Genomic DNA, 288,358 nt, shown 5'->3' on the forward strand with positions numbered 1-288,358 from the left:
CTGGATCCAGATCTGGACAGTTGTGGCTAAGGATAGTATGAGGCTCAAGAAAATCAGAAAATCATTAAGAGTATACGGAAAACAGAAATTCCATATAATTAAGAAATCACACATAACTTAAGATGACATAACTGCAATTTGAACCAGATAAAGTATGGGAGTTTAAAGGCTGTAGATGAGGTAATAGACAAGACAAAGCTGCAGCCAAGAAAATCTTGGTTGACATAAAGAGATACTGCATCTTATACAGACCAGAAAAAAACCTAAGCAGAATATTCTGAAATCTTACATGAGAATTACTAAATCTTATTTAATATATGTACACATAAGCAACTGAAAAGCGGGCACCTGGTATTGCAGAGGATACCCTAAATATGGCATTCTTCAAAGTAAAGTAATAACAAGATTTACAAAGGAAAAGAAAAAAAAATAATGGAATCTACCAACTGACAGTAAAGAAATGTGCATGCTGGAAAAAATCCACACAAGATATGTATAATGATTAGGAAATCATTAAAGCTCAGGAAACTTTCCACTTTCAAAAAAGATGGATTTGAACAAGTTCTGCACAATATGATGGCTGCAATAGTAATGGATATCAATGACATAGGATAAGAATTTCTGAAAATAAGGAGATTGAGAAGTGATTAATCCCTTGTTCAAAACAACAGTAGTAATTATAAAACAATAGCTCTATTATTTGAATATAATAGAGGGAAACATTCCACACGGGAAAAATATATCTAAAAACAAAGATTCTGTAACTTACCAAACGAAAGCGTTGGTACATTGATAGAAACAATAATAAACACAAACACACACAAACAAATTTCAAGCTTTCGCAACCTACGGTTGCTTCATCAGGACCTTCCCTCTTGCAAAAGCTTGAAATTTGTTTGTGTGTGTTTGTGTTTGTTATTGTTTCTATCAACGTACCAACGCTTTCGTTTGGTAAGTTACTAACTCTATTATTTTATACACCAAAGGCATTGCTATGTAATAAATGTAATAATGAACCAAAAAAAGGTAAATTTTGCTTAAAGAACGATGGATTTGATTTGGCATGAGAACTGTGACAGCCATTATAATCATTGTGGATAATACTAGAGAGTGGACAGGCAACGAAAAGAAAGACTTTTGCAGTTTTTTATTGATTTGCAAAAGAACTTTAATGTGCTATACTGGAACTGACATTCAACCCTAGGTGGAGAATGAGAATTGATGAGAATGATAGAAGGTTCACCAGGGAACTACACAGGAAGCAGAAGACATAACTATTTAAGGAAGAACTACATTCAGGAAAGAAATAAGATAAAATTGCCCCCTTTCACCATACTTGATCAACATGTTTACTGAAGAGAGTATTAACGTCTTAAAAGTGAAAACAAAGGGAATTAAAATAAATGAAGAAACTTTCTATTGCATGTGACTCGATGAAAATATTGCTTTAGTGGCACATTCAGAAAAATATAGGAACAGAATGCTGAAAACATTCACACCTGCAGTGAGTTAACAAATCACTACAAATGTGGTACTTAGATAATCAGCAAGTGGACAAGTTAAAAAAGTTTTACTGTTTAGGGAGCACAAATTCTGATGATAAAAAATGTGTTGTGGAAATTGTGGGTAACTACTGCCAGATGTGCATCCCAAGTGAAGGAATGTCTCTTAATGAGAGTATACATCAACATCAAGGCAAAGAAAGTGTTTGGAATTTTCTTACTTGAGATGTGAGAGCTAGTCAATGAGTAGATTAGATAAACAGAGGCTAGAAGCAATGGAAGTATGAATATGAATGAAGCTCATCATGATGAGCTGAATTCATGTTAAAGCCTATTAGGAAACTTTGAAGTGACATATGAGATTAAGTGATATTGCTGCAATGATACAGCTAAGCCTTTAGAAAATAATTATCATGAGAATTATGTAATATATATTCTGTACTCAGGAGATGGAAACTTTCATCACATTGCAAAATGAAATACATTGAAAAACAAAGTAGTGTATAGGTAGCAGCTCTTCTCTGATGTGCATCTGTCTAGTTTATTCATATGAGCTGCAACAAACAAGTAGGACATCACTTCATCAGGCTACTTCACAGAAAACAGTGTAATACATACTTATTTTTCTACTTATTTATCCATAACAATAATACACAATAAACTCTGGCTTCACAAAATAAAAAACTATATAAGTTTAAAATTCATATAAATCAGGAGTATCAAAATCTCCATACAATTTAACTGGGACTAAAATGATACCATACTTGACAACATACACTTTCAGTGAAAATTTATTTGTTTAATTGCCAAACCTGAGCAAAGGTAGACATGCTTTTTGCCTGAGTTTTTTCTTTCTTTACTTAAGCTTAACTTTCTCACATAAACAGTCATTCTGCCACACACACACACACACACACACACACACACACACACACACAATATATATGTGACTGTTTCTCAGTATCTCCTTAAACTTTATAAGGAAGTTACTGACAACATAGAGAAGAATATGAAGTCACAGAGAAAACTATGTAATTGCTTATATACAAATGGTACCTGAGTGCTGGGAAACATTGTAATATACAGTTTTTATTGCTTGAATTTTATTGCCTATAAAGTTGTATTAATGACATGACTTTTTGCCAAAAAGAGTGAATATTCTACAGTGAGATAGTATATGGAATTTAATATTTACATCATTAGATTATTCACAGATTTCGAGACTGACTATGTGCCAAAATAATGTCATACAAAGCAATATAGCAACAAGATTAATTTGTCTGGTGTTATAAACAGTGTGAGACATACCAATAAAAACAATAAAAAATAATACTTTAGGCATATATGCCATACTGGGAATATTTTACCTTCTTTGTTATGGAATGAATTGAAATAAAATATCAATATCTTTCATTTACAAACCAGTTATCATTTCAGCTTTATTTTTAGAAAATCAGTCTTTCATCACTTTATATTCGCAGTTATTTCCTGATTATCACCAACACTATCTGACTGGAAAGATACAATTTTACATTCTGTTGTCATAAAGTTATAAGGCAGTTTATTTATGAGTTACACCAAAATGTAACAGGACATGACATGACACTGCTACATTATTCATTTTTTTAGTATTAGAATAACAAACAACACAATAGGAGTTAAAACATATTTTACCAAGGAAAACAAAGTCCAGAGCTTATATTTTTTTCTCAAAATGTATTACTGAATGTAGATACATGTATGAGTATATACTCACTACAAATTTATTGGAATTTGGCTTTCCACACGCCAATCAATATTTTTATGGATAATAGTTCATAGAAGTTGGCATTACCCACTTACATTACTATATATTGTAGATTAATTTTATGCATAGTAATTACATAATTGTTGGATTTAATGAAGTAAAGGAATGTATTGCAGATTTTGCAACAGCAATGTAGACACCACTGTAACAAATGTGATTTTTTAATGTGATGTTTAGTATCCCACAGACCAAATGAATATAAGTGTCATGTACAAATCCAAATACTAATAACAGTCATAGGAAATGAAGGTGGTGATTCCTCCATGGCTACTCCCATGGAGAAATAGATTGTGGAATGTTATTTCCTTTCCATTCTCTCAGCTGTCGTTCTCAAATACCTTACTATAACTACATTTTCAGTAAAGCTCTAGACTACATTTATCCAAAACCTTTCTTCGCTTCTGAACACAGGTGCATGTAAGTGACCCCCCCCTCCCCCCCCCAGAAAAAAAAAAAAAAAAAAAAAAAAAAAAAAAAAAAAAATCCCCCATCGCCACACACACCCACTGTGCTGGCACTTTCAAAAACTTGTTGCATCTTTCTTACTGATGGCAAATATAACATAACTGGATGCACTCTATGTGACAATATTGCTATTAGTTGAGCAAGTATCTGCATTTCTTTTATGGATTGATTATTTCTAAGAACGCCTTTGGTACTTTTCCTTTCTGACTGCCTCGCTCTCCCATGAAATAATCTGTTTCATCAACAGAAATTTCACAAATAGTGATCACCTGAAAACAGAAAAACAAACATTTTTGACAGTGTAATTGATGGTCATGGTTGGGGCAGTACAAAACAGTAGTAGTTTTTATCACCAAGCATCATTGCCAATAGGTTGACACACTAAGTTTTGTACTTGAACTGTTAATTTGTACAACAACTTAAGTCTACATTTCCAAGGTTTTGGGTTATGGGCACAGCAATGTTCCAATACCCAATTCACATTGCTTAATACCAAAATGACTTTAGTCCGTAACTTCTCTACATTATTTACAGTAACAGAACATTCGTGTTTACCAGCAAAACAGCCTTAGTCCAGGACATAAGTTGGTAAAAGGTCTATATTACTTTTGTTTGTGTGGTAGACCTGTGATACATATTCTGAAAACAAAAAAGCCATCTAATAGCAGTGCTTTATGTATTGGTTTAATTAGAAATGAAGAAAATAATGACCAAACAAGGAGGAAAGGACTCGAAAGGGGTGCAGAATACAAGACAGCTACAATAAAATGTGCTAAGATTAAAGGGTTGGAGCATGTAACTCATATGGGGAAGTTAGTTTCACCTACACAAACATGACCTGCTTGCAGATAATCTCTTTGGATTTAATTTTGTTTCACAATGTTGTTGTACACAGTATTCCTGTACACATCACTGTAGTTTACCGCGACTGGTAATCATATTAATAATTGTTTATAAACATTTGTAAAGCAGGAAATAATGTTTCAATTTGATTTCTTAAAATTTATTGTTAGAAGCAGTTAATTACATGAAATATTTTGAAATTAAAAATGAACAAGATATGTTCTTACAGGGACAAATTGTAAAAATTGCCATAAAAAGATGAAGAGGAAAGGAAGATGAGCCTGGTACTAGGGCAGCTATATTCAAGTATTATGTTAAAGATTCAGACAAGGGCATAGAAGTATGTAAGAAAGCCTTCCCCAGTGTTTATTGTGTTACCAAATCCAGGATAAAGAGATTGTGTAAGTTGCCACTTAGTGGAAAGTCTCCTAAAGACCAACGTGGAAAACATAAACCAGGAAACACAAAAGAGGCTGATATACTTCATTCTCGTATTGTGCCATTTCTAACTAAACAAACCCAGTAAGGAAACACAGATGTTTTCTACATAAACAGTGAACTAACTGTAAAAATAACACATGAAATGTTTCTTGTCAAATATCTTGATAGCAATGTGTTTTAACACTATTATTACAGATATTTCAATGACCATTTCCTTTTGAGATTTGTTAGGCCCAGCGCAGACACATGCATTAAGTGTGAAGAACTGAATGTTAAAGTGAACAGCAATGCACTTTATGATCAATCTAAATGTGTTGCTGCAGCAGAACTCATAGTTCACAAATGTCGCAGCAAAAAGTTCTACAAAACACTGGAAGATGCACCCAAGTTATGCACTGAGAGAGAGGATTTCCCTTGCTTTAACATTTGACTGCATGCAAAATGTTTGCTTGCCTAAAATACCACTTCAGAACATGTATTATTATTGTCAACTAACAGTTCCACTTTTCTCTGGGCGTAACATGAAAACTAACTCATCTACCAAGAGGCAAGCTAACAAAAGTCCAAATAAGGTATGCAGTTTTCTCCTCCACTGTTTCAATACCTGTGTCTCATCTAGTATTCAAGAACTATTGTTGTATTGTGATGGCTGTCCAGGCCAGTATAAGACCACCACACTCATCAGGTTTTTAGTGGTTTTAAGTGCTCACAGGCATTTTTTGAACATCATACTTCTCTTCCCTATCGGAGGACACTCCTTTCTGTCAAATGATTGGGACTTCGCAGTAGCGAAAAGATAAATTGAGGTGTGTGGACAGACTACACAGCGAAGGACATGTGTGAATACACAGTCAGCTCTAGTGCTAAAAGAAAATAATTCTACATACTTTCATCCTTGGGCCAGGATGTCCACATATCCCAGAATTATCACACAGACATGCTTATCCAAACGGTGTGCGTCCAATCAACAAAAATAAAACTAAAGATATATGCAAAATGCTCAAGTACATTCCAGACTGTAATGAATCCAAAGCATTTTATGAGAAAATTGCAGCTTGGGAAAGAAAGACAAATGAGTAAATTTGCAATTTTGCTTTGGAAGTTTGTCCTGTATGTTTATTTCCCTGGGTGATTTACTGTTCTACGCAGTCTGAATGTTTTTCAATACAGAAAACACAATTGTATGTTTTTTATATGTCAGAATTTTATTACATAACAAACACAACCAAAGTTAATTTGAAAAACGACTTCAGTTCTTCTTTTTTAAAACAAAATTTGAACATGAAGGGAGTACAAGTCATGCTTTTGTAGTGACAGTCTTATGTAATTTCGATGTGTGTAGCATATCATGCAATAATCTAGTGCAATATTCACTCCAGTAAGATAGTAAATGGTTTTTTGTTTCTTCTGAAAATGTACTTCTAGGAATGTAGTCATTTTGCAAATTCACAATTCACTTGCATATCATCAAAAGCATTCAGACAGCCCTATGTAATGCAGAATTGATTACTAGATGTCACAAGAGGTGGATCCGCCACTATAAAAGGAGGCAGGGAGTATTGCATTGTCAGTAGAAAAGCAGAAAGACCAGAACGGTCGGTCAGGAGAAATCAGTGACTTTGAACGTGGACTAGTCATTGGTGTCACCATTGTAACAAATCCATCAATGACATTTCAACCCATCTGAGTTGACTGTTGCTCATGTGACTGTGAGGCAATGGTTTGAGCACAAAAACATCCTTGAAATGGACTGGCTTGTCCAGAGTTCTGATCTCAACAAAATGTAATGCATTTTGAATGAGTTAATGTTTAAAACACTGACTTTACTCCAGAACCCTGCATTCAACCTTCTTTGGTTTCAGCTCTTTAGGAAGAACAAACTGTAATTCCTCTAAAAACATTTGTACACCTCACTGAAAGCACCCCCAGCAGAGGAAGTATCCCCAGCAGAAAAACCGTTATAAAAGCGAAGAGTGGACACATACTATAGTACGGACCACTAATGGGTATACAGATATTTTTGATCAGATTTTGTGTGTGTGAGCGCGCGCGCACACACACACACACACACACACACACACACACACACACACACACACACACACACACACAAAAAGCTCTTTCTTCTCCTGCCCCTCTATAACCATTTTCTTCTCCCTCCTCTCTCCGATCACGTTTTCCTTTCCCCTCTCCGTCCATCTTCTCCTCCCCCCTCTCTATCTTCTCCTCCTTCCTCTTCCTTTTCTACCTGTCCATTACCCATCAGCATCTTCCACTTGCCTCATGAACCTCCCCTTCCTAGCCCATCTCTCTGTCAATGCCCCCCCCCCCCTCTCTCTCTCTCTCTCTCTCTCTCTCTCTCTCTCTCTCTCTCTCTCTGCCCATCTCCTCCTTCCCCTGCTCTCTGTTCATCCACTCCATCTCCCCCCCCCCCCCCTATCCATTCCTTCTGCAACCCCCTCTGTCCCACCTTCTCCTCTTACGCCATCTCTGTCCATCACTTCCTCCTCTTCTTGCTGCTCTTCACCTTCTCCTCCCTTTCTACATCCATATCACGCTTCCAATGTCCATCTGCATCTACACGCTGTGGAACATATTTTCATACAATCTGCACACCACGGTAATTAGTCAAGACAGCCTAAATGTCAGATGTTACCAAAACTTTTTCACCCCCACATCCACCACTGTTGGAGCTACGTAGTACTCTCCCATCTCAGACTTTTAGACAAAAAGTAGTATGTGCAAAAAATTAGGATGTAATCAGTCCAGTGGTTTATGAGGAGGTTGGGACATACACACATGCACATATAATTTTTTCCCCATTACAGAATATACTTTTACTTTAAATTCATTAATCTAAAGGAAGTTTTTCTGCAAAAATCTACAGTTACGTTTCCTTCAATGGACAGTTTTGAAACACATAATTAGCTTGATTATTTGTAGAACATAATGTACTGTGTTGTGTTAAAATGTGGAGTGCATTAGCGAGCCACTAGCATTTTTTACATGGAATTTACTTCATTTGCATACTGTATTAGTTATAGATACAGCTTTTGTGTGTGTGTGTGTGTGTGTGTGTGTGTGTGTGTGTGTGTTTTATTACAGCTGCAGCTCAGTTTTCATAATGAAAAGGAAAGAATTAGACATTACTTTAGGAAGGAAGCATCTTGCCATTTATATTAAGCAGTGTAGTAAAACTGTCAGTACTTAGCACTTGGGTCGTCAGTCCAGTGTTGACAGGTGTTTCTGCATCTTTTTTTAAATTAGAAAGCTGCCTCCATCTGAATATTTCCTCTATGAACAGGTTATGACAAATCTTCATTTTTATGAAAAGGACAGATTACAAAATTGTTAAGGTTTTTGTGGCCACTTGTTGACAAAAGTTTGTTGTAAGGATAGACTGCTATTCACCATAGAGAGGAGACGCTGAGTCGTAGACAGGCATAATGAAAAGACTGCTATACATTAAATCTTTTGGCCAAAGGGCCTCCTCCTGAAGTAGAACACACACACACACACACACACACACACACACACACACACACACACACACAGTCTCTGGCCACCAGCAGAGTGTAAGTTTTCTACTTCAGAAGAGGGCCTTTTGGCTGAAAACTTAAGTCTTTCCTTTGTGTGGGTCTGCAACTCAATGTCTCCTCTATATTATTCCATCTTGGACTTTCTTTTATTAAATGTTCATTTTCAACAGTTTGGCAGTCACACAGAGTGGAGTTCTGATTCTGCACTGATTTTGTTGCAGCTCTGCCATGAACCCTATCTATCAGACTGTATTTGGAAGACTTTTACATATTTATGTTGAGTGGCATCAATCTAGCCGTTGTTACTGAAGTGTGTGTATAACTCCGTCCGATCAGGCCTCTGAAGGCCCAATGGTACCGACTGACCACCTTGTCATCCTCAGCCCACAGGCATCACTAGAAGCAAATATGGAGGGGCATGTGGTCAGCACACTGCTCTCCTGGCCATATGTCAGTTTACGAGACTGGAGCCACTACATCTCAATCAAATAGCTCCTCAGTTTGTCTCATAAAGACTGACTGCACCCCGCTTGCCAACAGCGCTCGGCAGACTGGATAGTCATCCATTCAAGTGCTAGCCCAGCCTGGCAGCACTTAACTTAGGTGATCAGACGGAAACCGGTGTTACAACTGCAACAAGACCATTGGCGAAGTATGTGTATGCACACAATAATTCAATTTTCTTGCAACAGTGGTGATAAGATTTTGTTTTACTCTATAATTCTGTAAAGACGTGGGTAGACTCCTGAATGTATCAGTGAAACACCCCCCCCCCCTCCCCCACCACCAAAGCAGAAAAATACACTCACAGAAAAACAAGGTTGAAGACAATATTGACTGTGTATGTTGCACCAACGGCTTCTTTGACAAGGGATTTAAGACTCCAACTAGAACACTAAATTCACTCACACCTCTTTTTTTTTGCTGCCCCAATTGGCAGCATGAAATTGCCATTTATTTTGTGAAAAACAACTTGTTATTGCACCATTTACCTTATTCGCCGGGTCTGTCAACTCTCAACTATTTCTTCCTCCAAAACTAAAAATGCATCCCAGTGGTTCAAAATCTGATGCAAATTATGTGATTCAGATGGTTGTACTGACAAAGACTTGACAGTTAATATATTTTTTTAAATTTTTTTATGTTTTTTTCCTGAAGCTATGGATTTATAAAAACTCATCTGCACCAAGTATTGAATCACAAGTATCTTATTTTGATTAAATAGTCCACCTCATAACCTTTTAATTTAGAATATGTCTAACACAGAAAGGAATGAGGTATTTGGTCATAAAAAGTTTCCACTCTCTATCCAGTGATGTAACGAATTCAACACATATTTAAAAAAAAAAAAAAAAAAAAAAAACAAATCATATCTGTTTGAGCACACTCCTACACCAAAGAAGAATTTTTGAATGTGTAAAAAAAATCATTTATATGGTCAACATGTCATTACCATATTTTATGGACTATAAGATGCACATTAATTCTTAAGCAGTTTTAAAAAATAGCATTTTTACCAGTTTTATTATTAGACTGCAAAGCCATACCTATAAAAAAGAATGTTTTTAGTTCATAAAACCTAACTGATCTTTCAAATCTCTAAAAATCATCATCTGAACTTTCTTCTTGTTCTTCTTACTCTTCATCATCACTGATGTTGTCTCCATATATAAAATGGTCTTCACTGCCACCAAGAGTATTACTTACGCTGCATTTCTTGAAAGATTTAACAATAATGTCTTCTTCCACTATAGACCACGACTGTTTTATCCACTGACACACTTGTTTGATTGCAAGCTGCTTTAAAGCTCCCTTCGGCATGAATTCTGATTTCATCTATCATCCGTTTGTTCCATTACTCTCTCATATACACTTTAAATGGTTTATTTATCGAGACATCAAGAGATTGCAATTGTGAATAGCTAGTATAACAGCAAGCTGTGTATTTCCATGTCTCAGTTTCTCTTTCACACAATTTCTCAAATTACTTCTAAACTGATCTAGCACAAGAAGAGAACTCTTGTTCAGTAAAGCACCTTTCCTTCTCTCTCACATTCTATCAATCCACAGTTTCATAACAGCCCCATCCATCCAAACCTTGTCATGTATAAGAACACCACCACCTTGTGGTATTTCAGAAGGTTTTGGCATTGAAGCTTCCTGGTAGATCAAAACTGTGTGCCGGACAAAGACTTGAACTCAGGACCTTTGCCTTTCGCGGGCAAATGCTCCACCATTTGTGCTACCCAAGCATGATGCATAATAACCCATCCTCACAGCTTCAATTCTGCCAGTACCTTGTCTCGTACCTTCCAAGCTTCACAGAAGCGCTTCTGTGAACTTTGCAGAACTAGCACTCCTGGAAGAAAGGATATAGTGGAGACGTGGCTTATCCACAGCCTGGGGGATGTTTCCTGAATGAGATTTTCACTCTGCAGCAGAGTGTGCTCTGATATGAAACTTCCTGGCAAAGGTCCCGAGTTTGAGTCTTGGTCTGGCACACAGTTTTTATCTGTTGGGTACTTTCATATCAGTGCACACTCCGTTGCAGAGTTAAAATCTCATTCTGGTTTTGGCATTGTTTTGCACTTGAAAATGATCACTGCATTAAGTTTAGTATCAACACCACAACATGAAAGGACAACAGTGTAGTGCATTTTTTCATGTTCACTTGTTTTCATAGTTACAGTTTTAGCAGCTTTCACAGCAACAGTTCTGTTATTTGGCACATCAAATGTCAGAGAAGTTTCATCTATATATGCTATTTAACTTTATCCCACATTGTGCTTCATAAACCTGTAGAACCAACTACCATCACCCTTAAAGTCTGTCAAGTTCCACTGGAGTGCTAGCTTACGAGCGGGTATTTGAATCATTTTTGTATTAATTCCAATGCTATTTTGACAATGGCCTTGAATCCATTTCAATATGTCATCGTCTAGTTTTAGCCATTTTCCATTCCACCCGGTATTTGCACATTTAGTCTTCCTCAATTTTTCAGTTCTTCTCTACTAGCCTGCCAATTAATTTTTTTTTCCCCATTACAAAACTAGCTACTAACAAATGATCTGTACTGTTACTGATAACACAAATCACTTTCAAGTTCATTGGCACCATAGACTGCAATGATGTATTATAGGCTACACAGTGTTCTGAGTTTGTGATGGTGGAGCATGAGGGAGACAGTGTTAGCAAGCTTATGAATCCCCACAACTCATGTTCGTTGCATGGGTGCACTGCTGCTGTCAGTTGAATCAAATGCTGCCACATAGAGAGAGGTTTCCAACACCACTGAATATATGAGCATTCTTAAGACTGGCAGGAATTTATATCAAACACTGAACATTTTTATATTAATTTCAAGTATAAGATGCACCTGAATTTTGGAGACAATTTTTCAGAGAAAAAAGTGCATCTTCTAGTCCATAAAATATGGTATATTTTTCACCAACAAAGTATAGTATACTTCTAAAATGGACAAACAGACACTTCACAGTTTGGAAAATGACATTGAAATTCTGTAAGAGACAGCAAAGGTCTAGAAAGAGCAGTTGAATGTAACTGATAGTGTTTTCAAAAGAAGTAATAAGATGAACATCAACAACAACACGAGGGAAATGAAATGTTGAATTAAATCTAGTGGCACAGGGAGAACTTATTATGTAATGAGACGTTAAAAGTAGTAGGTGAGTTTTGTTATTTGGGCAACAAAATAAGTGATGATGGTCATATTAGAGAGGATATAAAATGCAGACTAGCAAAAACATGAAAAGCATTTACGAAAAAGAGAAATTTGTAAACACGACATGCAAATGTCTGAAAATTTTTCTGAGGGTATTTGTCTAGCTTGTAGCTTTATATGGAACCGAAATGTGAACAATAAATAGTTCAGACATGAAGATAATACAAGAGTTTGAAATTAGGTATTGCAGAAGAATACTGAAGAACAGATGTGTAGATCGAATAAGTATCTGAAGGTATAGAATCGAAGTGAAGAGAAAAGAAATTGACGGCAGAAATGCATCCAGAGATATATAGGAATCAATCAGGTTGGGAATGGAGAGAAGTGTGGTCAGGTAAGACTAAAGAGGAAGACCAAGGTTTGACTACAATAAGCGGCTTCAAATGGATGTAAGCTGCAATGGGTATGCAGAGATGAAGAGCCTTGCACGTGATAGATTAGCACAGAGAAGATCATCTAAACAGTTTTCAGAATAAAGATGACAACAACGACAGTAAATTGTGGCCATACTGGCACCGTTTGGGAACCGTGAGTGTGTGAAATAATTATTTATTTTTATTATCTATTGGTGTCATACAATAGGTGTAAATAATAACAACAATGTGGGTTATTTGTAATATTTGACACCTGCAAATTCTAATTAAGTTAATTTATTTACAATAAATTATCACTGTAAAAGATATTCTTTTGATGAAAATTGGAATTATTTTCTGTGGAATAATTATTTTGAAAAAAGCAACACTGAAAAGGATACACACAATTTTAAGAAGCGTAATGCTACAAATAAGAAACAGGATAATCTACAAGTTATTACCGGACTTTTTGAGGATTCAGAATTGTTTTGACTACATGTGCTACATCTGTCTGCCTCTAAAGACATAGCATGGAATAAAAGACGATCTGGGTATATACTTTGACAATTTAAGGTAAACCCATTTGTATGCAGGTCTACGAAGCATCAGCAGTAGTTCCTTGAGAATCACAATGAACGATTCAGCAGCCAACACCATTATAGACAAACTGAGTGACAATGAAACATGCATACTATGGATTCTGTGGTACCTGCCATTCTTTGAAGAGTGTTTGCCCATTCCCCATCTCATGGGCACAGTATTGCGCTAACTGAAATTACATCCCTGAGGGTAGCTGTTCAGATTTTCCTCAGTGCACAGCAGTTAAGAGAGCACATTGTATTTGATGGGACCAAAATTATCGAACCTTGCATTTACCTGCTATGTCAATCAACACTGGAAGCTGCCATGTGGTAATCATATGATAGCATCATCATAATTTTGCTGTAGGACAGGCTGAAATAAAACTCATCTGAAAACACTGTATTCTGCTGCTCAACATGTCAGGAAGGCCACTACCACTGATGTGTCAACTACGGTATACAGTTTTTGTGCTTTGGTTGGTTGGTTTGTGGGATTAAAAGGACCAGACTGCGACGGTCATCGGTCCCTTTTTCCAAAACGTCAAACACCCACACAGAAGGAAAACGGATAAAGGACGTGGCAACAGACGACATAGGACAAGAAAAACTTAGACAGAGATCAGAGAAAAAGGATTAAAATCACACAGAATGTGACAGTGGTTGGCCGACCATAGAGACAAAAAAGGAAAAGCCAACCACCAAGAAACACCTTAAAAACTCAGTCTAAAACAGTAGGCCAAAGGCCAGACTCAACACAAAAAAGACAAACACTTAGATTACGTGATAAAAGCCCCCTGCCCGAATAAAACACAAAACGAAGCCTGCCATGACAGTGTCATCTGCTAAAAGGGCAGGGAGCGTATCAGGCAGTGCCAATGTCTGCGTGAGCACAGCTAAAAGTGGACAGGCCAACAAAATGTGGACCACTGTCAAAGCTGCCCCACAGCATCATAGAGGCGGGTCCTCACGGCTCAGTAAATATCTGTGTGTCAGCCAGGTGTGGCCAATGCAGAGCCAACAAAGGACAATAGAGTTCCTGCGAGTGGCTCGCATGGATGACCGCCACACAGCCGTCGTCTCCTTGATAGCTCGGAGTTTATTGGGTGTGGTCAGATCGCACCATTCAGCGTCCCAAAGTGCAAAAAATTTGAGGCATAGGACTGTTCACAAATCAGTCTCTAGGAGGCCAATGTCCAGAGTTGTTTCACTGGTGGCCTGTTTGGCCAGCCACAACATTGCCCGGGATGCTGACATGATCAGGGGCCCACACAAAGACCACAGAACGGCCGCAACGGGCAAGAGTATGGAGGGACTCCTGGACAGCCATCACCAGACGAGAGCGAGGGAAGCACTGGTCGATAGCTCGTAAACTGCTCAGGGAGTCGCTACAGATAACAAAGGACTCACCTGAGCAGGAGCGGATATACTCTAGGGCACGAAAGTGGAGACCAGCTCAGCAGTCAGCAGTGAAAAAGCTGCAGCCAGCCGGCTATGAATATTGTTCATAGTGGTCCCCTAGAGCGAGAGCATAACCGACACGACCAGCAACTATCGAACCGTCAGTGTAAACAACGCCAGAACCCTGATACGTGGCAAGGATGGAAAGAAAGCAGCAGCGGGAGGCCTCCGGAGGGACTGAGTCCTTCGAGTCCTGTGCCAATTCGAGCCGAAGGCATGAGTGGGGCACACACCACGAGGGTGTACGCAGAGGGGCCCGGAAAGGAGGTGGAAGAGGGAAGACCCCAAGCCCGGAGAGAAGCTCTCTGACGCAGACCACGATCGTACAACCCAACTGGGGCAGACGTTCTGGGAGATGGACGACCAACTCAGGGAACAGGAGACGATAACTAGGATGCCCGGGCAAGCTACAAACATGTGTACCATAAGCGGCCAGTAAATGTTGGCGCCGTAACCGCAGTGGAGGGACACCTGCCTCCACAAGTATGCTGTTCACAGGGCTGGTCCAGAAAGCACCAGTGGCAAGTCAGATCCCACTGTGAAGGATTGGGTCCAGTACCCTCAATGCAGATGGGGATGCTGAACCATAAGCCAGGCTCCCATAATCCAGACGGGACTGGATTAATGCCTGGTAGAGCCGTAAGAGGGTAGATCAGTCGGCGCCCCATCTGGTGTGGCTCAAGCATCGCAGAGCATTAAGATGCCACCAACACATCTGTTTAAGCTGCCGAATATGTGGGAGCCAAGTCAACTGGGCATCGAAAACTGGGCATCGAAAACCGGGCATTGAAAACCACACCCAAAAACCGATGTGTCTCCACCACAGCAAGAAGTTCGCCAGCAAGATAAAGCCGTGGCTCAGGGTGAACTGTTCGTCACCGGCAGAAATGCATAACACAGGTCTTGGCAGCCGAAAACTGGAAGCCATGCGCTACAGCCCAAGACTGCGCCTTGTGGATAGCGCCCGGTAGCTGACGTTCAGCAGCTGCAATGCCAAAGGAGCTATAGTAGAGACAGAAGTTGTCAGCATACAAGGAAGCTGAGACAGACATTGCCACCGCCACAGCGAGCCCGTTAATTGCAATTAGAAACAGGCAGACACTTAGGACTGATCCCTGTGGTACCCCGTTCTCCTGAACTCGGGAGGAACTATGGGAGGCCGCGACTTGCAAGCAGAAGGTACGATGCAACAGAAAATTTCGGAGGAAAATCGGCAGTGGACCCCGAAGACCCCAACCATGAAGCATAGAGAGGATGTGATGGCGCCATGTCGTATCGTACGCCTTCCGCATGTCGAAAAAGAAAGCGACGAGGTGCTGACGGCGGGCAAAGGCCGTACAGATGACTGACTCCAAAGGCCCCGAGACTCGAGTACCCAACTCAACCGCCGGATAATGGGGCGGTAGCTGTCCACCTCCAATGGGTTCTTGCCAGGTCTCAAAAGGGGGATAACAATGCTTTCTCGCCATTGCGACGGAAACTCACCTTGGACACAGATACGGTTGTAAAGGTCGAGGAGGCATCGCTGGCAGTCCACTGAGAGGTGTTGCAGCATCTGACAGTGGATGCGATCTGGCCCGGGAGCTGTATCAGGGCAAGTGGCTAGGGCACTCAGGATGGCGGGTGTGAAATGAAAGGCTCCAACATTCCAACCGCGTGGGGGGGGGGGAAATGAAAGATGAAGCCACCTGATAGAATTTTGCATATAATGAAATTTAATTTGTTTAAGAATCATGATAGATGATGCTGAAACGACAGACATGTCAAAAAAAAATCTTAAACTGCAAAACATTCCCAAGGGCAGATGTGGCTTCTGATCATAATTTACTGGCTGTCAACTGCACATTAGGAAATCAACAGCATGTCAATAGGCCAAGTTTGAGCGCCTTAACAAGAAGGTACAACAGGATGGGGGGACACGGACAGTGGTCCACCTGAGCAACAAGCAGCTCGATGAGGCCACCTCAAAAGCACTCAGCAAGGGCCTCAATTTTGCAGTGACTCCCAAAAGCGTAGCTATTGCAGCCTTCATCAGTTCGGTTGAGCAAGTCGTCAACAAGCTACCTTCCAACGTGTCTGAAGAGATCTGCAGGGAGACCTGCAGGGCACTCACCAGGACGAAGCCCCCCAAATCCAACATCTCGAGTGAGGAGGGTGGAACTCAGGCAGCTACGGGAGGATGACAGCATTGTAGTTCTGCCAGGTGATAAGGGTAACTCCACGGTCATCTTAAACAAGTTGGAGTACGATAGGAAGGTTCAACAACTTCTGGAAGACACTGCTTACAAACCACTAGATGGTGACCCCACAGACAAGGTGGACAAGAAGACCCGGAAGTTGCTGAAGGAGACAGGTCTACCTGAACAAGTCATCAAGAAGCTTCATCCCAAAGCACCTGTATCACCCAAACTCTATGGACTCCCCAAGGTACACAAGGAGGGGGTCCCTCTTTGACCTATCGTCAGTAACATCGGCGCAGCGACATACATCACTGCACAATACCTGAAGAAGATATTGGCACCATATGTGGGCAAATGTGCACACCACATTCGGAACTCTGAGGACTTCATACAATGGCTAAGGCAGCTACACACCGTGGACTCTGACATCATGGTCAGTTTCGATGTGGTGTCACTCTTCACACGAGTGCCACTCACTGATTCACTCAATATCATTGGAAAGAAGTTCGATGGTGCCCTGCTCGACCTGTTCAAGCATGTACTGACCTCAACATATTTTCTTTACGGTGGTCAATTTTATGAACAAACGGGAGGAGTGGCAATGGGCAGCCCTTTTATCACCAGTGGTAGCCAACCTTTTCATGGAAAGGTACGAAGAGGAGGCACTTGCATCAGCCACTTACCAACCCAAGCACTTTCTTAGGTATGTCGATGACACTTTTATCATTCGGTCCCATGACAGGGAGAAGCTAGATGCCTTTTTGGAACATCTAAATTCATGCCACCCAAGTATAAAATTTACTATGGATCTAGAGAAGGATGGACAGCTCCCATTCTTGGATGTCCTGGTCAAGAGGAAGGCAGATGGCACTCTGGGGCACAGTGTGTATCGTAAGCGCACCCACACTGACTTATACCTTCAAGCCAGTAGCTGCCACCACCCGGCACAGAAGAATGGAGTCTTGAAAACATTAGTTCACAGGGCTCCGGCTCTGTCGGATACGGAGGGTCTGGCCACAGAGATAGAATATCTACAGCTGGTGTTCAGCAGAAATGGATACTCCTCCACAGACATCCAAAGGTCACTTCGTGCTACCAGCCAACCACAGGGTACAGAAGAGGAGCCAGAGGAGGCGAAGAAGGTGGCATACCTGCCATATGCTGGACCTATTTCTCCAAAGGTCAGCAGAATTCTTTCAAAATATGATATAAAGAGTATCTTCTGTCCACCTTCCAAAATTGGGACAAAGCTAGGGAGTGTGAAGGACGACCTGGGGCTACGTAAACCAGGCATTTACAACATCCCGTGCCAGTGTGGAAAGTCATACACTGGCCAGACAACCAGGACGGTGGACATCAGGTGCAAAGAACACCAGAGGCACACCAGACTTGGACAGGCAACCAAATCTGCCATACCGAAGCACTGTCTGGAGCTCGGTCACTCAATGGACTACAACAACACCAAAATTGTAACACAGATGCCAAGATTTTGGGACGGTGTCATAAAGGAGGCCATTGTGATCAAGGTCACAGACAACCAATAAACCAAGACAGCGGTTACCAGCTCAGCTCAGTGTGGAGTCCGGCTCTGGAGCTTATCAGGGCCCAACGAAAGGAACCTAGAAACTCCTCAAAGAAGGAGCAGCGCCAGGCGGGTGCGGACTGTGAACGCAACTCCTGACACGGGACGGGACTCTGACAGCTGCCACGACTACAGATGATGGACGAGCCAGGCGCGGATGACCGTCAGAGCACCGGGTAAGTGCCAACACCTCAGGAGCAGCGCTAGGCGGGCGCGGACCGCGAACGGAGCGCCCGACAAAGGACAGGGCTCAGAGATCTGCCACAGATGGAGACCAAGTCGGGCGGGGACGTCCGAGGGAGCACTGGGGAAGAGAGAACACCTTACAAGCAGCACCAGGTGAGCGCGGGCTGCGAACAGAGTGCCCGATGCGAGACGGGCCTCAGACAGCTGCCACAACTGCAGATGGTGGACGAGGCGGGCACGGACGTCTGTTGGAGCACCAGGGAAGTGCCAACACCTCAGGAGCAGAGCCAAGCAGGTGCAGACCAAAAACGGAATGCCAAACGCGGGTCCAGCCCCAGACAGCTGCCATGATGAGCCAGGTGCGGACGTCCGTGGGAACACCAGGGAAGGGCCAAAATCTCAGGAGCAGCACCAGGCGGGCGCGGACCATGAATGGAATGCCCGACACAGGGCGGGCCTCAGAGAGCTGCCACAGATGGCGAACAAGTTGGGCGTGGACGTCCGAGGGAGCACCGGGGAAGAGACAACACCTTACAAGCAGCGCCAGGCGTGCGCGGATGGCAAAGATAGCACCCAGCGCCCTCTGGGCATAAATACTGGACAAGATCCTCCAATACGGCAGTCTCAGGTAGCACCTGAAGAAGGCAATGAGTTACGTGGGCGAAATATTGTGCCAGAGCGACACAAACATATGCCAGTAGACCCGATTATTCCACATGTCAGGTTGTATACTCTCTAAACATAAAAGTCGAGGTTATTTTTCTACTAGCACCATTAAGATAGATGTGGTTGTTGGCTCAGTGAAGGATGCTTGGTTCTATGGGAGGCAGGCATGTATAAGATTCCTGTCACTTTGGTTTTTACATTACTGAACATACTTTCTCCACAGTTCAAAAATGTTGGGCAGAGCATTGATATTACACCCAGCTGTTACAGTCTGCTAATTCTGCTATGGCCAAGTAGTGCATGCACGAAAGCCGCAATACGGACTGTGAGAACATCCTTTTAATATCGTGTTTTCAGGGAAGCTATTAATGTATGTTTGTCAAATTATTTAATAAATCTTGATGACAGTTTTAACTTTGACAATAGTTAACTCTCACTGATAATGGTACTGCTCCACTGTCAACCAGAATTTATGAAACAACATCCTTGATGTAGGAGTCATGGAAGCATATAATCTCTGCTGCTCATGTGGTTTTACTTCCAAAATAATTTGCTGTGTTCACATGTGCATACCAGTTCTAAGATGGATGGGAGCACTTTACTGTCAGTCTTTCAGGCTAGCTCCAAGAATGGCTGAACATTTGACAGCCAACATATTAGCAGCAGACACAGTTTGGTTACGCCTGAATTCTCATAACTTTATGGATGGATCCCTAATGGGATTATAGAATTCATCAGTTATTAAAAAGTAGCAATTTATTCTGCTGGCTATGATAATGGGTCTAGCAGAAAATCAGAATCTTACGCTGACTTGATAGGATTACTCTTAAGCTATATTTGTAACCGAGCATTGAATCAGAGCATATTTTTTGACAGATTTAAATATACTGTAGTAACACCCATCTACAAAACTGGAGATAAGCAAACCATACTTAATTACAGACCATCATCATCTTTCTTTCCAGACTCTGAAAAATAGAGAAATTGCCCTATGAATTGCTCATAAATGATGTGACTTGCTTAACTGAGGAGAACTTGTTAAGTGCCTCTTTGATTTTTGTAAGGGATTCTCCATACATCAAACAATGCAAGAACTTACAAATTAAGTACCAGCAGAGCTAAACAAGAAAAATATCCTGTTGGTATATCCTGTAAACTTGCTGAAGCCTTTGACTATGTGGGTTCCAAAAATATACTAAAGAGTTATAACATTAATGATATCTGCTTTGCTTGGACGGTTCCTTAACTACATAACAGAAATAAGATGGTTTCATTACATAATATGTCTCAGGCATAGAGAACATATCATCATTTCTAATCAACATAAACAATCTAGCAATGACTTTAAAGGCCAGTTAAAAGAACTGTAATGTTTGCTGATAATACAAGCATACTGAGAGTTCAAATATAATATTAGGAGAGAGAGCTCAAATGATAGCTGAGTATGCCCATGAGTGGTTCAATGCTAATATTTTGAGTCTTAATTTTACAAAGACTCATATGATGCAGATTCAAACCAGCAATAAAGACACCCTGTTAGCACTAGCTGACATTAATTGTCATACACTGAATGAAGTACAGTGTGTAAACTTCCTTGAGGCACAGGTGGAAAAATAACAGAAGCAATTATGAAAGACAGATTAATGAATTACCTGAATAAATACAATCTTTTAAGAGAATCACAGTTTGGTTTCTGAAGTGGCAAAAATACGGAGTCAGCCATAGTAGAATTCACAAAAGTTGTACTTGATGCTCTTGATAAAGATGAGTGTGTCACAGGCATATTTTTGGATCTTTCTAAGGCTTTTGATACAGTCGACTGCAAGATTCTATTAAATAAATTGGAAGCATAGGAATAAGAGGGGTAACTAATGACTGGTTTCAATCATACCTAGCAGATAGGGCACAAAGAGTAGAGATAACACATACTTCAAATAGATCCAAACATTTAGTAAAACACTCATCAGAACCAAAATACATTAATATGGGTGTTCCGCAAGGTAGCATATTAGGACCAATACTATTCCTGATGTACATCAATGACTTTCCAAGTAGTGTTATTCATGGTGAAAAAATGCTCTTCACTTGATGACAGCAATATTATAGTCACTGAGAAAACAAGAGAACTCCTTGCAGAGACAGCAAATGAAACTCTCAAGGAAGCTGATGATAGGTCAATAGGCAATAAAGTGACATTGAACATAAAGAAAACAAATGCCATGAATTTCAGTTTGAAGAGGAAAAATGACTATGTTCAATTAAATGTAGCTGTAACCTCTACAGACTGTGTAACAAATGCAAAATTTCTAGGAATGAATATTGATTCTCAGTTAAAGTGGTGTGAACACACAAAGGTACTTGCAAACAGAATGTCATCAGCATGTTATACCCTTAGAATCCTATCATCAGTGTGTAACATGCAGTGTCTTTTAGTTACATATTATTCATATGTACACTCAATTCTTAGCTACGGAATTCTTTTTTTGGGGAACAAACGCACAAAATATGAACACAATTTTCAAACTCCAGAAAAGAACCATAAGAATAACAACCAAAAATACTAGTTGGGTTCATTGTAAAGATCTGTTCAAAACACAGGGGATTTTAACTGCTCCATGTGAATACATTTACCAGTCAGTTGTGTACATCAATAACAACATTGATAATTACTGCACAAACACCTCTGTCCACGACCATGCAACAAGAGCTAGACTCAACCTACATTTACCAAGAAAAAATAAACGTAAAACTCAAAACAGCATTTTCTACCAAGGAATGAAACTGTACAATAAATTACCAAAAAGAGATTAAAGAAATTGCAAAAACACAATTAATAATAATAATTATTATTATAAAACATCCAACATTCCACATAACTCCTTCACTTTGTTATTTTTCCTTCTTTTTCCTTTCTAGAAATACTTACCCCCAAGCTATGCATAGCACAATACTAACACGTCTTCCTCTTTCTGAGCTCAACATCTCATCTCACTCATTACGAAGGGATGCTGTCTCAGTTTTTCAGGATAGCAAATGGGAAGTTGCAGTACAGTGACATATGAGTGAACAGTATGACTTACTTAATAAGTTATTTGTAAAAAAAGTATTGTATATCAGGAGTAAATCTAATGATTGACTCTAACTAGAAGTCTTTAAATGTATGTGTATACGAATTAGCTTATTTTAAACTGGCCTACACTTGTAAATACTTTGACATATCCAATATCCTTGTAAAAATAGATCGACAGATGAATAAAGCTGCTGCTGCTACTGCTACTGCTACTGCTACTACTACTACTACTACTACTACTACTACTACTACCAACTGTACAACTTGCAGAAGTCTTTTCTTGGATTTCCTCGTTAATGATTTTGTTGCTGTTGATAAGAACACGTTTTGGCCAAACCACAACACACACAGTCACAGTACAAGACTCAAAAACAATTTTTGTTTAGATTTTGCTCCTCATTCAGAATTTAGAATGGAGTTATGTCTCTGCTGAGAAGATGTATGGGGACTTGTTGACTGACATGAAGCAAAAAACTGAGAATCCACACAAATTCAAAAGAAAATTAAGAACATACTTCATTGGCAACTCTTTCTGTAAATTATATGAAATTCTAGAGTCAGGAATTGAAACGTTCTCTTAGCTATATGGCAGGTAGCAATGTATGTTTTGAAGTAGTATCACATAGTGATGTACTCTAAATATGATTCAGTATTTAAAGACGTAAAAAATATTTTCTTTGAAAAATACCATTGTAATTAAGTAAATATTATGTTATTAATGGCAGATAAATATCAATTATATAGCAAAACAGAAGAGACAGCAGCTTTTTTTTCAAAGGAACAAGTTTATAATAAGTGGCAATCAAAAAGTTTCTGTTTGAATGCTGTACAGTTCAGAACTGGTATGCCAATCACGAAAAATCACCGTGAACATTGAGGCAATTGTCCTACCGATGCACCAGGTTCAAAATACTCATTTGGTAAAACATGTTTTCCTGCTTGTGGAGAAGTCTGTAGCCGCCTGTTGCACATTCTCATCCAACAGGAATTGTCGACCCTCCAGTGCCTTTTTTAAGGCACCAAAGGCATGATAATCACATGGGGAGAGTTCAGGATCATAGAGCGGGTGCTCCAGTGTCCTTCATTTGAGTTGGCTTAATTTCTTTGTTATGACATTTGCAATATGGGGACGTGTGTTATCATGAAGCAACATCAACCTTTGTTGCACCATTTCACAACGGCTGCTTCGGACAGATATGCTGCCACAGACAAATTCTTCATTCTCAAATGGATGTCTACCAGTGTTTGACATTCAACAGCCAAGAAAAGAGTAACAGCATGTTGGTCTGTTCTGATGCATTTGGTAATAACGTGGTCGTAGTTTACGTTTCCACATTTACTTCAAGCATGCCGGAAAGACACGAATGCCACACTAATCCCTTGCCTACATGTCAGCACTTATTTACCTGCATCAGAGTCTTGCTACGTTGCATGTGTGCTGCAGCAATGCTCTCAAACAGAAGCTTTTTCACTGCTCCTTATAATAATTTAATTTATTAAATATAGATGGCATAAGCTTGAATAGCATTAAGAAGTTGTGAGGATCTTATATCCTCCCAGGTTAATATATTTGTCAATCTTTGCCACATTTTTCGTAACTTTATAGATTAGCTTCATCAAACATCATATATTGTGTTACTGCCAGCTATCACTAGCTTGGATGTGTCCTGTTGCCCACTGACAATGCTTTTCTGACACGTGACTGTTGCTTTGTGCATGTACTTGGTGTGGTAACACAGTCGTGAGTGGACAGTTGAGGTAGTGAGTCAGCATTGGGTGGCCGTGCTCTTTAATATGTTTTCAGGCTCACTACCCACGCTGTGTTCAGATGGTCTTGAGGTTTGACTGTGAAGTGATTAATGTTGTATTGTGGGATGTGGGACCTTGCTAAAACTGAGTGTATTTAAACTGGTTTTGAAATGAATAGTCACTCTGATAATAAACTGTATTGTGTGCAATATACCATTAACTGTTATCAATTCAGCCCTTTCACTGTCTGGCTCTTAAGAGTTACCAGCAAAAGAAAATACATAATTAAATTATTGAGATAAAGAGCAAAAAAGGCAGTATTCATTAATATGACACACCAACTGGTCATTTTATACATGGAGACCAGTGAAAAGGACATTGCATCCAGCAACAATCTGATAGGTGCTAGAACGTGGGGAATCTGTGTATCTGATCAACGTAATACATTTGCAGACTTTGGAAACGCTTTCCCCCCATATGCACTGGTTGTGACACGAACATCGAAGCATCAAAGAGAAATTATTTTTGACGCACGGTCACTGTTGCGACAAAGTGCAAATGTGTTACTTCCTTTAAAAACACTTGGAACAAAATAGTTATTTAAATGACCCCATCAGTGACAATGATATGATTATCATTTTTATCACACATGTGCCATGAAGAGTAAGAAGATAGTTAGCTCCGATGAGTTGTTATGAATTGCTGATCATTTAGATGAGACTGGCAATGAGAAACACCAGGTGAATGTGAATATGGCACATCATGTAGAAATCAACATTTCCAGTAAAGCAAAGCATCATGGGAAGATAACGTTGGGCACCCACCATAGAATAACAAAACGATAATTGACTGGGATACAATGATGCACAAAAAGATGCCTGCTCATGAAATTATGAGCGCAATGATGATTGCTTCGTAAATAATAAGAGGAGGAAAAACAATTGGTAAAGACAGAACTGGCAGGTAGTAAAAGACAGAAGATCTTGGATTTGTTTGGCTCCTTGAGATGTGGGTGACAGACATCAACAAAATGAGCAACCACTGGTAAACTAAAGATAATTTTGGACGAGACCTGCCTCAAAACATGTGAATGGCTCAGTGGGTCTGCTCCATGAATTCAAATGATCAGATGCACTACTGAAGACATTAAACCCAAACTATTAAGAAATAAGTACAAACTGTAAACACTGCTTTATTTCCAGTGATTGAACTTAGTGCAAATGGCCATAAAATTATAGTAGTCCTAGATTCTGGATGCTACAGTTATATCAAGGAATTTATTTGAAGAGCTTTGTGAAACAGAAGAAATACAAGGGTGGTTTGAAAAGTTCTCTAAATGGAATAGAAAAAAAGTACTTACATCACTGAAACTTTTTTTATTTTTCAATGTAGTCTCCTTGTAGATTAATGCATTTGGTCCAACGATGTTCCAGTGCCTTGATCCCTTCTCGAAAATGAGTCTCGTCGAGGCCTGCAAAATAGTTGTCAACTCCCGCTATCAATTCTTTGTTTGATGTGAATCTTCATCCACCAAGAAAAATTTTCAGTTTTGGGAAGAGATAGAAGTGTGACTGAGCCATATCAGGTGAATAATGTGGGTGTGGCAACAATTCATGTCTTAGTTCGTGTAATTTTGCCGTTTCCATTCTCATGCCTTTTGGTCCAGTGTCAAGAGCCGTCACACCCATCTTACAGATAATTTTTTCATTTCTAATTCTTCAGTTAAAATCCTAAAGAAAGCAGGTGTTGACAGATGTGAAAATTACTGAACTATCAGTTTAATAAGCCACGGCTGTAAAATACTAACAGAAATTCTTTACAGACAAATGGAAAAACTGGTAGAAGCCGACCTCAGGGAAGATCTGTTTGGATTCCGTAGAAATATTGGAACACGTGAGGCAATACTGACCCTACGACTTATCTTAGAAAATAGATTAAGGAAAGACAAACCTACGTTTCTAGCATTTGTAGACTTAGAGAAAGCTTTTGACAATGTTGACTGGAATACTCACTTTCAAATTCTGAAGGTGGCAGGGGTAAAATACAGGGAGCGAAAGGCTATTTACAATTTGTACAGAAACCAGATGGCAGTTATAAGAGTCGAGGGGCATGAAAGGGAAGCAGTGGTTGGGAAGGGAGTAAGACAGGGTTGTAGCCTCTCCCCGATGTTGTTCAATCTGTATATTGAGCAAGCAGCAAAGGAAACAAAAGAAAAGTTCGGAGTAGGTATTAAAATCCATGGAGAAGAAATAAAAGCTTTGAGGTTCGCCGACAACATTGTAATTCTGTCAGAGACAGCAAAGGACCTGGAAGAGCAGTTGAACGGAATGGACAGTGTCTTGAAAGGAGGATATAAGATGAACATCAACAAAAGCAAAACGAGGATAATGGAATGTAGTTGAATTAAATTGGTTGACGCTGCCGGAATTAGATTAGGAAATGAGACACTTAAAGTAGTAAAGGAGTTTTGCTATTTGGGGAGCAAAATAACTGATAACGGTCAAAGTAGAGGGGATATAAAATGTAGACTGGAAATGGCAAGGAAAGCATTTCTGAAGAAGAGAAATTTGTTAACATAAAGTATAGATTTAAGTGTCAGGAAGTCGTTTCTGAAAGTATTTGTATGGAGTGTAGCCATGTATGGAAGTGAAACGTGGACGATAAATAGTTTAGACAGGACGAGAATAGAAGCTTTCGAAATGTGGTGCTACAGAAGAATGCCGAAGATTAGATGGGTAGATCACATAACTAATGATGAGGTATTGAATAGAATTGGAGAGAAGAGAAATTTGTGGCACAACTTGACTAGAAGAAGGGATCGGCTGGTAGGGCATGTTCTGAGGCATCAAGGGATCACCAATTTAGTGTTGGAGAGCAGCGTGGAGGGTAAAAATCATAGAGGGAGACCAAGAGATGAATACACTAAACAGATTCAGAAGGATGTAGGTTGCAGTTGGTACTGGGAAATGAAGAATCTTGCACAGGATAGAGTAGCATGGAGAACTGCATCAAACCAGTCTCAGGACTGAAGACCACAACAACAACAACAGTTAAAATGTGATATAACCTTTCAGATAACATCTGGCAAGTATGAGCAATTCCCCGCACTTTCAATCGGTGATCCTCCATGACCATTTTGTGCACTTTTGCAATGATTTCTGGAGTAGTGACCTATCTTTGTCGACCACTGTGTGGATCATCATCTAAGCTCTCCTGACCAAATTCAAATTCATTTTTCCACTTGGCAACAGTTGGATATGAAGGAACAGTGTCCCCCAGTGTATTCTGGAAATCGGCATAAATGTCCTTTGCTTTCATACCTTTCTTTACGAAGTACTTAATCACTGTTCGAATCTCGATTTTTTCCATCTTCACAAATCACTATGTGGGAACTACAACATAGCCGCATCACCACCATGGCTCTCTTCCATGAGCACTGACGTGGCACGTGTTTACAGGCAACAGTCCAATGAATATCACGTGAACAACTCATTGCACTAGCACTGATCTCTAATGGTGATTCCAAGAACTTTTCAAACCACCCTCGTACCTGTAGTTCCTGTAAGTTGTGTGGATGTAGTCAAAGCAACTAGTCATAAAAGTCAACCTGTAAATGTGCAAATTTTCATTACGTGCAAGATTTCAGAAAGATACTTTCACACGACTGTGCTGATTATTGATTCTCTGGCTGTGGACTGGATTTTTGACAATGATTTGTTGACTGAAGATGTAGAATTAATTTTGGGAGAGGCTGTTTAAGAATTAGTGATAAAAATAAAGAATTGGAGGTTAATTTCGCAATTATCATAATCGTCGGAGGAGCAGCTTCTGCAGGGTTAGGAGTTACGATTATCGAGCAGGTTAAATAAATAAATAAATAAATAAATATAGATGATGAGACTGAAGTACCACTGTACATGAAGAATAATGCGTTCATAGTATGAGAAGAAGAAATTTGGGGTCACATCAAAAATTCAAGAAAAGAGAGATGATTTGATTTGATTCTCTCTCTCTCTCTCTCTCTCTCTCTCTCTCTCTCTCTCTCACACACACACACACACACACACACACACACACCACACACACACACACACACACACACACACACCCTATAGGGAAGATTACGAGAAGTTTTACACAAGCAATCAGGTGGATTGATGAAAGGACAGCAATGTAAAATTAAGGTGCAACCACACGAACGATTCAAAACGAAAACATATTTGGTAGCAATAGCCAGAGGAGAAGTTGAAGGGAAAAAGATCAAATAAATGATAGAAAATGATATAATTGAGAGATTAGATGATAAATATTGTAATCCAATACAGACAGTAATTGAAAAAGATGGGTCAGTCAGGCTTGTTTTGGATGTCCAAGCTGCCAATCGCATCATTATGACCCAGTGAGACCAGGCTAAAAACACAGAAGAGATTTTCCAGAAATACAATGGCACTTGTTATGTTTGCAATTTGGCTATAACAAGTAGTTGGAGCTAGAACTGAAAATTCACTGTATTCCTGCTAAACAAGTAAGTTTTCAGCCAAAGGCCTCCTGCTGAATCAGGCAATATACCATACACACACACACACACACACACACACACACACACATGACCATGGCCTTCGTACCCAGATACTTTGACCATATGTGTGCAAGTTGTGTTTGCCAGGCCTTGGCAGCCAAAGACAGTGGTCTTGAGTGTGCGAGTTGAGATTGCATGAATGTGTCTATGCCTGTTGTATAATACAGAAAAAGACCTTTTGGTCAAAAGCTTACTTGTTTAGCAGTATTTTTATTGTGCCTGTCTGTGACTCAATATCTCCACTATATGGCAAGTAGCAATCTATCCTTTTCATAATACTAACTTTAATCATTTCCTAGTTTTTGTGGAGACTACCAGCATTTTCTGAAATGACCCCGCTTGTCACTGCCTGCTTTATTGCAATTAAATTAAGATGAATTCAGTGTGGATATGGGGGCCAGATCAATGAGAAGTGTTTGACAAGATCAAGAAGCAACTCTTAAAAGTTCCACTGTTGCCCCCCCCCCCCCCCAGGTCCTTGATCTTAATAAATCATTTTATCTTGGGATAGAAAATGGAAAATTTAGACTGGGAACTCATTTATACCATACAGTCAGTGAAAACGGTCAGAAACAATATTGCACAATCACGATCACAAGTCAATTTTTATCAGTGTGGGACAGGAAATAATGCATGACAGAGCAAGAAGCACTTGTGATTGTTTGGGACTTTGAGCAATTCTGTTCAGTTGGTGGTAAACCAGTGTGCGGACAAATTGTAGGGCATTTTATAGGAGTTGAGGATGGAGTAAAAAATTCATAGGTTTGTACACATCATCAAAGCAGAGCAGGAACCAAATGAGATATTAAAAATGATAAAAGCAATGTACCAAGATGAAATGCAGACTAAAATTCAGCAATATTACGTAATAAATGATTACCTTTGTACCACAGAATAGACCAACTCAAAATCATCGAGATTTTGCAAACCAGAATGTAATACTGATGATCTGATTAAATATATTCATACCAGTTTCATACATTTTCGCTCAAAGAAATATATACGCTACTTCAGAAACAGGAGATCTTTAATAACATGTCACTGGAATATGAATTATAAAAGAACATGACTTCTATCAGCATATCAATGTACCTCAATGCAACAGAAAAGACTTAATGCACAATATTATCCCACAAACAATAGGTGAAATCATGGCTTTCGACCTCTATAGAACTTCTCTGAAGTCTTTCTCACAGATCTTAGTAATGGTGGAATTATTCTAAAAAATTATTTGCTTCTTTCCATTGGAACACGTTTTCCCATGAACCATACGCGACTGGAACAGGAAAGGGAGGTAATGACAGTGGCACGTAAAGTGCCCTCCGCCACACACTGTTGGGTGGCTTGTGGAGTATAAATGTAGATGGCAAAATCACAATTAAAAAAATTAGAGGAAGATTATTTTCTGGATAAGATTTGGCTCCAATGTACCCTGTCGGACAATGGACCACAATTTTGTTCTAATGAAGAGGAGAGGGCCTGTCACATTGCTACATTGACATATCATCCAGTGTCTAATCCAGTTATGCATATAACGCGAGAGCTAGGAAGAATGTTCCAAGCACACCACTGAAAGAAACATAAGAACTGGGTTAATAAGTTATCCGATTTTAAAGAAGTTAGCTCATAATAGTATTGGTCTACCACCCTGTGCATTTCATACGGCAAGAAGTCCAAGAAGAGTTTCCTTGAGATTACTTATCTTCCATCGTGAAGTGAGTTCATAGTGGTAGAGACACAGCGATTGGCATTACAGCAGATGGAGAAGCGACGACTCAGTGAAATCCACTGTGTACAAAGTCAGAGATTATGTGCAGATATGATCACATTTCAAGTCTTCAAAGGCAAAGGATGAAATCACGAAATTTCTGCATTATTACTTGGGACCATTTAGAATTCGAAAGATAGTGCATCAAAATTCTGTTGAGTTGGAAAGACTTTTTGTTTTTTGAGTCATCTGGCTTCTGACTGGCTTGAAGCAACCCACCACTAGTTCCTCTCCTGTGCCAACCTCTGCATTTCAGAGTAGCACTTGCAACCTATGTCCTCAATTATTTGCTGGATGTATTCTAACCTCTGTCTTCCCCTACTGTTTTTGCCCTCTACAGCTCCATCTAGAACTGTGGAAGTCACTCCCTGATGTCTTAACAGATGTCCTATCTTCCTGTCCCTCCTCCTGCTGTGCTCCAAACATACATTCTCAGAAATTTCTTCCTCGGATTAAGGCCTATGTTTGGCACTAGTAGATTTATCTTGGCCAGGAACCCCCTTTTTGCCAGTGCGAGTCTGCTTTTGATGTCGTCCTTGCTCCGTCTGTCATTGGTTATTTTACTGCCTAGGTAGCAGAATTCCTTTACTTTATTTACTTTGTGACCATCAGTCTTGATGTTAAGGAAGTTTCATATTGTGTTACTGTTAGAATATGACACACTGCAGAAGTAGTGTAAGGAACTAGCAGCACTTGTGAACTAGTATGTAAATATCTTTTGTGCACTGCCAGTTGACATCGCAGGGGCCGAGAAGCACATTTTGGCTGGCAATATGGAATTGTTCTCAACGAAGCCAGGTGGAGCTGCATGACGAATTAAGTGCCGGTCATGTTCTTTATAAAGCAGAGTGATTAAGATAAAGTACGGCAATGTAAAGTATGTTTACATTTGGATATTCTAAATTCTGAGGTATTTGTGTATAAACATGTATTTAGGCATGTAAACTGTGTGCCACAAACCTAGCTTTGTCCCCTTTTTATTTTCCCTCCTCAGTTCTACACCTACTAAAAGTTAGCATTTGTTTATTTACCCTGGAAATATTATATATCTTGTATAAACAATTTATTAATGAATCTCATTATGTGACCAATATAAGTTTGTGTACTATTACCATTCCAATTAAAGAATTCATTCCTTACAATACCCATTCTTTTGAACATAATGAAGATTGCTTAAAGAAAGTATAACAAATAGTCTCGACTGTGCTAAATTAATTTCTTCTGTGAAGGACATCAATTATTATTAGTAAATAGTTGATTAGTTCAATATACATATATAATTATTTTGTTACAAGCATTTAAAAAAAATTAAATCATGCATTTGGTTTTGTGAAGAAACAGTCACAGATTTTACATTAACGTGCTTGTTACTTAATAATGAAATTCACATTAATTGACACAGTTCTACATAATGGACACATTCTATAGACAGTTGTATTTCTGGTCTTTTTCTATTTACATTGTTCTTGAACACCACATTTTGAAGATTATTGATGCCATCAGGTGTCATTATGTTTTAAGTATGTTTTCATGCAGTGACATTTGCTACGTATACATAGCCATGTGCTAGTTAGTTTAGCATCATGTAATAATTTAATAATTAACTGTTATTTCTTGCCTACCGACTGTGGCCCTTCTTTGCAAGTTAATTCCACAATTGAACTTTATGTCTCTCTGCCCCCCCCCCCCCCCCCCCCTGCTCTCTCTCAACCTTGAAACCCCATTTCATTTAATGTTACAAATTATGATTCTACAGAAAAATCTACATCTACATACATTATGTCTGGAGCATTTTCTTTGTTTCGCCATAGGCCACCTCTGCCAATCAACTGACCATTGTAAACACGATCTAATACCTCCAGTGCTTCAATTGCATAATGTGCTGGTTTACCATCATGCTGAAACCACATGTGTTGTCGAACATCCAGGGCAATGTCCTGCAGTAGTACCAGTAGTTCCTATTCCAAAAATGTTCTATATTTGCAGCCATTCAATGTGCTGTTGATAAAATATGGACCAATGAGTTTGTTCTCCATGATGCCATACCATATGTTAACTGACCAAGAATGTTGGTGGTCAACTTACCATAACCAGTGGGAATTGTCTACACTCCAGTAATGCATGTTATGTCGGTTAACACCACCATTGTTTGTGGATGTAGACTCATCGGAAAATAGTACCTTGGCAAAAAACATGTGGGTCATTTGAATTTGTTGAAGTCGCCCATTCACAGAACACTACCCGATTATGAAAATCGGTGCTGTGAAGTTCTTTATGCAGTGACACGTGCTATGAATGCTACTTATGACGATGTAGTACTGTGACAATACTACCTATGGTCGTATGTGAATTGCCGTGAAATTTTCGGGCACTTATCCATAGGTTGTCGTGCACTGCTGCCAGTACAGTTATTTCATTAGCTTCTCCTATAACACATTTGCTTGTTTTCTTTTGCCGGTCAATACGCTGCCCTCAGACAGCAAGGTGTTCATAACCCTGTAAAAGAAGGAATGAGAGCAAGCTTCCTCCGAAAAATGCTTGGCATACAAGGCAACAGCGGCTTCAAAATTTCTCCTACATTCTTCGTAAATCAGGATCATTTCAATTTTTTCTTCTGTGGTTGCAACATTCATTGTTCACTTGCACATCGGTTCTTCAAATGATATGCAGGTGTGCAGCCAATATACAGTGCACATAATGTTTAGAGCCGCCATCTCTTCTACATCTGCATGATACATAAGCTCCAGTTGCAGTGCACTGCCTGTTATGGTATATCGTAGTTTGCTGCACAGCCATAGTGGCATGTTGAGTAGTACCCTGTTCAATGTGTCGGAATACAACGTTGCAAATGGTGTTTCGAATTAGAAGTTATGAAATACTGGTCTGTCCTAATCTTGCAGCACGGAGGTGGGGTCCCAAGCGGCATTGCATATATCAAGGCTCACTGAGTAGCATGTCGTAAATTATGGTTGTGTACCCATTTCTATCCCTCCAATTACTCTGCCATCTGCGGCGAAACAAAAAAAAAAAAAAAAAAAAAATGCTCCAGACAAAACATATGTAGATTTTGCCATAGAATCATAATCTGCAATAAAAAAATGAGGGTTCCCCTAAAAAATTTCTCAAGTTTCTTCCCCCCCCCCCCTCCCCCAAATACGGGGTGGGGTGGCAAGTAGAGCATGGTATTGTTGTATGTCCCTGCCAAGACAAACAAATTGGAATCATAACTTTTTGTGATCTGATGTGCACTTTTTGAGATACTTCAATGTCTTTGGTTAAAATAAACAGATTTTTTTCCTGGGCATGTCAGTATATTTGTCATTCTTTCTGACATTTGCCATAAGTTTACAGATTAGCTTTTGCACAGATTATGTATTGTGTTACTGCAGCTAATGCTGGGTTAGCTATGTCCAACAATTTAGATCAATCATTGCCTTCTGACAACACTTTTCTGATATAGTGATTGTTGCTTTGTGCACGTGCTTAGTGTGGCAATACAGCAGATAGTGGACAGTTGGAGTACTGAGTCAGCTTTGGTCGGCTGTGTTCCTTGCCTCATCAGGAAAGAGGGAAGGAGAGGGGAAGACGAAAGGAAGTGGGTTTTAAGGGAGAGGGTGAGGAGTCATTCCAATCCCGGGAGCGGAAAGACTTACCTTAGGGGGACATATTTAAAATGTCTGCTTGTGTCTGTATGTGTGGATGGATATGTGCGTGTGTGCGAGTGTATACCTGTCCTTTTTTCCCCCTAAGGTAAGTCTTTCCGCTCCCGGGATTGGAATGACTCCTCACCCTCTCCCTTAAAACCCACTTCCTTTCGTCTTCCCCTCTCCTTCCCTCTTTCCTGATGAGGCAACAGTTTGTTGCGAAAGCTTGAATTTTGTGTGTACGTTTGTGTTTGTTTGTGTGTCTATCGACCTGCCAGCGCTTTCGTTCGGTAAGTCACCTCATCTTTGATTTTTTTTTATATATATATATATATATATATATATATATATATATATATATATATATCCCACACTTACCACAGTAGTACAAGTTTATATGCCAACTAGCTCCGCAGATGACAAAGAGATTGAACAAATGTACGATGTAATAAAAGAAATTATTCAGATAGTGAAGGGAGATAAAAATTTAATAGTCATGGGAGACTGGAATTCGATAGCAGGAAAAGGAAGAGAAGGAAAAGTAGTAAGCGAATATGGACTGGGTGTAAGTAATGAAAGAGGAAGCAGCCTGGTAGAATTTTGCACAGAGCATAGCCTGATCATAGCTAACAGTTGGTTCAAGAATCATAAAAGAAGGTTGTATACATGGAAGAAGCCTGGAGATACTGACAGGTTTCAGACAGATTATATAATGGAATAGAAGGGAGAACCGATAAAGGTGCTCAAGGTACCCTCCGCCACACACTGCCAGGTGGATTGCGGAGTATGGATGTAGATGCAGATGTAGAAGACAGAGATTTAGGAACCAGGTTTTAAATTGTAAGTCATTTCCAGAGGCAGATGTGGACTCGACCACAATTTATTGGGTATGAAGTGTAGATTACAACTGAAGAAACTGCAAAAAGGTATGAATTTAAGAAGATGGGACCTGGATAAACTGAAAGAACCAGAGGTTGTAGAGAGTTTCAGAAAAATCATTAGGGAACAATTGACAAGAATAGAGGGAATAAATACAGAAGAAGATGAATGGGTAGCTTTGAGAGATGACATAGTGAAGGCAGCACGGGATCAAGTAGGTAAAAAGGCGAGGGCTAGTAGAAATCCTTGGGTAACAGTAGAGATATCGAATGTAATTGATGAAATGAGAAAATACAAAAATGCAGTAAATGAAGCAGGTGAAAAGGAATACAAAGGTCTTAAACACGAGATTGACAGGCAGCGCAAAATGGCTAAGCAGGGATGGCTAGAGGACAAATGTAAGGATGTAGAGGCATATATTACTAGGGCTAAGATAGATACTGCCTACAGAAAAATTTGAGAGACCTTTGGAGAAAAGAGAACCACTTGCATGAATATCAAGAGTTCAGATGGAAAACCAGTTGTACGCAAAGAAGGATAAGCTGGAAGGTGGAAGCCGTATATAGATGGTCTATAGAAGGGCGATGTACTTGAAGCCAAAATTATGGAAATAGAAGAGGATGTAGATGAAGATGAAATGGGAGACATGATACTGCGTGAAGAATTTGACAGAGAACTGAAAGACCTAAGTCGAAACAAGGCCCCAGGAGTAGACAACATTCCATTAGAACTACTGATAGCTCCAGGAGAGCCAACCATGACAAAAAACTACCATCTGGTGAGCAATATCTATGAGGCAGGTGAAATACCTACAGACTTCAAAGAAGAATATAATAATTCTGCTCTCAAAGAAAGCTGGTGTCGAAAAATGTAAAAATTACTAAACTATCAGTTTAATAAGTCACGGCTACAAAATACTAACACAAATTCTTTACAGAAGAATGGAAAAACTGGTAGAAGCCAACCTTGGAGAAGATCAGTTTGAATTCCATAGAAATGTTGGAACATGTGAGGCAATACTGACCCTTATGACTTATCTTAGAACATAGATTAACGAAAGGCAAACCTACGTTTCTAGCATTTGTAGACCTAGAGAAAGTTTTTGACAATGTTGAGTGGAGTACTCTCTTTCAAATTCTGAAGGTGGAAGGAGTCAACTACAGGGAGTGAAAGGCTATTCACAATTTGTACAGAAACCAGATGGCAGTTATACAAGTCGAGGGGCATGAAAGGGAAGCAGTGGTTGAGAAGGGAGTGAGATATGGTTGTAGCCTATCCCTGATGTTATCCAATCAGTATATTGAGCAACTAGTGAAGGAAACAAAAGAAAAATTTGGAGTAGGAATTAAAATCCATGGAGAAGAAATAAAAACTTTGAGGTTTGCCAATGACATTGTAATTCTGTCAGAGACAGCAAATGACATGGGAGAGCAGCTGAACGGAATGGACAGAGTCTTGAAAGGAGGATATAAGATGAACATCAACAAGAGTAAAACGAGGACAATGGAATGTAGTCAAATTAAATCTGGTGCTGCTGAGGGAATTAGATTAGGAAATGAGACACTTAAAGTAGCAGATGAGTTTTCTCTTTGGGGAGCAAAATAACTGATGATGGTCGAAGTAGGGAGGATATGAAATGCAGACTGGCAATGGCAAGGAAAGCATTTCTGAAGAAGAGAAATTTGTTAACATCGAGTATAGATTTAAGTGTCAGGAAGTCCTTTCTGAAAGTATTTGTCTGGAGTGTAGAGTGTAGCCATGTATGGAAGTGAAACATGGACAATAAATAGTTTAGATAAAAAGAGAATACATTATTACGTAATGCGCTGCTACAGAAGAATCCTGAAGATTAGATTGGTAGATCACATGACCAATGAGGTGGTACGGAATAGAATTGAGTGGGGAAGAGGAATTTGTGGCACAACTTGATTAGAAGAAGGGATCAGTTGGTAAGACACATTCTGAGGCATCGAGGGATCACCAATCTAGTACTGGAGAGAAACGTGGAGAGTAAAAATCATAGAGGGAGAACAAGAGATGAACATATTAAGCAGATTCAGAAGGATGTAGGTTGCAGCGGTTACTTGGTGATGAAGAAGCTTGCACAGTATAGAGTAGCTTGGTGAGCTGCAGCCAACCAGTCTCTGGACTAAAGACCACAATCATGACCACGACCACGACCAAGATTACAACCACAACCACAACAACAAGAAACAAACTGACATTTCTGTTTGTTGTCAGTGGCTGTTGCATGAAACATGAAATTAGACACATTTGCAAGAGCTGACACCATCCACACATTGCAAAAATGAAATTGTAAATATCTGCCAAACAGCAGAGAAAATGCTCCAGAGAGAGAAACTGATATTTCATGTAAAGACTATGATGATAAAATCAGACAAATTAGACCATATAAAGAGGCTTAATGACTGACAGACTTTTGTGCATTGTTTTATAATGGAATAGGAGGATGAGACATCAGAGGGGAGTTGAGAGGTGGGGTAGGGAATGATGATGATGGTGAATCCTTCGTTCCACATCTTTAGATGTCTTACGAAGCACTATGAATGCAGATGTAAGAAGCAGATTTAGGAAGTTCAATTATAGGGTATGTATTTTGAGAAATACATATATGTTGTACAAGCTACTATACAGTTCATAGCATACAGTACTTTGTAGCAAATATTAGCGATTTTCTATCCTGTTCTATTTGTGTACTGAGTGAGGGGGAAAAGGGCTAGGTATATGCTTCTGTATGCATCATCATCTCTCTGGTCTTATTCTATTCTCATGATCCTTAAGGGTGAATTAGAAATAGTGGCAGCAGAAATGTCATGTACTCTCTCTTAAATACTGTTTCTTTACACTTATCAAATGGGTTTTGCAAAAACAACATTGTATTTCTTTCAGAGATTCCTATTTACAGTCTCCTGAGTGTTTTTGATGTCTGCCACCATGCCTGTTCACTAAGGACTCCAAACGATGGAGCACTCCAGAACTGATTATACTACAATACTACATGCCATTTCCATAAAGGGGTCATTCAATGGTATTATCAAACCATCAATATATTGACTGCCTGAGGGGGCTTATAGACATATTGTCAATACATACTGGACATGTGAGGTCAAGTATTGATGATTTGACAATATTCTCCGTTCAGAAGGTAATATAGTACATCAACCAGCCACACAGTTTTAGTGTGCACTGTTTATGTTTTCATTTTGTCTGTGTATATCATACCTCAGATTCAATTTTTAAGTAATATTTTAATACAAAACTATTTTAATAGGCTATGCGAAGATAATCACTGTATATACCACTTCAGAAAGGTTAACGGAGCATTCTCTTATGACACAATTAATTTGAAGCTATAGTATAGATTAGTGAATTACATAGCAGTTTGAGAAAACTGCTTTTACTTTGAAAAATACATCATATTTGCAATCAGTAACAAGCAGTTTGGAAAATGCATATCAATTCCACCAAATTATCACAACGGGCAAAAACATACTTTATGTTTATTGCCTGAACATATCCTTATCAGGAAGATAGAATTGCTTGACATGTTTTCACAGTTTTATTAGTTGAATTTGCAGATCTTACAGAACTGAACTTCGTAACATTATAATGACCTGCCTGTCACCAGCAATTTCAGGGTTACTCCTAATCTGTTGTCATCTGCAACTGCCTCTCTCCTTAAGGATTACTGCTTCTCTGTTGTATCTCTTATCAACATTAATAACTTGTTGTATGATGTAGGACTTACCAGAAAATAATTTATGATATCTTTTGGGTCCATGGTTCTGATTTTAGTCAGTAAATTAGCATGTGACCACCCACTATTTGTTTTCCCCCAACCACTCTTGGACCCATATCCTATTTTTTGTTTTGTTTTTGATTTCTTACAAGCTGTAGGTAATATAATTGCAGCATACACATCTTTTTGGGTGTTTGTCATCTTAACCTTGTAAAATTACGTTTGTCAACTGACAATCTGACTCTTGCCCTGTTACCCTCTTCAGCCTGCCTGTCTCCTCCTTACTCTGACCATCCAGTTTGCTTCTCCCACCAGATGTCGTTGCTTGCAGTGCAACCTCAGTGACCAGACGCAGTGGTTATCTCGTGTGTGTGTGTGTGTGTGTGTGTGTGTGTGTGTGTGTGTGTGTGTGTGTGTGTGTGTGAGAGAGAGAGAGAGAGAGAGAGAGAGAGAGAGAGAGAAGAGAGAAGAGAGGGAGAGAGAGAGAGAGAGAGAGAGAGAGAGAGAGAGAGAGAGAGAGAGAGCAGAAGGGGGGGGAGTAGAGGGGAGGGAGTTGTGCTTGCATGAATGAGTGTGTTTTCTACGTTAGACGAAGGCCTTTTGGCTGAAAGCTCACATATTTAGCAGTCTTTTTGTTATGCATGTCTGTGTCTCAACATCACCTCCATATAGTGAGAGCAATGTATCCTTGTCTTAATTTTGTAATTATTGCCAATATTATTGATGGTATGATGTCACTTCAATATACCAAGGTTTGATAAATTAGTATTGTCAATAAATACTGAATATGTGCAGGCCCCTTTACAGATGCACTGCACTTTCCCAGCACTCTTGCAGCAAAGTTTCCAATCTTCCATTTGTCTTCCCAACTAGAGATTTTACTTATTTGTCCCATTTCATGTAATTTGTTTATATTACCCCTAAATATTAATTTAAATGTTACTTGTTCTAGGTGTTCACCACTTATCTTGAAATGTGTTTACCTCATCTGCCATCAGGCTCAGTTCAGTGGCATCCTTGGCATCGTAGTCATATAAAACTCGTGCTCTCTGGTAACCACTTTTCGGGGTTTCAGGGTGATTTTCTGTATGAGAAGTTGTTGCCTGAAAAGGAGTCACTCCTGGAGTTTTTAGAGAAAGGCTGAAACCAAAAATAAAATATATTTTTTTAAATTCTTGTTTGAAATTATTTTTATAATTTTATTTTTAATAATATTCCACATGATCATAAGACAGAAAGTCTCTTCAAGAGTGCTTCAGATGCCCTTAAATCTTAAATTACTTAGTGCTCACAATAAAACACACAAAATAATGCCAAAAAAGAAGATATCACATTTGTGTTGTCTCTGTTTAGAGGAATGACAGCACAAACATAATTTGGTCATCATGTTTGTCTGCAGTATAAAAAGTATACAGCACTTCCACCATATGTTCCTTAGCTTCCACAACCAAGAGCTGATTAAAATTTAGAAACTTTCATACACAATGTTTAGACCTTTGAGCATAAATATTGAAACTGCATGATGCTAAATTATTGTACCCAAATACGTGACATCTAAAATTTTAGTGAGATGATCTTGGGAATATTTTCTTGAATTATGTGATACAGGCAAAAATCTTGTAAAAGATATTATGTGATACAGGCAAAAATCTTGTAAAAGATGCAGTGTGAAACATTCTAGGTCATCATATACAACTGTGGTATTTATCACGGCTATCACAGTAAAATGCTCATTTCTCACAGGCTTGCCCCATATGGTTGTCATATCTGTTAACAGTTACTTTCACATCATGCTAAGAAAATTTTTCATGATTTGATCAATGGGACATGCGCTCTAAGAACACACTCAGTAAAATGGTTCATGGGAACAGGTGAACCAAAATTAACTGATATGTACTGACTGCTTTCTGATCACATCCCAATTAACTAGTATACAACACTGTGTATAATACAAGTCAAATGCCTGTGAATAAGATGCATTAATACTCAATTACATATAACATTCCAATGACCATTAACTCAGTGTGCCACATCTGCTTTCATAGTCAAATTAACTGCAAAACCTGCAAGGAAAACTTTAACAAAAAGGCTTACAACTGATTGAATAGTGGCAAGAGAAGACTTGGTACATGACACTCATTTTGACAAGGACAGAAATATACAAAGACAGAACACAAAGCACAGTTTCGTCATGATGTAGTTCCCCTGCCAGCAAATTAAAAAAGCAATATCAACAAGGAGGGGGAAAAGGTTTTATAACAGAATATAAATAAAAAGATACTTCCAAATATTGTAGAGGTTAGGATAGAGGGAAAAACAATGTATGTCGGCATCAACTGTGGCCAACACAACATGTGCTCTAAACTGCATACCTCAGGAGCTATGAGCACTTGTTCATCTTCGCTACAGTGAAACATGTTTCTACTGAATGAGAGCTTGTAGCTCTTAAGGTGTGCCTTTAAGAGCCAACCTTTACTACACTTTTTGCTTCAAATGATCAGTCTTGTCATGTCCCTGAATACTGACTATTCCTCCTAGGACACCTGTAGATGACTGGAACCAAGGGACTTGCTCAGATGATGTATGGTGCCACTCCCATATTTTTTATACTGTATTGTTTGAGTCCTATGTAGGTTAATCAGAACTATGATTTCAGTTCTCAAAATGACAATGTACAGCTTTTGGTGGATTTATACATACAGCATAAAATGATGGAAACCTGCATATCTAGATCAAAACCCCTGTGATGTGCATGGTAGAAGGTACATCCAGTTGCATCAGTTATTAGAGCTTTCTTCCATTCTATTCATGTGCGGGTTGTGGGGAGAATGATAGCTTAAATGCTACCGTGCATTCCATAATTAGTCTAATGTTCTTTTTGCAGTCCCTATGGGAATGGCACATAGAGAATCATGATGTATTCTTATATTCATCACTTAAAGTTGCTTTTATGAACTGTCTACTTAGGTTTTCATAGGATTGATTGTGTCTTTCTTCAAGCACCTGCTAGTTCAGTTCTTTCAGCATATCTGTGACAGTCTCCCGGGGATCGAACAAACCTGTGACCATTAAAGCTGCTCTCCTTTGTACCCATTCAATATCTCCCGTTAGTCCTATTGGGTTCGGGTCTTACACACTTGAATAATCTAGGATGGGTCAGTCACTTGCTCATAGAGGAAGAAATACACAGACTTTCTGGCCAGAGATAGCAGTCTCGTGTTTGTGTGTGTGGGTGTGTGCTTGCTTGAGTGAATGTATGTGTTTCTTCCTTTCTGAAGAAGGCACTGGTTTAAAGGTCAATGTCTACCAGTCTTATCGTTATGCCTGCCTGCAACTTAATGCATCATCTTTACAGTGAGTAGCAATCTATCCTTTTCATAATATTTTAAATATCTGAACTTGTTTTTAACAACAGTTTGCCAATCATGAACATCAAATCAAAAAAGGGAAGATGAGTATAGCTGAATTCTCCAGCCACATTGTAGTAAATAGAGGTGAGGATAATAAGTCAGGTTTCTTAAGAATGGCCCAGAAACTGGCTGGGGTAAAAATGAAGGAACCATTTCAATATTTGCTTGAAATTATTTCAGGACAACCATGAAAAACTTAATCAAGATGGCTAGCCCAGGTAGTGATACCTGCTCTTTCTGAATAAAAGTTCAGTGCCATAACTACTAGTAGGCCTCGCATTTAAGCATTTATGGAATGTGGTGTCGAGACTTGTTTACGCCAAAGCTCCTCCACCTACAAGCACTATGGAGTTTTGGGCACAATGGCTACAATATTTTTTTGACTTTTCTGCCTATATATTGAAACAGTGTTGCGTTGACTAACTTCCATCAAAAATTGTGTAATAACCCTTCCTCTTTCCTGAAAGTCTGGAGTGAGGCACAATCACCTTTAGACAGGTATAACGACAGTGTTTGCTCTCTATATTTTACTGACACATATAGGATTTATTTTTACATTGTTTTAATAATGTTACCAGTTTTAAGATCAATAAACAGAATTTCATATTTTTGTTGGGAGCGATTCATGGTGTCATTTTACCTGTCGACGGAATATATATTTACAGGTCCTACAAATCTAAAATTATTATTGTGCAAGGGGCTTTAGTAATTCTTCAAACTTTGCATGCTGAATACATCCGTGACCCAAATGAAGTCAACTTTAATTCAGACTGAACTTATCCAGCATATTTCGCATTTACTGCCAGATGGTAGAGCCGAGATTTTGATATTTGTAACAAATAATTCATTTACAATTGCACATCTTCCATATAGACGTGACTCTTTCAAATTTCTCTTGCACCTATCATACTGATGCAGTTCTGTGACTGGATTATGTCCGTATTGTGACCACTTTATTAAATTGTTGCAACCTCGTTGGAAAAGAGATCTTTAAGATTCTTTATACCAATGTAGGAAGAATAAAAGCAAATATATCACAAAAAGAATGTAAAAAAGTTTACAAAGCTTTGTGGTCCTTTCTCAAAAACTGAAAATTTAATGCTGAGCTCTAAACTTCATATAATTAGACATACTATAGTCTGTCGTGGGTGTATCACTGGTATAAGGACCCTACAATAAAAATCCCTTGGAAATATTAATTTACCAGCATAAAAATAATACCTGGAGTTCTAGAATTTGCATCTGACTGTTGATGATAATGTTCAGCTGCTCTGGGTGTCAGTATCCACCAAACAGTACTAAATGACAAAACAAGGAATAAAAATAACCCCATGTTCATGCAGTAGTTAAAAAAGAACTGCAAACTGCACACAAAACTAAAATATTGTCAGTTTAGTTCACCTTCTAAAGGAAACAACAGACTGCTGAAAACAAATCAAAATATACTCTTGAAATAAAATTACATGAAATGCACCTGGTAATAACAGTTTTCTAACAGCATTTAAAAAAGAAATCAATTCTAACTATAATAGCTCCTGCATAAAAATATATTGGTAAGTCAAAAATGCTTACAGAGCAATGACTGATTGGTATTATTGTAACATTTTTCTTGTTTCACAGCAACAACAGCAGGCTGTTGATTCCATGCCTTTTGGTCCACTGTTCTGCACTTCCACTGCAAGCACATCAGTTCTCTGGGTACTGAATTTCCCCGAAACTTGAAGCTAGGTGGTGGCTCAGAAATTCTTTATCAGTTAAGTGGAATACATTTTTCCAAAAATCATTAATAAAAGGATTTTCCCCTACTTGTTACCCTTCTGTCAACACTCAGCAACAACTGGAAATTCATTTTTCTTAGCTTACATTTTGAATTGATATTTTAGTGGGAATAAAAAATGGATTAACAGCGTATTCAGCATGTAATGCTGAATGATCTTACAATTTTCATGTCTCCTTTATCAGCGTTTAGAGAAAAATAGAACTTTACACAAAACCTTAGTTCTTGTGCTCCACTTTCTATCTGATCAGGAAAAGTGAAGTGCAAGTGTTCAGATAAATTGATACCACTCTTTCTCAGTAAATAAAATACAACCAAGTTAAACATTGGTGGCTGAAACTTGTACATCACAAACACACTGAACAATGGTAGGCTCTCTCGCTGGAACACCAATTCAGAAATGATGGAGCAATGTACTAATTGGAGTACAAACAAAGGAATAAAGGGAGGGTAATGTTTGTTTTGTCCAGATTGAGTTGACTGTGGAGGACCACAATCTTAGTTGGTGAAGCATGGGTGAATTAATGGACCATTTCCTCATTAATGAATCATCATAGCATTTGCCAAAAGTGATTCAGAGATCTCAAATCAAATACAAACCACAATGGAACATTTTCCAGTTCATGGTGGATGATACTCGTCACAGGAAGACAAAGTGCATTTCTTGCTGTGGAAAAATATCAATATATGATCTTTAGGATAAGTATGACCGCATGTGTCAGGCTGCCACATTTATAGCCTTTTATAAATTTTGTAACAGTATTATTTCATTTATCTTGTCTTTCGAACTCAATTTATTGCATTGATTCATTTAATTTAATTCTGACGTTAGCAAGCACACAAATATCTCTGCACTGGTTGGACTATTATTAATTGATACTTGAACACAAATCATAAACATCTCAGATTTTGTAATTCCAAAATAACTTTTAGAAGCTTTTCATTAGTATTTATAGAATAAACTTGCTCAAATGTTAGGAACATTTTCCAACTGATAATCTTACGGATTTAAGCAACCAAATAAAAAGCATTGTTACTGAACATATTTTATGAATTTCAATACTTAAAGTTAAAAGTTGTGTAAAACTACGTTGCAATGTGCGAGGAACAATTTAATGTGCAACTAGATGAGACCAATTGATTTACAACAGAAAATTTTTGATTCTAATTCATAAATTTTCTGTTTCGAATAACGAATGATGTGAACAGTTTTGTTAGAAATGTATATAAGCAGTGGCGAAACAGCCAATGGGGCCTCAGTTTTCTGAAAGATTTTGTGAGCCAGTTTTGTTACAGTTTTATGCAATGAAAACGTAATTCTGAAAGAGTACATCGTGACAACCTGAATTTCTTGAAATTTTTCTTGGTACTACTAAACCATTAGCTTAACTGTCAAATTTTGATGGAGCAAATACTCACAAAAATTCTTTTACAGCTCTGCAGCATTGGAGATCACCGAGAAACAAAGATGAGTATTTGCTAATTAATTATTATGCCCAGCTATATTTCACAGTAAAAATGCTCTGGCATCTGCAATTACTGGCTCTTGCCAGATTTTTGTGCAAGACAGTACGACTGTTGACCGTTCTCTTATTGACACGGAATCAGAAATCAGTGTGTATCTTACGGACGCATATGAACACTGTACATCTTCAACACATCCCTTACTTACAGAAGTGAGTAATTCTGCAATTGCCACATACAGACAGCAGACAGTGATATTCGATTTGGATGGAGATTTCCACATAGTGCGCAATGGCACCACCACACACTGCAGGCAAATTTTTAAGCAGTTTACAGCTTTTGTGCCAGTTCTACAGGACAAGAACTCAGAACAGACCATGGCCAGTGTTAACAAAATTTCAATGTGGAGAGAGACTTGTCAACTACTCAATGGAAGCATATGGGAGAACAAAGTTAAGAATATCGTGGTTCATGTGATCTTGGAGGAGTTATGAAAGAGTAGTGCTGTCCTTAGAGCTAAAGTGGCTGCTACACTGATGCAAAGCAACTATTGCAGTGCTTGAGCTTCTCTGATAACTGAATGGAGGCTGAATGCATACCTCTATGCCAGCTACCAAGATCATGACAGACAACAGCCACTCTCAGACTTTCTCACACTCATGGACCCAGCAATGGCTAAGAGCAAATTATGCCATTCCACACGTCACATACAGACCACAACAGGACAACCTTTGGCTGATAGGCTGCGGCATTTACCACCACATAAATTACATGCTGCATAGTTAGATTGTCTGCCCCGATAGCTGAATGTTCAGTGCGCCGGACAGTCTGTCACGCCAAGCGGCCCAGGTTCGATTTCCGGCTGGGTCGGGGATTTTCTTCACTCAGGGACTGGGTGTTGTGTTGTCCTCATTATCATTTCATCGTCATCAGTGGAAGGCAATGGGAAACCACCGCTGGAATCACTTCCCTAGACGCTCATGCAGTGCACCTCTGATGAGGCTTTCCCCATGACAAGAGCTGCTGTTAGGCAGAACACAAAGTTTTTACAGTTAGATTTTGACAGTACGCTTTCAGAGAGGACGGGCACAAGCTCTCTCTGTGCATGGGCATCCCCTCTCCAAATGATTAAGAAAAAGAATGGCTCATAAATAATGTGCACGGACTATAGAGCCTTAAACCCATGCACCACTCTGGACAGATATCCAGTTCCAAATGTGGCCGATTTTAACAATAATGTGTCTGATGCACATACTTATAGTATGATAGTTAACAAATACTGATAGTAAAAACAGATAAGCACAAAACTGCACTTGCTGCCCCATTTGACCTATTTGAATGCAGTACCATGCTTTTTGGCCTACGGAACACTGCCCAGGCATGGCACTGCTTCATGCACGAAATACTGCAACATTTTACCTTTGTTTTCTGTTACATGGATGATGTTATGGTGTTTTCTGAGAGTAAGAAGCAGTATATCAAGCAGTTACAGATGCTGTTTGAAAGGCTAGAGAGTTATGGAATAGTCAATAATTGTAATAAATGTGTCTTGGTTAAAAAGGAAGTGCAGTTTTGGGATATGCAGTCCCTATGTAGAAAGGCCTGATAATTACTTCAAGATTAAAGGAGACCACTCACTGAAAAGGAGAAGTGTGAGTTGGTGAGAAGCACATACAAGAGAAGAAAAACTTGCTAGCTTTTGGAGTTATTCTTTAACGAGCTAGAGTAAAATGTATTTCTGTATTTTACTCTAGCTCGTCAAAGGATAACTCCATAAGCTAGCACGTCCATTTTTTTTTCTGTGTGCCTACTGACAACTCAAAGCTTCTGGTTTTAAGTGAGTGGTCTCTTTTAACCCTACAGTATTTACATTCTACAGGAACTTTTCTAAAACACAAAGGCTTAATACCATTTTTAGTAATGTTGAACTATTCTAGAAGACATCTACCACATTAGGCAGAGGTATGGGAACCTCTAAACAGACTGCTCATCTGTAAAAACATGGATAGCAGCAGGAAGTTTCCTTGAACAGGTGCTGGAAGAGTATTTTGTGACCTAAAAACAGCTCTGGCAAATGCAGCCAAAGCATGCCCAGTTGCAGGTGCTGCCATGGCATTGATGGTTGATGCGAGCTAGATGGCTGTAGGCGCAGTGTTGGAATAGTTCATTTCTCCAAATTGGTAACCACAGAGCTACTGCCAACAACAAAAATGGTGTGCATTGGACTGAGAATTTTCGCATACTTGACAGTGAAACATTTTAGGTCTTGGTTGGAGAGCCAGCATTTCAAACCTTTTGCAGATCACAAATCTCTGACATTAATCTTCCAACAACTGACACAGCTCAACTTGCCTCATCAGTGAAGATACACTGAGTTTATTGCACAATTTACAACTGATATTCATCACACTGTGGGTGAAAACAATATTGTAGCTGACTGACTGTCCCAAAACTGTGCAGCCTTAATCCAGTTGATTGGGTGGAGTTGGCAGTGGAACAAGGAACACGTGCTTTCCTCCATCAGGTTATAGTTAACCTGGATTCCAATGTGTTATGGCTAGAGTACATACTGATGCAGGGTACACATCGAGGAGTTTGGTGCGACACATTGGGTAACGGAGTAGTCATTCATTCCTATGAGGTGGCGACATAGCACTTTTAACATTTACCGCAACCTATCATATCCCGGAACTAAAGCATCTGCAAAGCTGGTTGCAGATAAAGTGGGTTGACCCGGCGTTCATAAGGATTGCCAGAGATGGGCGTGTGCTTTCAGAAAATGCCAAAGCTGCGAAGATCCCAGGCATGTCTTTGCACCTGTAGATTCTTTCCCCACCCTAAAAGGAAGATTTTTGGAACCCATAATGACACTGTGGGCCCTCTCCCACATTCTCACTTATTTTGCCTCTTACTTATTATGATCAAAAGGTTTACTAGGTGGCCTGAAGCATTACCTGTTCCACACATTTCTGTGGAATCAGTGGCCAGTGCTCTAGTTAACTGACGGTTTGCAAGGTGTGGAATTCTGCAGATAATCACTACAGACAGGGACAGACAAATTAAGAGCCAGCTGTTCAAGGAGCTTCTCAAGTTATGTGGATGTAACCATTTTCGCACTATGAGCCACCGTCCTCCAAGTAATGGGACGGTACATGCATCACTCTTTAGAGGCTGGAGTGACATGTCACATCGAAGCCGGGTCGGATACACTGCCTTTGATATTAATGGGACTGTGCAGGGCGATAAAAGAGGACTGGGATTGTTCAGCCACACAGCTCGTGTATGGTGAACAGATAGGAGTGCAGGGAGAATTCTTTTTGACTACGCCTGTTCTTCAGCTTATGCCAGGTGATTCGACAGCAGTTTTAAGCCAGTTATGTTTGCATGTGTGTCTTCTCATGATGCAAAACCCTTTAAAGCATGGAGAAATAAAATTCATTTTCGAGGTCTTATTTAAGTGTGAGTACAAGTATGTGTGGCCAAGGAATGATGCCCTAAGACCACCACGAACTCCACTGTATGCATGACCCTTCAGGGTGATTGAAAGAAGTGATAAGCAGTTAAAAAAAAAAAAATATATATATATATATATACATGGCAAGACAAACTACAGTGGTGGAAATATTTATTGCATCACCATGAATTACTTCGTCTTTTTGTCTTTTGCAGCAGTTTGCTGCAGGTTATACCAGTCCCATTGTTGCTAAACGTTGCTGTGTTGCTGACATATTCTTGCCTTAATTATCTGACTTCTTCATGCAGGTTTTGCAACAATACACAACTCTTTGTTGTTGTCGATTGGCTTTACAATGAAACCGGTTGTTATATTGCCATTTTGGGTTGAGACTTTGCAGTCAGAAGATGGGCAGTCAGTTGAATTAACACCAGAAAAGAAAGCTGCTATACTTGCTTATTCGTTTGTTGGTCTCAGCACCAGAGAGACGGCCTCTAAGACAGGATTTAATCAGTCAATGATTTCAAGGTTACTGAAAAAATACAGGGAAAAAGGAAATGTTGATCATGAGAAAGGAGGAGGTTGGAAAAGGGCGTCTACTGCCAAACAGGAGCGGGTATTGAAAAGGTTTTCACTCAATGATCGCCGCGTCATCAACTGAACTAAAGCAAGACTGGGAAGAAATGTGCGACATCTCAGTAACCAGTAGAACTGTAAGAAATAGACTACTGGAGGCTGGACTCTCAGTCCGTCTTTCTAGAAGGAAGCCTTTATTGACCAAGATAATGTGACAAAGTGACTACAATGGGCAAAGGCACAAGCGACATGGACACCTGAGATGTGGAACAAAGTAATGAGATGAGTCCACATTTAATCTGCATAGCTCAGATGGAAAAGTGTTCATGCATCGAAGAAAAGGTGAAGAATTTTTGCCATCATGCATAACAGATACAGTCAAACACCCACAAGGACAGATGGTCTGGGGGTGCATTTCCAGTCATGGAGTAAGTCATCTGGGCTTCATCAATGGCACTGTTAATGCAGATGCCTACATTAGCATCATTGGAAGGAAGCTTATGCCATCCGTTAGAGACAGTTTGGAGATGTTTCCATTTTTCAGGATGACTCCACTCCTTGCCATAGAGCTTTGAAGGTGAGTCCTATGACTAATATTTGTACCAAACACAAAGCAGATTACTTTCTTGGTTAATTATCATATACTTCTACATTTCACGTAAAATCTTTCCTTCGACAAAATGGGGTTCGAATATTAGAGTGGCCTGGGAACAGCCCTGATCTCAATCCTATTGAGAACTGTTGGAAGTTCATGGGAAATGCTATCACCAAAAAGAAGCCACGGAATAAACGGGAGCTGTTGGAGACCCTTGTGCATGTGTGGTTTCATGAACTGAATGAGGAGTACATTAAAATGTTAATTCTTTCAAAGCCTTCACGATGCCACGCGGTAATTAAGGCACTAATAAAGGTATTTATTAATATTCACCATGAATAATGAATTGCATCAACCAACACTAAAAAGGTTCTTTTTGCGTGGCTAGATAAAAAAAAAATCAAAGCTCCATCTAAACATAACAGTCACCGAAATAACATGAGGGAGTAAAGAAATTTGTTTGAAACTGGACGATATGAAAACTGGGCCAATAGACATAGAAAGCACAGTTATTATAAGGTTAAAATTTTAACTATTTAGTCATATGTATATAATTGCTAAGACTCACATACAGAAAAGCAAAATGAAAAGTTCGCAGTTTGTAGTTGGATGGTCTAACAATTTGTACTTCACATTCCTCAGTTTCCTACATTGCCAAAATACCTTTGAGGGTAGCTGCATTGTTCTGATGACAGGTGATTTTATTTTCCTCTCTCCTTTTGTGATTCAATTTCTCTTTATATGTAATTTTTCATCTAGTTTGTCTGGAAAGTTGCAGAGTATTTTCCAAGTCTTCCTATGCCCTTTTCAGGGTAATGAATGAAAAAAGTCCATACGGCATCACAGTGAACAATGGCCACAAGCTCTTGGCCACTCTTTGGCAGGAAAACATTTTCTGCGGCTTTCCTGTAACCTCTAGTCTATGCAAATTTACTCATTTAAGATGTATGCCCCTAGCAAAACCAATTTTATTTGCACACTAAACATATTATCATTACTGGTTTGTGTTTTCAACAAAGTAATCCACAATTTTATTTTGGGGTGATTGATGTCACATACACACTAGGTCTTTTGTTTACCTATTTTCTGCAAAAATTTACTGGTAACATGAGAAGTTCAATTAACATCTTACTATTATGACTGGAAAGACACAGAGAAATAAGTAAAACAAAGCACAACTAATACACCGCAAACGTAAAAATTTAGAGAATAAAATAATTCAAACATCAGCAAAGCTCTATGTTGTTTCATGAGATTAATGACAGAGGAGGAGGTAAAACAGGCACAAAGTGAGACAGAAATTAATGAGAAGTAACAACATAATATGACAAGATGAAAAAAAATTGTAAATTGGTCTACAGGAAATACAAGGTATAACAAAGAAGACCAAAAGATAGTAAACAATGAAGAGCACACCAGGCGCAGAAACAGAGAATACAAACTAATAAGAAAAATACTCTATCATATGGATGGAGAAAAGGCAGTGGAGGGGAGAAGAGAGGGACAAAGGGGGGAGAGGGGAGAGGGGAGAAGAGAGGGACAAAGGGGGGAGAGGGGAGAGGAGAGGGACAAAGGGGGGAGAGGGGAGAGGAGAGGGACAAAGGGAGGAGAGGGACAAAGGGGGGAGAGGGACAAAGGGAGGAGAGGGACAAAGGGGGGAGAGGGACAAAGGGAGGAGAGGGACAAAGGGAGGAGAGGGACAAAGGGAGGAGAGGGACAAAGGGAGGAGAGGGACAAAGGGAGGGGGGAGAGGGGAGGAGAGAGGGGAGGGGAGAGGGGAGGGGGGAGGGGGGAGGGGAGAGGGGAGGGGAGAGGGGAGGGGAGAGGGGAGGGGAGAGGGGAGGGGAGAGGGGAGGGGAGAGGGGAGGGGAGAGGGGAGGGGAGAGGGGAGGGGAGAGGGGAGGGGAGAGGGGAGGGGAGAGGGGAGGGGAGAGGGGAGGGGAGAGGGGAGGGGAGAGGGGAGGGGAGAGGGACGAAGGGGGGAGGGGAGAGGGACGAAGGGGGGAGGGGAGGGGAGAGGGACGAAGGGGGAGGGGAAGAGGGGAGGGGAGAGGGACGAAGGGGGGAGAGGGGAGGGGAGAGGGACGAAGGGGGGAGAGGGGAGGGGAGAGGGACGAAGGGGGGAGGGGGAGAGGGGAGGGGAGAGGGACGAAGGGGGGAGGGGGAGAGGGGAGGGGAGAGGGACGAAGGGGGGGAGGGGGAGGGGGAGAGGGACGAAGGGGGGGAGGGGGAGGGGGAGAGGGACGAAGGGGGGGAGGGGGAGGGGGAGAGGGACGAAGGGGGGGAGGGGGAGGGGGAGGGGGAGAGGGACGAAGGGGGGAGGGGGAGGGGGAGAGGGACGAAGGGGGGAGGGGGAGGGGGAGAGGGACGAAGGGGGGGAGGGGGAGGGGGAGGGGAGAGGGACGAAGGGGGGAGAGGGACGAAGGGGGGAGAGGGACGAAGGGAGGAGAGGGACAAAGGGGGGAGAGGGACGAAGGGAGGAGAGGGACAAAGGGAGGAGAGGGACAAAGGGAGGAGAGGGACAAAGGGGGGAGAGGGACAAAGGGGGGAGAGGGACAAAGGGGGGAGAGGGACAAAGGGGGGAGAGGGACAAAGGGGGGAGAGGGACGAAGGGAGGAGAGGGACAAAGGGAGGAGAGGGACAAAGGGAGGAGAGGGACAAAGGGAGGAGAGGGACAAAGGGAGGAGAGGGACAAAGGGAGGAGAGGGACAAAGGGAGGAGAGGGACAAAGGGAGGAGAGGGACAAAGGGAGAGGGGAGGGGAGAGGGGAGGGGAGAGGGGAGGAGAGAGGGGAGGGGAGAGGGGAGGGGAGGGGAGGGGAGAGGGGAGGGCAGAGGGGAGGGGAGAGGGACGAAGGGGGGAGGGGGAGAGGGGAGGGGAGAGGGACGAAGGGGGGAGGGGGAGAGGGGAGGGGAGAGGGACGAAGGGGGGAGAGGGGAGGGGAGAGGGACGAAGGGGGGAGGGGGAGGGGGAGAGGGACGAAGGGGGGAGGGGGAGGGGGAGAGGGACGAAGGGGGGAGGGGGAGGGGGAGAGGGACGAAGGGGGGAGGGGGAGGGGGAGAGGGACGAAGGGGGGAGGGGGAGGGGGAGAGGGACGAAGGGGGGAGGGGGAGAGGGACGAAGGGGGGAGGGGGAGGGGGAGAGGGACGAAGGGGGGGAGGGGGAGGGGGAGAGGGACGAAGGGGGGAGGGGGAGGGGAGAGGGACGAAGGGGGGGAGGGGGAGGGGAGAGGGACGAAGGGGGGAGGGGGAGGGGGAGAGGGACGAAGGGGGGAGAGGGGAGGGGAGAGGGACGAAGGGGGGGGAGGGGGAGGGGGAGAGGGACGAAGGGGGGGAGGGGGAGGGGGAGAGGGACGAAGGGGGGAGGGGGAGGGGGAGAGGGACGAAGGGGGGGAGGGGGAGGGGGAGAGGGACGAAGGGGGGAGGGGGAGGGGGAGAGGGACGAAGGGGGGAGAGGGGAGGGGAGAGGGACGAAGGGGGGAGAGGGAGGGGGAGAGGGACGAAGGGGGGGAGGGGGAGAGGGACGAAGGGGGGGAGGGGGAGGGGGAGAGGGACGAAGGGGGGGAGGGGGAGGGGGAGAGGGACGAAGGGGGGGAGGGGGAGGGGGAGAGGGACGAAGGGGGGGAGGGGGAGAGGGACGAAGGGGGGGAGGGGGAGGGGGGAGGGACGAAGGGGGGGAGGGGGAGGGGGAGAGGGACGAAGGGGGGGAGGGGGAGAGGGACGAAGGGGGGGAGGGGGAGGGGGGAGGGGAGAGGGACGAAGGGGGAGAGGGACGAAGGGGGGAGAGGGACGAAGGGGGAGAGGGACGAAGGGGGAGAGGGACGAAGGGGGGAGAGGGACGAAGGGGGAGAGGGACGAAGGGGGGAGAGGGACGAAGGGGGGAGAGGGACGAAGGGGGGAGAGGGACGAAGGGGGGAGAGGGACGAAGGGGGGAGAGGGACGAAGGGGGGAGAGGGACGAAGGGGGGAGAGGGACGAAGGGGGGAGAGGGGAGGGAGGAGGGCCGAAGGGGAGGGCCGAAGGGGAGGGATGAAGGGGAGGGATGAAGGGGAGGGGAGAGGGGAGGGGAGAGGGGGAGGGGGGAGGGGAGGGGAGAGGGGAGGTACGAAGGGGAGGGGAGAGGGGAGGTACGAAGGGGAGGGGAGAGGGCAGGTACGAAGGGGAGGGGAGAGGGGAGGGACGAAGGGGTGGGGAGAGGGGGGACGAAGGGGTGGACGAAGGGGTGGGGAGAGGGGGGACGAAGGGGTGGGGAGAGGGGGGACGAAGGGGTGGACGAAGGGGTGGGGAGAGGGGGGACGAAGGGGTGGGGAGAGGGGGGACGAAGGGGTGGACGAAGGGGTGGGGAGAGGGGGGACGAAGGGGTGGACGAAGGGGTGGGGAGAGGGGGGACGAAGGGGAGGGACGAAGGGGAGGGACGAAGGGGAGGGACGAAGGGGAGGGACGAAGGGGAGGGGAGAGGGGATGGACGAAGGGGAGGGACGAAGGGGAGGGGAGAGGGGATGGACGAAGGGGAGGGACGAAGGGCAGGGGAGAGGGGGGACGAAGGGGAGGGGAGAGGGGAGGGGCGAGAGGGAGGGGTGGGACGGAGGGGGAGAGGGGCGGGACGGAGGGGGAGAGGGGCGGGATGGAGGGGGAGAGGGGCGGGACGGAGGGGGAGAGGGGAGGGACGGAGGGGGAGAGGGGAGGGTCGGAGGGGGAGAGGGGAGGGTCGGAGGGGGAGAGGGGAGGGTCGGAGGGGGAGAGGGGAGGGTCGGAGGGGGAGAGGGGAGGGACGAAAGGGGGAGAGGGGAGGGACGAAGGGGGGAGAGGGGAGGGACGAAGGGGGGAGAGGGGAGGGACGAAGGGGGGAGAGGGGAGGGACGAAGGGGGGAGAGGGGAGGGACGAAGGGGGGAGAGGGGAGGGACGAAGGGGGGAGAGGGGAGGGACGAAGGGGGGAGAGGGGAGGGACGAAGGGGGGAGAGGGGAGGGACGAAGGGGGGAGAGGGGAGGGACGAAGGGGGGAGAGGGGAGGGACGAAGGGGGGAGAGGGGAGGGACGAAGGGGGGAGAGGGGAGGGACGAAGGGGGGAGAGGGGAGGGACGAAGGGGGGAGAGGGGAGGGACGAAGGGGGGAGAGGGGAGGGACGAAGGGGGGAGAGGGGAGGGACGAAGGGGGGAGAGGGGAGGGACGAAGGGTGGAGAGGGGAGGGACGAAGGGGGGAGAGGGGAGGGACGAAGGGGGGAGAGGGGAGGGACGAAGGGGGGAGAGGGGAGGGACGAAGGGGGGAGAGGGGAGGGACGAAGGGGGGAGAGGGGAGGGACGAAGGGGGGAGAGGGGAGGGACGAAGGGGGGAGAGGGGAGGGACGAAGGGGGGAGAGGGGAGGGACGAAGGGGGGAGAGGGGAGGGACGAAGGGGGGAGAGGGGAGGGACGAAGGGGGGAGAGGGGAGGGACGAAGGGGGGAGAGGGGAGGGACGAAGGGGGAGAGGGGAGGGACGAAGGGGGAGAGGGGAGGGACGAAGGGGGAGAGGGGAGGGACGAAGGGGGAGAGGGGAGGGACGAAGGGGGAGAGGGGAGGGACGAAGGGGGAGAGGGGTGGGACGAAGGGGGAGAGGGGAGGGACGAAGGGGGAGAGGGGAGGGACGAAGGGGGAGAGGGGAGGGACGAAGGGGGAGAGGGGAGGGACGAAGGGGGAGAGGGGAGGGACGAAGGGGGAGAGGGGAGGGACGAATGGGGAGAGGGGAGGGACGAATGGGGAGAGGGGAGGGACGAAAGGGGGTGAGGTGATCATCATCAGAGGAAGGAGGGAGTGTTTACGATGCTGTAGGTGAGCTGAGCTGGGAGAAATCAACTTCACAGTTCCTATTTTTGTACAAACAAAATTTTGTGGCAGAAATTGTATAAAAAATCTGATGAATGGTAGCACGTATGCTAAAATGTTAATTCTTTGCAAAGTTTTCTCATTACTTAATAACATTAACAACACAGTACAATAACAAATATCTAGAGCAGTGGTTTCCAAACTATACGTACCATGACCATAGCAGAGGTTTTATGAGAAGAGAAAAAAAAACATTTACAAAATTTTCAATGGACATTCGGAAACAGCAAAGCTTGCTTTGTACTGACCTACTGGGCTTCCACTTATTTGTGAATAACACAAATCACAAATACTGAAAATCTGAGTCGCAGATAGGCACAATGAAAAGACCGCCACAAATAAGCTCTTGGCCAACAAGGTCTTCATCAAAAATATACAACACACACACAACTGCAGTCTGGTACCTAAAGCCACAATGCAAGCTGCGGCACCAGTGCATGATGGGAGTGGCAACTGGGTAGGGGTAAGGAAGTGGCTGGGGCGGCAAGGGGGAGGCATGGTAGGGTAGGGGTGGGGGACAGTGACGTGCTGCTGGGGAGTGTGCAGGGCAAGGTGGAGAGAGGGTACAACAACTATGGGCAGTCGGGAGGTTAGAGTGGCAACTCGGTAGGGGTAAGGAGGAGGCTGGGGTGGCAAGGGGGAGGCATGGTAGGGTAGGGTAGGGGTGGGGGACACGTGACGTGCTGCTGGGGAATGTGCAGGGACGAGGTGGAGAGAGGGTATGACAACTATGGGCAGTTGGGAGGTTAGACATTGGGGGAGAGGAGAGGTGGGGTGTGGGGTGGGAGGTGGTGAGGTAAGGAGGGAGGGTAGAGGAAAAGGAGAGAAGTAACAAGACCGGGTGTGATGGTGGAATGAGGGCTGTGTAATGCTGGAATGGGAACAGGGAAGGGACTGGATGGGTGAGGACAATGACTGATGAAGGTTGAGGCCGGGAGGGTTATGGGAATGGGAATTCAGAAAAGCTGCTGTTCATGGGAAGGATCGATATGCCACAGGCTGTGAAGCAGTCACCCATCCATCCCCTTCCCTGTTCCCATTCCAGCACTACACAGCCCTCATCCCAACACTGCACCTGGTCTTTCTATTTCTCTCCTTTTCTGCTACCACCCCACCACCACCACCTCTCCTCTGTCTAATCTCTGGACTGCACATAAATGCTGTACGCTCTCTCCACCTCATCCCTGCATGCTGCCCAGCAGCACTTCACTGTCCCCCATCCCTAACGTACTCTACTATCCCTACTATCCCTTCCTCTCCCTGCCCCAGCCTCCTCCTTACCTCCATCCAGTCGCCACTCTCATCAAGCACTGGTGCCGCTGCTTGTAGTGTGACTTCAGTTGCCAGAGACTGCAGTCGTGTGTGTGTGTGTGTGTGTGTGTGTGTGTGTGTGTGTGTGTGTGTGTGTGTGGGCGCGCGCGCGCGTGACAAAGGCCTTGCTGGCCGAATGCTTATTTGTGACAGTCTTACTTGTTGCGCCTATCTGCGACTCAGCCTTTCCACTACATGGTAGCTTCCCTTTTCATAATATTATTACATTCCATCCTGGATTTTCCATTGTTTGACAAACATTGAAAAAGTTTTGCAGTAGACTTGCAAAGATGATTTAGATACTGCTCATACCTTGCAGAATATGTACTGAAATTTTAAAGATGAATGGCTGAAACTGTATGGGAAATCAAAAACTCACCAGATAAGACAGTCTGTTTCACAAACACATTTAAAATGCTGCTATTTTCCCACTTTTTTCCTTTTATCACATATTCATGCTTTCTGTCTCCTTGGCCTCCCTTTATATGTCAGACTGTTATACAATGTTCACTAATTTGCTCCTTCCTCCCCCCCCCCCCCTCCTCCCTCCCCCAATTCTAATATTTAATTTCATAACCTTATTTCTTATTTTTCATTAGCATTTTTTATTCCGTAGTTCTATCTGTAAATATTTCCCCTTAAAACAGGTGCATCCTTTCCAGCTGTGAAATATTTCCTTAAAAGTTGTCCAAGAATGAAGTGTTATAACTTCTTATTTACCGAAATTTAACATATCCAAACAACTGTCCCAAATGCTCCATAACAGAGAAATGATCAACAGATAAAACCACCAAGATTTTTACAGATTGTAGATTAGTTATTACTGTCTGCTAAATATGAGTGTATGCAACACATTGGCTAAGCTGCTTAGTGTCATATTACAAATTCGAAGGTTCAGGGTTAATTCCTCAGTTGGTACTAAGATTTTTTTTCAGTCAGTTATTGCCTCTTCCACTCTTGGCAATCAATTTCATATTTGAAAAAAATGGGAGTTTGCAAGTTATTTGGAATCTGTGGTAACTTAAGTCCCTTTATTAGTGGCCGGGTAAGGGAGTTTACAGGTTGGAGCAAAAGCTTCTTAATATAACTGAAGAAGCAATAGCTTTCCTGCTATTTTTCTAAGGATTATACACAGTCTGTAAAAGCACAAGAAAAATATTGTAGTATGTTGTTAACACTGAACAGGATTAATTTCTCTTTGTTATTGTACTGGTATATATGCTGACAATTTTCACAAAAGGATCTCATTTCTTATTTGATTTAAGGGAGAAGGAAAACTAATTAAATAATTTATATCATGGACATTAATAATTACAGGGGTATTATACAACATCGTCTCCAAAATACCCCCAAACAGAATGGATCATTTTGGTAAACAGATTGGTCAGTACCAGGTTAGCTTCAGGAAAGAAAATTCTTGTCCACAGCAGATTTTAAACCTATAAAACATCATCAGGTACAACTGACAGGTATGCCTGTGGTTGCGTTAATTGACTTTTTAAAAGCATACAACTCCTTTGAGCGTAAGTCATTACTAAACGTATGTCCTGGATGAATTTGGGGTGGGTGATACACCTAGAAAGCTGATTAAACAGTCTAACATAGTATCAAAAGAGAAAAGACATTGTCGAGATTCCAGGCACCTTTGAGAACAAAACAAGTGTCGGACAAAATGCTGGACTCTCTTCACTCCTTTTTATCCGTGTCTTCGAAAAGGTCATTTGAGAATGGAGGAAGATATTGTGTCAAGTAGAATGAAGAACAGTTCAGACTGCGATCCAAACTGAAACGAGTGTATGGTGATTGCTTGGCCTTTGTGGCTGATGTAGTCATTTTTGTCAACAATATTATCTCAAAGGTTGATTACTTGATAGAGACAGCTGAGAATGTGGAACTACAGCTCTCCTTTGAGAAGACAAAATATGTGAAACATCAGCACTGGACCAAAATAGATAATTTTAAATCACAGGAATATTGATTGTGTGAAGAAATTTAGATACCACGTGAGGCAACTGGAGCAGGAAGGGATCAATTTTACGATCTGGAAACTGGACCTAGCATGTCACATGATGAAAAACTTGTAAGGGGCGATCAAAAAGTTTCCATTCGAAGGCCATACGGTCCAGGATTCGTAGGCCAATCAGGCAAAATTACTGTGAGCAATGAGGCCATCATCTCACCAATGGTAAAACATTGTATTCTGCTGTCTGAAGAAATCTCTAACAGCTTGCTGCATAACCTTGTCTGACAGGAATCGTTGATCCTTCAAGGCCTTTAAGGAATCGAAGGTGTGATAATCACATGAGGAGAGATCATATAGTGTGGGTGTTCGGGTGCATCCCACTTGAGCTGGCATAGCTTCTGTGTTATGACATTTGTGATACGGGGATGTGCGTTGTTATGAAGCAAAATGGAACTTGGTCAACCATTCTGCTATAGTGGCTTTCAACATACATGCTGCTCCAGACACATTCTTCACTGGTATTTGTCATTCAGCAGCCAAGGAAAGGATAACAGCACATTTGGTAATAATGTTGCCACAGTTCACAATTCTATCTTTACCGCTCACATGTCAGAAGGACACAAATGCCACACTAGTCCCTTGCCTACATGTTGGTGCTTTATACCTGCATTAAAGTTGCACTATATTGCATATACACTGTAGCAACAATACCATCAAACAGGAACTTTCAGATTGCCCCTTCTATAATAAGAATTCTCTGAGCACTGAAGCCAAGCTAAGACACTATAGTACAGTTCTCCAGCAGCTCATTGAGAAACTGAGTGAATATGGTAAATATTTGCATATTTTATTTGTTGATTTTAAGAAGGCCTATGACTGTATACATCGCAAGAGCCTGCTCAGCTGTTTAAGGGAGTTTGGCATGGCAGAGAAACTCAACAATCTCATAAAGATCTGTCCGAGTGAAACACGTGCAAATATGAAGATGAGAAATCACATAAATGAGGAATTTGAAATCGTAACAGGACTCAGGTGCGGAGATGGGTTGTCCCCTATCCTGTTCAACTTTGCCCTTAAGAATATCGTATGCAAGACATTCCAAGAGAATGAAGGGATTGAAATTGCAGGAAAGAGACTGGCATACTTAGCCTATGCAGACGAGATCTGTTTACTCTCCAGGTCTGAACAGGAGTTGCAGAAAATGACCAGAGCACTAAAGAAGGCTGCCAGCAAATTTGGTTAAACATAAACGAAGCCAAGACAGAGTACCACATTATGACATGTGGTCAAATTAAGACTGCTGATCATCTACAATCACTGCAGGTGGGAGAGCAGTCCTACAAGAGTGGTCGTGAATTTAAATACCTAAGGGCACTTTCCACTGAGAACTCGTCGTGTGAAGCAGAGATCAATGCCAGAATACAAGCAGGAAACCGATCTTACCACAGCCCAGCACAACTGCTTCGGACCAGATCTCTCTTCAGACAGTTCAAGATTTGACTACACAAAACCCTGATCCAGCCTGTTGTTCAATATGGCTGTGAGGGAGGCATGGAGTACCCGGAAACAGGACTTCCATAAGCTCCTTGTTTTTGAGAGAAAAATGCTTTGGAAGACCTTCGGTCTGGTTCTGGAAGCAAGACACAGGGGAATAGAGGAACAGACACAACCAAGAGCTTGAGCAACTATACCAGCAGCCCAACACAGCAGGAACTTTCAAAGCCAAACGAATGCAGCGGGCCGGCCATGTGGCCTGGATGGAAGATCACAGGTGGCCTCGGAAGCTCCTGGATTTCACATCTACAGGAAAGAGACCCCCAGGGAAGATATAAACCAAGCATCAATAGATGTGGACAGATGATGGATAGCAGCAATATACAGAATACAATGTAGGAGGAAACTTGTAACAGCGTGCAGTCCACTGGGCCTGATCACATAAAAGAAGAAGAAAGATAGATAATGGGCATATACAAAAGTATGTTTGAGCTGAAATGAGGAACAGTTCAGAAAGAAGAGAGATAGAACCAGTAATATGTTTGATTAAAAAGAAAAGGTCATTATTCAATACGCACATTTTCTGACTGCCTGATGATTGTTTAACAAAAAAAAACTGGGAGTTTATAAGGCCAAAGGCAAAAAGTTTGGAATGGTTTCAAATATGTGATGAAGATCTTAAAAAATCAGTACCCTCAAGGACAAAATAAGACACATGAATGAATGTAGACAAATGGTGAAAAACTACCAGGGTTTTAGGCTGGAGGACAAATTAAAAAGATGAAGGGTCCACTGGCAGAAGAATGGAAAAAGCATGGAGTGATGGTTTCGAGAAGAGATACAGGCAGGTCATCAAAGCTGGCAAATGAACAAGAGCTAAAATGGAAAATGATATTGACTGTTAATCTGTAGTCCATAGCGGACTCCTGCCACTTGGATGAAAAACTGTTTATTTGTTTACAAGCAAGCTGTCACAGTCCTTACGCAATGAACTGCTGGTATGTTACTAATGTCACTGAAAGTTTTCCACATACTCCATCTCCTTTGGAGTGAGTTGTTTCCTATGATCATCTGAAGTATGCTCCCATATAAAGGTGAAAGATGGGACACTGTCGAAAACAACTAGAAAGCATTTACAATCAGTGGTAATGTGGCTTTGGTGAAGACTAATGAGGATCAGTTGGAAGGAAAGAAAAACCAATAAAAGCTGTTTTGAGACAGGCCAATGAACAAAGCGAAACATGCTTCACTCGCTGCACAGCCACAGACATGTCAATTTTTGAACCAGGTAGAAACAATTTCCACATTTTCCAATAATTTGTTTTCCCTTCTAACTGACCTTAGCTAACCAGGCTATCATCAGTTTGGACCCACATGCCTCTTTTCTCTGGAGATGTATAAAAAGATGTTTGCACATGTCACTGTCAAGCTATTAAAGGAAGCAATATAATAAAGAAATTGTACCCATCTTCCAATACTGATACCAGAAGTAACCGCATATGAGTCAAGAAGCCTTACAGGAAGCACGCGACCACATTGTATAATCGGAACAGTACTACAATAATTGTGACTAAGTCATTTAGTAGTCATCAGTAGTTTATTCCATGGTGCTGCTATCACCGTACAACCACTGGGCTGCCTCAGAAAGTTATGTTTGTCATGCAATTTCAGTTAACCTGTACAACTCGATGCAACTGGTATGTCTCCTTTACTTGTAACCTGTGGATATTTTGTCATGTGCCATGGTTGGCAGCACTGCTGCTCTTACTTAGGACTGTCTTTCCTCTGTTTCACACATGTCTGATGAGAGGTTATACAAAAACGCATAATATTGAAGTCAATATAATGGAAGGAAACATTCCACGTGGGAAAAATTATATATAAAAAAATTATATTGAAGTCATTCATTCAACAGCTATTGTTTTATTAAGTGACCAACTCATCATTTGTGAAGTACATCCCAATAACAGAAGTATTTGAGGAAATATTGTTACCTGAATACTGACACTTAAAGGCTATTAATATCTGCATTTTATGCGATTCTTGGGTGTATTTTTTCTTTTCTTTTCTGTCCTTCAAAATTTAGTAATTCCTCTCAATGGCAGTTATCTTTATGTACATGATAACTCAAGCTAAATACTGATTTCCTCACTTTCACAGAAGAGTAGCTGTTCCAAGCACAGATAGGGCCCTACTGGTCATTATCCGCTCCTTTGTGGCTTCACTGGCGAACATCTGCTCAACACAAACAGAAGTCTGCTCTCAGTATAGTTTTATTAATAATAAATTTAATCACATTTCCATTTCCCTTCTAATTGTTTAAACTCTCTCTCTCTCTCTCTCTCTCTCTCTCTCTCTCTCTCTCTCTCTCTCTCTCTGGCCAATGCCAAAAGCAAATACATATGAGAATTAGGAACTATTTTCATGTATCTGAATATTACCAACCTGACCAAAAACTAATATGTTCAAATTCCATATGTACTATTCTTCTCTCAATTATGAGAATTATAGGTCTCTTGACTACATCTACATCTGTATTCTGCAAACCATTAACTTGCATGGCAGAGAGGTACCTTCAGACTGTACCAAATCTTGTGAAATCTTCCCAGAACATTCACATACAGAACATAGATAGAATGACTACTTCCATGCCTTTGTGCGCACTGTAATTAGATTAATCTTATCTGTGCAGTCCGTATGTGAATGTTATGTGTAAGACTGATATTCTTGGACCCCCCTCATTCCCTACTATTTCTTGAAAAATTTAGAAGTAAACTCGTGGAATATCTGATACTGTCCTCCAGTGTCTGCCAGTTCAGATAGTCCTATTTTGGTATAGGTTGCATGAGTATCATCTAATCAATTTTTGTAGAGTGATTAGATTTTCCCAGTAGCCTGTCAATGAACTGAAGTCTGCCAACTGCTTTACCTGCAACAGAGCCTATATGATTACTCAATTTCAGGTCTCAACAAAATGTTACATCTATGTATTTGTGAGGGTTGGCCGGTTCAAATTGTGGGTTGTTTACGTTCCCGTAACAGCATACTATGTTTCTGCATTTCATGAAGTACACAATTTTACATTCCTGAGCATTTGAAGCAAGTTAAAAATCTTTCTCCTACTCTGAAATCTTGTGCAGATGTTTTAGATAGTACTTTATGTTTAACTGAACACCATCTGCAAAACGTTCAAAGTTACTATTAATATTTGACAGGTCATTAATGTACACTGCGAACAGAAAGAGTATAATGTACTTCCCTAGAATGCACCTAGTGTTATTTTTACTTTAAAAAAATTACCGTAACAGTGTCAATTACAATTTGGCATGCATGACAAAAGTGAACTGTAACTGATATTTTTACAGTAAACATTTTAAAAATTATACAGTTCCAACATATTGCACAACAATAAGTTACCCATTATCACTTTTACTTTTGTTGGCGACTCTCCATCCAAGTTAACATGCTAAGGGATCCACAATCCAATCACACATTTCATTTGATACCATACATTAATGTACTTTCATTAATGAGTGCTACTGTGATAACAAGACAAATGCTTTTTGAAAAGGATGAAGTGTTGCATATACCCATTGGCTTTATCTATGGCTTTCAGAACACAGAACATCATGCAAGAAAAACACGAGTTACGTTTAGCATTTTTGATGTTTCACAATTAATGTTGGTTGGCATATACGTTATTCTATTCACTGTATGTGAGCTCAGAATATGTTGACATATTCTACAACAGATGGATGTTGCTGATACTGGGTAGTAATTTTCTGGATATTTTTGCTATCCTCCTTGTAGAAGAGGGTCTCTTGTGGTTTCTTGCAACCTCTGGACACAGTACTTTGTTTGAAGGAACTATAACATACTACAGTTAAACAGGAAGCTCATTTGGCTGAAAATTCTGTACACAATCTGACCCACGGGCCCTGGGGCTTTGTTCAATTTTAATGTTTTTAGATGTTGCTCAATGCTGTTGATGCTAATAGCTGTACCATCACTCTCCCCAAAGGTAGAAGAATTAAACTGGATCAGTACTCCTGTATTATCTTTTGTAAAGGAACATCTGAAAAAGAAGTTCAGAATGATTTGTAATTTCAGTTCTTGTGTTACATAGGTCAGGACATTAACTTTGGTGCTACCACCAGCCTTTACACATGAACAAAATTTCTTTGGGAGGTCTTCCAAAGAGATTCTGCTTCAGCACTCATTGCCAGCTTCATGCATTGCTCTTCTGACAGCCAAACAAGTTTTCTTTAGCATCTGTCTGCCTACAGCCTCGTGGTATGTCTTACAACTATCATGCAATAGTTGCTGTTTCTTTAAAAGTTTCTTTACAGAGTGTATCCCATGAAAGCCCCTCCCTTCATTAACAATTCCTTTAGGTACCTATCTAGCCAGTATTTGGTCAATTATTATTCTGAACTTAAGACACAGTTCCTCTTCACGATACTGCCCCGACCAAATACTTGACGTTCCCACATGAGATGACACACTACTGCTTACATAGATACACTATATAGATACTATAATATAGTAGACTTAATGATTAAAACAGTTTTTCAGAAGCTTTGAGTTTTATTTGTAAAATGTGTGCTCTGTTTTCTCTACCCCTCCCCACCCCTCCCACAAAACTAAGATCTCTTTATGCCGCCCAACTTCAAAATCTTGCAAGCTACAATTTCCTTTTGTACATTCATGTGTCAAATTGGTTTCTGCTGGCAAACATCAGAATGTACTGCAAATCTCTCACTTCTCAACTTTCATTAGAGATACATGCCTGGTTGTGAATTCTAAATACTTGTTATCTTTTTTGATTGTTTGAAGGACAATTTATTACATTCTGTTTATCTGTCACGAAAACTTTCTAATTTTATCCTTAAAACCTAAATTTTATACAAGGTGCAGAATAAGACAGAAATAGGTAGAAAAATAATTGTAAAAACTTCAAATTGTTCTTTATCTGTTATAAATATAAAGCAGAGAGTCTGGGGTTTTCTTGCAAACCCCTGAATTGATATCAACCAAATATGGTACAGCAAACTTCACGAGTATCAGTACTGTGGAGTTTATAACCTTCTAGCTCCAAGAGGAGCAGAGATATGGGAAAAACGTGTTTCTTCCAGTCCCTAGCATAGAAGTTGCCCTACATGACAGGCATGTTGTCGGGGATAGTATTGGCCTGCCATATCAAACCTGCTTTGCAGAAAAGCCTCCATGTCAACAGAAAGAAACAGTTTTTCAGACCCTGACAATGTAGGCTGTGTGACTGGTATGTTATGTTTTGTTATAGCAGCATTGTCTTGCTTTAGTGACCTACACTGCACTATTCATGAGGGGCTAATAAATGATTTTCAAGCCCCTGATTCTTGGTCCCCTTGTATGACAGGCATATTGTGGTAGCAGTATCGGCTTGGTTTGTTGAGCTGTATTGCAGGGACTGCATGTGCTGATGAGCATGGCTTGGGACAGGTTAAGATGGTTTGGGGGAGGGGGGGGGGGATGGGCAGAATGAGGGGAAGGTAGAAATGGACAGAGAGGGGAGATGCATGAAGCAGGTGGAAGGCGTAGACACATTAGTGGGCAGGTGGAAAAGGAAGCAGCGGAGACAAATGGAAAGAGAGGGGGGGGAATGTGGTCAGAGGAGGGTGGAGGAAGAAGATATGGTCAGAGAGAGGAGGGGGTTGAAGGAAATGGAAAAAGATATATTTCATGGGCAATGCTGTGGGAAAAGGCTTTTACAAATAAACTAGTTGATTTGCAGCAAACCAAGTTTTTTTCAAAAAGTTCAAGCGTGGCTTTATATTTCTGCACTTTAAACTTTATTTGGGTCTTTCATCCTGTTGATGCATTAAATCATGAACTCTAAATTTTGTCATTTTTCCAGTGCAATAACTATCTTTACTTAATAGCAATTTATCCAACCAGTAATCGAACAATAAGACCTACAACACTGATAAGATTAATTAAAATAGACCTTAACTTCTTTCTAAGCCAAGCTGGAAGACGGGTGGGGCGGTGTTAATATAAACTGATCGAAAAATGTTTTGCACCACTCTCTATAGTTATAGTTTTTATTATTTTAAATCAGAAACTTCTTTCTCAACACACTTGCCCAAGGACATCACTACGTATCACACGGCCAGTTGTGTAATGGAGGTAAAAGCAAACATCATTTGCAGTGCAGTTCAGTAGAGTGGGTTGCGTGTCCACTCGTGAATGGAGCAATGTGACAGATTGTTTTTTTTAAGCTTTGGAATGCACGAGTTGTCACTTTATGGCAAGAAAGGTTGTCAGCATGGTAAATTGCCCACTGAACTGGTGTACACCACTGCACCTTCAAATGAACATTCAACCAATGCCAAGACATACAAAACTTTGTAGGTCTGCCTGTTAGTGCTTATCTGTGCTTAACATCTCCAGGCTAATGACTTACCACAAATTATGATTTGTAAATATCCTGAGAAGAAGGCAATAGAATGGGTACTGCCTTTACAGAGGTACTTTAAAGGCAATGTTGATTAAGACGATATGCAACTGCCTCTGCAGAACCAATTTGGCCTCCAAGATTCTATTATGAATAGCTGTACAAGCCCCACGTCTTTCACCTAATGTCATGACGGGTGAATAAAGTGGGCAAGAAAACATGTGAAACTGAACCTGGGAGAAGAGCAATAATTTCTCTTTACTGGATAATTCGGCATTTGAAACTTCCTGGCAGATTAAAACAGGTAGAGCACTTGCCTGCGAAAGGCAAAGGTCCCGAGTTAAGAGTCTCAGTCTGGCACACAGTTTTAATCTGCCAGGAAGTTTCATATCAGCGCACACGCCGCTGCAGAGTGGAAATCTCATTCTGGAGTTTGGGATTTGTCTGACACATGGTGATTGTAGAAGAACAGTGTTAATACAGCCAGTGCACATCTTGAGCACTGAGACGAATAGGTTAAGCAAGGACATGGATAGACGATTGTTTGGGCCATTATCATTTATGAATGTTCCAACAATTTTCATCACTACTGAAAATACCTTAAACACTGTATAATACTGGGAAAGACCTCTAAGAATCAACCAAATGACCTTTGATTTTTGCTGAGATGAATCCAGTTGATTTTGGCATGAGCTGAAATTTGCAGTGTGTCTTCATAGGACTAATGTCACAGAATCTATCAGATTTGAGCAGCAACATCTCAAAGGATACAAGCATGTTAGCAATGCACAAGGTCGATCACCAGGATTATGAGTGTCACTCGACAGCAGCATTTGATTTCATAGATGTGAATTTTTGAACAGGGTGCCTTGACTATTGTCACTTATTTATTTTTACTGCATAGTATTTTTAAGTTTAGTATGGCTTATTATTTCATTTCCTGCTCTCCTTGAATTTAAGTTCATACATATTCACAGTTCTGCAGTTGGTGCTGAGCAATTTATAAAAAATTTTGATAGCACAATTGACAAGCTAAAAGGCAATGCAGTAATCACATTTCAAATAGTTGTTTCAGAGAAGCAGTTGTGGCAGAAATTAATGCTAATAAAGGATTACACACAAAAACTCTACTTAGGCTTGTCTTATTTATTAACTAATTAAAAAAATAAAGGGCTTACAGCATGCATCCATGCAAATCAGCAAATTAATGACTGCCTTACAACAGTAGGAAAATTCCAGTACTCAGGGAAGTGTGAAATTACAGAGGCAAACAACACTCACAGAGGAACAGATATGTTTAATACATAAAAAGCACATAATATACATGCATCCAGAATCTATAATTACATAACTAGAAAGACACTCAGAAGAATGAAACATTAATTGAAATTAACAGTAAGACATATAGCAGTACTGACTACAGAGAGGTTTCAAGGACACATAAGTACTTAACTCTTATGATAAACAGATGTAGAACTTAATTTTCACCATATGAAAATTAAAAGAATAACAACAACATTATTTAAGGCTCATATCAACAGTTAATTCATAACAGACTCAAACACATTGATGTCCAAAATAAAATGTTAAACTATTTAGCAGCTCCACAGAATTAACTTCATGAACTTGAAACAACATTCATGTGCATAACATTACAAACAAATATGAAAATTTTCTACATTACAGGGTGTATCAAGTTACAGAAATTACTGTTATGGTAAACAACTGTGAGACATTTTAAAAAATATTTATACAAGTAGTATACATATAAATTTCAATATAGCATTGAGGAAAAAAAAAACTTTGCCCATTCAGTGTGTGTGTGTGTGTGTGTGTGTGTGTGTGTGTGTGTGTGTGTAAGAGTGCTTAAGAGCTCAAGTCATTTTGCAACGTTATATTATTTATACTACTGTTGCAGTATATTCTCTCATCAAAACAAATTTTAAACGTAAAACACACGCAGAAGAGGAACAAAGAAAGGTGTCGGGACCTTCCATAACATACAATAAATATGTAATAAATAACTGAACTGAATTGAGCAACAACACATCAAAATCAATCAAATGTCAAGCTTATTGTTCATCAATTCTAGGAGCACTCCACATGCAATTTGAGGAAAACTGTAACTGTAATTTATTGCCATCTATTAATATTTTTACCAAGAAGGTTTATGTGAGAGGAAGTAGTAGTTTTATTTTAAGATTGACATGAAATATTTGCTTTATGTCGTAAATGCCTTCATCAATTAAACATTTGATGTAACCTGACATTTAAACCTTGTCTTTTTGTGACTAGAAAAGGGAGAAAAATGCTGACGTGATTCCTTTTTTATATATTGTATTTTAAGATCTACATACTGAGGAGAAAAATCATTGGTACGGGTAGAATGCCTCATATTATACAACTGAAACTGAGCAAAAATGGTATTTAAAATTAACATGGTACACTCCATTACAATGCAAACAGTAATTGGCATTGATGAATGTATGGCATATTGTGAACCTGTTACATATTTTTTATGTGCTAGCTTTTAGATGTGGTTTAGAAATTTTTATGCTACTGTTATTCATTTAATCTATCTTGGTTCATTGTTATTTTAGTCTCTTTTCCCCAATGAATCTAACTGTATGCAAACATCTCCCTATACTTACAAAGAATGTCTGAAAAATGTACAATGGTGCTGGAAAACTATTACATTCAATTTAACTGTACACTTCAATTTCTCCTCATCCACCGACTAAATTTAGTAATGCAAATTCTAACAAACTGATCTAATGTGGTAAAGACAAATAATGTTCACACCTAATGTCTGTAATGAAGAACATTTCTCAAAAGTGTGTTTCATTCTGAAATGCTAAACTTGCTATCTGTAATTGGAGATGTGGCAGGAGTAGTGAGGTCCACATCTTCGCTGTTTACGCGCAACATTGGTGTTGGTTTAACATCACTGAAACATATCACAATGCAACAAGTAATCATACAGTGCCATATGTGTCAATACTGAAGGGTAACAAACAGTTACAGATGTCAACAAACAGTTACAGAGGTCAACAGCAGTGATACTGTCTTGATGTTGAATAACAAAACATTTAAGATCAAGAAACAGAAGTCAGAGATTACTATGAAACGCTAGAAGAAATGAACTAATGGTGGACAGAGGAAAGAGATGGATTAGAGGCCGTGAAAAATGGAGGGAGGGAGGGAGGGAGGGAAGGAGCGTGTGTGAGTGTGTGAGTATTGGAGATGGAGTAAATGGGGAATGAGAAGGGGAGCACGAAGGAGAGAGTTAAGAAATTGTTAGAGGGACTGGGAAATGGAGGAGAGGGGTGGAGAAATTGGAGTAGGGGAAGATGCAGGGAAGGGAATGGAGGGAGAGGAGGGGCAGGGCAGGGCAGGGAATGGAGGGAGGGAGGGAGGGAGGGAGGGAGGGAGGGAGGGAGGGAGGAGAAGAGGCAGGGTAGGGAATGGAATGGAGGGAGGGGAGGGAGTGAAGAGGCCAGATAGAGAATGAGGGGGAGAAGTGGCAGGAGAAAACTGGGGGAGGGAAGAAAGAGAAAGGACTGACCTGTAAGATCGACCAGCTTTGTTGACACTGGGTCATATGGTGACACCTTAGAAAAAAGATATTGATTCAACATAGGTTATACTTCAATTAAAATAGCTTTGTGAAGGGTGTTTCAGTGAGTCAAGTGGTAACGGCCACCCAGCAATTTCTTTAGCTTCACTTGCTAGCTGCAGAGCCTTACCAGGTAAGGCAGCTGGTATGAGAGAGGGAAAAACAAGGCCATCAGGATGAGAAAAATGAACAAATGTGTAGCTGCTGCAGCCACTACTACTGCCCTCCCCTCCACTAATGAAGACAGTTAAAAGAGACCATAAATATATTTTCTTTAGTTTTTTGTGCACACAGAACTACTGATCACATGAACTTGTGGCATATTGTGCCAATAACAAAATTAATTCATACATACTGATTTACCTGTGTACAAGATGACTCGAGATAGGAGACGACCCTCCCTTGTTTAGGAGGATCTTTGGAAAAAAATATGTTTAACATATTTGGACTAATCAAAATTACAAATTTTTATTGATCTACGGTATCGGTCTTTGAAGTTTACATTATAGATATTCTAAATTTTGCCATTTATTGATTGTTCGTAGTTTGATAATGCAAAGAGAAATGAAGAAAAAGAAATTGTGTACATTAATTTTTATCTTCACTGCATTTTGGGTTTAGTTGGCTTGTCAACTGTGACAAGTATTTTAAATCATCAAAAATCTCCCTCTCCATCTCCATCAACATCCTCCTCCTCCTCCTCCTCCTCCTAACACGATGGCTATGAAACTATCTTCGTTGTCACATATTTGGCTGCTTCTTCTGAATATGTTGCAATTTTTGAGGCTGTGGTTATGGTGGAACCTGAGACCACAGCTTTTTTCTGAATAAATAGCAGATTTTGCACCTACACTGAAGTGAGATGTTACAATGTCTCTTGCTTGCAAACTTATTGCCTGCCCTCTGCTCTCTCATTGGATGTGTAGAACCAGCAGCTGACGTAACCCCTATCATTCCCATCATACATCATGATAAGCACTGACATCATTGCTGCACAAAACACTCAGCAGCTCACTTGCTCCAATCTAGATTTTTACTATCTCCTGCAGAAATTTTTGCTATTGTTGAGTGTTCATCCAATTTGAATGTCAATTTGATTCCAAGTACAAATGGATTCAGGCAAACTACAGTTTAAACATGATAGGTGTTCATAAAAATCCAAAGTACCCAGTACCCCCCCCCCCCCCCCCCCCCCACCCCCTCCCCGCACTTGTCCTAGTCCTCAATTCTCAGTCCAAGTGGTCTCACCGTTCCCACTCAAACCATGCTGTGTTTGAGCAACAGGGAAACAAGGCTGTCAGTATCTTCTAGGGTGTGGTCAATATGTAACAGCAGCAACTAGTATGTAAAAAGTAAGACAGCAATCATGATTTGGCCCAATTCTCAAACTTTTGCTCATCCCACAATCTAGTGTTGTCTGTTGTATTTTCTGAATGGGTCTTTCTGCTGTAATTTATTCTTGCAATAACAACTGCTGTCAGTTTAATGTGATTTTTATTGGTTAGAAATTTAATTCTGGATTACTTTTCTTTCTCGTTTCTTCTTGTTCTAAAGCTGGTAATGTTTTCCCCCAGTATTCTAAGACATGAACATTACCGAATTTCTCATTTGCAACCCCACTTGGTAAATCATTAGAGTTTCCCCGTAACCAAATAAGATATTGTTTTGGGTTCAGAATGAAGTAATGGATCTTGAGGCACAACATTTTCGGCTTTGAATGTTATCTTTACTTAAAAAGCAGCGAATGTGTGTGTGTGTGTGTGTGTGTGTGTGTGTGTGTGTGTGTGTGTGTGTGTGTGTTTTCAGTATCCATAGATTTACGGGAACTTTTATTGAAATCATATTCGCCCGCCGGATTAATGACAAGGGCCGGTGTGCTGGCCAGCCTAGATGTGGTTTTTAGGCGGTTTTCCACATCCCTCTAGGTGAATACTGGGCTGGTCCCCACGTCCCGCCTCAGTCACACAACTCTGACATTTAGAAACGCATCTGCACTTTTCCATGATTTACACTAGATGCAGACAGATGGGGTACTCTGATTCTGTCCCAGGGGGTATAGTGTGGTGGCAGGAAGGGCATCCGGCCACCCCCTCAAACTAACATGGCAAATATGATTTAACCACGCCAACCCTGCGCAAAATGCGGGACAAAGGCACAAGCGATAACTATTAATTTATTGCAGTCATATTCTAATACAACAAAAGTTTGTAAGTTGACAGAATTTAATGCAACTTCCTCCTGTGTTTCGCAAAACTGCTCATTTTTAAGCACAGAAATAGATTTTTGAAGTGGCTAGTTCACAGTTTCTGGACTATCCCTTGCACTAGCACCATGAGTCAACTGTCACGTGACTGACTGAGCAAGACTGATACTGATCAAGCGCCTATTCAAACCCAAGTATTGTTTTTTTAAGCCCCAGCCTTACGAATTCTTCGAAATAAATTTGTATGAAAGCTCAGTGGGCAAAACTTCATCTGTAAATGTAAGATGACCCCTATAATCATCCATTAAACAATGTAACAGTGTTGACCTCAGCAGCAATAATTTAATCTGCAAATATAAGGCAATTCTGTATTTTTCAAATTATGAATTTGGGGAAAAAACCTTGTCTTATATGTGGGTAAGTACGGTAGTATATTGAAAAATGCATATATCTCAATACTGTAACACCTAGAAGACTTCTCTGGGTTAATAGGAAATTCAGAACTGAAGAGTGTCTCGCAAGGAGATTTCATATCACCAAATGTATTCTCACCAGCTGTAGACAGAATAGTCAGATTCTACACTATGGAGAAGTATCTGTTAATGGATCATACCTGAACCATTTCTGATTTGCTGCTGACTGTATGGTTTGTCTTAAGAGAAGATAAAGCTTCCACAACTAACAAATGAGCTTAATGTGACAAGTTTGAAAGTAGGACAGAAAATCATTTATAGTAAGACAAATTATCAACCATCAAAATAAAAATATTAAAAGTTAACACTGAAATCTTAGAACCAGCTCAGCTTTTGAATTCAGGGCAGTTGAGTGGCTAGACACCCGACAAAATTAAAATCTGAGGAATAAAAGTGGCCTAACTGCTTGTGATTAACTGAACAGTGCTTCAAAACCTACACTTCTTATAAGAAGAAGGTTTACAATCGATGGGCATAACTAGTTTTGTCTTATGGTAATGAGACATATGTAGCCAGGCGAGTAGATGAAAACAGAAAGTAAGTACCGTGACCTAACAGAAAGTAGATGATGACATCACAAAATATAAAAGGGAAACATAGATGTTTACCAGCCAACACAGAATATATGGAAACATCTAGAGAAGGTCTTCATCCCACAATGACTGTCAAATAGCTAATGATTACATGTTGAGTGAAAGTTCCCTAAATATTTAGTAACATTCTCAGCAGATGACATTCAGCTTGTACAAAAAGTGAGAACTCCCTTAACAGAACTATTCTTGAGTTTTCCTCCAGAAACTTGTGCTGCATGAGAACTGCTGTGGCCTTCATGTCAACAGTATCAAGAGGAAACCAGATGCCGAGTCACAATCTACAGAATCTTTCCTCAGTTATGATGAAATATTTCTACAGTGCAAATCCAGCTGAAAATACATATCAATAAGGTTGAACACTGATTCAGACGTACCTGACAACATTCTAGTATAGAAATTAACAGGAGCATAGAAAGCTCAATACACAGAAACCTACAACAAACGATACATGTCCCACAGAGGAGCAAAGTTCTTATCTTTTTAAGTCAGAAGTTAGTTTTGTCAGCAGCAGCCATTACCCAACACCTGCATAGATGAAATGCAAAAACTATCACTTACAACAAGTCTTAATGGCAACACTATTGTAGAATGGGGAAAAATACTCATCATCAGTTTTCAGCATAGGAATCACACAGCAAAGTGGTTGCAAATAATTGATTGGTACACGACCTAGTTTTCGACATCTCTACGAATGTCTTCATCAGAATGAAATTTTGAAAAAACCCTATAAAATAATACATAGAAAATTATTAACCAAGATGACAATTGTCACGGCATACAAAGGTTACTTACATAAAATTACACTGAGAGAAAGTAATGGCCAAAGTTTTGAGCAGATATGCTCAAGTCAAAAATTAAAATACACGTATTCCTGGCTAGGAACAACATCAAACTGATCGGCCCAGTAGCTTACCCTGCTACCATGAAAACACTGCAAAGTTGCGCCACCTATTAGGCACAAACAGTGACATGCCAATTTGAGATCTTGCAATAGAAATAATTAAATTAAACAACAGTTAGTTGTAAAAACAAAATATAAAGGAAGAGAACTTTATTACATTTGAAAATACAAAAAAAGGCGAGCAAATTAAGTATGACAGAGCCATCTACTAGGCTGTACAGAGGTTACCATTATGTAAAACAAAGGATATTAAAGAATATTTATACAAACAGCTGCACAATTAAAAATTATTTGCAGGAAGGTAACTTTAGCAGTATACATCTACGAGATTTGAAGAAAAAACGTTTTTGAATTAGAGGCAGGAAAACACAGCAAAAAATCTACATCATACTCTGCAAGCCACCTAATGGTGTGTGGCGGAGGGTACTTTCAGTACCACTATCTGATCCCTTCAATTCTGTTCTACTCACAAATAGTGTGTGGGAAGAATGAGTGTCGGTAAGCCTCTGTATTGGCTCTAATTTCTTAAATTTTCTCCTTTTGGTCAATACATGAGATGTATGTGGGGGGAAGTAATATGCTCTCTGATTCCTCCCGAAAAGTGCTGTTCCAAAATTTCGATAGTAAATATCTCCATGATGCACAATGCTTCTCTTGTAACGTCTGCCAGTGGAGTTTGTTTAGCATCTCCGTAATACTCTCTCTCTAGGTAAATGATCCCAAGATGAAATGTGCCACTCTTCGTTGGACCTTTTCTATCTCCTCTATCAGTCTTACCTGGTAGGGAACCCAGATAGATGAACAATACTCAAGAATCGGACGAACAAGCACCATATAATAAGCCACTTCTTTCGTGGATGAGTTACATTTTCTTAAGATTCTTCCGATAAATCCGAGTCTGGTGTCTGCTTTTCCTACTATCTGATTTATGTAGTCATTCCACTCAAGGTCACTCTGGATAGCTATGCCTACACATTTTACAGCAGACACTGTCTCCAGCTGTTTGTCATCAATAGTGTACCTGTACAGTAGTGGATTTCTTTTACTATCTATGCGCAATGTGTTACATTTATTTACATTCAGGGTCAAGTGCCAGAGACTGCAACATTCATCAATTCTCTGCAGTTTGTTCTCGAAATTCTTTCTAATCTCCTGGCATTGCTACTTTGGTGTAAACAACTGCATCACCTGTGAACAGCCTTAAAGAGCATTTGAAGCCTTCTACTATATCATTTATATATATTGCAAATAGCAACGGTCCTATCATACTTCCCTGCGGTACTCCGGATATTACCTTTACACTCTGTCAATTTAGTTCCATTAAGGGCAACATGTAGAGATCTGTCCGCAAGAAAGTCTTTAATTCAATCACAGGTCTGCTCCAGTACTACGTAAGCTCTTATTTTTTTCATTAAACTGCAAGGCAGGACAGTGTCGCATACCTTACTGAAATCGAGCAACACTACATCACCCCGAGCACCGTTGTCCACTGCGCTGTGGATCTCGTGGAGGAACAGAGCGAGCCGAGTTTTGCAGGATCTCTGTTTGCAGAATCCATGATGATTTTTATAGAGGAGATGTTCGTTTTCCAAGAACGTCATAATTCTTGAGAATAAAACACTTCCCATAATTCTACAACAGACTGACGTCAACGATATAGGTCTATAATTGTGTAGATCTGTCATAGCCTTTCTTAAAAACGGGAATAACCTGCGTTTTTTTTTTCCAGTCATTATATACCCTTCGTTGCTCAAGCAGTCTACGATAAATTACTGCTAGAAAGGAATCAAAATTCCGTGAGTGGTGGATTAGAGCCATTGAAAATATTTTTGTTTTGTAATTGTAACTGTTCGTTGAGGCCATTGTTCTTAGAAATATGCTTGAAAATCTCCAGCTCTTTGAATATGTCAAGCCTATGACCTTTCTTCTCTGTATGCAAAATGGAAATTTCTTCAACACACTTTGGTTTGTGACTAGAAATTAACAGCTGATCAGTGAAAGTGGAATTATATACATTAGCGCCTCTTTTTCCCACTAAATGTTCCGCGTATGTAACAAGGCATAAATGCCAAAGGCTTGAATGTGTTTAATGACTGTTTCTTTCTCGCAAAATAATTTTACACAAGTAATATCTTTATACCATGACAATTGTCATCATGGTTAGTAATTTTGTCAAACTTGATTTTCTGTGTGTTATTTTTATAGGGTTTCTTAAAAATTTCATTCTTAGAGGTGTTGAAACCTAAGTCAGGGTCAAACACTTAATTGCAACCAGTTGGTTGTATAATTCCTGCGCTGAAACTTGTATATGGTTGCTGAGAGAGAGCCATGTTTGAAACTGTGTTATGATCAATTCTTACTACAAGAGAATGTAACTCAATAGAAAATCCAATTTCCTTCCCTAATTCAAAACATTCATGGAAAATTGCGGAAACAATATTTTCAAAAACACAAATCAGCAACTGGTAAAATCACTAGTGAGAGTTCACCAAAACTTTAGATGTGTAGCAAAAATGTGCAAAATGGCACAAATAGCATGTATGATGGTAAACATATTGTAATCTATGTGCTAAATGTACACTATGTGGCATAATGGTGCAGATTCACAATTACCAGCCAAAGAATGCTGTAAAGATGGCCACCTAACTAGCAACTTGTACCACGGACAGATCGCATTCTAACATTTAGAACCCATACAAGGAAGGAGTGAAACTTGAATTCATGGCAGGGTCTTGCATGTTACTCAGAACAAAGTCTATGAACGAAGCTCAAATCCACAAATAATGTGATGTCCAAGTCAACATTCCTTGCTGAGATCAAGCAAATTGCATTGAGAATCCACCACTCTGCGTGTTATGCATTCCAATTTCACCGAGTGTCAGCAAGCTGGGTGCTCTGGCAGCTGACTCCTGGCAGCGGACTCCATAATTGAAAAACAGCGTGCTGAAGCATGCGAGCATTACCTGTGATGCTTTGAAGAAGATGATTCCTTCCTTCCTTATTAATCAAGGGAGGGGGGGGGGTGGGCAAAACTTTGATACACTACCAGGGAAACAAAGATGCCAAGTATGGAATAGTGCCGAACCTAAACGGTTCTCATCACAGCTATAAACGGGGAAAGTAATCAGTACCACTTTTATGGGGTGAAAAATATACTGTTCTAGAGGGATATATGTCATAAAGAAACAGTGTAAACAACTCCTTTCATAAAAATCATCTTAAAGTTGCAAACAAAACAAGATACATATGGTATGTGCAACAGTTTTGATAACCATGTAACTTCTTCTTTAGAAATCTGAATGTGTTTGGATCCTTCACATACCCTTTGGGTGGTCATAAACTCTCAACTCCGAATCACATTCTTTTCTAAGCAAATTCAGAAACACTAAGTTCTAGCAAACTTGCACTGAATGTGGATGACATGTCAACAAATGCCTTACCCATGTAAGTATACAATTTTATACAAGTACATAAATTTGTTTAAATGGATAAACAGTGAAAAAATATCTTCATGCATTAATAAACAACATATTGATAACATTTATGGAGCATAATATAATTAAATTTGAGACACCTTTGACTGCTATACTCATATTATTACCAGTACTTCCACAAATAAAAAGAGTAACAGGTGAAATTAAATCATCACATGCATCAACAACAAACAACTTAATAATTTTCAGAAAGAGATTTATTTTGTGAACTTACTGATGTAAGACTACAAGGAAATCAACACAGAACAGTGGGTTAGAGACATACATACAACAAGAACACACAATATAACAAATGCAGGTATTAAGAAATGATAATCAACATGTGGCAAAAAGATGTGAAAAAAGTTTCATGTCACACAACCGAGGTGGACTATTTCATCTTGGATACACAACATACAAATAGTTAGAACATGAAAAGCATTTAAAATGCAGTTTTCAGAGATAGGGCATGACATTAGTTTATCATATTTTCTTGAGAATTAATATATAGCAAGAGAAGAATCGAAATGCACCTAGCTTCACTGTAGATAGTAACATCTATTTTCTGAAAGGAAGTCTTATGTATGCTCAGAATAGATGAACCACCTTTTCTTGACACATTCTAACACGGATGATCCAAACATGACAACAAAACTAAACACAGTATTCACCAATGGCTACTGTGCTACAGCATACAGCTTTGGTCTGCTGCTGAAGTTAGATGAGGCTGGACACAAAAACTTGACAGTCTAAAGTCTTGTGACTTCGGTTTTCTCTGCTCAAGCTGTACTTTCAGGAAGAAGATTAGACATGGAGCCAATGATGCACAAAAGTACCTGTGCAACTGAATCTTGCATGCATGTATGTTTGGGCAGAAACAGAGATTAAAGGAAAGAAACACACGTGTTCGAATGAAGTCTTGAAGTATTATAATCGCAGACAAATGGTAGCAATGACTGTAAAAGACAGGACTTTCAAAGAGGTGGTGGTTATCAATCTGGCCTGTATTTTGTTTGTCTGCACATTACTACTCACCAGGTTCGCCAATTTTAGCAATTTTTGGTGGCCTCTGATAGAGGGTACATCCAGGATGGTCTCAAATAGTTTGAGGATGGTCTCCTTTAACTGTGAGGCAGTACGGAGCTAGTATTGCACTAGTATTAACAAATTGCTACTTTGTAATTTTCCATTAGTATGGTATATTTAATGCTTTCTATGGATGGAGCTGCAAGACACAATTACATTGTGGGCTGTCTATTTGGCACACACGCACAATGATTCAGTAGCACAAACTGTGCTATGAATGACTGAATTTCATTCAAAGTGCTGTAGGTTATTAAACTCAGTACCATTTTAATAGTTCATCACAAATTATCTGCATAACGAATTGCCAGTTTTTAAAAACTGAATACCTAAGGCTAACACAGTGAACAGGCACTTTAGAGGCATTATGGCCATGGCAGACATTTTTACAAATCTTAGAGAAGATTATACATGTATTCACAGTTTGCCAACTGTTTTAGCAGCACTCAAAATTATGATCCTGCAGTGATGTGGTACCTTTTGTATTTGTCTCTTAAGTGCCACCACAGTGACTACACTTCTGTCCCGTGTTTGTAGAAGCAATACATGATATTGAATTTCCTTATAGTGTGTCCCTAACATAGATGAAGTATCAGAAAATTATGAAGGCTCATCATTACTTGTATGGAATTAAATTTCGTTTTGCTAATGCGGTCAGCATGCATGACTGAACCTGAAGTCCCATGTTCTGTTTCCAGTATCGGTAAGTGTTCTTGCTTGGTAGAAGGACTTTAAAAGGCAGGTACTCGGCCTTGTGGGCACAAATGAGGAGCTACTTGAATGTGAAGCTGTGGACCCCATTAGCACAAGCCGACACACATGGTCGAGTGACAAGATGTACCATTGCACCCCTTCATCCTGACATACACAGTGTGATCGAAAGTATCCGGGCAACTGGCTGAAAATGAGTTACAAGTTCGTGGCGCCCCTCCATCGGTAATGCTGGAATTCAATATGGTGTTGGCCCACCCTTTGCCTTCATGACAGCTTCCACTCTCGCAGGCATACATTCAATCAGGTGCTGGAAGGCTTCTTAGGGAATGGCAGCCCATTCTTCATGAAGTGCTACCCTGAGAAGAGGTATCGATGTCGGTCGGTGAGGCCTGGCACGAAGTCGGCATTCCAAAACATCCCAAATGTTTTGTATAGGATTCAGGGCAGGAGTCTGTGCAGGCCAGTCCATTTCAGGGATGTTATTGTCATGTAACCACTCCGCCATTGGCCTTGCATTATGAACATGTGCTCGATCATATTGAAAGATGTAATCGCCATCCCTGAATTGCTCTTCAACAGTGGGAAGCGAGAAGCTGCTTAAAACATCCATGTTGGCCTGTGCTGTGATAGTGCCATGCAAAAGACCACACCATAACACCACCACCTCTGAATTTTACTGTTGGCCCTACATGTGCTGGCAGATTACGTTCATTGGGCATTTGCCATACCCACACCCTGCCATAGGATCACCACATTGTGTACCACGATTCGTCACTGCACACAATGGTTTTCCACTGTTCGATTGTCCAATGTTTACGCTCCTTACACCAAGCAAGGCATCTTTTGGCATTTACCGGATAGATCTGTGGCTTATGAGCAGCCGCTCAACCATGAAATCAAAGTTTTCTCACTTCCTGCCTAACTGTCATAGTACTTGGTGTGGATACTGATGCAGTTTGGAATGATGTGATGGTCTGGACAGATGTCTGACTATTACACATTATGACCCCTCTTCAACTGTCGGCAGTCTCTGTCAGTCTGCAGATGAAGTCGGCCTGTCCAATTTTGTGCTGTATGTGTCCTTTTACGTTTTCACTTCACTATTGCATCGGAAACAGTGGACCTAGGGATGTTAAGGAATGTGCAAATCTCGCATACAGGCATAGGACACAAAAGAGACCCAATCACCTGACCACATTCAAAATCCGCGAGTTCTGCAGATTGCCTCATTCTGCTCTCTCTCAATAGCTAATGACCACTGAGGTCGCTAATGTAGAATACCTGGCGGTAGGTGGCTGCACATTGCATCCAATATGAAAAACGTATGTTTACAGGGGGGTGTTAGGATACTTTTGATCTCACAGTGCATAGTGTATAAGGCAGAGAGTGATATAGTGGACACCTGCTAGGCCAGTACTCTGGAGAATGTAATGCAACAGACTTCAGTTCGCTTTAAACTTTCGTGTACAAAATTAAGCTGATGATGTGGTTCAGCACTCTCACTGGAAAGACTGCACACATACTGAACTGAGCTGACAAGTACATTACTCAGCAGTCTCATTTGAAAGATGCTTATTTATTCAGTCCAGAAAACTAGAATTTACATACTCTTGTATTACAGAGATCTTTGGCTCACATAGAGTTAGGTTTTATTTGTTTTTATTAGTTTTTTTTTTGAAGAGTTTGTTAAACAATTTTTTCCTGCAGGCAGCTTGATCTTTTAGGCTTTCCTATCAAAATGTACATGAAAGCCAACAAAACTCAAGTATGAAACAATTTTTGTAAAATTAAAAACCAACTAAGAGCCACAAACAAAAAGGCAACAAGCAATAAATTTGCTTTAAAAAGGAAAAATAATCTTATTAGATAGGATGGATCAAACTAAACTTTTGGATGCCAGCATCAAATTTACAGGAAAGAAATGAAAAGAAAATTAGTCACAGAATGGATTAACACAATAAGTAGTTATACAACACAGTAGAGTTTTTAAAATAAATGGTTAATCCAGTAAACTGACACATATATTCTAAGATACCACAAAAAAGCAGAATATGCCATAAAATACTTATATACAGTACTTAAATGACTTCAACTACGTGATTCATACATGTACAGAGACCACCACAACTTCTATTGTGAAGAGAAGTCTCCTATCGCATTAACATGGGTATACATACATACATACATACATACATACATAAATACTTGTCCCATAGATATTTAATATGACATTTCATAATGCTGTGGAACATGTCACTTTAACATAAGTTTTCTTTACACAAAGTAATTAATATATGTTACTACTCCATATCTAAAAATTCATCTATTGAGTAGAAGGAGTTGGCATTCAGAAATTCTTTTAATTTGTTTTTAAATGCTGATTGGCTATCTGTCAGACTTTTAATGCTATTTGACAAATGACCAAAGATTTTTGTGAATATATATACTGCGAAGGTACTGTGAATATTCTGCGTTCCTTAAATAAATGTCTGCAAGGTGATCTTGGGTGGGCTCCAGCTATTATTCTGATTACACTCTTTTGTGCAATGAATACTTTTTCTCTTAATGATTAACTAACCCAGAATATGATGCCATATGAAAGCAGTGAATGAAAACAGGCATCGCAGGCTACTCTACTGATACATTTATCACCAGAATTTGCAATAACCCTAATAACTTAAGTAGCTGAACCTAACCATTTCAGCAGATCATTGATGTGTTTCTTCCAATTCAATTTCCCATCAATGCACACACACAGAAATTTTGAATATTCTGTCTTAGCAATAGACTTCTATTCATAGTACACATTTATCAATGTGTAAGCACATTCTCATATTCCTGGCTTGGTTGCGGAGTACCTTTGCGAGCGCCCGCATTGCAGAGTCTAGCACGGGACACGGAGCTTCTATGTTGTGTTGTGGGTAGTTCTGCAAGGGAAATGCATTATTGTGGAAGTTCTAGGTTGCATATTTATATACATAATTTGAGGCATGACAGCTGCAGCGTGGAACATAAATAATACAACTGCTGCGTGTTCGGGGGAGCCACTCAACACTAAACACAACACTGTCCTACGTCTGGTATGAACAATCGTAATCTGAGACGATTAGAAAATTGCAGGTTGCACTGTTTACACACTAAGTCTTAAGTGCTGATGCCAACTGACATTCTTGGTAATTTGACGAGAGGTCATAATTATCATTCCCTTATTATTGTACAGTATTCTTGACGATGATTATGTCTGTCACTATTGTACTTCAAGCTGTCACACATATTTCACAGTCTTACTCTGGCTGAACCTTCGGTGAAAGATACACTGGAAATATGATGATTAGCTGTCCACAATTATCATTTGGATGATCGCATGCATAACTGACACGACACAGGTGATTGTTGATGATGCGGAAGCCAAATGGTTGAATTAAAGTCCTTACGCTCCTCACGTACAAACAAATAAATGGTACCGGTTCTTCTTGACACTTGTAATAATATAACACTGTTCATAAACGTTAATTTCCAGTTCACAGTTCTCACTTATATGAGCACGCGTTTAACCGTCATGATGCGGCTGACTGTTGATGATGCAGAAACATGATGACCAAACGCATGTTCTCACCCTCCCTACAAGACACTGCTCTCCTTTGTGGTAAACTATTTTACTGATTCACATTAATTTCATTCCGGGAGGCTGAACACCATGCGGGTGATTGATGTTGTATGGTACGACACGCAAATGGGTGGATAATCGAATATGTTATCGGCGGCACTGCTCATACTTCATTACTTCTTTACACTCTCTTCACTGAATCCACTTCCATATCTCATTATTTCACAACAATAGTACTTGCAGCCAGACTTTAACTTCCATAATAATGCCTTTCTCAAGCAGAGCTACCAACAACACAACACAGCAGCTCCGTGTCCAGTTCGACTCTGCAATGCAGCCGCTCGCAAAGACACACTGCAACCAAGCAGCAATTTGACAATACACTTACAAATGGTTTTATGCCATTTGCTGTACATAACTGTATATAAAGTGTTTTCTCAAGATTTAATGAGAGTCCATTTACAGAGAATCGCTGAATAATTTTCTGAAAGACATTATTTACAAATTCCTCAGATGATTGTTGTTTGTTGGGTGTGATACTATACTTTTATTATCAGCACAAAGAACTAGCATTGCATCTTCATGAATAAAGAGTGACAAGTCATTAATATATATTAAGAACAGGGACTCAAGACTGAACCCTGTGGGACACCATTCTTGATAGCTCCCCAGTTAAAGGACTCAGCAGATTTTTGCAGACTATCTGTACTGTTAACTTCGATCATCTGCATTCTTTCAGTTAAATAAGAATTAAACCATTTGGGCACTGTCCCACAATATTTAAGTTTATCTAGAAAATTTCATGATTCACACAACCAAAAGCCTTTGGGAGATCACAAAATATCCCAATGGTTGATGTTCGGTTAATCAACACATTTAATATTTGATTAGTGAAAGCACATATAGCATTTTCTGTTAAAAATGCTTTTCTGAAAACCAAACCGACATGTTGTTAGTACTTCATTTTTACAAATATGTGAAGCCACTCTTGAATACATTACTTTTTCAATAATTTTGGATAAAGCTGCCAGAAGTCAGATTGGGCGGAAGTTGTTAGCATCAGACCTATTCTCTTTTTTATGCAATAGTTTAACAATAGTGTATTTCAGTCTATCTCGAAAAATGCCCTGTTTCAGTGAGTTACTACATATGTGGCTGAGAATCCTACTTATCCGTTGGGAACAAGCTTTTAGTACTCTGTTGGGACTGTCATCAATTTCGTGTGAGCTTTTACTTTTGAGTGAATTTATTATTTTCCTAATCTCAGTAGGAGAACTGGGTTGAATTTCAATTTCATCAAATTGCATAGGTATTGCCTCTTCCATATACTGCCTTACTTTTCTTAATGAACAGCTGGATCCTATTTTCTCTACAACACTTAAAAATGATTGTTAACAATGTTTTCTACTTCGACTTCTTGTTAATGAACTTTTCATTGAGTTTGACAGAAATACGGTTTACCTATTGGTCACCTCTTGGAAGATATTAGTGTAATCACAAAATGATCATGCATGATATATAACAGGGCCATTTAATGAGTTTTCACAATGTTTGGGATATCTGAACAACGGACAGCAAGACATCTGGCAGAAACAAGCTGTGCTATAAAACACGGAAGTCTACTGCCTGTTCGCGGAAAACTGAAGATTTAGCACTTTAAAGTGCAAACTGAGCCAAAAAACATCATTTAACAAATGCACACGAGTTGAATACAACGTTACCAAAACAAACTACAATATTTTATGAGTGATTTATCATGTCTTAATACAGATGTTCATGGTATTACCATATTCACTTGTGCTGTGTGTGTTATCTGAAAGTTAGGAATGGCGGGAACTGCTACAGGAACCAAGACAAGGTTACAGACTGTGGCTGGCACTGGGGCACTGTATGTTATTGCACTTTGGGAGGTTTATAGAGTGTAACAAGGGAGATCAACACTGTTCCCCCCCTTAATCTACATTTTCTCATTTTAAAAGTTTTACACTGATTTTCTGCAGTAAATTAATACTGAGTTCCAAAAGTTAAATTAGATCCAGGGGACACAATAAATAATAAAAATAATCTTATATTTCTTTTTAGAACATGTTTATTGTTCACTGATATTTTTGTTTGTGGACTTCCAAGGATGTTCATTTTATGTTTTTTATAGTAATTTCTATTTTTTATTTACACTTTTGTCTTTACAAAGGAACTTTTTGAATGTTAAAAGTTACAGATTCAGCACCCATTTTTTATTTGTATGCAAGCCAACACTGTTCCAGTAGTTTCTGTTCTACCAATTTGTTGCACCGCCTAACAAAGTATGTAATTATACTTGTAGCTTTAGCTAGAGTGTTGCATACGCCTATTACTTAATTGTTCTGTCATTAGTCCTACAGTACAGATGTCGAGTACGTTCATTCCTTAGAGAGTTTGTCTGACTAGAGGAGACCCCTGATCACTATTTCAGTTATGAAAACCTGCTCTGAGAAGCTAAAAATGGCAGTAACAAATTAAAAGCCATCAACACTTTCAATAGATACACAGGGAAAGGAACCAATCATAGTGTTTCTGAAAATACTTCACAAGGTTCTAGGTATCTAGCAGTTTTATCTTAAGCCAAACTGGGGCATTATGAGAGAGAGAGAGAGAGAGAGAGAGAGAGAGAGAGAGAGAGAGATATTACACAAAACATGGAGGGAAACTAGCCACAGCATTTTCTTTCTTTTTCCTCAGTTTTAAAGAATATTTTTGGCATTCACATCAAGTGATTTTAGGAAGCTGAGAGAACCTAGGTCAGGACCACTAGATGATAATTTAACCATTTCAAAGGTGTGTGTGTGTGTGTGTGTGTGTGTGTGTGTGTGTGTGTGTGTGTGTGTGTGTTGGGGGGGGGGGGGGGGGGGGGCCTGCTGCCTTAACCAGTACGTCCTCCACTTGAAAAAGCCCACAATCCAGCACAGATACATGAGACCTACACATTACAGGCATTAATTTCGGTGTTTTGACACCGTACATTACCACAGTACTACGTCTTTTTTCTGTGTAGAGAACAAAGCAATACCGTTCATGTGGTTTTACAATCTAACATGCCATTTAGGCATGATGTGTCAATGCCATTTTTTGCATAATAGAGTAGATACCCACATAACTTTACACAGCCCAGATGTTCATTCATGTGTAGACGTAAGTCAGTGGCACACGAAGTCCATGAAGCTGGCCTGCACTTTGTCCGTTTGAGTTGTTCAGGCATGAGGGGTACACAACTGAGAGCCACCAACTAATACAGGGGGTTGGTTGGTTGGTTAGATTAAAAGAGGGGGGAAAGGGACCAAACTACGAGGTCATCAGTCCCTTGTTCCAAATAAAACAATGCCACAAGTGTGAGAATAAAACAAGAGTGACAACTCAAAACTGAATGAAAGGGAAAAAATTACAAGAACGATGAAGGACAACAAACATGTAAATGGACAAAAGGGGACAAGAAAACCACAAAAATGCAAGAAACGGAATGAAGAGATTAAAACAACAAAGCAGATTACCATGGCTGGCTGACCACGGGGGAAAAAAAAAAAGAGGAGAAGCTAGTCATTCTGAAACACATTAAAACCTTCACCCTAGAAGCACCAGAGTGGAGGGGACAGAGGGACAAAGGACATGCGCTGAAACTTAGATCAAATGATAAAACCCACCCTCATGAATAAAATGTAAAACTAAATCAGCCAATGCGGCATTGTCAGATAAAATTAGCGGCAACGAGTCTGGTAACCCAAGATTTCTTTGCTGGGTAGTCAAAGTGGCGACAGTGCACCAGAATGTGGGCCACTGCCAATGGGGCACCGCACAGACACTCAGCCGGGTCTTCACGGCGCAGGAGGCAACCGTGGGTCACCCAAGCATAGCCAATGCAGAGCTGGCAGAGGCCCACATGGAAGACTTCCACACATTCGTAGTCTCCTTAATGACACGCAGTTTGCTGTGTGTACTGTTATGCCATTCTGTCTCCCAAAGCCAAAAAACCCTATGGAATAAGTCAGAAAGCAGGTCAGGTTCAGAGATGCCCATCTCCAGAGGCAGTTTCCACGTAGCCTGTTTGGCCAGCCTGGGATGCCGACGTGTCCTGGTGTAGTGCTTCGAGAATTTCTGCATAAATTCTAAAACCACTTTGATTTCCTCCATCTTGAACAAACGATATTTTAAATAGAAGTGTGAGAGAGAGGAATCTGACCTACTGCGCATTGCATGTTTGTGTGCGCCCAGGTCTACGAGCAAAATGTGGACGTGGTGGCCGAAAGTACCTGCTGTACGATCCACAGAGTTTCAGTGTATGTGTAGAGAATAACAAGGAGTGTTTATGTATTATTCTGTGCTTTTAGTGACTGAAGGACAAATGAAGAAATAAGGTTAGACTTTCAAGTAATTCATGTGTTGGACTTGCTAGATGTTCATAAATTACGTGGTTGTTAAACCAACGCCATTGTAAATGTATTTAATCGAGTCTAATGTGAGACAAATTGATTGACTTGCAAACTTTCGAATATTTATGTGAGAAATAGTGATTCTGTTCTTTGTTGAAGTTGAAATATACCAAGACTAAACTAAAAGTATTTAGCGAGAGAGGGAGAGGGGAAGGGAGAGGGAGAGAGAGAGAGATGGAGGTTTTGGAGAGTAACGTGGGTGACTATCCAGAGAGGAAGGTCGGCTGTGCATACCAAGTAAGTCAACTGATGTGAGAGAGGTGTGAAGTTGGCAAATCAGCTCCACATCGATTCTTGTCATCGAAAGCGTTAGACTGGGGTCCACACAAACACTACTGAATGACGGGACTGGTCCAGGGCATAAATGGACTCCTGGATGGACGCTACCAAAGGATAGCGAGGGTAGCAATGGTCGATAGCTTGTAGGCTGCTCAAGGAGTCAGTACACAGAAGAAACGATTCCCTGGGGCACGAATGGATATACTGAAGTGCACAAGAGATGGCCACCAGCTCTGCAGTAAATACACTGCAGCCATTGGGTAAGGAATGCTGTCGAAAATGGCCTCTGTGGACGTAGGTGAAGCCAACATGACCATCAGCCATGGAGTCGTCTGTGTAAACCACTTGAGAGCTTCGGAACACGTCAAGAATTGAGAGGAAGTGACAGTGGAGAGTGGCGTGAGTGAGTCCATATGGTATGCGTAAGGCCCAGAAAATCTGTGGCCTAGGTATGTGCACGGACCTGGATGGGAGGTGGTAAAGGGAAGGACTTCAGTTCAGACAGAACGGATTGCACATGAATCACAATCGTTAGCCCTGACCTGGACTGCCGATGCAGGAGATGAACTGCCATGGGTGGAAAAAGGAGATGGTAATTCGGATGCTCAGGAGAACTATGAATGTGTGCAATGTAACCGGCCAGCAGTTGTGCACATCAGATCTGCAATGGAGGGACTTCAGCCTCCACCAGGGCACTGGCCACCAGACTCTTTAAAAGCTCCCGTCGCTAGACGAATGCCGCAGTGGTGCACTGGGTCAAGTATATGCAATGCTGAGGGTACTGCCGAACCATAAACCAGGCAGGATTGAACAAGGGCTTTGTAGAGCAGCAGCAGCAGCATAGAACGATCTGCACCCCAGTTGGTGTTGCTCAGGCAGAGGAGGGCATCGAGGTGCTGCCAGCACTTCTGCTTAAGCTGACGAAGGTGAGGTAGCCATCGAAAACTGGTCCCAAGAACCAATATGTCTCCACTACAGTGAGTGGATTGTCATGAAGGTAAAGTTCTGGTTCTGGATGAACGGTACGACGCTGACAGAAGTGCATGAAACACTACTTAATGGCCAAAAACTGGAAGCCGTGGGTGAGAGTCCATGACTGCGCCTTGACAGAGTGACAGGAAATTATGGATAAAAATCTGGAGCGGGCCTCGGAGACCCCACCCGTATAAGGTAGCAAGGATATGATGTCACCAGGTGGTGTCATACGCTTTGTGTAGATCAAAAACGACAGCAACAAGGTGTTGGCATCTGGAAAAGGCTGTTCAAATGTGTTCGAATGGCAGACTCGAGGGACAAAAGATTATCAGTGGTAGAGCGCCCCTGACAGAAGCTACCCTGACATGGAGCCAATAGGCTACATGACTCCAGGCCCCTACCCAACCGCCGACACACCATACATACCAGCAGCTTACAAAGAACGTTGGTGAGTCTGATTGGCCGTTATCTATCCACATCGTGGGTTTGTACTGGGTTTGAGCACCGGAACGATGGTGCCCTCCCGCCATTACGATGGAAACAAGTCATCGCACCACATTCGGTTGAAGATGACGAGGAGGCGGCACTTCTAATCAGATGAGAGATGTTTCATTATCAGACTGTGGATCCAATCCTGCCCAGGAGCTGTGTTGGCACAATGTGCAAGTGTGCTGAGGAGCTACCACTCTGTAAATGGGGCGTTATAGGGTTCACTGTGGCATATAGTGAACGAGAGGACGTTCCTTCCCATCCGCTGTTTGATGGTGCGAAAGGCTGGGGGGTAGTTTTCAGTCGTAGAGGCTCTAGTAAAGTGCTCAGCAATCGCGTTTGTGTCAGTACATAGCACGCCATTGACAGTAACGTCAAGGACACCTGTTGGGGTCTGATACCCAAAAATATGTCTGATCTTCATCCAGACTTGGGAAGGTGACGTATGGCATACAATGGTCGAGACCTATCTCTCCCAACACTGCTGCTTCCATCATTTTTTAAGCTGGCATACACTGGCACGGAGCCGCTTAAAGGGTATCAGATGCTCTAGATAACGGTGCCACTTATGTCGCTGTAGAGCTCGCCGACACACTGTAATAGCCTCAGTGACTTCCGGCGGCCATCAAGGGACTATCTTTTGCCGGGGGCACCCTAAAGAGTGACGGATCGTGTTTTCTGCTGCAGAAATGATTATGGTAGTCACCCGTTCAACCATCACATCGATGTGGAAGAGTCAACTGTGACATCAGAGGTGAAAGTTTCCCAGTCCGCCTTGTTTAAGGCCCATCTAGCAGGCATCCATGGGCCCGATGCTGGGGCAGTGACAGGAAGACAGGGAAGTGGTCACTATCACACAGGTTGTCATGTACTCTCCAGTGGATAGATGGGAGAAGTCCTGGGCTGCAAATTGGTAAATCAGTGGCCGAGTAACTACGTTGAGCCACACTGAAATGTGTGGTGGCACCAGTATTTAAGAGGCAGAGGCTGAACTGAGACAGTGAAGTTTTGACGTCTCTGCCTTGGCCAGTAAGCATGGTGTCACCCCACAAGGGGTTATGTGCGTTAAAATCTCCCAAAAGTAGGAAAGGTTTAGCGAGTTGATCAATCAGTGCAGCTAATACGTTCAGGGGTACTGCACCATCTGTCTGCAGACAGTTATTTCCTGGGTCATCTGTATTCTGACAGCGACAGCTTCAAGAGGGGTTTGAAGGGCCAGTGTTTCATTACAGACTGAGTTTAGAACATAAATACAAACTCCATCTGACACACTATTATAGTCGCTACGGTCCCTGTAATATCCCTTACAGCCATGGAGGACATGGGTCCACATTGCTGGGAACCAGGTTTCCCGGAGGGCAATGCAGGAAGCAGGTGTAAAGCTTAACAGTTGCCGTAGATCAGCCAGGCAGTGGAAAAAAACTGCTGCAATTCCACTGGAGGATGACATCGTGAGACTGGGAATGCACAGAACATTCAATGAGACAGTTTACGCCTCAGGGTCACCTGCTGCCTCTGACTTTTTGCCTGAGCAGTCTGTATCCATTGTGTCTGAGGGTCCAGCAAGATCCAGGTCCTCAGCAGATGCCAGAATCTCCACCCCATCCTCAGATGCAGAGCTTATAGGTATCGATGGTGTGGGTGCCACCACAAGTTCCTTGTTCTTGGGGGCTTTCTTTTTCGATTTCTCACACTGTTCCTTGTGTTTCCCTTGCTGGGAGGAATTCACTGTATCAGTCTCCAGGATTGAGGATGATGCGATGATGAGGAAGTGGGCTACAAATCTCAATGTTCAATGGACATGATGCACCATGTAAGGTGCCCTTTCCCAATTAGCTCGGAGGTCAAACCCTACAGGGGACTATCACATGAAGGCCGAAACGTGAGAGACTCCTTTTAGTCGCCTCTTATGACAGCCAGGAATACCTCGGGCCTATTCTAACCCGTGGACCTGCAGGGGGCTTTCAATCTATGGGCAGCAGGATGAATTATAGAATGTGCCAGAAAATATTAGATACAGGCTCCCAGGTAGATGCTATTTTTCTTGACTTCCGGAAGGCGTTCGATACAGTTCCGCACTGTCGCCTGATAAGCAAAGTAAGAGCCTACGGAATATCAGACCAGCTGTGTGGCTGGATTGAGGAGTTTTTGGCAAACAGAACACAGCATGTTGTTATCAATGGAGAGACGTCTACAGACGTTAAAGTAACCTCTGGCGTGCCACAGGGGAGTGTTATGGGACCATTGCTTTTCACAATATATATAAATGACTTAGTAGATAGTGTCGGAAGTTCCATGCGGCTTTTCGCGGATGATGCTGTAGTATACAGAGAAGTTGCTGCATTAGAAAATTGTAGCGAAATACAGGAAGATCTGCAGCGGATAGGCACTTGGTGCAGGGAGTGGCAACTGACCCTTAACATAGACAAATGTAATGTATTGCGAATACATAGAAAGAAGGATCCTTTATTGTATGATTATATGATAGCGGAACAAACACTGGTAGCAGTTACTTCTGTAAAATATCTGGGAGTATGCGTACGGAACGATTTGAAGTGGAATGATCATATAAAACTAATTGTTGGTAAGGCGGGTACCAGGTTGAGATTCATTGGGAGAGTGCTTAGAAAATGTAGTCCATCAACAAAGGAGGTGGCTTACAAAACACTCGTTCGACCTATACTTGAGTATTGCTCATCAGTGTGGGATCCGTACCAGGTCGGGTTGACGGAGGAGATAGAGAAGATCCAAAGAAGAGCGGCGCGTTTCGTCACTGGGTTATTTGGTAACCGTGATAGCGTTACGGAGATGTTTAATAAACTCAAGTGGCAGACTCTGCAAGAGAGGCGCTCTGCATCGCGGTGTAGCTTGCTCGCCAGGTTTCGAGAGGATGCGTTTCTGGATGAGGTATCGAATATATTGCTTCCCCCTACTTATACTTCCCGAGGAGATCACGAATGTAAAATTAGAGAGATTAGAGCGCGCACGGAGGCTTTCAGACAGTCGTTCTTCCCGCGAACCATACGCGACTGGAACAGGAAAGGGAGGTAATGACAGTGGCACGTAAGGTGCCCTCCGCCACACACCGTTGGGTGGCTTGCGGAGTATCAATGTAGATGTAGATGTAGATGAAACAGTTTGTCAAACATGTACATCTGAGAGCCTGTCACAACAATGGCTGTATCGCACAGAACAGGCACTGCTCAGCAGTAGTCTTACTGTGGCAATGTTTGGCCAACAGCAGGTATTTCTACATCTACATCTATACTCTGCAAACCACTGTGAGGTTCATGGCAGAGGGTACATCCCACTATCCCAGTTATTAGAGTTTCTTCCTGTTCAATTCACACATGGAGCATGGGAAGAATGATTGATTGAATGTCCCTGTGCTTGTAGAAATTATTCGAATCTTATTCTCATGATCCCTATGTTAGCAATACATAGGGGATTGCAGTATATTCCTTGAGTAATCATCTAATGCTGGTTCTTGAAACTTTGCTAACAGACTTTCTTGGGATAGTTTATGTCTATCTTCAAAGGTCGTCGAGTTCAGTTCCTTCACTACCTCTCTGTCACTCTCCCATGGATTAAACAAACCTGCGACAATCCGTGCTGCCCTTCTCTATATACATTCAATACCTTCTATTAGTCCTATTTGGTATGGGTCCCACATACTTGAGCAATATTCTAGGACTGGTCCCATGAGTGCGCGAGTGATTTGTAAGCAAACTCCTTTGTAGACTTGTTGCATTTCCCGAGTATTCTGCTTTACATAATTTTTAACAACAAAAGGCAACTTATTCAGACATCATCATTCCAGCCGATTCAACCCACCCCCCAAGCGCATAAAATGGGGTTTTTCTATTCTAGTATCCATCGGGCGATTTCTATCCCATTGTCAGACGTCAACCTCGAAAAAGAATTACAAATTCTCGAGAGTATTGCACAGAATAATGGCTATGATCCAAAGAAAGTGAGGCAAGTATATCATAAGAAAACGCGAAAAAGGACAACGACTTTACTAAACACAAATACTCAAACCCAATATCAGACCAAGAAATGGTTGTCGGTTCCTTATATAGGTAACATCTCCTACAAGATAGGGCGCCTGTTGAAAAATTCAGGTTTTAAAATTTTCTTCTCGACGAGTAATAGTTTAAAGCGAAATTTGGTTCATACCCTTGAGAAAGACTGTGATAAGTCAACGAAATCAGGCATATATAAGATTATGTGTGATGATTGCCCATGTTATTACATAGACCAAACAGGCAGAGCTATAGCAGTAAGGTTTAAAGAACATCTTCCAATAAAGGGCGTAGGCACACGGGGGTCAGCCTTTGCGGAACATCTGGTGCAAATGGCTCATACACCTAAACCTTTACGTGACAGAGCTACAACATCATGAAGTTAAGGGCTATAGACTCGACACGCTTGAGGAACTACAAATTTATGCACACCTAATTACAGATAGAGGCAACTTACTGAGCGATCAACTGTATCTAAAAAATAGGGCATACTTCGAAGGCTTCCAGCCTATATTAGGTTTACAATAATTCATAATGCATGTGACCATTACAGTTTCTGTAATAATAGAACCTTTCCTACAGATGTTCATACGAGAATTGTTGGTCAGTTTATAAGGCTCTGTAGTAGAATGTAAAACATAGTCATGCTGGATACTGTAATTAACTTACAATCTTAAAGTATAAAATTAATTCATAGCGAAAATGTTATCCGACGCGTGCGTAATAAGAGTTTGATTCTATACATCTCGCGCATGCGCGCCGCCCTCTGTGAGGCAGAACGCGAAGCCCTCGCGGTCCGCAGTCTCTAGTCACATGACGAGGCCCATACAATGGGCTTAAAGTGAATTTGCTACAGCTTGTTTAATAGAAGTGACAAAACCTTATGGTTATGCATTAAGATTTATAAAGTTGACTTAGGACATGGCTTGTTTTAGGCAAACATTAAGTACTACACATTGCATCCTGTAGGATGACCATATCTAATATAATTTACTAGCACATTATAATATTAACTTTTTGCAGGTTCTGAAGAAGACGTTATTACTAACATTGAAACCTAGGTAAACGATAAAGTTAACCTGCAACTGTAGACTGTATATTCTTATATATTCTGCTTTACCCATGCCTAAACCTACTTGATCATTCAATTTTATCTTCCTACAAACTGTTGCGCACAGATATTTGTGTGAGCTGGCCAATTCCAATAGTGACTCACTGATAGTATAGTTTTCAGATACTACACTTTTCCGTTTTGTGAAGAGCAAAATTTTACATTTCTGAACATTCAGAGCAAGTTGCCAATTTCTGCAACATGTTGAAATCTTATCAAGATGTGACAATATTTATACAACTTATTTCAGATAATACTTCATTATAGGTAACTGCATCATCTCAAAAAGCCAGACTTTTACTATTAATATTGTCTGCAAGGTCATTAATACACTTTTACAACATGAACAGCAAGGGACTCAACACACTTCCCTCAGGCACACCCGAAGTTACTTCTAGATCTAACATTGACTCTCCATCCAAGGTAACATGCTGTGTCCTCCCAACCAAAAAGTCCTCAATCTTGTCACAAGTTTTGTTTGATACCCTGTATGATCGTACTTTTGACAATAAGTGTACATATGATACTGAGTCAAATGCTTTTCAGAAACCAAGAAATACTGCATCTACCTAGTTGTCTTGATCCAAAGATTTCAGTATATCATGTAAGAAAAGTGCAAGTTGGGTTTCAGATGAGCAATGTTTTCGAAATCCATGCTGGTTAGCACTGAGGTCATTCTGTTCAAGGTATCTCACTATGTTTGAGCTCAGAATATCTTCTAAGAATCTACGACAAACTGATGTCAAGGATATTGACAGTAGTTTTGTGGATCACTTCTACAACCCTTCATGTAGATAGGTGTGACCTGTGCTTTTCTCCACAACCTGGGCACAGTTTTTTGTTCAAGGGATCTACAATAGATTACAGTGAGAAGAGGGGCTAACTCAGCTGCAAATTCAGTATAGAATTTGACAGGGATTCCATCGGGCACCAGAGCTTTGTTCAATTTTAATGATTTCAGCTGTTTCTCATCACTACTGACACTAATTCTTATTTCACTCATCTTCTCAGTGGTACAAGGATTAAAGTGGGGCAATTCTCCTGGGTTTTCCTTCGTAAAGGAACATTTGAAAACTGAGTTAAGCATTTCAACTTTTACTTTGCTACCACCAATTTCAGTTCCTGTCTCATTCACTAGGGATTGGACACTAACAGCCTTTAAATTCAACCAGTGTTTCTTTGAGTTCTGTGAAAGATCACTTGACAATATTCTGCTATGGTACTCATTGAAGGCTTCACACACATTGCTTTGACAGCCAGACATTTCATTCAGCATCTCCCTATCTATGGCCCTACCCTTTGTTTTACACCTATTATACAGAACACTCTTTCTTTATAAGTTTTATTACAGCAACCATGGGGGTTCCCTCCAATTATAAACTTTTTTACTGGGTACATATCTATCCAGTGCATGGTCAACTATTCTTTTAAACTTCAGCCAGAGTTCCTCTACTTGCTCCTGCCCTGAGCTGAAAGTTTAATGTTTCTCATAAAGATACAACACTAATGATTTTTTGCCTAGTTTACTGAATGCAATGCCATTCATCAGCAGCCCATGCTTCCCTGTCACAGTACCACTCCAATGTAACCATTTGTGCTGTGGGGCTACAGGCAGCCAACACATGGAACAGTAAGGTTAGCTTATTTCATCAAAATATTAGAGGATTGAATATTAAGGTAGAAGAGTTTCTTGTCTGTTTGGAAAATTTAACAACCTCTGAAAAGATAGACATACTGTGCCTGCATGAACATCACATAATAACAGGGTTAGATAAGTTGTATATAGAAGATTAAATTATTGCAGCTTACTCATGCAGAAATGACATAGGAAAAGAAGGAGCTTTTAGATAAATTAAGACAGAACACAAGTTCAAAAACACTGAGACAAGTAGATTTTGTAGTTATCAGCACAAAGAAGCTTGTGTTTGTGAATTAATGCTGAAAACAGTTCACTTTTAACTGTAACTGTATATAGATCCCACTGGGAAATTTTGAACTATATGTGGGCAATCTGGATTCCTTACTGTACTATCTGTCAGTCAGCAACAAGTTTTTACTGGACTGTTTGCTTCAGGGAAAATTTTCTGAAGGTTTCTGATAAAAAAAATGATTTGGAAACCTTATTTGAATCCTACAATTTGGCCTCAGTAACTTTCCAACACAGGTGGATAAAGACAGTACAACCCTAATTGACAATATTTTCTTTCATGAAGCTCAAGATAAGAAATTAACTTTACCCAGTACCAAATGCTCTCTCTGATTATGATGCACAGTTTGTTAGCATAAGTAACATAGTGCCTTACAGTATAGATACTCCTTAGCGGAAATCACAATTATTAATCACTCCAGGACGTATATTTTTAAGAATAGTTCACAGGAGACAACATGGGGTGTTATTTATAATGAACCAAATTTTAACAAAATTTTATTTATTATATGGTAAATCCATATTATTTGAAAATAGCTTTCTGCACAAGCTAGTCAGAGAGGACACTAAACAGACAGGTGAAAAACCATGGATCACTAGAGGGATTAAAGTATCTTGTGAAAGGGAAATTTACGTTTTGGCAAGAACAAGTAGGGAGCCTGCAGTAGTTGCACACTACACGAAATACTCAAAATTACTAAGAAAGGTTACTAAAACATCAAAGATCATTCAGATAATGTCAGAATTCAGTACTTACAACAACAGATACATAATTAAGTGAAGTGAGACAGGACAACCAGCCACAAAACAAAACAACACAACAGTCCTACTGACCAGAATGGAAGGGCTATAAATTATGAGTTGAGGTAGCAAATGCATTTAATAATCATTTCTTAAATATAGTACAAAGCATAGGGATACACAGTTCAAGGGCAAAATCTCAGCAGTATGTTGAAAATTTAACTTTCATAAAATCCAATCATATGAATGTATCCCCAGCTTCGCCTCCTGAAAGCAAGAAAATTACACATTCCCTCATATATAACACTTCTTCTGGTTTTGATGATTTTTCCAATAGACTACTAAAAATTTGTTCCTATGTAATGAGCCCAGTTTTATCTGAAATGCGTAATGAATCACTATCTCATGGCATTTTTCCACAGAGACAAATACACCACTGTTAAACCACTCTCTTGGAAAGGTGGTAAGAGAAATAACTACCAACCTATTTCAATGCTGACATTCTCCAAAAATTTTTGAGAAGGTGATGTATTCTAGAAAAGTGTCTCACCTTAGCGACAACAGTATCCTTAGCATATCACAGTTTGGGTTTCAGAAGGGTTGCTTTATTGAGAATGCCATTTACATGTTCACTTGCCAGATTTTACAAGCATTAAATAATAAAACAGCACCAGCTGGTATTTTCCGCGACCGTCCAAAGGCATTTGACTATGAGAATCACAGTATTCTTGTACATAAAATCAACATTTTATGGGACTGATGGATAACCAACCAACGGATGTCATATCTAGCCAAATTAATGCAGAAAGTTGTACTTAGTAATTCAAGCAATATAGTCCAGGGACATAATTCTGTCTAGAGAGAAATCACATATGGGGTTCCCCAAGGTTCAATCATAGGTTCACTACTGTTCCTCATACATGTAAACTATCTTCTATCTAGTATACGACGAGATGAATTAGTTGTTTTTCCAGATGACACTAGTATTGTAATCAATCCAAGAATACATATAGAAACAGAAGAAATGCTAAACAAAGTTTTTAAAATCATCATTGAGTGGTTTTCTGTGAATGGTCTTGCCTTCAATTTTAAAAAGACACAGAATATTCAATTCTGTACATGCAGAGGTACTACACCAATGATATGTGCAACACATGGTGAGAAAATAATAAATAGGGTGGAAACTTTAAAATTCTTAAGGGTCCATATCAATGAGAATTTAAATTGGAAAAAACATATTTTGGAATTGGAAAAAACATTTTGGAATTCCTAAAACAACTTAGTTCAGCCACATTTGCACTTAGAATCATTGCAAATCTTGAGGAGATACAAATCAGTAACTTGACACATTTTGCATATTTTCATTCAATAATGTCATATGGAATAATGTTCTGGGGTAACTCTTCTTTAAGAAAACAAGTCTTCAATGTGCACTTATGTACTGTGAGAATAATATGTGGTGCTCACCTATGATAATGTTGTGCATATGTTTAAGGAGTTGCGCATTGTAACTACTGCTTCACAGTATATTTATTCCCTCATGAAGTTTGTTGTAAATAATCCACTACAGTTCGAGAGGCACAATGAGGTACATAATTAAAATACCAGGAGGGAAAATTACATTCATTACTGCACATTAAGGTTGTCTTTCGTACAAAAAAAGAGTGCACAATCCTACAACAAAACTTTTGATCACTTACCCAGTGTTATTAAATTCCTGACACATAGCATAGTAAAATTTGACAAACTGAGGAAGTTTCTCCTTGACAACTTCTCTTATTCAGTAGAAGAATTTTTATTCTTGTAATGTTCAGAAGGTGGTGGGCAGAAATTACTAACTCACATCTGTATATCTTTCTTTCTTTCTATTTGCAAAAAAAAGTTCAAAATGTAACCGTATGTACAAATCAATTTACAATATGAAAGTACAGTTACTCATTCCACATCATCATGACCTGTCGTGCAAAATGTCCCATGGAACATGTTGGTTGGTTGGTTTAAAGGCGGGAGAAGGGACCAAACTACGAGGTCATTGGTCCCTTGTTCCTAATAAAACAATGCCACAAGTGTGAGAATAAAATGGACGCAACATATAACACAAAATGGAAAGAAAGGAAAAGCCACAAGAACGAAGGGAAAGCAATGAACTGAACACTAAAAGGAACAAAAGAGGACAAGAAAACAACAGAGAGATGCCAGAAACAGAAGAGCGTAAAACATGAAATCAGATTACAGTGGTTGGCCAACCACAAGAATAAAAAGGAAAGGCCAGCCACTCTGCAACACACTAAACCCTCCACTCTAAAAGCACTAGGGTGGAGGACACGTAGGGACAAAGGACATGCGCTAAAACCTATGTAGATGTATAAAACCCACTCTCAAGGATAAAACAGAAAACTAAAGCTGCTGTGGAGGCATTGTCGCCCAACATTGAAGGCAGGGTGCTGGGAAAGTTAAAAGTCTGCTGCAGAGGGGCTAAAAGTGGGCAATCCAGCAAGACGTGGACAACTGTCATTTGTGAGCCACAGCAACAGTGAGGTGGGTCCTCGAGACGGAGTAGGTAACCATGCATTAGCCACGTATGGCCAATGCGGAGCCGGCAGAGGACAACTGTTTCGCTGCGAGGGGCCTGCATGTAAGACTTCCACATATTCATAGTCTCCTCAATGACACGCAGTTCGTTGTGCATGCTGTTATGCCATTCCGTCTCCCAAAGCTAGCATGGAACATGTTACCACCTAATTAATTCCCAATCTACCTGATGCTAGTCTGACGAATGGCGTAGGATGACACGGAATGTTGTAGGGAATCATTACTTTTGCTTGGATGGGAGATGCAGAAGTGAAAGGGTTATGATGTGCACAGTGCACAATATGGCAATCCTCTCAAAGTGGTCAGATTTGATTGACTGGAACTTTGATGACAAGTGTACCTGCCTTAATGTTCTCGGGCAGTGCAAGACTGGACCATTGTCACATCCAAACGTCTCACAAACCTGGATATTCCCCAATTCGAACCAACTGGTCAAATTGAGACCCACAACGATGCTCCCTTTCAAACTCTTGAGAGGTGCTGGTAGCACTTTCTCGCACTAGTACACAGCATCTCCAGGTCCTCTACGGTGTTGCTCAACAACCAACACCATTCATGCTCCTTACATACCCTACCAGGACCCATTAAACACTAAACATGAACAACACTAATGCACTCTGGTTGCTGTTTTTATCTTTCACTGAATTACAACTCTCATCACTTACATACACACTGATGGTATGTACGTGTACGATGTTACCCCGACATCCTATCATACCTTCTGGTGCTTCAGTGTTCCTCAAATCCCTTCCCATTGCATCAAGCATCACAGAAATGGAATGAACAGTTATTCATGCCCTTAAAACCTATTCTGACATTCAAACAGATAATAGAAATTGTGCACACAAATAGTACCTATGTGACTGGGATCTGCTAGCTTACCCACATAATTTAATACAAATTTTACTGTAATGATCCCATAGTAATAGGCCTTTCAGCAGCTCCTCAAAACATTACGTCCATGCCAAAGCCTGTCACCTGAATACACATCCCTCCTCACCCACACTACCCTCCCACTCCCATAGATACAAAGCTCCCCAATTTTTACAGACCTAACTTTACTGGTCTTCCTAATGGCCACCCCACAGTGGCTGATTAGAGCACTCGCACATCATATGTCTTTGTTGACCAACACCTCCACGATTCTCTAAGTCCCTTTTCCCCATCTGCAATACATTAATGACTTCTTCCACTGCTTCATCACAGTTCCTGTTTCGCAACCACCATACTTCTTGGTTGCCTGTATCCACCAGCACAACCTCCTCCTGACCCCTGGCCACCCACTCCCCCTATCTTCCCCATCATCTTCTTGACACACTGCCCACCAACTCTTGCCAATCACATCCTGAGCCATTAATTTTTTCTTTTGAAAGCAAAATCTACAGAAATTTATGTAACCACTGTTTGTACCCAAATGGCTTCATCTCATGCTACGCTGTTCATGGATTGTGTCAGCTAATAACTCCCATACACTTCACACCACAAGAAATTGTCTGGTTTAAATTTTCTGATGACATTTTCATGATCTGGACCTATGACACCTCCAGAACCACAAGATCTATTCCCAAATCCTACTCCCCTGGTGTTTTTCATGTCAATGACTTATGTTTCTAAATGTTTACTTGCACTAAAATACTCACCCACATCCTTCACCAGGATTTCTAATGCATCTTGTCACAAGGGATATTCTACTCTAAATCCTACCCTCTTAAACTAAAATGTATACCATATCTTAGTCCATTCCAAAGTCAATCCTATTACCAATCCCATATCACAGGATTCATTCTACCTTAGATGACCCAGACTCACGACCTATCTGACACAACCACTCACCAACACCTATTGCAGTCTAATTACAGGCATTAACTATATTACAGAAAGTAGGGTCTTTGGGAAAATCACTGTACAGCATTCTATGTGGGGATGACAACTAACCATCCCTCTGCCTACACGAATGTTCACCACGAAACATGGCTAACTATAAATTCCATCATCCATTTGCTGAAAATGCTCCACACCACACCAAAAATGACTCGCTAGTTGCTTCAGTATCTGATTGTATTTTCCCCTCCTCTAAACGATCAGTTCTCAAAAACCCCTTGCCTGAACTTCATCCAGTACCCTTGCGATTTCCTGTACTTTTCATTTTGTGTCTTTTCAGGGTGTATATGTGGACGAGGAAAAAAAATTCCCGGTTAAAAGTGCACTTCCTCCTGGATGAAAATACACTTTTTCCATGTTAACTGAGAGTATACTTTTCCTCAAAACTGTAAAAGTTATCAGTCTTTTGAATGGTTATGGTTTTATACACTGGTGTAAAATTTCCCAGCACTTCAGCAAAAGAGACTCAGGTAACAAAACACGTTTTGGGAAGATATCTCATGTGCAGCAACTTGTACACTGTATTTTCGTATTACGAAAGTATAAATTCAAATTCCACCAAACATCACATGTTACTTTCCGAAGCACTGAAATCGAGATTGTGATGCGCTTTTGTAAGCCAGTCATATCTCACGTCACGTGATCTCGCCAGCTGATAACAGCAGATATTCAGAACATAGGACACGTGATGTAGTCAGCCAATAGCAACATCACTGTTAAGTAACAGGAACACACAAATAGGAAATTGTTAAAATTAATATAAGTAGTGGTGATGGGGGGGGGGGGGGAAGCTTTCACATATAATGTTGCACCTTTTTGCACATGTTACACTTTAAGATACATCACACAAATATGTCAGTAAAATTTTAAGAATAACATAAATGTCAGATCTTCTGGGCTCAAAATTAATCTAAATCATTATACTCAAAGAGATGATTTCTGAACGAGAGTCAAACGCTCTGTTATTTAAGAAATTCATCGTACATTCTCACACATAGTTCATCTTGCGTAAAAGGAAATTTACTTTGAAAGCAACGGTTTACAAACCACCATTCACAATATTTTCCCGTTACCCTTTAGAAACAGGTTCGTTTCAGCAGTTGCCAGAGAGCACCAGATAACAAGCAACAATGCGTTTGTGCAGCTACGCAGGAAGCCTGTATGTTTGACAATGTTGACTGGAATACTCTCTTTCAAATTCTGAAGGTGGCAGGGGTAAAATACAGGGAGCGAAAGGCTATTTACAATTTGTACAGAAACCAGATGGCAGTTATAAGAGTCGAGGGGCATGAAAGGGAAGCAGTGGTTGGGAAGGGAGTAAGACAGGGTTGTAGCCTCTCCCCGATGTTGTTCAATCTGTATATTGAGCAAGCAGCAAAGGAAACAAAAGAAAAGTTCGGAGTAGGTATTAAAATCCATGGAGAAGAAATAAAAGCTTTGAGGTTCGCCGACAACATTGTAATTCTGTCAGAGACAGCAAAGGACCTGGAAGAGCAGTTGAACGGAATGGACAGTGTCTTGAAAGGAGGATATAAGATGAACATCAACAAAAGCAAAACGAGGATAATGGAATGTAGTTGAATTAAATTGGTTGACGCTGCCGGAATTAGATTAGGAAATGAGACACTTAAAGTAATAAAGGAGTTTTGCTATTTGGGGAGCAAAATAACTGATAACGGTCAAAGTAGAGGGGATATAAAATGTAGACTGGCAATGGCAAGGAAAGCATTTCTGAAGAAGAGAAATTTGTTAACATAAAGTATAGATTTAAGTGTCAGGAAGTCGTTTCTGAAAGTATTTGTATGGAGTGTAGCCATGTATGGAAGTGAAACGTGGACGATAAATAGTTTAGACAGGACGAGAATAGAAGCTTTCAAAATGTGGTGCTACAGAAGAATGCTGAAGATTAGATGGGTGAATCACATAACTAATGAGGAGGTATTGAATAGAATTGGGGAGAAGAGGAGTTTGTGGCACAACTTGACAAGAAGAAGGGACTGGTAGGTAGGACATGTTCTGAGGCATCAAGGGATCACCAATTTAGTACTGGAGGGCATCGTGGAGGGTAAAAATCGTAGAGGGAGACCAAGAGATGAATACACTAAGCAGATTCAGAAGGATGTAGGTTGCAGTAAGTACTGGCAGATGAAGCTTCCACAGGATAGAGTAGCATGGAGAGCTGCATCAAACTAGTCTCAGGACTGAAGACGACAACAACACCAACACATGTGTGTCTCATTAAAGTTCTTTCATCTACAGGATTGAGGTGCGATTTATTTATTTACTAAATAATTTGTCCATTAAGTTTATGAGTTAACAGTCATTTAACATCATATTTCTGAGAATAGTTGCGCTATCTGTCAGATAGGGGAAAAGCAAATTATTATTTGTGGGGACTTCAATGTTGATTCACTGAAAGTGTGTAATAGGAAGAATGACATGGAAGTCTTGCTCGGTTCTTTCAATTCGACATCCATCATTAACTTTCCCACTCTGGTAGTAAAGGACAGCAGCACATTGATAGATAACACTTTTATAGACCAAGATAAGTTTAAAAACAAATTCTTGTCCTGTTGAGAATGGCCTTTCTGATAATGGTGCTCAGCTAGTTACAGTATATGACATAGCTCCATTCAGTAATTCGAAACTACCCTCCAATGTTGTGCGTTCAATTAATCACTCAACAATTAGAAATTTCAGGAAAAATCTTCAGCAACTATACTGGGATGAGGTGTACAAGGAACCTGATGCTAATCTAAAATATAACTTATTTCATGATAGACTTTTAAGAGAATTTGAAAACTTTTTCCCAAAGAAAGTAGTTAAATCTAATAATAAGAAACCATGAAAAAACCTTGGCTTACTAAAGGAATAAAAATATCTTGTAACCACAAAAGGGAACTGTATCTAACAACTAGAAAGAGTAATGACCCAGAAACAGCCAAATATTATAAAAACTACTGTGCTACATTAAGAAAGGTTATTAAAAAGTCCAGAAGCATGTGCATCATGTCTGAGATTAATACCACTGATAACAAAATCAAAACAATTTGGAATATTATTACAAGGGAGACAGGGCAACCAAGAGTACAGGATGACGGCATTACCATCAAAGCGAATGGAACCTTGACAAACAATAAGCCGGAAGTCGAAAACAGTTTGAATAATTATTTTTTAAATGTTGTAGAGAACATAGGATCTAAAGGTTCACTAGAAGAAGCAAGGCAGTTAATGATACAACCTCTCCTCCTGAAATTAGGTAGATGATAAACTCTCTCAAGAATAAAAGCTCACATGGAATTAATGGCATTTCCAGCAGGATAATAAAAGCTTGTTCCAAGAGATAAGTGGGATTCTTAGCCACATATGTAATAGCTCTCTGAAGCAGGGTATTTTCCCAGATAGACTGAAGTATCCATTGTTGAACCACTGCATAAAAAAGGGGATACGTCTGATGTCAACAACTACTCCCCAATCTCTCTTCTGACTGCCTCATCCAGAATTCTTGAAAAAGATGTATTGTACAGTAGCTTCACACCTTTGTAAAAATAAAGTTTTAACAAAATGTCAGTTTGGTTTCCAGAAAGGTTTTTCACAATGGAAAATGCTATATGTAAATTCATTAATGAAATATTAAATGCTCTGAGTAACCGGAAGTTACCCATTGGGATTTTTTGTGATCTCTCAAAGGCTTTTGATCGTGTAAATCATGGAATACTTCTAGATAAGCTCAAGTACTGTGGTATGAATGGGACAGCACTCAAATGCTTTAAATCATACCTAACTGGAAGAGTGCAGAAAGTTGAAATAATACGCAAAAAACTGGTGATTTCTCAAACCGGGGAACAATCAAGAATGGGGTGCCGCAAGGTTTGGTCTTGGGTCCTCTGTTGTTCTTAAAATATATTAATGACTTGGCATTCTATATTCACGAAGATGCAAAGCTGATACTTTTTGCTGATGATACTAGTATAGCTATCACACCCAACTGACAAGAATTAACTGATGAAACTGTGAACGATGTTTTTCAGAAAATCATTAAGTGGTTCTCTGCAAATGGGCTCTCATTAAACTTTGACAAAACACAGTATATACAGTTCAACACAGTAAATGGAATGACACCATTAATAAATATAGACTTCGATCAGAAATCGGTAGCTAAGGTAGAATATTTAAAATTTCTAGGTGTATGCATTGATGAGGGGTTGAACTGGAAAAAACACACAGAAGATCTGCTGAAACGTTTGAGTTCAGCTACTTATGCTATTAGGCTCATTGCAAATTTTGGCGATCTACATCTCAGTAAATTAGCTTACAACAACTATTTTCAGTCTCTGCTTTCGTATAGCGTCATATTCTGGGGTAACTCATCATTGAGTAAAAAGAGTGTTCATTACACAAAGGCGTGTAATCAGAATAATTGCTGGAGCTCATCCAAGATCATCCTGCAGATACTTATTTAAAGAGCTACGGATCTTCACTGTAGCCTCACAATATATATATTTACTTTTGAAATTTGTTACTAACAATCTGAACGAATTCAAAAGTAATAGCAGTGTACATGGCTACAACACTAGGAGAAAGGATGATCTCCACTACTCAAGGTTAAATCTAACTTTGGCTCAGAAGAGGGTAAATTATGCTGCCAGAAAAGTCTTTGGTCATTTACCTAATAGCATCAAATGTCTGACAGATAGCCATATAGCATTTAAAAGGAAATTAAAAGAATTTCTGAATGGCAACTCCTCCTACTCATCAGATGAATTTTTGGATATAGTAAGTGGGTAATTTCCTAGACAACTTTTCATCAGTTCTATGACAAAGCTTTATAGAACTGTGGAACGCATATACTCATTAATAAGTATGACTGTAATGCAAACACCAGTGATGAATGATAACTGAATATACATAAGAACAAAGACCCACATGACTTTGTTAATGAATTTCTATAAAATAATTATGATCTACATGTGCATACATTCTATAAATTAAGTTGTACTCCTTCTTGTATATCTTGAGATAGGACTTGTTCTTATGTTAAAGTCTTAAGTGATACTGATGCATCCAATGTATAATGCTTTTGTTTTATATACCTGACAATGGCCCAAGGCCAAAATTGCAGAATTATACATTAAGTAATGAAAATTTCAGCTGAAGCCATCATAAAATCTTTAAAAAATTCACTGTAGCTGCAGACCCTGTCGCAAGCAGATAATGTTATCAAATGTGTCTCCTGGCTGTGTATTTTGAGTACACTTCTATTAAAAGGCCTGTTACACAAATGACATTACATATCCTCTCCAGCAAATATAAAAATTATTCTTTACCTTGACAGATCACGTTGGAGTTCCTGCATAATATGATGGCATTGGTCATAGTATCTGACTTGTGCCTCAACAAATTCGTGCAAGCAGCGTAAGTGGCTAGCGTGGGAGCTGCTAATGCCTTCCAGTAGCAACTTCGTTATCTCCGCCTGCCGATCAAATTCTGACTGAGCTACTCTTAAATCTTTCTCTGCCTAAAAAGAAGGAAAATAAACTTTAAGAAAATATTTAGTGGAGCATCAAAGCCACAAATAATTTCTGTACATTATGTTATTAACAATAGTTACAAATAATAAACACTGGAATATACCTTCTTTATGGGACTTAATCAGCATAAATTAAATCAGGATGTGTTATACACACAAAAAATACTACGAGAAAGTGGAGAAATATGTTGCAACGGAAGTAATCATAAGTGTTTAAAGTACAAGAAATTCACAATTATTGAATGCTGGTGCAAGAGCATCCATAAAGGTACAACAGTGTTCAAGTCCTTGTGTTTATACCAAGCAATGTCCACATTAAAATTTCTCAGATTACTCCATAAATAACTTAGGTCAGCTATGCAAGGACTTTGAGAAGGAAGATCAGGTAATTATAGTTGGGGGAGCAGGAAACAGCCTGGCTATGGGGGTTGGGTTATTTTAGGGAAGGAGACCAGACAGCGAGGTCATCGATCTAATCAGATTTGGGAAGGATGGAGAAGGAAGTCTGCCACGCTCTTTCAAAGGAACCATCCCAGCATTTGCCTCAAGCGATTTAGGGAAATCACAGAAAACCTAAATCAGGATGGCCGGGCCTGGCTATGAATCCAAGATATAGTATTAGGAGTGACCTGGGTAAAATAGAAGCAGAAACTGGGCACACAAACGTGGGGTTTGTGGAGGTCTTTCAGCGCCATGATCAGCCCTGGGTAAAAACTGCTGTAAGGCGTATTAACACTGAGCTGAACGGGATGCTCCAGACACTGGCAAAGTCTCGAGTGAGTGTCGTTCCAGCTGATGCTATTGGTAGGTGGGGTTACACTACACATGGCCTGCACCTTAATAGGTAGGGGAAAGATAAGTTAGCTTCTCTATTAGCAGATACTGTAAGGGGGACCACAGTCACACAAGGGGTGATCCCTGTGGTTATTGGGACCAGGCAGACAGGTTTTTTAGGTTAAATCCAAATTCCAGACAGACAACAACCAACGAAAATAGAAGAAAAGAAACTTCATGCACAACAAATAGAGATAAAGCTATGGGTGATATCAACTTACTTCACCAGAATATCAGGGGAATAAAAATAAAGTAGATGAGCTGATAATGTGTTTATATGATCTCAAAAATAAGAATGAGATTGACATACTTTGTCTGAGCACCATGTAACTGTGGGGATGGAAAATGTCAGTATAAATGGGTATGATTTAGCATCTTACACTTTTAGAGTAGGCAAATTTTGTGATGATCAGCACTTTGAGGTTTGTGCATGTGAACTTCAGCTAGATAATGTTGTGCTGATATTAGCAACAGTGTACAGGTCTCCACTAGGAGATTGGGAGCTATTCATAAAAAAGTTTGACTCCCTATTATGCTGTCTGTCAGACAAAAAGAAGAAGTTATTAATCTGTGGTGATTTCAGTGTTGACTTTCTAAGCAATTCTGTTAGGAAACGTGAACTAGAAGTGTTGTTAACAACATAACTTAGAATCAGTGATCAATTTCCCTACACGTATAGCTCAGTACAGTAGTACTCTAATAGATAATGTATTTGTACAGCAAGAGGATGTAGAACTAACACATGCTTTCACTGTGGTAAATGGATTATCTGACCATGATGCACAACTGATTAACTAACCTAACAGGGCATACACTTCAGAAACCATTAAGTAAAAGTGTGAGGGTGCTCAACCCGGTATCTACAGATCACTTCAGAGAAAGTTTAGAAAATGTAAACTGGGAAGATTTATATAATGAGCCAAATGCTACTGATAAATACAGCATATTTCTTGATAAATTTACATCATTTTTGAAAATTTGTTTTCCAAAGAAAATTACTAAATCTAACACCACAAACTTTTCAAAGAAACCTTGTATTATTACAGGTATTAAAGTGTCTTCAGAAAGAAAAAGAAAACTGTATGAGACAGCAAGAACTAGTGAAGATCCAGAAGTAGTTTTGCACTATAAAAATTATTGTAACATACTGAGAAAAGTTGTAAGGAAATCAAGAAATATGTATGTTAGAGAAGAAATTAACAACTCCAGCAATAAAATCAAATCAATATGGAATGTTGTTAGAAGGGAGACAGGAAAAGTAACCACTGGAGTAGGTAGTATTACTGATAAAGAGAATGAGACCATTTTAACCAACAGTACACAGGTAGCCAATGTATTTAACAATCACTTCTTAAGTGCAGGAGAAAAAATTGGTGAGAACAGTTCAAAATAAAAAGCCAGGCAGTACATGGAAAAGTCAGTTTTTAAAAATTTTAGTCAGTTAAGTTTCATCTAACAACCTCTAGTGAAATAAGGAAAATTATTAAATCTTTGAAAAACAAATGTTCTGTTGGAGTAGATGACATGTCTAACAAGTTATTAAAACAATGTGGAGCAATTACAGCTAATGTTTTGAGTCACATATGTAATGTATCACTGACTCAGGGTATTTTTCCAGACAGGTTAAAATATGCCATTTTCAGGCCCCTCTACAAAAAGGGGGAAACACAGATGTCAATTACCGGCCAGTATCCTTGCTTACAGCATTTTCAAAAATTTTCGAGAAAGTAATGTATTCAAGGGTGGTTAGCCATCTCAACAGTAATGGGATACTTAGTAAATCACAGTTCAGATTTCAAAAATGCTGTCCCACTGAAACAGCAATATACAATTTCACTGTCCACATAATAGAGTCTTTAAATAGTAAAATGTCACTAGTAGGAATATTCTGTGACTTATCCAAAGCATTTGGTTGTGTGAACCATGACATTATGTTACAGAAATTACAATTCTATGGTATAAATGGAACAGCATATGAGTGGTTTAAGTCATATCTACAGAACAGAAAGCAAAAAGTCTCTTTATATGCTTCAGGTGATTCAAAGGAGTTTGCTACTTTGTTTAACTGGGGTGCAATTACATTAGGTGTTCCACAAGGTTCGATCATGGGTCCCCCCCTGTTCTTGATAAGTGAATGACCTCCCTTCTTATGTGAAACAAGATGCTGAACTGACACTGTTTGCTGATGATACAAGCATAATTATTAATCCAGTAAAAGAAAGTCCAATAGAAAATGATACAAATAAGGTCTTTGGGAAAGTCATTAATTGGTTTTCTGTGAATGGGCTTGCTCTGAACTTTGAAAAGACACAGTACATCCAATTTTCTGCTGCAAAAAGTATAATTCCTTCAATAAACATAACACATGAAAAGAAGTCAGTAGCCAGAGCATATATGAGAATCTTAATTGGAAAAGTCATATTTTTGGATCTCCTAAAGCGACTAGGTTCAGCAACTTTTCCGATCAGAATAATTGCCAATTTTGAGAATGTAGAAATTAGTAAGCTAACATACTTTGCATACTTCCACACTCTGATGCCATACAGAATAATATTCTGGGGCAACTCAACACTTAGGCAAAAGGTATTCATTGCTCAAAAGAAAGTAGACCTAGTTAGAATAATGTGTGGGGTTCATAGTCACACATCTTGTAGGCATCTGTTTAAAAGGTTAGGAATTCTTACAACTGCTTCACAGTACATTTACTCAGTAATGAACTTTTTTCTCAATAACATGGACCAGTTTAAAAATCAACAGCAACATTCACGATTACAATACCAGAAAAAAGAAAGACCTACACTACCCTTTACTTAACCTATCTTGGGCACAGAAAGGGGTAAAATATAAATTACCAGATGAAATAAAATGTCTGACAGTAGTAATAGTTTCAAAAACAAATTTAAATCATACCTCCTTGACAACTCCTCCTATACCATAGAGGAATTCTTGAATATGAGTAAATAAATCTGGAGATATAATATATGCATTTTGTGCCATTTAAGGGAATGGGATAGATAATAGAAATATTTAGGTATAAGGCTATAATGAAAAAAAAAATTAAAAAACCCCTTGTTTCCTGCGCACATTTCATGTGCATTTGACACGTTGCACATCATAATGGTTTTTCCGTGCTATTGATAAATGGAACACATAACTAACTAACTAATAAAAATTTGCATAGAAGTGCTAACTTAATTAAGCATAGTGCATAAATAAACAAGTCTCAAAGATGTCAGTACTGATACATCATTCACATGGCATGCATTGTCAACTGTTTTGTACTGAACAAGCTGTGGATGCTTCATCATATACTTTGATAATGTTGGATATTATCATAATCTTGTCATCACAACACTATGACTGAGTTTTGTGTCCAGAGTTGCTGACTGCATCCTGTTTGATGTGCCACAGTTACAATGACTGGAGTAAATGATTTATAAACAACATTTCTTGAAGCTGATGGACAACCAAGAGAGAGCAGTTGTGTACAAGGCAGCTAATAGTAATGTGTTGTTAAATAAGTGCTTGACAAGGTACACTCTCCAGGTTAGCAAAAACACAGTTGAGGCAATTTATCACAAATTTCAAAATTACAAAACTAGTGCACGATTTGCGACTGTGTTGTGGACAATTAAAAAAATACTGTTTGAGCTTACAAACCAATAGAACAGAAATGGATACATTTCATCTCAAAACAGATTTATACTTAACGTGTTGGTGGAAACTGTAAACATTGCTTTATTTATTCCTTTCACACTTCTGCTTGTGTAACAGGCATTATTAATCAGAGGCCACTAAGCTCACCAAATGTCTCATTTGAATACTTTGTGTGAAGGACAGAACTTCATCAAGTCCTCCCACAAACTTTGGTGAACACATGCTGAGTTTTACCACAGGGTTCGATAACTAGCATGGGAAACAGGATAGTCACTGTAAAACTCCTAGTTTTAGTTGGAGCTGAAACATTACTACAACATTAAAAAACCAGAACTGGGTAATTTTATTTTAGAACTGCACTTTCTAGTAATGGAAGAATAGACCTTCAACTTCTTTGTTATACATTAACGTTAACACGAGCACTACCCTGCTATTGTGAAAAGGGACAAGGAGAAAAGAGGATAATGTGACAAGTCTTGTCTGTATACAATGTATTTGATGTTGAGATGACATCATGTATTCTGCCACATATGTGAGATACAGAACACTTGAGTCATATGGTACCATGCAACTAGTTGGCATGTTTAGTGGTCTCATTGAGTAGCATACCTGTAACTAACATAAATGTATGATCGACAGATTGGAATGGTGTAGAGGTAAAAGGCAGGGGGTTGTGCAAGTGCAATGTAGCTGATGTGCAACCAGCCATTTTTGACAATGCTTTGCATGTACTTACAGAACAGGCAACACAGCAAATAGGTGGCACTCAAGAAAGAACTATAATTGGCTGGTGGATAGTGTCTACCACTTGATTTACAGAAGTGTCTATCACAAAGTTATTTTAACTGAAATATAGCGGAATAATGAAAGCAACAATTTTAGCCACTTAATGATGTTCTACCACTGAAAGTAACTTTTTACCTTGTAATCTAATGGAGCATATGTACATATGTACTGGAAAAATTATTTCTTCAAAATACATTACTAAGTGCTGTCACTTGATAAATGCATCTTTTCAACTTGCACTATGTTTATCATTGAGAAAATGCATGCAAAAGGGGGGGGGGGGGTGGAGAGGGGGAGGGAGGGAGGAACACCCACAAACACACACACAATTACTATGTCTCCCCGGCTCAGCTTGCAGGAAGGAAAGCATGCAGTATGCAGTATAATCTGGTGCATGCTACTTGTGTGGCAAAATTTTTAATTTACCATTCTACAACGTCTACAGTGAAAGACTACACTATTCTAGCTTCATCATGCTACAGACAAGCTGTACATATTTTTATTATCCTTACTGTGAAGAAAAATGGTATGACAGGTATGTAGTTTTCACAACAGTTTCATTCTCTGAGGAACAGAAGTGGTTGAGAATGTGAACTATATTTTACCTGTTCTATCAATACTTCAGGGTTCACCCCTTCCTTCTGTTGAAAGCAGCAAAAACATACAATTATTAAATATGTCAAATACACATCCAAAATTTATACTTCAAGACAGACATTTTGGTAGAGGAGCATGTAGGCAAGAAAACGTGAGGAGCAGGGAGACGGTGGTGGAAGGAGGAAGACAAGATGCCACATACCAGACTACACTATAACCACTTTCCACGTAAAATACAGCAATATTCTACTGATCTGTCAATTCAGATTCTTCAGTAGTTTACTATGACAAATCCAAATAGAGATTAGTACTAGCACTGCATCACAGGGGTGATGAACAGATGCAATGTAATTTTTTTTTATCACAAAGTATTGCATTATATTCATTTGGAAACTGTTCATCCATACTAGAGGTATACCAAATTTCCTAATTCCTTTCATGTGGTAGAAATCATCTAAGCTTTTTGTCTATCTCCACAAAACTACCATAACTCTGGTGTCACCTGCGCAAGGTTTCTGGTGCAATATATTTCTGACAATTACCCTGACAAAGATTGAAAACTTCTCCACAGAAAATAAATACTTCAAGAGGATAAATAGTAAATGTGCCTCTGTCACACTTTCTTCTATATATAAAGATTTACGTGAGAAGTATTGATAGCAACAGTTTTTAACTTATAATCAGACTAAAGGTAGAGAGAATATAGATGGTGTGTGTGGTGGTGGTGGTGGTGGTGGTGGGAGGGGGGGGGGGGGGAGCAGCAGCAAAAGAGAGAGAGAGAGAGAGAGAGAGAGAGAGAGAGAGAGAGAGAGAGAGAGAGAGAGAGAGAGAGCTAGCTTATTGTATGTGCAAGTAAGTCAAAGAAAAACCATGGGGAGGAGGTGGAGGGGCTGATAGTCATTGTTGTCATCATGAAGATGAACATGAACACGTGGTGGAGGTGGTGGTGGTGGTGGTGGTGGTGGTGGTGGTGAACACGCAATAATTTTATGAAGGCTTTAACCAACTTTTCAGGTAAGTCTTATTAATAAGAAAAAGTGAAATGGAAAGATTCTGTAAAATAAGTGCATCAGACAGTAACAACAACTCCCGAGAACCAGCTGATATACCTGGTGGTTCGGTTATGCAGTCCACCAAGTGATTGAGGAACAAAAGTTATTCTTTAAGACGTTGTGGAACAAATTTTGATAGTGACCTCTAGTGATATCTAGTCCTAAAATTAGCAGCAAAACAGAGCATTGGTTGCTGGAAAAGATTGATGCTACCAGAATCTGCACGATATGCTTGACATGCAGGTAGTAGGAAACATTTATTGCCTTGTCAAGTCTCGCAACCTTTCAACTCAGGACACTGACTGATTGAGAGAGGTTACAGGACTAAGCAACGAGGTCATCATCAGTCCCAAGGTTCAAAACTTAAATGCATAAGATAGAGCTGTCTGCAAAAAGTGGGTGGTTCCCGCCAGAGGGGTCAAACTATAAAGTAATGAAGCTAAAAACACACACACACAGTAGAACAAATGAAAGGATAGGGCAGATCTAAAAACTGAGGGATAAAAGAGCTGTCTTTGAAGGAGGAGTGATCATGGGTCCCAGACCCAGAAAACATGAAGAGAGGCTCCAACTACAACCACCCTGTTCAAACAAATTTCGGGCTTGCAGCCGGTCGTCGTTCAATACTTCGCACGATATTTCAACTGGGCACCTGCCAGTCATCTTCAGGTGAGCCATCACACACTGGCGAAAACGTCCTCCGTTCCACAATATATAGCGTACTGTAACTATTCTGCGCATGCATCGAAAACTTGATAGTTGAACCACACTGCCCGCCGGCAGTGCCCTCGCTTGTGGATAGCGGAACTCAGTCGCCCTCTGCGTTGCTGTTTCTCACGGTCATCGACGCACTCTGTCGTCTTCAATTTGAGCGAATCGTGGAGATGATGTGATTCCACGCACTATCCAGCTGGTAGCCGCTGTCACAGTTTAACAGATTTTCTGCCAGTCATATTTCTACGGATTCTTTAATAATGGAGTCCCAGAAAGACGTTGCTGTGGACAAAATCATTGTTTTCTCATACTCCATGGAATGTCCAGTAGAAATACAATGTTCAGCAATAGCGGACTTTCTTGGCTGCAAAAGGCGGGTGTAACGATGTTCAGTGCAGCGTTCTTTCACAGTGTGTGTGGTTTGACCTATGTAAGCCATGCCACATTGGCACGGTATCTTGTAAATTCCGGCCTTTCGTAGTAACAGATTGTCCTTAACTGATCCCACAAGGTCTGCAATCTTCGATGGTGGCCGGAAAACCACTTTTACCTGAAATTTTCGGAGGATTCTTGCTATTTTAAACGAAGTGTTGCCAACGAAAGGAAGAAAAGCTAAAGATTGTTCCGGCATGTTCTCCTCTTTATTCACTTCCTGCTTCTAAGTTTTAACTGTTAGTGCCCTATTAATCTGCCGGATGGAATACCCATTTTTGCTGAATACTGTCTTTAGATGGGCGAGTTCTTGAGGTAAGCTATCTAGATCTGAGACAGTATGAGCTCTATGAACAAGTGTTTTAAGCAAACTCATGGTTTGCGATGGGCGATTGCAACTCGATGCTTGCAGGTACAAATCAGTATGAGTGGGTTTCCGGTAAGCTGAATGCCCTAGAGAACCATCATTCTTCCTTCGAGCCAGGACATCCACGAAAGGCAAACAACCATCTTTCTCTATTTCCATGTTGAACAGGATGTTGCTAAGAATGGAGTTGAGGTGATGTAGAAACTCCATTAATTTATCTTCTCCATGAGGCCACACTATGAAAGTGTCATCCACATACCACCAAAAAACTGTTGCCTTCAGGGCAGCTGATTCAAGCACTCTCTCTTCAAAATCCTCCATAAAAAAGGTTGGCCACCAAAGGAGACAGGGGACTACCCATGGTGACACCGTCAGTCTGTTCAAAATATTCTTGATTAAACATAAAATAAGTTGAGGAAAGAGCGTGCCTGAACAAAGCAGTGATATCAACAGGAAACATGTTACCAATCAGTGTCAAAGAATCTGCAAGAGGAACTTTTGTAAAAAGTGAGACCACATCAAAACTTACTAGAAGGTCTACATGGCTAAGACGAAGAGCCCCCAGTCTATTGATAAAATCAGCTGAGTTTCGTATGTGATGTGAGCACTTGCCTATGAAAGGTCTCAGTAAGGAAGCGAGATGTTTAGCTAAATCATATGTAGAAGCTCCAATGTTGCTCACTATTGGACGCAGAGGAAGACCCTCTTTATGAATCTTTGGAAGGCCATACAGTCTTGGAGGTACACAACCATGTGGTCTTAACCTCTTGATGGTCTCTTGCGATAAGGAGGAGGAATTTAATAGTGCTGAAGTTTTTCGCTGCACACGTCCTGTAGGATCGTAATCAATTCTCCTACAGGTAGAGTCACTTAGCAGACCATACATCTTATCTTTATACACCCCACGAGGTACCAAAACAGTTGCATTACCTCTGTCAGCTTTCAATACCACGACGTCAGGGTCCTCTCTCAGATTTCGTAATGCAGCCCTTTCTGCAGTAATTTAACCTCTGTCAGCAGACACTTTTGTGTGCACTGTGTTTTGTTGTTGTAAATGGTGCATTTATTTCAGTGTTACTCTCTTTCCTTTTTTTTTATTGCTGCAGTAATATTCTGCAGTAGTGGGTTGAAGTAAAATTCTTAGTTAGAGTATCAGTACTTACTTCTCAAAACCACAAAAATTAAACTGCTGAAGACTAAAACATTGACAAATTCTCAGAATTTAAAATATGGCCCCCATTTTTCCCTGAATGAAAAAGTTCCCAGGTTTTCCCGGATTTCCTGGGGCATATACACACTGAAACCCAGACATTGAATGACTGGTGGGACAGGAACCGGTAAATATAAATCAGCAGGAAGTCCTAAAGGTCCCTTCCAAGTAGCATGAGGAGGATACGGTGGCACCAAGCTGTGTTGTACGCTTTGTGATCAAATAAAACTGTGAAAAGATTGTTCCACTAAGAAAAGGCCTGCTGAACTGCAGTTTCCAATTTAAGCAGATGATCAATTCGAGAACCTCCCTCGAACAAAGCCACATTGGTAATGAGATAAAAGGCCAAGATTCAAGGACCAAATCAAGTCTATGAGCCACCATCCATTCTAGTAACTTGCAGGGAACATGGGTCAGGCTGACTGGCTGGTAACTACCAAGGGACAATGGATCCTTGCCAGGCTTAAGGACAGGAATGACAATACTGTCTCTCCACTGAGGGGGTAAAATGACTTGGAGCCAAATATGGTTAAACATTTGGAAAGCTATTGTCTTAGAGGAGGACTTAGGTGCTGAAGCAACTGGTTGTGTGTGGAATCAGGGCCAGGAGCTGAGTCATGAGACAGAGTGTGCCAGTAGAAGCTCCCATTCAGTGGAAGGTTCACTGTAGGATTCTGTCTGACAAGGGGTAAAACACAAGCGGGAAGCTTCTGTCTGCAGTTTACAGAGGGGGAAAGCAACTGGATAGAAGGCTAATGCCCATGCCTGTGCAAAATGGGTCGCAAGGTATTCTGAAATAACCGATGGAGCTGTACAAAGGCCACCTGGAAGAGCAAAGCCATGGAGGGAGCATAGGGTGCAGACTACAGCCCACTGCCATGATGAAGGGACAGAAGAACCTAGACACGAGGCAAAGCATTTCCAAAATACCTGTTTGCTCCATCTGATTAACAGGCTGTGGCATGAAGACATTTAAAGATAATAAGACTGGTGGCGGACAGGTGCTGCTTAAGATGTTGCAAGCCCTGACGACAGTCATGGACAAGGGAGGCAATGGTCGTTCTCCACCATGGAACTGGCAGAGGCAAATGGGGCCTTTTAAGTGGAGAACGGCAATGTGGATTATCTTATTGGAAAGATCACAGACGACTATCAATACAACCTGATAAGGAAGGTGGAAACAACCTGGGAGGTATACAGAGACCAATCAGTATGATGGAAAGTCCAGTGGGGTCACCTGGTCATCGGGAGGTGGGAAGAGAGTGAGAGAATCAAAAGGAAGTGGCCACTATCACAGAGGACATTGTTTGGCACAGCCACTGTAAGGAAGGAAGAAGGGGAGGGGAATAGAGAGGGAGATCAATGGCAGAGAAAGTGCCATGTTGTCGTCGTCGTCGTCTTCAGTCCTGAGACTGGTTTGATGCAGCTCTCCATGCTACTCTATCCTGTGCAAGCTTCATCTGCCAGTACTTACTGCAACCTACATCCTTCTGAATCTGTTTAGTGTATTCATCTCTTGGTCTCCCTCTATGATTTTTACCCTCCACACTGCTCTCCAACACTAAACTGCTGATCCCTTGATGCCTCAGAGCATGCCCTACCAGCCAATCCCTTCTTCCAGTCAAGTTGTGCTACAAATTTCTCTTCTCTCCAATTCTATTCAATACCTCCTCAGTAGTTATGTGATCTACCCATCTAATCTTCAGCATTCTTCTGTAGCACCACATTTCAAAAGCTTCTATTCTCGTCTTGTCTAAACTATTTATCGTCCACGTTTCACTTCCATACATGGCTCCGCTCCATACAAATACTTTCAGAAACGACTTCTTGACACTTAAATCTATACTTTATGTTAACAAATTTCTCTTCTTCAGAAATGCTTTCCTTGCCATTGCCAGTCTACGTTTTATATCCTCTCTACTTCGACCATCATCAGTTATTGTGCTTCCCAAATAGCAAAACTCCCTTACTACTTTAAGTGTCTCATTTCCTAATCTAATTTCGGCAGCATCAACCAATTTAATTCAACTACATTCCATTATCCTTGTTTTGCTTTTGTTGATGTTCATCTTATATCCCCCTTTCAAGACACTCTCCATTCCGTTCAACTACTCATCCAATTCCTTTGCTGTCTCTGACAGAATTACAACGTCATCGGCGAACTCCGTAGATTTTTACTCCTACTCTGAATTATTTTATTGTTTCCCTTACTGCTTGCTCAATATACAGATTAAATAACATCGGGGATAGGCTACAACCCTGTCTCACTCCCTTCCCAACTGCTGCTTCTCTTTCATGCCCATCGACTCTTATAACTGGCATCTGCTTTCTGTACAAATTGTAAATAGCCTTTCGCTCCCTGTATTTTACCCCTGCCACCTTTAGAATTTGAAAGAGTATTCCAGTCAACATTGTCAAAAGCTTTCTCTAAGTCTACAAATGCTAGAAACGTAGGTTTGCCTTTCCTTAATCTTTCTTTTAAGATAAGTCGTTGGGTCAGTATTGCCTCACGTGTTCCAAAATTTCTACGGAATCCAAACTAATCTTCCCCGAGGTCGGCTTCTACCAGTTTTTCCGTTCGTCTGTAAAGAATTCGCACTAGTATTTTGCATCCGTGACTTATTAAACTGATAGTTCGGTAATTTTGACATCTGTCAACACTTGCTTTCTTTGGGATTGTAATTATTATATTCTTCTTGAAGTCTGAGGGAATTTCGCCTGTCTCATACATCTTGCTCACCAGATGGTAGAGTTTTGTCAGGACTGGCTCTCCCAAGACTGTCAGAAGTTCTAATGAAATGTTGTCTACTCACGGGGCCTTGTTTCAACTTGGGTCTTTCAGTGCTCTGTCAAACTCTTCACGCAGTATCATATCTCGCATTTCATCTTCATCTACCTCCTCTTCCATTTCCACAATATTGTCCTCAAGAACATCGCCCCTGTATAGACCCTCTATATACTCCTTCCACCTTTCTGCTTTCCCTTCTTTGCTTAGAATTGGGTTTCCATCTGAGCTCTTGATATTCATGCAAGTGGTTCTCTTTTCTCCGAAGGTCTCCAATTTTCCTGTAGGCAGTATCTATCTTACCCCTCGTGAGAAGCCTCTACATCCTTACATTTGTCCTACATCCATCCCTGCTTAGCCATTTTCCACTTCCTGTCGATCTCATTTTTGAGACGTTTGTATTCCTTTTTGCCTGCTTCACTTACTGCATTTTTGTATTTTCTCCTTTCATCAATTTAATTCAGTATCTCTTCCATTACCCAAGGATTTCTACTAGCCCTCGTCTTTTTACCTACTTGATTCTCTGCTGCCTTCACTATTTCATTCCTCAAAGCTACCCATTCTTCTTCTACTGTATTTCTTTCTCCCATTCCTGTCAATTGTTCCCTTATGCTCTCCCTGAAACACTGTACAACCTCCGATTCTTTCAGTTTATCCAGGTCCCATCTCCTTAAATTCCTACCTTTTTGCAGTTTCTTCAGTTTTAATCTACAGTTCATTACCAATAGATTGTGGTTGGAGTCCACATCTGCCCCTGGAAATGTCTTACAATTTAAAATCTGGTTCCAAAGTCTCTGTCTTACCATCTATCTGAAACCTTCTAGTATCTCCAGGGTTCTTCCATGTATACAACCTTCTTTCATGATTCTTGAACGAAGTGTTAGCTATGATTAAGTTATGCTCTGTGCAAAATTCTACCAGGCGGCTTCCTCTTGCATTTCTTAGCCCCAATCCATATTCACCTACTACGTTTCCATCTCTTCCTTTTCCTACTATCGAATTCCAGTCACCCATGACTATTAAATTTTCGTCTCTGTTCACTACCTGAATAATTTCTTTTATCTCATCATACATTTCATCAATTTCTTCATCATCTGCAGAGCTAGTTGATATATAAACTTGTACTACTGTAGTAGGCGTGGGCTTCGTGTATCTTGGCCACAATAATGCGTTCACACGCTAAAATACATAGGGGAACCTTCGTTAAGAAGGCACAGGTCATGGTCCACAAGAAGCTTGTCAATGAGGAGCCCTCCACTAGATGAAAAAGCCTGCCCTCACAAAGGGTGATCATTTAAAACACCAAGGAGGAAGATGGGGTGGGGGAGGGGGGTGAGTTGCTGAGGGAGGATAGTTAGGGCAGCAGATGTAGGCAGCTTGTCGACACGGAGATAGGGATTGTAAAGTTTGACCACAGGGCCCAAGTGGACCCAGATGGCAACTGCTTCCAATGTGGTACGTACTGGGATCCATGTACTAACAATATCCATATGGACCAATGTGCATGCACCATTGGGAGCCCTTGAAGGGCCGACCTGGTTCAGACCGAAAGCATACAACCCACGATCGATCAGTGAGTCAGCACCAATAAAATGAGATTACTGGAGAAAGACACAAGCTGTTGAGGAAAAGGCATTGGGGATTGCAACTATGGGAGGTGACGGTAGTATCCACTACAGTTCCATTGAATAAGCAAGGAGCTGTTATCCAGACACCAACGAGGACCGGGTGACATCTATAAGTAAGATGTCAGACTCAGGTTGTGAGGGGGAAGGTGGGTCCTCTGGGGCCCCCAGGGGGCCTTGTCCTGGGACTAATGATTCTTCTTTTTCTCTTATATAGATTGAGGAGGGCTGGGAACTGAGGTTTGGTTTTGATTTTGTTTTGCTTTAGGGTGCAAAAAACAACTGGGGTCATACAAACCCAAGTCAAAACTATACAACACGAAGACAGAGAGGAGTTAAAAATGACTGTGTGTCAGTCGCAATTGACATCATAGAAGACAGCCAAAATTAGACACGTGGAAAAAGGGCTAAAAAAGAATCCATACAGAAACAGAGGTCCAAATTAAAAAGTAAATAGCTTTCACCATACTGCTTTGGAGAATAAAAAGTAAATAGCTTTCACCATACTGCTTTGGAGAATAAAAAGTAAAACGCACTCGACACCCCTCGCATCATTTGCTAAAACGGCCGATAACTCAGATGGCAAACCCAAGCAGTTAAAAAATGGGAATTCCATCAGGAAGTGGCAGACAGTTAAGACTTGGGCACAACGTGTACAAAGTGGTGGGGTAGTGCCACTTATCAAATGACAATAGCTAAAAAGGCAGTGCCCAACACACAGCCTAGTTAAAATGACCACCTCCCACCGGGAGGGAGGGCTGAGAGGAGGCCGTCCAAGCCTCTGGGAGAGGCTTAATAATCCTGAGCTTATTCCCATGAAGGGAGGACCAATGGCGGTGCCAAAGGGACACCGCCTCTTGACAGGGGGCAACACAGAGATTATTAGAGGGAATATAGGAACTAGTGGGCGGAGTTAAGAGGACTGCAGCCTTGGCAGCAGCGTCAGCAGCCTCGTTTCTTGGCAAACCAACATGACCAGGAACCCACAGAAACATCACACTGGCTCCGCCAAGCGTGAGCAAGTGACAGTTTTCCTGGACCTGCTGCACTGAGGAATGGGCAGTCTACAGCTCTCCTAGATTGTGAAGGGCACTGAGAGTCTGAGCAGAGGACACAATTGAAAAGGCTGTGTCATCGGATGTGCTCCGTGGCCTGATACAGGGCGAAGAGCACTGCAGTAAATACTGAGCAGTGTGCTGGAAGCTGATGTTGAAATACACAGGTGCCAATGACGAAGGCACACCCGACCCTACAGGCAGTCCGAGAGCCATCAGTGTATCACGAAGTCACTACTATCACGAAGTCACTACTATCACGAAGTCACTACTATCACGAAGTCACTACTATCACGAAGTCACTACTATCACGAAGTCACTACTATCACGAAGTCACTACTATCACGAAGTCACTACTATCACGAAGTCACTACTATCACGAAGTCACTACTATCACGAAGTCACTACTATCACGAAGTCACTACTATCACGAAGTCACTACTATCACGAAGTCACTACTATCACGAAGTCACTACTATCACGAAGTCACTACTATCACGAAGTCACTACTATCACGAAGTCACTACTATCACGAAGTCACTACTATCACGAAGTCACTACTATCACGAAGTCACTACTATCACGAAGTCACTACTATCACGAAGTCACTACTATCACGAAGTCACTACTATCACGAAGTCACTACTATCACGAAGTCACTACTATCACGAAGTCACTACTATCACGAAGTCACTACTATCACGAAGTCACTACTATCACGAAGTCACTACTATCACGAAGTCACTACTATCACGAAGTCACTACTATCACGAAGTCACTACTATCACGAAGTCACTACTATCACGAAGTCACTACTATCACGAAGTCACTACTATCACGAAGTCACTACTATCACGAAGTCACTACTATCACGAAGTCACTACTATCACGAAGTCACTACTATCACGAAGTCACTACTATCACGAAGTCACTACTATCACGAAGTCACTACTATCACGAAGTCACTACTATCACGAAGTCACTACTATCACGAAGTCACTACTATCACGAAGTCACTACTATCACGAAGTCACTACTATCACGAAGTCACTACTATCACGAAGTCACTACTATCACGAAGTCACTACTATCACGAAGTCACTACTATCACGAAGTCACTACTATCACGAAGTCACTACTATCACGAAGTCACTACTATCACGAAGTCACTACTATCACGAAGTCACTACTATCACGAAGTCACTACTATCACGAAGTCACTACTATCACGAAGTCACTACTATCACGAAGTCACTACTATCACGAAGTCACTACTATCACGAAGTCACTACTATCACGAAGTCACTACTATCACGAAGTCACTACTATCACGAAGTCACTACTATCACGAAGTCACTACTATCACGAAGTCACTACTATCACGAAGTCACTACTATCACGAAGTCACTACTATCACGAAGTCACTACTATCACGAAGTCACTACTATCACGAAGTCACTACTATCACGAAGTCACTACTATCACGAAGTCACTACTATCACGAAGTCACTACTATCACGAAGTCACTACTATCACGAAGTCACTACTATCACGAAGTCACTACTATCACGAAGTCACTACTATCACGAAGTCACTACTATCACGAAGTCACTACTATCACGAAGTCACTACTATCACGAAGTCACTACTATCACGAAGTCACTACTATCACGAAGTCACTACTATCACGAAGTCACTATCACGAAGTTCCATGCGAAGGTTGTGAAACTGAAGGTGATAGACTGAGGCTGGAGCAGCATCCTTAGGACGTGAGTGAAGGCCAAGGTTAACATAGGCCGCTTCATGAAGCCAAGGTGGTGAAGGGTTCTCACCAATCAGGAAAGGTGCAGGTAGTGTGAAGTTAAGCCACCGTACCAAGTGCTGAAAGCTGACACCATGAGGTAATAGGGAAGAGGTATGTGACCCATAGTGGCGATCAAAGGAATCATCAAAGGAGGAGGCATAGGATGGGCAACTACGCATGACAGACAAATGGCACGCATACCTGTTGAGGAGAAAGTCACGGCAGTAGGACAGTGGTAGTTCAGCAGTGTCAGCAAACAGACTCAACTGGGCTAGTGTAAAGGGAGCCTGTGGCCAAACAGATGCCATGATGGATAGTGTTGAGACGGCATAAGAGGTATCATGTGCATACCGATAAACAAAGCACCCATGGTCCAGTTTCGAACAGACAAGGGACCGGTACAAATGGAGGAGGGTGATTCGATCAGCACCACCGGAAGTACCATTGAGGACACACAGGACATTGAGGAACTGCATACAGCGGGCTGTCAGGTAAGACACATGGGAGGACCAAGAGTGTTTCCTATCGAGCATGAGCCCAAGGAATTTCGTAGTTTCAACGAATGGAAGGGCAACAGGCCCAAGATGGTGGGAGAAACCATTTGCAACGTCAGAAATTCATACAGATGGTTTTGTTAGTGGAAAAGTGAAAGCCATTGTCGATGCTCCAGGAGTAAAGAATCAAGACATCGCTGAAGACGCCACTCAGTGAGACAGGTCCGTCGAGAACTACAATAGATGGCAAAATCATCAACAAAAAGGGAGCCAGAGATGCCCCATGGGAGACAGGCCATTATAGGGTTAACGGCAATAGCAAAGAGGACGATGCTCAGGACGTAACCCTGAGTCACACCATAAAACTCTGTATTTTACAAATGCCTGAAGGAAACAGGGCAGGTGGCCACGGAAGCCCCATGTGTGAAGAGTACAGCACATACCAATTCTCCAGCAGGTGTCGCAGGACTCCTCCAAATTGTTAAACACGGCCACAGTCTGTGATTTCTGCAGAAAACCATTCATGATCTGAATGGACAATGTAACGAGATGGTAACTGCAGAACGCCATGCTTGAGATCAACACTGTGCATTTGTCTGTAAATTGCAAGGCTCGAGCCACCATAAAAGTCGGGCATGATCGTACATTGCATCACCTAGCAAATGCAGATGTTAAGAGAGATGGGGTAGAAGCTAGAGGGAAGGTTTTTGACCTTATTGGGCTTAAGTATGGGTATGACAGTGGCTTCACGTCAGCGTACGAGAAATGTGCCTTCGGCCCAGATGTGGTTGTACATGTTAAACAGAAAGTGCTTGCCCGCAAGAGAAAGGTGCTGCAACATCTGAATGTGGATGGGGTCTGGCCCTGGGGTGGAGAAGCAGGATGAACCAAGAACATGACCTAGCTCCCTCATAGCAAAGACAGCATAGCAGCACTCACAATTCAAAGAAGAGAAGGGTATCGCCCGAGCCGCCTCTGCTCATTTCCGATGGAGGGAGGTAGGGTGGTAGTGGGAAGAGCTCGAAACTTCTGCAAAATGGCTGCCCGAGATGTTGGATATAGCTATAGGGTCTATGATGACATCATCTGCTACTGTCTGGCTGGAAATTGGGGATTGATTCTTGGTCGCAGAGAGCCATCTGAGGTTGGCCCACATTACAGAGGAAGGGCTGGAACTATTAAAAGAACTGATACATGAAATCCATCAAGCTCTTTTGATATCCTGAAGAATGAAACGACACTTTGCACACATCTGTTTATAATGAATACAGTTTGTCACTGTAGGATAACTGTCAAAACCACGGAGAGCATGTCTCCGTGCGTGAATTGGCTCACGGCATGCTTCAGTCCACCAAGGAACTGGGACATGACATGTTAAAGACAAAGTGCAAGGAATGGAACGTTCTGCAGCAGTAAGAAAAAAGTTTGCAAGATATTCCACCTGGTCACCACAACTGGGGAAATCTCATTCTTCAAAGGTCGCCAGGGAGGAGGAACGCTGCCAGTCAGCCTTAGTAAGCTGTCATTTGGGTGTGCACAAGGATGAGGTAGGAGTCAGCAAACGGATGCCACACTGGAAATGGTTGCTTGAGTAGGTGTATGAAAGAAAGGACCACTCAAGACAATGGGCAAGATGGGCAGTGCAGAAGGGTAGGTCCAAATGGGAATAGGTGTGCGAGGAGTCGGAAAGGAAAGTGGGTGCTCCAATGTTAAGGCAGAAGAGGTTAAGAAGGTCAGCCAAGAGGGCACCTCTGACAGGTCTTGGGAGAACCCTAAAGGGGATGATGCGCATTAAAGTCACCAAGTAGCAAAAATGGAGGGTAGCTGCCCAATAAGCTGAAGAAAGTCTGCCCAGGTGGCATCGAATGACGGAGGGACATAAATGGTACAGAGGGAAAAAGACAGGTGGGGAAGCAAAAGGAAAACTGCAACAGCTTGAAGATAGGTAAGTCAGGGAGATGGGTTGATTATGAATGTCATCCCGTATGAGCAGCATGACGCCCCCATGAGATGGAATGCTGACCTCAGGGGGAAGGTCAAAATGAATCGGTAAGAAATGTGGAAGCTCAAAGCGGTCATGAGGGCACAATTTCGTTTCCTGAAGGCAGAGTACAAGGGGATGCTGCAAAGCTAAAAGCAGCAATAAATGCTCTTTGTGGGACCGAAGGCCGCAAACGTTCCATTGGAAGAGAGTCATGATGAGGAAGAGATGTAGGATGTCGCATCGACAGCTACTAAGTGATAGCGGGTGAAGAGTCACTACTACAGAGCACAGAAGCAGGAGGATCCTGCTCCATGGGATCCACAGAAGCATTGGTTTGCTTGTATGGTCACTCTGTTGAGTTCAACGCTGAAAAACGGTTGGTGGTGTACACTGGCAACACGGAGGCTGGACGGACTAAGGTATCACGTGGTGACACCGCTGAAGAGGATCTTCGAGTTGGTGAAGGAGAAGACCGTTTGCCTTTGGTGGACTTCTTTGAGCCTTTCCAGTTAGAGGAAGACTCTGGTGGTGTTTGGCTGGAGGGACGGAGGAAGTCTTCATGGGAATACTCTTCATGTCCTTTCTGGCCTACCGGTTGTATAGCTGGTGGCTTCACCCCTTGAGGCGAGCATTTGACAGCTTGTTGCACAGCTGGAGAGGGGTGGGGGGATGGCGATGCTACCTTGACACTGGGCGATTTCACAACCTCAGAGCAAAATTGCAGGTCACATGTCTGTGTGGCCATGTCCTTCACAGAGCGAAGTGTAACAAGAAAAGAACTACAGGTGCCTATGGCAGAACGCAGGGTTTGCGACTAGCCAGTAACTTGCAAGTGACTGGGTAAGGCACTTTTTCCTTTCCCTGGATCTCTTGGACAGCCCGATCATCGAGATACATGGGACAATCCCGAGAGGCGGCGGCATGGCTGCCATTGTAGTCGGTACAACAGGGAGGAGGAGGAGGAGGAGGAGGAGGCAGACAATCGCCCTCATGTGCATCCCTACCACAGGTTACGCATTTGGCTGGGTGTCTACAAGACATTCTAGTGTGGTTGAACCGATGACACTGGTAGCAGCACATCAGGTTCAGGAAGTATGGCCAGACCGTGATAATTTCATAGCCTACTTTGATCTTGGATGGAAGTACCACTCTAACAAAGGTGAGGAAAAGAGTGCTGGTGGGCACTAAGGAGGAATCTACCTTTTTCATTACACAATGGACAGCAATGACACTCATCGGAGGGGTAAGTTTGGATTTCGAACTCTGTTAGACTGTCGGGCAGCCTGGTGTAAATTATACCCCAGGAAGAATTAAAAGTTCTATGGGCCTCGACATAACAGTAGTCATGGAGAAGCAAGGCAGCAAGTAGTAGTTGTGCTTGAGAATCAGAAGTAGTCTCCAAAAGCAAAGCGCCATTCCATAAACGAGAGCACGATTTCACACGGCCGGCAACTGCATTAACATCTTTCTGAATAATAAACTGATTTAAGGTGGCAAAGGACTGACCATCTCGAGTATGTGAGACCACAAGGAACCGGGATGTAGCAGGAAGGGTCTTTGAATCATTAACCTCATTACGTATACATTTCACACATATTGATTGGGAAGATGATTGACTCATTGCGAGAAAATCCCCATCATTGCCAGCATCTCCGATGGCGCGCTCCTTCCAACTGGGGTCCCCATCACTAGGCGGCGCACCCACCTTCCGTCATTGTTCACACCTGAGGTCACACCTCCAGAACACCTGACAGAGCGACCTATCGACAATTTAGGAAGGTTGCAGCTCAGGCAATCACCTCTCTCTGGGCCTGGCCTGTACCAGGGGGTATTTGCGAACCCTAACTGTCGACCGGGGCTGGGAATTACGCATTATCCAGTCACCTGTTATGCATCAGACGCCTTGGCTGGCCATCAGGAGTGCACAGGGAGGAAGAAGAAAAAGAGGAACCTCAAACGCCAAAGCGGAGAGATGAGAGGAGAAAGGAAACAAAGGTAAGACTGTTTTACGTTAGCCACAGACAATGCAGAACATCCCAATAACATCCCAGACATGTTCCTGAAGGGAGGGGAAAAAGAATATCAAGAGGATAGACATGGAGCACAGAAGGGAAAAAATGCTGCAAAGGCTGGGGCTCTGTGGTAGCCAAGCACGAACCCGCAAAAGAGTGGCGAGTCCCCTGGAGGTGGGAGGGGGAGAACAGAGGGAGATCAGCCTCTTGCAGCTCTGGAACTGGAAGAAAGTGGATGATCTTGGGGCACACTGACTATGGGTCCCATGGCCGAATTGTATTAGCAGGCCTCTGGTCTGAGACACTGGGAGGAAGGATCCCAGGAGGAGCCCAATCACCGGCAGGCATCCAAGAAGGGGGACACTACTACTGCTGGGCAGGGGGAGTGGCACCTGGGGGGAAGAGTGGGAGAACTGCAGGGGAGGGTGAGAGGAGAGGAGGATGGGGCTGGAATGAGGAAGAGTGAGGAGAGGGTAAGTACATAACTGAGACAAAGGTAGAAGTCATTAACACAAGATGAAATCTGTCAAATTTCTAACGATCCTCAAAGTAAGATAAATGATCATGAGAGTTAGGGTCTTTTATCTTCTTTTCTTTCTTCCTTATAAGCCAGACAAGTTAGTCAGCATGGAGAATGATGGTCATGGAAATTAACAGACAGGGATGGTGAAAAACAGGTGTTCCCTCATGGCGTGGGTGTCCACAGTCGCCATAGAGATGGTCTGCTGTACACCAGGAAGATGTACCCAAAAAGCGATCATCAAAAGCACTTCATGGGTGATGGGATGTACGGCTTCACATTACAGTGATAACACACAACCTTGACCTCCTCTGGGAGGTTATCTCCCTCAGAAGTCAGAATAAAAGCACCCTGTCATTCCAGATTGGCCCAGAGTTCATCAGTTTGAAGGGTGAGGTTCCTTCGAAAAATATCTCCCCGAGTGATATTCAAAGACTGCTGAGGTGTACTGGACATCAGGATGTGACCATGATAAGTATGAAGAGCTGCAGATTGGGTGGCAGAAGTAGTTTCGATTATCAGGGAACCTGATCACATCTTACTGAGAGAGTACTTCACCAAACTTATCTGATGTTTTGCACAAAAAATAACAGCTTTGTGGCTGTGAATGTATCCCTGGCTGTCCTAGTACAGACCAGGTGGCGGGGAACGTGTTTCACCCCAAGCTGTTGAGCCTGGCCTTCCTCCCAGGAAGCAACCAGGGAAGGGAAATCATAAGGTCATAAGCGATCTGTTACAAACCAAAAAAATGACTGTAGAAGAACAGCCAGATTTTTGGAGTTTTATGTGTTTCATGTGCAAAGCATTCACACTGATACCACCCACACCGATCAGGGTTTCTCACCCCGGGCGCCACCCTGCCACAACATGGCCTCTCTGGCACAGTGGCCATTGCTGTCAGTTCTGATGCTCCGGAGTGACAAGCAACCACTCTTAGGCACAGTTGGGGAGGCTGTAGTTCAGGTATCATAAGCGTGACCTCTGTTCTCAGAGGCTCAGCCAGATGGGTACGTAACAGCCCCACCACATGCACTAGGTACGTGTGCTAGTGATCTAGCAGGGCAGAGAGAGAAGATAGGGGCTATGCCATGCAAGGAAGAGAGGAAGGAAGGGGGGGGGGGGATGTATCCACAACATAAGTGCTAGGGAGGGAATTCTTCCCAAATGGCTCATACTACAGAGAGAATACTCAGAAGTAGAAGTCAAACGCCAAAGGGATGCCAAAATTGAAGCATGAAAGAGAAAAGGCAAGGGGAATGAAACAGCAAGGAATACAGGAAACCAAGTGGATCACAAGGTCGACATAAATAAGAACACCAATAGAGGGAACGGAGAGGATCGCAGGGAAGGAGTGAGGACAGGGAGGAAGAGGCACAGGGAAGGAAATGCTGGCCGGGAAGGAAGAACGAGCTGCAACAGCTCGAGGATCCTTGGCCACCATGCACGAACTCACGAAAGAATTGCAAGCCCCTTGGGGGGGATACATCAACCTATCTAATCCACAAAATAATGGCTGATGCTTCTGCTGCTAAATAAACAAACTTCTTTTACCTAGCCTTGTGCCAGCCTTTCACAGCTTTTATAGTCCAGCAGCTTTTTAGTCCCCTGAAGGTTGAGCAGAGCTCCTTCCAAACCTTTTGTAAAACAGACACATCAAGAAGCAGACAGGCACAATTAAAAGACATGTACATAAAGCTTTTGGCAACGATCTTTATTAGTAAGACACACACACACACACACACACACACACACACACACATACACACACACACCCCTTTTACATACACAAGTAAGCACTCCTCATGCACCCAAGACAGCCAGTTCCAACATCTTGGACGGGAATAAGCATGGGCTTTGCAATTTTGTTGCTACTTGTCATTTGCACGTGTGTTCACAATATGGAAGTGCTGTATATTTGGGAAGAGATCTGTGATTTTCACCATACTGTACAATTAGTTTTGTTTGTGTGTCAATGCCATTTTCAAGACACACAGAGCCAAACAAAGGAAGTCATTTGTGTGGTGTTTCACTATGACCCCCCCCCCCCCCCCCCCCTTCCTCCACATCGCAATTTTCTTTTCTACTTCCCACTTGCGTCATCAACTACAAAACCTTTCACATTTGCTCATATATCATTACTCATTATTTCATGCCTTTTCTTTCATTCTTTCCTTCTCCTCTATTTGCTTCTTTTTGTGAGCCCTCTGTCACTTTTCACATCTTGTGTGTTGCTTGCACTTTGTCACTGATTAATCCACACTTGCTTGTCTCCAAATTCAGGCTCCTCAATTACTTTTTAAATTTAATTCTTGATTGCTTCAATTGTTCTAGTCTTTCCTCTTTATTACTATGTGGAGATGCCTCTGTTTTGTTAAACATTTAATTCTATCCCCTTTTGCTGCTCATTTGGATGTCTATTGTCATCTAATATGGGAAGTTTTTCTTTGGTTTTTCTTAAAGATACAAAAAAAAAAAAAAAAAAAATTACCAAATACATACAGAGTGTTACTTACATTCTGCTGCGAATGCATACTTCTTGCCTTACGTAGCCGGTTTTTACAAGCATCCAAATCCAACCTGAAATAGAATTTGAAGAGTGGCCTCATTTATGCAAATCAGATCAAGTGTTACAATAATATACCCAGTATCAAAAGACAAATTCCAATATCATTGTTGGGTGGGAGGGAAATAGATGCAGTATTTTATGCTACTTCCATTAAGAGATGAAACAACTAAAAAACTAATCAATTGGGGTCCCCATTCATATGCTCACAAAATTTGTAAATTTAGTAGTTCCAAAATTTATACTAAAGTACATGTAGGGAAAAAGATTATATATGAACAATTGATGTGTAGATGCCCAAGATACTTTATTTAAAAATCAAATCTGCAACATCTTAAAAATTACTCACGCTTTCTCTTCTCTGCAGGAATTCTTACAGAAGTCCAAGTGTTTTATAACAGAGAACTCTTATGAAAAATAAATTTCTTTCAAGAAGAGATGCTTACACAACAAAGGAACATACTAATGTAGCAGTGTGAACAAGTAGAACCCTCAAAATAAAATTTTCAGGAAAGTATTATGTTCACAGTCCCCAAGTTAATAACTATAAATGCAACACTGTGCCCCGACGCCAAAAAACAAGCTCTTATCTTGTTTCAATCAGATGTGGTTTAAAGGACAATACCCCTTGACTTTGAAGAAGGTAATATTGATTATGGTATGGAAACCAGGCCATATAGTTTCACTTTTCATTTGTATATGTATTTGTTGTTCGATAGCTACGGATGACTACTTCGGCGATTCTGACAAAGTTGTCACTACAGACTGAAGTGAGTCGATTTAAGTCAACACAACTACTCCCTTCAAGCACTGTGCCAACAGTTAACTATGTTGACCATGTAGCACTGTTCATAGCCTTGCACAAGAGACTGAAATGTTAGCTGTTTCTGTCAAGTAAAGTTTACTGTTTTGTGTCAAAATTTTAAGCTAGAGAATATTACAAGAGGCGGCATGAAAACCCTTTAGATAAAAAAGAAAGTAAGAATTCTTGGAAGAGAAAGTGCACTGCAGAACATGAATTAAATTAGCACACAGTTTAGATATCCCATTTCTACGTTGAATACCACCATCAAAAATACACTCCTGGAAATTGAAATAAGAACACCGTGAATTCATTGTCCCAGGAAGGGGAAACTTTATTGACACATTCCTGGGGTCAGATACATCACATGATCACACTGACAGAACCACAGGCACATAGACACAGGCAACAGAGCATGCACAATGTCGGCACTAGTACAGTGTATATCCGCCTTTCGCAGCAATGCAGGCTGCTATTCTCCCATGGAGACGATCGTAGAGATGCTGGATGTAGTCCTGTGGAACGGCTTGCCATGCCATTTCCACCTGGCGCCTCAGTTGGACCAGCGTTCGTGCTGGACGTGCAGACTGCGTGAGACGACGCTTCATCCAGTCCCAAACATGCTCAATGGGGGACAGATCCGGAGATCTTGCTGGCCAGGGTAGTTGACTTACACCTTCTAGAGCACGTTGGGTGGCACGGGATACATGCGGACGTGCATTGTCCTGTTGGAACAGCAAGCTCCCTTGCCGGTCTAGGAATGGTAGAACGATGGGTTCGATGACGGTTTGGATGTACCGTGCACTATTCAGTGTCCCCTCGACGATCACCAGTGGTGTACGGCCAGTGTAGGAGATCGCTCCCCACACCATGATGCCGGGTGTTGGCCCTGTGTGCCTCGGTCGTATGCAGTCCTGATTGTGGCGCTCACCTGCACGGCGCCAAACACGCATACGACCATCATTGGCACCAAGGCAGAAGCGACTCTCATCGCTGAAGACGACACGTCTCCATTTGTCCCTCCATTCACGCCTGTCGCGACACCACTGGAGGCGGGCTGCACGATGTTGGGGCGTGAGCGGAAGACGGCCTAACGGTGTGTGGGACCGTAGCCCAGCTTCATGGAGACGGTTGCGAATGGTCCTCGCCGATACCCCAGGAGCAACAGTGTCCCTAATTTGCTGGGAAGTAGCGGTGCGGTCCCCTACGGCACTGCGTAGGATCCTACGGTCTTGGCGTGCATCCGTGCGTCGCTGCGGTCCGGTCCCAGGTCGACGGGCACGTGCACCTTCCGCCGACCACTGGCGACAACATCGATGTACTGTTGAGACCTCACGCCCCACGTGTTGAGCAATTCGGCGGTATGTCCACCCGGCCTCCCGCATGCCCACTATACACACTCGCTCAAAGTCCGTCAACTGCACATACGGTTCACGTCCACGCTGTCGCGGCATGCTACCAGTGTTAAAGACTGCGATGGAGCTCCGTATGCCACGGCAAACTGGCTGACACTGACGGCGGCGGTGCACAAATGCTGCGCAGCTAGCGCCATTCGACGGCCAACACCGCGGTTCCTGGTGTGTCCGCTGTGCCGTGCGTGTGATCATTGCTTGTACAGCCCTCTCGCAGTGTCCGGAGCAAGTATGGTGGGTCTGACACACCGGTGTCAATGTGTTCTGTTTTCCATTTCCAGGAGTGTATTTTGGAAAGTGCAAGCAACAGTGGACTAAATTAAAAAAACAACATGTCCATGAACACCATGATGTTTAGTGAAAAGGCACTGAGGGTGGCCAATATACTTTAAATCTAGGACTTCTCTGCATCTAAAGGCTGTATTGATAGGTTTAAGAAGCAGTATAATGTGGTGTACAGAACTGAATGTGGCAAAGGAAACAATGCAAACATAAAAACTGTTGGTGAATGGCAGAGTGGTACATTACACAACCTTATATAGTGCTATAAACTGAAGGACATCTTCAAGACACACTAAATTTTTCTCTTTCACCATCCTTCCAAACAAAACACTTGTCTTTAAGGTGAAAATTTCAATGGAAGGAGAAACAGTCAAGTCTGCCTTACAGTAATGCCAGGCACAAATGCTGATAGTCCTCAAAAAATTAAACTATTTGTGATTGGTGAATCAAAACCCCACATCATATGAAACTAGTAAAAAATGTTTCCCATGAACTAAAGTGCCAATAACGAAGTGTGGATGACATCATCACAACTATTACATAAGCAAATGCATAGCCCTGATGCAAGGAACCTATAACAGGAAATTTTTTGTGTCTGTAGATTCTCGCCCTGGACATTTAGTGCAGTTAGAGTACCTGCCACCAAACTGAACAAGCAAATGGCAGCCCTTGGATTTAGGAGTTATCTGCATCTTCAAAACTTATTACACAAAAGCTATTGCACAGAAGGCATTGAGTCTGATGGAAGATGGAGAAGACACAGCCGTCTTTAAAGTGTCAATTTTTAATACTTTGCACTGTCCTACCAGGCATGGACAGAGGTTATGGAATCCGTCACCATCTACTTTTGAAGAGCATGTTTCATTCTAGCAGATTAAGGAAATGGATCTGACAAACCAAATCGTAATAACAACAACACTGACTACTGCTTTATCATGTCAAACACTGGAGTATCTAGTGCAAGATTTCCTACACGCTAACTACACTGTTGTCACTGTTTAAAGTACATCAATTGAACTTTCATACACAGGAAAACATTGGTGGTGGTGGTGGTGGTGGTGGTGGTGATAGCGGGTTTCCTCTTATTACAGATGTAAATACAGCAGCAAAGACAAGAAAACAATATATTTCTGCTGCAAATGGAGACATCAAAGCTTTCCATTGTGTTTATGAATTTGAAAAGCACACTGAAAAAATTCACCGAAAGAATTAAAAACTTGGGATTTTTTTATTAAGAAGTAGGACCTATTTTATCTAGTATTTCAGTATGTCTCATTTATCTAAGACTAACCAAATTAAAGGCAGAATAATGGGACGCGAGGGTGAGTTACATATATGAGGTCAAAAATGTGATGCATAATATGTTTCTTATTCATTGTTCCTCAATAACAACCCAAGCTATTTGTTTGAGGTGTTCAGAGAACAAATGCTACAGCATTTCTGAAATCTCCTTTATCTCCTTTACACTACCCTTTTTATACAGTTCAGCAGGGAAAGGGGATGGAGTGAGTGGTTGAGAGAGAGAGAGAGAGAGAGAGAGAGAGAGAGAGAGAGAGAGAGAGAGAGAGAATGATGGTGGTAGTTATTATTATTATTATTATTATTATTATTATTATTATTATTATTATTATTATTATTTCTCTTTCCTGTCTCAGACGTTAGTCTGGTTAAAAATGGAAAGTGACGCGGACCTTGATCAAGCGTGACTTCCTTTTAACTGTATGGTATATGTTACAGTGCATTTAGGAACTTTCGGGTAATTGAACATGTATCAATAATTACAGATTTCTGTAGTTGTATATATACGTTTGGATGTAGCTGTATTGCATTGATGTACTGGTGGATATTGTGTGGTGACTCCTGTAGTTGATAGTATAATTGGCATTATGTCAACTTTATCCTGATGCCACATGTCAGACTTCCTCAGCCAGTTGGATGTATTTCTCAACTTTTTCTCCTGTTTTCTTCTGTATATTTGTTGTATTGGGTATGGATATTTTGATTAGTTGTGTTAACTTCTTTTTATTGGTGAGTATGGTGTCAGATTTGTTATGTGGTGGTGTTTTATCTGTTATAATGGTTCTGTTGCAGTATAATTTGTATTCATCATTCTCCAGTACATTTTGTGGTGCATGGTTGTATGTGGGGACGTGTTGTTTTATTAATTTATGTTGTATGGCAAGTTGTTGATGTATTATTTTTGCTACATTGTCATGTCTTCTGGGGTATTCTGTATTTGCTAGTATTGTACATCCACTTGTGATGTGATCTACTGTTGCTATTTGTTGTTTGTAAAGTCGGCATTTATCTGTTGTGGTATTGGGATCTTTAATAATATGCTTGCTGTAATATCTGGTGTTTATTGTTTGATCCTGTATTGCAATCATGAATTCTTCCATCTCACTGTATATATTGCCTTTTCTTAGCCATGTGTTGGATGCGTCTTGATCGATGTGTGGCTGTGTTAGATGATAAGGGTGCTTGCCATGTATTGTTTTCTTTTTCCAATTCACTTTCTTCGTATCTGTTGATGTTATGTGATCTAAAGGGTTGTAGAAGTGGTTATGAAATTGCAGTGGTGCAGCCGATGTATTCACATGAGTGCTTGCTTTGTGTATTTTGCTAGTTTCTGCTCGTTCTATAAAGACTTATCTTAAATTGTCTACCTGTCCATAATGTAGGTTTTTTATGTCGATAAATCCCCTTCCTCCCTCCTTTCGCCTTAATGTGAATCTTTCTGTTGCTGAATGCATGTGATGTATTCTATATTTGTGGCATTGTGATCGTGTAAGTGTATTGAGTGCTTCTAGATCTGTGTCACTCCATTTCACTACTCCAAATGAGTAGGTCAATATTGGTATAGCATAGGTATTTATAGCTTTTGTCTTGTTTCTTGCTGTCAATTCAGTTTTCAGTACTTTTGTTAGTCTTTGTCTATATTTTTCTTTTAGTTCTTCTTTAATATTTGTATTATCTATTCCTATTTTTTGTCTATCCTAGATATTTATAGGCATATGTTTTTTCCATCGCTTCTATGCAGTCGCTGTGGTTATCCAATATGTAATCTTCTTGTTTAGTGTGTTTTCCCTTGACTATGCTATTTTCCTTACATTTGTCTGTTCCAAAAGCCATTTTTATATCATTGCTGAATACTTCTGTTATCTTTAGTAATTGGTTGAGTTGTTGATTTGTTGCTGCCAGTAGTTTTAGATCATCCATGTATAGCAAATGTGTGATTTTGTGTTGGTATGTTCCAGTAATATTGTATCCATAATTTGGATTATTTAGCATGTTGGATAGTGGGTTCAGAGCAAGGCAGAACCAGAAAGGACTTAATGAGTCTCCTTGGTATATTCCATGCTTAATCTGTATTGGCTGTGATGTGATATTATTTAAATTTGTTTGGATATTAAGTGTGGTTTTCTAACTTTTCATTACTATGTTTAGGAACTGTATCAATTTAGGATCTACTTTGTATATTTCCAATATTTGTAGTAACCATGAGTGGGGGTACATATCAAAAGCTTTTCGGTCATCAATGTATGCATAGTGTAGCGACCTTTGTTTAGTTTTAGCTTGATATGTCACCTCTGCATCTATTATCAGTTGCTCTTTACATCCTCGTGCTCCTTTGCAACAGCCTTTTTGTTCTTCATTTATAATTTTGTTCTGTGTTGTATGTGTCATTAATTTCTGTGTAATGACTGAAGTTAATATTTTGTATATTCTTGGTAGGCACGTTATGGGGTGATATTTTGCTGGGTTTGCTGTGTCTGCTTGATCTTTAGGTTTCAGATAAGTTATTCCATGTGTAAGTGAATCAGGGAATGTGTATGGGTCTGCAATGTAACTGTTAAATAATTTAGTTAGATGTGAATGTGTTGAGGTGAACTACTTTAGCCAGAAATTTGCTATTTCATCTTTTCCAGGGGCTTCCCATTTGTCCGTAGAATTAATTGCTCGGGTGACTTCATGTTGCAAAATTATCACTTTAGGCATTTGTGGTATCTTCTTGTGTGTGTGTGTTTCTGCTTGTATCCACCGTTCATGCCTGTTATGTTGTACCGGGTTTGACCATATGTTGCTCCAGAAGTGTTCCATGTCTGTTATGTTTGGTGGGTTGTCTATTTTAATGTGTATGTTATCTATTGTTTGATAAAATTTCTTTTGGTTTGTGTTGAATGTTTGGTTTTGTTTCCTTCTATTTTCACTTTTTTTTGTATCTTCTAAGTCGTTTGGCCAATGGTCTTAATTTCTGCTTCTTTTCATCTAATTGCTCTATCGCTTCTTGTGAGATTTTACCTAACCTTTTTGCGTTTTTTGTCTGATATTTCATTTCTTATAAATTGTATTAGCTGTCCGATGTCTTTTCTCAGTTTTTCTATTCTGATCTGTAGCCTGTGTTGCCATGCTGGTTTTGTGGGTTTCTTCTGTGTGTTGGTTTGTTATGATCTCTGCCTAGTGTGTATATTTAGTGTAGTGAGTGCTCCTATGTAGACCAGTAGTTGTAACTCTTCCATAGTTGTATTTTCATTTATTTTGTTGTGTATGATTGTGTTGATTGTTGTTGTTTCGACTTGTGGGTTATTTGGTGGTCTATGCAAGACTGGTCTAATGTCTGTATTTGTGTCTTTGTATTCTATATATGTTAGCTGAAATTTTTCTTCTATATCTAACATGTGTGTCACTTCATGTTCTGTTTGTGCTTGTTCTGGTGGCTGTCTTAAGATGTCGTTTTCCTATGATTGTTTAATTGATGCGTGGTGTTCTTTGTTTGTTTGCTCTGGAATGTTTGAGTCCATTACTGTATTTTCTTCTTCTTCTGATTGCACATCATTTTGTTCCAGTATTTATTGTGCTTGTTGTTTGATGTTTTCTAATTCTGACTGGGGTATCCTGTTATTTTTGATTATTACACGGATCTGATCAGCTAGCCGTTGTTCTGTTAAAAATTTTAATTCTGTGTATCTGGTAATAAATTGTGTTTATACTTGTGGTCTGTATCCAGTTGTGTTGGTTCCTAAGTTTGTTGCTTGATAATAACAGAACATGAGGTGTCGGTTAACTTCATCTGACCATCTCATCCTCTGTCTGTTTTCCTTCTAGAGTGGTTGCAGGAAGCATTTATTATTATTATTATTATTATTATTATTATTATTTAGGATGTGGGGCACTTAACATCATGGTCATCGGCAGCATGCAGAGCAGTTATAAAAACATTAAAGTCCACCTCCCCTCCCCAGCACCTTAGGGATGAGGACTGACAGTTCACAAAATTTCAGAGCCCATTTAATGCTGGTGTCAGTATCAGCATGGATGGTGGGCAGATCTGCAATCATGTTAAGGGCTGCTCTGATGTCAGTATATAAGGCACACAAAGCCAAAATATACTGAACTGAAACTGGCACACTACAAAAACTTTAGAGTGGCAGATATTCCTGCCAGAGGGAGAAACCATGTGTTAAACGGTTATGTCCAATGTGCAGTCTGATGAGTAGCACTTCCGTTACTATAGGTGATTGGTCTTGAGCTGACTGCAATTTAATTAAAAAGAATTACACCAGATGCATTTCACTTTTGTTTATAAAGCATCTTCTGTGGTTATTCTGCAAACAGGATACATATGTTTGAACATTTTTGATTGTTTTAGGCTAAAAACAGCATTTTCTTTATAAAGTTGCTCTGCAATTTACTTATTGTGTTTCTTTACATATTCTGCTCCTTCCCTCCTTGCTAGCAGAGGTTGGCATCGAAAGACTTAATTTCACATTTGAACTTCGCAGCTTTTGCCATTCTGCGGTATTTCCCGCGCTGCATTATTTACATTTCACTTTTTTAAAATGTTTTTTATACTGCACTGCTATAGTGTTTATATCTGTTCATTTGCTTTCATTCACATTGTTAGTGTTCCCAATCTGTGAAACTATTTTATTTGTGTGTGTGTGTGTGTGTGTGTGTGTGTGTGTGTGTGTGTGTGTGTGTGTGTGTGTGTGAGGGGGGAGGGGGAGGTGCAATTTAATTAAAAAATAATTACACCAGATGCATTTCAGTTTTGTTTATAAAGGATCTTCTGCGGTTATTCTGTGCACGCGCAGAGACAGACGAGTGTGGATGGGTTGACTTTTTTGTAGGGGTGGGGGGTGGAAGGGCAAGGATGGGCTTGGATGGTGATTACATGACAGAATCTGGGAGGAGATGGTACTGGTAAATGAAGCTTGTGGTTATATGTGTACATTTAATGTTATATAAAGTTGTCAATCAGTTTAAAGAGTGTGTGGTTTGCCAAGTTCGTCTGATCCTTTACGAGTTGTTTCTTTTCTGTTATGGTTTTTTGGATATGTCAGTTTTCTGTAAGGTAGAAGGCGTTTTTGTTGTTGTTTATCCTTTTTTTGGGAAGCATTTCTGAATTAAACGTTCGTTTGGTGTGCTGCTTTTGGTTGGTTGATTGGGGTTAAAGGGACCAAACAGCAAGGTCATCAGGCCCTCGTTTCAAATGCGGTCAATACAGACAGATTGACATTTCAGAAAAGTCAAAACAATAAAAGGTAAAAGGCTAAAAATGTAAAAAAGCAGTCGTGTTGTCAATGGTGAAAACAAAATGAGGGAAGTCAGCAGGTGACCAACCCCAAGGCTATGCTAGAGGCAGGAAATATACCACCTCTGTTGCAGTACAGTCAAGACCACCCGCTATTCAAAAGCGTTCAACCACTAGAATGTAGAAGTGCATATTGTAAAAGGAGACTAACCAATTCTAAAAAGTGATAAAAACAGAGTAAAAGGGAAAGAAAAGAGGATCTTGGCCAGGGAGGGGAGTCCGGAATCTCCAAACACAGCTTACAGTGGGAGACACTGGATGGTCAAACTGGTTCTCAGTTTTCTCCATGAAAGTGGTTTTTATTCTCAGTTTTAAGGTTTAAGGAGGAAGGGAGGAGGAAGTTGCTGAAGAAGGGCATTGAAGCAGCAGGTGCAAGAGTCCTGTTAGGAGGGAGATAAAGATTGCAAACCGTGACCTCAGAGTCCAAGTGGACCCTAACAGAAACTGCTTCCAATGTAGTTTGAAGAGGAATCCACGTGCTAGCAACGTCTGTACGGACCATCGTACGAGCGCCACCACAGGCCCGCAGGGGGCTGACCCAATTTCGACAGAAAAGACTGAACCCACAGAGGATTGGTGAATGATCATCAGTAAAATGAGATTCCTGTAGAACCACACAAGCCGGAGAGTAAAACGAAATAAGGGATGCCAACTCTGGAAGGTGAGGTAATATCCATTGCAATTCCATTGGATAACCACAGAACAATGATTCAAATGGGGGTTGAACAGGCTAAAGCCAGTCACGCAGCCGGGTCACCACCCATCACCGACAAGGAGGGGGCAACATCTATGAAAAACAGGTAAGAATCAGGTTACGAAGGTGGGGACGGGACCTTTGGCCTGAAAGGTGCCGGGAAGGGGGATCCTGGGAAGGGCGCTCTTGACCGGCAGACGTCGGAGAAGTGGGACACTTCTCCTGCTGGGGATGGGGAGTGGTGCCCGGAAGGGAGGGTGTGGGAGCCGCAGTGGAGGGGGGGGGGGGGGGTGAGGGGTTCGGGACTGGAGCAAGGAAGGGAGAGGAAGGGGTGAAGATGTAACTAAAGCATAGCTAGACGTCATGGACACAGGATGAAGATGTGCATACTTCTTACGAGCCTCAGTGTAGGTTAGACGATCAAGGGATTTATACTCCTGTATCTTCTTTTCCTTCTTATAAACTGGGCAATCCGGTGAAGATGGAGAATGATTGTCATGACAATTAACACACACAGGAGGGGGAACACAGGAACTCCCCTCATGGAGTGGACGTCCACAGTCACCACAGAGAGAGGCCTGCAAACAATGGGAAGACATGCGTCCAAAACGCAAACAATTAAAACATATCATAGGTGGTGGGATGTATGGATTCATGTCACATCAATAAACCATAATCTTGACCTCCTCAGGGAGGGTATCCCTTCAAAGGCCAGGATAAAGGCACCAGTATCAATGCAATTTTCCTTCGGACCCTTCTGAACACACTGAACAAAGTGAACACCCCACCGTCTGAGACTGTCCTGAAGTTGCTCATCAGTTTGAAGGATGAGGTCCCTGTGAAAAATTACACCTTGAACCACATTTAAAGACTGGTGAGGGGGTAATGGACACAGGAATTCTGCCAAGATGGTTACAGGCACGAAGGGCCACAGACTGGGCAGCTGAAGCAGTTTTGATCAACAACGAACCCGACCTTATCTTACTCAAGAGTCCACTTCGCCAAACTTGTCTTCAATGTGTTTCACAAAAAATAAAGGTTTGGTACTGGTGAAAGTATCCCCCATCAGTCCTGGTGCAAACCAGATAGCAGGGAAAAGGTTTTGCCTCTAGCCGACGAGCCTGACCCCCCTCCCAGGGGGTAGCCATGGAAGGGAAGGCCGAAGGGCCAGAAGAAGTAGCACTAAAAGAATAATTTCCATGCAAAGGGATGGCCGTAGAAGAAGAGCCCGAGTTATGGACCTGTATGTGTTTCATCTGCATAGTGTCTACCCTGTTACCACCCACTGCCCAGGGGTGCCACCCAGCCACAGCAAGGGCCGTCTGGCACGGTGGCCATTGCCGGGAGTTCCGATGCTCCAGGATGACAAGCAACCACTCCTAGGCTTGCATGAGGTGGTCACAGCTCAGGTATCAGAAGTGTGATCCCTGTGTTTTCAGGGGGGCTCAACCAACAGGGTACATAGCAATCCCACCACATAGACTGGCTACCGTGCTGGCTATGCACCCTAGCATTAGACAATGACATGAAGGAAAAAGTTGAAGGAACTAGGAGGGCACATGTAGGAGACACTAGGTAAGGTGCTCTTCCCCGAATGACTCACACTACGGAACAGAAATTTAGTAATGGAGGTCAAACCCCAGAGTGGGACCACAGAATGCCAAAAGGATGAGGTAATTACACAACAAAACCAAATTGCAAATCCAACATAACCAGGAGGATAGTGGGGCCAACATAAACAAGGACACCAAGAGAGGGAGAGGAGCGGGAAATGGGGAAGGAGCAATGATCGGAAAGGAGGGGAAGGGCAAGGAAATGCAGCCCGGGAAGGAAGGTTGCAATAGCTCAGGGTCCCGTGTTCGCCACACACATACTTAAAGGACCATGAGGCCCTGGAGGGGTGCTACTTTTATGTCTTGTTTTTTTGAAAACATTGGATATTCAGTGTGTGTATTTGTGGTTGTCTGTCATTGTGTACTATCTTTTACTTCCTGTTTCTTGCATACTTTGTGTTGTTTCTATTCTTGTATTTTGTGTAGCTATTTGTGTGTAAATTTGTCCTTGTATTGGTGACCGTGGGGTGTTTGTTCTTTTCTGTTTCTTGATTTTCTTGTTCAGTTTTGTTACTAAGATCCACTGTTTGTGGTTATTTGTATTATGGTATTTATTTCTTCTTTGTAACTGTGTTTCTAATGGTACTGTGTTTAGTCTGTGGACCGTGTATCAAATTCTTTTTAATTAAACTGCAGTCATCTTAAGACAGATAACCTACAGTAACAGATTTAAACAGCTGCTGCGGAAGATGACCATGCAAACAAACACAGTAGCACTTCTTTCCATCAGCGTGGTCTGCATGTCGTCTGACATGCCTGTGGGGTCTATCTGAGTGACCACAGATTGTTTTCTGTTACCTCCAACCATTCAGTTTCCCACTGAGCACGATTTGTTTGTCAGATAATGAGATTATGATGGGCTAATGAGATGATGTGCAAGGGGATGGCACATTGACGTACAATACCATCCCGACATGCTTCCTTTGCTGCTTTGTCATCTATGTCGTCCTGTATCCCTATGTATACAGGTTCCTAACAAAAGATAACTTCCTTCCCACAGTGTTGGAGGCAAGCAAGTAGTCATGTATGAGCTGAACCAAATGGTCTAGGGCAGTGTTTTTCAACCTGTGGGTCGTGACCTCTTGGTGGGTCGCAAAGTCTTACTCATGGGGTCGCGGTTGCAGGAGAAAGCAGTTGCAGCATGGCTGGTAACATATGTTTTATGATGATCATCTGCTGTGGTATAAATGTCACACGGAAGTGACAAGGTTCTGTGACAAAACCTTGGAAGTTCACTCAAGTTCAGATGTGGTACTTTTTGTCATATTTTTATTATGGTTCTGGGGTCACCAGAATATTTTTACTTGGAAAAGGGTTGCGTATTGAAAAATGTTGAAAAACACTGGTCTATGGGATATGTGTGGTAGACCATTTGTAGCCCATGGAGCAAGTCAGAACAGACGAGAAACTTTGTGCTGTGATGAATGGAATGTCAAAAGTCCATGTCACAATTTGTAAATGGTTCCAGAACACGCACTTTCGAAACCCTATCAGGGACAACAGCTGAACAACCATGGGTGTTCTCTTGCTGGGATCCATTTGCATAAACAATGGAAAAACTGTGGTATGAATTTAAAATTGTACAAAACAGTTTTAAATTGTAATCTGGAGTACAAGTTTTCTCATACTGCATCAACCTTAAAGTCACTTTGGGATTCTGAACATGCCAAGATGGCAGATCGTTCCACAACTGGCTGTGTATTCAAAGTTTTCCACTGATACACAGTAAGCAGCACTTATACTGCTGAAGCATTTCAAACTATTCAACGATTTGAAGCCCTTTATTTAAAGGTCTTTCAGGTGCAGAAGCCAGGTTAGTTTTGAGCCAAATAGTAGACCCAAAAAATGCACACCGTCCTTACAATGTAAAATATTTTCCCCCATTGTGAACTGTGGTTGGTTAAAATTTCCATCAGCTTGGTTAAAATTGAAAAACATGCTTTTAGGGTGAGAACATGAAACCAGTTTTACTGGCCCAAGCTTCCAGCTTCCTGATCGTCAGCTGTAGTTGTCTTATTGCCATTGAATGATTGGAGGAAGTATAGAAAACTGCTAAGTCATCCATATAAGGAAACATTTAACAGGGTTCTTGACTGCAGGGGTGACTGCACATAATGTGACACTGAGTACACGGCCTTGGCAACCGCTACAGTCAGACAAGGCATCACCAACACAATATCAAAACGATCAGTCCTCAAGGAAGGATTAGATAATAAGTGGCAGACATCCACGTAGTCCCCATTCATGAAGTTGGCAAAGAATGTTTTATTTCCTAGTGATGATGTACACTTTTTCATGGCAAAAAACACACCAACCACGTGGTTTTGGTGTAAGAAGGAATCCTATATCATCCTCTCCAGTAAAAGTAAGTTGTCAAGGATTGACTGGTAGCAACACAAACTGCAATGGAAGCGGCACAGTAAAGGCTACGCTTCGGTAACCGTTAGGGTCAGTATGATCCTTGCTTGGTTTCAATAATGGAATTAATATTGCCTCCTCCCTCGCCTTTGAGTACTATCCACCAAACCAGATTTTACTGAAACAAGATAGGAGCTTGCATCTGGCTTCAGGGCACAGATGACAGAGTATGGCATAGTGAATCTGATCAGGTCCTGGAGCAGTGTCTCTGGTTATGGACAGAACTGATTCCAATTCCCAAATGGAGAATGGAAGAATGTATCCAAGAAATGGAGCCTCCTTATCTCCACATCTGGACTGCAGGAGTTTTTATGGATGACACAGTGACAATAAAAACTGCTCACCTATAAACTGAGGCATACCTTTCAGCATCTCCACCAATACCCCATTTCTCAACAAGGCCGTAAGGGGACGTGCATTGCCCTAGTCTAATTCACTTTATTGAGTCCTAAATATGTGCAAAGGAAATTTGCTGATTAATGGAAGTTGCCAATTCCATCCAGGATTTCCTCTTCTGTTCTTTTATCACTTGTCTGTGCTCTCACTGATCTAAAGGCACAAAGATTTTCTGTAGTTTGATAGTGTCTGTATCTTCTCATACCTGCATCCTGACTGACTGCTGAGTGACATTCATCATTTCAAGCGACAGCCATCATGTGAGGTGCTTGCTAGACGGGGGAATGGAATCCGTGTCGGCTCATTGGATCCCAAAGTGATAATGTCCACCACCTCCTGGGGACAATCCTGTTCAAATATGGCCTGCTGACTATCTCACCAATTTTCCCTTTAAACTATCCATTTTCGAGGTCTCCTATTTTTCACTGCCTATTTCAGTAGATGAATCCACACAGGATCTGTGGCCACTTCTTACTGAACTAACTCTGCAACAGCTGGGGAACAAAAATAAAGGTCAATGGCTAAAGATAACCTTGTAGCTGTGGAGAAATGTGTCATCTGACCAGAATTCATAGAGCAGATATTCTTCAGGTGGACAAAGGGCTTGATAATTTGACCTCCAGAGCATACGATAGGTGTGCCCAAAAGCATTAAAGTCACCCATGAGGAGGAATGGACAGGCGAGTCCCCAGAAGAGTTCTGTCTGTGCATCTGCACCCAACAGATCATGCAATGGAGGATTTAAAGAATGTATTTTGATTTTAACTAGAGTGAGAACTTCCACTGCAACTGCTAGTACGGCCACAGTAAGATGGCCAGGACAGGAATGGCATCTGGCATCGACGAAAACAGCCACTCAACCCCTTGATCTTTCTCCAGTAACATCGTCCTTACAGTAGGGGTGGTAGCTCCTTAATACAGGCGTATCAGTGGCTTTAAAATGAATCTCTTGCAAGTAGATACAGAAAGGCCTCCCCTGGGCCAGAAGTTGCAATTCTTTCAAATGCGATCAGTATCCATTTAAGTTCACAGCAACTCAGAAGTCCCTGTGGCGCTATTGATTAGCGGTGGTTGTCCCTGTCCTCCTTCCTTGGCAGAGGTAATTTACCCAAGAGGTCAGGGGTAACGTTGGAGAGAGCCCTGGTCTACAGTTCATTCATTTGGGTATTTATTCCTGAATTTTCCTTTCTTCGCTCTAATAAGTCCCCACACTCCCTGCTCAATAGTGGGGACCCCATGAGCACTTGTTATATTTTGAAGGAAGCGTACAAGAAATCACCTGCTTTGCGAGCTCAGCATCCACAATTTCTAAATACAGCCCTTCCATTACATGTCATTGAGGTGTGGCCAAATCTCTGAGATTTGAAGGATAACACAGGACTGAGAACACCTAAAAACGGATGCGCACTGGGAAAATATATTCAGGTCATTCCAGAGTGTTGAACATTAGAATAAATGTTGAAGTTTTTTCCAATGTGTCATTGACACTCTTCATACAGTTCCGCACTTCCGCGACATCCATATTTTCCATTCTTCATGTAACTCCTCAGGGCCCATCTCCACTATATCATAGCGGATAATTATGCCTTTACAAAAGTTAAGGGTTTTATGTAACTCAGCCATCACAGGGTAGTCACCTAAGGCTTAGATATTTAATTTGACACAGCACTTTCAACTACAAGTGCTCCACTACGAAGTCATTTAACACTTTTTAAGGACCCAACATTAGCCTCCAATGCCTTGTGAATATGGAAAGGAGAGACCTTCTCAAAGGTCTGCTTTGCTCTCATGATAACAATGAAAGCATTATGGGAAACTCATATTCTGTTACTATAATTTTAAGGCTACTACTTGGGTGGACTGATCACCCAAATTCTCTTTGTTGGTTGGGTGTATGTACTACTTGACTGCACATTTTTCCCATCAGGAGGAGATCTGAATTTACTTTGCTCCATGAGGATCCCATGAACTGCTAGGAATCCAAATGTCGACCCAGATACAGTACCGCAGGCCTTGTACAATTGGTGAAGCGTGGCAGTTGCCCCAGAGGTTGCCCACTAGATACTGTTTCACTTCAACAAACATTCACCTGATTAGCATGTAGGACATGTGTTCCTTGAGTTTGCAGGTTTCTTCTTTTTTTGTACCTTTCTTGCAGTCCAGGTGGTGAAGCTAAGAGTCCCATTCTCTGAAACACACAAAAATCTACCGCTATACCTAGTGATCATCTCTGATGTATGCTCAGAGTTTATGGGCAGATGAGGCCTGTTGATATGGCCAGTCTCTAGCTCTGGAAACCAAGAGCCACCATACCCATACCAAACCACTGCTGTTGGGGCTCACTGGGAAAAACGCAGCCCTCCCATCCCTAAGTTATGTGATACTCTTCATCAAATTTGACAGTGGCAGGATGGTGGTTTATTATTCCATGATAGAGCTGCTCATGCTGTTTGGCATATCATAACTGTTGTGCAAATATGAAATCAGTGATTTCATGAGGGCCATCATCAGGGCCATGAAGGATCTCAATAGCCCCAAATGACCAGTGTCCGAAAGGACAGGCATACTGCTTGCTCAGTCACACAGAATCACACAGCCCTATCACATACCTTAAGTCAGGAAATGAGATTTTTGCTGGGAATCCAGTATCCACAAACAGCTTGATGAGTCTGGAGCACCACGAATTGTTAGCATGGTGACCAATGTTGCACCTTCCCTTGGCATACCAGCTTTGAGGGGCATGCCAACAATTTTGCACCCAATGACATTTAACTAACATAATGCAAGACCACACACTGCCTGTATTGTCATGACCTACATTGCTACACAGCAGGTGCAAATACTCCCTAGGCCACAAAAGTTTATGCATTTACCACACATTTAAAACAGCTGGTCATGGGTTACTGATACACTAACATGCCACTAATCACCAGCCACTGTAACTGATGAACTCTGGCCTAAACCTGAAGAAGCACAGAATAATGTACCCATGTCCGTCAGAGCATTTGTTGCTGGCAGTGATGTGTACTAAATTTCACAAACTGTACACCTCTAAGTCATCTACAAATCTGATCACGTATCCCTCCTCTATTACATACACCAAAAATTAGTGAAATTATGTTATTTGCTATCCTTCCTATTGTTACAGTTTTAATGACCAGTAGTACATATGAGGGCTGTTCAAAAATATCCAACATTTTTATTGTTGAAATCAACAATGGTATGCAGCACATAAGCTCCCTGTGTATGTAGGCCTACATAGTGCACACATTAATTTTTTCAAGACTGCGGAAACAACCAGTTGTTACCTAGCCACTGACAAGTGAATGTGTGTAAGTGGTAATTTTCTCTGTGTTGCAGGCAAAATGACAGAAAAATTGGAACATCATTAATGCATCAAATTTTGTTTCAAGTTTGACGATTCTCAAATTGAAACAATCCTTAAGACTCAATAAGTGTTTGGAGACAAAGCAATGGGTACCAAACAGACAAAATAGGGGTACAATGGCTTCAAAGATGGTCACTCATCAGTGAATCTAGAAATCTGGTTGTTATTGATCACGTAAGGACCTCGGTGATGCACGATAGATGAATCGTGATCAGAGATCTTGCGGACAAGGTTATTTTAATATTATGTCCACTCATCCCATTTTAAAAGAGCATTTGTGAGCCCCAGGAGGACCTATAGAAAATTTGTGCCAAAGCTGCAAACAACTGAGCAGAAGCAACTTCCTTTGGAGATCACACAGGTCATGCTTGACACAGTAAACAGTTATCTGAACTTTTTTAACATAGGGATCACTGGTGACACTTGGGTTTGCGTGTACGACACAGAAACAATGTTCAGTCATCACAATGGAAATATCGACCATCCACAAGACCAAAAACATGAGGAAGGTCCACAGAAATTTGAAAGTCATACCGAGTGTCTTTTTTTTTACACTAGTGCTATGGTCCATCACAAGTAAGCCCTTGAAAGTACTAGTGTCATGAAGCAGCCAGACTTCGTGCAGTGAACAGTTGGCACCTTCACCACAATAATGCAGCTGCTCATTATTCTCAATTAATTCAGAGCTTTTTGGCCAAACACAGAATGGCTGTGGTTTGTCAGTCCTTCTACTCTTCTGACGTAGCACCAAATGACTTCTGGTTTACCCTAAACTGAAAGACCAGGTTTCAGAATAGTGAAGACATTATGCAGAATACAACAGGGCAGCTGCACACTATACCAAAAGAAGCTTTCAACTGATGCTTCCAACAGTGGCAGCAGTATTTGGAGAGGTTAGTAAAAGCTCAAGTGGAGTACTCTGAAGGTGAATAATGTCAAACAATTATATCTGAATAAAGACTGATTTTATAAATAAAATTCTGATACTTTTTGAGCAGCCCTCTTATTACAAATTATATATTTAATTGTATTGCGAGAAATGAAGGGAAACAACTGAGTAAAAGAATTGCAAACATAGTATTGAGGCTAATGTTTTACAAGATTACTACGCATGCCCATTACAATGTGTGCTGCCTTCAAATACTCCACTACAAGTACTGATAGTACTGGAACCATCCTCTGTTGATGGTTTGTAGCTCCTTTAAAATTATGTTTTGTCCAAAGATAATGTCATTTAAGTGTTTTCAGGCTTCAACTTAGAAAAATGCCACAATGATTTTGATCTCTGGAATAAGTTCGAGCAAGAACTGCACAGATGGATTTACTTACCAAATTTTCATTAACAAGTGCAGTGTAGATGTGCACTTTTTTGTGACACAGTGGCCACTTTAGTACAATTATTTTTCTCACACACACTATCACACAGACTCCAATAAAAATGATTCCAATCTTTTTTCCTTATGGGCAGCACTGTGGCATCTAAAATATTAGCATAGATCTGGTTTTTAATTTTCCCATTCTTTGCTTATGGGAGGGAGGGAGGGAGGGGGGGGGGGGTGGGGGAGGAGTCAGTGAAAGTGGTGTGTGACCTGGTTTTGGTACACTTTATAGATTTCTTCAGAAAACGAATGTTTCAGTACCTGTAATAACATGTTCCAAGTGAAGAATCATCTTTAATGCACTCCAAAAGACCAAGAAATATATACTTTGTTTTTCTTTTCTAAGAAAACTGTTTCAAAACCATTTTTTACTGCGATCTCCTCTTCCTCAATCTACCAATATCTAATGCACAATGGTCTGCAGCAGATTTACTTTTTCCTTAATCAGTCTCACTTTTAACCAACAACATCTCTACCTCTGTTCACCTTTAGATTACCTCTCAACTGAATGTTCTGCACAGGCAGTTGGGTTTTCAATCAGTTCTTTTTCTTGCAAAAATACATTAAATCACATGAAAACCTGTTCCCTTGACAAATCATATTTAACACATACCTCCTGAGCTCTCAAAAGTTTCACTCATGGAGTGGCCTAGAGAGAAAATTTGATAACAATTTCAAGCAACAGTGCACTAGCCTTCATTTACAGAAAGTGATGCGAACAACTTCACAGAGAACTTTAGTACGAACTTGCTATTATGTTACAGTAACAAGACACTACAGTTATCTAGGATGTTTCACTGCAGTCGAAGATATGAACATAATATTTACCAGATGGATGATAGCCTACCAATCAGATTATTTTACCTCTTATGCAGCTCAATATAAAAGAAAATCTTTGCTTAGGAAAAAAGCAAAAGAAAACCAAGTTGCTTTTTTATAAAAGATTATGAGACAGTATTGCCACCCAGGAATTAACTTTTGCAGACAAAATTTTTAGCGCTGCCACAAGACACACAAAATAACTTTTGGAGCTATTAGTCTCTTCTTCAAGGAGAACACAGGTATAGGCTCAGAATCCAGGATGAGAGAGACGAGGGGAAGACAAAGATGAAGGGAGAGGTGCAGTTCATTGGCACACACGGTGACAGTTTCAGTGCAGAGGTGATGACAGAGTGAGAAGTAAAGATTAATGTTAATTCTTGCTGTTTATGTGCCATAACTTCCCCAATCAAATTTCTCAAAATACAAGTATTACAATTACCTTTTGCTCTCCAAAAGACTTCTTTCCTTCAGAATTGTTTTCATTTCACCATCCAGAAACTTCCTTAGGGGTTGTATGAAACACTGTCCAGCTGAACTAATGAATTCCCTTTCAGTCTGTCCCAATCTCTGTTCACACTGTCCTACCTTAACCAATGCACTTCCTAGAAGATGATGAAACAAATGTTTCAGTTAATATTACTTACAAATGGACAGTACTCTGTAAGCTAATAGTATAAGTTAATTCATAATCACACACTGAAAAATGTGACAACTACTACACATTGTTTTGTAACATTGCACAAGTTGCAATAACATATTCAGGGAAACAATTGCACAATTAAGACTGTTTTGCCCATTATCAATTAGTTTCCTTTTGAAATGCAAAAACTAATTATCCTTAATTGACTACATATTAGTAAGGGTAAACTCAATGTAACAACAGAAAATCCAGGCTAGAATAGTGACAATATTATGAAACAGACAGATTGCTCACCATATAGTGATTTACAGTTGCAGACATGCACAAGAAAAAGACTGGCAGACGAGTAAGCTTTTTGCCAACAGACCTTCAGAAACACACACACACACACACACACACACACACACACACACACACACACACACACGAGCATTGTCTCTGGCTGGCTTTGACAGCCAGAGACTGGTTGGGTGTGTGTGTGTGTGTGTGTGTGTGTGTGTGTGTGTGTGTGTGTGTGTTCACAAGGAAGCTTTTTTGGATGAAAGATTACTTGTCTAACAGTTTTTTGGTGTGCATGTCTGCAAATCAACATCTCCACTATAAGGTGTGTAGCAATCTACCATTTTCATAATATTGCCACTAAACTCAATGTAAGTTTCACTGAAAGAACACTTGCTTACCATAGGCTGTACCTGGACCAAATTCATTCCCTGCCTCAATCATATCCAATCCTAAGTATTCAAGATTTGTCAGCCGATTTGGTCTCTTCTTTTCTATTTTTTCAAACAAGAAGTCTTCAACCCTGTTCCCTATAAAATTTAAAAAAACACTATTTTTTAATTACATACTGAATAACAGTGTGGAAAGGTTTTTATTTTTCAGACAAGAACTATTAGTTGTGTAGGCATAAGAATAGCTTCACCAACTGAATAGCAAGCGCACACATGAATAAAACCATTACATAATGGCACTTACGATGCCTCAATTTATTGAGGCAAAACTATATGGCAAATGGAAAACTACATTTATTTAGTTACAAGTATCTACAAAGGGGGGGAGGCAAAAATAACTGGGATTTATTTATTAAAAAATCTACCTTTTTCCAAATAATTATAATATCCTTCAAAGTATTCTCCATAAGCACTAATGCAGTTGTCCAAATTTCATTCTAGTGGTTGGAAGCACATTTAATTTTGTCCCCTTTGATACTATTTGTGTCATTGTGTTTTACGTCATCATCTTTGGCGAAACACTTTCCTTTCAAGCGCCTTTTCATCCTATATAACACGAAGGAGTTCAAGGCACCTAAATCTGATTGACAGGGTGTGTGGACTACAGTAGTCACCTTTGTTGAAGGTGATCACAAGAGCCATGTGTGCAGGAGCACTGTCATGATGCACAAACCACTACCAGAATTCCACATAGCCACACATTTTCACACACAACTTTTGTGCAGCCTTTTCATAACCTGTAAACAGAATTGTTCTGATTTGACAGACAAATTCTGCATGTACAATCCTTCTTATGTCCAAGGAAAGATCAGCACCGACTTCACACTCAGTTTCACATTAAGTGTTCTTTTTGGATAAGGCAAGCCAGGTTACTTTAATTGACTTAACTGATTATTTCCTGGATTGTACTCTAGTGAGGGTCTGGACACTTTCTGTGGTGTCATTGGCAGTCTTCACATACAACCAGAATTTCTTTTTGGGAGGTTTATGCTATAGTAGTCATGTAAGGCTTCATACATTCCCCTTTTCTAACAGCCAGTCTCATTTCCTTTCACATCTCTATGTAGTTCAATTCAGTAGTTCCTGTTACTTTGTAAGTTTCTTTAGAGACAGCGTAAACCATGGTGGGCTCCTCCATTGTGAACCATCCTCCTCCTAGATTTGAAGTACAGCTAATCTACATGCTCACACTCTGAGATACGTGTTTCTAATTCATGAGATATGACAATGTGGCATTTTGACTTAGTTTACTAAACATTTAAACCTTTCTACTTGTAATAGTTGCCATTTGTACTTTGTGAATATTTATTGCTACATCTGCTTCATGATCACTGACACTAGGTTTAATGTTAACATTTTCAAACATGTCAGACCTATTTGTCACCATTATATCTACATATCTTCACACCATGGGTGCTCTTCTGAACTATGTGCTATAGATAGTTTTCAGAGAAGGTAGTCAGGCTTGTTTCTTAGGATTCAAATTTAGAGGAGGATAGCAATCACTTGCAAAATCTGTCATTTATTGGAACAGCTCTAGATTTTGACTATTACATAGCCTACTTCTGTACAATTGCTGAAAAGTGGCATAGGTCCCAATATGAAAGAGCATAACACTGATAAATGACAAACCTTTAGCAACTGACAAAACTGGGCAAACTACAGAATTACTGAAAATCTTTGTATACATGTGGATAAATACTAAGCCAAATGTTGTAGGAAGCTTTTGTAAATGGATTTTAATTCATTAGTCTTGCTGTAGTATTATTCTACAGGGAATATTACATCTCCATTGTGACTAACTGCGTAATTTGTAACTCCCAGTCACACAGTATTACTAGACAGATCCAGTTACCAGTTTTTGTTTTGTAGAGGTTCTGCTAATCAGCAAACTAATTTAGTGGAAATTTATAACAAATGTAGACAAAATACACTGCTGTTCATGGATGCAACCAAATCGAACACAACATAAAAGTTAAAGAATGTACCGAACACATTATATCACAGAAATTTAATTGGTAAGAGCTATGTTTTCGTTACAGTCATGAACTTCTACATCTACATCTATACTCTGCAAACCACCTCGAGATGTGTGGCAGAGGGTATATCCCACTGTTCCAGTTATTAGGGTTTGTTCTTGTTCCATTCATGTACGGAGTGCAGGAAGAGTGATTGAATGCGCGTGTGTATAATGTTATCCTCATGATCCCTATGTAAGCAATACATAGGCGATTGCAGCATATTCCTAGAGTCATCATTTAAATCCAGTTTTTGAAACTTTGTCAACAGACTTTCTTAGGATTGTTTACTTCTATCTTCAAGAATCTTCTAGTTCAGTTTCTTCATTACCTCTGTGACACTCTCCCAGGAATCAAACTCACCTGTGACCATTCATGCTGCCCTTCTTTGTATACATTCAACATCCTCTGTTAGTCCTATCTGGTAAGGGGCTCACACACTTTAGCAATATTCTAGAACCGGTTGCACAAGATTTGTAAGCAATCTCCTTCATAGACGGATTGCACTTGCTCAGTATTCTGCCAATAAATCTAAGTCTACTATCCTCTTTACCCATGACTGAACCTATGTTATCATTCCATTTCATCTCCCTACAAGATGTTGCAACCAGGTATTTGTATCAGTTGTCTGATCCAATACGGTCATAACATACTATGTTTTTTTTTTTTTTTTTTTTTTTGTTTTGTGAACTGCACAATTTTACATTTTTTAACATTAGAAGAAGTTGCCATCCCTGCTGCACGTTGAAATCTTATGAAGATCTGACTGAATGTTTATGCAGCTTCTTTCAGATAGCACATCATTATTGATAACTGCATCATCTACAAAAAGCCTGATTTTACTATTGTCTCCATGGTCATTAATATACAATATGAACAGCAAGGGTACCAACACACATCCCTCATGCACACCAGAAGTTACTTCTGCATCTGATGATGACTCCATCAAGATAGCATGCTGTGTCCTCCCTATCAAAAGTCCTCAATCCAGTCACAAATTTCACTTGATACCCCATATGATTGTACGAGGGGTGGCGAGAAAGTAAAGCATAGCATTTCCCCCCTCCCACCTCAGCTGAAAACAATGTTATGAATGTGAATCGTTACATATGTATTATTTGAAGTCTCCTGAGTGAGTGCGCCAAGATGCTGTCACTTTCGACAAGTAGCTTAGCTGCAGGACGGTTTCAAAATGGCGTCTGTAGGTGATGTAGGTTACAAGCAATGTGGCGTCATTGAATTTTTCACTGCAGAAAAAGACACTGTGGGAAATATTCACAAACGCTTGTGCAAAGTCTATGAAGCATCTGCTGTTAACAGAAGTACAGTTACTCGCTGGGCATGGAGGATGAGGCCATCAGAAGGTGGTTCAGCGGAGCTCCAAGATTTGCTGCGGTCGGGGAGACCATACACAGCTGTCACACCTCACGTGTTGCAGTGAGCCGATTATATCATTCACGAGGACAGATGCATTATGACTCGACAATTGGTGCTGCAACTGTCAATCAGCAAAGGAAGTGTGGATTCAATTATCCACACTCTTGGATATTCATAAGTGTGTGCAAGATTGGTCCTGCAGTGTTTCACAGTGGATCACAAATCGCACAGAAGAAACATTTGTCTTGATTTTTTTGCAATACTTTCAAGCTGAGGAGGAGCTCTTTCAAGCTGCGACAGGTGCTGAAACCAGGGTTCCCCATTCTGAGCTCGAAACAAAACGACAGTAGAGGAAATGGCAACATTCCCACTCCCCACAGAAGAAAAATTCAAAGCAACTTCTTCCACTGGTAAGGTCATGATCACTGTGTTCTGGGACAGTGAAGGTGCAATTCTCATTGATGTGATGCCAAAAGGCGGTACTGTTAATTCAGATGCATATGTCAACACTTAGACAAAACTCAAGATGCGCTTCTGGCGACTTCGGCACCACAGCAACTCAGGAGATGTTTTGCTGCAATACGGTAATGCTTGGCTCCACATAAGTCTGAGGATTGCTGAACACATTGCAAAACAGGGTTGGACAGTGTTACCCCATCCACCCTACAGCCCTGACCAAGCCCCTTGGACTTCCACTTGTTTGGTCATTAAAGGATGCCAATTCGTGGAAGACATTGAGGACAATGAGGAGGTGATTCACACAGTGAAACACTGGCTCCACCACCAGGACAAGGATTGGTACTGACAGGGGATACACACCCTCATTTCGCACTGGAGGAAAGCCATAGAACAGGATGGAGATTACGTGGAAAAAGAGGGTGTGTAGATAAAACACCATCGTTTCGTGTGAATAATTCTCATTATGTTCAATAAAGAATCGCCGAAGAAAAAAATGCAGTGCGTAATTTCTGGGCAACCCACCATGCTTTTGACAATAAGCACAGGTGTGCTACTGAGTCAAAGGCTTTTTGGAAATCAAGAAATGCTGCATCTACCTGGTTCCTTGATCCAAATCTTTCAGTATGTCATGTGAGGGAAGTGGAAGTTGGCTTTCACATGATCAAAAGCTATGCTGGTTGGCACTGAGGTGGTCATTCTGTTCAAGATCTCATTATGTTTGAGCTCAGAAGATTCTACAACAAATCTATGACAAGGGTATCAGAAGGTAGTTTTGTGGATCACTTCTACTACCCTTCTTTTAGATGGATGTGACCTGCACCTTTTTCCAAGAACTGGGTACAGTCTTGTTTGAGGAATCTATAGTAGATTTTAGTTAGAAGAGGGTCTCACTTTTGAATATGTACTTAGAAAGAATAGTCAACAAGCATAAAGTGTAAATCTCAAAAGTTATGCTGCAATTGAGGAAAAATTATTTCCCAAACAAGATATTTCTGCCAAATTTTGTAGAATGTATAATCATAGCTTGCAACTCTATTTTGAAATATGTTTTGCTGACATACATATACTTCCAAAAATTCTCAAAAAATAGATTTATTCAAGGAGATAAAGATATGAATGATTATCTAAACCAGATTACTAATATGTAAGATGTACTAAGCACATATGGTAATGGTGGGTGGGGCGAGCAACAGCATAGATAGGAACCCTAATTATTTAACTGAGAGTGACCTGGTAAACATAGCTTCAGTGAAGAGACATACTGGTGTTGGGCTTGTGTATGTTCTGAGGCGCCATGACTGGCCTCATTTTAACTCCTCTGTTAGGAGAGTTAATTTAGGGTTGAAACAGCTGCTTGGATCAGATATGGGGTCTCATATCGGTGTGGTTCCTGTTGACTATCAGCAGGTGTCCCACTTGTCCATACTACACATGGCCTTCACCTCATCAGGAAAGGGAAGGGAAGGGAAGGGAAAACTGACTGGGCTAATAGCAAATAACTGAAAGGGGGGGGGGGCATTGTCAAGTGGCTACAAGTGACAGATCAGCAGTTTTTTTAGGGTAGGGAGGGCAGAAACAAAAGATGTTGAGAGAGAGGCTGAAAATGACATTCACACTGATAAAACAGGCAGCCAGAAAGCAAATTTTAATGTACACAATTCATGTAGACAGCCTCTGATTGAAACTAAAGAACTCAAAAATTGGCAGGAAAATTAGATTCATCCAGTTATAATTCAGCCAGTGCACACAATCAATCATCACTATTGCATCTGAATATCTGAGGACTATGGGATAAGCTTAATGAGTTGCTTATTTGTGTTGAAGAATTGGAGTTGAGCAAACCAGTTGATATAATCTGCCTCTCTGAACATCATGTGACCACTGGTATAGATATGTTAATTGTTACAGGATTCAAGTTATCTTCTTATTTCTGTAGAGAAAATATGGGGAAAGGAGGAGTCGCCATATTTGTCAGAAACGGTTTTGATTTCAAGAATACTGATATTAATACATTTTGCTCAGAGTAGCACTTACAAGCTTGTGCAACAGAAGTAGTATTTCGTAATAAGTCGTTTATAATAGCAGGTATATACAGATCACCTACAGGAAATTTTAACCTCTCCATAAAAATCTGGAAGCTCTGCTGTCCCATCTCATAGTAAAAAACAAGGAAATAGCGGTTGCTGGGGATTTTAATGTGGATTTATTGAAAAGCTCTGTCAGAGAACAATTATTGCAGTCAGTAACACTATCATTCAATTTAGTTCCTACTGTGAAATTTGCTATTAGGATATGTAAATGTTCTGAGACTGCTATTGATAATATCTTTGTAGACAAATCTAGGGAAAAAGTCTTATCACAAAACCAATAGTAAATGGGCTATCTGATCATGACATGCAGCATCTTGTGTTAAATGTTTAAACTTGTCAGAATATAAAAATCTATTAAATCTGAGTACAAAAATTGAGAAATTCAGAAAATTACTCAAAGACATGGACTGGATAGATGTTTACAATACATCTGACTCAGATGGAAAATACTAAGCATTCATTAATAAAGTTGCCTCCACTTTTCAAAATTGTTTTCCCATAAAGGTAACTCAAATAATACAGAAGTCCAAAAATAAACTGAATTCCACAAGGAATAAAGATATATTTACTAAGATGGTATCTGTTCTTTCGGACATGTCCGAAAGAACAGATACCATTGATGACCAAGCAGCTCGTTAGAATGAAATTACAATGAAATGAACACCCTTAGCTGCTTACAGGCGTTGACATACATCAGCAGGGACAGATGAAAATGTATGCCCCGACCGGGACCCGAACCCCGGATCTCCTGCTCACATGGCAGACGCTCTATCCATCTGAGCCACCGAGGACACAGAGGATAGTGCGACTGCAGGGATTTATCTCTGGCACGCCTCCTGCGAATCCCACATTCTCAATGTATTGTCCCGCACTACATTCGTAGTGCCAATGCCCATTATACTCATTACTCGGCAACGCGCCGCGAGTAATGAGTATAATGGGCGGGGGCACTACGAGTGTAGTGTGGGGTAATACATTGAGAATGTGGGATTCGCAGGAGGCGTGTCAGAGATAAATCCCTGCAGTCGCGCTATCCTCTGTGTCCTCGGTGGCTCAGATGGATAGAGCGTCTGCCATGTAAGCAGGAGATCCCGGGTTCGAGTACTGGTCGAGGCACACATTTTCATCTGTCCCCATTGATGTATGTCAAAGCCTGTAAGTAGCTAAGGGTGTTCATTTCATTGGAATAAAGGTATCATGTAGGACAAAAGGGAGACTATATGTACTATCTAGGAACAGCTCTGATGTTAGAATTGTAATGTATTAGAAAGAATACTGCAAAATATTGAAGCAAGTAAACCAGAAATCAAAGCAGCTTTATTACGAGAAACAAATAATTACATCAGGCAACAAAGTAAAAGCTGTATGGGATATTTTGAAGACAGAGACAGGTGGGGTAAAAAGGAACAGTAACAGATAGCTCTAAAAATAAATGAGACTTTGGTAACAAGTACATGTAGTGTTGCAAACCTCTTAAAAAAGTACTTCATTTCTGTTACTGACAGCTTAGGGTTATCAGGTTTGGTGAACAGTGCAATGGAGTATCTGAGACTAGTCTTTAAAAATAACTTCAGTAAAATGGAAATGATACTCACGTCTCCGAAAGAAGTAGCATCCATCATAAAATCCTTAAAATGTAATTATTCCAGTGGGTACAATAACATATCAACAAAGTTAATCAAAGAGTGCTCATGACAGTTGAGTTCTATCTTAAGTTATTTGTGTAATCAATCTCTTATCAACAGAAGATTTCCAGACTGGCTAAAATATGCTGAAGTTAAGCCTCTTTACAAGAAGGGGGGATAAAGAGATACCATCAAACTATTGACAAATTTCACTTTTGCCGGCTTTCTCAAAAATATTTGAAAAGGTTGTGTTCAAGAGTCTCCTTAAACATTTGACTGCAAATAATACACTGCCCAAGTCACAGTTTAGATTCCTGAAGGGTTCTGATATAGAGAAAGCTATTTACACTTACAGTGAGAATGTATTAATTCATTTTCTGTGAGCTGTCAAAAGCCTTTGATTGTGTGAACCATAGCATTCTCTTACATAAATTAGAATATTATGGTGTCACTGGCAATGCTGTGAAATGGTTTGAGTCTTGCCTATCTAACAGGAAACAAAAGGTGTTGTGAAATAGCTGTGCAGCAAACAGCCAGTCTTCATCTGACTGAATTAATTACATGTGGTGTTCTTCAAGGTTCCATCTTGGGTCCATTGCTTTCTCTTGTATCCATTAATGACCTCTCATCTGTTACATTGCCAGATGCTAAGTTTGTTTTGGTTTTGTTTTCAGATGATAAAAACATTTCAGTAAGTAGTAAGTCAAGTACAGATTTAGAAAGAGCTGCTCATCAAAATTTCACTGACATTAATAACTGGTTTAAAGCTGATTCACTGTCATTAAACTTTGAGAAGACCCACTGTATGCAGTTCAGAACTTGTAAAAGATTTCCTTCCAGCATGAGTATAACATATGAAGACACGCAGATCAAAGAGGTTGACAGTGTTAAATTTATGAGATTACAACTCGATCATAAATTCAGTTGGGAAGTGCATACCACAGAACTGCTTAAGCACTTGTATTTGCCATTAGAATGATGTCAGATGTAGGAGATATAAATATTAAAAAACTTGCATACTTTGCTTACTTTCATTCTATTACATCATATGGGATCATATTCTGGGGCAACTCATCAAACCGAGCAAATGTTTTTAGGGTGTAAAAGCAGGTGATAAGAATAATTTGTGGTGTAAATTCAAGAACATCATGGAGAAACCTGTTCAAGGAACTTTATATTCTAACCACTGCTTCTCAATGTATTCATTCCTTAATGAAATTTGTTGAAGTAATACATCTCTATTTCCAACCAATCACTCAATACATAGTCTCAATACTAGGAATAAGAACAATCTACATAAAGGCCTAAAATCCCTTACCTTGGTCCAAAAAGAGGTCCAATATTCAGGAACACACATTTTCAATGAATTGACAGCAACCACTAAAAACTTGCTTTTAGATAAAGCATGGTTTACACAGAGTTTGAAAGACTTTTTGATACACAAATCCTTCTACTTCATAGATGAATATTTTAACATACTGTTGAGCCAGCTTAAGTAAAAATATCTGTTAGATTTCAGTTTTGACAACACTTTGTCACAACAGTCAAGGCTAGGTATTTTGTGTAGGATAATTTTATTGATAGTGCATAACAGTGTTTCACTCCTACTGTGTTAATTCTGTTCCAGTTTACAGCATTGTATTAACCTATTTTGACTATCTCCTGACAAATGATCAGGTTAGTGAGTATTATATTCAAATGTTTTATGTTATACTTTCTGACATGTTCCACACCCATGAGAATCATCTCATTTTTTTGGTCTATGGAATGAAAACAATCTAATCTAATGTACATTACAGCCAGAGATACTACACAAATAACTTTTTTCTCCATCACTTGGTATTTAAAAATAAACAATATATCACGAAAGTTGTTTAAGGTTTATACAACTGGGTCTCATTCATAAAAAAAGAAAAATGGAATGCAGCTTATATATGTACAGTCTCAACCTAATAACCATTAACGTAGTATTGTTAGCAACTGAAGATAACTAACAGCATAAAAGTTGTTATGGGCATCTAAGTGAAAAAGGCACATAATGTTTCTTTATAGAACCACATACCAGTAATCAATTGCCATAATCAGTCAGCTTGCAAATATCAAGTTCCGCTACAGTTGCTTAAGTTGCAAATCAGATACCAGAGTCTTGAGTGCAACCTGTTTGTAAAGGAGGATGGTTACAATACTCTCATCTGTTTGTTCATTTAGCACACTTACCTTGTTGAATAGAGGAAGTACACACGAGTCTTCAAAAAAGAACAGCAAGATTCCTTGCAAGTTAGTTTGTTCAGTATGATAGATTTACATGAACACTCAAATTTCAGTATAAGAAACTACAAGAATGACAGTGCATAAGAAAAGGGCTTACACTTAAAATTTCAGTGGAAAATGTGAAAACTTCAACAAATTTACTACTTTCTTCTACAAGCATATCTCATAATGATCATGTTTATAAAATTATAAGGAATTAGGATTGTATGGGGGTACACTGAAAGTCATTCTTCCAAAGCACCAGCATGATTAAAAATGGGAAAGACCAAGATGAGAAACACTGGCATGCAATGTACAGACTCTCTCCACACGTAGTCTAGTGGCATGAAAACATGTGGTTATGTTGGTAACATGAAGCACATGAACTTTGCAGTACAGTGAAGTTTCACCAGAAGCAGAATAGCTTTCATTCATCGGTGTACACCATTGTAAAATCAAAATCTACATAAAACAGGAGGGGGAATAAATACCTTAAATCGAATCATACTATGAAACCATGTGTCATGTACATCTACAGTGTGCTGTTTAATTTAAACCCACAGCAGTTTGACGTTAAGTGTTCCATAGTTGTAAAAGCAATAATATGAAATACAGGAAAGCATAGGATGAGCTATTCCTCTTAGGAAATCTCATAACATATAACAAACTATGACTAGACAAGCCAGCTCACCAGAGGTATGTAAATCCTCTGTATGTGGCTGTAGCCATTTATCAACATTAAGGAAGTCTTTCAGCAGATGTTTAAAATTAGTTCCATAAGTTTAAAATTAGTTTCCACTGACTGTTCTACTTTCTTGACAGATACAAGGAGGACGATATTTACAGTATGCAAATTCAGTAGAACTGTTTTGAAATAGATACAAACCACATCAGCAACACAGAATGCATCAGCATTGCTCATTATGATAATTGCCATTTTCCTGATCACAATCACCAGATAGCTTGGTCTGCAGAGCCATTAACTATGTAACCATAGTCAAGGAAGAATTGAACGATACATTTACAAAAAGAGCAGCATGCAGGACCTATCTGCATCACACATTTTATGACCAACACAAAGTTGAAGACTCTGAGGTCAGCATATCCAAATAAAATAAGAGCTTCTGCCATACAGTCCAAGCTGGTTTCTTCAATTATTGCATGGGTTTTCTCTCACTCTTGCTATATGAGAAGCACTGACGGTCTGCTTCTGAATATTCATGGAGGTCTCTGTTTACTCCAAACTGCAGACTGATATTTCTCACTCTGTCATAGAATGAACTGTCTTCTAAGCTGAGCTGAGCATATATTTATTTATTTATTTTTGTTATAGTTTTAGGGTGCAAAACTGCTACGGTCATTAGCACCCAGTCTGTGGCAAGGGAAAGGTAAAAAAAAGCAAATTGGAAATCAGCAGCAATGGGAGCAAAACTCAAAACGATGTCATCTCACTGACACAAACTCCAGGACGCGATCGGCTGAGTGCTTCATCTGCTAAAATGGAAGATATATCAGGTGACAACTGTAGACGGGCACGTAGCGGAGTAAAATAGGGGCACTGAAGTAAAAGGTGTCTCACCGCCCACAGTTGAGAGCAGTGGGGACAATGCGGGGGAGGATCACCACTTAAAAGACGTCGATGGCTAAAAAGACAGTGCCCTATCCGGAGTCTACTTAAAATTATCTCATCCCAACAACAAGTTCAGGAGGAAGAGATCCAAGCACACGGAAGAGCTTTCATGTCCCGCAATTTATTATTGGGAAGTGTACACCAATGTGCGTGTCATAAAAGAGCAACAAGACGACATAAAACACTCTGTAGATCAGCGAAGGGAACCATGCGAACAGCAGGCTGAAGAAGAGAGACTGATGTGCTGATGGTGACAGATGTATTGGACAGCCTGGAGAACAGCGTAAAGCTCCGCAGTAAAAACCGAACACTGGTCAGGAAGCAGAAATCGATTAGGTGCGTCGCCAACAATTTACGCACTCCCAACACCAAATGATGTTTTTGAGTCATCAGTGTAAATAAATGTGGCATCCTTCATTTGTGCGCATAGAGCAGCAAATGCCCGACGATAAACGAGAGAAGGGGTACCATCCTTGGGAAGCTGACAAAATTCACGGAGCAGGCAGTCTGCGGGCGGAGCCAAGGCTGTGCTGTACCTCCAGTTTTCAAGAAAGTTTTAGGAAAGTGCAAGGAAAGAGAACATAGCAGCTGACAGAAGCGGACTCCCAGTGGTGGTGGAGAGGAAGGGCGGCCTGCATACCCTAAATCCAAGGAGGCGTCAAAAAAAAGGTCATGGGCCGGATAAGCAGGCATGGAAGACAGATGGCTAACATAATGACTCACAAGGACAGCCCACTGATTGGACAGTGGAGGTTCAGCAGTCTCAGCATAAAGGCTTTCCACAGGGCTGGTGTAAAAATCTCCAGATGCTAAACATAATCCATGGTGGTGGACAGAGTGGAGACGCCAAAGAATAGACGGCCGAGCAGAGGAGTAAACTATGCTTCCATAGTCATATTATAAGCACACTAAGGCACGATAGAGGCGAAGGACCACTCGGTCCGCTCCCCAGGAGGTACCATTCAGAACATGGAGGGTGTTGACAGATCGCAGACAGCGAGCCAAAAGATACGAAACGTGGGAGGACCAGCACAGTTTTCTGTCAGACATAAGACCCAAGAATTTAGTGACATCTGCGAACGGAAGGTCGACAGGGCTTAGATGTGGGGAAAGCAGAAGAAACTCCGTATGACGCCAAAAACCGACACAAATGGTCTTACTGGGGGAAAAGCGGAAGTCGGTTTTGATACTCCAACAGTGGAGGTGATCGAGACATCCTTGAGAGCTGTAGAAGATCGCAAAATCGACCACAAAGAGGGAGCCCTAGACATCGAAGGAGACGATCCATAATTGGATTTATAGCGATGACAAACAGTATAACACTTAGCACAGAACTTTGGGGTACCCGTTTTCTTAGGAGAAAGAACGGGAGAGTGTAGTGTTCACCCGCACTTTGAATGTGCACTCTGCCATAAATTCATGAATAAAAAGGAGCAGCCGACCTCAAAAGCCCCAAGAAAACAGTGTGCAGAGGATGCCTGTCCTCCAATAGGTACCTTATGCTCTCTCCAGATCAAAAAATATTGCTACCATTTGGCATTTCCTGAGAAAAGTGTTCATATTATAAGTGGAGAGAGCAACAAGATGGTCAACTGCTGAACGATGCTTTCGGAAACCACATTGGGCAGGTGTTAAGACTGCGGGACTCCAGCCACCAAGCTAAACGGCAATTCACCATACGCTCCAAACCCTTAAATACACTACTCTTGAGAGAAATGGGGTGATAGCTAGAGGGGAGATGTTTGTCCTTTCCAGGTTTTGGAACAGAAACGACGATAGCTTCCCAGTTATAAAGGCGAAGCAGGTAACGCAGACTACGGTATGATAAAAGCAGCAACATTTGGATGTGGATACCATCTGATCCTGGGACCGAAGAGCGAGAATAAGAGAGTGCGTGTTGGAGTTCCCGCATGGAGAAAACAGTATTATAGCTTTCACTATTTTGAGAGGAGAAAGCAAGAGGTCACACTTCCACTGCACATTTATTTGGGATAAAGGCTGGCGGGTAATTTGAAGAGCTCAAAATCTCAGCAAAGTGTTGACCCAATGAGTTAGGAATTGCGACAGGGTCCACTAAGGTATCATGCACGACAGTGAGCCCAGAGATTGGGGAGAAACTAGGCATCCCAGATAACCGTTGAATTCAACTCCAAACTTCTGAGGAGGGAGTGAAGGTGTTAAAAGATCTAGCAAAGAAGTCCCAGCTTGCCTTCTTGCTATCGCAGATAACGCGATGGCATCACGTATGTAACTGCTTATAGCGAATACAGTTGGCCAAAGTAGGATGGTGGTGGAAAACGCGAAGAGCATGTCACCTCTCACACATTACATCACGGCATGCCTCGTTCCACCAAGGAACTGGGAGGCGCCGGGGCAAATCGGATGTGAGCGGTATTGATCGTTCCATGGCTGTAAGAATAACTTTTGTAACACGAGTGACCCGATCGTCGACGCCAGGAAAGTGACTGTCATCGAATGTCACTAAAGAAGAAAAGTGTCCAATCGGCTCGGGCAAACTTCAAGCGTCTTGGGCGCAGAGGTGGCAGTTGTGGCTGCAATCTAAGGACACATGGAAAATGGTCATTCGAGTGTGTATCAGCAATAGCGAACCATTCAAAGCGCCGAGCTAGCTGAACAGTTTCGGCCGAAAGGTCCAAATGAGAGAAGTCTGACATGGAGGCAGACAAAAATGTAGGTTCCCCAGTGTTGAGGCAAACAAGATCAGCTAGATGGAAGACATCAATCAATAGGGAGCCTCGCGGACAAGGATGTGGAGATCCCCAAAGCGGCTGGTGGTTATTGAAGTCCCCAACCAGCAAATAGAGTGGCGGGAGCTGACCAAGGAGATGAAGGAGATCAGCTCTTGCCATCAGTGTGGACGATGAAATGTATACGGTACAAAGAGAGAAGGTGCATTCAGAAAGGGAAAGGCGAACAGCAACAGCTTGGAAGGAACTGTTTAAGAGGATTGGGTGATAATTGACAGTATCATGGAGAAGAATCATGAGTCTTCCATGTGTTGGAGTGCCATCAACAGAGGGGACATCAAACCGGACTGACTGAAAATGAGGGAAAACAAAGCGATCGTGGGGACACAGCTTTGTTTCTTGAAGACAGAAGATGATCGGCGAGTAGGATCATAAGAGGATCGACAATTCATCCCGATTGGCTCTAATGCTATGGATATTCCAATGGATATAATTGACACGGTGTGGACAGAAAAAGGAAGAATCTTACCATGGTTGCTCTCAACTCAATGACTGCTGAGAGCTGGTGGCCTCCAGCATGGAACGGCATTCAGCCAAAGGTTGGTTGGTTAGTTGGGCTTGAAAGGACCAAACAGCAAGGTCATCAGTCCCTTGTTTCAAATGTGGGCGATTCAGATAGTCTGACATCTCATAAAAGCCAGAAAGATAAAAGGTAAAAGGCTAAAAAACGTAAAAGTGCAGTCGTGTCGTCAATGGTAAAAACAAAATGAGGTATGTCAGCAAGAGAGCAATCCGAAGGCTACGCTAGAGGCAGGAAATATCCCACCTCTGAAGCAGTAGAGGCAAGACCACCTGCGACTTTAAAGCATTCAACAGCTAGAATGTAGGAGAGTGTATGGGAAAAGGAGACTAACCAATCCTAAAAAGTGATAAAAACAGAGTAAAAGGGGAAGAAAAGACAATCTTGGCCAGGGAGGGGAGTCGGGAATCTCCAAACACAGCTTACAGTGGGAGATATCCCAACACTTACTGCCCTGCCCCAACACCAGAGCGAGATTAAAAACCTTAAAACTGAGAATAAAAACACTTTCCCGGAGGAAACTGAGAACGAGGTTGAGTATCCGGGAATCGTCAGCCAACATTAAATGTAAAGTGCGGGGGGAGTTTGTACTTAGTACACAGAGCCAAAAGAAGGGGGCATTCCACCAAAATGTGGGCTACTGACTGGAAGGCTCCACAACTACAAAGTGGGGGATGGTTCATCACGCAAGAGAAAACCATGGGCCAGCCTGGTATGGCTAATGCGGAGACGACACAGTGCGGTCGAGTCCTTTCGGGAGAAGCGAAAGGAAGAACATCACAGGCCTCGTGTCACCTTAATTGCACGAAGTTTATTAGACAGGGAAGTAGCCTCCCAAGAGTTGGCCCATGATTGTGCGAAGTGGGATTTGATGTGAAGCCATAAATCTGCTGCAGGAGGCATTACAGAGAACGGGGGGTAAGTGACTGCTCCCCCAGCCAAATGATCAGCAAGCTCATTATCTGGGATACCCACATAGCCAGGGCCCCAAAGGAAGTCAACGGAACAAGCACCACTGTGAAGATCAGCGAAATGTTCATGGGTGGCTGAGACCAAGGGATGGCGCGAGAAACATCGGTCAATAGCCAGAAGGCCACTCATTGAGTCCGTACATAACAAAATGCGGTTGTATTGGTTGGTTGGTTGGTTGGTTGTTTGAGGTTAAAGGGACCAAACAGCAAGGTCATCAGTCCCTTGTTTCAAATAGACTCCATTCTGCTAACGGGACATCTCAGTATAGTCAGAAAAATAAAACGGATAAAGGGGAAACGTAAAAGGGCAGTCACGTTGTCATTAGTAAAAACAAATGAGGGAAGTTGGCAAGAGAACGAACCCAACACTATGCTGAAACAGCATAGGCAAGACCACCTGTGACTTAAAAGGTACAACTGCTATAATGCAGAAAGTACGTATGGGAATAGAAAAACTAACCAAGCCTTAAAAAGAAGGGGTAAAAACAGAGTAAAAGGGAAAGAAAAGAGGATTCCGGTCAGGGAGGTGAATCTGGAATCTCTGAACACTGCCTACAGTGGGAGACACCCAAACACTCACCGCCCTGCCCCAACACCAGAGGGAGATTAAAAACTTTAAAACTGAGAATAAAAACCACTCTCCCGGAGGAAACCTAGAACCAGAGAGACCATCCGGGAATCGTCAGCCAACATCAAAGGTAAAGTGTGGGGGAGTCTGTACTTAGCACGCAGAGCCAAAAGAAGGGGGCATTCAACCAAAATGTGGGCCACTGACTGGAAGCCTCCACAACCACATAGCGGGGGTGGCTCATCACGCAAAAGGAAACCATGGGTCAGCCTGGTATGGCCAATGCGGAGACGACACAGTGTGGTCGAGTCCTTGCGGGAGAGGCTAAAGGAAGAACGCCATGGGCCTGTATTCACCTTAATGGCACGAAGTTTATTAGACAGTGGAGTAGCCTCCCAAGAATTGGCCCATGACTGTGCAAAGTGGGATTTGATGTGAAGCCGTAAATCCGCTGCAGGAGGGGTTACAGAAAACGGGGGGTAAGTAACTGCTCCCCCAGCCAAACGATCAGCGAGCTCATTACCCGGGATACCCACATGGCCCGGGACCCATAGGAAGTCAATGGAACAAGCAGCACGGTGAAGATCAGCGAGATGGTCATGGATGGCAGAGACCAAGGGATGGCGCGAAAAACACCGGTCAATAGCAAGAAGGCCACTCATCGAGTCCGTACATAACAAAACGCGGTTGTGTTGGGATTGTTTAATAAAGGTAAGGGCCCGGGAAATTGCCATCAATTCCGCAGTAAACACCCCACATGAGGGTGGCAGTAGATGATTTTCCGTTCCAACAAAGGACGTGAAGGCATACCCAACATGATCAGCAGATTTAGAGCCATCAGTGTAAAAAACAACAGCATCCCGAAACCCCCATAAAATTTGGCGGAAAAAGGAACGGAACACCACCGGGGGGATGGAACCTTTCGGACCGCGGCGGAGATCCATCCGAATTCGAGGCCGAGGAACTAACCAAGGAGGGGTGGAGGGGAGGGAGCGAGGAAGACAGGACAAAGAAGGAAGCCGAAAATCACGGGTAAGAGACGCAAGGCGCAGCCCAACCGGTAAACCCGCCCGAGGGCGGGAGTCAGGCGGGCGACGTCCATGGTCTGGGAATAGGATAGAATAGGAAGGATGAGCGGGAGAAGAACGGATAGTAAGGGCATAAGACACCAGAAGCTGGGACCGCCGAACAGAAAGGGGGGGGATCCCAGCTTCAACCAGGAGACTATCAACAGGGCTAGTAGGGAAGGCACCGGTGGCCAAACGGATACCACGATGGTGGACTGGATCCAGCACGTGCAGCGTGGAAGGAGCAGCTGAACCATAAACTTGACAATCATAGTCCAAACGTGACAGAACTAGAGCACGATAAAGACGGAGGAGGAGGGAACGGTCCGCACCCCAGGAGGAGTGGGCAAGGAAGCGAAGGACATTGAGTTTACGGAAACATCCTACCTTCAGGAGTCTGATATGGGGCAGCCAAGTGAGCTTGTTGTCGAAAAGAAGACCTAGGAAACGAAACTGTGGAACCACAGGCAATCTTTGTGCAGCGAGATAGAGCTCTGGATCAGGGTGGACCGTAGTACGGCGACAGAAGTGGACCACCCGCGATTTTAAAGGGGAGAATTGAAACCCGTGAGAGAGGGTCCATGCAGAGGCACGCCGTATAGCCACCTGGAGCTGCCGTTCTGCAGATGGCATCGAGGAGGAACTAACCCAAATGCAGAAATCATCCACATACAGGGCAGGGGCGACCAAGGGACCGACAGAGGCCACAAGTCCATCGATAGCAATGAGGAAAAGAAGGACACTCAAGACAGAACCCTGTGGGATGCCCGTCTCCTGGGTCCGTGGAGAACTAAAAGCAGTACCAACTCGAACTCTGAATGACCGATGGATCAGGAACTGGCGGATAAAAATCGGGAGTGGGCCCCGAAGACCCCACTGATGAAGGGTTAGTAAGATGTGATGGCGCCAGGCCGTGTCATAGGCCTTGCGAAGGTCAAAAAACACTGCAACCAAATGGCGGCGCTGGGAAAAAGCCTGCCGAACTGCGGATTCCAAGCGAAGCAAATGATCGATTGGAGATCGTCCCTCTCGAAAGCCACACTGGTAAGGGGACAATAGATCCTGAGATTCGAGGACCCAAGTGAGCCGACGGGCTACCAGCCGTTCAAGTAACTTACAACCAACATTGGTCAAACTAATTGGCCGATAGCTGTCAACAGATAGGGGGTTCTGACCAGGCTTAAGGACAGGAACCACAATGCTATCCCTCCACTGAGAAGGGAAGTCACCCTGGAGCCAGATACGGTTAAACACCCGAAGAAGATGGTGCCGTTGTGGAGCACTGAGATGTTGAAGCAGCTGGTTATGAATGGAATCTGGGCCAGGAGCTGTATCATGAGAAGCAGATAGAGCAGAAAGAAATTCCCATTCAGTGAAAGGTTCGTTGTAAGATTCTGACTCACAAGTGGTGAAACATAAGGTGACAGCTTCAGCCTGCTGTTTTTGATGAAGGAAAGCAGCTGGATAGGAGGCCAACGCTGATGCCACTGCAAAATGGGTCGCAAGATGTTCTGCGAGAACTAATGGGTCCGTACAAATGCCATCTGGGAGGTGAAGGCCCGGGAGGGTGGACTGCCGATGGCAACCTTGGAGAGAGCGAAGTGTAGCCCATACCCGTGACAGAGGGACAGTGGAACCAAGGGAAGAAACGAATCGTTCCCAACATATCCGCTTGCTCTGTTTGATTAAATAACGGGCTTTAGCGCGAAGGCGCTTAAAGGTAGAAAGGCTGGCTACAGATGGGTGCCTCTTAAACTGTTGCAAAGCTCGACGGCGATCACGGATGGCAATGGCAATGGCCGTACTCCACCACGGGACTTGCCGACGAAATTGTCCAGATGAGCGCGGGACAGCAAGGTTAGCAGCGCGAACAATCGCGTCAGACACGTCACGTAGAACGTCATCAATACAACCCGACAAAGAGGGAGAAAACTCGACCTGTGCAGTATATAGAGGCCAATCGGCGCGGTGGAAAGACCAACGCGGTAACCTCTCCATCGGGGAGCGGGAAGGGAGCGTGATAATCAACGGGAAATGGTCACTATCACAAAGGTCGTCGTGTGGCGACCAGTGTAATGAAGGGAGGAGAGAGGGAGAAGAAAGAGAAAGATCAATGGCAGAAAAGGTACCATGACCAGCACTGAAATGAGTAGGGGAGCCATCATTAAGAAGGCACAGGTCGTGGTCTGCAATAAATTGGTCGATAAGAAGACCTCGTCTCGATGGAAAGGCACTGCCCCACAAAGGATGATGAGCATTAAAATCCCCAAGGAGGAGGAAGGGAGGAGGAAGTTGCTGAAGAAGGGTGGTTAAGGCAGCAGGTGTAAGAGTCCTGTCAGGAGGGAGATAAAGATTGCATACTGTGACTGCAGAGTCTAAGTGGACCCTAACAGCAACTGCTTCCAATGTAGTTTGGAGAGGAATCCACGTGCTAGCAATGTCTGTACGGACCAACGTACAAACGCCACCAGAAGCCCGCAAGGGTCCGACCCGATTTCGACAGAAAACACGGAACCCACGGAGGGTCGGTGAGTGAGCATCAGTAAAATGAGATTCCTGGAGAACCACACAAGCTGCTGAGTAGGACGAAAGAAGGGATTTCAATTCCGGAAGGTGACGGTAGTAGCCATTACAATTCCATTGGAGAACCACAGAACGATGGTTTAAATGAGGGCTGAACACGCTAAATCCAGTCATACCGCCGGGTCCCCACCCGTCACCGACAAGGAGGGGGCGACATCCATAAACGACAGGTCAGAATCCGGTTGTGAAGCCGGGGAAGGGACCTCCGGTGACACCAGAGGCTCTTTGTCCCGGGACTTATGTTTCTTCTTCTTTTCAGGCTGAGATCGAGGAGGGCTGTGTGGCATAATGGAGCCAGCTGCAGCAAGATCAGGAACAGAAAGAGACCGGGCGACCTGGGGGCCGATAGACCGCGGCTCTCGCGGTCGCCGCGCTGCAGCAGACCTTTGACCTGGAAGGTGCCGGGAAGGGGCATCCCGGGAGAGGCGCCCTTGACCAGCAGACGCCGAAGGAGTGGGACACTTCTCCGGCTGGGGAGGGGGAGCGGCGCCCAGAGGAGAAGGTGTGGGAGCCGCAGGGGAGGGGGGAAGGAGAGGGGTCCGGGACGGGGGTAAGGAAGGGGGAGGAAGGGATGAAGATGTAACCAAGGCGTAACTAGATGTCATGGACACAGGGTGCAATCGTGCATATTTCTTACGGGCCTCTGTGTAGCTTAAACGATCAAGAGACTTATACTCCTGTATCTTTTTTTCTTTCTTATAGACTGGGCAATCTGCTGAACGTGGAGAATGACTACCATGACAATTTACACATACAGGAGGGGGAACACAGGGACTCCCCTCATGGAGTGGACGTCCACAGTCACCACAGAGAGGGTCCTGGGTACAGCGAGAAGACATGTGGCCAAAACGCAAGCACTTAAAACACCGCATAGGAGGTGGGATGTACGGCTTCACATCACAGCGATAGACCATAATCTTAACTTTCTCAGGAAGGGTATCCCCTTCAAAGGCCAGGATAAAGGCACCAGTATCAATACGATTATCTTTAGGACCCTTCTGAACACGCCGAACAAAGTGAACACCCCGTCGTCCGAGATTGTCCCGAAGTTCCTCATCAGTTTGAAGGATGAGGTCTCTGTGAAAAATCACACCTTGTACCATATTTAGAGACTGGTGAGGGGTAATGGACACGGGAATTGTGCCAAGATGGGTACAGGCACGAAGGGCCGCAGATTGGGCAGCCGAAGCAGTTTTTATCAGTAATGAACCCGACCGCATCTTGCTCAGGGAGTCCACTTCGCCGAACTTGTCTTCAATGTGTTCCACAAAGAATAAAGGTTTGACACTGGTGAAAGTATCTCCATCAGTCCTGGTGCAAACTAGATAACGGGGGAAAGGTTTTGCCCCTAGACGACGGGCCTGACCCTCCTCCCAGGGGGTAGCCACGGAAGGGAAGGCCGAAGAGGCAAGAGAAGCAGCACTTGAGGAATCAGTACCACGCAGAGAGACGGCCGCAGAAGAGCGGCCAGAGGTTTGGACCCTTATGCGTTTCATCTGCATAGCGTCCGCCCTGATACCACCCACTCCGATCAGGGGCTCTCCTCACGGGCGCCACCCAGCCACAGCAAGGGCCGTCTGGCACGGCGGCCATTGCCGGGAGTTCCGATGCTCCAGGATGACGAGCAACCACTCCAAGGCATGCATGAGGAGGTCACAGCTCAGGTATCAGAAGTGTGATCCCTGTGTGTTCAGGGGGCTCAACCAAAAGGGTACATAGCGACCCCACCACACGGGCTGGCTACTGTGCTGGCTATGCACCCTAGCATCAGACAACGACGTAGAAGAAAAGGTGGAATATACTAGGAGGGCACACGTCGGAGACACTAGGTAAGGTGCTCTTCCCCAAATGGCTCACACTACGGAAGAGAAATTTTGGAATGGAGGTCAAACCCCAGAGGGGGACCAAGGAATGCCAAAAGGAGGAGATGATTACGCAACAAAGCCAGAGTGTAAAACCAACAGAACCAGGAGGATAGCGGGGCCCAACATAAGCAAGGACACCAATAGAGGGAGAGGAGAGGGCGAGGGGAAAGGGGTATGGAGGGGAAAGGAGGGGAAGGGAAAGGAAATGCAGCCCAGGAGAGAAAGAAGGCTGCAGTGGCTCGGGGCCCCGTGCTCGCCACGCACGTATCCACGAAAGAGTTGTGGACCCCCTGGGGGGGCGGTTGTATTGGGACTGTTTAATAAAGGTAAGAGCCTGGGAAATTGCCATCAATTCCGCAGTAAACACCCCACATGTAGGTGGCAGCAGATGATTTTCTGTGCCAACAGAGGACGTGAAGGCATATACCACATGATCAGTAGATTTAGAGCCATCGGTGTAAAAAAACAACAGCATCTCGAAACTCCCATAAAATTCGTCGGAAAAAGAAACGGAACACTATGGGGGGGGGGGGGGGGGGGATGGAATCTTTCAGACCTCGGCGGAGATCCATCCGAATTCGGGGCCGAGGAACTAATCAAAAGGGGGGTGGTGGGGAGGGAGTGTGGAAGATAGGACAAAGAAGGAAGCTGAAAATCACAGCAAAGAGACGCAAAGCGGAGCCCAACTGGTAAACCCGCCTGAGGGCGGGAATCAGGTGGGTGACGTCCATGGTCTGGGAACAGGACAGTGGGAGAAGAACGGACAGCGATTGCATAAGACACCACAAGCTGAAACCGGCGAACAGAAAGGGGGGGGGGGGGATCCCAGCTTCAACCAGGAGACTATCAACAGGGCTAGTAGGGAAGACACTGATGGCCAAATGGATACCACGATGGTGGACTGGATCCAGCATGTGCAGTGCGGAAGGAGCAACCGAACCACAAACTTGACAACCGTAGTCCAAGTGAGACAGAACTAAAGCACAATTAAGGTGGAGAAGGATGGAGCGGTCCGCACCCCAAGAGATGTGGGCAAGGAAGCGAAGAACATTGAGTTTACGGAAACATCCTACCTTCAGAAGTCTGATATGAGGCAGCCAAGTGAGCTTGTTCTCGAAAAGAAGACCCCCAGGAAACGAAACTGTGGGACCACAGGCAATCTTGTGCATCGAGACAGAGCTCCGGATCGGGGTGGATCGTAGTACATCGACAGAAGTGGACCACCCGCGATTTTAAAGGAGAGAATTGAAACCCGTGTGAGAGAGTCTACACAGAGGCACGCTGTATAGCTACCTGGAGCTGCCGCTCTGCAGAGGCCATCAAAGAGGAACTCACCCAAATGCAGAAATCATCCACATACAGGGCAGGGGTGACTAAAGGACTGACAGAGCAATCGATAGCAATGAGGAAAAGCAGTACACTCAAGACAGAACCCTGTGGGATGCCAGTCTCCTGGGTCTATGGAGAACTGTCAGTACCAACCTGAACCGCGAATGACGGATGGAACAGGAACTGGTGGATAAAAATAGGGAGTGGGCCCCGAAGACCCCACTGATGAAGTGTAAGAAAGATGTGATGGTGCCAAGCCGTGTCATAGGCCTTGTGAAGGTCGAAAAATACTGCAACCAAATGGCAGCGCTGGGTTGGTTGGTTGGTTGGTTGTTTGAGGTCTAAGGGACCAAACAGCAAGGTCATCAGTCCCTTGTTTCACATGTGGTCCGTTCCGCTAATGTGACATCTCAGGAAAGTCAGAACAATAAAAGGGAAAAGGCTAAAAACGTAAAGGGGCAGTCATGTTGTCAACGGTAAAAACAAAACAAGGGAAGTCAGCAAGAGAACGAACCCAACACTATGCGGAAGCAGCATAGGCAAGACCACCTGTGACTTAAAAGGTACAACCGCTAGAATGTAGAAAGTACGTATGGGAAAAGGAGACTAACCAAGCCTTAAAAAAAGGGTAAGAACAGAGTAAAAGGGGAGGTGAATCGGGAATCTCCGAACACTGCCTACAGTGGGAGACACCCAAACACTCACCGCCGTGCCCCAACACCAGAGAGAGATTAAAAACCTTAAAACTGAGAATAAAAACCACTTTCCCGGAGGAAACCGAGAACCAGAGAGACCATCCGGGAATCGTCAGCCAACATCAAAGGTAAAGTGTGGGGGAGTCTGTACTTAGCACGCAGAGCCAAAAGAAGGGGGCATTCAACCAAAATGTGGGCTACTGACTGGAAGGCTCCACAACCACAAAGTGGGGAGGGCTCATCACACAAAAGAAAACCATGTGTCAGCCTGGTATGGCCAATGCGGAGACAACAGTGTGGTCGAGTCCTTTCGGGAGAGGCGAAAGGAAGAACGCCACGGGCCTGGTGTCACCTTAATTGCACGAAGTTTATTAGACAGGGGAGTAGCCTCCCAAGAATTGGCCCATGACTGTGCAAAGTGGGATTTGATGTGAAGCCGTAAATCCACTGCAGGAGGGGGGGGGGGGGGGGGGGGGTAAGTAACTGCTCCCCCAGGCAAACGATCAGCGAGCTCATTACCCGGGATACCCACATGGCCAGGGCCCCAAAGAAAGTCAATGGAACAAGCAGCACGGTGAATATCAGCGAGATGGTCATGGATGGCAGAGACCAAGGGATGGCGTGAAAAACATCGGTCAATAGCAAGAAGGCCACTCATCGGGTCCGTACATAACATAATGCAGTTGTGTTGGGATTGTTTAATAAAGGTAAGAGCCTGGGAAATTGCCATCAATTCCACAGTAAACACCCCACATGTAGGTGGCAGCAGACGACTTTCCGTTCCAACAGAGGACGTGAAGGCATACCCAACATGATCAGCAGATTTAGAGCCATCAGTGTAAAAAACAACAGCATCCCGAAACTCCCATAAAATTTGGCGGAAAAAGGAACGGAACACCACCGGGGGGATGGAATCTTTCGGACCTCGGCGGAGATCCATCCGAATTCGAGGCCGAGGAACTAACCAAGGAGGGGTGGAGGGGAGGGAGTGAGGAAGACAGGACAAAGAAGGAAGCTGAAAATCACGGCAAAGAGACGCAAGGCGCAGCCCAACTGGTAAACCCGCCCGAGGGCGGGAGTCGGGTGGGCGACGTCCATGGTCTGGGAACAGGATAGAATAGGAAGGATGAGTGGGAGAGGAACGGATAGTGAGTGCATAAGACGTCAGAAGCTGGGACCGCCGAACAGAAAGGGGGGGGGGGGGGATCCCAGCTTCAATCAGGAGACTATCAACAGGGCTAGTAGGGAAGGCACCGGTGGCCAAACGGATACCACGATGGTGGACTGGATCCAGCACGTGCAGTGTGGAAGGAGCAACCGAACCATAAACTTGACAACCATAGTCCAAGTGAGACAGAACTAGAGCACAATAAAGACGGAGGAGGAGGGAACGGTCCGCACCCCAAGAGGAGTGGGCAAGGAAGTGAAGGACATTGAGTTTACGGAAACATCCTACCTTCAGGAGTCTGATATGGGGCAACCAAGTGAGCTTGTTGTCGAAAAGTAGACCCAGGAAACGAAACTGTGGGACCACAGGCAATCGTTGTGCAGCAAGATAGAGCTCTGGATCAGGGTGGATCGTAGTACGGCGACAGAAGTGGACCACCCGCGATTTTAAAGGAGAGAATTGAAACCCGTGTGAGAGGGTCCATGCAGAGGCACGCCGTATAGCCACCTGGAGCTGCCGTTCTGCAGATGCCATCGAGGAGGAACTAACCCAAATGCAGAAATCATCCACATACAGGGCAGGGGCGACCAAGGGACCAACAGAGGCCACAAGTCCATCGATAGCAATGAGGAAAAGAAGGACACTCAAGACAGAACCCTGTGGGATGCCCATGCCCGTCTCCTGGGTCCGTGGAGAACTAAAAGCAGTACCAACTCGAACTCTGAATGACCGATGGATCAGGAACTGGCGGATAAAAATCGGGAGTGGGCCCCGAAGAACCCCCTGATGAAGGGTAAGTAAGATGTGATGGCGCCAGGCCGTGTCATAGGCCTTGCGAAGGTCAAAAAACACTGCACCCATATGGCGGTGCTGGGGAAAAAGCCTGCCGAACTGCGGATTCCAAGTGAAGTAAATGATCGATTGGAGATCGTCCCTCTCGAAAGCCACACTGGTAAGGGGACAACAGATCCCGAGATTCGAGGACCCAATTGGGCCGACGGGCTACCATCCGTTCAAGTAACTTACAAACAACATTGGTCAAACTAATTGGCCAATAGCTGTCAACAGACAAGGGGTTCTTACCAGGCTTAAGGACAGGAACCACAATGCTATCCCTCCACTGAGAAGGGAAGTCACCCTGGAGGCAAATACGGTTAAACACCTGGAGAAGATGTTGCCGTTAAGGAGCACAGAGATGTTGAAGCAGTTGGTTATGAATGGACTCTGAACCAGGGGCTGTATCATGTAGCAGTTGTTGTGGTCTTCAGTCCTGAGACTGGTTTGATGCAGCTATCCGTGCTACTCTATCCTGTGCAAGCTTCTTCATCTCCCAGTACCTACTGCAACCTACATCCTTCTGAATCTGCTTAGTGTATTCATCTCTTGGTCTCCCTCTACGATTTTTACCCTCCACGCTGCCCTCCAATGCTAAATTTGTGATCCCTTGATGCCTCAAAACGTGTCCTACCAACCGATCCCTTCTTCTAGTCAAGTTGTGCCACAAACTTCTCTTCTCCCCAATCCTATTCAATACTTCCTCATTAGTTACGTGATCCACCCACCTTATCTTCAGCATTCTTCTGTAGCACCACATTTCGAAAGCTTCTATTCTCTTCTTGTCCAAACTAGTTATCGTCCATGTTTCACTTCCATACATGGCTACACTCCATACAAATACTTTCAGAAATGACTTCCTGACACTTAAATCTATACTCGATGTTAACAAATTTCTCTTCTTCAGAAACGCTTTCCTTGCCATTGCCGGTCTACATTTTATATCCTCTCTACTTCGACCATCATCAGTTATTTTACTCCCTAAATAGCAAAACTCCTTCACTACTTTAAGTGTCTCATTTCCTAATCTAATTCCCTCAGCATCACCCGATTTAATTTGACTACATTCCATTATCCTCGTTTTGCTTTTGTTGATGTTCATCTTATATCCTCCTTTCAGGATACTATTCGGTCCGTTCAACTGCTCTTCCAAGTCCTTTGCTGTCTCTGACAGAATTACAATGTCATCGGCGAACCTCAAAGTTTTTACTTCTTCTCCATGAATTTTAATACCTGTATAATGAGAAGAAGAAAGTGCGGAAAGAAATTCCCATTGAGTAAAAGGTTCCTTGTAAGATTCTGACTGACAAGGGGCAAAACATAAGGTGGAAGCTTCGGCCCGCTGTTTCTGGTGAAGGAAAGCAGCCGGATAGGAGGTTGATGCTGATGCTGATGCCGTTGCAAAATGGGTCACAAGATGTTCCATAAGAATCAACGGGTCCGTACAAAGGCTATCTGGGAGGTGAAGGCCTGGGAGGGTGGACTGCCGATGGCAACAATAGAGAGAGCAAAGTGTAGCCCTTACCCGGGACATAGGGACAGTAGAACCGAGGGAAGAAATAAAGTGTTCCCAACATATCCTTTTGCTCTGATTGATTAATTTCACACTTTGGCGTGAAGGCATTTAAGGGTAATAAGGTTGGCAATGGATGGGTGCCTCTTAAGGTGTTGCAAAGCTCGACGACAATCACAGATGTCAATGGCAATGGCCGTACTCCACCACGGGACTTTCCGGTGGCGAAATGGTCCAGATGAGCGTGGTACAGCAAGGCTAGCAGCGCAAACAACCGCGTCAGATACATCATATAGGACGTCATCAATACAACCCGGCAAAGAGGGAGAAAACACGACCTGTGCAGTGTACAGAGACCAATTGGCGCATTGGAAAGACCAACGAGGTAACCTGTCCATTGGGGAGCAGGAAGGGAGCGAGAGAATCAACAGGAAATGGTCACTATCACAAAGGTCGTCGTGTGGCGACCAGTGTAATGAAGGGAGTGGGAGTGGGAGGGAGAAAAGGTACCATGACCGGCACTGAAATCAGTAGGGGAGCCATGATTAAGAAGGCACAAGTTGTGGTTTGCAATAAACTGGTCTATGAAAAGACGTTGTCTAGATGGAAATGCACTGCCCCACAAGGGATGATGAGCATTAAAATCCCTGAGAAGGGGGAGGAGGAGGAAGGGAGGAGGAAGTTGCTGAAGAAGGGCAGTTAAGGCAGCAGGTGTAAGAGTCCTGTCAGGAGGGAGATAAAGATTGCAAATCATGACCTCAGCGTCCAAGTGGACCCTAACAGCAACCGCTTCGAATGTAGTTTGAAGAGGAATCCAAGTGCTAGCAACGTCTGTATGAACCAGCGTACAAACGCCACCAGAAGCCCGCAGGGGGCTGCCCCGATTTCGACAGAAAAGCGGAACCCACAGAAGGTTGGTGAGTGATCAACAGTAACATGAGATTCCTGTAGAAGCACACAAGCTGGAGAGTAAAACGAAATAAGGGATTTCCAGAAGGTGACGGTAATATCCATTACATTTCCATTGGATAACCACAGAATGATGATTCAAATGGGGGTTGAACGGGCTAAAGCCAGTCATGCCACCAGGTCACCACCCATCACCGACAAGGAGGGGGCGACATCCATGAACAACAGGTCAGAATCTGGTTGTAAATCCGGGGATGGTGGTGGTGGTTGTTGGGACGTTTAAGGGGGACTAAACAGCGAAGTTCATCAGTCCCTCATTCCAAAAACGGGTGATACATAAATTCATGGAGCAGGTAAAACCCCAAGGGGAAGGAGACTCCCTCCCTCCCCCCCCCCCCCCCCCCCCCAGGCACTAAAAGAACACAAATTAGGCAACGAACACTACAGACAAGAAGAGTACAGAGGAACACCAGACAGAAAGAAACAGAAGAAAAGGAGATGGCCGGAGACTGGTTGACTGACCACGAGAACAAAAAAAGGGAAAGAGTCAACCATCTGACGACACACCAAAACAGCAACAAACATTGAGAGACGCGAGGACAAAAGACACAGAAAGGGAAAGGTGCAGGACCTCCCTAAATGGAACTATAAAAAGGACTACCACGGATAAAATTTAAAACGTTGTCAGCCATGGAGGCATCGTCACATAAAACCAAAGGCAAAGTGCCCGGGAGATTAAAAGACTGCCGGAGGGTGCGCAGTCGGGGACACTCCAACAGAATGTGGGCTACCGTCAGCCGGGACCCACACCGACACAGGGGGGGATCCTCCTGACGCAAAAGATGGCCGTGCGTTAGGTAGGTATGGCCAATGCAGAGCCGACACTGGATGACAGAGTCCCTGCGAGAAGCCCGCAGGGAGGACCGTCACACATCGGTCGTCTCCTTGACAGCCCGCAGTTTATTCGGTGCTGTCATGGCACGCCACTCAACAGACCACATCCCAAGCACCTTACGGCGCAACACCAGCTGCTGATCGCGAGCCGTAAGGCCAATCTCCAAAGCCGGGGCGTCGATCGCCCCTTTGGCCAGCCTGTCAACACGTTCGTTCCCCGGGATGCCAACGTGACCTGGCGTCCAAACAAAGACCACTGAATGACCAGAGCGGGTAATGGTGGAAACAGAATCCGAATAGAGGACACCAGAGGAGAAGAGGGATAGCAGCAGTCGATGGCCTGGAGGCTGCTCAGGGAGTCACTGCAGATGACGATGGACGTACCTGAGCAGGAACGCATATGCTCAAGAGCGCGCAATATGGCCACCAGCTCTGCAGTAAAAATACTGCAGCCAGCCAGCAAGGAGCGCTGTTCAACATGGGCAGCATGAGCAAAAGCGTAGGCAGTGTGACCATCAACCAGGGAACCATCAGTGTAGACAGTCTCACAGCCCGGAAATGAGGCGAGGAGCGCAAGAAAACGGCGACGGAGGGCCACAGGCGGAACCGAGTCCTTGGGTCCCTGCGTCAAGTCCAGACGGACGGACGGCCGGGGCAAACACCAGGGAGGCGTAGGTGCACGGACCCGGAAGGGAGGCAGAAGAGGGAATGAGTCCAGTTCCGACAGCAGGGACTGGACGCGGACAGCTATGGAAAGCCCAGAACGAAGTCGCCGTTCTGGCAGATGGAGGACCTTGGCAGGGAAAAGCAGGCGAGGATTGGGATGGCCCGGCGAGCAATGCACGTGGACAGCATAGTCAGCGAGCAGTCGATGGCGGCGAATCCGCAGCGGGGGAACCCCGGCCTCCACCAGTAGACTATCCACAGGGCTCGTATGGAAAGCGCCAGTTGCAAGCCGAACCCCACAGTGGTGTATGGGGTCTAACATCGTCAACACTGAGGGCGACGCAGACCCATAGGCCAGGCTCCCATAATCAAGCCGGGACTGCACAAGGGCTCTGTACAATCGCAACAGCGTGCAGCGATCTGCACCCCAAGACGTGTGGCTCAGGCAGCGGAGGGCGTTGAGGTGCCGCCAGCATTTTTGCTTCAGCTGAGTAATATGAGGAACCCATGTGAGCTGGGCATCAAACATGAGTCCTAAGAAGCGGCAAGTGTCCACCACTTCAAGCAGGTGGCCGTTGAGGGAAAGTTCAGGATAGAAGTGCATAACTCGAGTCTTAGCTGCAGAGAACTGAAAACCGTGAGTCAGAGCCCACGATGCTGCCTTGCAAACGGCTACTTGCAGCCTGCGTTCGGCGACTCGCGTAGTCGTGGAGCTAAAGGAGATGCAGAAGTCGTCGGCATACAAAGAAGGAGACACCGACGACCCCACGGCTGCAGCCAGACCATTAATGGCCACTAGAAATAAGGAGACGCTCAACACCGAGCCCTGCGGGACCCCATTTTCCTGTGTATGAGAGGAACTAGAGGTGGCACCGACTTGCACCCGGAAAGAGCAGCGCAATAAAAAGGTTTGAAAAAAAGCCGGGAGCCGACCACGAAGACCCTACTCATGCAACGTAGCAAGGATGTGATGCCTCCATGTGGTGTCATACGCCTTCCGCAGATCGAAAAATACAGCAACGAGATGCTGACGTCGGGCAAAGGCCGTACGGATAGCAGATTCCAGCTGCACCAAATTGTCCATGGCAGACCGGCCCCGACGGAAGCCACCCTGGGATGGAGCGAGGAGACCGCGCGACTCAAGGACCCAACACAAACACCGCCCCACCATACGTTCGAGCAATTTGCACAAAACGTTGGTGAGGGTAATGGGACGATAGCTGTCCACCGTCAGTGGGTCCGCACCGGGCTTCAAGAGGGGGACAATAAGACCCTCTCGCCATTGCGACGGGAACACGCCCTCGCTCCAAATGCGGTTAAAGATGGTGAGGATGTGCCTCTGGCAGTCCCAGGAGAGATGCTTCAGCATCTGTGCATGGTTGCAGTGTGGTCCTGGTGCCGTATCAGGGCAGTCAGCGAGGGCAGCGAGGAATTCCCTCTCGCTGAAAGGAGCATTGTATTTTTCAGAACGACGCGTGTGGAATGATAACGGCGTCTGCTCGGCTCGCTCCTTTAGAGAGCGAAAGGCGGGGGGGATAAGTGGCAGTCGCAGAGCTTTGAGCAAAGTGTGCAGCAAGGTGTTCAGCAATGGCGGCAGCGTCCGTGCAGACAGCGCCGTCCAAGGAGATCCCAGGGACACCCATAGGGGTCTGGTATCCATAAATCCACCGGATCCGGGACCACACGAGCGAGGGGGAGACACGGGAGCCCAAGGATGAGACATACCTCTCCCACCACTCCTGCTTACGCCGTGCGATAAGGCGACGGGCCAAGGCACGGAGCCTCTTAAAGGCGATGAGGGTCTCTAGAGACGGGTGCTGCCTATGACGCTGGAGAGCCCGCCTACAGTCGCGAATAGCCTCAGCAATCTCCGGCGACCACCAGGGGACAGCCTTCCTCCAAGGGAGTCCAGAAGAGCAGGGGATGGCAGCCTCGACCGCCGAAATGATTGACGTGGTTAAGACATGGACCACCTCGTCAATGTCAGCCTGTGGGGGAGACTCAATGGTTGCAGCGGAAGTAAAAGCCGGCCAGTCAGCCCTGTGGAGAGCCCAGCGGGGCAGGCGCCCAGAAGAATGACACTGGGGCAGTGACAAATAGATGGGAAAATGGTCACTACCACACAGGTCAGGATGCACCCTCCAGTGGAGGGATGGGACAAGTCTGGGGCTGCAAAGAGAGAGATCGATGGCCGAGAACGAGCCATGGGCCACACTGAAATGCGTGGGAGCACCGGTGTTCAAGAGGCTAAGGTCGAGCTGAGCCAACACATGCTCCACCGCACGACTGCGGTTATCGGAGACAGTCCCACCCCATAGAGGGCTGTGGGCATTGAAATCGCCCAGAAGCAGCAATGGTGGCGGGAGCTGAGCCAGCAGCGCAGCCAAGACATGTCGGGGGAGCTCCCCATCCGGAGGAATGTAAACAGAGCGAACAGTAATAGCTGGTGAGAGCTCAACCCTGACAGCGACTGCCTCTAAAGGCGTCAGAAGGGGTACTGGCGAGCTACAGACAGAGTGGTGAACAAAGAGGCAAACCCCACCTGATGCTCGTTGACAGGCAGCACAGTTCTTATAGTATCCCTGATAACCACAAAGGGCGGGGGTCCGCATTGCTGGAAACCAAGTTTCCTGCAGAGCAATGCAGAGAACAGGGGAAGCACTCAGAAGCATCCGGAGCTCAGGCAGGTGGCGGAAATAACCGCCGCAATTCCACTGGAGAATGGAAGCAGTAAGGGACTGGGAGGGCGTGAAGGCGACTAAGAGGCAGACGGCGCCTCAGAGCCAACTGCTGCCACCGGGGGAGAGTCAGCTGAGGCCATAGGAAAGGCCCCTGAGGGTTCTGTGAGGGCGAGATCCGCGGCCGAGGCGAGGATCTCCACCTCATCCCCGGAGCCAGGACTATGTACAGCAGGCGGCACTGAAACCGCCGGAACGTCCTTCTTGGACACATTCCGTTCCTTCTTCTCGCGTCTGCCCTTAGGGTGAGAGAGCTGGGAGAGCTTCTCTGAAGGAGTGTTGGAGGCTGACGACGACGCAGAAGCCCTACGACCAGCAGGTGGTGGAACCTTCAGCCACTGGCTGACATCCGGCTGGGTAGGAGAAGAAATGGAGGAAGGGAGAGCCCCGAGGGACCCCTTCCGCGAGAGAGGAACCGACAGAGGCAACACCGGTGGTGAAGGAGGGGGAGGGATCGAGCCCCCCAGTTTTTGAGCAGACGTCACTCCCGAAGTAAGCGTGGGGGGAGCGACAGAAGAGGGTTTGCCCCCAACGGCTAAGGGGGCAACAGAGGAAGGCGTGCCCCCAGACATGAGGGGGGCAGACAGAGAGGCATGGCCCCGAGGGCCCACTCAAGGTGGCACAGAGGAGGCGACAACCGCCGCTCGCGAGGGCGACGATGACGTGGCTGCAGCATAAGATGTTCGAAGGGAAGCAGGATACAACCTTTCAAATTTCAGTTTTGCCTCTCGATAAGTAAGCCGGTCCAGGGTCTTAAATTCCATTATCTTCCGCTCCTTATGAAGAACGGGGCAATCCGGCGAGCACGGAGAGTGGTGCTCCCCACAGTTGATACATAGAGGCGGAGGCGCACATGGAGAATCGGGATGAGAGGGGCGTCCGCAATCTCGACACGTGGCACTGGATGGGCAACGGGAGGGCATGTGCCCAAACTTCCAGCACTGGCAGCACCGCATCGGGGGAGGGACGTAGGGCTTGACGTCACAACGGTAAACCATTACCTTGACCTTCTCGGGCAAGACATCACCCTCGAAGGCCAAGATAAAGGCACCAGTCGCCACCCTGTTAGTCTTGGGTCCTCGATGTACACGACAGACAAAATGCACTCCATGTCGTTCTAAGTCGGCTCTCAGCTCGTCATCGGATTGTAACAATAGGTCACGATGGTAAATAATCCCCTGGACCATATTTAAGCTACTGTGGGGAGTGACGGTAACAGGGACGTCACCCAGCTTATCACACAAGAGCAACGCTCGTGACTGGGCTGGGGAAGACTTGGCACTAGATCTACGTCCCTCCCATGGCACAGCCAAAGAGGGGAACGACTGAGGGTCATCAAAGTCTACTCTGCCTCGCTTAGAGACGCTGGTGGCCGTACGACCACCAGCTTGGTGGGATTGATTGCGCTTCATTGCGCCACATCCGCCCAGATGCCACCTACTCCGAACGAGGACTCTCCCCAAGGGCACCACCCAGCCAAAGCAACGGGTACCTGGCCGATATCCCGTTGCCTGGAGTCCCCGTGCCCCAGACAAGATGGGCACATACTCCTTGGCATGCATGGGGAGGAAACAGCTCTGGCATCTGCAGTGCGATCCCTGCGTGGTCAGGGGGCTACCATCAAGAGGGTACGTGATGACCCCACCACAATGGACTGGCTACCGTGCTGGATTTTAGGTGTTTAAAGGGTCCACAGTTGTCGTGGGCGCTAAGAAGGGGATTGCGCACAAGACGAGAAGGAGGTAACCCAGAAGACGTTGGGTGTAAATCCCGCCACACGACAATAAGGAACAAGCAAGATGGTGGTGCATGATGGACCAATAGAAAAACTCCACGTAAGGCGTCCTTCCCCAAATGGCACGCACTAACAACGGAAATTTGGAGGAAAAAAAAAAAGTAGGTCAAATCCAAGAGGGGACCATCACAGAAGGCCGAAACGTTTGAGACTCCTTTTAGTCGCCTCTTACGACAGGCAGGAATACCGCGGGCCTATTCTTACCCCCGAACCCGCAGGGGGCTCCGGGGATGGGACCTCCAGTGACACCAGAGGCTCCTTGTCCCAGAACTTTCGTTTATTCTACTTTTCTGTTTGAGATCGAGGAGGGCTGTGTGGCATAAAGGAGCCAGCAGCAGCAAGATCGGGAACAGAAAGAGATCAGGCGACCTGGGGGCCGACAGACCGTGGTTCTCGCGATCGTCGCGTGGCAGCAGACCTTTGGCCTGGAAGGTGCCGGGAAGGGGTATCCCCGGGAGGGACGCCCTTGACCGGCAGACGCTGAAGAAGTGGGACACTTCTCCGGCTGGGGAGGGGGAGCAGCGCCCAGAAGAGAAGGTGTGGGAGTCGCAGGGGAGGAGGGGATGAGAGGGGTCTGGGAATGGGGTAAGGGAGGAGAAAGGGGTGAACATGCAACTAAAGCACAAACACATGTGTCCAAAACGCAAGCACTTTAAACACCTCATAGGAGGTGGGATGTACAGCTTCACATCACATCAATAAACAGTAATCTTTACTTTCTCAGGGAGGGTATCCCCTTCAATGGCCAGGATAAAGGCACCAGTAGCAATGCAATTGTCCTTCGGACCCTTCTGAACACGCCGAACAAAGTGAACACCCCACCGTCCGAGACTGTCCTGAAGTTGCTCATCAGTTTGGAGGATGAGGTCCCTGTGAAAAATTACACCTTGAACCATATTTAGAGACTGGTGGGAGGTAATGGACACAGGAATTGTGGCAAGATGGTTACAGGCACAAAGGGCCACAAACTGGGCAGCTGAAGCAGTTTTGATCAACAATGAACCCGACCGCATCTTGCTCAGGGAGTCCACTTTACCAAACTTGTCTTCAATGTGTTCCACAAAGAGTAAAGGTTTGGTATTGACTAAAGTATCCCCATCAGTCCTGGTGCAAACCAGGTAGCAGGGAGAAAGGATTTGCCCCTAGCCGACGGGCCTGACCCTCCTCCCAGGGGTTAGCCATGCAAGGGAAGGCCGAAGGGGCAGGAGAAGCAGCGCTAAAAGAATCAGTTCCATGCAGAAAGACGGCCGCAGAAGAACGGCCAGAGTTCTGGACCCATGTGAATTTCATTTGTATAGTGGCTGCCCTGATACCACCCAGTCCGATCAGGGGCTCTCCTCGCGGGCGCCACACAGCAAGAGCCGTCTGGCACGGGGGCCACTGCCAGGAGTTCCGATGCTCCAGGATGACAAGCAACCACTCCTAGGTTTATATGAGGTGGTCACAGCTCAGATATCAGAAGTGTGATCCCTGTGTTTTCAGGGGGGCTCAACCAACAGGGTACATAGCGACCCCACCACGCGAGCTGGCTACCGTGCTGGTTATGCACTCTAGCATCAGACAACGATGGGAAAGAAAAGGTGGAATGAACTAGGAGGGCACGCGTTGGAGACACTAGCTAAGGAGCTCTTCCCAAAATGGCTCACACTATGGAATAGAAATTTAGTAATGGAGGTCAAACCCCAGAGGGGGACCAGAAAATGCCAAAAGGATGAGGTGATTACGCAACAAAACCAAATTGCAAAACCAACATAACCAGAAGGGTAGTGGGGCCAACACAAGCAAGGACACCAAGAGAGGGAGAGAAGAGGGTGAAGGGGAAGGAGCAAGGAAAGGAAAGGAGGGGAAGGGCAAGGAAATGCAGCCCTGGAAAGAAGGAAGGCTGCAATAGCTCGGGGCCCCATGCTCGCCACGCATGTACTCACGAAAGAACCGTGAGCCCCCTGGGGGGTCAGCCAAAGGCAGAAGATCCTGATCCATAGGTTGTTCAGGGGGCAGCTCCTGCCACCAGTGATCGGCCAGTCGATCGGCCGCCAGCAGCGCCCCTTGGTGACATGAAGACAGCCAAGGGCAGTTACCGCCAGGTGGCGCTGCAGTTGAGACTCCCGTGGCGGAGAAGGAGAGGAACTTGGTTTCTTATGAGTCTTCTTGGAAACAGGATGTTGAGATGAGGCAAGAATCAATGATTGTGAAGTCGGGGTATGCAAAAAATCTTCACGAGTAGGCTCTTTTTTGGAAGTCCGAATGTTTGATTTTGGGGCTCGTGATTTAGCAGAAGCCTATTAAGGGTGAGCCGCAGAGTGAACAAGTGATAGTGGGGAGGCTGAACGGGGAATCTGCACTGGCCGATCTGACGACCATGGCACTAAAGGTGAGATCACAAGTCTGCGTGGTTGCCTCCTTAGTAGGCTGAGGAGATTTAAGGACAGTGCTGTATTTACCTGCTGGAGGCACAGTGGGCTTTCGACTGGCGAATAACTTACGAGCAGCAAATGTAGACACCTTTTCCTTCACTCCGATTTCCTGAATAAGCTGTTCATCTTTGAAAATGGGGAAATCTCTAGAGGAAGCAGCGTGGTCACCAATACAGTTGAGTAAGGGATGGAGGTGGACAAGCACCCTCATGGGCATCCTTGCCACATGTAATGCATTTGGCCAGATTGGAACACGACTGGCTGGTATGATTAAACCGCTGACACCGATAGCAACGCATAGGGTTGGAGATGTAAGGGCGAACTGAAATTATCTCATAGCCCACTTTAATGTTCGATGGAAGTTAAACTCTGTCAAATGTAAGGGAAGATAGTACCGGTTGGTACCAAGTCCTTGTCAGCCCTTTTCGTGGCTATGTACAGCCGTTACACCCTGGTCAGACACGTAGTTTTCAATTTCCTCATTGGACAATCCGTCGCGTGAGCATGTATAAACCACACTGCGTGATGAATTTAAAGTGCGGTGTGCTTACAGCCGGACAGGGAAGGTGTGTAGCAGTGGAGTTCGCAGCAATTTTTGTGCCTAGAGGGCGATGAGTGTTTCCAACAACAAGGTGCCATTTCATAATCGGGAACAAGACTTTACAGGACCTAAAATTGAGTCTACACCTTTCTGAATAATGAAAGGGTTGACTGTGGAGATGTCTTTACCTTCGTCTGACCAAGAAACAACAAGGAACTGTGGCACTGCTGGAAGAATTGTCCGTGGCTGAGACTCATTTAACTTTCGCTTGTGAGCAGAAATTGTAGACGTAGAGGAAGCTATTGCACAAGTCTCCCCTTGATTAATGGCATCCCCGATGGTGTGCTCCTTCCTTGTGGGGGCCCTCTCTGAGGGCACTCCCACCTTAGGCAATTGTTCACACCTCAGGTCACACTTCCCGAGATATGGATGGAGGGACCAATCGGCATGTTCGGAAGGTATCAGCTCAGGTAATCACCCCTCCCTGGGCCTGGCCGTTGCCAGGTGGTACTTATGTGTCCTACCTGTCTAACCGGGGTGGGGAACTACATGTTGCTCAGTCACCAGCTACGCGTGGGTCGGCCTTCAGACATGCACAGGAAGGAAAGAAAGAGGTTTCAAACACCACAGTAAAGGAGAGGGTAAAGAGAAGAGGCAAGCAAAAGAGAAGGACAAAGGGAGGACAGAGACTTTCCAGCATAGAAAGCAAAGAAGAGGACTGTCTCACAGTTACAAGCGTCCGTCTCCGGACGTAGGCACAAAACATACTCCCATAGGGGGAGAAGAGGAAGGGGAAAGGGCAGGGAAGAGGTGGTGGTGAAGGGGGGGAGGGAGGATGGGGGATGGGGAAGGATGTGGAAAAGGAAGGTATGCAGCCCGGAAAGGAAAGAGCCGCACTAGCTCGGGGTCCCGTGCTCGCCACGCACATATCCACAAAGGAGCTGTGGACCCCTTGGGGGGAGCTGAGCATTTGGTTTGGGACGTATGCTTCAGCAGCTTGATGTATTATACTGTTGATATGATCCACCGTTCACGGACACTTTATTACATTCAAATGCAGGTAATGGCTGTACAGTTTCCAGTCTGTCCTGCTAAATATTGGGCACTACTTTTTCAGCAAAGTAAGACCATATTTGGGAGTGGTCAACAGTAAGTAATTCATTGTGAAGTGCAGATGGAGCAATATTAACAAGAACAGCTGAGAAGAATGAGACACCAATGCCTGACGATGACCCTACTATGAGGCGTGTTTTTTAAGTAAGGTTCACTTGAAAGTAAGAACACAATGAAAGGTTATTTCAAAAAAGTAAATTTATTTTCAGAAAGTACATACTTCACTCTATTTTTCGATATAGTTGCCAAATTTGTTCAAACACGTATCAAATTTCAACCAATTTTAAAATACCTTCTTCATAAAAACTTGCTGCCAGCTGCAATAACCAAGATTTCACTGGCATTTTCACATCGTCGTCATCATTGTAATGGTTGCCGCTGACGTGGTTTTTGAGGTGGAGGAACAGATGGTTATCGCTCGGCACAAGATCAGGACTGTAGGATGGGTGGTCTAAAACTTCCCCGTCAAAACTGTCCAATAAATCGCGGGTATGACCTGCAGTGTGAGGTCTTGCATTGTCATGGAGAAGGACAATTCTCTTTGTCAGCAAGCCGCATCTTTTGTTTTGAATCACTCTGCGTAGCTTTCTCCGGGTTTGGCAGTATGTTTCTGCATTGATAGTGGTTCCTCGTTGCATGAAGTTGACCAACAAAACACCACGCTTATCCCAAAACACACACACCATGATTTTGTGCTGGGACAGAGTCTGTTTGGCCTTCACCTTTACAGGCGAGTGCGTGTCTCCATTCCATGCTCTGTTGCTTCGATTCGGGCGTGATATGCGAAACCCATGTTTTGTCTCCAGTTACGATCTGACTCAAGAAGCCATCACCTTTGTCATGATAATGAGTCAAGATCATCATCACACACTCAAATCTTTGGTTTCTGTGGTCCTCTGTTAGGAGTTTCGGCACACTATGGGAGCACAATTTCCTAAACTTTAGGTGATCAGAAACAATGTTGTAAAGCACTGATCTCGACATGTCAGGAAATTCCTTTGAGAGACCTGTTATTGTGAAGCACCTGTTCTCATGAATCCTCGCCTGAAGCCACCAAATCATCCGTAATAAGGAAGGGCGACCAGAGCAGTCCTCATCATGGACATTGTCACGGCCATCTTTGAATCTTTGTACCCACTTACGCACTTTGCTTTCACTCATAACAGTGTTACCGTACACTTTGCGAATCTGTCAATGAATTTCTGCAGCAGACAGGTTCCTTGCTGACAAAAACCGTATTACTGAGCGAACCTCACATGCGGCGGGCGAGTTGATAGTCAAACATTTTGAAAGCACAGAACAGAACCGTACAGGTTAGCTACATAGCTGAAACTGAGCACAGTTGCTCCCAAGGCATGCCGGTACACAACACATGCACTTGTTACGGTATGCACATGAACTACTAGTGTCTACAACAAAATGGACCTTACTTAAAAAACACGCCTCGTATATTAGGAATGGAGGGCAGAGGGGAGGGCGGGGGGGGGGGGGGGAGAGGGGAGGGGGGGGGTAGTGTTGGACAAGAGAGTGTGGAGGAGAACAAGATGCAGGAGGTAGGTGAAAGGTGTAGAGGAGGAGGAGCAGTGGGCAGACAGACAAAGAAGAGGGAGGAGTAAGGGGTGGAAAGAACAGGAGGAGGAGGAGGAGGAGGAGGAGGAGGAGGAGGAGATGTCTGCAATATGTGTGTCGAATGTGTATACGAGCAAAGCTTTGGAGAAATGTGCAGTCTTTTAAGGACACAAAAACAACTGAGATCATAAGCACCCATATCATAGCCTTATAACACTAATCAGTGATAGCAACGAAAAGCGGCTGTACACTATGTCCAAATGACAGAAGGTAAGACCTAAAAAACAAGGACTTCCCCTTGGAGAAAGGTCCACAAAATACGCCGTGGAGACAATTGAGGTCCCTAACCACAGATTAAATGTCCTTCACCATACTGCTACAACAGATAAAAAAATAAAACATGATCAACATATAGTGCATCATTCACTAAAACGGCTGATAACAGATGGCAAACATACACTAAAACTTAAGTGATTAGAAAAAGGGCATCGGATCATGAAATGGTGAACTGTCAAAGGTTGATGACAATGAGCATCAAGTGGAGGTGGGGGGGGGGGGGGGGGGGGTTACCACTTAACAAATGGGGATAGCTAAAAAGACCGAGCCCTAATATGCAACCTAGCTAAAATGATCTTGCTACGAGAGGGCCGAGAGTTTGGCCAAGCCACATGGAGAAGTTTTATTCCCTGGAGGTTGTTCTTGTGAAGAGAATACCAGTGATTGTACCAAAGTGATACTATCTGCCAATAGGTGACAACGAGGAAACCATCAGAAGCAATGGAAGAACTAGTGGGCTTAGGTATGACCTTGGACACAGCGTCAGCAGCCACGTTTCCCATCATACCAACGTGACCATGAATCCACATAAACACAGTGGCTCCTTCAAGAGTGAGCAAGTGGAAGCTATGTTGAACCTGCTGCACTATGTGATGGACTGTGTACAGCACACAGAGGTTCTGAAGGGCACAGAGTCAGACAGATGACAAGTGAAAAGTCTATGGCCTGCCAGATGTACTGCTTGGCCTGATACAGGGCGAAGAGTTCTGCTGTAAATACTGAGTAGCGTCCTAGAAGCTGATACCGAAAATTGTTGGTGTCAATGACAAAGGCACACCCGACGCCACAGTCAGCCCGAGAGCCATCAGTGTACATAAGGGTACTACTGCCATTTCCATGTGAAGGACGAGAAACTTACAGCAATAGGTCGAATCTGGAGTAGTTTTCCTAGGAAGCGAATTAAGTCCAAGGTTAATGCGGACCGATGCATGATGCCAAGGTGGTGAAGGGTTCACACTCATTGGCAAAGTGGCAGGTAGTGTCAGGTTAAGCTGCCAGAGCAGTAGCCAAAAGCAAACTCCGCAATTTAACAGAAGAAGGGTGCCCCCCATACTGACAGTCAAGGGAGTCATCAAAACAGGGGGCATAGAATGGGTGGCCAAGCATGGAAGACAAATGGTATGCGTATCTGTGGAGGAGGACATGACACTGGTATCACAGTGGCAGTTCAGCAGCTTTTGCATAGAGACTCAACCAGGCTAATGTAAAAGGCACCAGTTGTTAAATGCATTCCACGATGGTGGATTGTATTAAGATGGCATAAGATAGATGAATGTGCAGATGAATAAATGAAACATCCATAGTCTGGTTTTGAACAGACAAGAGATTGGTATAAACGGAGAGGTGTGGTCTGATCTGCTCCCCAGGAAATGCTGCTTAAGAAACATAGGACATTGAGGGACCAGGTACAGAGTGTGGCCAGGTAAGACATGTGAGAACCAAGAAATTTTCTTACCAAGCATGAGCCTGAGGAATTTTGTAGTTTCAGTAAATGGAAGAGCAACAGGATCAAGATGTAGACGATGGAAGAAACCAATTGTACCACCAGAAATTCATACAAATGGTTTGGTCTAAGAAAAAGTGAAAGCCTTTAGCAATGCTCGACAAGTAAAGATGATCGAGACATCGCTGAAGACACCACTCAAAGAGACAAGTCAATACAGAACTGCAATAATCACAAAGTCACTGATGGAAAAGGAGCCAGAGATGCCACTGCAGGAGACACGCCATAATAGGGTTAGTGGCTATAGCAAAGAAGACGACATTCAGAATTGAGCCTTGAGGCATCCCATACTCCTGGATAAAGGTACCCCACATACCTTAAGAAACTATGTCATTAAACATTCTTGGAGAAAATGGGGCAGGCTGCCTCTGGAGCCCCACTTGTGCATTGTATGGAGGATGCCCATTCTCCAGCAGATCAAAAATCAACAGTTACAGTCTGGCATTTCTACAGAAAGGTGTTCATGACACAGGCTGACAATGACGAGATGGTCAACTGCAGAAAGGTGCGCAAAAATTCCATATTGTGCAGTGGTTAATAGATTGTGAGACTTGAGCCACAATACCAGCTGACCATGAATCATAAGTTCCATCCCCTTGCAAACACAGCTGGTGAGGGAAATGGGGTAGTAGCTGGAAGGAAGATTCATGTCCTTACCAGGCATAGGTATGTGTGTGACAGTGACTTCAAACCAGCATGTGGGAAACGTGCCATCTGCCCAAATGCAGCTTGGTTGCATGAAGGAGAGAGTGCTTGCCTGCAAGAGAGAGGTGCTGAAACATCTGAATGTTTTCATCATCTGTCCCTGGGGCAGAAGATGAGGATGAGGTGAGGTGAGAGCATGGTCAAGCTTCCAGTAGAGGCAGCACTGTAGCATTCACGAATGTGTGAGGAAGAAGATATCAACTGAGATGCATCCACTTGTTTCCAAGAAAGAAATGCTGGATGATAGTGAGTGGAGCTTGAAATCTCCACAAAATAGTGGCCCAAGGTGTTGGAGACAGCAACAGGGTCCACAATAACATCTGCTACATTCAGGCCAGAAATAGAAATCCAGCTAGCTTTTTTGCTTTCCTGAATACTGCAATGACACTGCATATGAAATTGTTTATAACCAATACACTTCGCCATCGTAGGACGACTGTTAAAAACGCAGAGAGGATGTCTCCGCATGCAAACCACATCACATCACAGCATGTCTCAGTCCACCAGGGACTCTGACCTGGTACAGTAAAGAAGAAGTGTGAGGTATCAAACATTCTGCAGTGGTAAGGATAACATTCGTAAGTACTCTACCTGGTCACCACAACTGTGGAATAATGTTCAGTGAAGGGCACCAGGAAGGAGTAAAGTCCCCAGTTGGCCTCATAAAGCTGCAAATTGGATTTACATGCAGATGGGGTAGAAGTCAGCCAACAGGTAGCACAAGGGAAATTGTCACTCGAGTGTTTCTCAGACAGAATGGACCACTTGAGACAACTGACAAGCTGGGCAGTGCAGAATGAGAGGTCCAAATGGGAAAACGTGTGCATGGAGTCTGACTGGAACATGGGTGCTCCAGTGTTAAGACAGATGAGGTTGAGCTGACTGAGGTCAGCCATGAACGAATCTCTCTAGCTGGTTCTCCAAGAGCCCCAAAGGGTAAGGTAGGTGTTAAAGTCGCCAAGCAGCAAGATGGGGCGAGGGAGCTGACCAAAAGCTGGAGCAAGTTCGCTCTTGCGATGGCAAATGAAAAAAGGATGTAGACATTACAAAGAGAAAAGATGAAAAGGGGATGCAAAATGCACACTGCAACAGCTTGTAGCTGGCTGTTCAGTAAGATAGCTTGGCTACGAACTTCATCCTTAACGAGCAGCATGACTCCCCATGAGGAGGAATGCCATCCTCGGGGAAGGGGGTGTCAAAGCAGACCAGAAGGAAATGCAGTTAGCCAAAGCAGTAGTGAGGATGCAATTTCATTTCCTGAAGGCAGAAACAATTGGACACTGTGATTCCAAGAGCAGCCATAATTCCTCCTTGTTGGATCTAGAGCTGTGAATGTTCCATTGGTTGGTTGGTTTAAGGGATTTAAAGGAACCAGACTGCTAGGGTCATCGGTCCCTTTTTCCAAAGACAAAGAACACCCACAGAGAATAAAAACGAGTAACAGAATAGAGCACAGATGACACTTAACAAGAGAAACTGAGACAAAGACCAGACAAAACGAACTAAAAGCACACAGAGTGTGACGGTGGTTGGCCGACCAGAGAAATAAAAAAGGAAAAGCCAACCACTAGAAACACAGTAAAAAATCAGTTTAAAACCGGAGGCCAAAGGCCAGAATCAACACAAAACAATAAGAGAAAAACAGAAACACTCAGATTAAAGAATAAAAACCCCCTGCCCGAATAAAACGTAAAACTAAGTCAGCCATAGTCGAGTCATCTGTTAAAAGGGCAGGGAGCGAGTCAGGCAGTACGAACGACTGCCTGAGCGCAGCTAAAAACGGACACTCCAATAAAACATGAACTACGGATAAAACGGAGCCGCAGCGACATAGAGGCGCGTCCTCACGGCGCAGTAAGTGGCCGTGCGTAAGCCGAGTGTGCCCAATGCGCAGCCGGCAGAGGACAACAGACTCCTTGCGAGAGACCCGCAAGGAGGAGCGCCACACACCGGTAGCCCCCTTGATGGCCCGAAGTTTGTTGCGTGAAGGCAGGGCGCGCCATTCAGTGTCCCAAAGGTCCAGAATTTTGCGGCGTAGGAACGCTCGCAAATCTGTCTCCGGGAGGCCAACGTCCAGAGATGGTGCACTAGTCGCCTCTTTCGCCAGCCGGTCAACATTCTCGTTGCCGGGGATCCCAACATGGCCTGGGGTCCACACGAAGACCGCAGAGCGGCCGTAACGCGCAAGAGTATGCAGGGACTCCTGGATAGCCATCACCAGACGGGAACGAGGAAAACACTGGTCAAGTGCTCGTAAACTGCTCAGGGAATCGCTACAGATGACGAAGGACTCACCTGAGCAGGAGCGGATATACTCTAGGGCTCGAAAGATGGCGACCAGCTCAGCAGTGTAAACGCTGCAGCCAGCCGGCAAGGAACATTGTTCGGAATGTTCCCCTAGAGTGAGCGCATAACCGACTCGACCAGCAACCATCGAGCCGTCGGTGTAAACAATGCCAGAGCCCTGATACGTGGCCAGGATGGAATAAAAGCGGCGGCGGAAGGCCTCTGGAGGGACCGAGTCCTTCGAGCCCTGTGCCAAGTCGAGCCGAAGGCAAGGGCGAGGAACACACCACGGGGGTGTACGCAGAGGCGCCTGGAAAGGAGGCGGAACAGGGAAAAACCCAAGCCCGCAGAGAAGCTCCTTGACGCGTATGGCGATCGGACAACCCGACCGGGGCCGACGTTCCGGCAGACGGACGACTGACGGCGGGAACAGGAGACGATAGTTAGGATGCCCGGGCGAGCTTAGAACATGGGCAGCATAAGCGGCTAGCAAACGTTGGCGTCGGAACCGCAGTGGAGGGACACCTGCCTCCACGAGTAAGCTGTCCACAGGGCTGGTGCGGAAAGCACCAGTGGCAAGGCGTATCCCGCTGTGGAGAATTGGGTCCAGCACCCGCAACGCAGATGGGGATGCTGAGCCATATGCCACGCACCCATAATCCAGACGGGACTGGATTAACGCCTGGTAGAGCCGTAACAGGGTAGAGCGGTCGGCTCCCCAGCGGGTGTGGCTCAAACATCGCAGTGCATTGAGATGCCGCCAACACGTCTGTTTGAGCTGCCGGATATGAGGCAGCCAAGTCAACCGGGCATCGAAAACCACCCCCAAAAACCTGTGCGATTCCACCACCGAAAGAAGTTCGCCGTTAAGAGAAAGCTGCGGCTCCGGGTGGACAGTACGTCGCCGGCAGAAATGCATAACGCAGGTCTTGGCTGCCGAAAACTGAAACCCATGCGCTACAGCCCAAGACTGCGCCCTACGGATAGCGCCCTGTAGCTGACGTTCAACAGCTGCAATGCTGGGAGAGCTGTAATAAAGGCAGAAGTCGTCAGCATACAGGGAAGCGGAGACAGAGTTTCCCACGGCTGCAGCAAGACCGTTAATGGCTATTAAAAACAGACAGACACTTAAAACGGAACCCTGTGGCACACCGTTCTCCTGGACGTGGGAGGAACTATACGAGGCCGCGACTTGCACGCGGAAGGTACGACACGACAGAAAATTGCGGATAAAAATCGGCAGAGGACCCCGAAGACCCCATCCATGAAGCGTAGAAAGAATGTGATGAAGCCACGTCGTATCGTACGCCTTCTGCATGTCGAAAAAGACAGCGACCAGGTGCTGACGGCGGGAAAAGGCAGTACGGATGGCCGACTCCAGGCTCACCAGATTGTCGGCGGCGGAGCGGCCTTTACGGAACCCACCCTGAGATGGAGCCAGAAGGCCCCGAGACTCCAGTACCCAATTCAAGCGCCGGCTCACCATCCGTTCAAGCAACTTGCAAAGAACGTTGGTGAGGCTAATGGGACGGTAGCTGTCCACCTCCAGAGGGTTCTTTCCAGGCTTCAAAACGGGGATGACAATGCCTTCCCGCCATTGCGACGGAAACTCCCCCTCGACCCAAAGACGGTTGTAAAGATCGAGAAGGCGCCGCTGGCAGTCCACTGAAAGGTGTTTCAGCATCTGACAGTGGATGCCATCTGGCCCAGGAGCGGTATCAGGGCAAGCAGCGAGGGCACTGCGAAATTCCCACTCACTAAATGGAGCATTGTAAGATTCTGGGTGGTTGGTGCGAAACGAAAGGCTCCGACGTTCCATCCGCTCTTTAATGGAGCGGAAGGCCTGGGGGTAATTCGCAGAAGCGGAACTCATAGCAAAATGCTCTGCTAAGCGATTTGCAATGACGTCGGAGTCAGTACAAACTGCTCCATTCAGTGAGAGCGCAGGGACGCTGACAGGTGGCCGATAGCCGTAGACGCGTCGAATCCTGGCCCAGACCTGTGATGGAGTGACATGGAGGCCAATTGTGGACACATACCGCTCCCAGCACTCCTTCTTGCCTTGGCGGATAAGGAGGCAGGCCCACGCACGCAGCCGTTTGAAGGCGATAAGGTGGTCGAGGGAGGGATGTCGCTTGTGACGCTGGAGCGCCCGCCGGCGATCTTTAATCGCTTCAGCGATCTCAGGCGACCACCAAGGCACAGCCTTCTGCCGACCCACAGGAATGGGGAATGGCAGATTCGGCGGCAGTAACGATGCCGGTGGTGACCGATTGAACCACCGCATCAATGTCATCGGTAGAGAGAGGCTCAAAAGCGGCAGTGGAGGAGAACAAGTCCCAGTCAGCCTTATTCATAGCCCATCTGCTAGGGCGCCCAGAAGAGTGGCGCTGTGGTAGTGACAAAATGATCGGAAAATGGTCACTACCACAAGGTCGTCATGCACACTCCATTGGACAGACGGTAAGAGGCTATGGCTACAGATGGAAAGGTCAATGGCGGAGTAGGTGCCATGCGCCACACTGAAGTGTGTGAAGGCACCATCATTTAACAGCGAGAGATCGAGCTGCGACAATAAATGCTCAACGATGGCGCCTCAACCTGTTGCCACTGACCCACCCCACAGAGGGTTATGAGCGTTGAAGTCGCCCAATAGCAAGAAAGGTGGCGGCAATTGGGCGACCAGTGCAGCCAGGACATGCTGCGAGACATCACCATCCGGTGGAATGTAAAGACTGCAGACGGTAACAGCCTGTGGCGTCCACACGCGTACAGCGACAGCCTCTAAAGGCATCTGGAGAGGGACAGACTCGCTGTGCAGAGCGTGAAGGACATATATGCAGACGCCACCAGACACCCTTTCATAAGCTGCTCGGTTCTTATAATAACCCCGATAGCCACGGAGGGCGGGGGTTCGCATTGCTGGAAACCAAGTTTCCTGGAGAGCAATGCAGAAGAAAGGGTGAAGGCTGATAAGTTGGCGGAGCTCAGCTAGATGGTGGAAGAAACTGCTGCAGTTCCACTGGAGGATGGTGTTGTCCATGGCTGGGAAAGGCGTGACGGGACTGGGAAGGCAGATTACGCCACTGGGTCACCTGCTGCCTCCGATGGAGCATCCGTGCAAATGCCATCCATTGCGTCCGCGGGACCGGCAAGAGCGAGGTCCTCAGCGGACGCCAGAATCTCCACCTCGTCCTCAGAGGCAGAGCTTGTAGGAAGCGGCGGGATTGGTGCCACCGCATTACCGTTGGTCTTGGGGACTTTCTTCTTTTTGTGCTTGTCACGCTGTGCCTTTGGCGCTTCAGGCTGCATGGGCTTCACTGGGTCAGTCTCAGGGACAGACGACGACCGCGAGGCCCGACGACCAGGGACTGGCGGTTGTTTCAACCACTTGCGGGCGTCCGCTTTTCCACTGGTCGGAACTTGCGAAGGGAGGTCCCCAAGGGATCCCTTCCTGGCGAGAGCAGCCGAAAAAGTCTTACGCTTCTCCGGCTGGGAAGGGGGAGCTGATGTCCCCGAAGGTTGGGAGGGTGTTGCTCCTGAAGAAGATGGAGCAGGAGCAACAGGGTGTGAAGTGCCCCCCACAAGCAAGGGGGCCGGTGGATGCTGACCGATCTTAGAGCCGATTCGTGATGACGGGAGAACCGTCGTTGCAGCAGCGGCGTAGGTGGACGGCATTGCCACAGGATGGAGCCTCTCATATTTCCGTCTAGCCTCGGGGTAGGTCAGCCGGTCCAAGGTCTTATATTCCATTATCTTCCGTTCTTTCTGCAATATCCTACAGTCCGGCGAGCAGGGGGAATGGTGTTCTCCGCAGTTAACACAGATACGAGGCGGGGCACATGGAGTATCGGGATGCGAAGGACGTCCGCAATCCCGACACGTCATGCTGGAAGTACAGCGAGATGACATGTGCCCGAACTTCCAGCATTTAAAACACCGCATCGGAGGAGGGATATATGGTTTCACATCACAACGGTAAACCATCACCTTAACCTTTTCGGGTAAGACATCACCCTCAAAGGCCAAGATGAAGGCACCGGTGGCGACCTGATTATCCCTCGGACCCCGATGGACGCGCCGGACGAAGTGAACACCTCGTCGTTCGAGGTTGGCGCGTAATTCATCGTCGGACTGCAGAAGAAGATCCCGGTGGAATATAATACCCTGGACCATGTTCAGACACTTATGCGGCGTGATGCTAACGGAAACATCCCCCAACTTGTCACAATTGAGCAACCTCCGTGACTGGGCAGAGGATGCCGTTTTTATCAACACCGATCCAGACCGCATCTTGGACAAGCCCTCCACCTCACCGAACTTGTCCTCTAAATGCTCTACAAAGAACTGAGGCTTCACGGATAGAAAAGATTCCCCATCAGCTCTGGTACAGACAAGATATCTGGGCGAATACGTCTCAGTGTCACGCAATGCCTGTCGTTCCTCCCATGGTGTGGCGAGGGAGGGGAACGATTTGGGGTCATAAACGTTACCTTTAAAATGGGCTCTCGAACGCTTAGAGACTGCTGACGGCTGGCCGCCAGCGACAGATGATGTACCACGCTTCATTGCGGGTCATCCGCCCCGATGCCACCTACTCCGACCAAGGGCCCTCCCCACGGGCGCCACCCAGCCACAGCAAAGGCCACCTGGCAGGATGGCCATTGCCGGGAGTCCTGATGCCCCAGGGAGATGGGCATCTACTCCTTGGCATACGTGGGGAGTGAACGGCGCAGGCATCAGTAGAGCGATCCCTGTGTTGTCAGGGGGCTACAACCAAGAGGGTACATGGCGACCCCACCACAACGGACTGGCTACCGTGCTGGATCTTAGGTGCAAAAATGGCCAAGGTCGTCGTCACAGTTAAAAGAAACACTGCAGAGTGCAGCGTGGTAATCGCCCAAGAGATCGAAAACGAGCGGGACACCATTGCAACGACGAGAAAGACGGCTATAGGTCTAATTGCACGAAGGATACAGTGCACCATGTAAGGTGCCCTTCCCCAATTGGCTCGCTCTTCGGAATAATTGAGATAGATGGAGGTCAAACCCGAGAGGGGACCATCACATAAGGCCGAAACGTTGGAGACTCCTTTTAGTCGCCTCTTATGACAGGCAGGAATACCGCGGGCCTATTCTAACCCCCGAACCCGCAGGGGGGAATGTTCCATTGGACAAGAGTCATAGCGGTGAATGGAGTTAAGGGAACAAATAAAAGGTAGTAACCTCAGCGGCTGCCTTCGAAGATTCACTGCTACAGATTGTAGAGGCTGGAGGATCATTCTCCATGAAATCTACAGAGGTGTCAGCATGCTACCTGGCTCAGCCTGTGGGCTCCAGAGTAGAAAAACAGGCAATGCACACCGGCCAGGTGAGCACACCACACAAGGCAACACTGTTGAAGAGGATCTTCGAGCCAGAAAGGAGAAGAGCGATTGCCTTTGTTTGCTTTCTTGGAGCCTTTATGGTTAGCAGATAAAGACCCACATGTCTGATGGCTGGAGGGACATAAAAAGTCTTGGTGGGAGTATTCCTTTTGTCCTTTCCAGTCTGCTGGTTATGTAGCAGGTGAGTTCAACACTGGGGGGCAAAGATCTGGTGGCTTGTTGTGCAGCTGTATGAGAAGGAGACAGGGATGCTACTGCAATACTGAGTGATTCCACAATTGCAGTACTGAACTGGAGGTTGCAAGTCTGTATGTCCATTTCCTCCATCTACACCTACATATATACTCCACTAGCCACCAGGTGGTGTGCGGCGCAGGGGGCACAATTCGCGCCCATGTCATATCTCTCTCCCCCCCCCCCCCCCCCTCCTCTGTTCCACTTTAGGATCGCGCAAGGCAAAAACGACTGTCTGAATGCCTCAGTGCAAGCTCTGACCAGATTTCTTAATTTAGTGAGCAACCCCTTCCGTTTAGTGCACTGTCTATCTGCAAGTGTGTCCCACTTCAAATTTTCTATGAGATTTTTAACGCTTTCACGATGGCTAAATGTACCAGTCATGAATCTTGCCGCTCGTCTTTGGACCTGACCTCAATCTCTTGAATCAGACCCAACTGGTAAGGGTCCCATACAGACGAACAATACTCTAAGACTGGACGAACTAACGTATTATAAGCTATTTCCTTTGTTGAAGGACTGTATCGCTTCAGAATTCTACCAATAAACTGCAATATAGAGTTTGCCTTACCTGTTACTTGTGTAATCTGATCATTCCATTTGAGATCATTTCAAATAGTCACACCCAGATACTTGACGGATGTTACCGCTTCCAAAGACAGGGCATTTATTTTGTACTCTTACATTATTGGGGATTTTCACCTTGTTATACACAGTAGGTTACACTTACTAACATTGAAAGATAACTGCCAGTCATTACACCACACTTATTTTCTGCAAATCCTCATTGATTTGTTCACAACTTTCATGTGATACTACTTTCCTGTAGACTACAGCATCATTGGCAAACAGTCTCATGCCACTGTCAATACCATCAACCAGATCGTTTATGTAAACCGTAAAAAGCAGAGGACCTATTACAATCCCCCGGGGGAACACCAGAAGTTACACTTGTTTCTGTTGAAGTCACCCCATTCAGGCGACACTCTGCTCCCAGTCTGTTAGAAAACTTCCATCCAACCACATATGTCATCGGATAGACCGTAAGTCCACACTTTTTGGAGCAAGTGGCAGTGCAAAGCTGAGTCTAATGCCTTTCAAAAGTCGAGAAATATGGCATCAACCTGGAAGCCAGTATCTAGAGCCTGTTGTATATCATGCAAAAAGAGAGCCAACTGTTTGTTGCATGACCGCTGTTTCCTAAAACGGTGCTGGTTTCTGCAGATGAGCTTCTCAGAGTCTAGAAAGGTCATTATGTCTGAACACGAAATATGTTCCATGATTCTACAACAAATGTCAGTGAAATTGGCCGGTAATTATGTGCATCTGATTTCCTGCTCTTTTTATAGATTGCTATGACCTGACCCTTCTTCCAGTCCCATGGAACTTTCCGCTGGTCCAATGATCTCTGATAGATGATGGATAAAAATGGTGCTATATTTGTAGCACAGTCTATAGAAAAATCTTACGGGGATACCGTCTGGGCCCGATTCCTTCCTGGCATCTAAGGATCTTCACTGTTTTACAATCTCAGCTACGCTAAACACTATGTCAGCCAACCTTGCGTTTGTTCGATAATTGAAAGGGGGAATGGTGCTACAGTCCTCTACCATAAACAAGTTTTTGAAAGCTAGGTTTAGAATTTCTGCCTTCTGTTTATGACCATCAACTACATTACCCCTACTGTCAGCAAGAGAAGGTATTGAATTATTTGTGGTGTTCATAGATTTTTGTATGACCAGAATTATTTGGGGTTATTTTTAGAATCTGCAGATAAAATATTGCTTTCAAACTCGTTAAAAGAATCTCTCAGCGTCCTGACAGCTGCTTTCATTTCATGTAATTCCTGTGTCAGCGGGGCAGTGACTACGTTTAAAACGACTGTGCAAAATTCTCTGCTTTCTCAGCAACTTCCTAATATGTTTGTTGTACCAAGGTGGATCCTTTCCCTCCCCTATATTTTTGCTAGTCACATACTTCTCTGGCACATGGTGGACAATACCTTCAAATTCCGACCAAAGATGCTCAATATCTTTGTGTCCTGTGGTGAATGCTTGGAGCTGGCTATGAAGATATGCATTAATGACTTATTTGCTTTCTGAAACAAGAAAACTCTACACTATTTCTTTGGTTTTTTTTTTGCAACTTCCACTGACATAGAAGCCACAATGACATTATGGTCACTAATACCCTCTTGTAGATTAACTTCCTCAAAAAGATCAGGTCTGTCTGTCACCAAGGTATCTAATATTTTCCCATCTAGAGTTGATTTTTTAACCAATTGCTCAAGGTTGTATGTTGATAGCGCCCCGAGAATAACTTCACACGAATCTTTGCTTCTGCCCCCTGTGACAAACTTGTAATTTTCCCAGTCAATGGATGCCAGATTAAAGTCTCCATCTATAACTAATGGATAATTTGGATATTTACATCCTATGTACTCAAGACTTTCCCTGAAATGTTCTGTGATGTTTGTTGCGGATGCTGGTGGTCTATAAAAACATCCTAATACAATGGTCAATCCTTGTCTGAATGACAGCTTTATCCAGACTATTTCACAGTCCGACCCAGTATCTATCTCAACTACGTTTAAACAGCTTTTAACTGAAATGAGCACACCACCTACCATTGCATCAGTCCTATCCTTCCTAAACATTGTCCAATCCGAGTTCAAAATTTCACTGCTTTTTATGTCTGGTTTCAACCAGCTGTCGGTACCTAATACAATATTGGCACTGCTAGTGTATTCCGGAGAGTAACTCTGGGATCTTGCTACAGACACTTCGACAATTTACTAACATGAGCTTAATCATATTTAAATCCTTTGGAATGACCTGTTTAAGCGAACTAACAATTTTACAGTTGGCACACCCACATCAGTGACATGAATTGGTAATTTTTCAGGCCAATGGTTTGTTTCCCGTGGGGAGGAACCTAATCTAAAAAACCATGTGCACACCACAAGTACTGCGCCACCATGTAGCTGCTTCCTGTGTGTAGTGAATCCCTGATCTATCGAGGAGGGGGTGTCCTACAACCTTCCACCCCATAGCGTAGGTCGAGCTCCATGGAGCGAGGTGTAGCATGACTAGCACTGTAAGTGCGAGACGGAAAAATGCAGGGCTTTCGACTAACAACCAACTTGCACGTGACAGGATAAGGTATTTTCCCTTCACTCTGATCTTCTAAACAGTCCACTCATTGAGATACATGGGACACTAATGGGAAGAGGCTGCATGGTCGCCCTTACAATTGATACAGTGGGGAGGAGGAGGTGGGTAATCACCCTCAAGTAACACATTTAACCATGTTTTGATAGGACACACAAATGTGGGTAATAACGTTGACACTCATAGCAACATATTGGGTTCAGAATGTACGGTCAAATTGTGATGACTTCATAGCCTGCATTTATGTTTAATGGAAGCAATACTCGATCAAATGTGAGAAAAAGAATGTGTAGGCACCAAGTTTGCGTCAACCTGTTTCATTACCCAATGGACTGCAGTGATGCCCTGATCAGACAGATAATGTTAGATTTCTCCCTCGGTCAGACTATCAAGGAGCCGAGTGTAAATAACACCAGGAAGAATTCCACACACGATGGGCCTCAAATGTGGAGGGGCAAAGCTGTAAGCAGTTGTTGGACTTTAAACTCACAATTGGTCCCCAGAAATAAAGTCTCATTATGTAAGTGAGAGCAGGAGTTCGCAGGGCCTGCAACTGCATCAAAACCTTTCTGAATAATAAATGGATTAACTGTTGCAAAAGAATTGCCTCCTCCTGTACATGACACCAAGGCACAGGTGGGAGAATTGTGGAAACTTTAGCCTCTTCCATTTACATTTATTGGAGGTAGACTGAGATGAATGATTGGTTCATTGTGGAAAAAAAAAAAAAAAAAAAAAAAAAAATGATTGCAGCACATCCGATGGCATTCTGCTTCTGGCAGGGAGCTCCCTAAGAGGGGGGCTCACTCACATTAGGTGATCGCTCACACCTCAGGTCATACCTCCATACACCATGCAGAGGGATCAATTGGCAATTGGGAAGGTAACAGCTCAAGCAGTCACCCCTCCCTGAGCTGGGTCTGTACCAGGAGGTATATGTAAACCCTACCTGTCAACCCAGGTCTGGAAACTACGCGTTACACAGTCACCTGTTACATGTCAGACATGCGGGCCAGCCTACAGGAGCACACAAGAAGGACGAACAAACAAAGAGATCTCACACACCAAGGCGGAGGAAGGGCAAGAGATGGAGAATGAAGAAAGAAGGAAAAAACAGACAAAGGACTGTTCCAATGCTAGGCTACTGAAACTTCAGAATGCATTCCCGAAAATACCCAAAAAGTTCCCTAAGGGAGGGGAGAAAGACTATAGGAGGATAGACATGCAGCACAGAAAGGGAAGTGGTGCTGCAAAGACTTGGGCCTCTTGCTAGCCAAGCACAAACTCACCCAAGAATCATGAGCTCACAAGGCTTATAACAGTTTTGGGACAGCACACGGGAAGTGCAATCAAAGAGTAACAGGAACTTAATTTTGCAGGCTTCATACACCCAATTTTCAAAAGTTTATCTTTTTGGTACATATGTTTGCATTTTCAGCTGTTTTGAATATTTAGTTTACTGTTGACCCTTGAAAAGGTTTGAAAAAAGATGGATCAAAGATTTTAGCTTTAAATTTTGCTTGAAAAATGGAATAAAGTGCAGAACTGTCACTTTTGGTGAACCCACCAGAAGTAAGACAAGAGTTTACAAGTGGTATAAATGTTTCAAAGAGTGCCTCTACAAGGCAGATTAAGATGATCGCCCTGGACAACCTTGCACATCAATTAGTGATGATAATGTGAAAGAAGGAAAGAAAATGGTTCTAGAAAGTGGCTGAATCACCAACAGACTGCTTGCAGATGATGTTGGCATATTCTTTGGCTCATGCCAAGCAACTTTTTCAAATGTTTTGGACATGAGATGTGAAGCAGCAAAGTTTGTTCCAAAACTGTTGAATTTTGATTAAAAATGATGTCACAGACATTGCTCAGGAATTTCTGAATGAAGCTGGGAATGATCCAAAACTTCTAAAGAAGTTTATAACAGGTGAAGAAACATGGGTATTCGGGCTTGATATCGAAACCAATCAGCAAGTTCGATTACAAAGGGATAGTGCATCATGAGTTTCTGCCTTATGATCATTCAGTCAATAAGAAATACTACCTCGAAGTCCTTCACTTAAAACTTCCGGGCTGATAGGCCATGGTCGATATATAAACACTCCCCTGATGTTTCGTCTCCGCCTGTGGGAGACATCCTCCGTGGTAAAGTGGCAAACTGCAGAGAGAATTCAAGGAAACACTGATTATATAGGCAGTACAGACAGCGCCACTGTCCATCAAATCACATCTGCAATGAGACTGGCTCTGGTAATGCCAACGTTCTCGATTGAAAGTAATCTATCGTCACACTTCCGGTGCAACGCTGACATCCAAATTTTATCCACTTTAACACCTTCGTCTTTTCTGTTAAAATTACAACGGTGCTTACTAATCTCGGTAGCCTCTCTATACATGCGTGCACAATAATGCGAGATTTTAGATATGACACTCGTCTCGCTGAATTTTATTTCATGATTACCTTCCCAGTAAACATGTTCTGCTACGGCCGATTTAGCCATGTGACCCAAGCAGCAATTCCTCTAATGTTCAACAAGATGGGTGTTCGTGCTTCTCTTTGTGGTACCGATATACACTTGTCCATAACTACAACAAATTTTATATACCCCAGTGTAGCCAAAGGGTGTCACGCATCTTTTGCGGATCTTAAATATTCTTTTATTTTCCTGGTTGGTCTGAAAATAGTTTCCACCCCATACTTGCTTAACACTTTCCCAAAGCAATCTGTGACCTTACTATTCCATGGAAGAAAAACCTTGTCATTGGGTGACTTGTTTGTTGTTACTCCTGATTCTCTGCCTAGAGCAAAGAGCTCAATCTATATCCTTGCTAGAATAGCCACTCTTCACGAAAGCTGACTGTAGATATTCAATCTCATCTTTTAAACAAACAGGTTAACAAATTTTGTTCACCCTATCCATCAAAGTTTTTATTACACCCCTTTTTTGTCTAGGGTGATGGTCTGAATCTTTATGCACATAACGATCAGTATGTGTGGCCTTTCTATACACCTTGCGGCCCAACGTTCCATTCTGGATGTAATTAGGATGGAAACAGTTAGGATTTTATGTACATGGAAGCCACCTAACAGTAATTTGTCGCAGGCACAAAGGAAGGCGCTGAGGGATATAAACGCAGATAGAACCATTATTGTTCTTAATGCAGATAAGGGTAATGCCATGCCATATTTAACAGTGAGGACTATCATGGAAAGATCAATGATATTTCGGTTCCCACCAATTACAAAAAACTTCAGAAGGATCCGACTGTGAAGTTTTAAAAAATGACCAAACGACCAGTGCAAGGGTCTTCATTCTCCTCCGACAATAAGAAGCTGCTTTGTAAAACAGAAGTGGACCCATCTAGACTTTATGGATTACCCTAAGTGCATAAACCTGAGGTTCTGTTGAGGCCAACTGTCAGTGCTGTAAGTAGACCCAGCCATGAGTTAGCTAGGACTCCTTGCCTCATTGCTGCAACCTTATGTTGGTAGGACGGACAGTCACATTAAAAATTCAACTCATTTCATTGACAAGTTAAAGGAAATGAACATGGGCCAGGAAGATATCATTGTCAGTTTTGATATTTTATCGTTATTTACTACGATTCTGGTAAATGAAGCTACCTTATGCTTAGCGCATATTTTTCCTACCAATATTGAGACTTCATTCCGACACTGCCTCACGACAACTTACTTTCAATACAATGGTGACTTATGAACAGACTGACGGGGTGGCTATGGGCAGTCCACCTAGTCCTGCTGTGGCTCACTTATTTATGAAGACTTTTGAACAATGGGCATTGCAGACTGCCAGTAAGAGACCAGCCAGATGGTATCGCTATGTCAATGACACATTCGTAGAATGGACACATGGAGCAGACGAGTTGGATGCCTTCCTGACACATCTAAACAGCATTAATCTGAAACTCCAATTTACTATGGAGACAGAGAGTAATGGGCAATTGAATTTCCTGGATGTGTCTGTGATTAAACAACGGAACGGAACATTGGGCCATAAGATGTATAGAAAGGCCACACATACTGATTGTTATCTGCGTAAAGATCCAAACCATGACATTAGACAAAAACTTTGGTAGACAGCACACACAAAATTTGTGAACCTGTTTATTTAAAAGATGAGATTGAACATCTACAGTCAGCTTTGCAAAGAATGGCTATTCTAGCAAGGATATAGATCAAGCACTTAGCTCTAGGCAGAGAATCAGGAGTAATGAAGAACAACAGTAGCCGAACGGCAAGGTTTTTCCTTCTGTTTATTAGTAAGGTCACAGATTGCTTTGGGAAAGTGTTAAGCAAGTACGTGGTGGAAACTATTTTCGGACCAATCAGGAAAATAAAATAATATTTACGATCCACAAAAGATGCACGACACCCTATGGCTACACTGGGGTATATAAAATTCGTTGTAGTTGTGGACAGGTGTATATCGGTACCACAAAGAGAAGCATGAACACCCATCTTGTTGAACATATGAGGAATTGCCGCCTGTGTCACACAGATGTATCAGCCATAGCAGAATATGTTTACTGGGAAGGTAATCATGAAATAAAATTCAGCGAGACAAGTGTCATCTCTAAAACCTCTCATTATTATGCGCGCATGTATAGAGAGGCTATCAAGGTTGATAAACACCATAATAATTTTAACAGAAAAACAAAGCTGTTAAACTGGATAAAATTTGGTTTTCAGCATTGCAGCGGAAGCGTGACTATCAATTACTTTCAATCGAGAATGTTGGTACTACCAGAGACAGTCTCATAGCTGCCGCCATGTGATGGACAGTGGCGCCCTCTGTACTGCCTATATAATCAGTGTTTCCTCGAGTTCTCTTTGCAGTTTGCCACTTTAACTCAGAGGATGTCTCCCGCAGTCAGAGACGAAACGTCAGGGGAGAGTTTTATACATCAACTACGACCTATCAGCCCGGTAGTTTTAAGTGAAGACAATACCGGCTGTGAAAGCCTACATTGTATGATACCTGGAAGTTATGAGCCATTTGTGTGAACTAATCTGAAGAAAACTGAAAACTGCTCTTGGAACCTGCATTATGATAATGCTACCACTAACACTTCAATGCTTGTTCATGAAGTTTTGGCCATTAACTAAACCGTTACGTTGCCTCAGCCGTCATGTTTGCCAGTTATGCACTCTGCGAATTCTTTCTGTTCCCGAGTCTGAACAATAACATGAATGGACAGCATTTTACTGCCGCTGATGAGATAAAACCAGAATTACTGAAGGAACTGAACACCATAGCAAAATGTGAGTTCCAAAAGTGCTTACAAGACTGGGAAAAGCACTGGCACAAGTGTGTTTTATCTGAGGAGGATTGCTCTGAATGGTCCAAAGCAGAAGATGATGAATAAATAGAGATTCTTCAAGAAAAGGCAGCAACAGATCCTCTAGTTAGCCTAAGCACTATGGACACTGACATTTATTTACATTACCTGACACGTTTGAAACCTCTTCACCAACTCTCAACCGAACTGTCATCTTTCAAATTACCTAGGCCTCTAGCTACACTGCAGATCAGTATGCCATCACAACCTGTGTTCCAAAAAATTTTCTTTTTTAAGAAAGGCTGAAATAGCATTAGTTAACATTCAATCAATCATTCAATCGTTCATAATGTTCTGTAAAATCCTTTGAGGAGGAAAACCTTCAGTGGAACAAGTCAGGGCACACGTTCATATAAGACACATATCACAGAAAATCTACACACAGCAATAACAATAATCTGTAGCTATATTGCTTAATGCTATTCATGCAATCCAGTAAATTACAATGAAAACAAACTTAAAAAATAATAATAATAAAAAAGCTGCTGCCTTCTCAGTTTTACTGTTTATCTGAAGTTGGTAGCTACATAATTAAACATTACAATGGCATTTTTCAAAGAAAACATTTTCTTGGATCTGTAAATATTTAGTTCTTTTTACAGTATAATACTATTTGCTTGTAACTTTATAACAAAAACAGCTTCTGTAGCTAACAGGAAATTTAGCTCCCTGAATCCAGACATCCAAACAATTGCGAGAATGTCTAATGAGGTATGTTTTAATTTTCTTTTGAATTGGTGTTGATTGTCAGTTTCTTGCTCTGTTTTTGACAGGAACATATGTACAGCCACAAACAAGGGTGTGTGTGGAGACACCACACACAAACATGTGGGTCCTGAAGAGAAGCAGCATCTTTTTTGTAGTGGCAGTGGCAGCAGTCTTGATTGATAGACCTGGCCTCGTAACATCAGCCAACAGGGTGTTGGTTGGATGGTATACTGCAAATGGCTGAAAGCATCGGAAACTACATCTGTTGCCTTTCCCAAAGGTGCTTTGTGGCTAAATGATTGCATCCATTCAGACAAAACATTCCAGAAGTAAAACAGTCCCCATTTTGATCTCCCGGCTCGTACTAACTCAGGAGGATGTCATCTTCATCTTCAGGAGAAATGAAACTTGCATTCTATGGGCTGGAGCATGGAATGTTATATGCATTAATCAGGCAAGCAGACTAGAAAATTTAAAAAGAGAAATGGATAGGTTGAAGTTGGATATAATGGGAATTAGTGAAGTTTGATTGCAGGAGGAACAGGACTTCTAGCCAGGTAAGTATAGGGTTATAAATACAAAATCAAATAGGGGTAATGCCGGAGTAGGTTTACTAATGAACAAGAAAATAGGGATATGGATAAAGCTACTAGGTACATCACACTGAATGCATTATTGTAACCAAGATTGACAGGAAACCAACAACCACTACAATATCACAAGTTTATGTGACAACTAGTGCCGCAATGATAAACAGATTGAAAGAAAGTATAACAAGATAAAAGGAATTATTCAGATAGTTAAGGGGGAAGGAAAATTAAATTGTGATGAGCGAGTCTAATTCAAATGTAGGAAGAGGAAGTTCGTGAATGTGGACTGGTGGAAAGGAATGAAAGAGGAAGTCACCTGGTAGAACTTTGCACAGAGCATAATTTAATCATTGCTAACACTTCATTAAGAATGATTTGTAAGAGACCATGAGAAAATGGATGATTTCAGATTGATTATATAATTGGAAGAGAGAGCTTTTGGAAGCAATTTTATATTTTAGGACAGTTCCTGTGGCAGATGGGGAATCTGACCACAATTTATTAGGTATTAACTGGAGATTAACACTAAAGAAATTGCAAAAAGGTAGGAAATTAAGGAGATCAGATGTGGACAAGTTAAAAGAATGAGAGGTTGTTTAAAGTTTCACAGGGAGCATTATGCGACAATTGACTGATTACAGGAGTAAGGAGAGAGATGAAGTACAGAAGGCAGCAGACTGTCATACATATAGAGACAAGCCATAGCAGAACCAGTCTGATAACATAGGAGATACTGACTTTAATTAAAATAAGGACAAAATATAAAAATGCAGCAAACAAAGCAGGCAAAAGGCAAAATGAGTGAAACTGCGAAACAACTATGCAGGAATGGCTAGAGAACATGTGCAAGACAACAGAAGTAAGTTTAACTAGGGGAAAGATAGATACCAACTATGGCAAATTAAAGAGGCACTTGAAGGAAAGCAAAACAGCTGTTTGAATAATAAGAGCTTGGAGAGCAAACCAGTACTAATCAAAGAAGGGAAAGCTCTAAGATGAAGGAAGTATATGGAGAGGCTATACAAGCGAGATGACAAAGGCGTTATGACAGAATGGGAAGAGCAAGAAGACAAAGAGGAGATAGAAGATCTGTAACTGCAAGAAGACTGACTCGGCATTGAAAGAACAAAGTCGAAATAAGACTCCTGGAGTAGACAATATTCCCTCTGAACTACTGATTTTCTTTGGAGAGACACCCACAACAAAACCGTCCCACCTGGCATGCAAGATGTACAAATTTGACATGGGGAATAGAAGTAGACTTCAAAATGATGTAATAATTCCACTACCAAAGAAAGGAGGTGCTTTCAGAAGTGGATCCCGCCAAGCGGTGGCAAGAGAAAACACGCGCACGCACAGGCAATCTTCAATGAGGCACTCAGAGCCCTGGATTCATCATCATCATTAAACCAATGTGCAACTGGGGCTTCAATGAGCACATGGACCATTAATAAGCAGCTCACAGAAAGGGGGCTGAGCTCACAGTGTCCTTTGTGCCGACTACCATTAACCTCTGTGTCCATTTACAGTGGGGTTTGGTGCATTCAGCATGTAATCTCATTCACTGAAGTAGAATTGTCTTCAGTGACAAGTCCCACATCGAACTGAGGTTCGGTGACCAGTGTAGACATGTATGGAGATGCCACAGACAATGGTGTGGTACCAAGCTCACTGTCATCTGCCATACGGCCCTACAACCATGAGAGAATGTCCAGGGCGACCCTTTGGTTGTCATCCACAGCACCCTTACAGCACAATATCCTAGTCCCGTTTTGTTGCCCTTCATGGCAAGCCATTCTTGGCTTATATTTCAGCAAAGATAATGCCCGCCTGCAGATGGTGAGAGTTTCTACTGCTTGTCTTCATGTCTGCCAAATCCTACCTCGGCCAGCAGAGTCACCGGATCCCTCCCCAACTGAGAATGTTTGGAACATTAAGGGCAGGACCCTCCAACCAGCTCAGGATTTTAATAATCTAATGTGTCAACTGGACAGAATGTCACAGTATCCTCAGGACATCCAACCACAATCAATCTGTGCCCAGCTGAATAACTGCTTGGATAAGGACCGGAGGTGGGCCAACACATTACTAACTTGTGTCAATTTGTGAGGCTCTTTGCCTTTAATAAATCATCCAATTTTTCTGAAATTGCAGCCATCTGTCTGTCTATGTACATCACATCCACTGATTTCTGTCCCATGTGGATAATTTCTTAGTGGTGCATCTTTTTTTGCTTGAAGTGTATATGGAGGACTGTTAATAGAAATGGATAACCAAAACAATGTCTCTGATGGCCAACACAGAATTCTTGAACCAGGTACCTCTATGTGAAGATTTTACACGTTATCACAGTGACAACGCCACATATAAAGGTCCCTGGTCCAAGAAGTAGGGACTTTGGCCAACTTCAAATGCTTACAACAAACATGGGATCAAACATATTCTTCATCCACAGCAAACAGCAGAAAAAATTTTATTGCGCACAACAAATTATTCCTCACTGCAACCGGCAATGAACAACTCAAACTTCTCCATCATACCCATTGCTAAAACACACACCATTAAATTTTCAACCATAAGAATCACATGGCATGACTTATACCTAACACAAACACAACTGCATAACCATCAACAAACAAAATCAAATGAACTCCGTTGTGAACCTTCACACATTATTTCAATCACAATATCACATAATGAACTAACAACTTCAAATGAATCACTAAAATACCTAACAAACAATTTCAAAACAGAAACAGCAAATTCCAAGAGTACAACACCAAATACTATTAATATGTCATCTACAAACACAATTCAACTCAAAAACACCATGCCACCATGATGTTACCCAACACAACACTCTGATGTCATGGGTCAAACCTAAAAGGTGGAATCTAACCTTTCAGTCAACCTGCACTTTGCTAGTGAAACCCCCCTATTGCTTTCTCTGACAAAAATAGAGAGGCAGTTAAATTCTGTAAAACACCTCTGCAAAGATTGCAAATAGTGATATAGGTCTGTAACTACAGATAGCTAGCTGAAAACCAGTTTTATAGAAGGGTGTGACTACAGCATATTCTACTCTGTCAGGAAATAAGCCCAGTCATATATTACAAAGGTGACTCAAGGGTAATCCTAAAAAGTCAGCCCAACATTTCAATACTGAACACACAAAACATCATGGCCAGCATAAGCACTCATTTTTAGTGGTATTATGAATTCTGCAATCTCCTTACAGATTGTATTTTTGAAACTAGTACCTGTTGAAGATGAGTGCAATGTCTGCACCACCAAATGCAAATCACCTGTATTTGGTTGCTTATTAGTGAGTGCAACACTTGTTGTCACTGAGAGGAAGCAATCGCTGAATTTGGTAGCCAACGATTTGAAATTGTCAGCATTTATGCTAGAGCTATTTTCGAATGGTTCAATTTCATTGGAATGGCTAGTTTTTATGACACTGTATCCAGCAGTAGAGTCTGGTAGGCATTAAGAAGGAAAGGGTAGCAAAGCAGGTTCTAGTGTGGATAAAAGAATTGCACCTGGAAAGCATAAGTTGTGTGAGAGAAAGAGGTGACAGAACAGTATAGTTGATGCAGAGAAACACTCTTATACTGATGACAGATTTTATAAAGACACATGGGAAGAGAGGGTGACAGCAAAGTTATTTTCCGATAATTAAATGGTGTGGGGGAACAAAATGGAAGAAGTACAGAAACAACTAGATGTTTGTGAAGAGTATGGACTAAAACTGAATACAAAGAAGTGTACGCTGATGGTCACACCAAGGGTCATTCTATACCAAAAGTTCCAGAAAAGCAATAATTGGTTGCTTGATCACCTAAAAAAAAAAAAAAAAAAAAAAAAAAAAAAAAAAAAAAAAAAAAAAAAAAAAATAATGATATCTGTTGGGTGTATTCCATGATGTTTAGTGGACTCAAAAACTTTTACAAAATTTCTTTATTGTTAATCATTTAGAAATGGCAGCAATTTTTGTTTCAGGTTGCAAGCACTTTGAGTTTCTAGCATCTGCAGTTTTTTAATTTATTTAGTAATGGGTTGTCCTAGGCCTTTCACATAAAAATATACAGTTCAGCACACACTGGCCTACAAATAAATGTCACCTAGCTGAACATATTACTTAATACACTGACTTCTTCATTATCCTGCCAGCAGACAAAGGATCTACCAATGTTTAACTGAAAGGAGTATGCCACTGAAGGTCTATGCCATCTGTGTGACACCTCTACATACAGTACCTGCCATAAAGATACCATCCCTGTGATGGAAACTGACCTGCAGTCCCTCCTTAAAACCTCAGGCACCTCAATCCATAGAACTTCTCACTGTACCCAAACCACACACCTCCACCTTTTACCTTCTTTCTAAGATCCACAAACCCAATCATCCTGGCAATCCTATAGTTGCTGGCTTCAAAGCACCCACCGAATGTATATCTGCCTTAGTTGATCAGCACCTGCAACCCACAGTACAAAGACTGCCCTACTACATCAAAAATACCAGCAATTTCCAGATCTTCTGAAATCCTACTCCCACCACACACCTTGCTTGTCACCACTGATGCTACCTCCCTCTATACCAACATCTGCTGCTGAACATTTCCTCAGTCAGCACCCACCTGATTTCAAACCTATGACATCCTTCCTACTCACCTTAATAAACTTTATATTTACCAACAACTACGTCACCTTTGAGGGGCAGACATACACACTGGTCAGGGGTACAGCCATCGGAACAAGGATGGCTCCTTTCTATGCCAACCTTTTCATGGCTCGCTTGGAGGGGGTTATCCTAGGATCCACAAATCTTCACCCCCAGTTTGGTTTAGATACATTGATAACACCTTTACCATATTGACTTATGGTGAGGCTGACCTGTTTAAATTCCTGGAATCTCTGACTACCTTCTCCCAATTAAATTTCAAATGGTACTATTCCAAATCCCATGTCACTTTCCTTGATGTTGATCTCGTCCTCACCAAAGGCCAGCTACACACTTCCATCCGCATTAAACCTACCAACAAATAACAGTAATTACATTTTGACAGTTGCCATCCTTTCCATGTCAAACATTCCCTCCCATACAGCCTTGGAATCTGAGGAAAACTCATCTGTTCAGATGCAGAATGCTTACAGCAGTACACCACCATTCTCACCTCAGCCTTCACTGCACATAATTACCCCAACAGCCTAGTTAAAAAGCAGATTTCCAGGGCCATCAGTTCCAATCCTGGCACTGCTGATCCCTCCACAAAACAACTTCGGAGCACACCATTGGTGACTCAGTATTATCCTGGTCTGGAATGCGTTAATCAGCTACTACGACAGGGCCATGATTTTAGGAAATCATGCCCTGAAATGAGATCCATTCTGTCTGAAATTTGGCCCACCACACCTAGAATAGCTTTCCGTCGCCCTCCCAATCTCCGCAATATACTTGCCAGACCCTATGCTGCTCCTGCACTCATCTCCCTACCCTACAGCTCCTACCCCTGTGACCATCCCCGCTGCAATACCTGCCCTATGCACCCTCCTACCACCACCTATAATAGCCCTGTAACTGGCAAAATGTATACTATCAAAGTGAGAACCACGTGCGAAATGACACGTCATATATCAACTATTATGTAAACACTGTTCAGCCTTCTACATCAGCATGGCTACCACCAAATTATCAATTAGGATGAGTGGGCATAGGCAAAGGATGTATACTGGCAACTTGCAATATCCTGTTGCAGAGCATGCTCTACAACATTACATTCATGACCTCGGAACCTGTTTCACCAAACGCACCATGTGGATTCTTCTCCCAGACACCAGTTTCTCAGAACTTCACAGGTGGGGAACTATCACTACAACATGTCCTTGGTTCTCATCATACACATAATCTTAATTTACATTAATTACTTCCATCTCAGCCTTTCTTCACTGTAATTACTCTTTTCTTCACTCTATATTAGTATTCTAATTATTTCATTTCTTTCCCATCTATTTCTCATCATCCCCTCCCACCCCTGTTACATACAATACACTTAGCTTTTCACTATCAACTCGTGCACGATGTTTTAGTAATAATCTCTGTCTTGCATATTACCCCGTCATCCAACTTTAACCTCTCAGGTTTTCAAATATCGTCCGATATAATCCTCAACAGTCAGTCTTTCCTTCTCATCCTGTATGCTAAGTCTCCCCTGACCCACAATACTGGGTGACTCTCCCGAAATCTACCCTTTTTCCTAAACCTCTCCAGTCCTTTTCCTTCACCCTTCTTCCTTCCCCTTCAACCCTTTTGCCTGAAGAAAGAGCCACTGGCTCCGAAAGCTTGCCAATCACAACAGTCTTATGTGTGTATTCTGCTGCTGCTTGGTATGAAGATATTTTATCTATCCAATTAAATAATTAACATTTTTTAATAACAAAGCTATTGGTCACAAATTAAAATAAATCAATTTCTGAAGACTAATTTTCTAAGGAAGGAGTGATTTCCCAGCCTTAAAATTTTTTGTGGTGTTACACTGTATAGCATAGTAATTTATATTTTATAGAGTATCAATGGTGAGAAGTTTACACTTTGTGTTTCCTTCCACCAACCTCTGCCAACTCTCACTCCATTAATTATGAGCTTTGGAGTGTGCCATTGAAAACTTGAGTCTCAGGGTTAAATTGGTATTCTTATCAGCATATCTTCTTATAAAAGTGTATATGGAGTGATTCCTAAAGACATTATTTTAACTGAAAATTACAGTGAAGGAGAAGTATAGTTGTTTTAGTTAAGATCGACTAATATTAAATCAACTTTGAAGTAGCATGAAATGAAGCATTTTAAAAAATTCATCACCATTTTGGCCAGCCTTGCTTGGACTCAAAGCACATAAGAAACCAATAATAAAAGACGTGAGAGAAATAACATTTGATCACTGTTCTAGAAATAAAAGCCCTTTTATAAATATAATACTAAGTAAACTATTGTGTTCAACATATTACACTACGATATTTGTAATTAACAAAGAGGGGGATGGTGGAAGTTCATACAAAGAGTTTTGTGAGCTATCAAACAATAAAAAAAGTAGATTCAACATGCAAAATCATAGATGTACTGCCTGCTAGTAAAATTAGCAAACCAAATGAAGAAAAAAAGACCTTCTGCCTCGAATGCAAAAACTGACAAAATGGCAACTACAATCAAAAGTTTCATTTCAAATGCAAATTTGTACTAGATGAGATGAAAGGTCTAAAAATTCACCAACTGAATATCCCGATTTGATGGAAAAGCTAAAAATTAACTGCCGTATTGCAAACAAAGAGGTTAAATTATTATTACCAGTTTACTGCCAAATTCTTTGAGTCCAGTAAAAGTTTGTGATGAATTTAATGTGTCAATGTTTAGTTAAATTAACACGGCGTTTAGTAAAACAACAGGAAATTTTTACTTTTATTACAAAAGCAAAATGCATCTAATTTGCTTGATGAAAAGATGATCCCAAAGGTTATTATGTTTTATCAAGATGACAATAATCGCCATTTGATTCCTGGCAAAAATATTGTTTTACTGTGAAACAAAATAGTACTAAAGTTCAGAGACAAAACAACTTTGTATTGTGTAATTCAAATGAACTATTCCACTGAATTCAAAAAAGAAAATCCTGACATTAAAACTGGAAGGTTGAACCCATCACATTTTGTGTTCGTATCACCAGAATGTAAAGTTGATGACAGATTGGGCCAATTTTAGAATTGACTTAAGATGTTTTGGAAGTTCTGGTATGCGATATTGACAGCGACATTTGTATTACAAAGGGAAACTATCAAAATTGTATAGGCAAGTAAGCTTTACTTGACATGTTAGAAGGAACAACACAAACAATAGGTGACGAGAGAAAATGGAAATGGTGACAATTTTAAAACCACAAGAAGAATTTTTTTGAAGTGTTTGTAGCTAACTTTGAAAATGCATCATTTTATAGCCAAAGCTCAAAGTAAATTTAGGAAAGATAAAAAGCAAACTTTTGCAGCTGATGAATGCTTAGTTCCTGCCAATTTTTCTGAAAACTATTCCTTTGTTGTTCAAGATGAGATACAATGGCACTAATGGGTAAAAACAAACAGTTGCAGTTCATCCATTTATGTTCTATTATACAAATCAAGAAAAATCAAAGGGTCACAGTTCGTGTGTCATAAGAGACACCCCAACAACACTGAAGGGGGTGGCAGGCAGAAAAAAACCACACACACACACACACACACACACACACACACACACACACACACACACACACACACACACACTTATATATTTGTCATGGCTTGCAAAGTTAATGCTGATTGCCAAAACCAAGATGTGCATGTTACATTTTACCATCCACCAGTACTGAAGAAATCATTTAAAAAAAGTTGAGAAGGATCAAGGTTGGATGCAAGTTAAAAATGTACTGAAGAAACTGTCTCCCCTGCACTTTTAACCTAATGCCTAAATCTGAATAAAAATTTCTCAGCTGTTCAATGAACAACACAGTAAAAACTAATACGGTGAGAACAAGATACTGAAATGTAATTCGTTGGCTCATTTTCAATAAAAAATAATAATTAATCATACACACATTTAAATTGTACATTTTTTACTCATAACTGTGTTTTTTCACAACTTCCAAATGAATCTCAATGTTGGAATTTAGCCTATACTGAAATTTGTGAAGTTTCACCTGGTTACCTAACAAAGATATTCCAGGGCAAATAATGAGAAAATTAAGAAATCCATTATTTAAAATATTGTATCTTTTAAGTGTAAGGGTCATTCCATGTCAAGTGGCCTAAGAGTCCCCACTCGACCATCTACAATTTTGATGAAATTTTTACAGGATGTACATATAGGCCTTACATGAAGCACTGCCAAATTACAGCTTCATAAGTAGTATGGTGGGGCCACTTAGCCACCTTTTCGTAAAGGCTTGTTTTTTGACTTGCGACAAATGAATAAATGATCAAGTTTGTTTTACCATTGTTCAGGATCTAAGAGATCTGTCGCACAAACTTTGTGAGCCTGTTCAACTTTTTGGGTACAATAGCTTAGTTATAGTACAAAAGGTCAAACTGTGGTAAATTCATCATCATAGTATGCCATCAAAGTGGCTCATAAATCTTGTCGTACCAAATTTTGGCTATACTTTATTGTCTTGTATCTACTGAAAGATTAACTTTCTGAAGCTAATACTTTAGTTATCTGCAGCCTGCCAGCATGTCAAAGCTCTGCAAGTGGCACCCAGATTGCTCAAATAATAATTGAGTTATCTGAGCTCACCTTGTCTGATCAGGAAAAGTTGTTTGTACTTTGGAGACAGACCAGTTCAGTATCAACAATGTACTTTGGTAACATGCTTCAACAATCAGTTTGAAGCACACTGTTGTGTACTGAAGAGTGTTCAGATGTTGCGTGTGCCTTTTTAAATGATGTAAAGAGTGTTGTCATTACTGGATAAACATATTTTTTCGGTAAGTGAAACTTATTTAAAGGTACGGGGTGATTCTTTAGAAATGTTTAGCAGGTTATTTAATTTTTTTCTGTTGTATTCTCAAGGAAGTTCCATTACCTATGATGGTTTAATATTTTTCAGTTGGAAATACACACCACTCCTACTTTATCTAATATTGAAACAAACGGCAATTGGAAGCATACATTTAATTTTAGTGTAATGGATATAAACGAGGTTTCAGTACCATGTGTCATCGGCCTTGCAGATAATTCTGTATGTCATCTGAAAACACACACACACACATCAACAAGGCTTCACTCCAATCAAAGAATTTTCAGTAGAGCAACAGGAATTAATGAACCAATCTGAGATATGCCTTACTGAAAATGCACAAATATGCTTTCATCACAAAGCAATACTTGTGTACAAATATTACTTTCAACAGAGATCTTGTAATCCTTTGTGTGCAAAGAACCATGCCATTAAAAAGGGTTTACAGACTGTCAATGTGGAAACAGCGAAACAATTGCAAGCTGTGACAGAGCAATGTGAAACCTGGTCAAAAGATCTGTCGAAGTTGCAGAAAACAATTTTTGGCAAAGAATGCAGAAAAATCAGTCAACTTCAAACCAGTCAAAAGATGAAGCATATCCAGAAGTATCAATCTATTCAAGCCTAACTGCTTTTGAGATCTCCCCTCTCAAATTTCAGAGAGTATCAAAAAGATGTGAAAGGTTACGAAAAATAAGCGAAGTTCAAGAGGCAACTGCGAATAACATTGTTGCTGATGGAGGACTTTCCCCAAAAGATCATCAAACACCTAGTACAAGCAAGACATGTCCCGAGATCGTGAAGATTATAAGCAGCTGATTAAAGAATTGAAAGAGAAGTTGCAATTGTCCAGGCAGCCTTAAAAATTGCAAATACTGACATTAGTATCACAAAGCTGGACTATAAAAGAGAGAATGCAAGAATTTGGTGTTTCAGAGAGGATGGTGAAAGCAGCTAGGAAGTTACAGGCAGAAAATGGTTATTAGATTTGCCAACGAACAAATGTGGCAAGAAGATTCAAGATGCCGTAAAAGAAAGAGTGGCAACATTTTTTTCAGAATGAAGAATTTAGCCGAATTTGTCCACAAAAAGACTATAATTAGAATATAAGAAAAGAAAGTTTTGATGTAAAAACACCTTCTTCTGAATAATTTGAAAGAAATGTTTGCTGCATATCGACTTCAGCATGGGCCTGGAATTGGATTTTCAAAATTTTGCAAATTGAGGCCAAAATGGTGCATCAATGTGGGTGCAGCAGGAACTCACTCAGTCTGTGTTTACACTATACACCAAAATGTGAAACTGATGCTTGCAAGCACTCCAATTAAAGAAGATTATAAGAGTCTGATTGCTAAAACAGTGTGTGATTTGGAATCCAAAGACTGCATGCTTCATCTGGCCGAGAAAAGAACTACTGGAACAGTTTTAAGAAAGTAGTTTCGAAGACAGTGATCCAAATGACACAACTGAGTTTAAACAGTGAGTGCACACTGATAGAGATACATTAGAAACAAAGCAGATGACCACCAAGGATTTTAATGAAGATCTGATTTCAAAAATGGACAAACTTTCCACTCCTCACTATGTTGCAAAGCACCAGAGCAAGCACCTAAAATGCATAAAAGAAAGCTGTAAGCCAACTGAACTGTTCATATTACTGGACTTTGCTGAACATTATTCCTTCATAGTCCAGGGTGCAGCTCAACGTTTTCAGTGGAATAACACCCATTTGTTGTGTACTTCAGAAATAACTTTGACTTCAGCAGCATCAGCTATTGTATAATAGGCGACAGCCTGAAACATGATGCAATCGCTGTACATGCCTTTATAGTGAAATTAATAGAAGATCTAAAGTGTCTCCTTGGAAAAATCGCACACATTTAATACTTCAGTGACGTGTCAGCAGCGCAGTACAAAAACTTCAAAAATTTTCAGAATCTCTGCCACCATAAAAATGACTTTGGAATATCACCTGAATGGAAGTATTTTGCAACAAGCCATGGAAAATCTCCATGTGATGGAATTGGAGGAACTGTGAAGCACCTGGCAGCAAGAGCAAGCCTTCAAATACCAACTGAGGACCAGAGTCTGACACCAGCTGATTTGCTTAAATACTGTACAAAGAGTATCAGAGGAATCAAGTTCAATTTTATTTCAAAAGAAGAAATTGAAACATTAAAAACTGAACAGGAAGCAAGGTTAAAAATGGCTGCACAGTATCAGGAACAAGAGAGAATCACCATTTTGTGCCATTAAATGAAAAGCAAGTTTGTATTAGAAGAGTATCCAATGATACAAATTATTTTGTGGCAAATGTTGACCAAAGTCAAGCAACAGTTTCATTCAGAAATATTACAGCCTTACAACCAGGCCAATACACTGCCTGTATATATGATGGAAAATGGTGGATTGGTAATGTGTATGAAGTTTCAGAAGAAGAAAATGATGTTTTAGTCAGTTTCATGCACCCCAATGGACCTGCACATTCATTCTATTGCCTGGCTAGGCATGATGCTTGTTGGATTCCAAACCAACGAATTCTTTGTCATTCCAGCTCCATCAGCAACAAGAATGGGCTGACATAGATTGTTAGAATCAACAGTAATTGCTATTAGTAACAAATTTCAGCAAATGAATTAGCTAATAAGAACTGGAATATTTGTCTTGGGAACCATAAAGAGTACGACTGGTACATGTATTTTTTAATGTAATATAAATGTAAGTTTATTTTGTATGACAAGATTTATGGGCCACTTTGATAGCACACTATGATGAATTTACCATAGTTTGACGATTTGCTTTACAGCTAAGATATTGTACCCAAAAAGTTGAACAGGATCACAAAGTTTCAGCATGACAGGTCTCTTAGATCCTGAGTAATGGTAAATCAAAGTTGATCATTTATTCATTTAAGTTGCAATGTCAAGAAATGTAATGTAATGAAAATATAAGTTTATTTCTTCTTAAATGCAAAGTCTCCAAAATAAAAACAACTTTTTCTGACCAAACAAAGTGAGCTCTTTTCAATGGTGCCGGGAAAAATCAAATTTGAGCGATCCATTTTGAGATATGACCTTTTGAAAGTGAGCCAAAATTGACTGATTAAAATTTTTAGCACACTTTGAACTTCGATAACTCAGTTGTTATTTGAGCAATCTGGGTGCCACTTGCAGAGCTTTATGACATGCTGGCAGGCTGCAGATAACTAAAGTATTAGCTTCAGAAAGTTACTCTTCCACCAGGTACAAGGCAATAAATTATAGCCAAAATTTGGTACGACAAGATGTATGAGCCACTTTGATAGCACACTATGATGAATTTACCACAGTTGAACAGGATCATAAAGTTTCAGCATCACAGGTCTCTCAGATCCTGAAAAATGGTAAAACAAAGTTGATCGTTTATTCATTTCAATTGCAATGTCAAAAATGAGCCTTTATGAAAAGGTGGCTAGTGGCTCCAACATACTACTTATGAAGCTGTAATTTGGCAGTGCTTCACGTAAGGTCTATATGTACATCCTGTAAAAATTTCATCAATATTGGAGACGGTAGAGTGGGGAGATTGTCTAAATTTAGGCCACTTGACATGGAACGACCCATAAGCTTCGTCCCATTGATACTCTGTAGAAAGTAGCTGTACTATAAATTGAAACAAAACAAAAAATATTAAGGCTGAGAAGTTACTCCTGCTATGTTCAAAAATTGAATTTTTAATATGCTACCTATAACTGAGCTATTAAAAATATATTAAGGAATACATTCTGCTAGGCCATATGTTAATCTGTAGGCTAGAGACTGCTCAACTAAAAGTTTATTATCTGAAAGTCCTACGGCAACCAATTACTGAATAATTATACAAATGCCAGATGCCTGGGTGAAAAAAATAAATAAATAAATACATAAATAAAAATAATTATGCACTTCTGACCTGACACAAAAATGACCATTTCTCAACAATTAACAATTTTTTTTAACAGTATCATTGAGTCCACTAAACATTAGGGAATTTACCCAGCAAACTTCAAATTTTTCTGAGTGCTGGACCACTTTGTATGGATTGACACTACAAGCAAACATGGCACTGATTGGGGAGCTAAGATAGTGGAATGTTTCCATCGAATGTTTCCGTGTAATCGTGAAGTATAATACAGGAACATGGAAAAAATTAAAATAGTGTGTGAATTTGACAAAGCACTGAAAGGTCTAATGTGTAACAGGCACCTGGAAGGAAACTACATTCCTCAGAATCACTGAGATCCATTAGAGAGAGCCAGCCACAACAAAAGAATTCAAACTGGTATGCAAGAGATACAGCAGATAGAGCACCCTCATGCTTCAAGAAGGATGTAAAAATTCCAATTCCTAAGAGGGCAGTTACCGAGAGTTGTGAATATTACCAGACCATCAGTTAAGTAAGTCATGTTTGCACAATAGTGACAATTAACACTTGAGGCAATACTCATCATACACTGACCTTAGAATATAGCCTGAAGAAATCTACAATTATTTCATTTGTTGATTTAAAGAAAGCCTTTGACAATGTTGACAAATACTGTGTGAAATTCTGAAGGTAGCAAGAACAAAATTAAAAGAACAAAAAGTGAGCTACAACTAATACAAAAGCCAAACTGCAGTTATGGTAGCTGAATATGAAAAGACAGCAGTAGTTAAGAAGAGAGTGAGACAGTGTTTTAACATATCCTCTAGGTTGTTCAGTGTGTACATACAGCAAGATATGGAAGAAACAAACAAGAAATCTGGAAAAGGAAGTTAGTATGGAGAGAAGAAATAAAAACTTTGACCTTTGGCGATTACATTGTAATTCTATCAGACTGTTTGACATGTTCGATACTACTGTACTACATGGCCAATGATCAACTAAATAAATAAGTAAATAGAAATGGACACCGAGGAGCAGTTGAACAAACTGGGTCGTGTCTTGGAAAAGTTTATAAAATGAATATCCATACAAACAGAACGACGATAATGGAGTGCAGTCAAATTAAATCAGGTGATACCAAAGAAATTCACTTAGGATATTAAGACCCTAGAACTATTAGACAAATTTTGCTATTTATCCATCAAAATAATTGGCACAGGCAAAAGACAGAAGAGAATATAGAATGCGGACTGGTAACAGCATGGAAAGCTTTTCTGAGAAAGAAAAAAAAAAAAAAAATAAACGTCTAATATAAATTTTAATGTTAAGGCATCCTTTCTAAAAAGCACTGTTGGGAGTGTAGCGTTACATGGAGGTCAAACATAAATCGCCAACAATACAGACATTAAAATACAAAGTTTTTAAATGTGGTTATACAGAAGAAACCTAAGGGACTAGATAGAAAGATTACTAATGAAAAGGTAATCAATTAAAAATGAGGAGAGAAATTTATGGGACAACTTGACTAAAAGAAGAAATCTGTTGCTAGAACACATCCTGAGACAGTCAATTTGCTTTCAAATGGTTGTGGGTTACAACAGTTTGCAAAGATGACTAGGCTTTCACAGGATGGACTCTCAATGTGGTAGTGGACACCCTTCCCCCAGAAAACTTTGTTGTGGTGAGAGTGATCTGTAGCACAGCATGAGGTCTAGCAAATAGATAAAATCACACTCTCTCATTTCTGTCATGTGTGTCACAATCATTTACCATGAAAATAGCCCGTGAGCTTCTGGGAATTAGGTGTAAAAATAGCTGAGTAATTTTTCAGTCCCTACATTAATACACTGCACCAAATGATTAATCTGAAATTGATTAGGTTGGAGCAGTATGACAATTTTCCCTACCACTATGCCTGGACTCATGCTAAAACTTCACAACTGACTGCAGTGCTAATTATTCCAAGGTTTCTAATTGTTACACCAGTATTTATTTGGCAAGATCTTTTTACAGGAGGATAAGTTCATAACTGACAACAATATGACATACCCATCTGCACTTTGTTTGAAAACACCAAGAATATACTATTCATCCCACCAGAACATTACCATTTAATGACTACTGTCTCCCAATAGCACATCTTGGTTCTATTGAACATTCAGAATTAGTTCGACCGTTTGTCAACTTCAAGTACTGACAGTTTATAAGACGTTAAGATCTCACTGCCACATTTAATATGTTTCCACTGAAAGCGCACATTTCCCCACCTAATACACATAAGCGAGGATTCCGTATTGGCATTACTGCGCCTATTGACAGCAGACATGTTAAATAATGTTAATACTCTGTCTTTGGCACTCCACTGCCTATTAAGAAAATGACATTCGTGAAGGGAGGGAAGTCAGAACTGCTGTGTTAATGCGACTGCGAGGCTAACATTATGAATCATTTTTCACTCACCTGGGTTTGGTGTAAGTACGGCTTCCGTGTCTCTCAGTATCTTTTCTGTCCATAATTTTGTTGTATCTGACCGCTCGGCTAAATTTTCAAAATGGGCATCTAATTCTGTCTTTTCAGACGTCCCTAATTTTTCTTCTGTTAACTAGAAAAACGTAAGAACATAATCACGAAAACTGACACTTCAAAAATAAGACAGCAATGCAGTACAAAATCAACAGTACAATTCCGATTCTAAAACTGTTTCTAATATGGGCCTCCAACTGACCTGCACTACACGACTGATTGCTGTTCCTGCGTCCCGAACTAATTTCTTCACGTTGAAGTCCATATCCATCTGTATTTCTGACACTGTACACTTACAGTAAAGCGTAAACTGTGTTGGTCGATGGCTTCAGTTCCCTGTCATGCTTCATCTTTGATTCGCAACTTTGCGTATAACCTCCATAACGAAGAAAATTCTATACAGAAAGTACGCTGCTCAGTATAATTATGTGATTCTTACTTGTAATGATTTTCCATTGTGCTGCAAATTGCGGCCCAATATCTTTTTAAAAAATAATTAATATCGATTCTAGGATGTGTGTCTAATTTCTCTGAAAAATCTGTAAATCTCAGTAGTGAAACTCATTGGGTGAATTCATATCACATACTTATTGGCTGGTTCCTGCGCCCGCGACATTTGATTACCCGGCCATGAATAGCTGTTTTGTTTGGGAAGTTTGTCACGATGACGGATCTAAAATGTAAAAGCAGGTTACTGCATTGTAATTCTCTTAAGCTCAGTGGCAAAGTCTCCATGATATTTATACGCCGAAATTAAAACTGTTGAATCCAGTAGACATAAATGACCCTTGAAAGAAATAAAGCAAATCATGTAACAGCTCCCATCTACATCTGTACTCCGCAAACCACCATGAGGTCATGGCAGAGAGTACGTCCCATTGTACCAGTTACTAGGGTTTCTTTCTGTTCCATTCATGTATGAAACCCTGGGAGAATGATTGTTTGAATGCCTCTGTGCGTGCAGTAATTATTCTAATCTGATCCTCACGATCTCTTTGTGATGTTACATAGGGGGTTGTAGTATATCCCCAGAGTAATCATTTGAAGCCGATTCTTTAAATTTTGTTAGTGACTTTCTCGGAATAGTTCAGCCTGTCTTCAAGAGAGTGCCACTTCATTTCCTTCAGTATCGCTGTGACACTCTCCCACGGATTAAACAAACCTGTGATAATTCGTGTTGCCCTTCTCTGTATACAGTCAATATAGCCTTTTAGTCCTATCTGGTACAGGTACCACACACTTGAGCAATATTCTAGACCCGGTTTTACAAGTTGTGTGTAATCAATCTCTTTTGTAGACCAACGGCACTTATCCAGTATTCTACCAATAAACCGAAGTGCATCACCTGCTTTACCCACGACGGAAACTGTATGATCATTTCATTTTCCTAAAAAGTGTTACACTGAGTTATTTGTATGGAATGGCCTGTTTCAACAGTGACTCATTGATATTATAGTCTTAGAACACAACATTTTTTAGTTTTGTGTAGTGCAAAATTTTACATTTCTGAACATTTAGAACAGTGGTCGTCAAACTGCGGCCCGCGGGCCGCATGCGGCCCAGATCATGTTTTCATGCGGCCCGCGACCCTCCTCGGCTTCGCACGGATAGCATTAGTTATCTTGTATGGCGTAGCGGTGTTTTGTTTACGGAAATTGGGTAGAATTGTGATTAAAGTCGGGGAAGTAATTACGTAACTGAAAACCATTCACCACTTTCATTTAACGCGCCACGTGCCGGTGTTCCGCAGCGCTAAAGGCGCGAGACACCTGCTAGCCAACAATGTGAGCCGTGCATCAAACACGCCGCGTGCCCAGGGCCGCTCGTTTGTCGGCGGCGGGCTTTGTCGCGTATTGAGTGTATTTGTGCTCATATTTGGTGATATAATTATTAGTGGAATAAATAATGTTTGATGTACCATCAGGAATAGTGACTAAGAGGAAAATATGTGAAGAGGAAAGAAGTTTCCAAGAAGTATGGGAAGAAGAGCTGCGCTTTATAAATGGAGACAGAGAAGGTACTGATGCTTGCTTAATATGCCGGGATACGATTTTGGCACTGGAGAGATACAGTTTATTTCGCCACTACACAAGTAAGCACCATTCATTTACAGTAGCTTTTCCTTTGAATTCAAATGAAAGAAAGGAAAAAATTGCTCATCTAAAATCTACCATTCATCTGCAACAAAACGTTATGTTTGCAGCAGTTGGGCAAAGTGAGGCTATCACAAGAGCATCATACCAAGTATGTAATATTCCGGCAAAAAATATGAAAGCTTTCACTGATGCTGAATTAGTGGAGCAATGTATGATGACTGTTTCTGAAACTTTGTTTCAAAATTTCACCAATAGTAAACAAATGTCAGCTGAAATAAAAAAGCTCACACTGTCAGAATCTACCTGTCGACGTCGTATAGAAGATAGTTCAAAATATATATTTGAGGCAGTAATTAATAAAGTCAAGCTATGCAAACACTTCAGTCTTGCATGTGATTCCAGAACAGATTTAGCTTCGATGGCTCAGTTTATAGAACATCGTGAAAAACAACAGTACACTGAATTTAGGAAATGTGTGCCTAGCAATTATATAGAAATTTACGAGACTGTGCACAGTTCATTTTAACACTATTTCCTTCAAGTTACCTTTGTGAAGCTTCATTTTAAAAAATGAAGTACCTGAAAAATAAATATCGTAATCGGTTGTCCAGTCATTTAGAAGACGCAATGGGGATTGCATGCAGCCCAAATGACGCAGATATAGACGATATAGCAAATAAGTTCAACATCACAAGTCATATTAATGAAAATTATATATTTGTATTTACTTTTGTTTCGCAATTATAATGAATAAAAACTGATTAAATAAGAGACTTGTAGCTTTCTTATATTGCCTGTTGCATGTGCAGTGCATCTGTTCTTTTCTTATTTGTTAAATTTCTTATTTATTTCTACATTTTTTGAAAGTTTGAGATTAATGCAATTACAATAAAGTTTTGTGGCCATTTGAATAATGTAATATAATATTTTAATAATAAATCTATCTCATCTTGCACGAAAGTACTTTAAAATAAATTTCAGGAGCAAGGTACACTGAGCCCAGATTTGTTTTTGGTAGTGGCTAAAAATTACTAATGATTCCCTTCCTTCCTTTCACCCTTCATATGCTCCTACATGAATGTTGTAAGATTATGCAAGCCACGTGAATTTTATTTTAACAGATATAATTAAACTGGAGCGAATTAGTCACATGCACTGTATGCTTTTTTTCCAGTTTACTGAAATCTGATCAGCAGCATTTTATGCAGTTTTCACCACTCGTGAACATGGTGACAGTCATTCTGTGAAAGTCTGTGAATTGCACATGTCGTAATTGACTCATGCTACCACAACAATTATTCCTGTTGGTCTCAACACTCGACTCCTGTGAAGACTGACTAAAAATGTAATTGTTGACAAGGTGACACAACTACTCTTATGTCTCCAATGAATATATCCCTCATAATCTAGTAGTTGTGAAACTGGAGGATGGGTATTTAAAACTCTTTTTCCCTGTATTGCTGAATTTCAGTGTCATAAACATGGCTTATTGTTGTCAGCAACTGCAAAGCAATGTTATGTGCCGAAGGAGTCACATACATCCAACAGTTGCGAGTGGTTTGTTTGCAAAAGTACTATTTCATTTTAACAGGTGCTAATGTTTATAGTTTCTGAAGAACAATAAATGATATATATCGAAATCCGGTGAAGAATAAATGGTTTGCAGCTGTCGGCTGTACCCGTCTCCTTCATCAAAATTTGTTCTATCACCTTTACAGGTGCCACTTGATACAGGGGCAGATACATTTGTCTTTGCAGTGGGACAGTACATTGTAATGGAAATGTTTTCTTGTTTGTTTGTCAGTGTTGACAAGAAATGGGTGCATGTGCCTCATACCAATTATCTGCTATTGTATCAATCTTAAATGAAAGTGCATTGGATTCATGAATACACATTATAGAGACGGTAATATGTGGTACATATTTGTTAAGAGAAGTAATTAGTCATTAGCTCTTAAAATGTGTGTGTGTGTGTGTGTGTGTGTGTGTGTGTGTGTGTGTGTGTGTGAGAGAGAGAGAGAGAGAGAGAGAGAGAGAGAGAGAGAGAGAGAGAGAGAGAGAGAGAGAGTGAGTGAGTGAGTGTGTTTATCCTCCACTTCTCCTCCTAAACCCTCGGATCGATTTCAACCACACTGATACACATGTTATTTTCAATCTGTAAAGAAATATTGTGGGGTAAGCAAAGGCAACGTCTTATTGGGGCAGGGGATGGTAATGTGGAGGGAGAAGGGGGAGGAAGACATGGACACACACAGAGGGAGTGCGAAATTGACAGATAAAGGGGTGAAGAGATGGTGAGCGAGGGGAAAGTTGAGATGGGCGTCAGAGAGTGAGGGAAGGAAGAGACGGAATAATGTAAGATTGGAATAAATACATATCTAGCCAATGCCAGGTACCTCATCTAGTATGAAATAAAATTAAGGCTGTTGTAGTTCAGTCAAGTGAATTGAAGAAAAATGACTTTCAAAACATGTAGAAAACAGTTGTGATCGTGTCTCATGTTACATAATACATTTAAGTATAAGTCCATTTGATGTTATTAACCATCTGTTCACAAAGAGAACACAGCAACATTTCGTCGGGAAATTACAGTGTTACAGTTTACGGGTCATTGAGTGTGGCAACAATCTGAAACAGAGAACATTCTACATGTAGTGGTCGGAATGGTATTGACTTTAACGATAAGTGCTAGAAAGTCAGTGGTAAACCTCTCACTTCTTTACTATAGCTAGTCTATTAGAGGTTCATAACACACCATTTGTATGGTTTGCCAGTTAATAAAAAGAACTTGAAATCTACGGCCTGAGGTGCCACATCATATTGCTAGTTTTGGCCCTTGAGCAAAAAAGTTTGTTGGCCTCTGATTTAGAGCAAGTTGCCAATGTCTGCACCACGTTAAAGTCTTATCAATAATCGACATATTTTCTTTCATTGCATCATTTCAAAAAAACATAATTTTACTATTAATGTTGTCTGTGAGGTCTTTAATAACAACTTGATCAGTAAGGGTCCCAACACACTTCCCTGGGCACACCCGAAGTTACTTCTAGGCTACATCCGTCGATGACTCTCCAATATAACATGCTGTGACCTCCCTTTAAAAATCCTAACGCATATTTACAGTAATAGTTATCATTATTAGTATTGCTATTAATATTTTCATTTTTTGTTATCGGATCATTGATTGTACACCCGCTTCTACATATGCACTTTCATCTCGACATCCACCCACTCATGTTCTACATTTAATCATATATCTTTTACAACTCTGAGAATTTCATTAAAAGTATCAGACAGTATTATGAACAATAAGAATGTTATTAAAACATCAGTCATTAAGCATCAAAACAAAATGTTCCTTACGCAAAACCCTGACAATTTAAAAGCAATAAGAAAATACAATAGCTTGGTAAATGTAACTAACATAACCAATTACTCAGTATCCACAAATGAATGCTCTTTTATACAATAATGACAATTTAAAATATTAAACGTATTAAAGAATGTAATAAGCATGTCCCCATAACAAAATAGGCTTTATACATTGAAGCGGCAAGGAAACTGGTAGACCTATAGGAATGCGTATTCAAATACAGTGTAAACAGGCAGAATACATCTACGTCTACATCTACATACATACTCTGCAAGCCACCTGATGATGTGTGGCGGAGGATACCTTGAGTACCTCTATTGGTTCTCCCTTCTGTTCCGGTCTCGTATTGTTCATGGAAAGATAGGTTGTTGGTATGGCTCTATGTGGGCTCTTTGATTTTATCCTCATGGTCTCTTCATGAGATATACATAGGAGGGAGCAATATACTGCTTGACTCCTTGGTGAAGGTATGTTCTTGACACTTCAACAAAACCCCATACCGAGCTACTGAGCATCTCTCTTGCAGAGTCTTTCACTGGAGTTTATCTATCATCTCCGTGATGCTTTAGCGATTACTAAATGATCCTGTAATGAAGCACACTGCTCTCCATTGGATGTTCTCTATCTCTTCTATGAACCCTATCTGGTATGGATCCCACACTGGTGAGCAGTATTCAAGCATTGAGCGAACAAGCATACTGTAACCTACTTCCTTTGTTTTCGGACTGCATTTCCTTAGGATTCTTTGAATGAATCTCAGTCTGGCATCTGCTTTACCGATGATTAATTTTATGTGGTCATTCCAATTTAAATCACTCCTAATGTCTACTCGCAGATAATTTGTGGAATTAACTGCTTCCAGTTGCTGACTTGCTATATTATAGCTAAATGATAAAGGATCTTTCTTTCTATGTATTTGCAGCACATTACACTTGTCTAGATCAAGATTCAGTTGCCATTCCCTGCACCATGCGTCAATTCGTTGCAGGTCCTCCTGCATTTCAGTACAATTTTCCATTGTTACAACCTCTTGATATACTACAGCATCATCTGCAAAAAGCCTCAGTGAACTTCCAATGTTATCCACAAGGTCATTTATATACATTGTGAATAGCAATGGTCCTATGACACTCCCCTTACTTCTGAAGACTTCTCTCGATTGAGAATGACATGCTGCATTCTGTTATCTAGGAACTCTTCAATCCAATCACAAAATTCGTCTGATAGTCCATATGCTCTTACTTTGTTCATTAAACGACTGTGGGGAACTGTATAAAACGCCTTGCAGAAGTCAAGAACCTGGGGACCTGTATCTATGGCCCTCTGAGTTTCGTGGATGAATAGTGCGAGCTGGGTTTCACATGATCGTCTTTTTCGAAACCCATGCTGATTCCTACAGAGTAGATTTCTAGTCTCCAGAAAAGTCATTATACTCGAACATAATACGTGTTTCAAAATTCTACAACTGACCGACGTTAGAGAAATAGGTCTATAGTTCTGCACATCTGTTCGGCATCCCTTCTAGAAAATGGGGAAGACCTGTGCCCTTTTCCAATCTTTTGGAACTCAATGCTCTTCTAGAGACCTATGGTACACTGCTGCGAGAAGGGGGCAAGTTCCTTCATGTACTCTGTCTAAAATAGAACTGGTATCCCATCAGGTCCAGTGGACTTTCCTCTTTTGAGCGATTTTAATTGTTTTTCTATCCGTCTGTCATCTATTTCGATATCTACCATTTTGTCATCTGTGTGACAATCTAGAGAAGGAACTACAGTGAAGTCTTCCTCTGTGAAACAGCTTAGGAAAAAGACATTTAGTATTTCGGCCATTAGTCATCCTCTGTTTCAGTACCATTTTGGTCACAGAGTGTCTGGACATTTTGTTTTGATCCATGACATAAGACCAAAATTTCTTACGATTTTCTGCCAAGTCAGTACATAGAACTTTACTTTCGAATTTGTTGAACACCTTTCGCATAGCCCTTCTCACACTACATTTTGCTTCGTGTAATTTTTGATTGTCTGCCCTCTCTACTCTGGCGATGGCAACCTCCCTAGCCCGCATCTCGTGGTCGTGCGGTAGCATTCTCGCTTCCCATGCCCGGGTTAGATTCCCGGCGGGGTCAGGGATTTTCTCTGCCTCGTAATGGCTGGGTGTTGTGTGATGTCCTTAGGTTAGTTAGGTTTAAGTAGTTCTAAGTTCTAGGGGACTGATGACCATAGATGTTAAGTCCCATAGTGCTCAGAGCCATTTGAGCAACCTCCCTAGAGATTGTCTATATGCTGGAGTTTGTCCTTGGACATTTACTCCACTGGTTTTGGATTGATATTGGTTTCTGGGACTATTGGAGTGGCATTGGACTAGTCTGAGCAGACAAGAATGAATTACTAGGAGTGCTAGAAAGACTAACGAGTTTATGAATAAGATGTCTTCTTCTTCTTCTTCTTCTTCTTCTTCTGTTTGATTATATGATGCCAGTCACATTCTGCGAAAACTGGATGCCTGTTCATCAGGTACAGGTCCTTCTTAGGGATGATGGTGGCCAAGTTGGTAATATCCTAGCCGAATAATTATGGTTTATGGGGAAGGGAGGGTTTGGGGATATTAGATGGGGTATAAGGATAGGGATAGGTGTGAAATGGAAACATTTGATCATGTAGTGCTTGTGTCATAACCTCCAGCACTTGTTGCATGGTTGTCTTGTCTGTCTATTCCAGTGGAGCATCGTGCACGTGCTGGTCATCAACCTCACTTGCAGTTGTGGCAGCAGGTGGCTCTATTTCCATGGGAGGGCAGGATGGCTGCCTTGTCTTCATGAGCCACCTCTTCTTGTGTGGTGACCCTCTTCTGCTGCATACAGGTCTTCATGTTGTTGCACTCGTACGAGTTAGCAGTGTGCGTGCCGCCGCAGTTTGTCCAAGTAGCAGTCACTCCTCTCAGTTTGTTACAGTCAGATGTGTCACCCGCCTGCGTGCACTTCAGACGCAAACTGTATTCTTGCATATCTTGGCTAGGTACCCCATCTTTTGGCACCAGTAGCACTGCTCATTGTTCTTGTTCATCCTGTTCTTGTTGCTGCAGCCATCCCTAGCTAACATGAGCGGGAGGTTGGGCCCGATAACAGTCTTGCTTCTTCCTCCCTTTCCACATCTGGACATGATTGCAAAAGTGTTGGATGAGCAAGACGAGCAACAGTGATGATGCAACCCACTGCTAGTCAAGCTGAAGAATGCTGTAGTTGGCAATGCCTATATAATACAAGTGTCTGACATAGTTGTTAGACTGGTTAGTGCTGCTACAATGGCATGTTATCAAGATTTCAGTGAGTTTGAATGTGGTGTTATAACAGGTGCATGAGTGGTAGGATACAACCTCTCTGAGGTAGCAATGATGTGGGGATTTATCCATACAACCATTTCACGAGTGTATCAAGAATATCAGGAATCCGGTAAAACATCAAATCATCAACATCGCTGTGGCCGTAAAAAGATCCTGCAAGAACATGACCAACAACGACTGAAGGGAATCGTTCAATGTGGCTGAAGTGCAACCCTTCTGCAAATTGCTGCAGATTTCAATGCTGGGCCATTAACAAGTGTCAGTGTGGAAATAATTCAAAGAAACATAATAAGTGTGGGCTTTTGGAGCCGAAGGCCCACTATGTACCCTTGATGACTGCACAACATATATAATATCAACTGGGTACCAAACAACAGTCATGAAGTCATCAGGCAGGTACTTAAGGTGGTTATATGTTAAATAGATAACTGATTTGGCTAAAGTATTTTGGCATATTGTTATGTGTACACCTTTCCTGGGGGCAAGAAAATTACTGGCTATAGGAAAAGGAGATGTTTGGATGATAATTTGTTGAGAAACTCCTGTAACTGAGTGTATAAAAGTAGTGCAATAGCAGTAGATGCTTGGTGTTTACCAGTATTTCATCATTCTCTCAGAATGTGGTTGTGCATAAGCTAAGCTGGTACAGATGGCTGGGGAAAGAGCCATGATTGAATTTCATTGTGTTTAAACTAGTAATGTTTCTCCAACTGCAATTGGTTTAGCTGAATTAATGTATTTAGGGAATTATATATATATATATATATATATATATATATATATATATATATATATATATATATATATAAAAAAACAAAGATGATGTGACTTACCAAACGAATGTGCTGGCACATCGATAGACACACAAACAAACACAACACACACACAAAATTCTAGCTTTCGCAACCATCGGTTGCCTCGTCAGGAAAGAGGGAAGGAGAGGGAAAGACGAAAGGATTTGGGTTTGAAGGGAGAGGGTAAGGAGTCATTCCAATCCCGGGAGCGGAAAGACTTACCTTAGGGGGAAAAAGGACGGGTATACACTCGCACACACACACATATCCATCCACACATATACAGACACAAGCAGACATATACAGAGGCTAAGAGTTTGGGCAGAGATGTCAGTCGAGGCGGAAATGCAGAGGCAAAGATGTTGTTGAATGACAGGTAAGGTATGAGTGGCGGCAACTTGAAATTAGCGGAGATTGAGGCTTGGTGGACAACAGGAACAGAGGATATATTGAAGAGCAAGTTCCCATCTCCGGAGTTCGGATAGGTTGGTGTTAGTGGGAAGTATCCAGATAGCCCGGACGGTGTAACACTGTGCCAAGATGTGCTGGCCGTGCACCGAGGCATGTTTAGCCACAGGGTGATCCTCATTACCAACAAACACTGTCTGCCTGTGTCCATTCATGCGAATGGACAGTTTGTTGCTGGTCATTCCCACATAGAATGCATCACAGTGTAGGCAGGTCAGTTGGTAGATCACGTGGGTGCTTTCACACGTGGCTCTGCCTTTGATCGTGTACACCTTCCGGGTTACAGGACTGGAGTAGGTGGTGGTGGGAGGGTGCATGGGACAGGTTTTACACCGGGGTCGGTTACAAGGGTAGGAGCCAGAGGGTAGGGAAAGTGGTTTGGGGATTTCATAGGGATGAACTAAGAGGTTACGAAGGTTAGGTGGACGGCAGAAAGACACTCTTGGTGGAGTGGGGAGGATTTCATGAAGGATGGATCTCATTTACGGGCAGAATTTGAGGAAGTCGTATCCCTGCTGGAGAGCCACATTCAGAGTCTGATCCAGTCCCGGAAAGTATTCTGTCGCAAGTGGGGCACTTTTGTGGTTCTTCTGTGGGAGGTTCTGGGTTTGAGAGGATGAGGAAGTGGCTCTGGTTATTTGCTTCTGTACCAGGTCGGGAGGGTAGTTGCGGGATGCGAAAGCTGTTGTCAGGTTGTTGGTGTAATGGTTCAGGGATTCCGGACTGGAGCAGATTCATTTGCCACGATGACCTAGGCTGTAGGGAAGGGACCGTTTGATGTGGAATGGGTGGCAGCTGTCATAATGGAGGTACTGTTGCTTGTTGGTGGGTTTGATGTGGACGGACGTGTGAAGCAGGCCATTGGACAGGTGGAGGTCAACATCAAGGAAAGTGGCATGGGATTTGGAGTAGGACCAGGTGAATCTGATGGAACCAAAGGAGTTGAGGTTGGAGAGGAAATTCTGGAGTTCTTCTTCACTGTGAGTCCAGATCATGAAGATGTCATCAATAAATCTGTACCAAACTTTGGGTTGGCAGGCCTGGGTAACCAAGAAGGATTCCTCTAAGCGACCCATGAATAGGTTGGCGTACGAAGGGGCCATCCTGCTACCCATGGCTGTTCCCCTTAATTGTTGGTATGTCTGGTCTTCAAAAGGGAAAAAGTTGTGGGTCAGGATGAAGGTAATGAGGAAAGAGGTTTTAGGTTGGGTGGCAGGTGATCGGCGTGAAAGGAAGTGCTCCATTGCAGTGAGGCCCTGGACGTGCGGGATATTTGTGTATAAGGAAGTGGCATCAATGGTTACAAGGATGGTTTCTGGGGGTAACATATTGGGTAAGGATTCCAGGCGTTCGAGAAAGTGGTTGGTGTCTTTGATGAAGGATGGGAGACTGCATGTAATGGGTTGAAGGTGTTGATCTACGTAGGCAGAGATACGTTCTGTGGGGGCTTGGTAACCAGCTACAATGGGGTGGCCGGGATGATTGGGTTTGTGAATTTTAGGAAGAAGGTAGAAGGTAGGGGTGTGGGGTGTCGGTGGGGTCAGGAGGTTGATGGAGTCAGGTGAAAGGTTTTGTAGGGAGCCTAAGGTTCTGAGGATTCCTTGAAGCTCCGCCTGGACATCAGGAATGGGATTACCTTGGCAAACTTTGTATGTGGTGTTGTCTGAAAGCTGACGCAGTCCCTCAGCCACATACTCCCGACGATCAAGTACCATGGTCGTGGAACCCTTGTCCGCCGGAAGAATGACGATGGATAGCCTAGGTCTTCATGGCAAACGAATCTGCTCCAGTCCAGAATCCCTGAACCATTACACCAACAACCTGACAACAGCTTTCGCATCCTGCAACTACCCTCCCGACCTGGTACAGAAGCAAATAACCAGAGCCACTTCCTCATCCTCTCAAACCCAGAACCTCCCACAGAAGAACCACAAAAGTGCCCCACTTGTGACAGAATACTTCCCGGGACTGGATCAGACTCTGAATGTGGCTCTACAGCAGGGATCCATCCTTCACGAAATCCTCCCCACTCCACCAAGAGTGTCTTTCCGCCATCCACCTAACCTTCGTAACCTCTTAGTTCATCCCTATGAAATCCCCAAACCACCTTCCCTACCCTCTGGCTCCTACCCTTGTAACAGACCCCAGTGTAAAACCTGTCCCATGCACCCTCCCACCACCACCTACTCCAGTCCTGTAACCCGGAAGGTGTACACGATCAAAGGCAGAGCCACGTGTGAAAGCACCCACGTGATCTACCAACTGACCTGCCGACACTGTGACACATTCTATGTGGGAATGACCAGCAACAAACTGTACATTCGCATGAATGGACACAGGCAGACAGTGTTTGTCGGTAATGAGGATCACCCTGCGGCTAAACATGCCTTGGTGCACGGCCAGCACATCTTGGCACAGTGTTACACCGTCCGGGCTATCTGGATACTTCCCACTAACACCAACCTATCCGAACTCCGGAGATGGGAACTTGCTCTTCAATATATCCTCTGTTCCCGTTATCCACCAGGCCTCAATCTCTGCTAATTTCAAGTTACCGCCACTCATACCTTACCTGTCATTCAACATCTTTGCCTCTGCATTTCCGCCTCGACTGACATCTCTGCCCAAACTCTTAGCCTCTGTATATGTCTGCTTGTGTCTGTATATGTGTGGATGGATATGTGTGTGTGTGCGAGTGTATACCCGTCCTTTTTCCCCCTAAGGTAAGTCTTTCTGCTCCCGGGATTGGAATGACTCCTTACCCTCTCCCTTCAAACCCAAATCCTTTCGTCTTTCCTTCTCCTTCCCTCTTTCCTGACGAAGCAACCGTTGGTTGCGAAAGCTAGAATTTTGTGTGTATGTTTGTGTTTGTTTGTGTGTCTATCGACCTGCCAGTGCTTTTGTTCGGTAAGTCACCTCATCTTTGTTTTTATATATAATTTTTCCCACGTGGAATGTTTCCTTCCATTATATATATAAAAAAATCTAGTGCATAACAGTGGTTCATTCTGACAGCACGTTAATTCTGTAAATATTAGCTGTTCCAGTTTACCGCATTCTATTAACCTATTTCAACAATCTCCTGACAAATGATCACAGTAGTAATTATTATATTCAAATGTTTTATGTTATATTTTCTGACATGTTCCACACCCATGAGAATTGTCTCATTTTTTGGGCCAATGGAAAGATAACTGAACCTAATCTTATCTAATCTAATCTTGTTGATGGGTTCACATCATCGTGGTGCAGTATGGTCTCTTGAAATTTGGGTTTGTGACCTCTACTTGGGGCAGCTGATGTGAAAGGCCCCCTTTGTCAAAGCTGTTGAATAATTGTGGTGAAAAGCATATGAGATTGAGTCAGATGTGGAAAACAATTTTGATAAAGGCAATGAGCACCTCTTCCATTACCATGAGCTTTGCCATTCAGGACCATGTCAGTGTGTTCTGCAAATGTATAGCTGGCCATTCCACTCTAATGCTCAGAGACATGTGAATTGGGCTCAAAACAGATCAGAGAAGTAGGATGGATGTCAAATGACTTCAGTCAATCCAACATAACCACCCCACACCGTGACTACCATGTTGCATACGAGCTATTACACACTGTGTTAATGCTTTTTCCAAGTACCCTGATATGTTCATCTCGTTATAATTGTTGATCAACATACATACCTAAAAATTTTGTGCCAGCTACCCACCCTATGATTTTATTATCTATTTTAAGTTTTGCTGTATTAGATTTTATTTTATTTATGTAAAAGTTATTAGTCTTTTTTTAAATTAAGAGTTACTTTATTGTTATTTGATCAATTGTGGACTGCCATAAGTGCCTTTTCTCCTGTTACTTCCAACATTTCTGGTGTCCTGTCTGTAATTATTGTATTGCTGTTGTCAGCAATGACACTTTCTCCTTGTGTGACCCACAGTGGGAAGTCATAAATGTAAATGACAAACAGTAAGGTCCTAAGACACTCCCTTGAAGGACTCCAAGTTCAAATATTTTTGATCTGAAAGATGTTTCACCATATAATTAGAGACACTTAAAATTTTGGGGTATTTCTACCCTCTCCACTATGTCCGATAGGTCAGACATCAACCCTTCATTTACCAACCCCTTTATTCCTAGTGCTTAAAGTTTACCAATAAGTATTTCATGGTCAACTGTGACAAATTGTTAATTGAGGTCTAGGAAAATGCCTATTGCTATAGCAGTTTCTGTTCCCTTTCCAGACCTGATGCCAAATTGTTCTTTGCACAGAAATTCATATTTATTTAAATAATCCATAGGTCTGTTCTTCATAATAGTTTTTATATTTTGGAAAAACAAAACAATTGTGAAACTCGTCTGTAATTCTGGATAGAATGTAACAATACGAGAGAAGGAAAGTTGCTACTCACCATATAGCGGAGATGCTGAGCCGCGATAAGCACAATAAAAAGATTCACACAATCATAGCTTTCGGCCATTAAGGCCTTTGTCAGCAGTAGACACACACGCACACACACACACACACACACACACACACACACACACACACACACTCACACTCACGCAAGCACAACTTGCGCACACATCTGCAGTCTCAGAGAGCTGAAACTACACTGCGAGCAGCATCACCAGTGCATGATGAGAGTGGCGACTGGGTGGGGGTAAGGAGGAGGCTGGGGTGGGGAGGGGGAGGGATAGTATGGTGGGAGTGGCGAACAGTGAAGTTTTTATTTTTATTTCCCTCCTTTCCGCTACTTACCCCCTCCCCCTGCGCTCCTTCTCTCCTACCCTCCGTCTAAACAGCAACACTTCACTGTCCGCCAAGCCACACGTGAAGACATTCAGGAAATGGCGGTTATCACCACTGTTGAGTTGTATGAGTACCGTTTCATGCCATTCAGATTAAAAAAAATGCCATCCAGATGTGGCAACACTTCATTGACTCTCTCTTGCTCCAGTTTGACTTCTGTTTCATATATCTCGACAGTAGCCTGATCTTCAGCAAATCCGTGCAAGATCATGAATGCCACATCACAATAGTAAAGAACACTCTGTCATCAAATGGAGTCAAGATCAACACCTACAAACTGCAACTCCACCAACAATCTGTCCAATTCTTGGGGTACACAGTCTCGGCCGCCAGGACACCCCCCCACCCCCACCCCCACCCCGCCCCGAATCGAATGTGCAATCAATCTTATCCATGCCACTCCCTACCACATACAAAGAGCTCTGTCGGTTTCTGGGAAAAAATAAACTACTACCATCATCATTTACCTGCAGCAGCCGGCACCCAGGCCGTCCTCACTACTGCCCTCACTGGCAACCAAACTTTTGGGACGCGCCCCATTCCATGAGCGGAACCAATGTGCACAGCCTTCCAGGCCCTAAAAGACTCTCTCACGTGAGCCATCACCCTTGCTCATCCAATGTCAGATGCTGAAGTCTTCATCACCACAGATGCTTGTGACTCTGCAGTATGCGGAGTCCTACATAACACCACATTGATGTGGTCACACCACTTCCATTGTTTTTGAAGAAACTTTCACACGTCCAGCAAAACTACTCACCCTTCGACTGCGAACTTCTAGCGATTTATGAGGCGGTGAAACACTTCTGCCCTAATGTCGAGGGCCGACCTTTCCACATCCTGATCGAACATAAACCAGTAGCAGATGCCATACACAACACCCTCTGCCACCCCCCCTCCCACCCGCGCACCGGCACCATCTGAACCCTCATCCCCCCCCCCGCCCCCCCCCTCCCCCCGTCCCCGCTCATTGACATGCCTCATTTCAGAACGATTTTTGTGTGTGACATGAAGTGCGACTGTCAGACCTGAACTGCATCATCTGCCAGCTCAACAAAGTCACCAAGCACACTGTTCCACCTCTCCGCAAATTCAATATTCCATCTGACTGATTTTGCCACGCACACCTAGACGTCATCGGCCCCCTTCCCCCCTCAGTGGGCTTCCAATATGTTATTTCTTGCATCAGTCATTTATCTTGATGAGTAGAGGCCGTACCTCTCACCAACGTAACCACTGAAACCATGGCTAAGGCTTTTGTTTCTTCCGGGATTTCCCACTTCGGCTGCCGCGCTACTGTCACCAACAACCAGGACAGGCAGTTTGAAACAGCCCTCTTCATTCAACTCTGCCAGCTGTATGGTATCAACAAATGTCACATGATTTCGTACCACCCCGAAGCAAATGGACTGGTAGAACGGTGGCATCTGAGGCCCTCCCGTGAGTACTCCTTGGCCTACGGTCATCATACAAACCAGATATCAAGGGCACCACGAGTGAGTAAACCCTGTCCTCCCTGGGGAGCTATTACAACCTACCTCTCCCGATAATCTCACCTCCCTTCCCGACTTTGTAAGTCAGGTCGGAGTGTATTTTGCAGATATTTTGGATGGACATTTGGGTTGAAGTTTCGCCACTCACTGTCTCTCTCCACCATGTGAAACCAGCACACTTTGACCAAATGTCTTTCATGCCCAATGAGGTTATGCAGCCTCCCAGCACTGAGGACTTGCTTGTGCTCAAGCTATGACCCCTCAGAGTTGCTGCCACAGCACTCATCCAAACATGTGTCTGTGACACCAGCAATGCCATTCCTCGGGTTCTTGCAGTCTTTCTCTGCCTCCTCTCATCTACCCCCTCTAGTGGTTCTGCAAACCTATGACATGCCGGAACATGTGGAGGACATCACTATTATCATCGACAACAACCACATCTTCATCCTGCTGCAGGACAACTCGCCCCACCCGACTGGGGACTCGATTCGTCTGACAATCGCCTTCTCCCGCCTACTTCCATGTGGGGTTGACCATACACTCCTCCAAGCTACAGTAACCCCTCTAGGGAGGGTTACAGTTTGAAGGCTGCCAGCCTATCATGTGAGGGACACAGTCCCTCCCCACGCTGCTCCATCTTCACGTGCAGGCGAACGCCTCGTCCTCCCTTACCACCTACTGGAGTTCCACATTGATGTCCCAGCGTGGTCGCTGCAGTAACGACATCCGGACATGGACATCCCCATCACATCACTGCTATCTTCCGCACCATTAACACCAGACATGCTACCCTTCGACTGTGTTCAAACCATGCTCCACACGGCATGGGAGGTGGCAGAGGGGGGCGTAGGGGGTGATGTGTGGCGTCAACAAGTAAAAACGACAAATCTCCTGAGAATTTCAGAGAATTTTCTGTTACATTTTGTTACCCAGTTATTTCTACTGTATTCGCCAACAGAACATTATATCTTAGAAAATGGCTCCTGAAATTTTAATTTGAATAACTTCATTAATTTGTCAAATTTTTCATTTGTACATGTTCCTGAATATATATCTTCCCCTGACTATATTGTCTTCATACATTATTTCACATGATTTAAATGCTACTGGGAGAGAGAAAAAAGAGTCAGTGATACACAATTAGTGTGATAAATATTATTTTACACTGCTGTTCTTGTCCTCAAGCTGCTGTGTGCCTGGCAGACCATTAGGAAGAAGTCTTTGGGATTGATCAATAGAATTTTTCAAACATGCTTGCATGAAAGAATTCTACATTGTCTATGCTACGCACACTATTGAAATTGATTCCACTGAATGTAATACCCTGTTATGTTACTGGAAATATATTATTGATAAGAGTCATAAATTATATGTTTTATGTTACACATAGAGAATCTATGGAAAGACATATTGAATAATGTGCAGAAAAGATTTAGTGATGTAATTCACAGCACTTTGTGAAGCCCTTTAGTCAATACTCTTGTCGGATACCCCATTCCTACCTTCTTGTATTTATGACTTGCTCATAGTGGTCAAGGACAAGGATGACTGGAGAATTTTGTTGTTTATTGTGCAATTCTTCCAGACTTGTATTTCACCTAGTACATAGTAAAGGCACATAGCCTCAGAGGCACACTTGTGGACTTCCACCTGAGTTCATTTGTTTGTCAAGAGATGCATTTGTATAAACAATTTCACTTTTATTTCATTTTGAGAGGAGCATAATTGCAAAACTTATGTGGATAATTTACGGTAGATCACAAAGATGTTGAAATGCAAGTTTACTGTTGAGACATTTATACACTTGAAGCATGTCATATCAAAAGAGTAATTGTATTGTGGATACATTGGATGCTATTTACACAATACATTTGAAGGAATATGAAGGGAGGGTGACTGGATAAGCTATTTTTGAAACTGCTGATCGTAAGTGATGAAATAAATTGGTGAAGGACATTTGTTGCCTAACTGTAATCTGACTTTATTAGAGCAGAAAAGTTTTGGTCGAATGGAATTTGCATATAAGTTCACTTTTAGTGACATATCTGACTGTATTAATAATTGTTTATTACATAATTAGAACACTGAAAATAATGATTTGTCATTCTATGAAGATTTATTATATATCAATGTAAGGGATACTTACACAGGAGCACATGCCTGCACATTGTTTCCTGGCGTAGGTGATCACTATTGCACAGTGCTGAGAAACAGAAGGAAGGAATTTAGTAATTACTGATTTTATTAATTTATGAATATGTGCACCACTTTGCAGACATGGGATGGACACTCGCATAAAAGCATGTACGTGCACAGTGATTCCTGCCACTGAACAAAAGATTTTCATTACTTAATATTTGGATAGTGTATGAGTTTATGCACTACACTGAAAAGAGAAAAAGTGTAATGTCAGAATGAATATACAAACCCATGAAGAATTTTAAAATATGTTGTCAATGAACACAAACTATCCATCACGCTATTCAGACACTGTTTTAACTTGTACAAGATATTTGTGAATGTACATGTTACCCACAAATGCCATTTAGGGTATGTTATGCACCCATATTGGTAGACTTGACAAAACATATTTCAATATGATCTTTACTACAAAGTCTGTCATTCACCAGGCATGGCTGGATAGACTGCATCAAAAATTATGAAGTTAATATATACAAATAGTATATAACAATTGAAAAAATTAACATATTAAAAATTTTACTATACACACATTTAATCAGTAACACTAGACTCTCACTAATCCAACCATTCCAACTATACTGGTGCCAGATTAGTGGAAATGTCAGATTATTGAGCATCTGAAATTTATTTTATTCATTTATTTTGTTTTTTATTTATTTTGAAAACATAGGGGATATAGTATAATGTACTTTATTAAACCGAAGGATACAATTTTGAAACATAGAGGATATACTTTATTAAATCCAAAAATACATTTATTTTCAAAGAAGACTTAGTCCTGGAGTTTACTGACTATGAAACATGTCCCTAATTTTTAACTGTCGCAGTGATGATAAGTGGCGGTGACATGCTTTATCATGCAACCGCTTTACAAGTATTACATCGGTACTGCATGTATCTGGTTGTTGCATAATGTACTCCAGGAAGACCTTGGTAGCTTCAGTACCAGCAGTGTGAGAAATCTTCATGCTCTCTCCTCCTGTGTCCTTTTCTTCATCACATTCGTCATTACTTTCTTGCACGCTTTTGATTATTTCTTCATCTGTTAAAGTTTGGTCCATATCACAGTTTTCCTCATCAAGCCGCTTTGTAACATCTTCATCATCAATTTCTTCTCCTCCTGGAAGGTTGTGGAGATGTCAGTGTACAAAGTAATTGATAATTCCAAATTGACTGGCTCATCGCTGTCTCTGACTACTGGATTCAACTCGGCATCTATGGATGGCGACAATTTTCTCCAGCTCTTCATTATGGTAGCACTCTCCACTTTATCCCATGCTTTGGCTGCTTGTAAAACTACATCATGTATGTTGATTGCTTTCCACACATTCAGCATAGTCTCGATAGAGTCGTTTTCACTTTTGTTCAGCAAGGAGACAAGAAGTGAATGTTGATAATGATGTTTAATTGATTCCAAAATTCCGTGGTCCATGGGCTGAATTAGGGCTGTCATAATGGGTGGGAGAAAGAGTGCTTGTATACCATCTGACTGTAGAGTAACATCTGAAGGCTGACTGGGAGCATTATCAATTATAAGGATAGCAAAAGTGGAAGCTTTTTCTTCTTTAGCTCTTTTCTGACTGCTGATACAAATGTTTCATGGAACCACCAAGAGAATATTTGTCTGTCCATTCACACTTTCTTCCAAGTGCAATACTGCACTGGTAGAGTGAGTATTTATGTCAGTGTGTTGAAAACAACATGGATATTGGGATCTTCCACTCACCATAAGCGGTAGCCTATGACTCCCATTTGCATTACAACATGCCATTAATGTTATGCACTGTTTCTGTTGCATGTAACCACGAGCTTCCTTGTCATTGTTGGCAGCTAATGTTTTTGAAGGAAGCATCTTGTAAAAAAGTCCTGCTTCATCAGCATTATACTAGGCATCAGAAGGTAAATCTTCTTCCTCTGTTATCTTTCATATCTGGCTTACAACTTATCAGCATCCTTATCGTTAGCTGCGCGACTTTCCCTATTGACTGTCAGCTGCCAAATGCCATGTCGTTTTTTCCAGTTCAATAGCCAACCTTCGCTTGCTGCAAACAAGCTACTACTGCCAAGTTGTTTGTTAAATGCATCTGCTTTTTCCTTTATAATCGGGCTACTGACAGGAATTCCTTTACTGCAATGTTGTATGAACCATCTATAAACAGCTACGTCCAGTTCTTTATTCTCACTCTTTCGCATAACCTTCCGTTTTCCCAACTCACTATCGATTTCTATTGAATACTGTCAAATAACGTCTTCTTTCTTTTTGATGTCATAAATAGTTGCTCGTCCAACACTGAACTCAGCAGCAATGGCTTTCTGCGAAGAACCTTGATTTAACTTATCTAAAATTTAAAGTTTTGCTTGAGGTCTAGTGTAATGTGTTTCCTTTTAGAAGACATTACTTCGAACTGTAAAGAAAGCTATCATTTCAAAGACAGTATATAAAGCATTGTTTAACTATGCATTGTTGTGTACTATAATTCATTGTGCACGCGTTTTTGGATGTGTGCCGGATTACTGAGAGGCCAGACTACTGAGGGCCGGATTAGCGAGAGTCTAGTGTATTAACATATGGATTCTCTAAAAGATTTGGAGAAAGGTCAATAAATCCATTCACTTTCTTCACAGTAGAAAAATTCCTAGGTGGAGTTGAGTGGATGTAGTTTAAAATCCCTTGAAATTTCGTCCTGAAGCTCTTCAGTGGCTGTGCTATGCCTTGCCTCTTGCCAAAGGAATTTAGATTTTTCCTTAATGTGAAGGAGGCGTGAAAATACACAAAAATTATAAACAGTCATTATTCCCAGTTTTGTGGATAATGGACTGCCTGTCTTCTACTCAATTTTATGTACCTTATTGTTCTTTTCAGAGTGATAATACTTTGCTGCAGCCTGTAGAGTGACACAGTAGCAACAGGCCATAGCCGATAGGGCTGTAAACAATTTGTCATGCACATGTGCAGTGTGGTCTTATCAATCAAGTTTGTTGTCCACTGCAATCCCCAGAAGTCTTACGACCCTCTACACAGTTTAGGTCTCCTTTTTATTGAAGCTACATATTAATTTTTGTGTTTATTATTGATTGATTTTCATTTTGTTTATAACAAACCATTTTTTTTTCTCACATCAAACAAGGCATCTCTTTCTTCTTGAGCCTCACTGGCATGCCTTTTGAGTACAATGTTGTCATCTGCAAATTGCAAGAACTGTGAAAGAGTGCTTTCGTCATTTACAAAAACTAGGAACAAGTGGAGCCCATTACTGATCCCTGTGGCATGATATATTCCAACTTCCATTCACATTATAGTGCTCCTTGGGCTGATATGATGTCTTCTTTTTTTTATTTTATTTGTTTATTTATTATGTACACATCAAGTTCCATAGGACCAAATTGAGGAGCAAATCTGCAAGGTCATGGAATGTGTCAGTACATGAAATTACAACATAAAAGTAATAACAGATAAAAATAAATGTTTATGAACCCGAAAAAACTCTGTCCATAAATTTAAGTAAACACAGTCAACAATACAACAAGAATCAGCTTAATTTTTCAAGGAACTTCCCAACAGAATAGAAGGAGTGACTCATGAAAAAACTCTTCAGTTTCGATTTGAAAGCACGTGGATTACTGCTAAGATTTTTGAAGTGATTGAAAATAAGCAAAGTAGACTAATTTTTGTGTCACTCACTGCACATACCGTTCGAATAGTAAAAATGGCAGCATTAAGTCTTTGAACAAGATCCTGAACATGGACTTTCCACGACAGTTTACTATCTACCTGAAGAGCTAGAAAATTGAACTGTTCAGTTTCACTAATCATATGCCTATTCTGTGAAATAAAACAATTGAATTGTATGTTAGAAACTGTAAAAACTCAGTCTTACCGTGATTTTGCATTAGTTTATTTTCTACAAGCCATGAAGTTAGGTCATGAACTGCACCAGCCAATGTTGCACACAACATCCTTTACTGTCATCAGCAAACAGAAATATTTTAGACTTACCCGTAATACTAGAGGGCATATCATTTATATAAATAAGGAACAGGAGTGGCCCCAACACTAATCCCTGTGGCACTCCCCACTTGACAGTACCCCACTCAGACCCCACATCGCAGCCATTCTCAACATTATGAATAATGACCTTTTGCTGTCTGTTGCTGAAGTAAGAGGTCAATCAATTGTGAGTTACTCCCTGTATTCTGTAATGGTCCAACTTCTCGAGCAATATTTTGTGATCAACACAACCAAATGCCTTAGTTAAATCAAAAAATATGCCTAGCATTCGAAACCTTTTATTTAACCCATCCAGCACCCCACAGAGAAAAGAGAACTTAGCATTTTCTGTTGTTAAATGAAGCCAAACTTTACATTTGAGAGCAATTCGTATGATATAAAATGATCAATTATCCTTACATACACAGCCTTTTCAATAACTTTAGCAAACACTGATGGCTTAGAAATAAGTCTAAAATTATCCCTTTCTCCCTTTTTATAAAGCGGCTTTGCTACTGAGTACTTTAATTGCTCAGGAAACTGTCCATTCCTAAAGGAAAAATTACAAATATTGCTAAATACATGGCTAACAAGTGCAGCACAGTACTTTAATATTCTGCTAGGCATTCCACCATAACCACCAGAGTCCTTATTCTTCAGTGATTTAATTATTGACTCTATCTCCCTCTTGTCTGTATCACAGGGAAGTATTTCAAACATTAATCTCAGAAAGGCATTTGCCAAGAAAGTTTTATGATTCCCTGTAGAAACTAAATTTTAATTTAATTCACCAACAATACTGAGAAAATTACTGTTAAATACTGTACACATATCTGATTTATCAGTAAGAGAAATATTTTTACTGTGAACTGACTTTATATCGTCAACCTTGTGCTGCTGACCAGACACTTCCTTCACAACTGACCATATGGTTTTAATTTTATCATGTGAATTAGCTATTCTATTCGCATACCACATACTCTTGGTCTTCCTAATAACATTTTAAGCACCTTTCAATACTGTTTGTAATGGGCTTGATTGTGACTACTTCTAACATTTGTTCTGTATGATATCCTTATCCCACTAGTCAGCCACCCAGGCTGTCTATTACTCCTAGTACCACGTTTAGAATGTTCTAATGGAAAGCAACTCTCAAAGAGCATGAGAAATGTGTTAAGGAAAGCATTGTATTTATCATCTATGTTATCGGTGCTATAAACATCCTGCCACTCTTGTTCCTTGACACAGTTTAAAAAACTCTCCATTGCTGTTGGATTAACTTTCCTACATAGTTTGTAATTATATGTGACATTTGTTTGAGTACAAAAGGCTTTTAGTGTTAATATTTGTGCATCATGGTCTGAAAGGCCATTTTTCCTTTTACTAATGGAGCCCATCTATTAATGAAGAATGAATAAAAATATCTGTGGCTGTGCTACTGTTCTCCTGCTCCCTAGTCCCTAGTCTGCATCAGATCATATGAATTTATGAGATCCACCAACATCCTTTTTCTTGCACCATCATATACAAAATTTATATTGAAGTCACCACATATATCTAATTTCTGGTACTTCCTACAAAGTGAATCAAGAAACCTCTCTGGCTTGAAGAGAAATGCTCTGAAGTCAGAGTTAGGGGACCTATAAACAGCAACAATTAGAAGTTTAGTTTCACTAAATTCAACTGTCCCTGCACACATTCAAATATCTGTTCTTATCCAGATAAGATTTGAAGGTTGCTAGAACAGTGCCTCCAACTACAATCTGACTGAGCTTATTTAGAGGGACCTTATGAGAATGCAGTCAAATGCCTTACTAAGGTCACAATGTGTCACAGCTAAAGATTCTTATCCTTTAAAACTGTGCTTTATCCTGGCAATCATATCTTGTGCTGCCATTGTTGTAGATTTGCATTTCCAGAAGCCATGCTGTACATCTGAGAAGAGTTCATTAACTTCAAAGTAATTTGAGACTTTAGCAAAGATAGTATTTATTGTGATTGGTCTGAAGCTTGCTATCATGCCTGGGTCACCCTTTTTATAAACTGGTACTCTCCTTGCAAGTTTCAAAAAGTCCAGAAATATGCCAGCAGGGACACTTTTTAATTACCATAGTTAATGGTTCAGCAATGTCATGGATAATTTTCTTGAGAACATTTATCATTGCTTTTTTTGTGGCTTCTTCTACATCCCTTAAAAGTCTTTGTACCTTTAAATATTTCCTGTAAAACATTTCCTTTGTACTGGGATTTGTTGCTGTTCTGGAGTGATCATGTAATAGCAGCAAAATGCATTTTTTCAGTTCAGTAACACAAACAAGTTGGGATCTTGTAGTAGTTGCACACTCCAAAAGCTTTACTAAAAATCAAAGAAAAACCACATCATGTCAGAAATTAGTAATTCCAACAACAGACTTGAGACTATATGGAATGTAATGAAGTGAGAGACAGGACAACCAGCCCCAGAACAAGATAGCATCATCATTGAATTGAATGGCTGTAAATCATGAGGCATAGTTAATAAATGTTTTCAATAATCATTTCTTAAATATAGTAGAAAGCATAGCGACAAACAGTTCAGGAGAAAAAGTTAAAAAAGTAACTCTCATAAGATTTGTATGAATGCATCACCATTGTCTCTTTCTGAAATTAAGGAAATTATATACATTCTCTCCAAAGTAGAAGCTCATCTGACTTTGATGGTGTTTCCAGTTGAGTACTAAAGATTTATTCTCATATAATAAGCCTGGTCTTATCCAAAATATGCAGTGCATCACTAATTCAAGGCATGTTTCCAGAGAGACTGAAATATCCTGGTGCTAAACCACTCTCTTCAAAAAGTCACAAGAGAGACGTCAACAACTACCAACCTGTTTCACTGTTGTCATCATTTCCCAAAATTTTTGAGAATGTGATGTATTTTAGAATGGTAGTATCACTTTAACAATAATTACAACTCAGCACATTACAGTTTGTGTTTCAGAATGGTTGCTGTACTGAGAATTCCATTTGTATGTTTACTCACCTGATTTTACAAGCATTAAGTAATAAAATACTGCCAGCTGCTATTTTCTGTGACCTATCTAAGACATTTTATTGTGTAAATCACAGTATACTCCTAGATAAATTAACATTTCATGGGACTGATGGTGTAGCCAACCAATGGATAATGTCATACCCAGCCACAAGAATGCAGGAAGTTTTACTTTGTAATTAAAGCAGTGGAAATGGAAATGCCTTGTGGCTAGGGCCTCCCGCCGGGTAGACCATTTGCTTGGTGGAAGTCTTTAGAGTTGATGCCACTTCGTCGACTTGCGCATTGTTGGGATGAAATGATGATGATAAGGACAATACAGCACCCAGTTCTTGAGTGGAGAAAATCTCCAACCCAGCCGAGAATCGGACCAAGGCCGTTAGGTATGACATTCTGTCACTCTGACCACTCAGCTACCAGGGGCAGACATTCAAGCAATGTAGTCCAGGGAACTAATTCTGACTGGAGAGAAATCACATATGGGGTTTCCCAAGGCTCTACCTTATGTCCACTATTATTCCTCATATATGTACATGATCTTCCTCAATATAAAGCAAACAGAATTAGTTCTTTCTGCAGATTACACTAGTAATATAAACAATCCAAGCATACCTACAGAAACAGAGGAAATGGTAAACAAAGTTCTTCAAAGTATCATTGACTGATTTTCTGTGAATGGTCTTACCCTCAATTTTAAAATCACACAGAATATTCAGTTCTGTACATGTAGAGGTACCACGCCAGTGGTAAGTGTAACACATGGTGGGGGAATAATAAATATGGTGAAAACTTCAAAATTCTTAGGGATTCATATTGATGAGAATTTAAACTGAATAAAAGCATATTTTTGAACTTCTAAAACAAATTACCAAATGATGAATAAGCCTGATCGAAAAATTTATTGTTAACAGATTAACTCAAGGATATCTCAGTGTTATGCATTTCTGAGCACTGGCTTACCCAGAATAAAGCCAGAATACGAAAATAAACAAATTCATTTTTGCTGCTTACTACTGCAGGAAAAACAGCAAACAGGGTGAGATAGCAGTCTACACAAAGGAAAATGTAGATTTTATTACCCTACCTGACTTAACTAGAACAAATGTCGAAAAGGATTATGAAATTGCATCTCAGCTCAGTTCAACCTGGTTATTGCTACAGTTTACCAATCACCATCTGGAAATTTTGGCCTTTTCTGAAACAAAATGGAGGTATTGCTACATAAACTAAATAAAATGGATTGTGAGTTGTTAATCTGTTGTGACTTCAGTATTGATTTCCTCACAAATAGTGGAAACAGGGGGACCCTTTTGAACCTTGCAACATCCTATAATTTAAAGGCTAAAGTAAAAGCCGCTACCTCAGTAACATAAACTTCTCAAATAGCTGTAGATCAGTTTCTAGTCAAGAAGAGTTTACACAACACTTCACTAAAAATTTTCAATGCAAGTTTTAGTGACCATCTTGCTCAAATATTAAACTTAAAAGTAAAAGGCAGTATTATTAACAACATGTCTTTCAGAACTGCATGTAGAAGTTATAATCAGGATAATGTAAACTACTTCAACAACTTGTTACAGAAAGAAAAATGGCCAGAAGTGTACAAAATGAACAATATGAATGAAAAATTCAACACTTTCATTGATACATAAACCCATTTCTTTGAAATTGCATTCACGCTGAAAACATTAGCCATAGAGGGGAGCTCTAGAACAAACAGGTGGATCACAAGGGGAAGAAGGGTTTCATGCCAGAAGAAAGGACTGCTCCATGAAATATGTAACTCAAAAAATTCCTCATGTGAAATACGTGCATACTATAAAAAATACTCCAAAATATTAAGAATGGTAATAAAAGCAGCAAAAATAATGCATAATGATGAATACATTTATAATTCAGCTAATAAATCACAGGCTATGTGGAGTGTTATAAAAAAAGAATCTGGAGAATACAGACAATCTTGCAAAAATATAACACTATCACATAAAAATAAAAAAGTAACAAACTCCTTAGAAGTAGTCAACACATTTAACAACTTTTTTCGCAGGTGTTGCTGATAGTATGTTACAATAAAACTTTAAGAGCACCCAGGCAAATGAATATGAAATAAGTGCATGTAGAGGATCAATGTACATCAGTTCTGTTTCACAAGATGAAGTAGCTAAAGCAATGAAAGGACTAAAAAATTCCTACTCTGCAGGCATTGATCGTATACCTGCAACAATATTGCAAGAGTGCATCAAACCTAACTGAAATACTCACACACTTATGTGGCTGCTCACTTCAGGCAGGCACTTTCCCTGATGTATTGAAAACATCAAAAGTTATTCCTATATATGAAAAGGTGAGAAAGATAATGTAAATACCTACAGACCCATCAAAATTACCTCCTGCATCTCTAAAGTATTAGAAAAAGAAATGTGTGACAAACTTAAGAAATTTATAAATAAAAACAGCATCCTATGTAGTGAACAGCATGGATTCAGAAATAAGAGGTCAACGACAACTGCTATTTATGACTGCATCAATTCCATCCTAAACCTGATGGACAAAAAACAGGAACAATAGGAGTATTTATTGACTTGTCAAAAGCTTTTGACTTTGTCGATCATAAAATTCTGCTATCAAAGCTTGAAAGATATGGTATTCGAGGTCCGCCCAAAAAATGGATGAGTTCATTCTTGACTAATTGTAAGCAGACAGTGTGCATCAAGCACACAAATATCAACTAAAAACTGTATCCAAATACTTATCTGACTATAAACAAACGAAATGAGGTGTAGCCCAACAATCAATAATGGGACCCATTCTGCTTCTTCTGTACATAAATGATATAAACTTAAACATTGATGCACGTAAAACAATCATATTTGCAGATGACACCACAAGTCTACTAAAAGGACACAGCAACAAGCAGTTATTCCCTCATGAAGTTTGTTGTAAATAATCCACTACAATTCAAAATGAGCAGTGATGTACATAATTACAATAACAGAAGGAAACAGACATTCATTTCTCAGTAAGGTCGTCTTTTGTACAAAAAGGGGTGGACAATGCTGCAACAAAAATTTTCAGTCATTCACCCAAAGATAAAAAATGTCCAACAGGCAGCAAAGTAAGTTGAAAATAAACTGAGAATGCTTCTCCTTAACTCATTCTATTCAATAGAAGAATTTCTATTACTGTAATGCGTAAAAAGTGGTGGATATGGATTATTAATTCACAGCTGTATATTTTTTCTTTTTGTAAAAAAATAACTTAGAAATTGAGGTATCACAGCTAGGACGTGTTTGCCAATTTGTCTAAAAAAGCTTTCTTGTATGAATGTATGTGGGCTCCACAGTAAGCAGTCAGAATCTTATACGATCTGCAATGGGTGAGCTGTGTCCCGCAGACTTTTGTCATGACCATATGGCGTGACTGCAACATGTGAAAGTAGCAGAGAGGCACTTACAGAGAAGTTACATTCTCTGGAACTTTAAAAATTAATAACTGATCTAGAAATAGCCTGAGGAACTTCATATTAGGTACATAACCTTCTGTTGTGTAAAGAACAATCTATCAAAATCTGAAGTCAGTAACTGTCATAATTTGGAAGTTAAAAAGAAAAAGAAAAGTCTGTAAAAAACGTAATTATCCGACTGTGGTAATAACTTTAAGAATTTCAAGTACATATTTATGTTTTGTGTTGGGGTGAGTGTGAAAGAGAGTACTCGAGTAAGTGTAAGTGGGACATTCGCCAATATTAAATTTTCAGTTTGTAATTCTCTATAGGAACTTCCAAGTCTTCCAGCTTTGTATTGTGGGAACGAATCCGCCAATGGTTCCCCTACTAGTGGATAACAGATGCCCAAGCATGTTTGAATATGTAAGAGACAGCCAGAAAGTTCGTGACTACATAGTTAAATTCCAGACGTAAAGTACAGCTTAAAGTTTATTTCATTTTATTTGTTTAACAAGAGAGTTTTGAGTTGCGTATTTTAATGACATCAATGAGCTGAGAGCAGTGGTTGGTTCTTGCTAGATTTTGGCACAAGCCACACCCTGAATGTCAGTTCTGATTGGCTGTAATTCTGTACAGCCAATATGAAGGGAGACGGTTTGCCACCTAACGCATGATATAGACATGCTTGTAGAGGCAGAGAGAAGAAGGAAGTGATGGGCTAGCTTTCGAAAGATCTGGTCATGCTCAAAGTGTCCAAATGCATAATGTGTAAAATGAAGAGATATTGTGACTTTTGCAATTTGGTACAGTGATAATGGTAGCTGATGTTTACCATTAACTATTGGGGAAATTTTAAGAGTCGAGAGATATTTTGTTCTGTAGAAAATCGCGTGTTTAAACTTTGAACTAAAAGTGTGGCAGTACCAAGTAAATTTTTTTTTTACTGAGTATTTATGGCGAGCAAAAACTTTATTTAAAGACAACCACTGAATGCTGAGTGCAAAAGTAAATAGCAGCTTACTGACTGTGTTAATCTCGTAAATGATTTCGGAATTGGATAGGAAAAGTTCTGGCTGTTTGAGTGTGACGAGGACTGTGAACAGGAACTTTAATGATTTGATACATGTGGGCTGATGATCTTGCTTAGTAGCAATAATAAAAAAAAAATCCTAATGCAAGTTTAAAAGGACCTTTGAACTTAGAAATTTGAGCAGCATCTCATTTCCAATTTGCTCTTTAGAGTTCACAAGGCTATTTTCAGCTTTTTGTAATTATAGCAGCCTCCGACGCGTAGTTATGAAATCTCAGTTTCTTCAACACTGCTTTTCCGAGATCTATTAAGTAGCTGCAGTCAGGAGTTACGTGTGCAGATCTGCAGCAGTATCAAGGTAGGTGGACAATTTATGTTGCAAAACTGCCGTCGATGTGCGAAAGAGCACGTTACATCGCAATTGGTACTGGATCGGCCGGGAAAAACATTAGTAAAGTTCATGGAGGTAGGTGACTTTGTAGAAAAGCAGTAGTGTTGCAATAATTGGACTGTGAAAAACTGCTCTCGAATAAATAGGAACTGTGAAAGGACAAAGATTATGAGTGAACTATCGCCACGTGGATAGAAAGAAAGTGATAGCCCATGAACTGTGATTGAGTTTGCTATGCTTGGCAGACGGATCTGCAGTTATATCTTGCCAACTGGAGTAGCAGATGGGGGTGACTTCATGCAGACCACAAGCTATGAGAGATGACGCGACACAGGCAACGAAAGCAGTTGGCAGTGCTGACTGGAGTGGTGACCCATAAACTGGTACGACACCCGGCACATGGTGGTCGTTCCTGCAGTTACAGCTAGCTGTGTTGGAGACATCAGAAGCGCAAAGTTAAGTAGTGTGTTCTTTGAAACTTTGTGTGTGAGTGCACAGAAACTGAATAAAATGGCTGAAAGTAAGCAGACAGGTGTAAAGGACGAGCTGAAGGTAGATTTGGGGAAAGAAAACGGGGAAGAAGTTAATGATTCCATGAGCTTTAGTTTAGATGTATCACGAGCAAATTTTAGTAGTAGTTTGTCAGATTCATTACACGGTGATTATGGATCAGAGGGGGAACAGAATGTATCGGACCCCAATGTTTCATGCCTACCTGTTGCGGTAGCTAATATTGATCAGGAAATTGTGTCAGTCAATGATGGGGCAAAAGACAGTGTAACAGGAAGTTTAATGAATCTATTGATAAAAATGAGTGGGTTAGATTCTAATATGACAAAAATGGGTACGTTATTAAGTGATGAGAAGTAATCTAAAATAAGTAAAATGCGGTCTGACATTGATACAAAAATGAGGGGGTTAGATTCAAAATTGAGTAATATGGGTATTGAAATAGAATCTAAACTGGATAAAAAAAATTCAGATCTAAGAGAATTTTGGAAGCATGACATGGCAGTGCTTAACAATAATGTAAAAATTGAAATCAATCAGGTTAAACAGGAATGTACACAATCTATTGTTAAAGTAAAAAGTGAATTAACAACACAGATCGAACAAGTTATTGATGACCACCAACAGTCTAAAGTGGATGTTAAATCAGAGATAGTCAAGGCTCGTGAACATATCCAAGGGGTGGAAAACTATGGTGAAATCAATCACATAGCATTAGAATGTAAATTGAAAGAAAGTAAACATAAGTGTGAAAAACTTGGGGCACAGGTAATAAATAAAGTCGCTGGCTTGGAAACCCATCTTAATCAATTCAGTAACAGTGTGAATGAGCAACTGTGTGAGCATGACTGTCGAATAACAAAAGTAGAACAGTGTGTTACTAACACATAATAGAATCCACTGAGATTGCTTATGTCACACATCATCAGTTTCTCAAGTTTGATCCAAATAAAAGTGTACATCCACATGAATTTTGGAATGACTTTGAGTATATCTTACCTAAAGTGTGGAATGATAAGCAGAAGATCGGCATTATTACTTCTAACTTAATGGGGGAGGCAAGAATCTGGGGAAATTTGGCCTCAGATAAATATAATAAGTTACAGGAATATAAGCAAACTTTCTTTGAAGAGTACTGGGGAAAGCATAAACAAATGGATGTGATAAATCAGTTTTGGTCTGGGGAAAAATATGACCCCAAGAAGGAAGGGATAAAAAGATTCGTGCAGAGGTTGGTAACTACTCTGTCCTATCTTAGTACTAAGGTATAAACTGAACAAATAGTTATGGGGGTAGAAAATAAGCTACCTTGGTACTGGAAGAATAGGATTATATCTGCACCTAGAGATAATGTAGATAAATTTGTGCAGTATCTTGAATGTGTAGAATCTGTACTAAAAGAGGAGGACAGCACAAGGAGAGAGTATCGACATCCTGTTAAGCAGAATGAAAATCGAGGCGAGGTAAACATAAACAGAATGAATGTACAGAGAGGAAGCAGATACCAAGGTCTATCATGAGGGAGAGGCTGTACATATGAGAATCAGGTCAGTGACCAAGGTCAGGTCAGTATGGTGACTGTAGACAGCTGCCAGGAGATGACGCAATCAGCTGGCGGAGGATGTCAGTTAACGGTGACGTACGTCAACAAGAAAACTGCTAAGAGTGTACGAGAATGCTGGCGCTCGTAGACAACAACATTACCAGTTGAACCTGCTGGTGAAGCCATTTGTAAGAATGGCACCAGTACAGCCACCTAGTATTAATGTAGTCACTAAGAAAGAAGGGGAGAATACAACTTTGAACATGGCTGACGGTTGCAGCAACCGTATACACAAATTTGAAAAATATGTAAAAATAAGCCAACCGGTTGCACAGGTTTTATATATACCTTGACCAGGTTTTGTCACCTCTAATGACTTCATCAGAAGGTAAGGTAATTACATGAAGAACATATCGTCAAAGATGTGCAGTGATTTAAGAGCCGAGTTGCTCAAGTCATACATTAAAATATAAAACATAATGTTCTTCAAAAGGTCAAATATTGAAACATAAGTAACACCGGTGTGGTGTGAGGGATGAATAATTTAAGTAAATTTAGACATGGAGGTACTGAGTACCCTCAGAAGGGGTTATATTTTGTGTAAGAAAGTATTTACAAAGCAGCAGGGCTGACTGTAAGACAGTGGTAATGAATAAACAAATGAGTGAGCAGCAAGGTGTTGCCTACTAATTGTAGTAAACAAAGAGATGTAATGTGTTTAAACAAAAGGGATCAAAGTTTAGAAACGGGTGGAGGTGCAAACAAGAGGCATAAGAAAGGACCTGAAGTAACCAAAGATAGATATGTATGTAATTAACCATCATTAATCTGAGTGAATGTGGTATGGATATGACTATGTAATAAATACTGAATGTGACTGGAGGAACCTGATGTTGTAGTTGTGAGACATTGAAGCTGAGCAGTAAAAGAGCTAGTTTGTGAAATCTGATGTGGATGTTATTGTAACAGAGCAGCAAAAGGCTGGCTTGAGAAACCCTAAGTGGACTTTAATAAATAGTAAAATGTATGTGAATCTGACGTGTTGAAGTGCCACAGAAGTAGGCAGAACTATTTTCAAGATTAATGGTTTTAAGAAATGTTTTGTGTATAAGTGTTTTCAGCTTTTGTTTTTCTTGTATATATAGGGCATAAATAAGTGTGTTTGAAAACCACACAGTTGATTGGAAGATGGTTTCAGTATTTGGTTATGATGACGACTCTTATGAGGGTCACGGTAGTTGGCAAGAAGTAAAGGTGTGGAGAAGGTGTTGAAGCCACAGAGGTTGCAATGATTCACAGTGGATTCATTAATAATTTGTATTTCAATGTGTATTATATTTAAGTAGGTTTATATGTCAGGTTTGAGGAGTTTGTGGCACAACTTGACAAGAAGAAGGGACCGGTTGGTAGGACATGTTCTGAGGCATCAAGGGATCACAAATTTAGCATTGGAGGGCAACGTGGAGGGTAAAAATCGTAGAGGGAGACCAAGAGATGAATACACTAAGCAGATTCAGAAGGATGTAGTTTGCAGTAAGTACTGGGAGATGAAGAAGCTTGCACAGTATTGAGTAGCATGGAGAGCTGCATCAAACCAGTCTCAGGACTGAAGACCACAACAACAACAACATATGTCAGGTTTACAGAACTACAGGAGCGAGCCTGGAGAAAATTTGTCTATTTAATAATATATATATATATTTTTTAAGGTAACGTGTTATGCAGGATTGGAGAGCCACAAGCATTGACTGGAATTTGATGTTTATTTGTGTAATGATTTTCAGAAGTAATTTGTATATAAAATTGTAACAGTTAACTTGTTTGATTGATTGCAGTGAGATTTTGAAGAAAAGATTAATAGTCAATGTGCCACTTTGGTACTGCTTGATGGAAAGTTAGTTCACTTTTTGCTAAAAAGATTATCAGTAAATGTAAATATTGAAAAAAAAAAATTACGCTGTGACATGAGAAAGTAGATTTATTCAAAAAAAGTCATTGAAAGAAGGATTAAAAGAATTTTGAGATGTATATTCATGTTAGGTTAAGAAGTAGCAATTAAGGATGGAATCTGAAGCCAGCTGAATTTTTCAGGTGTGCGGACACAATATAGAGATAGCATGAGACTCATAGAGACCTCCAAAGCAGGACTGAGTTGGACAATGAGTGCTAGCAAAGTGCAAGGTGTAAGTGTTCATAGGTAGACGCTCCCCAAAGAGATGTTGTTGTTAGTGTGCGTGTGACGTACAAAGAGTAAAATGTTGTTACACAGATGCTCACCATAGTGACGAGTAAGAAGAAAAACTAATGTTATAAAATATGAAGATTGCAGGTGTTGTTTCTTTTTCAGTAATTTGTAAAATTTTGTGAAAATTGTATTTGTTTTTCTTTACATCAAATGATGATGTAATAAGTATGTTTAGAATTAATTGACTGTATGTTATCAGCCCTAAATAATAATTAATAATATATATACATAAATAAGAATGTCGTATATTAATACTTAGGAAAGTTTAATTGAATTCAAGCTTGAAAGTATTGGATAAAGGCTTCATAGAAAAATTTGTTAAAAACAAAAACATTTTAAGAGGTTAAAATTTTTTAGTTCCTCAGGAGGTATGAGGCGTCACAGCTAGGGCGTGATCGCCAATTTGTCTATTAAAGCTTTCTTGTATGAATGTAAGTGGGCTACAGTGTAAGCAGTCAGAATCTTATATGATCTGCAACGGGCGAGCTGTGTCCTGCAGACATGCGTCATGACCATATGGCATGACTGCAGCGTGTGAAAGTAGCGGAGAGGTGCTTACAGAGTAGTTACATTCTCTGGAATTTTAAAAATTAATAACTGATCTAGAAATAGCCTGAGGACCTTCATATTAGGTACATAACTTTCTGTTGTGTAAAGAAACAATCTGTCAAAATCTGAAGTCAATAACTGCCATAATTTGAAATATCAATATATTCTTATTTTAGAAAACCTTTCATAATTTTCCTGTAGTAACAACTTTAAGAATTTTAAGTTCATATTTATGTTTTGTGTTCGGTTGAGTGCGAAAGAGAGTACTTGTGCGAGTGTATGTGGGACATTCACTAATATTAAATATTCAGTTTGTAATTCTCTATAGCAACTTGCAAGTGTTCCAGCTTTGTATCGTTGGAACGAATCCACCAGTGGTTCCCTTACTAGTGGATGACAGATGTCCAAGCATGTTTGAATATGTAATGGATGATGGATGTCCAAGCATGTTTGAATATGTAAGAGACAGCCAGAAAGTTCATGACTATATAGTTAAATTCCAGACGTAAAGTACAACTTAAAGTTTATTTCATTTTATTTGTTTAACAAGAGAGTTTTGAGTTGTGTATTTTAATGATATCAATGAGCTGAGAGCAGTGGTTGGTTCTTGCTAGATTTTTGTGTGAGCTGCGCCCTGAAAGTCAGTTCTGATTGGCCGTAATTCTGTACAGCCAATAAGAAGGGAGACAGTTTGCCACCTAACGCACGAGATAGAGGTGCTTGTAGAGGCAGAGAGAGAAGAAGGAAGTGGTGGACTAGCTTTCGTAGGAGCTGGTCATGCTGAATTTGTCCGAATGCATTATGTGTAAAATTTAGTGATATTGTGACTTCCGCATTTTGGTACAGTGATAAAGGTAGCTGGTGTTTACCATGAACTATTTTTGAAATTTTAAGAGTCGAGAGATATTTTGTTCTGAAGAAAATCACATGTGTAAACTTTGAACTAAAAGTGTGGCAGTACTAAGTAAATTTTTTTTACTGAGTATTTATGGTGAGCAAAAACTTTATTTAAAGACAACCACTGAATGCTGAGTGCAAAAGTAAATAGCAGTTTATTGACTGTGTTACTCTCGTAAATGATTTCAGAATTGGATAGGAAAAGTTCTGGCTGTTTGAGTGTGACGAGGACTGTGAACAGGAACTTTAATGATTTGAATACATGTGGGCTGATGATCTTGCTTAATAGCAATAATAAAAAAAAATCCTAATGCAAGTTTAAAAGGACCTCTGAACTTAGAAATTTGAACACATTTCCAATTTGTTCTTTAGAGTTCACAAGACTATTTTCAGCTTTTTGTGCTTATAGCAGCCTCCAACATGTAGTTATGAAGTCTCAGCTTCTTTGACATTGCTTTTCTGAGATCTCTTAAGTAGCTGCAGTCAGGAGTTACCTGTGCAGATCTGCAGCAGTATCGAGGTAGGTGGACAACTTATGTTGCAGAACTGCTGTTGATGTGTGAAAGAGCATGTTACATCGCAAACTGTTCAGAATGTAACCATATGTGCACATTTAATTTGCAATGTGAATGTAAAGTGACTTGTTACACATAATTACAATCTATCCTGCAAAATGATCCATGGAACATATAAATAACTAGTATTCCATGTTTTTTCTTTCACATTTTGCTTATGTTGTGACATATTCGATGGACCTCTCTGGTCTTCTGTGGCTAGATATAGTCAAATTAATGTAAATTAATTAAACAACTACAGCCATTGTTTTGATGATGTTGTATTATACGGCAACCAGGTTCAGCAACTCAGTGCACTAGCTGTATTGGTACGTAGGAAAAGCCAAAATTGCACATAGCTTCAGGCCTTAACTGATGTTGAGGGAGTGAACTCCAATCATACATATGATCCAATCTGTGACCATCATCTAGGAACTGGATTCTGTAGAATATTGTGAAAGCAATGTTGTCTCTGTGACCATCAGTAACTAGCTGATGGCTGCACACAAAACATTGATTTTACAGTATTCTACAGAAGTCAGTTCATAGATGCTGGCCACTGGTGGTGTATTGAGTCACCAAAACTGGTTCTACATTTTAGTAGGTAAGTGAATGACTAAAGCACCACAGATCGTCCATCACAAAGAAGGAAATGAAAAAAAAAGTCAAATTTGAATTTGATGGTCTGAAAAACTCTTTAAATGCATCAGTTGTTGCCATTTCCTGTAATCTATGCAGTCACTCTACTGCAGATAATGCTGTCTGAAAAGCACTTAATGTTTCCTTATTTATGACCCTTTTTGTGAATACATAATTAGAATGCTAGAAAACGGTTGGTTATTAGCTCTTTTTGTGTAAATTTCCAAGCCAGTGCTCTGTGGGTAGAGATTATTGTGCCAGCTACCATCATCTCTTGGTCTAAAGTATTTGTATTTGTGATCAAAATGTCAAGGTAGGCAACACCTCTGATTGGTAATTGGTTTGCTACATATAGTTCGGGTTATTTGGTAACCGTGATAGCGTTACGGAGATGTTTAAAAAAACTCAAGTGGCAGACTCTGCAAGAGAGGCACTCTGCATCGCGGTGTAGCTTGCTCGCCAGGTTTCGAGAGGGTGCGTTTCTGGATGAGGTATCGAATATATTGCTTCCCCCTACTTATACCTCCCGAGGAGATCACAATGTAAAATTAGAGAGATTAGAGCGCACACGGAGGCTTTCAGACAGTCGTTCTTCCCGCGAACCATACGCGACTGGAACAGGAAAGGGAGGTAATGACAGTGGCACGTAAAGTGCCCTCCACCACACACCATTGGGTGGCTTGCGGAGTATAAATGTAGATGTAGATGTAGATAGTCCATAACTGCCTGCTAGGTTCATAAATTCTCTCTCCTTAGTGCTCTCTTTACCAAACTGTACACTGAAATCTCCACACAATCCAATCTTTCATTTGAAGCACATGAAGTAGTGCTGGCAAGACTCCATTTGGATGAGAAAATTTTCAAAGTTGTCATTTGGAGAATGGTTTACTGAGACAATTATATTAAGATCTAATAACTCCAAAGCAGTGGGTTCTAAATTTAAGTCCATGCAGAAGCTTGTCAATTTCCTTAACACTGAATTTTCTATTGTTATGAACAGGTACACCACCAAAGGAAAGAGTTGTTTTGTACCATGCATTTACCAGATTTAAGTATTCAATACAGTTGTAGCATGCAGCCTCTTGTGTTGATAACCAAAGTTCACACAGACACAGTACATCTTGCTTCATTCCATCTATAAAGAATTATAACACATCAAGATTATTTCTAAGACATTGTACATTGGCACTTCTTATGACTATGGAAGTTACATTGTGAGCAGTATGTGATCCCTTTAAACTTAGTTGCTCTTGGTGTGTATCTGTAACGTAAGAGCTTATTTCACATGAATATCGGCTGTCCTCTTGAATGAAAAATGCCACATGACAATATTTTTGGGCCGTGAAGTGTTATCCACTACTGCATCTCGAAGCTCAAAGTCAACACTAACTTTGAAGCTGCTATTGAGCCCCTTTAGTTCAAGCTTTTCAGCTGTAACATTGTTATGATTAGGAAAGACCTTCTGCAGGAAGTTAATGACATTTTCTAGAGTTGTGCTCAGGTGTAGTTTGTCCTTTTTCTACCATTAAGCATTCCTTGTTAGTCTCCTGTACCAACTGTTGTTTTGAACCTGCTTTTAGATTTGATTTTTCCTGAGGCATCAGAAGTCTGGCGTAGTGGGCCTACATTGTGTTTGGCACTTAGTAGTGCACTTCAGTGTGAGTGCTTGTGTTCTTGAGGCACAGTCTCAACATATTTCTTCCTTCAGTACTCTAGAACCTGTTTCGCTTCTTTGCCAAAATGTACATTTCTCCTCTTTTTCTTGTGTACTTCTTGAAAAGGTGCATGCAATTTTGTTGCAAAGTTTTCATCTCTGGTATCTGCAAGACTATTAGGACTATGTAGATCATAACATTCAGTTTCATTCAATTGTCTATTGTTTACATCTGGTGCAAAGGCCACTGAAACTGTGTGTTTTTTGTTTAACCGAGAACTTATTTGTACATATTGAGTCACTGCACACTTTTTTTTCCTACTTATATTTGAACTTCAACCTTCTGCAGCATTTTGTTGTTGGCTATCTGTTAAATGCTTGGAGAAATCAGAACTGTTGTCTCCAGCTTCTTGATTCTTGAGAGCTCTGATGCACAGCAGTTCATTTGTTTATTGTTTATGCTTTGGTTATGTGAGTTTCTGTCATTGTTTAGTTCACAGATCTGTATTCTTCATTTATTAAAATCACTTTCCATGCACTCCATGCTGTTTTCAGAGGCTTCATCACTTTGCTTTTCAAAGCACTCAGATGAATGTAGTAAATATTTTTATAATCTTGCATTTGAATTGAGAATTGTGTTTAGTTTTGTATTTAGTTCTGTGTTGTTGTTTGATAGTAGAAAACTAATGTTTATAAAACCATGTTTATGTAATCATATGAAACTAGATATTATTTAGTATAAACACCTTATCTTGGTATTTTGTCACATTGAACATCAACTTTCTGTAATTATTTCCAGTTGTGCTTCTTTTTACACTAGTTTGTGTGTGTTGGACTGGTGAATAGTGACTAAAAGCCAATTCTGTGTATTTACATAAGTTATTGAATACACACTGTGCCTGTGAATGCCAGAGGAATATAAAGAGGCTGGAAGGAGATATACCGCAAATGGACTGGAATCTTCTCAAGCAATGAGACAAGTGTGTAACACCAAATAATATATATATTTCCTAACTATGTGTAATTAATTCTTTTACTTCTTTTTCAGGTAATGTGCAAATGGACAATGTTAAAGAAAAAGAAAACAAAAATTATTTCCAATTTGAATCTTTTCACTAAACTTAGTATATTTATTCATCATTACTGCATATTTGATGTGCTAGACTCACTTTTACTCTTTATGTTCACTGAATTCTGATGTCAACTTCATGTTGTTCTGAATGGTAACTTTTTGGGATATCATTCATTTATACAGTACTGTGTTTCTGGCAACTGAGCGAAGTTTCATTTTGGCAGAGTAATGTATCTGATTCTAATCTATGAAAACCTGGGAGTCAGTCAGTCAGTCTGCTGCTCTCCTGAGCTCTGTGTTATGTGTAGTGCTGTGTGGTGAGTACTTTAACCTCTAGGGAAAGTTGATCAGATGTGGACGATTCCCTCAGCATGCTCGCTCTGGGCCCTGTCGTTATAGCCATTGCTGAAATTCACACAGCCAGGACCATTGACAGAATAAATACTTTCACTCTGTACCTTTATGCTAGCTCTCATGTCTTCTAGCACTTGTTCTGAAGCCTTTCTATCCACTGCAAGGATAAGTCTCATGTTCTCTGGAAGCCAGCTGAGCCATATTGTGCAGAGGGACTGTCACAAAGTAGGTCAGGTTCTGTTAGCAAGCATAGGTCGTGCAGTAGTTGGGTGGGGGACACATTTTCTAAGACCTAGTTTGCCACTAATCTGTGGAGCCTGTATTAAGATGACTGTGCAAAGTGGCTGACTAGGCAGGTTTTAAGCACTGCACAACTGTGCGTGCATGAAGTATCCTCTGTGATGACTGTTTGAACTTTGCTTTGTGAGGCAATGACACAATGGAATTGTAACATGTAACCCTGCGCACTGTGTTGGCAGAAAATGCTTTCCACATGCAGGAACCAGAGTTTTGGCCTTGAGGTTCAGAACGCTGGCAATTTAATGTTTTGTGAATTCCTACCTTGTGGTGCTTTTTGCTGGGGCTGCTGGTCTAGAGGAGTACCTGTTGCATTACTGCTGGACAGTTGAGAAGTGCTGTTGCCATCCTCTGTTTTTAAGCCAAGTCCATTCCCTGAGGTCATAGTGAGGTCTTTTGTGCAGGGTCACCACTGTAGGGAGATCACTGAAGGTGTGGTAATCCAATAAATAACGCTTATTACCCACTTTAACACCTTTAGTTCCAAGACTCAGTACCAGAGCAAAAAAACAATGTCACAATATAGAAGAAGGCAGCAACAGAACACTCCAAACTACTTAAGTTAAAGCTATGATACATTGTCCTTAATTTGTTGCTTGTTTGTTGTTGCCACAATATCAGTGAGTCATAGTTGGATTCGGTTAACTTATAAAAACACCTTGGTATTACAGTTTGTATGGATGAGCACAGTCATGTGTAAAGCTGGTGATAGGCTTTGGTTTTATTGGGAGAATACTGGAGAAATGCAATAAGTCTACAAAGGACAAATCACTTGTGTGACTTATCCTAGAATATTGCTCTAGTGTGTGGGACCATACCAAATAGAACTACCAGGGGATATTGATTGTATACAAAGAATCACACCATGAATGGTCACTGGTTTGCTTGTTTCATGGGAAAGTGTCGCATATATGCTGAAGAAATTGAACTGGCAGACTACTGATGATAGATGGAAACTATCCTGAGAGAGCCTAGTTTCAAAGTGTCAAGTACTGGCTTTAAATGATGACTCTTGAATTATATTACAACCTCCTTTGTATTGCTCCCACAGGGATTGTGAGCACAATATTAGATGAATTATGGATGCACTGAGACATTTAAACACTGATTCTTCCTGTCCTCTATATGTGAAAGGGACCTACCTCTGCTATGTACTTCAGAGTGGTTTGCAGAGCATATATGTAGGTCTATATGTATTTTTAATGTGTAGGTGTAATAAGTTGAAACAAGTGCTTTCAAAGGAGTTTGTGTTAGAAGCTAAGCAAATGATTTTGAAAATAATGGTAGTTTATGTACACCATAACTTTAAATCTGGGGGGGGGGATCTTTATGCAACAGAATGTGGCAAGTACCAGGTCCATAGCCACATCATTTTTATTTTAAGAGTTTTGTTTTCATTTCAATTTATTGCTTGTAACACATAATTTTACATGCATGTCCATTGCCAACTAAGTATAAAGTTTTTACAATTATAATTTTTTAGTTTACATTGTTTCTTATTACATTGTAATTCATGATAAATTCAAATTGTAAGGGCATTTTTGGATTAGCCATTGCTTGACTCACTTTTTAAAGGTGTCCCCTGTCAATATCTTAACTTCATTTGGTAACAAGTTATTAAAAACAGCTCCTTTGATGTAGGGGCTTTTTGCTGATGAATTTGATCTTCTGTTAACCATATGAAAATCTTTTCTGTGCCTTGTTTCACAGTAGTGAATATCCATGTTTCTTTTCGTGATTGTTCTTTCACTACAATTATAGTTTCTAGTATATACATGGTATAAACTGTGAGAATATTGTGTCTAATGAGTAGCGATTTGCAAGAAATTCCAGGTTTTATTTTTGCTGTGATCCTCAAGGCTCGCTTCTGCAGTATGAAAACCCTTTTCCTATTGGTTTGGCATGTTCCACCCCACAGTACTATTCCATAAGACAAGAAGGGGTACACTAATCCATAATATACAAACCTTAGGGTTTCAGAATTAAGATATGGTGATAACATTCTTAGTACATATAGACTGGGTGTTATTGTTTTACAGACATAATCAGTTTGCTGCTTCCATGGAAGTTGATCATCTATGCATAAACCCAAGAATTTACGATCTTTATAGGTTTTTGGTAGAATTTCATCAACACAGTACTATTTTGTCTGTTTGGACCACTTGGCTTAAAATGAATAATATTAGTTTTTGCTGTTTACTTTCAAAGTGAGCTCTTGCCTTTTCAATAAAGTTGTGTATCTCTTGAACTAGGCTGGGCTCACAGTCTGCGTATCAGACACCAGATGTGTCATCTGCATACATAGTGATCAATTGCTTATCACCAAGAGAACTTGGGAAACCATCTACATAGCAAATGAGTAGGACTGGACCTAAAATGGAGCCCTGAGTAACACCAAAATGTATATTTCTTACACTTGACCTTCTCCTCTCCAGTATTTCTGCTTTAGAGTACATAACCTCCATGCACTGTTGTCTACCCTTTAAATATGTTTCAGACAATTGCATGAGTTTTCCAGTGACACCACTCTTTGCAATTTTTGATAAGACCCATCAAGAAGTACTCTATCGAAAGCCCTTGAGAGGTCCAGGAATACTCTTGTTGCTTGGGATTTTCCATTTATTTTTCAACTACATGATTGACAAATTGTGCTGCTGCTGACATGTTACTTTGACCTCTTCTGAAACCATGCTGAAAATCACTTAATATGTCAGCATTGTTGTAATGTTCCAGGATTTTTTAGTATTATTCTCTCTATTATTTTGCTGAAAGTTGTGATTAGGGCAATGAATCTGTAGTTCTGTACATGCTTTATTTCCCCCTTTTTGCGTATTAGTCTCTCTACAGACAGTTTCAACTTGTCAGGGAACCTTCTTTGAGAAACAGTTTATTAGATGAACTTGTGGTTTCATTAGTTCAAGTTTTCAGGAGCAACATTCAGTCTCTTACTAATTTGCAAATCTTTGAAATTAATGCAGGGATAGCTCACAAATTTGCTTTAGTTATGCTGTACTGTACTATGACAGTGCAGATCATACAGTATTCCCTTACAGTTCTCGAACCATGGTACACCCCAAAATTTATGCAATCTACTTAAACCAGCAGACTTGAGTTCTCACTGAAAAAATTACTTTATTCTCCAAGTTGGTTATACAAAGTATGATGTCTCAAAAAATCTATCAAGAGGGATCCATCCAGAGGCATCAGACAACAGACTGCCTAAAATATAGATCCAAGACTGATACTCTATTCTTCATCATAGCACATATATGGTTCATGGAATCTTCCATCTGGCATATTCCTTGGAGTTGCAGCTGATGATGAGGTCTCTCTGCTCGACTTGTTCTGACATCGTAAGATCAGGTGCTGCACCCCGTCACCACCTGTAGCCCAATGAAATCCTCAAACAAAAGGTGCACAAAATGGAGCTGAGACAAATGTCATATCCAATAAATAAATAAACCAGTGGTTTACAAGACAACATCTTATCTAACATTAATCACTACAAGAACAAAGCTATAAACCCAACATTGAGGAAGCAAAAATTTTAGCACGTAACAGTTGTACATATTTTAAAGTTTCTGTAGTCTCAAAATTTTGCAGCCTTTCATCAACTTCTACTATCATGCTATCCGCGTTCATTATGTGTTATGTGCATGTATGCTAGAGTTTTTCATGTGTAGTTTGACTGTAGCATTAATGAAATGTTTGTCTTTTATCTGTCAAGGAGATAAAAGTTTCTTAAGTTGCTGAAATTAAATTTTGTCCAGTTGGTTGAATCTGAAAATATATGAAATATGGTTACACTTAAGGTTCATTTTTGTGAAAGAAAAAAATATTTACTTTTATGGTTGTACAATGAAGAAATTGTCTTGCATTCTGGGAAGAAATATTTTTGGCTGTTTTTGGGGGAAAATATTTGTTGTATTTGATGACATTAGAGGTAATGCATTTCTGTGCTTTTTAATTTTATGGAACTTACATAAAAATAAGTTTTTGATACGTTTGGGCAATTTTTGTGCTGTATTTGTGGTTGGAAAGATAGGTAGTCAGACTTGTTGGTTTTGCCATTGTCAATTTAGAGATCTGTTGTCAGCATTAGAAAATATCTGTTATAGTGAAAGCATTGGTAAGGATATTATTTTGAGAAGGGAATACCAAGCTGAAATTTCAGGTTTTAACAACTTTTGTCCATTGTCTCAAGTATATTTTACTGAGGATGATACTCGGAGTGAGGAGTTTACTTTTCAGACCAAATGTAACTTTGAAAAACTATAACGTATGAGAACTTCATGATATGAGTAATTTTATGAATGAACTGGATTAGTGTTAAAGATATGTTGAAGAAGTAAATAAAAGTATTGAACATATGTGATTATGATTTGAGAATTGATACACTACGGTCAGAATATGTTGTAATGTGGAGACAGTAGTTCAAACATTTATTCTGAATATAAGAGCTATCTATGAATGTTATGATGTTATGCTGAGGTAAGTTATATACATGCTGAGATGAAGAAATGTAGGGATTTTCTTCATGTTTTGTGATGAGCTATTGATGAAGTATGGGTTGTATTGTTGTGGTTTGGAGATGATGATTACGATGAGGTTTCTTGGTGTTATGGAGCTTTATTCTGTATTATAGTGTGTGATGTTATGTCATGTAGTATGTTCTTTTATATACTAACAAGACAAAGGCTTGTAATGTGTTAACTGTCAGTCTGATGGTGTTATGAAGAAGTCTGCTGACTGCACCTGATGTGCTTGTAATAGAACATGTGTTGACATAATGCAAAACACTAAAAGTGTTAACTGTGGAAGATCTTTTGAAAAAGTGATGATGCTGACTAACATTTTGAACCAACTGAGTGTTACTTGTAGCAAGTAAGAATATGAGAATAATGATCAAGCAAGAATTGGGGGGGGGGGGGGGGATGCTAAGGCTTAAATGAAACTGGAAAACTGTTTTTGGTATAGAAAAGGTGTGTGTGTGTGTGTGTGTGTGTGTGTGTGTGTGTGTGTGTGTGTGTTTGTGGGCAGGGGGCTTCTTGTCTCTGATTATATACTAAACATTTTGTTGTTGCGATATATTATTATGAGAAGGTAATAAATTCCTAGCAGCACATGTCTTGGGAATTTGAAACAGCTGTGGTATTATACTTGGAATTTTGTAAAATAAGTTGTAAGTAACATAAATAAATTACAAGGATATTTTTCAGATTTGTTTAAGAAAGTGTTTAGTGAAGAGCAGGCCTTGTCATTTTGTGTTTGAAATTCTAACACTTATTTTATTTTATTTTTTTGACACCAAAAGTTTGACATGTAGCACTTTACATTCAACATATTTTAGTTCATTCTGTGTAAACCACAAATTGATTAAGATTTTATTTGGGGAAAGATTTCACTACTTGACTATTATTATTTAAATTACATGATTTTCTAATGATTATTTCTCTAGGCAAGGTTTTGTGATATCTCTTATATTCACATAATGTCATAAGCAAATGTTAGTTACATAAATGAAGTAATATGCTCAGATGATCAATACTTAATGTGAATTCAATTTGATGCAGTGAAACAGTTGAGGTTTGTGGAAACTATTTATACTCTTTGTCTGTTATTATTAATATATGAGTTGCATTATTATCTAATTATTGCCATAACAAGCAAAACATTGTCATTTATAATACACACATTATGTATACTATGTTGAATGAAAGATGAAGAGATGACTGTACTAGGAAGGAACACTCCAGACAAAGATTAATTTACCACTCAAATATATAGAAATAAGAAAAACTTACCTTTACTAAAACAACATATTGTATAATGATCATCTAAGATTGTTGAATATATTTATGTAATTACTAGAAGTCAGTTTGCCAGCTAATATTATTCAACAACTAAAGTAAAGTTGGGAGGAGGATACGAAAACAATGTATACTTATTTATCATTTGAAATCTATGTTACAAAAGCTAGGTTCTGATACTAAAAATTTGTTTTACACACTTTGTAGGGGATGAAGGAATAGCAACCAATGAATTTAATTTAATATGATTCTGAAAATTCATACCAAAGATAAACATACCTACCGACCGGTGTGCCCGAGCGGTTCTAGGCGCTTCAGTCTGGCACTGTGCAACCGCTACGGTCGAGGGTTGAAGCCTGCCTCGGGCATGGATGTGTGTGATGTCCTTAGGTTAGTTATATTTAAGTCTAAGTTCTAACGGACTGATGACCTCAGATGTTAAGTTCCATAGTGCTCGGAGCCATTTGAACCATAAACATAGCCCTTTTAACACTGGTGTTCCTTAAGACCAATTAAAAATCTTTGTTGTGTAAACTGTTATCGATGTATTTGAAGTTCTTCAGCAAGGTGATCTGCTATGTAAATGCTTACTTGAATGTAATGGGAAACATCAGTGCAGAAAACATTTCAAAATTGTTGTTACAATGCTTAGATTTTTTTGATATTCATCTTGTTTTATCAATGTTTGTGTGGCTCCAATTTACATTTTTCTGTTCAGAGGGTGATGTCCAGGTCCGGAGCTTCAAATGTGAATGGAGATGCTCATCCACATTTTCAAGACATCATTTCCACCTTACACATGACTAAACAATCAACTCCATGCCTCATCTTTACGCACTTCGCTAAAGAGGGTCTTCCAAGTGGACAGACCAAACATACTAAGCACTTTAAAAGCACTGCCTGAGAGCAATACAAAGAATTCCAAGAATGCTCTACCAGAAAGTGAAACAAAGACTGCCTAACTTTTGGTGTGAGGCCAAAATGACATATTATAGCTTGGAATGCTAAATTGTTCCATAACCAATAATTAATCAAAATAATTTTGGTACATATTTTTCTCCCTATTTTAGTGAAGTTACCAAGAAAGTATGGTTCTTGAGATAAGCAAAATGTATAAAAATGAAGTTATTATATATTACTAACATAATTTTGAATCATAGATTTTGTAAACTTTATGAAACATGTTACATTTCTAAAATAACAGATATTGTGTCCTTTCTTCCATGTGACTGTTTCTATGAAAAAATTATAACAGTCCTTAATGTAATGGAAAATAAAATTCTATTAGAAAATTTAGTAACAAAATATTGTGTGATGTGAAATATATGCCAATCTTGGTCGAATGAAACAAACAGAATTTATAGGATAGTTAAATTCTTTAAAATAAAATATAGAAATGGAGTTTCAAAATGTTAGAGTAAATATGGAAAAGGATGAAATTTAAATAAATGTTCTCATGCAATTCACTAACACAACAGGCTCTCTTTTTGAACATCATATTTACAATTTTAGATAAAACTTAGCTGAAAATAGAGTGGAATCCAAATTTCATCAATTGGAATCCTTGGCTTTGCATCCATTACATGCACCTCCCCTGCTAGGGCAAAGCATACTTGTTACTAACCTCTTCTTATTCTCAACTAAATATATTTTCATTCATGGCAGCCAAGTGATACAAACTTACTGTAATATTAACCTCATCACAATGTAAGCAGTTCAGTGGGTGGTATATCTCAGATACTTATCTTGTCCTCTGCTCATTGTCCTGGAATTCTTCCCAAAGAACTGGATTGGGATCTAAAGCCTGTTCAGCATGGTAAATGAATTAAGTAATAGATCACCTTTATACTTTTCATTGCATTTTTATTGTTCAAAGTCATACAAGTAGTCCATCACAAAACCTCTGATCAACAGTGCTCTCTAGTGAGCCAACGTTTACCCTTATATAGGCTTCTGAACAAGTGCCTGATTGTTAACAGTACAATTATGAGATATTACAATTAAAAATTATCACAACCAGCTACCTTCTAGCCAAAAGCTTATGTGTTTAATAACCTTTTTGTTTATCTATCTGTGACTCAACATCTCCGCTATATGGTGAGTGGCACTCTATCATTTTTCATAATGCTGTCATATCAAGTTAATTTGACCACAGATAAACAAGACGCCTTGCTGAGAGCCTTACAATTTGCTGCAGCCATGTAGAATGACGAATCAGATAACAACTGCAGCAGCAGCAGAAGATGAAGTGTGATTAAAGGTAAGGTAATTCACAGCAAAAGCCATTTCATATTAAGTGATACATAACAAGTAGCCTTAACGAACAATACAGTGTGGCTGAGGGCAAAGCTGTAGAGGTTAAGTTGTTAAATAAACAGAAGGACGTAAGTGCAGCTGTTCTGTAGATGCCAGTAGTTATAAATTGGACATGAATGTAACTTTGAAGGATGGGGATGAAAGTCCTATAGTAAGGAGCGAAATGAACAAAAACAGTACTGAAGTGGATAAGATCATTAAGGTTAAGGAGGAGGAATCTAGTAGTGAAAAATCTGCAAAGGCAACAGTTTATGGTAGATGGAAATATGGAAGCGACGTTAAGGCAAATTATGAGTAGTTTAAGTATGAAAGAAGATATTACTAGTGTGAAAGAAGACATGAATAGGATGGAAACTAGTATGAAAGAAGACATTAGTAGGATAGAAAATAGTATTAAAAGAAAACAGAGTAGGCTGGAAAATAATATGAAAAAATACATTAGTAGGGTGGAAAAGAAAACTGATAGCATTAGAACTGACATGGTCAATTTAAAGGATCAACTGAAGAAATAAATTAAAAAGGAGATTAAGGTAGTTGGCGCTAATCTTTCAGAATTGGGTAAGAAGTTTGATGTGGTAATTAAAGAATGTGATAATGCTAATGAGAAATTAACATTGAGTCATAAATGTGTGGAAGAGAGAAAGAAGCTTTATGATGACAATAGTATGAAGCTGGAGGTTTCCGAGAAACAATGTGCTGAAAATAGTGTTAAACTTGAGAACGAAATCAATCACATTAAAAATGATTTAGAAACAGAGGTAGAGGCCATGTGTGCAGTAGTGTCAGAGGAAAAACCAGTAAAAGTAAATTAAATGTAGATTCAAAGTTGACTGAAAAGGAGAAAAAAGGGGAAGAAGTACAAAATCTAAGGCATAGAGAAAGTGACAGTGGGTCTGATAATCATTTTGGTAAGCAGGATGATAGTTTTTCTAGGGAAAGGATTAATGACAATTTGTTATATGAAGAAGATCACATGGTAAGTAAAAAGGAATTAGTTTACAAGTAAATCAGAAACATTTTTTCTTTGACTGTCATGTAATTTGTGCAGTAGCATACTTTGGTATAGAAATATTTCAAAAAAGGTTTCTCCAGTATTACTTATGTGTATTATGTTGTGTTAATTATAAGTAATGAATCATAAGAGGATGGAAGAAAGTAAATTGGTGCAATGGTGAAAGAATTTCTGGCAAACAAGGGGGTAAGGTAAACAGAAAATAAAAGGTGTCGCATGTGTGGAGGATAATTAACATCTGAAGTAATCAGCTCATGTTTGAAGTTAGTCGAATTTGGTGCAGCAGCAGAAGCAATATGCAGTATAAAACATTTTGAATATGAGATCTTAATGTTAATTGTGCTATAATATAAGTGTTTATGTTCAGAGCAATCAGTATATGTGAGATAATCATCTATCTGTGTCATGGTACAGCCGTTTTCTACCATTATGGAATTACAACTTTAGACATAGTTAGCTGTAGTAATGTGTGTGGAATGTCTTAGCAAGACCTGTATGTATATCACCCTTCAGGCTAGAATCTTAAGCAGTTTGATGGAATACAGTGAAATAATAGGTTTTCTAAGTGACAGTTTTGTCTGATCAATATGGAGAGTTAAGTTTACCTTAGCATAGGGATCTGTTACTGTGGAGAATTTTTCAGTAGAGTCAATTTTACATTAGATGAGAAGATCAGGTGTTTACTAGCTAATGAAATAATATAATAATGAATAATGTTAGGGTCTTAATGGTTAGGGAGCCTGTCTCTGCAGTAGGGATATTTTTTGAGAATGCACTCCACTAGCTAACAAGGTAAGAAATGTAATTAAAGTAATGTGCTGACAAGCAAGCATAATGTAAAAGATAACTGTATACAAACAAATGTGGTATAAAAGTAATGATGATCTAATTGTGAACTAGGCAACGTTAGGTACTGGGTATATTGTGTAATTCATGTCAATGCAGCTGGGAATTAGATCTTAACAGAAACAGCAATATTTTAGTGAGGTACAAGTAATATAAATTTGCATCATTGGATCTATAGGTGATCTGAAAACTTTCGTTTGTGTTTTGAGGAATTACTAGCTTAAAGTGGTAATGTTGGAATGAAGAACAGCAATTTCGCTGATTAACTGATAACTGTGAGGCTAGACTGATGTGGATATTCTGACAGGTCAACTATTTGGTGACATTTTTTGATTTTGTGAGGATTTAATTTTCTGGTTGAATAAGAGTAGTGCTCAGTGACTCTATTCTTTTTTCATAATGTAATGATTAGTAAATCTATGCTACTGCACATCTTGAGCTTTTGTTATTCTGCAAATGGAAAAGAGATCCAAATCTTTCAAGTTTAACCAGTTTCACACAGTTATGACCTGAAGTAATGTTTTGTAGTGTAATGTGCACTTGATTTTAAATTTTTACTAGTCACCACCTTTCTTACTATAGTCAAATTTCGTGCTAATTGTTGCAATTTTATGAGAATTATGTATTTATTTATGATGTAATGACTGTAGAATGCCATTAGTGTTAAACACATTTTTTAAACTTAAGTTAGAAGTAAAAAGTAAGTGTACTAAAGTAGGATATTTTGTCTCAATATTTTCATGTACTGTGGTAGATGAGAACCACCTTCAAGGGAACTGATAGGAGGGCATTCCCTTATTAACTGCCACTTGGACCTGTTGAAGGCATCGACAACTTGGTGAGAATGTGTGAAAAAGATCATTAAAAGTGTGAAAGTGCTTGTGAAACTTATTGCAACCCATGAGGATTTATTATCTGAAGCAAGACAGGACATGTATCAAATAATATGTATCTTTAAATGTAATATTTGCTTACCCAAAAAGGACACCAATTATGATGAAGATGCAAAATTTTGTCAAAAGTATAACTTGTGGATATTTTATGTAAATGTACAATGCACTGTATGTAACTATTTTGTATGAACATTTTCATGTGGCCAATTCATGTAAAGTAGAATTTGAAAAACATGTGTACTGTAGTTTTTGATAAGATTTCTTATGTAATATTTGTTTGTGTCTAGATTTTAAACCCAATTTCTGGGCTCACTTCTGGTCATTGAATTGCCCAGTTGGCCATTTGCAACATGTATCTGGTCAATCCAATGAGGGGGTGATGTGACGAAACAATATAGGATATTTTTACTTCCCCTCTTGGTTTGCCATCTGCCTCCTTAAAATTAATTTTTTTTGCAGTTTTAACTAATTATCATTAACATACGTGAATATAATCTCATTTTCATTAAAGAGAAAGGTTGGCCCTCAGTTTTAAGGAATTTAGTTCCAGATCTAGTTTGGTGCTTAGTTTTATGTATGTAATTGATTTTCTAATTTGTTTTGACCATTTCTGGATAGTATCTTTTGTTATAAGGTGAAATCAGTAATTGTTTTGTAGCTTAACTGCTATTATTGACATATAAACAAATATAAATTCTATAATAATTGTAAACATTTGGAAGACAAAATACAAGTAACCTTAAAGTATCTATTTGGCTCTGTTTGAAAACATGTTAGCAAAGCCAGCCCTTAATTAATTCCCAGGCAATTAACACTTTTGTCAAAAGTATTGTTTGCATAACTATATTTGTTAATTTTTTTGATTTAAACAAATAATTCAACCTATCTCTTCTAGTAGAAGAAACTGTTAACAAGAACCAATTTTTTGATTATTCAGTTAATTTAATGAATTAAGTTTTAATTGTAATTTATGTAAATTAAACTTTGAACTTAGATGTTCAACAGTAAACTATTGTAGCAGTATGTGGAGTTTCGCATGCAAACTTTTAATGAGGCTTTTGGAAAGTTAAACAATAGCGCACTGGCCGTATTAAATGTGTATATGGGGGGTTGTGAAAAGTGAAAGTAAACATCTGTGGAACGCAATTGTGCAACTGTCGGTTACATTATTTACCGTAGTCAGTCTCTGAATTACAAACCCCATTTTTCAGCCAGTGTAGCAATGCAGTATATAGACACCGAGGACAACAAACGAAGAAAATAAAGCAGGCAGAACTGCTACAAGGTAACAAGCAAGGAACAACATACGGCTCCAAAATTCTGCTTTCGTCTCTACAAATCTTCAGCTGAGTCCTATACAGTGTTACAGGAGGCCTCTGGGGAGTCTGTCCTTCCCTATAGCACAGCTCGAAGGTGATTTAAAATGTTTAAAGAGGGGAGACAATCAATTTCAAAGGAAGGTGGACCCAGTGTTACAGTTACTGCTCTTACAGAAGGAAACATCGTCATTGCTGCTGTCATTGTGAGATTGGATTGACAAATTACCTTAAGATCACTTTCTGAAATACTGAACATTTCATTGGGTGCCACCCACATTTGGGTGACAGAAAAATTACACATAACATGTGTTAGTGCATGATGGATTCCAAGACTGTGGATTCCCGAACAAAAGTACATTTGTGTGCAGATCTGCAAGCAGTCAAAGTTGATGTTAGGGAAAGATCTGGAGTTTCTTTAAGATGTAATCACTACTGATGAAACTTGGCTACATCATTTTGATCCTGAGAGCAAACAGCAAAAGGGTTGCTTCTGCTGGGAAAGTTATCGCCATCTCATTCTTTGATATTCATGGAATGATTTATCAGCACGTTGTGCCTGCATACACATCAGTAACTGGACAATACTACAGGGATGTCCTGAAGACATTGCAAGTCCATATCAGGTGCAAAAGACCACATTTCCATGAAGCATGCTGGATACTGCACCATGATAGTGCACAGCCGCATATTTCCAATGATGTTGCTAAATATCTTGCAAAAATCAACGTGAAGTGCATTGCTCACCCCCCATGTGACTTTTCTATTCTCTAACATGAAGAAACGGCTTTGTGGGAGGCATTATCAATCATCAGAAGCAGTGGTGAAGGCTGCGGAGGCGATTTTGAAGGACCTCTCAAAAAATTGTTTCCAGCACGTATTTGAAGACTTGCAGAAATGATGGGACAAGTGCATCACATTCATGGGAGACACACAAAAAAATTAGTATTAACAATAGTTGTGTCTTTTACTCAGATGCTTTGTTGTCATGTTTTGGGTTGCATAATTCCACAAATTATTTTAATTTATTTTGTAAATTAGTGATTTTCATGACATAAATTTGTCATACAGATGGATAATAGTAGTTCACATGTTATTCCAAACTCTGTATTTTGGCTAATAGACAAAAATAAATAACATTGCAGTACACAATTCCATTATACACTGAAGTGCCAAAGAAACTGGTATAGGCAAGCACATTCAAATACAGAGATACGTAAACAGGCAGAATATGGCACTGCAGTCGGCAACACCTATATGTCTGGTGCGCATGTTAAATCAGTTACTGCTGCTTGACTAGTTATCAAGTTTTAAGTGAATTTGAACGCAGTGTTACAGTCAATCCATGAGCGATGGGGCCCAACATCTCTGAGGTAGCAAGGATATGGCGATTTTAACGTACAAACATTTCACAAGTGTACCGCGAATATCAGGAATCTGGTAAAACATCAAAATCTCCACCATTGCTGTGGCCGGAAAAAGATCCTACAAGAACAGGATAAACGATGACTGAAGAGTCATTCAACATGACAGAAGTGCAGCCCTTCTGCAAATTGCTGCAGATTTCAATGCTGGGTGATCAACAAGTGTAAGCTTGCAAACCATTCAATCAAACACCATCAATATGGGCTTTTGGAGCTGAAGGCCCATTCATGTACCCTTGATGACTACACGACACAAAGCTTTAAGCCTTGCCTGGGCCTGTCAGCACCAACATTGGACTATTGATGAGTGGAAATATGTCTGGTCAGACGAGTCATGTTTCAAATTGTATCAAGTGGATGGATGGAGACAGCCTCAGGAGTCCATGAACCCTGCAATGCCAGCAGGGGACTGTTCAAGCTGATGGATGCTATGTAATGGCTGGGGTGTGTGCAGCTGCAGTGATATGGGACCCCTGATATGTCTAGATAAGACTTTGAGAGGTGACATGCACATAAGCATCCTGTCTATCACTTGCATCCATTCGTGTACATTGTGCATTCCCACAGACTTGGGCAATTCCAGCAGGACTATCTACACCCCACATGTCCAGAATTGCTACAGAGTGGCTCCAGGAACACTCTCCTGAGTTTAAGCACTTCCGCTGGCCACCAAACTCCTCTGACATGAACATTGTTGAGCATATCTGGAATGCCTTGCAACATGCTGTTCAGAAGAATCTCCATCCTCTAATACTCTTACCGATTTAAGGGCAGCCCTGCAGGATTCATGGTGTCAGTTCCCTCCAGCACTACTTCAGACATTAGTCGAGTCCATGTCACATTGTGTTATGGCACTTCTGAAATTTTTTTTTTTTTTTTTTTTTTTTTTGGGGGGGGGGGGGGGGGATATGTGCTACATGATATTAAGTACATATACCTCTTTCTTTGGCTCTTCAGTCCATGATAATTGAAACGGTGTTTGATAACTTCAGATGCTTCTACCGATTAACCACGTTCTACAGGGTGTTTGAGGAGGAAAGGTCAATATTTTACAGTGATAGTACAAGTAATTCTGAACAAAAACTGTCATATGAACATAGGTTCACAAATGCTTTGCCAGGTAGGTATGGGTATTAAAAGGAACTTTAATTATGCAAAATTGATGTGCACAACATGAACATATACACATTACAACTGGACCGTAATGTGATTTTCTTGAAAACAATGTTACAGATAAGTCTGATGTCATGTGTTTCATAATCATTTACATTTTGTATAATCCACAAGATAAACGATTACTGGTGCTGGCATTATAATTATCTTGTCAATTAGAATCCGGGTGATCACTTGCCCTTGAAGAACTAAGAGTTACGTTGTCATTCAGTACGACAAAGTTCCTAAAATGGTCTGTTACATATCACTAAAAACCCATATACAGTACATGAATGGGTTGTGCTATCTGAAACATATATTAGTTATATACTTGTGCTATTTAATAATATTATTAGCTGTCATTATTATGAAAAAATTGAATTCTTTTAATTATGTGATATAATGTACTGTAACACTTGCCCATGCATTTTGATAGACTCTTTATGTTTGTTTATAACTGTACTCTGATTGAACTATTGAACACAATGTAATATTTCAGAAAGATGTTAAGCAGCTGAGTGAAAGTTCATTGAATGGGTCCAGCAGCTCTATAAAATAAATATTAAACACGGGTTTTGGACCTGCTTATCAGTTCACAGAGTAAAAGGAGAACATTCAAAAAGCATTTATAAGAAGAACAGATGCTAATAATCCATGTAAACTAAAACAAATTATTATATATGGCATAAGAGGAATTAAAATTTCAAAATGAACCATAAAAATAGGCATGTATAATAATGTTAGTTATTTTGTAATGAGAAATTGTGCTAGTGTTAAGTAACTAATAGTTTATATAACTGCCTATGTACTGTGAACAGCAGGTTAAAATTTGTGACTACCCTATCTCACCAACAGATACAGATATCTTAATTACCTTGTTTTAACAAACTTCCTATATTGCTGCATGGATGCTATGGCAGATTCTTGTCCATAATTCTTGGGTGTGGTACTGTGGGGGTAGGGGAGGGAGGACCTATGTAATGAAGCAGAATGGGGAAATACATAATGAACAGATCAATGCCAAGCATTTTACAGATTGTGATACTGTTACACAGTGTTTATGCGATGTTATATATGTGTGAAGAATTTTTGATTGTATTGTCCTCCCATTGCCATATTTATGAAAACTGATTAATGTATGATGAAATTAGGTGGATAATATGCAGATGTACTTAAATTGTGGAAATGTTGCATTGTAAACTCAAACTAAGTTAGACCAAATGTAAATACACTTTGAGATACTTATTTTTGAGAACAAGATACAAAAAAACAGTAGCAATAATTATAGAACCCAACATGAAGACACTAAAATTACATTAGTATCAAAAATCATGGTATAGCAACAAAGCAATGAAAGAATGTAAATAATCAGTTGTCCATAGTACATATTTTACGAAGTTTTGATGTGAAAACTGATTTATTTCAGTATAATAATTATTTCAAACTTTTTATCACTATTTGTCAAACTAGATTTTAGTTGTAAATTTAATTATGTATGACTCAAACAATACATAGAAACCTTTTGTAACTGTTGGGTATTAACAAGCACCAACAGCAGTACCCATATTGCATCAGTCTTGCTTCAATGCAGGCTGAGATTTTGTGATCATAATTCTGTGTACATCTTTGTAGAAATAAATAGGTGGAAGAATAATTTCAACATGTAGAATACATAATTTAATAATTACTGCACCACAAATACTGTGTTAATTGTGCTAAATGTGGATAGCAGGCATGTTTTAGAAAAGTAAGGATATTTATTTTGTAGAGCTGCTGGACTCATTCAATGAAAAGCAGATACATTAAGCAAAGTATTCCAGACTTCCAAGGAGCATTGAAACATTATAACTGGGAAAATCATGTGTGTTTCTGCAGAGTACACCTGAAACAGTTGTCAGAATATTGTCTAGTTGCTGTGAGGGAAGACTGAACTATTCACTGAAATTGCCAAGGAGGCTGAAAGTCATAACATACTATTTATACATCATTGTTGTAATCAATGGTATTACATGGGAGAACACACTTTCACATTTCACACATAATGTAGGCTGTTATGAATGGTAGAAAACATCATGCAAGTCACCCAGGGAATCACTGTTTTGTCCTTGTTGTCTGTAAAGGTGGCAATCATGGGACAGCTCCATTGTTGAAGTGAACACAATCTGACAAGCTGTGTTGAGGTAGCTGATTATATATAGATTGCAGGGTCAACACTATGGGAATTCCAGTTGGCCAGTAAATACTATTAACATACACTTTATTACTAAACTTGGGCACACAATCACTCATAATGTACTGAGAAAGTCAAAAATATTCTCCCTGCAGTAGGCTAAACTCTCTGCCAAGGATTCTTGTTTTCTAATATTTTTCATCTTTGATGGTGATGTTCTCACACAGTTAATAATCAATTTTTAACTGTAGTAGAAATTATAGGAACAAACAGCGCAATAATGAAATCAAAACTGTATGTTGCAAAAAGCAATGCCTATAACTCTCAATCATTTCAATGTCTCACCCAACTTTTCCTTCAGAAATTAAGAAAATTATACATTCTCTCAAAAATAGAAGTTCATATGGATTTGATAGCGTTTACAACTGCGAACTAAAACTTGTTCCCATATAATAAATACTGTCTTAAATATGTAATGAATCACAAAGTTAGGGCATTTTTCCAGAGAAATTGAATTATGCCATTGTTAACCCATTCGACACAATGACAGGTATGTCTGTCATTGTGCTTGTGTGCTTTTACATACAATGATGGATACAGCTATCACCATGCAATCACCTTGTTGTCCGATGCTTAGACACGTATTGCAATATCAATGGTTCTAATTTTATTTCAAGCATGATTTTAATAGATGGCAGTAGCTGTGCCTGCCTTTAAATTGATCATAACTCCAGGTAGGAATATCAACAATGTAGGAAAAGGCAGATTGCTGCTTGCCATAAAGAAGACATGTCACATTGCGGACATGCACAATTGAAAACGTTTATATCAAGCTTTCAGCCACAGCCTTCATCAGCAAAAGAGACACACACACACCAGTAACATACACAAGCAAGAACATCTTGTGCGCACACGATGCCAGCTCCTGCATCTTGGGCTGGAATGCAAGTATCACGTGAGACATAAGCAGCAATCTTGAGGTGGCAGAGAA

At 41.5% G+C, this 288,358-nt stretch overlaps 1 protein-coding gene across 3 annotated transcripts; it reads right to left on the minus strand.

The window, feature by feature from the left end:
* Window positions 1-3,801: 3,801 nt before the first annotated feature.
* Window positions 3,802-230,020, minus strand: LOC124615602 (endophilin-B1). Of its 3 annotated transcripts, XM_047143593.1 has the most exons (9): window positions 229,863-230,020; window positions 229,598-229,739; window positions 153,418-153,546; window positions 152,537-152,699; window positions 132,247-132,310; window positions 113,688-113,723; window positions 107,603-107,793; window positions 39,778-39,934; window positions 3,802-4,043 (listed from the first exon to the last, which is right to left on the minus strand). In XM_047143593.1, exons 1-9 carry the CDS (start codon window positions 229,929-229,931, stop codon window positions 3,933-3,935), a joined length of 1,062 nt encoding a protein of 353 aa, XP_046999549.1. In that variant the 5' UTR covers window positions 229,932-230,020; the 3' UTR covers window positions 3,802-3,932. The 3 variants fall into 3 exon arrangements, with proteins under 3 accessions (XP_046999549.1, XP_046999550.1, XP_046999551.1); XM_047143594.1 differs by lacking the exon at window positions 113,688-113,723; XM_047143595.1 differs by lacking the exons at window positions 3,802-4,043; window positions 39,778-39,934 and adding an exon at window positions 68,410-70,079.
* Between the last annotated feature and the right edge of the window lie 58,338 nt (window positions 230,021-288,358).

The sequence above is a fragment of the Schistocerca americana genome, chromosome 5, assembly GCF_021461395.2.
Source record: "Schistocerca americana isolate TAMUIC-IGC-003095 chromosome 5, iqSchAmer2.1, whole genome shotgun sequence".
Classification (NCBI taxonomy): domain Eukaryota; kingdom Metazoa; phylum Arthropoda; class Insecta; order Orthoptera; family Acrididae; genus Schistocerca; species Schistocerca americana.

Excerpts from the sequence above, each read along its gene's own strand:
- LOC124615602 (XM_047143593.1), bottom strand. The coding sequence starts at position 229,931 with ATGGATATGGACTTCAACGTGAAGAAATTAGTTCGGGACGCAGGAACA. Across the intron at positions 153,547-229,597 it reads CGTACTTACACCAAACCCAG|GGAACAGGGTTGAAGACTTC; the intron begins GTGAGTGAAAAA and ends TAAATTTTATAG. Across the intron at positions 113,724-132,246 it reads GTATGCATTCGCAGCAGAAT|AAGGAAGGGGTGAACCCTGA; the intron begins GTAAGTAACACT and ends TGCTTTCAACAG.